This window comes from Neofelis nebulosa, chromosome 10, assembly GCF_028018385.1.
Source record: "Neofelis nebulosa isolate mNeoNeb1 chromosome 10, mNeoNeb1.pri, whole genome shotgun sequence".
NCBI classification, from domain to species: Eukaryota; Metazoa; Chordata; class Mammalia; order Carnivora; family Felidae; genus Neofelis; species Neofelis nebulosa.
In genome coordinates, this window is record NC_080791.1 from 49,163,686 (window position 1) to 49,430,496 (window position 266,811).

At 38.8% G+C, this 266,811-nt stretch overlaps 3 protein-coding genes and 1 long non-coding RNA gene across 10 annotated transcripts; 1 reads left to right on the plus strand and 3 right to left on the minus strand.

The window, feature by feature from the left end:
* Positions 1-64,260: 64,260 nt before the first annotated feature.
* Positions 64,261-110,962, plus strand: CCDC90B (coiled-coil domain containing 90B). 4 transcript variants are annotated; one of them, XM_058687628.1, is made up of 9 exons: positions 64,261-64,755; positions 67,426-67,545; positions 69,700-69,803; positions 88,623-88,724; positions 89,366-89,407; positions 89,500-89,571; positions 89,661-89,714; positions 90,916-91,030; positions 105,190-105,353. In XM_058687628.1, the coding sequence occupies exons 1-9, from the start codon at positions 64,656-64,658 to the stop codon at positions 105,336-105,338; spliced, it is 858 nt and encodes a 285-aa protein (XP_058543611.1). In that variant the 5' UTR covers positions 64,261-64,655; the 3' UTR covers positions 105,339-105,353. The 4 variants fall into 4 exon arrangements, with proteins under 4 accessions (XP_058543611.1, XP_058543609.1, XP_058543608.1 ...); XM_058687626.1 differs by lacking the exon at positions 105,190-105,353 and adding an exon at positions 110,453-110,962 and having other exon boundaries at positions 64,267-64,755; positions 89,668-89,714; XM_058687625.1 differs by lacking the exon at positions 105,190-105,353 and adding an exon at positions 110,453-110,962 and having other exon boundaries at positions 64,269-64,755.
* LOC131487192 (uncharacterized) lies at positions 67,189-69,236 on the minus strand. Its single transcript, XR_009249653.1, has 2 exons — positions 68,338-69,236; positions 67,189-68,138 (listed from the first exon to the last, which is right to left on the minus strand). It is a non-coding gene; the product is annotated as an uncharacterized LOC131487192 (long non-coding RNA).
* Positions 110,963-113,768: 2,806 nt separating the features above from the next.
* On the minus strand, positions 113,769-195,281 carry ANKRD42 (ankyrin repeat domain 42). Its single transcript, XM_058686477.1, has 14 exons — positions 195,248-195,281; positions 188,974-189,202; positions 187,906-188,918; positions 184,466-184,629; positions 171,759-171,866; positions 168,518-168,637; positions 166,761-166,896; positions 156,943-157,143; positions 152,927-153,052; positions 148,757-148,862; positions 144,834-145,009; positions 121,749-121,875; positions 118,549-118,690; positions 113,769-114,980 (listed from the first exon to the last, which is right to left on the minus strand). Exons 1-14 carry the CDS (start codon positions 195,279-195,281, stop codon positions 114,882-114,884), a joined length of 2,781 nt encoding a protein of 926 aa, XP_058542460.1. The 3' UTR covers positions 113,769-114,881.
* A 1,702-nt stretch (positions 195,282-196,983) lies between these two features.
* On the minus strand, positions 196,984-220,258 carry PCF11 (PCF11 cleavage and polyadenylation factor subunit). Of its 4 annotated transcripts, none has more exons than XM_058687622.1 (16): positions 219,743-220,258; positions 215,892-216,017; positions 213,790-213,978; positions 213,245-213,439; positions 211,190-212,307; positions 210,616-210,796; positions 210,026-210,509; positions 207,918-209,482; positions 206,256-206,355; positions 203,103-203,222; positions 202,491-202,593; positions 200,175-200,358; positions 199,506-199,661; positions 199,163-199,255; positions 198,614-198,649; positions 196,984-197,511 (listed from the first exon to the last, which is right to left on the minus strand). In XM_058687622.1, the coding sequence occupies exons 1-16, from the start codon at positions 219,932-219,934 to the stop codon at positions 197,296-197,298; spliced, it is 5,058 nt and encodes a 1,685-aa protein (XP_058543605.1). In that variant the 5' UTR covers positions 219,935-220,258; the 3' UTR covers positions 196,984-197,295. The 4 variants fall into 4 exon arrangements, with proteins under 4 accessions (XP_058543605.1, XP_058543604.1, XP_058543607.1 ...); XM_058687621.1 differs by having other exon boundaries at positions 202,491-202,596; XM_058687624.1 differs by having other exon boundaries at positions 210,419-210,509; positions 219,743-220,257.
* Between the last annotated feature and the right edge of the window lie 46,553 nt (positions 220,259-266,811).

Sequence of the window (266,811 nt, forward strand, 5' to 3'; positions counted from 1 at the left end):
GATGTTTTTATGAATTGTTTTTAATCTAACATCTCTATAGCATTTTACACTCTCCAGAGCAATTCCACTGTCATTATCTCTCTCAGTTTTCACCATTAGCCCCTGAGACTAGAACAATATTATGGACGCAGTGGGGGAAAGCATGAATTTGAGAATCAAGGAGCCTGAGGACAAATTCTAGCTCAACCCTTTATAAGTCAAGAAAAACTTTCCAAACCTTCCAGTTTCCATATCTGCAAAACTGGGAAGATGGTAACAATAAAATGAGGTTTTTGTGTGTAAAACACCTAACGGCCTAATAGCTGGTTTTTACCTTTATCTTGGGAGGTCACTAAAAGGCCAGAGAGTTAGGAGACTCTTCTAAGGTTAAGAGCTGCTCAGGGCAACATCAAACAAGAGGGCGGTGAGGGACTGACCAAATTTGAGATACCTACAAAAAGTATACTTTGGTTTTCTCATATATTTGTTTGAAAGATAAGGAATGCATAAGTGAAGAGGGACTGAGGAAAGTGTCCATCTACACTGGGGAGCTCAAGAATTCTGGAACATCTGGTCAACCAAGTCATTCATCCTTGCATCCAAGGAACATTGAGGATATACTATTTACAAAAAGACCTGCCAGACCTCTGGAGGGGAAGAAAAAAAAATGAAAACACTTGGGGGTTAGAATGAGGCCTAAGGTTGGGGCGCCTGGGTGGCTCGGTCGGTTAAGCGTCCGACTTTGGCTCAGGTCATGATCTCACAGTCCGTGGGTTCGAGCCCCGCGTCGGGCTCTGTGCTGACAGCTCAGAGCCTGGAGCCTGTTTCAGATTCTGTGTCTCCCTCTCTCTGTGACCCTCCCCGTTCATGTTCTGTCTCTCTCTGTCTCAAAAATAAATAAACGTTAAAAAAAAAATTTTTTTTTTAAAAAAAAGAGAGAATGAGGCCTAAGGCACAGGTTTCTTTTCTCTATACCTTATTGAGGTAATGAAGTCCACAGGGCTGGTGGTGAGCTCTGAAAGGGTTCCTAAGTCACTGGTTAATCCAGCACTACACTGGGTACTGGAGACATTCATACTTGTCCCCTTCAAGTTGTTTGTGGTCTAGAGAAGACACAACAATGATCCCAGGAAAGATATGAGTACTCAGAGATGTCATGGAAGGGAAGGTGCTTCTGTGTGGGAAGATCACAAAGGCTTCCCAGAGAAGGTGATATTAGAGCTGAATCTTGAAGGTAAGTCTTCAGTTTATCAGACTGACAAGAGGAAGAAATCATTCCAGGCAGAGGTGAGACAGAGCCTAGAGCATTTTGGAAACCGTAGTTAGTTAGGGATTTATAGGGAAGTAGAAGAGATAAGACCAGAGATAGGTGGTCAGGAGGAGATCCTAAAGGCTTTGGATGAAATTGGAAAAGACTTAACCCTATAGGCAGTGAGAAGCCAGTGCAGGTAAGTGAGGAAGTAATCCATCCACTTGCTCTCTGATAGATCCTACTGACACTCAGAGATGGACCTCAGTGGGAGAGAGAGAAGATAAAAATGAATCATACGCAAACTTGTGGACATTTCTAGTCACCTGAAAGGAACAAAACTTTGGTTATTTTTCTTTAAAATTTAGAGGGAAATTAATCACTTTTCCAAAAGCTTCCTCTTTCCAGGCACCTGTGTTTTAGTAGGCTAGACTTGAATCTAGTTTAAATATTGGCTTTCTCACTTTCTATATGTGTGGAAGTGGACAGATTTCTGAAACTCCCTACCTCAATTCCATCATCTGTATAATGACAATTTTCCTAACTTGTGGAGTTATTGTGTGATTAGGATAATGTATATAAAAGATTGCATGTTCAAAAGTTACCTTGAAGGGTGCCTGTATGGCTCAGTCAGTTGAGCAACCTATTCTTAATTTTGGCTTGGGTCATGATCTCACAGTCATGAGATTGACCCCCAAATCAGGCTCTTGGCTGGGCATGGAGTCTGCTTAAGATCCTCCCTGCCCTTCCCCCACTGACTCATGCATGCTCTCACTCTTGAGCTCACTCTCTCTCTCTCTCTCTCTCTCTCTCTCTCAAAAACAAAAGTTACCTTGATAAATGATATCTATGTTATTCTACTGTTTTCATTTTATTTTGCCAGAGTCAGCACCCCAAGTGCATTTAAATATGACTTAATTTAGGGTGTTCAACATATAAAAATTCAATTTACCCAGGGTGTTCCAGAAACACATTTGTTCTTTGAAAGGAATTGTGCCACGGTCTTCTTTGTAGCTCTCTATCTGTCCCTGAAGGTCAGATTCTTAAAATGTTGGGTGGGAGTTGGAGAAGAGGGAAGATACGCAGGAAACTGTTAAAACATTAAATTAGACGTTTCATTTGAATCATATGGCGACACCTAACCTTTCTCAATTTTCTTTTGATTTTTCTCTTTATAGCTCTAGTCACCTCAGACAAACCAATTAAACTTCATAAACCCTTGAAGGATTATGTGTTCCCAGCTCAGCCTCACTTAGAATTTCAAATGAGACGCCATCTTCGCAGAGAATACTCAATTGTTCCTTTATCAACTTCTGTGATTTCTCAATGTCAGTCATTCAGGCATCCTTTATTAGGTGATTTCTATTCCTGGTGGGGAATGTAAAGAGGACAAAAAGGCAAATTATTCAGATGCAGAATTAACAGTCTGGGCTCTTTGCAAAACCCCCAAAGGGCTTTGTATACCTCCAAGTTCAAAGCCACCTTACAGTTTACAAGTCACTTTGCAGTTTTTAAGGCACTATAGTTTTTAATTCCTAGCAAGAACTCTGAGATGTATTCTAATCAGCATTTTGCAAGTGAGGAACTGTTGGTCAGGGAAGGTTTGTGACCTACTCAGAAGATACAGAGTTAGCAAGACACAGAATTGGTGCTTCAACCCAGGTCTCTCAGACTCAAGGTTCAGGATTGCTAAAACACAGTGGCCTGAAAACCTGAGCCTGAGAAAATTTAATGAAAAGGCAAATTATCCTAGATTTATTTAAATACATTTTGCAGCCAATGCAGCTACATTTTCTCCGGAGGAAAGTAGACTTACTGAGTTACAATAATATATAGACACAGTTTGGAAATGTGTCTCTGTTCACTTAATAACTAGAAAATGTTTTAAAGGCTTTTAAAAAATGTATTCATTTAACACATGCTTCCTGAGTGCCCTGTAAGCACCTGGCACTGTTGTTATGTATTAAGAATACAACAATGAACAAAATAGGCAAAACCCTCATTCTCGGAGAGCTTACATGCTAAAGAAGGAGATGAACAGAAAACAAGTGTATGAGATAAAGGCTGTTAAGAAAAATAAAGCAGGAAAAAGGATTATGTGGGTGCTGGGAAGCCAAAATCATTTAATATAAACCTCCATAAGAAAGAGCTGTGGAATTGATGTCATTGGACACCGAGGCTCCATCACTTCGTAGCTTTGAGTTGTGAGGAGTTATTCTAATTACCTAATGTGAGTCTCTCTGTCTTCATCCATAAGGCTGCACAGGGTTATTGGGAGACTTGATGACGAAGGTAGTACCTCTTGCACAAAGAAGGCCCTCAGTAAGCATTAATATCCTTCCTATCTCCCGTTAGCATTGTTAAAAGATAAACTGAGGCATACGTAGGGGAGGAAGATTTTTTCCTCCTTCCCTTCTAGGTTCTTTGGCCAACCTAATAATTAAATTGACCTGAGACAGATGAACAGAAGAAAAATTTAATTTCATATGTAAGTGAACTCATAAAAATGAGACTCAGGGGCGCCTGGGTGGCTCAGTTGTTCAAGCATCCGACTTTGGCCCAGGTCATGATCCCACGCTTTGTGGGTTTGAGCCCTGTGTCAGGCTCTGTGCTGACGGCTCAGAGACTGGAGCCTGCTTCAGGTTATGTGTCTCCCTCTCTCTCTGTCCCTCCCCTGCTTGCACTCTCTCTCCCAAAAATAAATTTAAAAAAAAAATGAGTTTCAAATGATCAAAGCAGGCCACTTTTACACATTTTAGACAAAGAAACAATAAATTTGTGAAGAGTTGACAAGATAAAGATGTTTGGGCTTCAGGCAGCAAATTAATCAAGAAGTAGGAAGGTTTGTTTATACAGCCTTCTCATCCCTGAGTTCTCTCTCTCTGGCAATAAGGATGCCTCTACCCCTCCAGGTGCAGGGAGGGTACCCTTCACATGGGGAATTTTTTTCCTGGTCTCAGGAGAACAGAGTATTCTTTTTTAAAAATTTTTCTTTTGAAGGTTATTTATTTTTTGAGAAAGAAAGCATGATCAGGGGAAGGGCAGAAAGAGAGGGAGAGAGAGAATCCCAAGCAGGCTCTGCATTGTCAGTGCAATGCCTAATGCGGGGCCCAATCCCATGAACTGCAAGATCATGACCTGAGCTGAAAACAAGAGCTGGACACTCAACCGACTGAGCCACCCAGGTGCCCCCAGAGCATTCTTCTTGCACTGGTTATTTCTTAAGTAACCTTAATTCAAAATAATCAGTATGCCAAAATTGCCTATTTGGGGACTGCCTGCCTTGAACCCCATCACATACTGAAAACTTTAATAGGTTATTTGAGGCAAAGTCAATTCTAATTGGGCAGCACCAAACTGGAAGTTGTTAGGAATTCTCCATCCAGTGGAGCCAGGGACCCACAGAAGTTGTGAAGTAATAAGTGTTGTTTTTAGATACTAAGTTTGGGGTGATTTGTTATGCAGCCATAGATAACCAATAAATTTCTCTTCCTTAATATTTTATTCCCATTTTGGATATAAAAAAGCCAACTTAATTTTGAATTAGAACAAGTATCTCAAATGTTGATTTTAACATCTTTACCTGTTTTCATCCTCCCATTAGTGATCAGGGTGACTCAAAGAGATGTTGGTGGATTCTCATATGAAAGAGATCTTGAGTCTAAGAAGATTTCATCATAAATAAGGCATATGGGGCGCCTGGGTGTCTCAGTCAGTTAAGTGTCCAACTTCAGCTCGGGTCATGATCTCACAGTCCATGGACTTGAGCCCTGCGCGGGCCTCTGTGCTGACAGCTCAGAGCCTGGAGCCTGCTTTGGATTCTGTGTCTCCCTCTCTCTCTGCCCCTCTCCCACTCACACTCTGTCTCTCTCTGTCTCTTGAAAATGAGTAAATGTTAAAAAAAAATTAAAATAAATAGGGCATATATATTTTTAAATAAAAGTAACACAAGTAAACGGTTTAAAAATACAGAAAGCATGCAGAATTAAAAGCAAAAGCCATTTTTCCTGCTAGTCCTAGTATTACTTTCCAGAAATAATGGCTATTAACACATTTTTAATCTTTCTAGGAAGTAAATCTCTCACACATATACCACATACATGCTTTTCCATGTACACATATGGAAATAAACTATTCATACTGTTAGTTAATTTTTTGACCCCTTTCATCCTGGAGATCTTCCTTTGCCAGTCCATGCATACCTATGTTCATGGTTATTCTGTAGTCTGTTTTGTGGTTATACCATAATTTTTCTAGTTCCTTGCTTTTGGACCTTTAGATTGCTTTCCTTCTTTTTTAAAACTCTTAAAACTAGTGCTATAATGACTTGCATATGTCAGTAAGTCTATAGAAAGATTCTTAGCAGTGAAATTGTAGTTAAAAGCATGTACATTTGAAGTTTTATGAATATTAATAAATTCAGGGTGCCAGGATGGCTGGGTCGGTTGAGTGACTGACTTCGGCTCAGGTCATGATCTCACAGTTTGTGAGTTTGAGCTCCGTGTCGGGCTCTGTGCTGACAGCTCAGAGCCTGAAGCCTGCTTCTGATTCTGTGTCTCCCTCTCTCTCTGCCCCTCTCCCACTCATGCTCTGTCTCTCTGTGTCTCAGAAATAAACATAAAAAAATATATATTAATAAATTCCTCTTCAAATTATTGAAACAATTTACAATTCCATTGTCAGTATATAAAAGTGTCTGTTGGTTTTTGTTCTTGTTGTTACCTACCTCACCAACACTAAGTGTTAATAAACTTAAACTTTTGCCTATCTCATAAGTAAAAATCACAAAGAATTTTCCTAGGAATTACTCAAAGAGCTTTGGTTGGCTTTGGACCAGATGCTTTTATTTTTTATTTTTATTTTTTAAAGTTTCATTTATTTAGTTAGCACGAGTACAATAGGGGCATAGAGGGGTGGGGGGAGGAGAGAGAATCCCAAGCAGGTTCCACACTGTCAGTGCAGAGCTCTGTGCGGGGCTCAAACATGCAGGATCATATGAGATCATGACCTGAACCGAAATCAAGAGTTGGATACTCAACCAAGTGAGCCACCCAGGCCCAGACACTTTTATTTTCAGTGGTTTTTCCTGAGCACTTTTAGTCAACACGTATCTCAAGACATTTTATCTTTAGATGTTTCTGGTACTCCTGTGATTTGCACCTCTAAGTCAACACATATTCCATGGCACAGAGATAATATTATCAACAACAAAAATATTTCAAGGGCAGGATTTTAACCCATTTACTGTGGGTAAGCTCCTTCTTAGACTAAGTGTCAGATATCTTAAATAGTCATTTTCAGTGGGTGAAATTCAATATCAGGAGAAAACATTCCACATTCAGAAACATGGAGAGAAGTCATTAGTAAGACATTAAATATAAAGCAAAAAGTTCAGAACACTAGTGATATTCCTCTAAGATTTCATATTTTTTTCAATGTTTTTAAACAGGTCAGGTTTTCATCTTACATTCCTTATCTTCTCCTTAGGGAAAAGACCCAGATCTCTGAAAGCAAAAACACTTCTTAGATTTGCTTAACTTGAAATCTCACCCATTTAAAATATAGATAGATAATGGGATTGGATGAAATGGAAGTTGTTAACAAGAAAAAATGTGAAAAATCAAGGAAAAGGAAAGCTAACATTTTTTGGAGCACCTATTATTTGACAAATGCTTTACATACATTATCTCTTTGAATATTGACATGATCTCCATGAGATAAAATGTATTATCCCTGTATTCCTTGGCTAGGGCTGCCATAACAAGTACCACAGACTAGGTGGCTTAAGCAACAGAAATTTATCATTTCATAGTTGTGTAAGAATTGAAGTCCAAGATCAAGGTGTTGGATGACTTAGTTTCTTCTGAGGCCTCTCTCCTCAGCTTGTGGATGGTTATTTTCCCTGTGATTTCACATGGACTTGTCTCTAGGCGTTTAGATGTGAGGCAGCATGAATGTCATAAATATACACTACAGGGACTTAATCTACACATTTTAGCAGTGGTCAACAGACCATAGACCAAATATTGCTTCTATAGGCACTCCACAAAGAAGAGTGCCAGGTGTTATCTTGGTAGGTAACACTAAGGACATGGCCAAAAATCAGAGCATGAACATATGGGCTACATCCTGAAGGGAGAATGTGATGTGGAGGTCAGTGTGCCTGTATATTGAATTTATATTCCCAAGTCTATAATACTTATCTGACCTAACACTCCAGATACATATATTCTTCCTATAATTATATGTAGGAAGACAGGTATAACACCATGAAAAGTGCAATGTGTCTTAAAGAGGCAGAAATTCATTCATTAATCGGCAAGCATTTATTCAATAGGCATGCTAGGCACTAGGAATAAAAATACCAGCATGACACAACCTTTACTCTGAAATTAGCCACAGTCTGGTGAAGGAAGGGACTATGATGTGAGGTAGTGAGTTCATATGTTACAAAGTCCGGGTGGAAGGCTTGGGGAGATCACCAGGGAGAGGGCTTGTGAGGGATGGCGGTCACAGAGGGTAATATCGGGATGTCAGTTATTCAACTGGTTCTTTCATTCTGGTATATACTTCAAAGCTATGGAAAGAGGTTGGGTTCACCTCTTTCATGAAAATGTTTAGAATATTTCCCCTCTTGCTTGTGTGATATTTTAGACAGTGAATCATGGACTTGCAAGATTCTTTGAAGTTCTTTGAAGGCTGGAATCAGATCTAACCCAAGCACCTTGAATGAATCTAGCACATAATTGGTACTCAGAAAACACTTTCCTAACCAGATGGAATTATATATAGAACTTAAAGCTCTTCTCAGCTTTAGACCTCTGTTTTCTTCACTGTAAAATAAAAGGTATAGACTAGACCAGGTAATTTCTGAGGTCCACTAGTGCCAACAATCTGAATGCACCTTGCATACTTTCTTAGAAGAATCGGGGCCACTTGGGTGGCTCAGTCAGTTAAGCATCAGACTCTTGATTTCAGTTCAGGTCATGATCTTGCGTTGGTGAGTTCGAGCCCCACATCAGGTTCCATGCTTACAGAGAAGCCTGCTTTGAATTCTCTCTCTCTCTCTCTCTCTCTCTCTCTGCCCCCCTCCTCTCCTTCCCCTCCCCTGCTCTATCTATCATAATAAACTTTATAAAGAATATTCAGCTTTTTGGCTCAGTTCAAGCCAAATATTTGCAAATTAATTTATTAGAAACCTGTGGATCCCAGCTGTTGAGAGTTTGGTAGATGGCTGATTTCTTTCTGTCTGGAGCAGCTGAGGCTATGTCTATGAAATGTCAAAATAACCATTGAGCTCTGTCAAACAGCTCATCAGTGCTGATTGAAGGGAGGGCAGCCAATTCCCCAGTCTGAAGGGAACAGTCAGTTCAGTTAGAATGCTTACTCTTATGACCTCAGGCAGATACAAATCTCATTCACTTGGTCTTTATTGTCCTCAAAGGCATAGGCTCAACATCCCTGCTAATCATTAGAAAAGGAAATTATGGTAGAGATTCATGCCTTGAGATCATTTATGTAAAGGCTTTTTTGCAACTATAACATGCCATCAGAATGTGACTTACTATATTACTGCTAATAGTGGTGGTGTTATGGAAAAAAATCTAGAAAAAGATAACAGCGAACTGCTAGCAGTGTTTATATATAAAAGGTGAGATTAAAAGGTACATTCTTAGATTTATATTTCTATCATGTTTGAATTTAAAACAATGAATTGATAAAAATTTTGTACTAAAAAAACCAATTGAGATAAAAAGATAAGTAATGTGACCTTGTCTGGGTATAGTATTGTTTTGTAAGAATTTTAACAACTCCTTGTCCCTGGGCAGGGACTTACTTGGAGTCCTGATGTTGCCATATTCTAGCTGGTGGGGAGAGTCTGCCACCTAACATTACGAACTTTGTTTCTTTATGTGTAAAATGGGGATAAAACAGTCCACCTCCCTGACCCAGTGAGAGGACTTTAAGAGGAAAATCTGAAAACACAACAGTCTAAAGAAAATCAAATTAGTATTATCATCTGACTGGATCTTTCCAGCAACCATGTTGCTTTTGGCTGGATTTCTTATCTCTCGATTTATGAATGATGCAACGAAAGCCCAGACAGGTTAAGTAAATGGTTTCAGACAAGAAGGCTAGTTAGCCCAGAGGTCTGTTTTCTATTTGCATATTTTTGTGCATATGTTTTTATGCATTTTTATTTGCCCAGGGCTATGGCATAACTTGCATATCATTGTCTTCAAAAATAAAAAAAAAAAGAATGCAAGTATAGAAGAAGGAAATCTCAGTTAAAACTACTGTTAGCGAAAGAAAAGAACCATGAATTCAAGCCCTATTGAGGGCTGCCAAATGTAATTTTCCCCAGCTTTATTTATCTCCATAAGGCAATTAAGTAGAAAGCACAAAAGATGAGAGAGAAAAAAATATCTCATTTCAAACTAAAACAAGCTATATTCTTTGTGCTGCCTCTTTAGGGAGGCAGCCTCTAGAAATGCCTGTGAATTCTTAACATGTTGAAGCTCTGTCTCATGTTTCACAGTTCCTGAAATGACAGATATTGTACAGGTTGTCGCTGTGAGGGGCAGATCCGAAGGCTGGGGGCTCAGGTGCCTCCATCATTCAGAGCGGAACTGCCAAGAGTTGTTGCTTTACCATTCCAGGTAGGCATGGTTGGCTCTGCCACCAGCCAGCTGTTTGGTCTTGGACAACACATTTAACTTTTTTGAGCCTCTATTTTCTCTTCTGTATAATAGGTATATCAATATGTACTTTGTAGAGTTTTTTGCAAAAATTATATGAGATAATGCACACAGGATTAACTGAAATTAATACTAAGGTACCTAGTGGGGGGTTGGGATGTGGTACGTGCTCAAAAACTGCTTGCTGCCTGTAAGAAGTGTTGTAGTAGAAGAACTAAGTCCCTGGACTCTGATCCAGGCAGCCTAGTATTGAATGTGGGCTCTGACAATTACTAGTGTGCACTTGACAAAGTCATTTTATCTTCTCCGTTCCACCCCTGGAGAGTGGAAATAATGGCGGTGTCTATATTATAAGGATTATGAGATGCTTAGAACAGTGTCTGTTAAATAAATTGCAGAGAGGTCCTATATGATCTAAACTGCCACGTGGGAAGTAAAGACACAGAGCGAACCATCAAAGGCACAGTCATTCACAACACAACTGTCCTGAGATCCAACAGCACCCCCAACCTCTGAATCTGTCCCTGTTCCTTGCTCCCCACTCTGTCCTCTGTCAGCCACCTGGCTTCTGTCACTGACTTTGCGGCTGTCCTTAAGCCTCTTCAACAACGGTACCCTGCATTCAAATTCCTCAACAGAAAGGGCTTGATTAGTATAGTTTCTCCCTCATGGCTCCCTTTCCCTAAGGCACAGATTGCAACCAGGTCACATTAGAAGCTGCTGGCCTGTCTCATGCCCAGTCAGTTCACAGTCATGACCACAGTTGCAAAGTCACAATCCAAAGCCCAGCAACTCCTGTCCCAGTAAGGTGGCCACAGGAGTGGCAAGCATTTTGAAATATGGTTTTGTAACCATCGTAGTCATAGGTGGTGTTCTAGAGGAGTCTATAAATGCTAGGGAAGCCCAAAAGCAAGGGAGGTAGGTTAGTCCTGTGGGGAGAGTTGGGGAAGCATGCCCAGAGCAAGGCTTATCTGCCAGAGCCTCTGTGTGAGGACAAGATGGGGAAAGCATTCTAGGCAGAAGGCAAAAGGTGGACGAAGGCAGGGGCATGTGAGCAGAGGTGGCCTTTGCACTTTCCATCACACGATGTCCAATCATCTCTCCTACACCTTTGACAACACTTTTTATAAATTCCTCACTTCTGTTGAGGATTTCCAAAAAAATGCAACTCAACTTTATGGAAATAAGTCTATTTCATATCTCATCAATTTACACCATGTTTTAGTGAATTATATAGTAACAATAACTACAGCAGTAATAAGATCATATACAGCTGACTCTCATTAAGCAATCACTGTTAACTAGTAACTCAGTTAGTGGGACTGAAAGTCTGCACACAAACAAGAGAGTAACCTCTGAGCTGCAAGAACTCGGCCTTCCACAGGCATCACTGAGAACGTTTACAGAGGAAACAGAGAGCCCCAGTTAACTTGGGAAGGTAACAACGTGAAGGTTAGTTAAAAGAACTTCTATAAAAACCAAGGACACAGGGATGCATTTCTTTGGGAAGAAAGGTACACTGGATACCACAGCACTGCCAGAAGTGACCAGGGCTACATACGGAATGCTTCTAGGAGAGGTCTTCTCTTCTACATACTCCTTTGACTAGTGGGCAGTCCCACTGCCTGTCACCACCAATCTGGCCTTTCCCAAAGTGCAATGGTTCTTAAAGAGACAGTTCTTCTGATCTCCTGCAGGCTTGCTTCCTGCCATCTGGTAGGAGGTGGTGGTAGCCATGGAGCTGGGCCAGAGCACAGCTCTGCATATACCTGGCAGATAGAAGGGAGTTTTGCATTTTATGGAGAAAGGGGGAGCATTGGGGTCTCTGTGCTCATTTTTCATGGCATGCCATGCCTTCAGAAATAATATATACATGAAGAAGCATGTTAGGCTTGGCAGACCTCTGGTCCCTGAAGCTGTGTGCATGCAAGAGCAGCCTGTATTTTCTGGGAAGTTGGCCCCATTCCCTCTATGGGATGCTTGCCCAAGAAAGGACAGCAGACCTGGTCTGTCCCTGCGGCCCTGTAAGAAAAGCATGCCAAAAGTGGACATGTCAAGTGACAGGGGACAGAGAGAACAAATGGTGACATAAAAGTCAGGGAGATTCATGCTTCAACCAGGAGAGAGATACACATGGAGTGAGCAGGAATTCTATAAATGTGTGGTGACTAGATAAATATATCCCTCTCTTGTTAGATGTGTGTGTGTGTGTGTGTGTGTGTGTGTCCGCCTGCCGTTGGGGGCCACCAAGTCTTCTGTGTTCTCATAGCATGGTAACCTATAACTGCTATATTAGGATGAGTCACAGTAACTTAATTATGTGCTTACTTGTTGATCTCCACATCAAACTGAAAACCACACAGGAGAAGGGACTATATACTTCATCCTTAGATTCTCAGGAACTAACACAGACATAAATGCTTATAATCGTTTGGTGAATGAAGGAAAGAATGAAAAAATTAATGACAGTTTATAGAACATTAAAAAAAATTAATGTTTATTTATTTTTGAAAGAGACAGAGAGTGAGCAGGGAAAGGGCAAAGAGAGGAAGACACAGAATCTGAAGCAGGCATCAGGCTCTGAGCTGTCAGCACAGAGCCCGACACAGGGCTCGAACCCACGGACCATGAGATCATGACCTGAGCTGAAGTCAGATGCTTAACTGAGTGAGCCACCCAGGTGCCCCTATAGAGCATTTTTATAGTCAATATCTCACTTGATCTTCTCCCTAAAACATGGTGAATTAGGAAAAGCAGGTTTCGTTGACCCCATTTTATAGATGAGAAAGCAACCTCAGCAAGGCCCAAGGAGTAACTGGAGTAAGTGACAAAGCCTTTACTCAGAGTAGAACTTTAATCTCAGATTTCCTTCCTAGGGAAAAATAAAATGAGAAAATATCACCTCCTGATGAGGGAGAGGAGACAAAGATCTCTGGTCTGACTTTCTGGCTTTGTGGGCAGGGAGATCAAGACAGAACTAGTTAGTGGCAGGATGGAGGCTTGAACCCAGACCCTCGCTTCTCAGCCCCACCTACGGTCCTGTTCAGCATCCAGAGCCTCTCTCTGCCTATCTGGGTACTGGTCCAGTTGATCTGGATGCTAGTGCTGACAGAGTGACAGGCAAGGAATCAATGATAAAAGGCCAGGAGAACAGACAGCATGGGGCCTGTGTTGCTGTCAACTGTGCCAAGAGCAGGGATGCCAAGCAGTCACCTGCCCAGCTGTGCCAGACACCGTTTTGGTCCTGCTGCTGAGAAATACAGTAAATCCAAAGGAACCAGGTTCCTTTGTTTAACTGTCTCCTCTGGAGTCTTAGCAGCTTTTCTCTTCACTTAAAAAAACAAGATAGAATTAAGTTTATCCTCCAACCTCTCACATAAATCATGTTAGCAGATATTTGTCCCAATACCAGGAAAACAATACCCATGATCAGTGCTTTGGCCAGGAGTAGCTTGCAAAGTTTCAGAGGGGTGAGAGGAAGACAGCCCAGCACAGCAGCTCTGATATGGGTCCTGCTCTATAATAGCCACCATTGGGACCCAGCCCACACACCCTTCGTCCGGTCCTTCGGCAGCTACAGTATACAGTCTCCAGGACACTGCAGCTTTGACTCTGCATTTCTCTAGTCCCTCACCTGTGGAGGAGCACCTAAAATTTGTTCAGCCCATAGGGCAGCCCAGAAGTACCAGCCAAGGACCGTCTTCAACCAATGAGGGACAAGAGCCTGGAAAAATACCCCACCTCCAAATGGGACAATTTATCTAAACAATTGCCCAGGTGGCAACTCATCTAAATAATTACCCTGGGCATCTTTTAGCAGAACATATGTAACTTCCTGATACTGGGATCTATAAGTGGTTTCTCATCTCCGAAGGTACAACAGAGCCAGATGACTGTTTGCAGGACATTGTAATCATGATGACGGTTCCTATTATGGGCCAGGTGTTCTGTATTCTCCTAAGTCTTATAATAGCCCTGTCATAACAGTGTTACCATTACTCCATGTTGTAGATGTGGAAACTAAGGTGTGGAGGAATTAAATTAACTTAAAATTAACTTGCCCAAGGTCCTACAGCTGCTCAGCAGTAGAGCCAGAATACAAACTTGGATCTGCTCAGCTTTGAAGGAAGCCTGTGTATTCTTTCCAACTATCTCCTGCTGTCTCCTAAGCCTCAGATTGCATTATTTCCCACACTGCATTCCAGAGAAAAAAGCAGGTTGAAATAGGAACTGAGAGTCCAGCTTCAATCAAAGAGTCTGATCAGCAATATCTAGGGATCCTTCCAATTCTCAAGTTCAAAGACAAGATAATGTTTCCACACTTGTGCTTGCAGTCATAAAATCCTCTACAAAAACAATTTGCTATTAAACCTTTAAAACTTCTCTGATTCTCAGCTTGCAATGGTCTGTGATCATTTGTTCCTATTTGCCCCCTCCTCACCTCTCTGTACCCCATCTCCAGTGTAAGAAGACCCAAAATGTGTAACCTTCTGGAAGAGGTAACTGGGTGATTAAGAAACTTTATGTAATGTAGGAGTGGCACACTTTTTCTGTAGGGGACCAGACAATAGTAAATATTTTAAGCTTTGTGGGTCACATATGGTTCCACTGCAACTATTCAACTTTGCCTTTGTAGAGTAAAAGTAGCCATCAACAATAGCTAAATGAAAGAGCATGGCTGTGTTCCAATTAAACTTTACAAAAACAGGCTACAGGCTAGATTTGGCCCTAAGGCCATAACTTCCCAACGTTCTGACCTAATTGATGCAAACAAAGAATTTGGAATTAATCTTTAGTGAATGTAAAGTTTCAGTTTGGGAAGGAGAAGTTCTGCAGATGAATAGTGGTGACGGTTCTACAGTATTGTGAATGTACTGAAAGACACTGACCTATACACTTAAAAATGGTTAAAATAGTATGTTTTACATTATGTATATTTTAATCGTAATTTTAAAAATACAGCATGGTTAAGAAAAGTGTGTGTATAGAGAAGAAAATTGGAAACACAAAAACATTTGCTACATTGGGTTAGGCTGTGGGTGACTTTCTTCCATATGTTTGTTGCTATAAAGTGTTTGCAAAGAATAAAAACTTTAACAAAAAAAAAATGGGCAAAGGACTCGAATAAGTGGTTCTCCAGAAAAAGATATACAAATGGCCAATAAGCACAAGATGCTCAACATCATTAGTCATCAGGGAAATGTGAACCAAAATCGGGAGATACCACCTCACATACACTAGCATGGCTATAGTAAAAATAGATAAATAAATGACAAGTGTTACAGAGAGTGTTGAGAAATTGCAATTTTCATACACTGGCTGGCGGGAATGTAAAATGGTGTGAGTGCTTTGGAAAACAGTCTGGCATTTCCTCAAAAGTTTAAATGTAGAGTTACCACATGACCCAGCATTTACCTTCATTCCTAGATATGTCCTCAAGAGAAATGAAAACATAAGTTCACATAAAAAATTGTACATGAATGTTCACAACAGCATTACTCATAAATAGCCACAAGTGGAGACAGCCAGTCAGCTGATGAATGGACAAACAAAATGTATATCCTTACATCCCTTCTTTCCCTTCCCTCCTCACTCCACTGCCAAGCCACTTCTCCTTGTCTTCCCATCCTCTGTCCTCAACCAGCTGAAAGATTCTGTAGGTTGGGTCAGGAGACAGGAATGGCAAAGATGGGTTTAAACAGCTGCCAGCTATCACCACCAGTTGTTTTGCTCTAGCAATGACCTATGAGCAGAATTCTGAAAGCCGGACTTCTAGGTGATGCCTGGTATCTAGAGTGCCTCATTTTCACGTCGCATCTGCCAACAACTAGGCCACCGATTTGCGACACTCATGCTTCTTAGATGAAGATGACTTGATAGGAACCACTCTGTCACTTCTTAGCTCCTCAACTTTCTGGGAATCTTTTTCCTATTCACAGATTGGCTTTTGAGTGGAAGCTTTGTTTCAAGAATGACCAGCCATGACCTTGTGCATCAAAAGTAGCTGCAGTTGGTCAACTTTTCTATCAATGCTCTGCTCACCTCAAGTCCTGACAAGTTGGGAGAAATCTCCAGATTGACCACGTCTCTGCTCTCAAACATATATATTGACAAGGACAGTGGTCAAGAAAGCAAGACTCAGCTTCTCTATGAGGATTGTAGGGGTCTTGAAACATCATTTATTCCATATCACTGAACTTCCATTGTCTCATACTCACAGAGATAGAACATCATTTCTTGACAGTATTTTAAGTTCTGACATCTACTAATAACTGCTCCCTCATACATTCCACTGCATTTTCCAAAGTGCTTTCACATCAATTATTTCTTTTCTGTTGTACTTTTTTGAGTCTGAAATCAGGCACTTATTCATTAAATTCTCCCTTATTATAATAGTTATTTCTATAAATTTCTAATTACTGACTTATCTGAACCTTAAAAAAATTATAGTCATTCTATTATAAATGTTCATTTCTATTATTGTTTCTCATTTAATCCATAAATTATTTAATAATGTGGGGTTTTTTTTAGTTTCCATACCAGTTTCTTTTTTAGCTATTGCTTCTTGCACCCTACTCCTTCCCCTGAGTTCAATTTCAGTACTCTAAAGGTTTCAGAACCTGTAGAGGTTCTTTCAGAAAGAGTCTATGAGTGATACATTTTCTCAGTCTTTATCTGAAATTGTCTTCATTTTTCCTTCACTCTCTAATGAAAAGTTAACTATGTGTAGAATTTGTAGTTGGGGATTACTTTATCTCTCAGCACTTAGAAGATGCTTATTCCATCATCTACTGGCCTTTATTGTTGACAGAGAAAAGTCTGCAGATTCTCTGCTTTTCCTTCTAGCTGTATTTAAGATTTTTGGTTAAAAAGATTTGATCTTTGGGGTTTCGCATTTTCACTATAAAATGCCTACCTACAGTATTTATTTTTAAATTGTTATTATTATCTTTAATACTGTTTGGGACTCATTGGGATTCTTAAATCTGAAGATGTCTTACATAAGTTCTAGAAAATTCTCAGTCATTATTTTTGAATGTTAACTATTTTTTTGAGCTCCTATGAAACCTATTAAACTTCTATCCTCCCCCACTTATTAATATTTCACTAAATTTGCCATATATTTATCTCTCAGTGCTCATTTTCTCTGTGCCTATAAATTAGATTTAGTGGATATTTTTAAAAGTAATTTAAAGAATCAGCTTTACCTATCTATTGACTTTTTTAAATTATAGCTTTCCTTTTTATTTTTATTTTTATTTTTTGCATCTTTTTTTAATATGAAATTGATTGTCAAATTGGTTCCCATACAGTACCCAGTGCTCATCCCAACAGGTGCCCTCCTCAATACCCACCACCCACCCACCTCTCCCTCCCACTCCCCATAAACCCTCAGTTTGTTCTCAGTTTTTAGGAGTAGCTTTCCTTTTTAGAGGTATAAATCATGATTTGTTTATTTTTGTTTTAGTTTTATAAACCCTACCTAGTAATTTTCAAATCTACCTGCTCTTTTTGCACAGTGCCTTTTTCTTAGAATTTCAATTTCTTTTTTGTGCTTCTTTAACTATCTCTAAACAATACTTATAGTCTCTTATTTGATTATGAAATTCTTGGCGCTCTCTCGTTTTTGTTCATTTTTGCTCATCGCTTCCTTACGGATTTGAAAGTTTGCTATCTTAAGCTCGCCTCCAGCCAGGCTTTGGTCTTAGAATCCTGTCCAGCTTGGGATGAGAGACTATTCCTCTAAATTGTGGCAAAAGGAATCAGGAGCCAACTTGAAGCAGCTCCCACTGGACAAAAATGGGACAACTCAAGCTTAATAAGAATAATAGCTGTAATTGTTGGGAATGCAAGCTGGTGCAGCCACTCTGGAACACAGTATGGAGGTTCCTCAAAAAACTAAAACTAGAACTACCCTACGACCCAGCAATTGCACTACTAGGCATTTATCCACAGGATACAGGTGTGCTGTTTCGAAGGGACACATGCACCCCCACGTTTATAGCAGCACTATCAACAATAGCCAAAGTATGGAAAGTGCCCAAATGTCCATCGATGGATGAATGGATAAAGAAGATGTGGTATATATATATACAGTGGAGTATTACTCGGCAATCAAAATCAAAAAAAGAATGAAATCTTGCCATTTGCAACCACGTGGATGGAACTGGAGGGTATTATGCTAAGTGAAATTAGTCAGTCAGGGAAAGACAAAAATCATATGACTTCACTCATATGAGGACTTTATGAGACAAAACAGATGAACATAAGGGAAGGGAAACAAAAACAGGGAGGGGGACAAAACGGAAGAGACTCATAAATATGGAGAACAAACTGAGGGTTACTGGAGGGGTTGTGGGGGAGGGATGGGCTAAATGGGTAAGGGGCACTAAGGAATCTACTCCTGAAATCATTGTTGCACTATATGCTAACTTTTCCAAAATTTAATTTGGATGTAAATTTTAAAAAATAAAAAATAAAATTAAAAAAAAAAAAGAATAGCTGTAATTGATTGGGATACTTCGTATATGTTTAAAGCCATGAGTTATGACACATTAAAAAGTTTTATTAGTCACCTTTTGGTGACTTCTGTAAAGGTAACTGAAGAGTTGATAAGAAGTGTTCCTTTATAGAAGAATTCCAATAAATAGATGGAGAATAAATAATACAATGAGAAATCACCATTTTGTAACGTGAGTTGATATAAAAGTTGTCAATGATCATCAATGACTGCTAATGTCATACAGAAGTATGCAGGACCAAACATGCTTTTAAATAGAAATATACAATCCTATTGTCACCATTGCAACTTTTAACACAAACTTGAGTGCCACAAAGTTTCAGTTTTTTAATGGCAGAATATGATTTTAAGCATTTAAACATGTGGAGAGACCATTAGGCTTATTTTGTACTGAGTTACCAATATTTTCCTAAGAGGTAGTCATTGACATTGAATCATTTTCCTGTAGCATATAGCTATACAATTCAAAAATATATATTCTATATTCTGGAGGTCCAGTTATTTGAGCACACCAGAAATCTCAATTTGCTTCCTTTAGGTGCTTTACAGGTAACAACCCATACCTATTGGGTCCCCCATTGGGTAACCACATGGTATCCACAGCCATTTGTAGGACAACTTCCTATACCCATTAACCCTGCCCCTAGGCAGATAAGGTCAGCTTTAAATGACCTCATAGAGATAAATAGATTAAGAAAGAAATTTTAAAACCCACAAACATTAACAGGACTTAGTTGAGGCAGCAAAAGAATTGTGGCATCTAATTTTCTGTGAACCCAAGCATAATTTAACAATAGCAGTTTATTATTCATAGTCTTAGGAGACACTCAGAGCCACAGAAAGTGGCTGAGCCCTTGGTGAGAAATGAAATCAGGCATCTCAAGAGAAAAGCTTCTAGAAAAGTCTGTTGCAGTTGTCCTTTTCTGATTGATACAATGAATTTTATTAACTCCTTTATATTAATGATGTGAGGACCTAACCAACAACTCAATCAAAAGTCCTTATTTTTAATCCTCTCTGCCATTTGTTTCTGGTACATTGGGTTCCTGGGTCTTTTGTGAAAAGGCTGGGAATGTGAAAGGCAAAGTGTCAAGGTCTGAATGGAAATCAAGCATGAGGACTTATTATAGACCCAGGTGAACTGGAAATGAAATAAACAGTCACTATACCCCAAACAGGAAACCACTAATTAGATTTTTTTTTTAGCTGAGCATAAATGCCTCCTAAGCTGCATGTTAATACAGGAACTCACTGTATATTGATTCAATTTACTTGAATCAAAGGATGCACTGGCTGATTGTGTCCCCAGAGGCTTAATTGTGCTGAACATCCTACATTATTAGTTGTATTGAAATGTAAATAATGTCATAAGCCACCATTTGTGTCTACAGTGTTTTGAAGCTGGTCATTCTAAATTATTATTTTTGTCTTGGCCTTGGGAAAGTGTCAAAAATGACCAAAACTCATTCCTAGGTCAGACATACAAACACATCTGTATTAATAAAATGCAGAGCAGGACCATAAGTTTAAGTCCCTGGACTAGTCTGACAATCCACTAAGAAACTTCATCCATGAAACAGTCCTCAGTAAGGGTGTGAGATTGACAAAACTTAGAGCTGTTGTCAGGTAACAACAAAGCTCTAAAAGCATAGCCTGCTTTTGATAATTGTATTACATCAGGAGGGAAGCAGGAAGGATCTGAAGAGAGCTCAACAAGGACCTAAAAAAAGAGTAAATGCAAAGTGGGGAACTATTTGCTTGGTAGAAAGGCAATACAGGAAGACTGAACACATAACACTTGAAGACATAAGACTAACTTTCATTCTGATACAGCTGGATTCAGTCCATCATCAGAATAAACTGAGAACCAATCAGACATACACACAGAGCTCAGAGGATAGGGCAAATATTTTGGATGGATGGATAGATAGATAGATAGATAGATGGATGGATATCCTTGGGTTAACTTTCTGTCAGAACAATCTGTCTCCCAGGATCATCAAGGTTTAGAGAACAATGGTGGCTACCTAATTTTGAAACTTCCTCATATGCCCTCCACTGCATCCCCTACCTCCTGAGGCAAGAAATCTGCAGGGAAGGAGCTTGAAACTATATGAGACCAGAAATGGTAACCCCAGGAAACATTGCTTTGGGGAGAAGTACAAGATACAAAGAAAAGGGGTGGACTAATTGGAGACAAGGCCATCAGTAATAGGAAAGAAATAATGGAGGAAAGTTAAGGATCCTACAGAAACAAAATATAAGACATGCCCATCCCCCCCATCAGAACACCATTAGATGACACTATTTTCCATAAAAGAAACTGCATAGAAGAGGATAAAATTCATAGAAGAGGGTGCTCCTACACTATAAACTTTGTCCATGAAGTTAATTGGGATAGAAGCAGACACATCCTGGGGCGCCTGGGTGGCGCAGTCGGTTAAGCGTCCGACTTCAGCCAGGTCACGATCTCGCGGTCCGTGAGTTTGAGCCCCGCGTCAGGCTCTGGGCTGATGGCTCGGAGCCTGGAGCCTGTTTCCGATTCTGTGTCTCCCTCTCTCTCTGCCCCTCCCCCGTTCATGCTCTGTCTCTCTCTGTCCCAAAAATAAATAAAAAACGTTGAAAAAAAAAATTAAAAAAAAAAAAAAAAAGAAGCAGACACATCCATACAAAATTAACATAAAAATGAAAATAAGAAAATGCAAATCAAAGCCTTTCTACTGATGAAAATTCACTCTAAAACCAATCACAAAACTTAAGAAATCTGTACAGAGAGTGTAGCCTGCTTGGAATTCTCTTTCTCTCTCCCTCTCACCCTCTCTCTACTCTCTCCTCTCTCCCTCTCCCTCCCTTCCTCTGTCCCTCTCCCCCACTCACAGATTCTCTCTTTAAAATAAAATTTTTTTTAAAAATTTTTAATTTTTAAAATTTTAATTTTAATTCAATTCAATTAAAATTAATTTACTAAATTAAATTAATTAAAATTTTAATTTAATTAATTAAAATTTAAATTTTCTTAAATTTAAAAATTTAAGAAATCTGTAACACAGAACTCCAAGGTGAAGTAATATTCTCAAACAAGTATTTAAGACTATGGAAGACACCATGGTTCAGAAACACAAAACTTAAGAACATAAAAGGGGTATGGGGGAAATTAAATGAGAGTTGACTGAGCTAAAGGTGGAAAGAGAAGAAAAAGACAAATCACATGAGAAAAAAAGATCAGAATCTTCCCTCCTGAAAGTGTCAGAAAGAGTCTCTCTTTTGCCTCCCTTCCTTTATTTCTCTCCTTCCTTAAATTTTCAGCTCCATCCTGCTCTGCCTGCTGTGTTTATGAGGACAAGTTCTATATCACTTCACCACTGCTACAGCCACCATGTGAAATCCCTAACTAAGTGTCCTTCATCCTGGAGCTTCCTTATTTTCTTTCTTTTTTTAATATTTAAAATTTTTAAAATATTTATTTTTGAGAGAGAGAGAGCACGCGCGTGAGCGTGAGTGGGGGAAGGGGAGGGGCAGACAGAGAGGGAGACACAGAATCTGAAGCAGGCTCCAGGCTCTGAGCTGTCAGCACAGAGCCCGATGTGGAGCTTGAACTCGTGGACTGTGAGATCATGACCTGAGCTGAAGCCAGACGTTTAACAGACTAAGCCACCCAGGCGCCCTGGAGCTTCCTTATTTTCAGAGTGGAGCATCTACAAAATAAATAAGCAACATAATTTTATAGCATTGTTATGCTAGAAGAGCCCATCCAAAGAATGTCAATTTCTTTCTTTTCTTACACCCTACCCCACCGCTACTTGAATTTTGAGGTGCTAGTATTTATCTTTCCCTTACTTATGCATTTTATCAGGTAAATGCAGTCATGTGAATAGAAACTCTCAGGAGTGCACAAAAATAGTCCCTAGTGTAAACATAGGCTCCTGTGTTCCTATCATATTGTCCAATACTCCACACTCAGGTGAGCCTAACAAGGAGATGGTTTAAGAAACACTATGTAAAACCACATACATTCAAGACCCAAGATTTGTGATAGGTCAAATTCTAACCATTGGAGATTATTTTATGTTGACCACTATTATCACTCCACCAAGAAAAAAAAATTGCCTTTTATTGCATACCTAAATACATTCAATGTATTCTCCCACTTGATTGCAAAAAGAAGCAAGTACTATTATTTTTCCCTTTTTTCATATGAGGAACTTAGAGAATGTTCATAATATTTCCCAAGGCTACACAATTAGGAAGGGGTAGAGCCAACATTCAAAACCCAGATTGGTTTAGCTCCAGTGCTGAGGATCTTTTCCTCCACCACACTGCTCTGGAGAAAACGAGAACTTTACTTAAATTGTACATAGTGATAACTTCTGACTCTGAAAAAAATCCAATGGAAATTTTTAAAATTAAAAAAAATTTTTTAACCAAAAATAAAAAGCAAAACCAAGTAGTTTAGACACAGATGAAAGGAGACTTTGTAAATTAGAAGACAGAATATTTTTTTTTTAGATTTTTTTTTTTAAGTAATCTCTATACCCAACATGGGTCTCAAACTCAAAACACTGAGATCAAGAGTCACAAACTTTTCCAAGTGAGCCAGTCAGGTGTCCCTAGAAGACCAAATTTTTTAATTCCCAGAATGTGGCACTGAGAGGCAAAAGGATGAGTAATATAAAAGAAATAATAAGAACACATGGAGAATACACACCAAAGTCTCACATGGCTCTAATAGAATATTCAAAAAGAAATTAAAATAAATGGAGACAGGAAATCTTCAAAAAGATTATGGTTGAAATTTTTCCCAAATCTAATAAATCTATGTGCTCTCATTTCAAAAGTTCAAGTGACAAACAAGATTTTTTCAAAAACATACTACTAGATACAGTCCAGTAAAATTTGTGAAGATTAGAGATCAAGTAAAAGTATTCAAGTCTACAAGAAAATGAGAATTGGTTGGCAGAAGTGTAAACTAGGAATGGCTAAGAGTCTGTGATGTAGTCCAGGTAAGAGATGTTTGGACAAGACTGGCCTCAAGGGCATTGTTGGGAAAATAAACCCATTCAGGATATATTTTGGAAGTCAAAACTAACAGAATTGTATTCCTTTGTCTATTAAGTATTAGTGTCTACCATTTGCTAGAGGTATGCCAGTAGATAAAACAGAAGTGGAGAATGAAGGAAAGAAGTTAATCAAGACTGATTCTTACATTTGGAGCTTGAGCAGTTGGGTAGAAAGTGGTACAATTTCATACAGTTAGGAGCAGCAATTAGCCTTTATTAAGCCCTATTAAGACTATATACTAGGTACTTTATTAACATTATCTAATTTAATTCTCACAATAAACTTATGAGATACATATTTTATCCCTCTATTTTATGCACAGAGAGGGTAAATTTGTCCAAGACATCACCTTGGACTAAGCCAATATTCGAACACGGGTCTGTTCAAGGCCATACCATATCAAGCAGCTTTATGATTTACAAAGTGCTTTCATACCTGTCCTTTGATTCACTCTCACAGCAACCTCATTACATAGGTAGGGAGCTCTTATCATTTTTCCCATTCCATGAATAAGGAAATTCAAGTTCAAAGAAGTTCAGTGATTTGTCCTGCGTCACGCAGGTAGTGAATGACAAGTCTTACACTCATACCCAGGACTCTCCTTCTCCATCTTTTGTAATCTCTCCAGTATACCTTGATGATGTCTCCAAAACCAGAGTCCAAGTGATTTCAGAGAGGGCAGTGTGATGTTTCTCCATTCCTAACATGGAGGAGACCCTGAAAACATTAAGAGGCAGAGAGTAAGAAGAAGAAGGAAGGAAACTTACCAAAAATGGATAAAGGCAATCAAGCTTCTCCCAAATCATTGGTTCTTAAAGATGTGTCCCTGGATTTATTAGTATCTGCATTATCTGGGAACTTATTAGAAATGCAAATTCTTAGGCCCCACAGCAGACCTATTATATCAAACTCTGGGTGTAGGTCTGGCAACCTGTTTTTAGAAGCCCTCCAGGTGATTCTGATACAAGGCAGAGTTTGAGAAACACAGTCTTAAATCATTATTTTCCCAAGACTGTGCCCCTTTTCTAACCCAGCTGAGGAAGTCCCAGCAGCTCTCAAGTCGGCTGCATTTACTTCTAACAGAATAGTATGAGTGCTGCTTAAAATATGATACTGAAACTACATCTGAAGCTTTAGGAAAGGAAATTCAAATAGAACTTCTCTAGCAAACCCTTACCCTGGGGTATCTACCCTTTTACTCCATGTGTTCATGAACCCTGATCTTCTAAACTCAAGGTGTATAATTTGATTTTTCTTCCTAATTTTATTGTCTTGCCTTACAGAAAGGTTCTGCAAAGAATCCTTCCAGGAAATAACCAGGTTAACTCCATGCATTTTTCAAGGCTAAATTAGGCAGCATATTGATGTGGTCTCCAGAAAATTAAATGAGTAATGTATCATCATATATTCACAGTCATGGACATTATTCTTTCATAATTTATAAGCTCCATCTTATTAAGTATTTTTAAATCTGCTTATAATTTTTTCAAAGGATTTCTAGTATTATGTGTATAAACTTATATGTAAATATATATTTTTTTTTTTCCTGAGGATTCCTATTTTAAAAACTTTTGGCTTTCTCACCTTTAAAATTAAATAGCAATACTAAACCCTCAAGATTATTGTGAAGACTAGACACAATACAGTGTTTGTCACCAGTATACACTTAATAAATGGCATCTAATGTGATATTTTCAGCTTAATCTATTAAATCTAAATTTTCCAAATGGCCCCAAATTTTTCACTCTAATAAAATTATTAATAGCCTGAGAGAATAATAGGAACTTAAATTTTTAATTTTAAGAAACTTTAAATATAGGAGAGAATAAGTACAGTAAAATAAACCTTATATTTCTCTTTTTCTTAACCATAATACACCAAGTAAGATGTTCTTAAGAGCTGTGGGTTGTCACTATCTAAGTGGGTGTGGAAGAGAAGAAATCACTAACAGTATGGCCCTAGTAGGGGAGAAAGTGCTCACAGAGTGAGGGACTTGAGGACTAATAGGAAAGTGAATGGTTTCCATCCTACTTCTTCTCTACCAGAGAAGGGTAATGAATGTGTGCAGCCTGTGAGCTCAGGCTGACTGCCTTGGAATTTGGGTTCTATCACTTGCTAGCTCTGTGCTCCTGTGCAAGTCACTTAACGTTTCTGCACCTCATCTCTAAAATGGAGACCAAGGGGTGCCTGGGTGGCTCGGTTGGTAGAGCATGCAACTCTCAATCCCAGGGTTGTGAGTTCAAGCCTCATGTTGGGTGTAGAGCCTACTAGATAAATAGATAGATAGATAGATAGATAGATAGATAGATAGATGATAGATAGATGATAGATAGAGGCACCTGGGTGACTCAGTCAGTTAAGTATCTGACTCTTGATTTCAGCTCCGGTCATGATTTCATGGCTCATGAGTTCGAGCCCCACATCAGGCTCGGCACTGACAATGAGGAGCTTGCTCGGGATTCTCTCTCTCCCTCTCTCTCTGCCCCTCCCCTGATTGCTCACTCTCTCTCTCTCTCAAAAAATAAGCTAAAACAACTAATTAATTTTAAAAAGTAAATAAATAAAATGGAGACCAAGAAGCACTTAAATTGCCTGGCACATAAGACAAAAATGTTTTCAAGTGTTTTATATGACCCAAGCACTCTAGGTATATATGTACAAATTTTTTTAATCCTCGGAACAGTCCTAGGAACTATGATCATTTTACAGCTAAAGAAACTAAGTTACAGAGAAGTTGAATGATTTCCCCCCAGGGTCCCATAGCTAGTTCAGTTGCATACCCAGGATTCAAACCAAGACAGTCTGGATCCAGAACCTTCTTTTCATCTGCTACCCTATGTCTCCCTTATAGCAAACAGGAGCATTTATTATCGTCACCACCACCACTTCTGCAGATGAAGATGTATATGTTGTAACTCCACAAAACTGACAACATTGACTAAGTGCCCACTGTGTTCAGAACACAATGTCAGGAACAGTTCTAGAACTCTGTCACTCCCGTCAGCAGCTTCTTTTTTTTTTAATTTTTTAATGTTTATTTATTTTTGAGACAGAGAGAGAGCACGGACAAGGAAGGGTCAGAGAGAGAGGGAGACACAGAATCTGAAGCAGGCTCCAGGCTCTGAGCTGTCAGCACAGAGCCCGACACAGGGCTCGAACTCACAGACCATGAGATCATGACCTGAGCCGAAGTCGGAGGCTCAACTGACTGAGCCACCCAGGTGGCCCCCATCAGCAACTTCTAATCTATTTGAGGAGATAAAATACACAGAAGTAGGCCAGAATCTACTCACTACTTACCAGATGTGCAAAGGAAAAAGAGGAGGAAGGGAGGAGAGAGAGAGGGAGAAGGAGAGGGAGAGGGAGAGGGAGAGAGAGAAGGAGAGGGAGGGAGAGAGAAGGAGTCTGTAGCTCTCATTTCCTATCACTTATTTCACCTTGCTCTCAAGCACTCATCCCACCGATGTGATGGGGGAGAACATGGGAGGGAGACAGTTGGAAAACATAAAACCTAAGAGAAGATGTGCTTCTTCGCCTTGTTTCCTTCCAGTTCCTGCTGCCTCTGCTATTCCTTGGTCCCTGACTAGCATCCTGTGGGCCTTTCTCTCACTGAAGTTAAAGACTGATGTCTTGCTCACTAGCGTGGCCCTACCCTGGTTCTCACTGGAACCACTGGTCCTCTAAGACATCTGCAACTGCTTTGAGGTCACCAGTGCAGGTAGCTGGCCCTGCTCTTTGCTGTGGTATCTCTTCACTTTTAACTACTATGGACAACCCCCCTTCACCTTCTCAGTTCGTCACCCAACATTACCCAAGTATCCCAATGCCCCAAGACCACACAGAACTTCTGGATCCCCTAGGGAACAGACCATAGAAAACTAAGGCCAAACTCTTGGGCACTTCTTTCAGCAATTCCTACTCTATCACCTAAGTACTTCATAGTTAGGAATGTTATGCTAAATTTCGTATTTCTCTTTGGGGATTACACTGTCTTTGGATCATGTGTGAGGACAGCAGGCCAGAGATTATATGTTTTCTATCTTTATATTTCTATCTTCTTATCCACCAATATCTGATCCCGGTGGGGGGGGGGGGACATCATTTGTATCTGCACTTTGCCTCCTCTCCTGACTCCCCTCTTTCACCCAGCACCAGAAGGGCTTCTGATTTCATCTTCCCTCCAGGAAGGGACATGCCTTATATCATAGACTCCTTTCCTCATTCCGGCCTTTTGGTCTAGTCCTATTAGAGAAAATATTTTGGGAAAATAAGCAGAATTAAGAAGAGAGGAAAATGCAACAGGAGTTATTTGAAAATATTTTCTCTGTTTCATAGACACACACCATTAAGCTGCCAAGGGGGGTTGTGTTAAACACTTGATAAGGTGCTATAAAGTTCAAAGGAGTTCAAGGAGGGAACAATCATCAAAGGTAAAAATAATCCAGGAAGGCTTCCTGAAACCAATGGGATTCAGGCTGAATTTTTAAAATTTTATATTCCTTGGACAAATGGAAAAACCTAGCATTGCAGGAAGGGAAAACCAGGTGAGCAATGGCATGGTGTGTGTAAGGTTTCCTGTTTGAAGGAAGTGCAAAGGGTTTGTTTAGAAGAACAATGCAATGCAAATTGAGATTGGGCACTAATGGCCAGCTCATGATGGACTTTGACTGCCAGACTAGATGCTGTCACAAATGCTGCCTTTTTCATCCTCTCAGAAACCCCATTAGGTGGGCAATTCCTGTATCCCCATTTTACAGAGGAGGACAGAGGCTCCAAGAAATTAAGTGGCTTAAGACCAAACAGACAGTTAGTTGCGAAACTTTTTGTCAGTAAGTCTCAATCTTCACACAGACCAAATAAAGTTATGTTTAACAGCCAGTGCTTCCATCTTCCCCTGTGATGCCTTCCTGAGGAGAAGCTGATATCCATATACCTGGAGTCGTTTTCAGCCTCACCAACACACATATTCACACACGTGCACAAATACATACACATGCGCACACACAGAGTTAGTCTGAGGTCAGCATGGATTTTTTGTGCAGCTTGAACTTTCATCTGTGTGATGTAGGCAGGACAGATACTGTTGGTACTGACAGTTGAAGGCAAATTGAATTTTCTCCTCGACTTTTCCATAGGATGTCGTTTACCAAGCAAATCCCTTTTCCATATGCCACAGGCTCTGAAAACATGACCACACAAGGCACAATCACATAATGTTGCTGTTACAAGCTCCATTCAATTTACTTTGAAATGTCATTAAAAATTGCTCCTGTCAGAGTACAGACCTTGGAAATGAGAAAGGCCTGTTGGTTGTTGCTGCAGCTGATGGGCTATCACTGTTTTAGGCCACAGATGGAAACGGGGCAAGGTGGAGAGCTGGGCACAGGGAGAGCCTTTCGACAGGGGATGAATATAAGGGTGTGGGGAGGCTATCAGGCACTGGAGGGGTGGGTAAGGTGCTCAGAAGGGACCAGAGTAAGTCAGAACACCCCTCCCAGTCTCCATTCCCACCTCCCAACTATCTTTATGATGAATAAGACTCTCAAAGCCCTACTCCCTCTCCACTCAACACCTCCACTTGGAAAATTGATAGAGGTCTAGGTATCCTTGAAATGTTCAACTCCAAATTTCCCTTAACCTAATTACAGTTACTTCGTCCCAATTAGGTTAAGTGTACCTACTTTCAATCCTAATCAATTTTTAGCATAGAGGTGTGGATTGTTTGATTCACATTCCTGTCCTTTCCTGCTCATTCCCTCTCTATTTTTAGCTTTTTCTCTTCAACTTCTCTCAGAAAATGGGGCAGAATTCTCAGCTGACTCTGTATCTTAATGGACTCCTGTTTCTCTTGCTTTTTTTCTTGTTTTTAAGCCTATTTACTTACATTATATAATCATACCTATAAGCACAAGCCATTTTTTCTCTAAATCCTACACCAATGGATTTGAGACAAGGAGCAAGGTATATTAAATGTCAGTGCTTTTTAGCACATATTCACCATGAGGGTCAAACCAGGGGTGCCACACACAGAAGACTGTCCTAGTCATAGGTGCTTATGGGGAGACCACTCTGAACTCAGAGCTCCCTCCAGCTCTGGATAAGGCAGGCTGGTTTCTCTGGGCGTGACATGAGTGCTATCTCAGCATTTGTTTGCCTGGTTTCCATCACTGGACTCTAGTGTACAATGAACTCTTTTCCCCAAGGAGAGTCTGTCTGTCCAGAGGTGTACACAGGCATATTATTGCTTTTCTTAACTTTTGAGTATTTTGTTCAATTGCTACATTTTGAATTTCTATTTGTCACCACTTTGTCCTGCACACATGGTCCTCAGGACACACTTTTCCCACACCTTTGGACATTTTCACATTGATCTCCCTAAGACCCTACCCTCCTAGAAAACAACTCCTGGAAAGCCTTCCCTAAGTATGCCCACAAGAGTACAGATGCTTCTTTGTGCTCTCATCATATTTTATACATGAAAGCAACTTTTAGGGCAATCTTCACACTGGAATACAATTGCTTGTTTGCATCTCTGTTTCAAGAGATGCTGGGTGCTAGAGAATAGGGACTATATTAGGGTCTCCAGAGAAATCGAACCAACAGAATGTGTTTGTGTATAGAAAGAGAAATTAATTTATTCGATGACATTGGTTCATGTTACTGTACAAGCTTGGCTAGTTCAAAATCTGATGGGGGAGGAGGGTAGGTGACAGGCTGGAGACTCAGGAAAGATTTGCAGTTCAAGTCCAAAGGCAGTCTGCTATAGAACCAGAAAGAGGCAATGTTGCAGATGAAGTATGTTAACAGTCTGCTGGAGAATTCCCCTTGCTCAGGGGAGGAGGTCAGCCTTTTGTTCTATTAAGGCCTTCAACTGATTGGATGAGGCCCACCCATATTAGGGATGGCAATCTGCTTTACCCTATGCACATTGGTTTAAATATAAGTCTCATCCAAAAACACTCTCACAGAATAATGTTTAACCAAATATCTGGGCTCCATGGCCCAGACAAGTTGACACATAAAATTAACATATTGCATGGACTTTGTCTCATTTGTCTTTGACATCCTCAGCACCCAGCAAAGTCTTAATAAACAGGATTTTGTTGAATGAATGATGTCCAATAATTAGAGAAACAACTCTCAGAGACTTGAAACATCCAGTTTAATGTGACCCACACATTTCTTTTTGACTTATCAACAGAATTTTTTAAAATATCCTCTATAAAGTAGCAGTATTCTATTTAGAAATTGATGGAAAATCTGGACCTGTAGGCAAAAATGTTAGTAACAAATCCTATTAAGAGAAAAATAAGCCTCTGTTCAGGGATAAGAAAGGGTATGTCACGGCTGTCCTTAAAACTGAGACCGTATACTCTCATGGTCCTTCTCCTTCAAGGGTCCTGAGTAGAAATGGAAATACATACAGCAAGAACTTTCAAACTTATCCCTAGGCACAGCCTACACCTTCTCTACCATTGCTGTTACTCTTAAGCCACATGAACCACCGGTAGAGATAGTAATTGATAGAGTGCCGGGTTTTGTCCAACAAATTCGGAGAGGCCACTTTCCCACTTCCTCATTCTTTGGTCTGTGTTTGACTCTTCAAACCTTATATATGTCCCCTGAACTCAGGGGGAGAAGGGAGGTGAATTGGGTGTACCACTGTGAATTATAATAAGACTATACTTAATAGAATGTCTTTGAAAGACCCATTATGATATCATAATACAGAGATCACACGTGAGCATTCTGCCTAACCAGCAAGAGAAGAAATACTCCCAAAGTTGCTTGAGGATTTTATTCATTTATTCCAGTCCCTTGTGTAATGGCACTAGTGAATTGAGCTCCTTCTTTGGGACTCATTTTTGCAGTTTTGGTGTAGCTGTACAGTTTTCGAGAGGAGCAAAGTGAGCACTTATTCATTCATTCAAAACCCACTTATTGGTGCCCTGTGTTAAGCCATGAAGATGAGTATGAAATAGCTCCTGGCTTCAAATAGCCCAGTGGGTGGAGGCAGCCATATACAGATGGTATGGTAGCATTATCTGTGTTAACAAAATACTGGACACCAACCAAATGTCTCCAAGAAAAAATAGCAATTATGGAACAGACCCATAATCCCTAAACTTTGGAAACTGGAAGTGACTTCATAACTTACTTGGCAGCAGAGCCTGATATGAACTAACACAAAGCTATTTAGTATCTGTATTATTCCTCTTAAATTGAACATTCTCTACCTTTTAACCAGAAATATTCATGTGTTTGATTACCAAATGCCTCTCAAGACACTACTGGGGACATTATGTAATTGATGGAATATATATCCTATTATCTTTATAAAAACAAGCAAAAAAGGCTATATTTGGGGGACTCCTGGCTGGCTTAGTTGGTAGAGCATGTGACTCTTGATCTTGGGGTTGTGAGTTCAAGCCCCACGTTGGGTGTATAGCTTACATAAATGAATGAATGAGTGAATGAATGAATGGCTATATGTGAAAACATATTTGGCCCCAGGGATTTTTACTAAAGCCCGAGGACCTGTGTACTGATAGAGTGGGATTCTATCAGCAATGACAATGAATGAGTCACATATAACATCACTGAGTTCCAAAAACATGATGAATGAAAGAAAGCAAGTCACAGAACAAAACATTCAGTATGATACGTGTTTGCTAAAGTTCAAATCCTAAAAAACTTAACACTATATTGCTTAGGAGTATGCATACTTTGCCAGTACTTAAAATTGTAACTAAAAGCACAGGACTCATAAACACAGATTGTGAATGGTGGTTCCTCTGTCAGGGGCCCTCAGTTTAAAAGTGATAGAGCAGTTGGTGCACTGGCAGCATTCTGGCACAAATGCTTGATGAAGGCATTCAGGCAGGGTCCCCATTTGGGGTCAGAGAGCATAGGAAGAGAGCCAGTGGGGTGTGAGATGGAGTTATGTGCTCTGCTAATGGGAGGCTGTTATAGTCTTCCTACAATGACTTCTTTGCAAAGTTACTGTGTTGAACCCATACCTAACCAGACAAGTGACTCACTTTTCTAGGCTCTTCTTTCTCTTTGCCCTAGTCTTAACTTCACATGCCCTGATTAGACTAAAGTAGAGTTGGTTCAGATAGAAGCTGGCAATAGGGGATACGCTAAAAATAAAGGCTGCAGTTGTGTAGGGAGCTCTGATGAGAAAGGATGCAATTAATAATCTCCACTCCACAGGAAGCCAAGGTATAATTGATTCATCTCTAAGTTTGCATTCCTGATGTTATGAGCATTTCAAACAATTTATGAAAATTGCTAATGAGAATGCAAACCAATTTGATATTTAGAACAGTTAGCCTCATTAAAAACCAATCACAATCTCTACTCACAGTCCCCCTACTTCATTCTACTTTTGCACACAGAGGCTGCCTCGTTGGATCTGACTGATGAGTGGAGCCTGAGATGAAATTGTAGAATTCTTAAATGTCATAAACTTTAGAGTCAGATGGCAGTGCCCTCAGTAGTTCTTGGGGAAGATGTAAACCTGATTGGGAACAGTGGATGTGAGAGAATAATATTTATCACATATCCTTCATTGTAACTTACTGCAGATTTTCATTCATCCATTTATCCATTCATTCTCTCCTTAGACAATGTCCCAGGCACTGTGCCAGACACTGCAGGTTGGAAAGTTGAATATGTCCCATGCTCTTAAAAATGCTCCCCATTAGAAATGAATACAGGGGCACTTGGGTGGCTCAGTTGGCTAAGTATCTGACTTTTGATTACGGCTCAGGTCGTGATCTCACAGTTCATGATTCTGAGACTGCATCGGGCTCACAGCATGGAATCCCTCTCTCTCTGGCCCCCCATCTCTCTCTCTTTCTCTCTCTCTCTCTCTCAAAATAAATAACTAAACATTAAAAAAATGAATACAAACAAGAGAACAGATGATTACAAGCAATATAATAAGTGCTATTACAGAATAAACACAAGAGCCAACCACTGGACAATTCTATAGAATAAATAGACTGCTATTTACTTATGGAATAATATTAACTGTGCTCTCTGGAGACGTGCATTAAGAGGACCAAAGGTGCTGCTGAAATATAAGGAAGTGCTAAGCAAGGACAGAAAGGCTCCATTAGAAGGTGATATTGAGTTTCGAAGAATGAGTAGCAACCAGCCATGTGAAAGAAGGAAAATGGGAGAGAAGCATGAAGGAACAGTTTTGTTCCTCATGAAATAAGGTTTGTTCTTTAGCTTGAATTATTTGACCATGAAGATATCAAGTCTACTTCCTGTCAGTTCCCTTCATTTTTGAGAAATTTTAAGTTCAAGATTTTTAGGTTATAAATCTGCAAATTCCATTTGGACAAGGAAAAATTCCTGAAGGTCCAACAGACCAAGTATACGTAACTATCCTGGGGAATCTGGAATTGAAAGCCTATGTGGGAACAAATAAATGTAAAGAATAATAAAAATAGTTTCTATTACTTTAGTGCGCACTCTGCCCCCAGGCCCTAGATGGGGCACTTTGTAAATAACATCTCAGTGAGCCCTTGCAAAAACTGCAAGTGGTGTGCTTTACAGACGTTGCACCTGAGGCTCAAAGCAATAAATTTACCTGCCCAAAGTCACAGAGATAGTACGGGAAGGACTAGTTTTGTTTGATCTCAAGGCTTTGCTCCTGAGGAAAATGAAATGAATTAAGAAAGAAATAGTAAAAAGCTTTAAGAAGTCATATAAAGCTCTCGCTGTTCTGGATCTCTCTAACTGTAATTGTGTAGGAGAATCTAACCCACTCTATCACCGCCCATGACCTACAGAAGGACCCACTTCTCCTTGTGTAAATGTAATCAGAATAAAGTAATAGTTTTAAACTTGTATTCTTTTACAATCTTATCTTAAGTGATGCACATTTTTGAGAAGCATTTCCATCACTTCCTTACAGGTACAAAATAATCTGTGTAAGTTCCAAGGAAACCACCAGATGGTAACGCTGGCTTCAATAAAATAATCAAGAAGTTACAGTGTGCAGTGGATTTTATTACTGGTGAGAGTTACACAAATATATCCCACTTTCTCCAATGTACAACAACAGAATCCCAGAGAAAACATCGTCCAACAGCTCAAGGGAATAAATAAACAGTATTGATATCGAACCACAATATACCCTGGCATAAACAACAAAAATAAGCCTTTACTTTCTCTTTTAAAAATTCTGAAGATTTACTTCAGCAAAACATTTCTGAATCACAAGCTTCAATAAAAAGACACCCTCCTGTAACGGTCAAGGTTGTCCAGAGAAACAGAACAAATAGGATGTATATCGAGAGAAAGAGACATTTATTTTAAGGAATTGGCTTACACAATTGTGGGAGCTGGCACTCCCAAATCTGCAGGACAAGCTGGTAGGCTGGAGACTGAGGGAAGAGTTAATATTGCAGTCTTGAGTCTGAAGGCCATCTGGAGGCAAAATTCCTCCTTCCTCATTGGACCTGTCTTTTCTCTGAAGGCTTTCGACTGATGAAGCCCTTCCACGTTATGGAGGGTAATCTTCGGTACTCAAAGGCTACTGATTTAAATGTTAATCATAACTAAAAAATACCTTCACAGCAACATCCAGACTGGCATTTGACCAAATAACTGAGTGCCACAGCCTGGCCAAGTCAACACATAAAATTAGCCAGCACATCTCCCATATCCCAAATCTCAATAAATGGCAGCACCATGCACCTGACTGCCCAAGTAAGAAACACGAAATCTTCTAGATCCTTTGTCTTCCCTCACCCCACATATGCAAGTTCTAAAAAGACTAACTCCTAAATATTTTTAGACTTAGTTTCTTCCTCCTCATCCCCATGCCTACCACTGAACACATGTATCTTACCTGAGTTATTAAAATGGCCACCTAATAGGACTTCTTGCCTCAAATGTCCTCCTCTTCTTACATTTTGAAATCATTAGACTCCTTTCCCTTCTTAAAATGCTTCAGTGATTCTTCATTGTTTTCTAAAGAAAATCCAAGCTCCCTAAATTATGACCTACAGGTCCCTCATGATCTGGCCCCTGTTTACTTCTCCTGCTTCATCTCCTACCTCTTAATCTTACCCCAAAGCTGGACAACTATTTGAAGATGCCAAACACTCCATGAATTTTTTGTATTGTGGTGACAGTTCACATGCTGCTCCCTCTGCTAGTAATGTCATGTTCATCTGGCAAATGCCTACTCCTCCATGATCACATCCCAAATTTTCCTTCTTCCTTGATCATGCCCACCTTTGCCACCCACACCTCATACCATGCATAGTTACATTCTCCTTTCCCTGAGTTCCCATGGTACTTCGTTCATATTTCTATCAATCTCATTTCATACACACATAATACATCTATTTATATGCTTGTCATCAGTGATTTTGTTAAAAGATTAGATTTTAGTCTTTATCTTTGTACCCACAGTTCAAAAGACAAAGATAATGCCCAGTATAATGCCCAACACGAAGCAAACACCCAACAAATGTTTGCAATGGACTTTTTACTTGTTTGTAAACATCTCCTTTTAGACTTAAGCTCCTTAGAAAATGAGAAAAATAGGGGCGCCTGGGTGGCACAGTCGGTTAAGCGTCCGACTTCAGCCAGGTCACAATCTCGCGGTCTGTGAGTTCAAGCCCCGCATCAGGCTCTGGGCTGATGGCTCGGAGCCTGGAGCCTGTTTCCGATTCTGTGTCTCCCTCTCTCTCTGCCCCTCCCCCGTTCATGCTCTGTCTCTCTCTGTCCCAAAAATAAATTTAAAAAACGTTGAAAAAAAAATTTTTAAAAAAAGAAAATGAGAAAAATAATGGTGTCTGTTTGGTTTACCTGATGTTTTTGGCATAGTGCCTGGTGCATAGGACACAGCTAATAAAGATTTGTCCAATGAATGAGCACCTTTGCTATTAAATTTCATCATCTCAATCTCAAATATTCTTTTAATTTGTCTTTTACTGAAGTCTTCAGCTAGGTAGAAAGGCTCTTGTTGGTATGAACTAGTCTTCTACTTTTTTGTTGTTCTTTATCCTCTTTCCCCTTACCCATCCTAGGTCTAGAAGAATGTTGGATACATGCTACGGATTTAATTGATGCTTTCTGATCAAATGATGAATACGTTTTACACCTTTCTTGTGTATTCTTTTCTCTGAATCAGAGCTTCCCTATACCAAAACCTATCCCTGAACCTGTTATAGTGAACTGTTGAAAATCAGGCTGAGTGAGTCTACCCAACAAAGTCCACTCTGTTCAAGAGAGATGGAGTGCATATCTCTTGTGATTAACCTGTACACGTCTCAGAAAGGCACACACCCGTACTCTCCAAGAGGATTATATTTCATCCTGATGCTCAAATGGATGATGAGGGCAGGGAGAGTCAGAAGGAGGAAAGCCTCTGCAGAAGAAGAGAGTTTCAGAAGGTACCTTGGGACTAAACTGAAGCCAGAGCTTTATGAAGTTGTGGCTTTATCTAGAACCAAAAAGCAACAGCTCACCCTGAGCCAAGCAACTCACTGGTACCTCCTGGGCAAGCATCACCCAGGAGGTAATAAGCCCTTTACATCAAGAGTCTTTGATCAGAGTTCTGGGCATCCCAGCCACGTGTACAGCTAAAACTTTGGACTCCCACATCTCATTCCCACTTTGACTCCTCACTTCTGCTCTATTCCTTTTGACTGTGTCTTCTATTTTAGGTCCAAGGTCAGACCTGCAAGGCCTAAAAACAAATATGACTTGTCCAATGTCACCCTCTTGAACATGGTTTTATAGGATAAACAGTATATCAGAATGGGGCTTTGGGTTAAGGCAGATTTAATAATATCTACTCCATAGATAATCTTAGTCCATTCAGGCCCCTACAACAAAATACCATAAACTGAGTGTCTAATAAACAGCAAACATTTCTTGTAGTTCTGAAGGCTGGGGAGTCTAAGATCAAGGTACTGGCAGATTCAGTGGTGAAAACCTACTTCATGGTTTATAGATGGATACTTCTTGCTGTGTCCTCGCGTGATGGAAGGGCTAGGGAGCTTTCTAAGGTCTCTTTTATAAGGACATTAATACAATTCCTGAGGACTCCATCCTTAAAGTCCTGCCTCCAAATATCACATTGGCCATTAGGTTTCAACATATGAATTTTGGAGGAACACAACATTCAGACCATAGCAGGGTAATTTTGTTTATTAAATGAGATAAACAAGAGTAGCTATTAGCATCATTCACCTCTCTTTGTCCTCAAATGTAGGGGTAGATGAGCATATAACCAGACCCAGTCAATTATCCCACCCTTTCCTTCTGATCACAGTAATTGATAAATGGGCATAAGGCCCAGGTATAACAAATGAGCTCAATGTTTATGAGGTTTGGAAATGGAAGATGGGAGATTAAGTTTCACTTTTCTTTGGAATCATAAGCTCTAAGAATGACATAAGACTCTAAAAACAAACTCGATAGCCATCTTTACTCCCACATAGAAAGACCCTGGCTGAGAATTAAGCCAATAGATGAAATCTAACCAATACTTACAGGAACTGTATCTTAATATGTCTGAACTTCAGAATCTAGCAGTACGTAAAGCTAACTCTGATCTTAGATTTTCCAGTACCTGGACTATTGTCTTCCAGTACATGGACTAGTGTCTCTTTTTTGCTTACTCTAATTTGAATTGGGTTTTCATCACATGAAACAGACTATGGAACTATATAGAAGAAGTTCATTTCCTCAGTTTCTAGGGGCCAGATTCCAAAGATGAACAGTAAGGGAAAGGAGTCAAAATCCCTGCTTACTACCATTTGTTCTCAGATCAGGTACCATCTGGCCTTTCTGAAAAACTGTGCATTCTAAAATTTACTGAATCATGTGTTATATATCAGGAGGATGCGTAACAAGGAGGATGATAAGAATTTTTAGACAAAAGGATCTACTCTTCTCAGCTAACCAATAAGAAAACCGGATCGTGTCTACAGATCCATTTTTATATCAGTCTGTGTATCTGTCTGGGTTTGGTCTGGCCACTCTAAGCATTCCAACAGAGGGACCTTAATATAGGAACCACTTCATGATTTATCCTGGTATTCAGAGATCTTGGAAGCCATGTAATTCATCTCCAACTTTGTATAGAGAGAAACTGATGCTCAGAGAGACAGTGGGGCATGACCAGAAGTAGGGCTGTTAGAGTTAGATTCAAGTCTAGATTCCTATCTAACCACCTGTCCCACCAGAAAAAGGGCAACCATGTATTTTCAATGCCACCAATACCACCCCTTAGAAGCACAGATAATGGTAAGACACTAAGCTTTAAGGATTTCCTTCTTTCATGCTATGAGATCCTGAGCAGGTTATTTTTTTATATAAATTTTCTTAACGTTTTTATTATTTTTGAGAGACAGAGAGAGACAGGCCATGAGCAGAGGAGGGGCAGAGAGAGAGGGAGATACAGAATCTGAAGCAGGCTCCAGGCTCAGAGCTGTCAACACAGAGCCTGATGTGGGGCTCAAACCCATGAAGTGGGAGATTGTGACCTGAGCTGAAGTCAGCTGCCCAACTGACTGAGCCACTCAGACACCCCTAAATCGTGAGCAGGTTATTAACCTCACTCCTCAGAGTGTGACCCCCCATACCAGCAGCCTTAGCAATATCTGGGAGGTTGTTGGAAATGCAGAATCTCAAGCCCCACACCAGACCTAATGAAACAGAATCTTATTTTAACAAAATCTCCAGGCAATGTACATACACATTAAAGTTAGAAAAGTATGGACTTAAATTATCTGAACCTCTATTTATTTCTTCATCTGTTAAATGGGATAATAGTACCTACCTTGTGAGATTGTTCCAAAAATTATAAGTAAGGTAACTTGCAAACCATCAGATGCCTTGATTGAAAAGTTTAGATTTTTTTCAAGGAGATTTAAAGTTCAGCCACCTGGCAACATTACAATAAAGGAAATCTTGATACACTGCTTTAATTTAATTCAAATTTCTTATAGCTTATAGTAATGATTACAGTAGGAGCTAGAAAATAATTCAAATTAAGAAACAATATATTTAGTTGTTGGGTTGGGGGGGTGGGGAGTCTGCTGTCTTGGCTCATTCCCTAGAGAGACAACCTGGAGCAAGGAATTTACCTTCATTCACTTCAGTATCTGCATCTGTGAAGCAAGGATAACAATGTGTTATGTAGTGATGAGGATTCAGTGAGATAATCCACGAGAAGCACTTGGCACATAGCCTAGCACATGGCATGTTCCCAGAGAAAACCAGCTGCCATCACCATCATCATCATCTTTGTCACCATCTTTCATTCGTGTCTTCTAATACGTCCCCCAAGGACTGTGACTTGGGGAGGTCCCAACACAAACACTCAGGACAGGAGCCTGTCTCTCTTTGACGTGAATAATGAATTGAAATCTTCATTTTCCTTCCATAAACATACACTCATCAAGGGCAAGTAAACTCAGGTTTCTCATATTTAAACTTCTCTAACTCCTTACTAGTTCTTTTTGTCCTGGCTAAGGACGTTTTTTTTCTAAATGTTGTGTACAGAAAAGCTCAAGATGTTTACATGCAGCCTGCTAACTTCGTTTTTATCTCCTTCAATAGAGCACAAATGATAGCATTTCAGGTGTTGCACAGCTACATTCAGTTCAGAATTACTCTATTTTCACCAAGTTTTCATACTATCTGCAATGTGATTCTCCACAGGGGTTTTGCAGAATACTAGGATTCTAGTTACTTAATTTATTTTCCTGCCCCACCAATTATATAGAAAGAGCCACCTCCATTTTTCATATCAGAACAAGTTCCAGAAAAGGAGATTCAATCAGCTCACATTTTGGCATACATACTCTATTACCTCAGTACAACCCCTAGGAAGTAACTGAGTCCCAGAGACCTTTGATAACTTAGTAAATGGTAACTGAGTCATGTTGGTAACTTGCCCAAAGCTGCAAAGTTGCAATGTTGTTAGAAAGGACAACACTCAGGTCTTAAAAAGTTCAAAGTCACACAGTCCAGGGTCTCCCAAACCATAAAGCTGGGTTATTCTTCCCAGTGTTTGACCTAATCTCTTCTTCTGTAGTCTAAGCCTAATTTATCTTATCCTGCCACTTACATACAAATCTTCAGGAATTCCTTTTTAAGTCTCACTCACCTTGCCCTTCTCACAGATATCTTCTTGGGAAAAAGTAGTTCAATCCCACTAATCTCAGAGCCAGCCATCTTTGAATGGGAGCAGGTGGACCAAAGTGTGATATGTTCATTCCCTTGAGGGTTAGGGTAAAGAAAGGAGAAGCCTGTAAATTGTGAACACCCTGCAGTCACAATCTGGGTTTCTGACTCTGAGCAACTGAGAGCACAGGGAGTAATTGTAGACTCTTGCTTTTGTATTACGCCCGACAATTTTCAAAGCACATTCACATCCTTTGAATCTTCCAACCATCCCATGAGGAGGGCAGAACAGAATTATGGTGCCTCACACTTTCAGGTGAGTAAAATAAGGCTCGGAAAGGCCAAATGATTTTTCCAAAATCACAAAGCTAGTGAGCAATCAGGCTGAAACTAGCTGGAACCAGGCTATCTCTCACACATATTGAAAAAAAAAAAAAAGCTCAGGATGGGTCCTGCTTTAAGCTACTGTTAGAAATGTTCTGATCATCACTTGCTGCTTTAATAGAGATGAACTGGCAGTTAGCTGAGAACAAGAATAGTACACAAACCTACTATCACAAGGAAGCCTGGAGTGGGGCTGGATGTAGAAAGGGGGTGTAGAGAGGAGTTACTAGAGCCAATATCTCAAACTCCATCATTTTATTGAAGACAAGATCTGACCATGCCAGACCAACCCATTTGCAAACGTTTTGGGCTCTGGTTCTAGATCAGGTTCCTGGAGAACAGGGACTTTATGTCTCCACTGGCCAGCACTCTGCTAAGCACAGAGTACATTCTTATACAGGTTTGATGAATGGATTGATTGATTGATTGATTGATTAAAATGTGTCCATGATAACTCCTGGATTTTCTATTTTAAGGTCATTGCCATCACCTTTGGTTTTCTCCCCACTTCCTCCCTAGTCTCTCTAGCCCAGGGTGGTGTCCGGGCTCTTTTAGCCTATTAAACAGTGCAAGCATCCCTGGTCCTGAGACAGCAGCTTTCAGCTGAACCAGCCAGCAGTTCTTGTTCATTCCTCTCAGACACATCAGATTTGACATTTCCCCCAGCAGAGGGATTTCTTGCTGCAAAACAAAATGAAATCAATACAGTTTTATTAGCCATCTAGTGTAATAAATTTGACCCAGATGACAGCCTCTAGGCTCAATCCAGTCTGAGTCTGAGATCCCAAAGGAACATGTGTAAATACTGTCTACACCTCCAGCCCTCTCCTCTCTGTTCCCAGCACAGTCATCCTGATTCCATCTTTTATCACTCTGCCTGAACTTATGCACAGTCTCTAAATCACTCTCTAGGGCTCCAAGCACTCTGTCTTCTGCCCTTTCTGCACCTGACTCAACATTTCTCCCTCGTGTGGCGTTCAAGGTCCTTCACAATGAGGCTCACCTCTCCTGCTTGATTTTCTCACTGCTCTTTCCTTGCTTGATCATCCTACAGATCAATGGAACCATGCCCCAGATGTAGCACATGATATGTAGTCCTCACCTCTGGGCCTTTGCTCATGCTAGTCCCTCTGCCTACAATGCCCTTCTTTACTTCTTTACTAGAATTCCTACTCATCTTTCCAGACCCAGGTCTTCTGGGAAGCCTTCCCCAAGGGCCCCAGAAAGAGGCAGTTTCTCTCTCCTCCATGTTCTCTCAGTATCTTATGTATATCCTGATACCTGGCATATTATCTTTTACTTTTCATTTACTTGTCTCTTCCTCTGCTTGTAAACTTCTGCAAGATGGAGTGTTATTCAACCTCTAGGCATCCTTGAAGTCCCCATGCCTACCTTAGTACTCATAAAAGGCACACAAAAGTGTGTTGACCTACACTGAAAGAGTTATTGAGGATTGCCCACATCTCTGGAGAACTTGGGAACGATTGATTCAGGCAATTCACATGTTGCATGCTGGTAAGAGCTACTGAAAGTTAAGGAATGCCCTCATAAGAGTATGCAAATTAGTGAAGACTTTTAGGGTACAATATAACAATATATTTCAACATTTTCAATGTGCAAACCCTGACTTGGCCATTCTACTTCTAGAAATTCTTCCTATAGACATTCTCACATACATGCACTAAGAAATACCTACAGGAATATTCAGTGGAGTTTTGTTGATATCAGAAAAAAAAAAGATACAACTTAAGTTCCATTAATAGGAAGAGCAGCTAAAAGGATAATGCCTAACCTTTACCATGTAACACTATGCAATTATTAAAAAGAATGAAATAGACCTGTATGTACTGATTCAGAAAGACATCTGAGATATGACAGGAAATCAAGTTGCAGCACCGTGGACAGAAAAATACCCCAAACTGTGAACAGTGATTATCTTTAGGACATTTCCATCTTTAGAACAATTTCATTCTGAACTCTATAGATTTCCATACCTTTTTTGTTTTTTTAAGCAGAAGCCTCCCCACTTCCTCTCCAGCTTTCAGACTGGATGGACTGGAAGATAAGCCTGGGGCTATTCACAAGTCAGAAAAGCTTTTCTGCAGGTCCTCCAAGAAGGAGGTACAGCTGGGACTGATGCTCCCTCCCAGTTGCCAATCAAGTCCCCCCTTTTTGTGCTTAAACATGGGGGGATGGGCAAAGGGAAGGAGAGTGGTTGGAACTGAACAGGAGGCAGGTTGGTGGAGAACTGTGACATCAAAAGCTGCTTCTGCCTCTCTATCCCCTCAAGGCTGCCTTGTCTACACCAGAATAAGAAAGGAAATGAACTTCAGGTACATCAACTAACTGCAAAAATAATCCTCCACCTTCACTTTCAGAGGTATTTCATCTCCCACCCCCCACCCCTCATCCCTCACATCCAGGGCAGGGTCATCCATGGCAAAGAATCCTGTAGACACAGAGGCTGGCCCACCCAGCACTGCCTGCAGAAGACAGGGACACAGCTCCTTGAAAAGAAAAAGGATAATACCACTGAGTGAATTACATGATTGGGTAAATTGCCTAATCGAAACTTTCTCTTTGGATGTGTCCCTTGTCTCTGCTTTAAATGGTGGAAAACGGTGCATCTCTAACAAGTTTAGTCAAAGAAAAGACCCCAAAAATGAGTATTAAGCTAAATGTAGGGAGATATTATAGATGCAAAGATTATTAAAATCATGAGAATAATTCTTTTCTGATAAATTTGAAAGTCTAGATGAAAAATACTACTCTGTTAGAAAATATAAATTGCCAAAAATGTTTCAAGAAAAAAAGATGAATTTCTGAATAAGCTACCAATAACCAAGGAAGATACTGAGAAGGGTTTCAAAATATCCCCTTTCAAAAGACTCTTAGTTCAGACAGTTTTGCTAGAGAGTTCTACCAAACCTTTAGGAATAAATCAAAGGCAACAGCAACAAAGAGCTATAAAATACCTAGAAATAAGCTTAATAATATGAAAAAAATAATAAAACTTACTGAATGACACCATCGGTCTTGACACACCATATTCTGAATTGGGAGACTTGATATTATGAAATATTGATTCTCCCTAAATTGATATATAAATATAATTCTTTTTCCAAGGATAATTTCAGTTGTATTTTTAATAGAATTTGGCAAGAATGGGGAATACACTAAAAACCCTTTTTAAGCCTTTAATCGTTTCAATCCAAATATCACCTTTACTTGTAATTTTCTTTATAAAACCCGTGTTTTCTAGTTAAAAATCACCACTTCCTTATATTCTCTTTATTTCCATAAGCAATTAGGTTTCTTCGTTGGACTACTACTTTGCAAAAGAAGAAACAAAATTCATTATATTTATAAAATAAACATAGCCTATTTAATATTTATTATATACCTTACCCTCTGTGTGAATGTATAAGATTTACATTATCTCATGTAATTCATGCATCCCTCTATAAGACCCCTTCAGTTATAGAAAGTACCATTTCTTTATTTATCACTAAGAAAGAAAAATCCCCACCATTTCATCTATACATCCCAATGTCAGAGCCAATAAAATCAAAAAAGGAAATGTTTTTCAAATCAATGAAGGATGCTATTATCCCCATGGTATAGATAAGAAAACTGAAGTTTATTTATATTTAAGCCGCTTCCCCTCTATTAATTTCTTCCGTGCTCTGGCTTGGAAACATCCTGTGTGGATTGTGTTTCCCCATCCATCCCCATCCCACACTTAGAGCTGGTTTTTTGCTTGTTCATTAATTTTTAATTAAGTATGTGCACAAAAACTGCACCACACTTTTCCAAGTAGAAACATTCAATATACTTAACTCCACAAAGGCCAGTACTGTTTTAGGCACTGGGTTCTCTGTGTTGAAAGGCAATTCTAATGTTTCATAGAACCTAAAGACTGGACCCCTCCCTCAGACTATTTCAGGTGCTAAATAGGGCTTTCCCTTTTAAAGCAAACATCTCAGTTTGGGGTAAGGCTGAACAGGAACACTTGAAAAGAGAAGCAGCTTTCCTTAGTTAAAAAAAAATTTAAAAAGCATTTAGGGACATCTGGGTGGCTCAGTCGATTAAGTGACCAACTCTTGATTTCAGCTCAGGTCATGTTCTCATGATCAAGCCCCAAGTCCAGCTCTGTGATTAGCATTGAGTCTGCTTGGAATTCTCTCTCTCTCTCTCTCTCTCTCTCTCTCTCTCTCATTCTCCTCTCAAAATAAATAAATAAATATTAAAAATAACATAACCAGGAAATATCATTTATTATTAACTACCTGCAACTTCCATCTTGTCCACTTCCTTGGTTATGACTTCTTAACCATGCAGACTACGTTTGATTTGCACATAAGTGAAGAATGCACTTCACCCAAGTCTTTCCCAAACTAAACTGCACAGTCCTTTCAATCCTATTTTTTTGTGACATGACTTTTTGGAACCTCATGAACCCAGTTATCCTGTTGAAAATGCCATTTGTAAAATGTTTCTCTTTTAGTTTTTTAAGTTTTTATTTCCATTCCAGTTAGTTAAAATACAGTGTAATATTAGCTTCAGGTGTACAATATGGTGATTCAACACTTCCATACAGCATCTGGTGGTCATCACAGCAAGTGCCCTCCTTAATCCCCTCACCTGTTTAACCATCCCCCACTCCCTCCCCTCTGGTAACCATCAGTTTGTTCTCTATAGTTAAGAATCTGTTTCCATGGGGCGCCTGGGTGGCGCAGTCGGTTAAGCGTCCGACTTCAGCCAGGTCACGATCTCGCGGTCCGTGAGTTCGAGCCCCGCGTCAGGCTCTGGGCTGATGGCTCGGAGCCTGGAGCCTGTTTCCGATTCTGTGTCTCCCTCTCTCTGACCCTCCCCCGTTCATGCTCTGTCTCTCTCTGTCCCAAAAAAAAAAAAAAAAAAAAAAAACATTGAAAAAAAAAAATTTAAAAAAGAATCTGTTTCCTGCTTTATTTCTTTTAAAATATACGTATTACTAAAGTGTCAACATAGAAAAAAATGACAGATTATGAAAAAATATTCATAGCATATGTTAGAGGAAGGATAACTATTTCTCTAGTATTTAAATGCCAAAAAAATTCTATACCATATATATACAATATATAATTTTAAAACATTTAAGAACCTAATTGATACCTGGACAAAAGATATGAGGCCCAAACTCATACAAGGGGATTTACAACTAGTAAACAAACATCTAGAGAAATAATCAACCTCATTAATTAAAAATATAAAGACGAAAAACGATTATGAGGTGCCATCCTATATGTGAAATTAATAAAGAAAAAGAACTTTTTGTCACAATAACACTCAGTGGTATTAAGGGTACAGGGAAACAGATGAATTCAAAAGTACAAATACCAGGATAAATGTATGCAATTGCTTATAAAACAATTTGACAATATATAAAACAAGCAATAATATATATGCTCTTATCCCATAAAGTCAATTCTGGAAGTCAGTCTTAAAAATTGAAAATATTCTGGGGCGCCTGGGTGGCTCAGTCAATTGAGCGTCCGACTTTAGCTCAGGTCACTATCTCATAGTTCATGAGTTCAAGCCCCACATCTGGCTCTGTGCTGACAGCTCAGAGCCTGGAGCCTGCTTCGGATTCTGTGTCTTCCTCTCTCTCTGCCCTTCCTCCATTAACACCCTGTCTCTCTCTCTCAAAAATAAATAAACATTAAAAATGGTTTTTTAATTGAAAATATTTTATATGGTTTATAAAAGAAGACTCAAATGTCCAAGAGTTTAAAACCAAGAGATTTGTTTTAAAAATTCAATCTACAAGGACACCTGAATGGCTCAGTCGGTTAAGTATCCAACTGTTGGTTTAGGCTCAGGTCATGGGATCGAGCCCCTCCTTGGGCTCTGTGCTGATAGAGCATGGAGGCTGCTTGGGATTCTGTCTCTCTCTATGCCCTTCCACCGTTCAGGCACATGCACATGCAAGCTCTCTCTCAAAATAAATAAAATAAACTTTAAAAAATCCAACCTACATTGTCTAATATAATGGTTTAAAAGTCTCTGTGCCCACACGAGAAAATAGCAATGATATACAACTTATATTAAACAGTTAATAAAGTTAATATTAAGTTTTTTAAAAAGTAAGCTATAAAGTTATATATGCACTGTTATTTATTGCAACTATGCTTTAAAGAAAAGAACTCATAAGAAAAAAGACTAAATAAATACACCAAAATGTAGATAATTGTTTTATTGAGATAGTGGAATTATTTTTACTTTTTTATTTACACTCTAGCCAGGAGATACACAGAGACTGTACTCTGGTATACTCTGAGAGCCAGCAAAAATATCTAACACCTCTTCAGGAAAATTCAGTTCAGTGAATCTTTGCTTTGACTAAGAAATTTTATCAAAAGCATTTTTAAAATCACAATAATGCATTTATTTCAAAAGCAAGTGTTTCCAAAAACAATTTTCCTAAAACCACTTTACTCCAGTATCTGGAGGCTGGTTAAAAAAAAAAAAAAAACCATATCAGTTCGTGAGGGATGCATATATATTTGTATAAAAAAAATGTCATGGCTATTTTCATTTGGGAACAGATCTTGCAGTTGAAATTATAAATCTGTGCTGTTTTTACCAGAAGCAGATAAAAATATTAAAAGGACAGCCAGGGTAATATCTTGTTAGGAATAACTTCCCAAACAGCTCCTTGAGAACATTTGGCTCTACCCATTTCATTTGCTGCCTATGGTGGAAAGGATCTGAGAGACCCTCTGATCCCACTTGGGACTCTGACCCCAATGCTGACAGATAATAAGACCTTGCGCAAGTTACTTCACTTCTCTAAACCTTAGTTCTCTCATCTGTAGAGTGGGAATAAGAATACTTAGTTACAGAGGCATTGTATCATAAGTAATAAATGAGAAAAGGTGTGCATTTTCAAGGACCTAGCAAAGCAGATAGTTGGACACAGCATCCCATCCTCCTAACAACGGCCCTGAAGATCAGCCAATGGGGCAACTGGCAGGAGATTGGAGACTGGAGGAGAGAAAAGTCACAGTATTTAATCTTTGCACACCCCAGGTCTGGTGACATCTGCCTTCCCCTGCAACCACAGTTCCCCATGAGACAGTCTTTAAATGGCAGCAACTCTCATCCAGCCTCCAAGACCACCATCTCTTCTCCTTGCTTCTATCAGCCCAGGAGTGATAATGGCTTCCTTCCCTTGCTAGTTTCCAGGGACTCCTTGTGGGACCCTTATCTCTTTACACGTTTACAAACAATCCCTTCATTTCACACTTGTTTCAAAAATTCCAGCTGAGGAATGCCAGCCATCTCCTTCTGGGACCTGGACGGATCCAAAGCCTTACAAAGAGAAACAAAGAAATAGCACCCTAATGGTCCAGCAATAGAGTGAGGAGCTACACAGTCCTGCTCCTGAGGCCCTGGGTTCTTAATGCACCTCCTGCTGATAATGCGTCCTCCTGTGCCTCTTGGACTCCCTTATGCCTGACTGTGCTAAGGATACCTCGTCTCCCACAAGGTGAGGCCTGTCTTTCAACTTTCCAGTGCTGGGCTCACACATCTGTTTTCCTCACTGCTACATATCTCTTCAATAAATGTCCCATTTTCTTGTCCTCACACCACCTTCAATGCCCAAGAGCCTGGAGGACAGGCCTCCACACACTGCTGGTAGCCCCTAGAGCCAGAAAAGCACTTTGCTGCAGCCCCCATTAGCTTAGCGCTTAGCCCGTCAGAAGGAAGAGAGGATGTGGACTCAGATTTGGGCCAGGAGACCTCATACTGTTATCAAGGAAATAGGAGCAATTTAGGTCCTGTTACTAAAAGGAAGCTCATGTATATACATTCTCTTCTGACCTAAGCAGTATCCTCTCCAGCTCTTTCTGTGACCATGATTTTCCCATCCTCTACCCTTCAGAGAGGATGTTAGAGCACAGCCTCACATATGTATTCACAATGATCTGCCGCAGTAACTAAGCTGCTGTGGGAACCAAGCTCTTACTATTCCTTTGTGTCCTGATTTCGTTAACATTTTTAAACTTGCTGTTATCTAATTTTCCATTCTTACACCTGTTCACATATTTCATCTGGATGGCAGCTTGCCACATATTGACCCATAAAATGAGAACCTAAAAACTAAAGGATAAAACCAAGAGTCTGGAGAAAGCTGAAAATGATTTTAACTACTCTTCAGGGATGCTGGAGAGGAGGAAGCCTGTGTAACCACCACGGTTGGACCAGCTAACCGCCAAGGCCCTTCCAGCTCTGAGAATCTTTGGAAGAGTGGCTTTTGCCTGGAAGGCTAATCTCATGCTAGCAGACCCGGCCTCATTTACCGCCAGGATCTGTATCCCCGGCCCCCCAGTGGATGGGCGCTAGGGGTGCTCCTTGACTCCTGCCTGCATCACCGTCCTCACCCGGCCTCTAGAGCTGGTCCTGTCCAAAGGCAGGTGTGAGAGTTTCATCCTGAACATCTCCGCACAGGGTAATATCCTGCCCAAGGGGCAGAAAACAGGCCTCTGTACCTCTTCCAGTGCATGCCCTAAACACAGTGCGTTCTCAGAGAATATTTGCTGAATGAATAAGGCTGTGTAGTTCCCGATGCCTCATCCACATCTGGCAGACTTCCCAGCAGCCACAGGGCAGACACAGTGGTGCACTGGTTTGTGCAGGCCCCTCCAAGGGTCTTTGAACAAAGTGCTTCAAAACTGAAAACATAATTGCCCAAATTTCCTTTCACTGAGGTTCTGAATGTGATTTAGTTTCCCTAACCAGATGCCCTGTCCTGAGACTTAAATTCAGAAATTAATTTTGAATTAAATTCTGGGGAGAGAGACAAAGCATGAGGCATCAGTTCTCAGAGTAGAACATTGTCGAACCTCCTTAGGTTCAGAGACCACAGCTGGGACAGCAGCTTCCTGATTTTGGCAAAAGGAGGAACCCTGCAGTGTGATTGGGGGAGTCATTTCTGGAAGCTCGTTTTATATTCTGTTTCTTTGACCCTCTCAGTAATTCCGTGAGCCATACGTGCTTTTTCACAAACCCTTTTCTGCTAACCAGGGGAACAGAGTCTGTTATTTCTATGACCTACCCATACACCCTCTCAGACTGATCCTGGCCTTTCACCTTCCATGATTATTCCCCAGATTCAGACTTGTACATGCTTCATCATGACTCAGTCTCCCTAAGCCATATTGAGAACTTTGCTAAGGGTCCTGGGCTAGTCACTGGAGTTATGGGCATGAAAAGGACCTAGTCACTGCCCTCCTGGTGTTTATAATCTAGTGAGGCAGCTAATTATGTATTCACATATGTATCATCAGAGATAGGGACTCCAAGAAGGTTTTACATGGGAGATACGTATGTTCTGGAAAGTTCAGTTGGAAGGCGGCACATCTCCAATGCACAAGTGTTCACTGCACACCACTGTGAGCATCTTCTGGAAAGTGAAACAAAGATGAGGAAATGTTTTACAGGATGAAGAATTTTTAAATCTAACATGTGAAAACAACACTTGCTCACTGTAGTGAGGCTGACTTCCATAAGGACAACACACACACGTGCCCCACCAACTCTACCCTGTTTCTTCATAATATAGGCTCCCGCCCATTTTTTACAACAGTGCAAGGGACACTCAAGATCTTACCCACCTGTGGCTGCTGGAAAAAAGTATGCTGCTTGTCTTGGAGCTTCCAATGGCCACATTGTGCCATCTCAACCTTATTTCCTGCCACCTCTCCATTCACCCTGAGGCTTGGGAACATCCAACTTTCACCATCCCCAAAACATGGCCTGCCCTGTCCCCTGTGCCTTTTCCCCTTTAACTCTTAAAGTCCTACCCATCCTCCATGGCTCATCTGAGTGCCACCTGCATCAAAAAGACTTCAATCAATCCCTATAGACAGGAAGAACTTTTCCACATCTGTATTGTAGACCCTTGACATTTACAGATTTTAACATTTTCTATTTTGAACATTTTCAAACCACCCTAAAGGTCTAAGACATGGGCTTCTCTGAAATTTTGTTAAGAAGATTTTGAATCACAGCTGCTGTAAGGCTAGTGTACAGGAAGGTGTCACTGAGCTAAAAGGATGTTGAGAAGATTGGTACAAACAAGGCCCTGGAGGACAAAGAGGGCAGAGAATGGTGGTGCTTCCTATTTCCACCATCACCTTTATCCCACTCTGTTAGAGAAAAAATTGAAAGAGGATTGGTAAGAGATTAGAATCTAGTCCGTGAGCCCCAACAAATGGATCTGGAGGCATCAGGAGATACAAGCCAGGTTCTCTAAGAAGAGAAAAGGGGAAGGCTGTGTAGGGGGGATAGCCAAGGACCAAGGGAGCAGAACTGAGGCACTGCTGATTGTAAATCAGGGCTCAAGCACCAGATGTCAGGGAGAAGCTCAAGGCCTTAGGACCAGAGAGCTGACCAAGTCCCCAGGAATCTAGCATCAATTGTATTTCCATAGTCCTTCATCATATCTACAAATAGAGCCTGATAGGATCACAATATTTCTGTTATATTTTTTCTGAATTCCATGTGGTAATATGAAGCTATTGAGGATTCCTCAAGTGCAGAGACCCCAAAGACATTGGTACCCTCTGAAATGTGAAGGTCCGTGGGACTTGGTGAATGCTTCCATCACTGTGCCTATTACTTGGGGGAGGTTGGGATCCAGCCTTCTTCAATAGACTGGCCAGGGACTTTATCTTGATGGTCTTTTGTGATCTCTATGAGACCACAGATCAAAGTGGGGCAATCATGGTAGTTGTCCACTTGACCATGTTGATTGGTCCGGGAGCAAAATCAAAATCACATTAAAGATGTCCTGCGAATCTTTTCCCTTTGGATATTTGGACTTGGGACCAGAGAAAACTCAGTCAGTCTCTCTCTGGTGGCCCAAGTCAGATGTAAAACTTCTGAGCTGTCAGATGCTGTTTTCCTATCATATAGGAAAAGCCAGACTGCAGTTGAAGAATAGTAATAATTGCTAGCGCTTTTTAAACACCTTCTATGTACCAGGCACCATTCCAGGCTCTTTATGTGCATTAATTCACAACAAACCCAGGAGGTAAATAATATGATTATCCTTGTTTATGAATGAGGAAACTGAGGTAAAGCAAGGCTAAGTAACTTGTTTCATATCACACAGCTAGTAAGTAACAGAGCCTGAGGTCAGCTGGCTCCAGAGCCCATCATCATAACCACGACTCTACCTTGCAGAAGTGGCAAAAATAAGAGAGTGAAAATAAGAGATGGCAAGAGGCCTGGTCATGTTCAAGCCCCTGTTCCCGATGTTCCAGACTGCATCTGGAACCATTCTGCCCTGTGTGGGTAGAGAAGGAAGCATGTGCAACCAACATGCGATTGGCTGTCAAGGTGAGTTGGTGCCTCTAGCAACCAAAAAATTCCTGACAAAAAGGTAGTGTCTCCCCAACAAGTAGCATGGTGTCCACCACCTTCTTACTCTAAATCTTACTCTTCCCACTCAACTGGACAATCAATGTGAGATTCCAAGTTCAAATAAAATCATAATTTTAAAACCTACAAACAGCCTTCCAGTGCCCCAGAAGAAAGTCAAAAGTTCTCTACGTAACATACAAGGTCCTTCAGGGTCTTGCTCCTGCTTCACCTCTCACCAGTCCCCTGCCCTTGCCCCTTTCCTGTGGTGATCTACAACTAGAAAGAGAAAAATGAGTTTCTATGCTCTCGGGTCCTCTCCCAAACCCACCACCATTTTATCTAAGCTCACCTCAGTTGCTCACAAGTAGTTTGCAGGATTAGTGTCTGCTCTCTGTCCTATTACTATTCCTTTATCCAGGGACAGAATGCCAAAGACAGAAGCTCAAGACCTTTGCACTCCCAAAAAAGGACTGCTCCCTTGGCTGACTCTCAAACACTGTACTGTCAACATTTTCTTTCTTTTAATGTTTATTTTTGAGGGAGCGAGAGAGAGACAAAGTGTGAGTGAAGGAGGGGCAGAGAGAGAGGGAGACACAGAATCTGAAGCAGGCTCCAGGCTCTGAGGTGTCAGCACAGAACCCAACACGGGGATTGAACTCATGAACTGTGAGATCGTGACCTGAGCTGAAGTCGGATGCTCAACCGACTGAGCCACCCAGGCACCCCCACCCCGTCAACATTTCTGTCTACTGTGCCTGATATTTTGCTACCTAATTAAAATGACATATGAGAAAGTGCCCTGCACAGTGCCTAGAACATAGTAGTTGCTCAGTATGTGATATTATCCTTCATTTTTCCTCTCATCATGTCCTGAGATCCCTATTATTGAAGGGCTATTGTCCTCATCCTGCCCCTGTGAAAGCAACTCAGACCAGACTCCCCACTTCATCTGCCCTGTGGCATATCTGAGAACTATCAGGCCTCCTGTCCAAGTCCTAGTGTGTGATAAGAATGGTTCAAATCCCATTGTTTTAGGTCAGTGTGGGTGCTACTCTGGGTCTGGGTCTGTGGCTGCAGGTGGGCACCAAACAGCCTAACTGTGCAGAGGGAAGAGCTTCAGAAGCTGACACCCCAACAGACTCGATAGGGCCTGCCCACACAGCACCTTTCCCTGACCCTAGAGTCACTATAAAAAGAACAAGCTCAAAGCAAGCTGTTCCGGAAGTACCATTCCATCTTCATAGCAATTCTATTTGTGTCAGCAGAAGAAAGAGGGCTGGAGCATCCCATTCTGGTACAATTGGAACAATTACCCCTTAAATGTGATAATTACAGTTTGATCATTTTGTAGGCAAAGGCAAGATTAGTTCCAAGATTTTCTCCTCCTTGTTGGAACTTTCTGTGAAGAAACTGTTTATGTTTCAGGGCCACAGGCTTCATATTTCAGATCCAGATATGAATGTGCCTGCCTGTCCAAAAGGACATAAATTCTGATGTTTATCTTTGGTGCTGTGCTGCTATTTTAGGAGTGACCCAAAGCAATTGTCTGGATAATTTAAACCAAAAAGGCTAGACCCTTTGCGTCTGCCCATCAACTTAAGAGTTGGTTGTCTTGTCAGACACCATACTGACATCTTAACATCCATTTGACCAAGGTGGCAACATAAATAGTGGCGTTTTTTAATGTTTTATTTATTTTTGAGAGAGAGAAACAGACTGCATTTGGGGGGGGGGGGGTGGGCAGAGAGAGAGGGAGACCCAGAATGTGAAGCAGGCTCCAGGTTCTGAGCTGTCAGCACAGAGCCCAATGCAGAGCTCAAACTCATGGACCGTGAGATCGTGACCTGAGCCGAAGTTGGATGCTTACCTGACTGAGCCACCCAGGCGCCCCATAAATAGTGTTTTTATCAAGGTCTTCAATACAGAAAAAAAACTGTATTCAGATCACATTTTGTACCTGTAAGTTGCATAAATGATCTGCCCATTCTGGACATGAGAATCTTATCTGCATGATTCAAGGTTTGAAACCTTGATCATGGCCACAAAAAGTTGGGAATAAACAAACCTAACCCATCAAATAAAATACATAGAAATTACTATGCAAATTTTTAAAGCATAAGTATATATGAAATCAATTATAACCACCACAATGGGATGGGAAGTTATCTTCAGGAATGGCAAAACCATTTGATCCTGAGCCAGGTATATCTAAAGAAATATTTCTTCCCTCCTCCTGTCCAGAAAGTCTTTGCTTGTCATCCTGATTTTGCCTTACGGTCCTTTTCTAGGCCCACACAGCCCATGTTCTGCATGTACTTGCCTTTCATGTCCACCTCTTAGTGTTGAGGTTTTGAGAATTATCAGTCACCCTTTCTGTAGTTCAAGTAAAACCTTAGATTGCAAGTAACTTGTTCTGTGAGTGTTCCTCAAGACGAGCAAACATTTCTAACAAACTTTAACTTGGTAAACGAACAATGTCTTGCAATATGAGTAGTTTGTAAGGCCAAATGTCACATGATCACAACAGAGCCAATGGTTCTTGAAATTCGCTTTGATGTAGAAGTGCTTTGGATTACAAGCATGTTTCTGAAACAAATCATGCTTGCAAACCAAAGTTTTACTGTAGATCCAAGCTCATGCCTTAAGTGCTGATAGAATCACTATATCATTATTTTTACAGTTCGCATTTATGGCCATCATTCCTAATATGCCAATACAAACATCCACAAAATGCTCAAACTTAAAGAGGTTCACAATCCTGCTGTGCTTTCTGCAGCTGCTTAGAGCTGAGCAGTGTCACAAGTGTGCCTTGGGAAGAGTACCACCTCCAGGTGAAGGGCCATCTTCAAGAGATGCCCACCACCCACAGGCTTTCTACCCCAGGCTACTTTTCACACCTCGCAAACATCCCTTCCTGCCCATAGCACTTTGGGGTACTATAGTTTCTCCACTTCCAGTTCTCTCATATCCAGACACACCTGTTCTGTTCATCTGTAGAGGATACCCTTTTTCATCTCTGGATCTTCCAAAAGCAAACGTTCCCTTTCATAAGGACTTTCCCATCTACTTCAACAAGAAATGGGTCTTGTTGGGTCCAAATATTAAACAGAATTACCATATGACCCTGCAATACTCCTAGGTATTTATACCAAGGAATTGAAAACAGATACTCAAGCAAGTACATGCCCACACATGTTCACAGCAGCACTATCCATTATAGTCAAAATGTGGAAAGTGCATAAATGGATAAACAAATTGTGGTATGTATATCCAAAGAAAATTATTCAGCCATAAAAAGGAATAGAGTACTGATACATGCTACAACGTGAATGAAACATTATGCTAAGTGAAAGAAGCCAAACACGAAAGGTTGCATGTTGTATAATCCAATCGATTTCATATGAAACACCCAAAATAGACAAATCCACAGAGACAGAATGCAGAGTGATGGTAGCTAAGGGCTGAAGAGCAGGGGGCAGAGAAACCCTGCTTACTAGGTAAAGGGTTTTACATTGCAGTGATGGAAACATTTTGGAACTAGATAGAGGCAGTGGTTGTAAAACATTGTGAATGTATTAAATGATACTGAATTGCTCACTTTAAAATGCTTAATTTGGGGGTGCCTGGGTGGCTAGGTCAGTTGTGTCTGACTCTTGATTTCAGCTCAGGGTGTGATTTCGTGGTTTGTGTGTTTAAGCCCTGCATCGGCTCCATGCTGACAGTGTGGGACCTGCTTGGAATTCTCTCTCTCCCTCTCTCTCTCTGCTCTTCCTCCCACTTATGTACTCTCTCTCTCTCAAAATAAATAAATAAAAAAATAACTTAAAAATTTTTTTTAAATATTAAAAAATAAAATGCTTAATTTTATGTTATGTGAATCTCACCTCAAAAAGATAATTGTTTTTAAAGGAAAGAGGCTAAGTTACAGAAAAAGAAGCTACTAGTTAAAGAATGACTTTCTTGATGATGAGAGCTGAAAACAGGGTCAGGATGACTTGGCAAAATTAATCAAGGGCCCCCAAATTCTCACCACAGTGGTGAGATCAGCTTCCGCAAGGGCTGTGTGGAGTCCAGGGCTCCTCTGGAGAGCCTGGCGGAGCAGGCAGGTGAAGCCCTGAACCCAGAGTCTGAAGTCAGGGCTCCGCAGCTTACAAGCCAGCTTGACTTCTCTCAGAGCCTCAGGATCCCTCAGCTGCAAACCCAGAGAACTACCTCCCAGGGCTGTTGTGAGGGTCAGAACAAACAGTAAATAAGAAGGGACTCGTGGCCCACCACAAATACACAACGCTTATTTTTGGTTCAGGGTTCAAACTCTAACTTCCTCGTAGTGTGCCCTTGAACAAGTTATGTAACCTCTCTAAACCTTGTTCTTATCTCTACCTACCTTGCAGGCTTGTTGTGAGGCCTGGCAATAATACGTGCACCGCTTCACACCCTACCTGCTCAGTCCATTGAAGCTAGTATTAAATGGGCAGGGACAGGTCCTGCAGGGAAGGGAAGGAATAAGGGAAAGTGAGCAAAATGAATATTGGGGGTGAAGGTGGGTGTCAGTGGACATATCACGACCTAGCGCAGGATTGTGGAAACCCAAGGGAAGCATGATCTTTATCTACTAGAAATGGCATATGTCCTGCCCCTTCCCTCTCCTAGATCCATAGCAGACTTTGCCAATCAACAGTAGTGTTCTTTCCTACTGCACCGGGATGTGGCCTTGTACAATCCAATGCTTTCTTCTGAGCGGTCTATCGAAAAGAGTTGTCATGAAGATGAAACCTATTTGCCACCCCTGTCTTAGAGAGTTTACATACTGAATGAATGAAAAAAGATGTGAAATAGCCTCTTGGAGGATGAGAGGTCATGTGTCCCTAACAGTAGCCATGATTTCACAGTTTGTGCCCTGTGCCCAATGAAAATAAATGGTGGAGGGGAAAGTGATGGTGCGACTTCTCTGTACCATGTGCAGTGCGTTCAGTTCTGATCTCCACTCCTTACTTGCTCTGTGACCTGAGACACAGGTCACTTCAGTCTTCTGAACCTCAGTTTTCCCATCTGTGAAATAGGAGCAATAATCCCCAACTCATGGAGTTGCTAAGGAGCTCAAATGCGTTCATGTATATGAATGGGCTCCCATGAAGAGATAAAGCAACGTATCAGAAGTTCTTTGGAGATGAATGTCCCACTCCATGGTTAGGGAAGGGAGGACATGAGCCACATGAGGCTTTGGCAAGATTTGCCAACACCAGTGCAGAAATTGGCCCTGAAGATGAGGAGACCCTGAAGTCCTTTTTCCCAGGCAGGTTCCTTTGAGATTCAAGGCAGCCAAGCCATCCCATGAGGAAGGTTTCTCTGATCAGACACCTTGAGGCTGGAGCTACGAACTCTGCCAGGCAAGGGTTTATCTCTGGCCAGGAAAGATCCTGGCTCTCGAAGATCCTCCAGGTTGGTATCTAGGACAAGAGACCTCGGTGAAATGCATGGCCCTGATTCCCAGAAGTCTAGACTAAAGGACTGAGTAAAGAACAGGCAAACACCCTTTCTTTTTAATGACACTCCCCAGCCTAACACCCTTCAGTGAATCCTCCATAGCCACAAAAGGAGTCAAAGAGAGCTTGAGGGCCAGCCCCACCTGTTCCAACCCCAGCCTCTGAATCCCTCTATCCTCAGCCCATTCTCTCCACCAGCCATTCTCCCACGTGTACTTCTGGGCTTTTGCAAGTGCTATTGCTTTTTGCACACTTCATACCACTATCCACCAACTCCACTTAACTAAATAATTTTTTTACTCATCCTTGCAAATGAAAGACTTCCCAGGGCTTGCTTCCTGCTTTGGGTAGTATAAGCCTCTCTTACACATCCCCTTGGCACCCTTCTCCTTCATCATAGTATTGACTACAGTTAGGCTGATAGCAATCTGAGGGTAGGACTGTGTCTTATGTCTGGATCCTCATGGCTTAGCACAGTGTCTGATACCATAAATAGTGCTCAATATGGATTAGTTGAAGGAATAAATGAATAATCAATGAGAGACACTGTCAGGTGTGATGTAACATTGCAAAATATAATAATGTTTTACCAATTCTTTTGTTTTCTTTTTCTTTCCTTTTCTTTTCATCTTTCTCTTTGCTGTAATCAGCAAACTTGTATTGGGTGCATTGTGTCAGTGCCAGCTCCCTAGTACATTCAGGAAAAAAAGGTCCCAGATTTGTAGGGGATAGAGGATGGTCACTTTCAAGCCGTGAAAGTGTGAAATGAAATATAAAATAGCACACAACTTTTGTGACAATGGGCTCTTCTGACTCAAGGATTCACAAAAACTGTAAAATTAGTTGCAGAAATAAAGACAAAGGATGATCTTCTGTTCTGTCCACATACTCCCTCTAGTGTCAAAAACTCAGAGTAAACTAGGGAAGGAAAAGGAGCCCACTGGGTCCCATCTGTGTCTCAAATCCTCATTCACCTGCTTTAAAAAATGCATTTGGATTCCTTCAGATCACCTATTCTGAGAGAAAAGGATAATGCAAGGAGTGGTCCAAGCTGCATCTTCTCTCCCTGAGGTCACCAGAGCTACATTCACAGAGCTGGAAGGCTACTGGTCATCTCTTGCAATTATGTCCAGCCTGGGTTCCCAGACCTCTGGGCCTCAGAAGAAAAGTATTGGGGTCCTCAGGAGGGACTTGGAATTTCACAATGCCTGAGGAAATTGTACCATCACTGGAGATGAAACTGAAAACCACCAAAGAAATTGGCAAGTATTTTCGCCTTTAGTTGGACACCATCAGCAAAGTGTTGGATCAGCACTACATATGTCCCACTCACTAAGTGGTAGTTATCTATGTCTTAAAATGATAAAAAAAAAAAATAGGAAATTAAGTAATGGCTTCATGTATACAGTTGGTAAAGAGTTTAAGATAGCTTTAAATTTGGGATTCATAGGAATAAAAACATAATTAACAGTGGTCCTTCACAATGAAAAAGGTAAGACCCACTCCCCTGCTACACTGTTGGCCTCTGAGGTATGGATAAACTAGGCTGCTTTCTGAGAGAGAGCACTTCTCATGGCCAGGCCATGTCTTCAGACACTGAGAAGAGCAATGATTCATAAGCCTGTACTACTGAATGGCAAAAAGTGTTTCCTGGAAAGGTACTCAAACCGGCTTTTATCAGTTTGGGTTTAAAAACTCAAAATTAGGGCACCTGGGTAGCTCAGTAGGTTAGGCACCCGACTCTTGATTTCAGCTCAGGTCTGCAGAATATCTGTGAGTGATAAAAATGAGTATCTCATTTCGTGTAATAACTTCTCTGAGACGCTTCCAGAGTCCTGTTTCAATATCAACATTTTGTCCTCAAGACTTTCATTTCCTGTTTTTGTTTGGAAATCTCTGAGGTCTAGAGGTACCTGGGCGGTGCAGTCAGCTAAGTGTACAACTTTTGATTTCAACTCAGCTCATGATCTCACAGTTGGTGAGATCGAGCCCTGCGTGGGGCTCTGTGCTGACAGCACGGAACCTGAGATTTTCTCTCTCCCTCCCCCTTTCCCTCTCCCCTTCTCCTGCTCTTCCATGTGCTCTTTCTCTCTCAAAATAAATAAATAAATAAGCATGTTTTTAAAATAAATGATTTTTTTAAAAAAACTTTCCAAATCTCCTAAGAGTCTACTGTACAAACTCAGTTGCTTAGTCTTTTTATTCTTGTTTTCAGTTTTATCTCCACCCATCCCACCCAATCTTCCAAATTAATCCTGTGCCCCAGTCTATCAGATCTCCTCACCAAACTATGACTATATTTCGTACATGTATTGGTTCATTCAACACACATTTACCGAAGGCTCGTTATGAGCCAGGCATGATGCCAGGTGTTGGAGAAAACAGTGACAGATGTGTCTCTGCCATCATGGAGGATACAAATAGGAAGTGCAGGGGCGCAGGCAGGGACACATGTTCCTACAGGAGTTCGTAACAAAAACACGAAGACTACATGTGACCGGGGGCACAAAAGAGCTGGCATTTAAACTAGGGTCTGAAGGATAGGAAAGAATTCACCAGGTAAAGAGGAGGAGAAAGTGCTCCAAGTTGAGGGAATACCATTTGTAAAAGCCCCGAAGTGAGGACTGTGGAGATTACTAAATTATCCTTGTTTACGCCAATCCTTTCTCCTAGATCTTATCCCTACAATCTGTGCCTAAGAAAACCCATTAACACAGGGCTTAAATCTTCTCTCTCCTCGATAACCATGACTGAGAACTATCATCCACAATTGAACTGAAGGATTTCTTCTCTATAACACTTAGATGGCACTAGTCCATCACTGCATTGTGTGGAAGTTATTGGTATACTTGTTCTATTCTCCCAACTAGGTTACAAGTTCTCAGAGAGCAGAAATCTTTGCAAATAGTAGGAACACAAACAATTGATCAAGCTATGTTTCTTTTAAGTTTTTTTTAATTTATTCTTTATTTCGAGAGAGAGACAGAGAGCGTGTGTATGCACACGACAAGAGAGGAGCAGAGAGAGAGGGAGAGACAGAGGGAGTGAGAGAGTGAAAGAGAGAGAATCCTAAGCAGGCTCCGCAATGTCAGCACAGAGGCTGATGCGGGGCTCGAACTCAGGATCCAGGAAATTGTGACCTGAGCCGGAATCAAGACTTGGTCACTTAACCGACTGAGCCACCCAGGAGCCCCTGAGCTGTGTTTCTTTCCACTCCTCACAACATCTAGCCTTAAAGCTAGCTGGCACTCAGAGATTTCTGTGAAACTGAAAAAATGAAAATTGTCTTCAAGTCTAGAAAGGCAGTGATTGTTAAGAACTGTGAAGGGTCTGAGATCTTACCCTATTTGCAAATAACAAGTTAGCCAGCCACAATTTCATGAATGCTGACGGAAGACACAAGACTCCTTGGTCAGAGACAGGATGTAATTACCTAAGGCATGGCCAGCAGCCTGAGCCTCGGCATATTACGCAGCTCCCCCAGCCCTCACTCCCATGGTGGTGACATACACAGGCCCAGGCGTGTGCCTGAGTGTGCACTACGTCACAGAGAGGAACTCTGAGCAGAAAAACCCAAATCTTTTATAATAGGCAATAAGCATGGGACGTTTTGCTCCAGAAGGACACTGAATTTCCCAAGGCTCCTCATTATACAAAATTCTTTAAAAAGAGAGTCCATAGCAAAAGGCAGGCAGGGCCTCTGTGTGCAAGACATGCAGAAATGTGAGAGACTCACGGAGAATTACTTCCCAATATTGAGTAAAGTCAACAGGCATTATTAATAAAAGTAGCTCTTGCTTATTGGGTGTTTATATGCACCAGGCACTGTGCTAATTATTTTACATGCATTACGTCTTTTATTCCTGCCAACAAACTTATGAGGAAATATTAACAATATATGTGAAAATATTTTTATAAATTAAGGCTTTCACATACAAATGGAAAGCAACAATGGAGAGTTTGGAAACACACACAGGTACATCAGGGAGGTCTCAGGGAGTGGTTAGATCTGTTAGCTGAATACTGTCTGGACTCTCGCTCTATCTGCTATTCCTGCTTCTACTTCTGTGCACTTCTCCTGCCCACTGTCAGAGTATGGCTGTCTCAGCCCCCAAATTCACTTGCTGTAGTGCCAACCAGCTTCAGAAGATGATTAAGAATTCCTGACTCAGCTTGCTCGGTCCATGAAAGAGAATGATTGGCGCAGCTTTGGTCACGTGACTAATCAAAACTTCATTTCTGTTGTGGAGTTTTACAGTAATGTAAATAATAACCAATAAATATTAACATATAAAGAGGTGTAGCTTTTTTCATAATCATTACTTTAGGTAATTAAAAATATTGTGGTCCCACTTACTGGTCTTTATCCTCCAGTAGTCTGTAAGCTTCTCCAGAACAGTAATCATCATAACATTAGGCAGAATTACAATCATATTGGAGATATATATATATATATATATATATATACATGATGTGCATATATGTATACATTTATATACATATATGTATATGTATAAATATACGCATGTGTATATGTCATAACTTTGATGTATGTGTGTATATATAAAGAATTTTTTTAAATAATGATATCATACCGATGAGGTTTTGGGGTGATGGTGGGGGCTCGGGAGCTGGTGACCAAGAAAGAATTCTTGAAGACATCTTTGGTGCAAAAAAGTGATTTTATTAACGCACAGAACACGACCCATGGGCAGAAAGAGCTATGTCGGTGCTGTGAAGAATGGCTGGTTTTATACTATGGAGTTGGGAAGGTAAAGTCAAAAGAGAGGCCTCCAGAGGGACTTTGATATGCTAAAGACGACTCCTAAGATACCCAAAAACTTGCTATTGTCAAACTAAGATTGTTGTCCCTCTAGTAGGCATTAACATTAAGACAATAGGGGGTTCCTGGAGAAATATTATACTCTGTATTTGAGAATTTAATTTTACCTGCCATTTCCTTCTTGCCTTTGTTTCCCATTATCACTATGGAGGGGTGATGTTGGGGGTCCAGGAAACAGTCTACAGGCTTCTGGAGATTAGGAGAATAGATAAGATTGCCTTTTTCTTGTAACTTACTAAAATATTTGTAAACTGATGGAAACCCATAGTCTGTATGACTGTGATCTCTATCAATTGGCCATTTGTTTTCTTTCCTTTCCTTTGTCCTTGGTCAGCCAGAAGTGCCTGAGGAATATCACACACATCCCACCTTGGGGGTGGGAGGGGGGATGCTAGCTTGCACTTTGTCCTTAGCCCGCCCCATGCTCCCTCATCTATAGTGACGCTCATAGAATATTCCATGATTCTATAATATTCCCATTTGTATAATAATTCCAATTATATGACTGTATACTATTCCAATTTGGAACATTTGTGCAAGTTGCTGAATCACCTTGAATATTTAAATTATTTCTAAAGTTTTACTATTATAAGTAACATTCCAGGGTTTTAATTCTTAAAAATCTTAGCTACAGTTAAGGTTATTTTTTCTCAGAACAGATTGTTAGAAGTGAACCTCTGGCTATTCATTTTTATTAGAATTTCATATATATTATTAAATTGCTTTCTAAAGGTACTAACTTACATTCTTGCCAGCAGTGTAAGTGACCCGATGTAATTGCATATTTGCTGGCATCGATAATTTTTTTTTAAATTTTAATCAGTAAAACTGGTATATCTTTATGTTTGTTTTTTCATTTAACTGGTGAGATTAAACTGAGTTTTGTTTTATTTTTCAATTTTTAAATAACCACTTATATTCCCTCTCCATAAATTGCCTGTTAAAGCCCTTGCTGGCAGGAATCAAGTGCTGTTCTTTAATGTGCCTCAGTGCTTACAATGGTGCTTGTTATGCAACTGATGCTGACAAAGCTTTGAAAACAAATAGCTAGAAAAATCTTAGAGTAACTGTTTACATCCTTGTGAGAATAATTAAGCCACTAAAACCCAACCATTGTGTACCACTTTAGAATTTACGAAGAACATATCAACATATTTGAACCCCAGAATTACTGTGTGTTGTTACTTTTAACATTTTTTCCGTGTGGAACAAAGTCTGAGGTAACAAGTCTCAGAGGGTAAGTGACGAAAAGCAGCACGGCTCTGGAAACGGAGAAATTGTTTCCCTCAAGACCGTAACTAAACTAACTGCAGTTCGTCCTCCTGTGCACAAGAGGGCAAAGGAGTAGGCCATGAAGCAGCAAGAATGAGCACCTCGCTGGACTACGTTTCCCAGGTTTCTGCGCGATTCCCCGGAATACTCAGCGGATGAGGATTTCAGGTCCCAGGTTGCTGGGCGGTAGGGTGTGACGCAATCTCACACCCAGGGGCGTAATGGCCTCTGGGTTTTCCCGGGGGACTTCCGCTGTTGAGCTGTACCTCATTGCTAGGAAACGGGCGCCAGAAAGTTCTCAGACAAGGTCCCGCTTTCTTAGAGTGGTAACGTCGTGCGCCGGTTGGGAAAGGGCAGTGGAAGGAGCGGAGCCTCTGTGAACCATGCTCGTGAACTGTGGGTCCGTCTGTAAAGAGGCCCGTCTTAACGGTACCGAGGTTAGAATCTGCGCTGGGAAGGACTTTTGCTGCAGGCCGAAAACTACACTTCCCAGAATCCTCGTGGTGCCAGAACTACGTTGCCCGAAAGCCTGAGCGTGATTCAGCCAGCCTCTCACCTCCACCCGCCAGCCTGAAAACAGGAAATGTGGAGTCGCAGTGTTTGGCGGCTCCTGTGCTCTGACGGCCGTGCCGGCCGCCGGGTTTCCATCCTCGGCGGGCGTTTCTCGCCGGCCCTGCGGAGAGGTGAGACGAGACGGCTTGGTGTCGATGCCTGCGTGCTATTTGGGGATATTGCGGGTGGTTCGTGCCTGCTCCGGCGAGCGGTAGACAAGAGTGCCACGCCCCTCCCAGTCCCTGGTGCTGGCGACCCCGCCGCTGCATCTCGCCCGCTTAGATTGGGGCGGAGGGGCCAGGACTGAGTAGAGAACCGCTTCTCCTCTTTTGAGAGCGAGCCCGTGAAAGCCTGGGGCTCCCACCTGGCTCCACCACTAGAGTCCCTCGGGCTTTTCTTTCTCAGCGCTTGGTTCCTTTTTATTATCAAATGAGGCTGGCAATCCCCTCCCTCTCCGAGGTCTGTCTGGAGTAATCTGTGTTCTGAGAGTTCTGGTTTCTTTCGTGGTTTGTTCAGACTTAAGCTGTTATTTGGGTGCTGTCTCGGACCCAGGTTTTTGGTAGACACAGCATGCATTTCAGGTCAGGCCAACTGTAAGCAGTTAACAGTCATATAAATGTGTAATTCATGAGGTGTGGCAAAACTGTTCTAGGATCCTGTGAACAAGCAACACCTGACGTAAGACAGTCTGGGCAGGCTTTCTGGAGGAGGAGACATTCAAACTGAACTCAGAAGGATAAACATGAGCAGGCAAAGAAAAGGAGAGCTTTCTTAAGTTATTCAGAGAATTAAAGAGTTAAAAGAATCCTTAAGAGCAGAGAGCCAAAGAGGGGAGACAGGAGACTGCAGCTGCACCCTGCAGATTGTGGCTGTGTTAGGTATTTGGTGTCTCTCCCATATTCAGTAGGAAGCTGCCTTTTGTGAAAGGCATTCAAATGTTTGTTGACTGAAATCAGAGGAGTTGTGCACTAACCTGCCTAGCTCTGAGACCATAACATCTCAGGCAGTTACTTAGCACTTCTGAGCCTGTTTTCCTCATCCATAACATGAGAATTTTAAGGATAAGTATTAGGTGTGAAAGCAGTATCATGTCATATAAATATTACCCTCTCTCCTCCGCCACCAAGTAAACCTTGAATAAAATACTAAACTTCTAATCAAGGAGAGATAACTTCAGGTACTAATCAATCCTAATACAATTGTTACTGGAAATATTGCTGAAATCTGCCCCTCTTTTTCCTCCAATTTTTTTCTTTTCCTCCTCAGGTCTAATATTGACACACAGGCACATTGCTGAACTCTTCTAGATGGCACTCAAAGCCAAAAAGATTGCTGACTGCTGTGCTAATATGTGTGTGTATGTGTTCAAAATTGATCCACTTTTACATCTGATTCCCATTATCTCTAAACAATTTATCTGAGTATTTAAATAAATTGATCTAAAGGACTGGGCATCACTTTTTCATCATTTGAATTTAGAGTTTATATTTAGATACTGTTTTTAAACCTATCTTTCCTGCCCACTTACTAGTCCACAAAGTCAGCAAAGACATCAGTTATGTCTGGTTTTCTCATCATCCTCTGTACCTGGTGCTCAAGTGTCTGTTGGCTGGAAGGATATTGCTGGAAGGATATAGGAAAGAATTGCATTTTCCCTACAGTACCTACCAGAAAAGCAATACTTGAGGTTGCAGCTGTGTCTTTTTAAGTACCTACGTATATTAAGTGGTTTGGGATAAAAAAGAGAGACAGCATAGGGTGACAGAGCCTGAGCTTTGGAGTCACAAGACCTGAGTCTGAATTCACTAATGACTCTGTGACTGGAGGTAAAATGCTTTACCTTAGGTTCACTTACCTTATCTAAAATGGATAATGCCACCTTGCCTTTGTAGTATATAAAACATCTAGTACAGTACCTTGTGTTCAATTAATAATTATACTAATTAGCTGTTATTTTACTTAATATATAGTAATAGTAATGAAGTTGAATGTAAACAGAGTTCTTGCTGAAAGAGAATACTTTTTAATGAAATTCGCCAGCAATATGTGGAAAAGGACCGTACTGTGTCTAGGTTAAAAATTGGGAATTTATTGAAATGGTACATTTATTTCAAAGATAAGAAATTTGCTAGGGCTTTTGTGTTGCCTCTAGTAAATACTCCAGGATTTAAAATCAGATTCATTGATTGATTCAACAAAATATTGTGACCCAATTATTTGCCAAGTACCGTTCTAGGTACCGAAGATACAGTGATGAAAAACACAAAGTGTCCTAGAGCTTGTAGTCTGGTTCAGAGAGACAAACAAGACGAGTTCAGATTAGAACTGAGGACTGTGATGGAAATAAGCTGGATATGTAGGAGAGTGGGAGTTCAAAAAGCTACTTTATATGAGGATGTAGGTATAAATAATTATCATAGCTCTGTGAAAGACATCTTAGCACCTAGGAGAGTTGGATGGTTTCCACTCTTCCAGTAATGAGAGACGTGACAGTGATATCCAAAGCTTTTGATGTATATTACATTACAACTTTTTACTGACTCTTAACAAATAAAACATCATACTGAAAGAAGGAAAGGAAGCATTTATTGAATGTTTGCCGTGTACAGAGTACTTTTAGACACTTTTCAGATAAAAGAGTCCAAGGCTCAGAGGAACCCGTCTTCTTCCTTGAAATTACAGAATTCCTAAGTAGAAGAGCTAGAACTGTATTGTAAATAGATGAGAGAAATGCTTGAGAAGCTAAAGTGGCACATTTGTGTTAGTTCCTACAAGGAAAAAACCCTGTCTTCTCTTTTCAGACTTTTTCACCACCACAACCAAGGAAGGATATGATATGAGGCGAGTGGACCTAACTCCTTTAGAACAAAGGAAATTAACGTTTGATACCCATGCACTGGTTCAGGATTTGGAAACTCATGGTAAGAAACGGATAACTCTTGAAAGAATTTAACAACAGTCATAGTAAATTACCTAGTCAAGACAGTATCATTATTATGGACAATTAAGAATCAGTTGAAATACAAGTGCTATCCATACAGTGGAATATTTTACAGTCATGAAAATGGTATTGCTTGAAGAATATTTACTGATAATGAGAAATACTCAAGATAGAGAACATATAACATTACATATGCAGTATGATTTCAATTATGTAGAAAAAAACTGCAGAGTTTCTAGGCTGATACTAAAGTTCATGTGTAAGTACAAGGACTGCTTAGGAATAGCAAAAAAGAAAAAGGAACAAGCACAAAAAATAGTTGTCAAAACAATAATTTAAACTAAATTGTGTGATAATACAGGAATAGAAAAGTTGATAAATGGGGCACCTAGGTGACTCAGTTAAGTGTCCAGCTTCAGCTCAGGTCATGATCTCACAGTTCATGAGTTCGAGCCCCATGTCAGGCTCACTGCTGTCAGCACAGAGCCTGCTTTGGATCTTCTGTCCCCCTCTCTCTCTGCCCCTTCCCTGCTCATGCACATGCTGTCACTCTCTCTCTCAAAAATAAATACACTGTAAAAAATAAAAAATAAGAAAAGTTGATTAATAAAATAGAGTTGTATTCAGATAGGTAAACATAGATATTTTTAGCAAACAATAAGGCATTACAAATTAGAGAAAGGAAGGGCTATTTAATAAATTGATATGATACATGACTAGCCATTTGAAAAAATAAATTCCAGGTTGATTAAAAGTCAAATGTATGGGTTACTTGGGTGGCTCAGTCAGTTGAGCATCCGACTTCGGCTCAGGTCATAATCTCGCGGTCCATGAGTTGGAGCCCCATGTCGGGCTGTGTGCTGACAGCTCAGAGCCTGGAGCTTGCTTTGGATTCTGTGTCTCCCTCTCTCTCCGTCCCTCCCCCACTCATGCTCTCTCTCTCGCTCTCTCTCTGTCAAAAATAAATAAACATTAAAAAAAAAGTCAAATGTAAAAATATGAGGGAAAAGTTAAAAAAAATGCTATAATACTTGAAGACTTTTAGATTGAGGAAACAAGACATAAAACTCAAAAGCAGTGAACTAAAGACTGGCGTGTGACTACTGAAATATTTAAATCTGTATATCAAAGGGTGTCATCTGTAAAGTTAGAAATATTAGGAATAGACATAATAATGAGCCTATTGCTTTAATACACAAAATTCATATGAACCAATAAGGAAATGTTCAGTATCTTATAGGAAAATGGGTAAAGGCCATAAATAGCACACAGAAAAATATAAATAGGCAATAAATATATGTAAGGTGCTTAACTAAGGAAATGCAAATTTTAAGTATAAATAACAATGCTATGCCATTTCATTTTTTAATGCCAATTATAAACTGAAAAAAAAAAAAAACTAGGAGTATCCAGTGTTGATATAAATATGGGGAAATGGATCAGTGGGAATTAAAATTGCAGAATGCTTTTAAAGAGTAATTTAGCATAATCTGAAACTTTTTATTGTAACCATTTTTTAAAAAGTAAAAAATTTAAGGGTGCCTGCGTGACTCAGTCGGTTAAGCATCTGACTTTGGATCAGGTCATGATCTCACGGTTTGTGAGTTTGAGCCCCACGTTGGGCTCTGTGCTGACACTTCAGAGCCTGGAGCCTGCTTCAGATTTCTGTGTCTGTCTGTCTGTCTGTCTGTCTCTCTCTCTCTCTCTCTCTCTCTCTCTGCCTCTTCCCTACTCATCCTCTATCTCTCCCTCTTTCAAAAATAAACAAATATTTTTTTTTTAAGTAAAAAATTTAAATGATGAGGAAAGTTATTCTAGCTGTCTATGTTGATATGGATATCATTTTTTTAAAATATAAACATATGTTGGGCGCCTGGGTGGCTCAGTCCGTACACGTCCCACTTCGGCTCAGGTCGTGATTTCGCGGTCTGTGAGTTGGAGCCCCGCGTCGGGCTCTGTGCTGATGGCTCTGTGCTGACGGCTCCGAGCCTGGAGCCTGTTTTGGATTCTGTGTCTCCCTCTCTCTCTGACCCTCCCCTGTTCATGCTCTGTCTCTCTCTCAAAAATAAACGTTAAAAAAAATTAAAAAAAAAATATATATATATATATACACATATGTATTTGCTCTCTACAGGATTTGACAAAGCACAAGCAGAAACAATTGTATCAGCATTAACCACTTTATCAAATGTCAGCCTGGATAGTATCTATAAGGAGATGGTCACTCGAGCTCAACAGGTAATATTTTCATTATTATCAATTGTGACCATTTCATTAGACAATCTTTTTCATATGGCATCTCTGTCAACCCACCCACCTGCCAAACATACCTGCATCTTTCTCTCTACAAAGGGACCAAAGAACAAAAGCAAAACTCTTCAGTAAAGTTAGTATCTAAAGAGATTGAGGAGTTAGAAGAGTCATAATAAAATTATGGTCACACAGAGAATGAAATTTTGTCAAAGCTTTCGTTGTGTGAGATAATTATATGTTATTTGAATTATTTGAGGTGGTGGTAGGTGATGAGTGAAACAATACCTACCATAGGAGAAAAGCTAACCTATTAGATAAAAACATTTAACTGCAGTCAGGTGTATGTTCTGGTTAATTTTCACAAACGGAAGAGACTTAATTAAACATGGCTGGAAAGGATTTCATTAAGATGCTTTAAATTTGGATACACAAATTCTTAAAGTCAGATAATGCCGTTTACTAAGAACTTACAGTGAGAGATGCACAAGGCTGTGGATTTCTCACATATTATCTTATGTAATCCCTCTAACAACCTTGCAAAGTAGATAGAATTATTCTACTTTGCCACTGAGGAGAGAATCAGATTAATTTTTTACAGTTGTCATTGTGGTGCTGTGGAGAAAAAGAATAATTTTATATAAAACATAGAATAAGCTAAATGAGCTTGACTGTGGAATATAATTGATAAAACTCATAATCGTGAATTAATCACTATGATTAAAAATGTTTACTTTCTGTAATTTTATACACACACACACATGTATTTTTTTTTTTCCCTTGGACTTGACAAATACTTCATTTTTACTTAGGAATTAAGATTTTCCTTCTTTTTTTATTCCTCCTCTCCCAAGTGATGCACTGTTAATACAACGTTGCATTAATTTCTAATGTACAAAGTAGTGATACACCAATTCTATACATTACTCAGTGCTCCCCCATGATATATGTAGTCACTATCTGTCACTATACAGTTTTTTTTATAAGAGTCTGTTTCTTGGTTTGTGTCTCTCTTTTTTTACCTTTGCCTATTTGTTTCTTAAATTCCACATCTGAGTGAAATCATAAGGTATTTGTCTTTCTCTATTTTACTTAGCATTGTAGTCTCTGCCTCCCTCCATGTTACTGCAAATGGCATGGTTTCATTCTTTCTTATGGCTGAATAATATTCTGTTGTGTATATATACCACATCTGTATCCATTTTCATCATTCGATGAACACTTGAGCTGCTTCCATAATTTGACTATTGTATATAATACTGCAATAAACATAGGGGTGTATGCATCCCTTTGAATAAGTGTTTTTGTTTGTTTTTTAAATATATTTTTTTAATGTTTGTTTATTTTTGAGAGACAAAGTGTGAGCAGGGGAGGGGCAGAGAGAGGAAGACACAGTAGCCAAAGCAGGCTCTGGGCTCTGAGCTGTCAGCACAGAGCCTGATGTGGGGTCGAACTCACAAACCATGAGACCGTGATCTGAGCCAAAGTTGGATGCTTAACCAGCTGAGCCACCCAGGTACCCCTTGAATAAGTGTTTTTGTATCTTTTGAGTTAAATACCCAGTAGTGCAATTACTAGATTATAGGCTATTTTTCATTTTTTGAGGACCCTCCCTACTGTTTTTTATAGTGGCTACACCAGTTTGCATTCCCACCAACAGTGCAGGAGAGTTCTTTTTCTCCACATCCTCGCCAACATGTGTTGTTTCTTCTGTTGTTGATTTTAGCCATTCTAACAAGTATGTGAGGTGAAATCTCATTGTAGTTTTAATTTGCATTTCCCTAACAAGGACTGATGCTGATTGAGCATCTTTTCATGTGTCTGTTAGCCATCTGTATATCTACTTTGGAGAAATGTTTGTTCATGTCTTCTGCCCATTTTTTAATTGGATTATTTGTTTTCTTGGTGTTCAGTTGTGTAAATTCTTTATATATTTTGGATACTAAGCTGTTATCAGATGTGTCATTTGCAAGTATCTTCTCCCATTTCATAGGTTGCCTTTTAGTTTTGTTGACTGTTTCCTTTGTGCTGCAGAAGCTTTTTATTTTTATGTACTCCCAGTAGTTTTTTTTTTTTTTTTTTTTTTTTTTTACTTCCCTTGCCTTGGAAGACATATCTAGAAAAATGTTGCTACTGCTAATGTCAGAGAAATTACTGCCTGTGCTCTCTTACAGGACTTTTCAGTTTCAGGTCCCATATTTATGTGGTTAACTCATTTTGAGTTTATTTTTGGTATGGTGTAGGAAAGTGGTCCACTTTCTTTATTTTGCAGGTAGCTTTCCGGTTTTCCCAGCACCATTTGTTGAAGAAGAGGCTGTCTTTTTCCCATTGCATATTCTTTTCCTCCTGTGTGAAAGATTAATTGACCATATAATTGTGGGTTTATTTCTGGGCTTTCTATTCTGTTCTATTTTGGGGACAATACCATACTGTTTTGATTACTGCAGCTTTGTAATATAACTTGAAGTCCAGAATTGTGATACCTCCAGTTGTTTTTCTTTTTCAAATCTGCTATGACCGTTCGAGGTCTTTTGTCATTCCATACAAATTTTAAGGTGGTTTGTTCTAGTTCTGTGAAAAATGCTGTTGGTATTTTGATAGGGTTACATTAAATCTGTAGATTGCTTTGGGTAGTATAGACATTTTAACAGTATTTGTTCTTCCAGTCCATGAGCATGGAATATCTTTGCATTTCTTAGTGTTGTCTTCAGTTTCTTTTATCATTGTTTTGGAGTTTTCATAGTACAGGTCTTTTACCTTCTTGATTAAAGTTATTTCTAGGTATTTTATTATATTTGGTGCAATTGTAAGTGGGATTATTAATTTCTCTTTCTACTGTTTCATTATTAGTGTATAGAGTGCAACAGATTTCTATACATTGATTTTTGTATCCTATAATTTTACTGAATTCATTTATCAGTTCTAGTGGGTTTTGGTGGAATCTTTAAGGTTTTCTATATATAGTATCATGTCATGTACAAATAGGGAAAGTTTTCCTTCTACCTTACTGATTTGGATGCCTTTTATTTCTTTTTGTTGTCTGATTGCTGTTATTAGAGCTTCCAATACTGTGTTGAATAAAACTGGTGAGAGTAGACATTCTTGTCTTGTTCCTGACCTTTGGGGAAGAGCTCTCAATTTTTCTCCATTGTGTATGAAGTTGGCTGTGGGTTTGTCATAAAGGCCCTTATTATGTTCTCTCTAAACCTATTTTGTTGGGGCACCTGGGTAGCTCAGTCGGTTAAGCATCCAACTCATGATTTCAGGTAAGGTCATGATCCCACAGTTGTGAGACAGAGCCCCACGTCAGCAACAGAGCCCACTTAAGATTCTCTTTCCCTCTGCCTCTCCCCTGCTTGCACTCTCTAAATAAACAAACAAACCTACTTTTTTGATGGTTTTTATCATGAATGGATGTTGTACCATCTTGAATGCTTTTTCTGCATCTATCAAAATGATCATATGGTCTTTATCCTTTTTTTTATTATTAATGTGATGTTTCATGTTGATTGATTTGCAAATATTGAACCAGCCTTGCATCCTGGGAATCAATCCCACTTGATTGTGGTCAGTGATATTTTTAATATATTGTTGGATTCAGTTTGCTAATATTTTTGTTGAGGGTTTTTGTATCTATGTTCATCAGAGATACTGGCCTCTAGCTCTCTTTATTTATGATATCTTTATCTAGTTTTAGTTATCAGTGTAATGCTAGCCTCCTAGAATGAATCTGGAAGTTTTCCTCCCTCTTCTGTTTTTTGGAATAGTTTAAGAAGAGTAGATATTAATTCTCCTTTAAATGTTTGGTAGAATTCACCTGTGAAGCCATCTGGTGCTAGATTTTTGTTGGGAGTTTTTGCTTACTGATTCAATTTCATTACTGGTAATTGGTCTGTTCAGATTTTCTATTCCTGCTCCAGTTTTGGGTGATGATTTGTTTCTAGGAATTTATCCATTTCTTGTAGGTTGTCCAGTTTGTTGGCATATAATTTTTCACAATATTCTCTTACATTTGTTTGTATTTCTGTGGGTTAATTTTCTTCTTTCACTGGTGATTTTGTTTATTTCAGTCTTTTTATTTTAATGAGTCTGGCTAGAGGCTTATCAGTTTTGTTGATCTTTTCAAAGAAACAACTATTGGTTTCATTGATCTCTTTCATTGGGGTTTTTTGTTTTGTTTGTTTTTTAGATTCTTTGTCATTTATTTCTGCTCTAATCTTTATTTCCTTCCTTCTGCTGGTTTTAGGTTTTGTTCTTTTTCTAGCTGCGTTAGGTATGAGGTTAGGTTGTTTATTTGAGATTTTTGTTGCTTTATGAGGTAGGTCTATATTGCTATAAACTACCTTCTTAACACCACTTTTCCTACATCCCAAAGATTTGGACCTTTGTGTTTTCATTTGCATTTGTTTCCATATAATTTTTTATTTCATCTTTGATTTCTAGGTTTATCAATTCATTGTTTAGTAGCATGTTATTTAACCTCTGTGTATTTGTGCTCTTTCCATATTTTTTTCTTGTGGTTGATTTCTAGTTTCGTGGCATTATAGTCCAAAAAGATACATAGAATGACTTTGTTTTTTTTTTTTTTTAATTTGTTGAGACTTGTTGTGTGGCCTAATATGTGATCTCTTCTAGAAAATGTTCATGTGCACTTGAAAAGAATGTGTATTCTTCTATTTTAAGGTTGAATGTTCTGAATATATATGTTAAATCCATCTGGTCCACTGTGTCATTCAAAGCCACTGTTTTCTTGTTGATTTTCTGTATGGATGATCTGACCATTGATGTAAGTGGGGTGAAGTGGAGTGTTAAAGTCCCTTACTGTTATTGTATTACTACTGATTAGTTCCTATGTGTTCGTTGTTAACTGTTTTATGTATTTGAGTGCCATTATGTTGGGTCCATATTTACAGTTGTTATATTTTCTTGTTGGATAGTCCCTTTTATTACAATATTGTGTTCTTCTTTGTTTCTTATTACCATCTTTGTTTTAAATTCTATTTGGTCCAGTATAAATGTTGCTACTTCAGCATTCTTTTGATATCCTTTACATGGTAAATGTTTCTTTGTCCCTCACTTTCAATCTGCAGGTGTCTTTAGATCTGAAACAAGTCTTGTGTAGGCAGCATATAAATGGGTCTTTTCTATCCACTTTGTCACCCCATATCTTTTGATTGGAGCATTTAGTTCATTTACGTTTAAAGTAATTATTGATAAATATGTATTTATTGACATTTTGTTACTTTTTGTGGTTGTTTTTTGTACTTTTTCTCTTATCCTCTTCTTGTTCTCTTTCACAGTTTGCTGGCTTTCTTTAGTGGTAAAGTTGAACTCCCTTCTCTTTAGTCTTTACATATCTGTTACTGGTTTTGATTTCTTTGTATACCATTAGGTTTGTATATAACATCTCCATGTGAAGTTGATGGTCTCATAAGTTTGAACCCATTCTTTACACCCCTGCCCACCCACATTTTATGTATTGATGTCCTATTTTGCATCCTTTTATTTTGTGATTTCCTTGACTGATTCTTACTGATACACTGATTTTCACTTCTTTTGTGTTTCCTGCTTTTTATACAGTCCTTCATTTAGTCCCCTTTAATAATTCTTGTAGGGCTGGGTTAGTGGTCGTTCACTCCTTTACTTTTTTTTTTTTTTTTTTTTTTGAGAAACCATATCTCCTATTCTAAATGATTGCCTTGCTGGATAGAATATTCATGGATGCAGACTTTTTTCTTTTCAGCGCTTTGAACATATCATGCCACTCCCTTCTGGCCTGCAAAGTTTCTGCTGAAAAATGCACTGATAGCCTTATGGGGTTTCCCATTTATGTAACTGTCTTTTACTGTGTTTAAATTTTTTTTTTTAACTTTTTTAATTTTTTTGAGAGAGGGATCATGCACACATGAGCACAGGAAAGGAACAGAGAGAGAGGGAGATAGAATCTCAATCTCCATACTCCATGCAGAGCCTGATGCAGGGCTCAGTCCCATAGCCCTGAGATCATGACCTGAGCTGAAATCAAGAATCAGACACTTAACTGAATGAACCACCCAGGCATCCCTAAAATTCTTTATCACTACTTTTTGTTGTTTTAATTACTATGTGTATTTTTGTGCACCTTCTTTGGTTAATTTTGTTGGGGGTTCCCTGTGCCTCCTGGATCTGGATATCTGTTTCCTTCCCAGATTAGGGAAGTTTTGAACTATTATTTCTTTTTTTTTTTTTTTTTTTTTTTAATTTTTTTTTTTGTCAACATTTTTTATTTATTTTTGGGACAGAGAGAGACAGAGCATGAACGGGGGAGGGGCAGAGAGAGAGGGAGACACAGAATCGGAAACAGGCTCCAGGCTCCGAGCCATCAGCCCAGAGCCTGACGCGGGGCTCGAACTCACGGACCGCGAGATCGTGACCTGGCTGAAGTCGGACGCTTAACCGACTGCGCCACCCAGGTGCCCCAACTATTATTTCTTAAAATAAATTTTCTGCCCCATTTTCTCTGTTCTTCTCTGGGATCCCTGTATTGTGAACATTAATTACACTTGTTGGAGTCACTGAGATCCCTAAGTCTGTTCTCATTTTGCATTTTTTTTTTTTTTTTTGTCTCTTATATTTGCTCAGCTTGATTACTCTCTCTTACTCTGTTTTCCAGGGCATGAATTCATTCTTCTAATTCCTCTAGCCTGCTATTTAGCCTGTCAAGTGTATTTTTGTTTTAAATTTATTGTGCTCTTCATCCCTGAGTGGCTCTTTTTTGTCTTTAAGGGTCTCACAGATGTCCTCCACTCTTCTCAAATCCCATGAGTATCTTTATGGTCATTACTTTAAATTCTCTATCAGGCACATTATTTATCTCTGTTTTACTTAAGTCTCTTGCTGTGATTTTGTCCTTTTCTTTAATTTGGTTTGGTCTCTTCACTTTACCTAGCTCTGTCTGTTTCTGTGTGTTAGGAAATTCAGCTACATCTCCTGCTCTTGAGAGTAGTTGGTGGGATGCTCACTTTTAACAAGCTGGCTGGTCCTCTTGTATGCAGCTGCTGTGGGTACTGGAGTTGGCTTAAGGACATTCCACAAAGCACACGTGGGTGGGTGATGCAGTTTTAACAAGGTACACACATCCCCCACCGGTGGTCGGAACACATTGTTGGCAAGGTTTGTGCTAGTCTTCTGGGGGAGAGGACCTTTAGCAGCTGGATTGAGGCAGGTTTAGCTGGAGAAGGTTGGGGTGGTGCAGTGTAAGCAAATTAGGCAGTGAATGCCCACAGGTGCTGGTTCCCACCAGTGGAAGGGTGATTGTGCTGGGGTTGGTGGAGGGAAATGGTACATGCCAGCTCCTTTTTCCCTGGAGATGTCCCTTAAGGAACTCTGAGATTACTAACTCTCCTTCTCAAATGCTCTCATTTTTCAAACTGCTGCCATTTTTTTTTATTGTGTGTGTTTAGGGTTTTTTTTTTTTTTTTTTTTTTTTTTTAAACTGATGCTTCTAAGCTGTATCTCCTGGGCTTTTGGGGGGCTATTTAAGTGTCTCTTTAAGTGTGGGACTCAGCGTTCTGCTGCTTTCAGGGATTTTTAAAGTTGTAGGCTTTAAGTCCTCCTGGTTAAGAAATCACCAAATCTAGCCCCTCTCATTTTCAAAGCCAAATCCTGTGGAGATTCGTCTTCCCTGTGTAGGTTCTCTGATGTGATATTCTGTTTCTCACCCCTCTCTGCACCTCACAGCTCCCTTCCTCTGGCAGCCAGACCCATGGGGTTCAGCTCCCCACAATTTCTGTGCCTTTCTACCCTCTTTGATGTGGCTTCTTCTCTACAGTTACTTGTGGAGTTTGTTCTGCTAATCTTGGGTCATTTTCTGGGTTATTTGCATTGATGTGTCACCAAGTTGTATTCATGGGACAAGGAAAATTTAAAGGCTGCCTATTCTGCCATCTTCCTCAAAAGTCCAAGCTATTGACATTTTTGATAATATTCTTAAATTAGATTTTTAAGTTTACCTATAACTAGTGAATTAAAATTGTGGCTTAAGGAAGTTTTATGCTGGCAATACCATTTAATCCTACATTCAAAATGCTAAATTTTGGTGTTTTTATGATTATTGTGTGAAATTAACATCTCATTCCGTCATTGAGCCTAATCCAATTGTTGACCCCACCCCCACCCCAAAGATGTCATGAAAGATGGGTTTGAGGCTCAGGGCCTTGTACTTGATCACTGCAGAAAGACTATACTGTTAAGTGCACTCAATCCAAAAATTCAGTTATATTCTGAATTCACATAAAAACTGAATTATAGGGTTTTGGGTTTTTTTTTTGGTGGAGTTTAGGGCTTAGGGTTCTATGTATAGTATCATGTCATCTGTAGACAGTGACCATTGTACTTCTTCCTTACCAATTTCTATGCCTTTTATTTCTTTTTCTTGCCTAATAGCTGTGGCTAGAACTTCTAGTACTATGTTGAATAAAATTGGTGAGAGTGGGCACCTTCATCTTGTTCCTGATATTAGAGGAAGAGCTCTCTGTTTTTCACTATTGAGTATGACATTAGCTGTCGGTTTCTCATATGTGGCTTTTATTATGTTGAGTTATATTCCCTCTGCACCCACTCTTTTGAGAGTATTTACATGAATGAATGTTGTATTTTATGAAGTACTTATTTTGCCTCTATTAAGATGACCATATGGTTTTTACCCTTCCTATTGTTAATGTTGATGTACCACACCAATTGGTTTATGAACACAACCATCCTTGCATCCCTAGAATAAATCCAACTTGATGGTGGTAAATGATCCTTTTAATGTATTGTTCAGTTCAAAGTTTGGTAATATTTGTTGAGAATTTTGTATCTGTGTTTATCAGAGATGGGCCTGTAGTATTTTTTTTTTTTTTTTTTTTTTGTGAAGTCTGGTTTTGGTATCAGGGTAATGCCGGCCTCATAGAATGAATTTGGAAGTTTTCTGTCATCTATTTTTTGGAATATTTTGAGAAGAGCTGTTAACTCTTCCTTAAATGTTTGGTAGAATTCACCTGTGAATTTGTCTAGTTCTGGACTTTTGTTCATTGGGAGGTTTTTTTTGATTATGTGTTCAGTGTCATTACTAGTTCAGATTTTCTGTTACTTCCTGGTTTAGTTTTGAAAGTTTGTATCAGTTTCTAGGAATTTATCTATTTCTTCTAGGTTGTCCACTTTGCTGGCATGTAACTTTCTGCAGTATTCTGTTATACGCTTTTCTATTTCTGTGGTGTCAGTTGTTATTTCTGTTTCATTTCTGATTTTGTGTCCTTTATTTTATTCGCAATGAATCTGGATAAAAGCTTATCAGTTTTGTTTATCTTTTCATAGAATCAGTTTTTTGTTTCATTAATCTTTTTCTATTGTTTTTAGTCTGTATTTTCTTTATTTCTACTCTCACCTTTATTATTTTCTTCCTTCTACCAACTTCGGATTTATTTTGTTTTTGTTTTTGTTTTCTAGTTCCTTTAGGTGTAGGGTGAGATTATTTGATATTTTTCTTGTTTCTTGAGGTAGGCCTGTTTCACTGTGCATCTCCTTAGAACTGTTTCACTGTGTCCCACAGACTTTGGAGTATTGTGTTTCATTTTCATTTGTCTCCGTATATATTTTTTTTTTATTTCCTCTTTGATTTCTTCATTGAAGAAATTTGTTTAGTAGCATTTTGTTAACCTCCCTCCCCCCACCCAACACCCTGCCAACAACCCTGTTTGTTCTCTATATATGAGTCTCTTATGGTTTGTTCCCCCTACTTTTTAAAATCTTATTTCTGCTTCCCTTTCCCTATGTTCATCTCTTTTGTATCATAAATTCCACATATGAGTGAAATTATAGAATATTTGTCTTTTCCTGACTCATTTATTTAACTTAGCATAATATATTCTAGTTCCATCCACATTGTTGCAAATGGCAAGATTTCATTTTTCTTGATCACCAAGTAATATTCCATTATGTATATAATTATATATACATATATATATACCACATCTTTATCCATTTATCAGTCAATGGACATTTGGACTCTTTCCATAATTTAGCTATTGTCAATAGTGCTCCTATAAACACTGGGGTGCATGTGCCCCTTCAAATCACCACTCCTGTCTCCTTTGGATAAATACCTAGTAGTACAGTTGCTGGGTCTAGGGCTAGTTCTATTTTTAATTTTTTGAGGAACCTCTATACTATTTTCCAGAGTGACTGTACCACTTTGCATTCCTACCAGCAATGCAAAAAGGTTCCCCTTTCTCCACATCCTCGCCAACATATGTTGTTGCCTGAGTTGTTAATTTTAGCCATTCTGACGGGTATGAGGTGGTATCTCTTTGTGGTTTTGATTTGTATTTCTCTGATGATGAGTGATGTTGAGCATCTTTTCATGTGTCTGTTAGCCATCTGGATGTCTTCCTTTGAAAAGTGTTCATGCCTTTTGCCCATCTCTTCACTGGATTATTTATTTTTGGGGTGTTGAGTTTGATAAGTTCTTTATAGATTTTGGATACTAGCCCTTTATCAGATGTGTCACTTGCACATGTCTTCTCCCATTCCATTGGTTGCTTTTTAGTTTTGCTGATTGTTTCCTTCACTGTGCAGAATCTTTTTATTTTGATGAGCTCCCAATAGTCCATTTTTGTTTTTGTTTACCTTTGCCTCTAGAGATAGGTCAAGTAAGAGGTTGCTGCAGCTGAGGTCAAAGAGGTTGTTGCCTATTCTCTCCTCTAGGATTTTGATGGCTTCCTGTCTTATGTTTAGGTCTTTTCATCCATTTTGAGTTTATTTTTGTGTATGGTATAAGAGTGGTCCAGGTTCATTCTTCTACATGTCACTGTCCAGTTTTCCCAGCACCATTTGCTAAAGAGACTTTTTTCCATTGGATATTCTTTGCTGCTTTGTCAAAGATTAGCTGGCCTTACGTTTGTGGGTCCATTTTTGGATTCTCTTTTCTGTTCCATTGATCTGTGGGTCTGTTCTTGTGCCAGTACTATACTGTCTTGATGATTACAGCTTTGTAATACAGCTTGATGTCCGGAATTGTGATGCCTCTAGCTTTGGTTTTCTTTTCCAGGATTGCTTTGGCTATTCGGGGTCTTTTCTGGTTCCATACAAATTTTAGGATTATTTTTTCTAGCTCTGTGAATAAGGCTGGTGTTACTTTGATAGGGATTGCATTGAATATGTAGATTGCTTTGGGTAGTATAGACATTTTAACAATATTTGATCTTCCAATCCATGAGCATGGAATGTTTTTCCATTTCATAAGCTTTCTATAGTTTTCAGTGTATAGTTCTTTCACTTTTTTGGTTAGGTGTCTGATGGTTCTTACTACAGTTGTAAATGGGATCAATTCCTCAATTTCTATTTCTGTTGTTTCATTATTGGTATATAGAAATACAACCCATTTCTTTTACTTTGCTGAATTCATGTATCAGTTCTACATGAGGCTGAGCATCTTTTCATATATCTGTTAGCCATCTGGATGTCTTCCTTTGAAAAGTGTTCATGCCTTTTGCCCATCTCTTCACTGGATTATTTATTTTGGGGTTTTTTTGGTGGAGTCTTTCAGGTTTTCCACATAGAGTATTTTGTCATCTGCGAAGAGCAAAAGTTTGACTTCCTCCTTGCTGAGTTGGATGCTTTTTATTTATTTGTGTTGTCTGATTGCTGAGGCCGGACTTCCAGCACTATGTTGGATAACAGTGGTGAGAGTGGACGTCCTTGAGGTGTTCCTGACTATAGAGGGAAAGCTCTTAGTTTTTCCCCATTGAGGATGATATTAGCAATGGGTCTTTTGTATATGGTGTTTATGATCTTGAGGTATGTTCCTTCTATCCCTACTTTCTTAAGGGTTTTAATCAAGAAAGGATGCTGTATTTTGTCAGATGCTTTTTCTGCATCTGTTGAGATCATGTGGTTCTTAACCTTTCTTGTATCAATGTGATGTATCACATTGATTGACGTGCAGATATTGAACCAGCCCTGCATCCCAGGAATGAATTCCACTTGATGGTGGTAAATAATTCTTTTAATGTATTGTTAGATCCGGTTTGCTAGTATTTTGTTGAATTTTTGTATACATGTTCATCAGAGAAATTGGTCTGTATTTCTCCTTAGTGGGGTCTTTGTCTGGTTTTGGAATCAAGGTAAAACTGGCTTCATAGAATGAGTTTGGAAGTTTTCCTTCCATTTGTATTTTTGGAACAGCTTCAAAAGAATAGGTGTTAACTCTTCTTTAAATGTTTGGTAGATTCCCCTGGGAAGCCATCTGGCCCTGGACTTTTGTTTGTTGGGAGATTTTTGATTGCCCATTCCATTTCTTTACTGGGTATGGATCTGTTAAAAAAATTTTGTTTCTTCCTGTTTCAGTTTTGGTAATTTATATGTTCTTAGGAATTTGTCCATTTCTTCCAGATTGCCCAATTTGTTGGCATATAATTGCTCATAAAATTCTCTTAATATTTATATTTCTCTGCTATTGGTTGTGATTTCTCTACTTTCATTCATGATTTTATTTATTTGGGTCCTTTCCTTTTTCTTTTTGATCCATCTGGCTAGATTAACAATTTTGTTAATTGTTTCAAAGAACCAGCTCCTGGTTTCGTTGACCTGTTCTGGTTTTTTTTTGGTTTTTTTTTTTTTTTTTGATATCCTTGATTTCTGCTCTAATCTTTATTATTTCTCTTCTGCTGGTTTTTGGCTTTATTTGCTGTTCCTTTTCCAGTTCCTTTAGCCATAAGGTTGTGTATTTGAGACCTTGCTTCCCTCTTTAGGAAGGCCTGGATTGCTATATACTTCCCTTTTATGACTGCCTTTGCTGCATCCCAGAGGTTTTGGGCAGTCGTGTTTTCATTTTCATTCACTTCCATTTACTTTTTAATTTCCTCTTTAATTTCTTGGTTAACCCATTCATTCCTTAGTAGGATGTTCTTTAATCTCCAAGTATTCATGGTCTTTTCAAATTTTTTCTTGTGGATGATTTCCAGTTTCATAGTGATGTGGTCTGAAAATATGCTAGGTATGATCTTGATCTTTGTGTACTTGTTGAGGGCTGATTTATGACCCAGGATGTGATCTATTCTGGAGAATGTCCCATGTGCACTCCAGAAAATGTGTGTTCTGTTGTTTTACAATGAAATGTTCTGAATATATCTGTTAATTTCATCTGGTCCAGTGTGTCACTCAAAGCCATTGTTTCCTTGTTGATTTTCTGCCTATATGATCTGTCCATTGTTGTCAGTGGGGTATTGAAGTCCCCTACGATTATAGTATTATTATCAATTAGTTTATGTTTGTGATTACTTTATATATTTGGGTGCCTCCACATTGGGGGCATAAATAAATACAATTGTTATATCTTCTTGTGGATAGATCCCCTTCATTATGATATAATGCCCTTCTTCATCTCTTGTTACACTCTTTTGGTTTAAAATCTAGTTTGTCTGGGGGCACCTGGGTGGCTCATTCGGTTAAGCATCTGACTTCAGCTCAGGTCACGATCTTGCAGTTTATGAGTTTGAGCCTCACATCGGGCTCTGTGCTGACGGCTCAGAGCCTGGAGCCTGCTTCAGATTCTGCCTCCCTCTCGCTCTCTGCCCCTCCCCCACTCACGCTCTCTCTTAAAAATAAACAAACATTAAAACACATTAAAATAAAATCTAGTTTGTCTGATAGAAGTATGGCTACTGCAGCTTTCTTTTGATGACCTTTAGCAGTATAGACAGTTCTCCATCCCCTTATTTTCAATCTGAAGGTGTCTTTATGTCTAAAATGAGTCTTTTGTAAGCAGCATATAGATGGGTCTTGTTTTCTTATTCATTCTCATACATCTTTTGATTGGAGCATTTAGTGCATTGACATTTAGAGTGAGTACTGAAAGATAATCATTTAGTGCTATTGTGTTGCCTGTAGAGTTGGTGTTTCTGGTGATGTTCTCTGGTCCTTTCTAGTCCTTGTTGCTTCTGGTCTTCTTTGTCTTTTTTCCACTCAAAGTGTCCCTCTTAAAATTTCTTGCAGGACTTGGGGCGCCTGGGTGGCAGAGTCGGTTAAGCGTCCGACTTCAGCCAGGTCACGATCTCGCGGTCCGTGAGTTCGAGCCCTGCGTCAGGCTCTGGGCTGATGGCTCGGAGCCTGGAGCCTGTTTCCGATTCTGTGTCTCCCTCTCTCTCTGCCCCTCCCCCGTTCATGCTCTGTCTCTCTCTGTCCCAAAAATAAATTTTAAAAAACGTTGAAAAAAAAAATTTAAAAAAAAAAATTTCTTGCAGGACTGTTTAATGGTCATGGACACCTTTAGTTTTTGTTTGGGAAATTATTTCTCTCTCCTGCTGTTTTGAATGATAGTCTTGCTGGATAAAGAATTCGTGGCTGCATGTTTTTCCAATTCAGCATGTTGAATATATCCTGCCATTCCTTTCTGGCCTGTCAAGTTTCTGTGGATAGGTCTGCTGTGAACCTGATCTGTCTTCCCTTATAGATTAAGGATGTTTTTTTTCCCCCTTGCTGTTTTCATAATTCTTTCCTTGTCTTGTGTATTTTGTGAATTTGAGTACGATATGCCTTGGTGATGGGTTTTTGTTGAATCTAATGGGAGTTCTCTGTGCTTCCTGGGTTTTGATGTCTGTGTGCTTCCCCAGATTAGGCAAGTTTTCCTCTATAATTTGCTCACATAAACCTTCTGTCCCTTTTGCTCTCTCTTCATCTTCTGGGACTCCTATGGTTTAGATGTTATTCCTTTTTAATGAATCCCTGAGTTCTCTAAGTCCTGTATTGTGATCTTTTGCTTTGTTTCACTCTTTATCTACTTCATTATTCTCCATAATTTTACCATCTATATTGCCGATTCGCTGTTCTGCTTTGTCCATCGTTGCCATTGTGGCATCCATTGAAGATTGCATCTCGGTTATAGCATTTTTAATTTTGGCCTAACTAGATTTTATTTTTTTATCTCTGTAGAAATGCATTCTATGGTGTCTTTGCTTTTTTCAACCTGAGTTAGTATTCTTATTATCGTGGTTCTAAATTCTAGTACAGACATCTTACTTATGTCTGTGTTGATTAAATCCCTGGCTGTCATTTCTTCCCATTCTTTCTTTTGGGGTGAATTCCTTTGTTTTTTTCATTTTGGAGGAAGGATAAAAATTAATAAAATAAAAAATAAAAATTATAAACAAAACAAAACAAAATCAAAGGAAGCCAGATCCTAGGTTTGTTTCAATCTCCTTGTTGAAAGAAACTTTATAGAATGTAGAAAATAAAGGAAAAGGAAAGGGGGGAAAAAGTGTAAATAAATTTTTTCTCTGTATCCAAAAGATAAAAAAAGAAAACCGAAGTAAAGAAAATGAGCAAACTAATGAGCCATCAAATAGAATGAAACCCAAAAGAATTTATATCCACTTTCCCCTAGAACTGAAACTACGAAGCACTCTGTAGTCCATACACTAAGCAGGTGGAGTGACTTGTGCTGGTCTTCTAGGGGATGTGCTTGGAGGGCACAGTTGGGCAGGGCTTGGTGTAACAGCTCTGTTCTCCACTAGATGGTGCTGCTTAGCTTGCTGGGCTGGATCTGTGTGTTTGTGTACCTGTGCATGTGCGGTTGAGGTGGAATTGACTTCACCTAGCTCCCTAATCTCTGGCTCAGGAACTTCGCAATCTCACCAACCCACAGTCAAGCACCGCTCCTTTGTCTCAGGTCTCATTCACTCCCTGCCTCTACTCTGTCTGTCTAAGCTGTCTGCCTGCGAGACAAACCTCCTTCTCGAGATTTATCTCAGATGGGGTTGTGTTTCAAAACCCCACACTTTGGAAACCCCCACCAACTCTCTGGGGAGGGTCTCACTGAGCAATGGCCGGAAGCCAGCTTGCCCCAGAAAACATTTGTGTGGTCACACGGTGGCAGAGGTTCAGAGATTATGGCAGTCCGTAACACACAGTTGGTGCCAGGTTTCACAGCACTCTGGCATCTTTGTCCCAATACCAGCAAACGTGGCTGCTTTTCTGGGGTCCCCTTTGCCCACCAGGAGGCCATATGGTGTCTACCAAATGCACTCCATGCAGGGGAACCACTTTTCCCTATGTGGCACATGGACCCCTCAAACCCCACTGCCTGCTCCTGGGGATTCTCCCTACTTCCTCACCAGAGCACCACCAGGCACGGGGCTCTGAATCTTCAGACTCTGAACTACACTGTGTATAGAATCCTGGTGGTATTGAAGTCCTCTCCTTTCTCCCTGTCACTGGTTTTGGGGAACAGATTTCTTGTTCAGTCCCCTACGAGTATTTTCACTCTTTCTCTCTCAAACTACTTTCAGGGCAAGTGCTTTTCTTGTGCACAATCCTGATGTACCACACTCTACCCCTTTATTTTTTCTTAGTCTTCTCTCCACAAAAACAGCTCCCTACCCTCTGTGGCTTTTCTCTCCCCCAGTTCACCTCTGCACACCATGTATCTGCCGAGTTCTGTGGCTCAGGTTATACGGATTGTTGCATAAATCCTCAGATCAATTTCCTAGGTGTTCAAAGTGGTTTGGTGCTGATCTAGCTGTGTTTCAGGGATGAGACAAGCTCAGGGTCTCTATGCTTCTCTGCCATCTTAACTCCTTCCTCTGGCCTGTATAATTTCTGCAGGGAAATCAGCCCATGGTCTTATGGGGTTTCCTTGTATGTAACTCATTGCTTCTCTCTTTCTGGTTTTAAACTTCTCTCTTTGTCTCTAATCTTTGATATTTTAATTATTACTGTGTGGACCTCCTTGGGTTCATCTTGTTTGGTACTTCTGCACTTATCGAACCTAGATAACCTGTTTTCTTCCCAGAGATAAGGGAGGTTTTCAACTATCATTTCTTCAAATAAGTTTTCTGCCTCCCCCTGCACCCCATGTCGTTTCTCCTTCTGGGACCTCTATAATGCAGATGTTCTTGCTTGATTTTGTCCAAGAGAGTCCTTAACCTATCCCTGTGGTTTTTTTCTTTTTACTGTTCAGCTTGGGTGCTTTCCATTACCCTCTTTTCTATATCATTAATCTGTTCTTTTCCATTCTCTAATCTGTTGATTCCCTCCAGTTTATTTTTCATTTATTGTGTTCTTCAACTTGGTTCTTTTTTATATGCTATCTCTTTGTTCAAGTTCTCACCAAGCTTATGCACTCTGCTGTCCAGCCCAGTGGGCATCTTTATGTCCATAATTTTGAACTATTTATCAGGCTTACTTATTTCCATTTTATTTAGTTCTGTTTCTGAGGTTTGGGCTTTGTTCATTCATTTGAAGCAAATTCTTTTGTCTCTTCCTCTTGCTTTACTTTGTAAGTTACACACAACAGCTACGTTTTCAAAGTAGGATGATCTTGTGTATAGTCAAGTCATCCCCTGTGGAGAATGTGTGTCTGGTGACATTAGCTGGCTTTCTGAATATGTGGCTGTCATGGGTGTTGGGGCACTTCATGTTAGGGCCACTTTGGTGGGATGGCCAGAGCCAAAGTGGGTACAGGCCAGAACTGTCTTCGGGCTCTCCACATAGAGGTGCATCCTGGCCAGACAGCTGAAGTTGAAGTGGGTGCAAGCTGGAGGTTCCCAGGGCTCTCAGTGCAGAGGGCCCCCAGGCAGGACAACTGGTGCTATAAAGGGTATCATTTGGGGGGCAAGCCCAGTGTTCTTGCCATGGGACATACCCTGGTAAGATAACTGAAACTGAAAAGGTTCCAATCTGGGAGGTCTTGCGACTCTCTGTGGAATTAGTGCCCTGGCAGGACAGCTTAAGCTGAAGTGAGCATGAGCCAGGGTGGTCCAGGGGCTCTCTGCATAGATGGCACCATAAGAGAGTACCTGGTGCTGAAATGAGCGCAAGCCAGGGGTAAGTGCAAGCCCAAGACACACCCTGGTCAGGTTGCTGCAGCTGCTGCAGGGTATGGACCACTGGATCCCTGGACATACTCTACAGAGTGTGCCCTGATGAGTTGTCTGGAGTCAAATTAGCCACGAGCTAATTTGGAAAGGTAACAGGATGCTCTGAGCTGGGGGTGTCATGCCAAGTCATCTGGAGTTTAAGTGCTGGGAGCCTGGAGTGTTCTGGGGTGCTTTGTACCTGCCTCACCTCAGAAGGTGAGCTGTTGTGAACACTGACCAGGGGTATTCTGGTGTCTCCACACTGGGGCCACGACACTGTGCTGGTTTGGGCTGGGGGCCTAGTGTTTGCTGAAGTGGTAGGCTGGCTGTGGTGCCCAGACCCTGCTCCTGTCTGTGCTCTAAAAATGGAAGGGGGATGTAAACAGTGATGCTCACCAGCCCCTCAGAACTAGAGAGTCCCAGCAGCACTCTCTGGAAGAGTTCAAGGGCTGGAACTTTTATATTCTAGTTGCCCTTTTAAACCTCAGCATTTTTTCTTTATCCCAGGGCAGATGAATCTGCTCATGGTCATTCAGTACTGTCCCTCTTACTGCAGTTCTCAGTGTCAGGATTAGGGATTCCCTTCATTACTGTGCTTCTGTCTCTCTTGCCTTTCTCTTTGTGGTATATTTTTTGTTGTGCAGAAGCTGGCCAGTTAGCCCTGAGGTGTCCTTCAGGAGGAAATGCTTTATAAATAGGTATAGATTTGGTGTATCCATGGAGGAGGTGAGTTCAGGGTCCTCCTGTGTCACAACCTTGGACTGGAACCTCCTTTTCATTTTTATATATAGGTTTCATATGGTTTTGTTTAGTTAGCCAAGCAACATTACACCTTGTAGCATAACAACAGATTCTTTTACATTCCATGAAAACAATTCTGTGTAAGGTGAAAGCATTCCATATATCACTAGGTTATTTCAATTTTGCTTTCCAGGAAATAACAGTACAACAACTAATGGCTCATTTGGACTCCATCAGGAAAGACATGGTCATCCTAGAGAAAAGTGAATTTGCAAATCTGAGAGCAGAGAACCAGGTGATACTAGTTTGTTTATTACTAATAAAATAACTGATTTCACATGTGTTCTAATAGGACCAAGTAATGATTTTATGTGGTCATTCAGTAACTATCAACAAGTTTTTTGGTCAAAGTATGCTAGATGTTTAACCTATAACTAATCTTTCTATGTATCAATCATAGTCTAGACCAAAGAATAAGAGTTGTGTCTTACACATGTAAAAGTCAAATGTAAGGGGAAATCTTTATATATAAAATGTTTCATATTATATATAAAATTTCTAATATAGCTCAATTTAATGTTCTCAAAATTTAAAGCAGTGTGCCATTTTATATGAATCTGCAGTAATTTTTGTGAGTTAAGAGAAAACTGCTTCTGTAATTCATTTGGAGTTTTAATTTTTTTTAATTTTAAATATTTTTAAATTTCAAATATCAGTCATGGTTTAAAACTAACTAGAATACATTTTTTACTGTTTTGTTCATAAGAATTTTCTGAATATGAAATACTACTTTCCTTTTTTGTCTATTTTTAGTGCTTCATTAGAAATCTGTAGATCATTCAGTTTTTGCTAATGCAAGGTTTCAGATTTGTTGAATAAATCATGCTATGGGCTTTTGGCTTAATGGCAATTGCATGTGATTTTTCCTATACCTAGAAAATGAAAACTGAATTGGAACAAGTTAAGCAGCAACTGATAGTAAGTTTTACTTTTCTCACTTTAAAATATTTTATTAATTTCAGAACAAACATTATGAGATTGCTTTTTTAATATTTTGATTTTCTGTAAAGAATGAAACCAGTCAGATCAGAGCAGACAATAAACTGGACATCAACCTAGAAAGGAGCAGAGTAACTGATATGGTAATGTGCTTCTAAATGTACTTTCTTGGTAACTTATTAATTCCTTCTAGTCTTTTTTTTTTAACCTCCTGATTTGTCATATCCTTTAGTTTACAGATCAAGAAAAGAAACTTATGGAAGCAACCACAGAATTTACCAAAAATGTAAGCTAGTATGTAAAAATTCTCTTTTATACCACTCATGTATTTTATGTGTTGTATCTGAGCTTTTTTTTTTTTTTTAACATTTATTTATTTTGAGGGAGACAGAGAAGGCACCTGCAGGGGAGGGGCAGAGAGAGGAAGAAAAAAATTCCAAGCACTAAGCCCATCATAGGGCTCAAACCCACAAACCATGAGATCATGAGCTGAGCCCAAATCAAGAATCAGGTGCACACCCCGCTCCCCCCCCCAACAGCTTATTTTTATATGGAAAATAACTATTTTTTGGAAGACCTGGATTCACATTTAAATGAGGGCACAGGTTCAATGAAATTATCTTTAAAATTTTAAAACTAATAGTGACTATTGAGTGCTTACTATACATCAGATAGTTCTACCTGCTTTACTTCTATTAATTCTGCTTATCAGCCTCTGAAGTAGGCCCTCTTTTTTCTCATTTTACCAGTTTGGAAAGGAAGTTAAGGTCACACAGCTAATAAATGGTGGAGCTGGAATGTGAACCCGGATTCTAAACTCCATACTCCACTACTATTTACTTTCTCCTAATCCTAAATGGTAATCATTGCTTAATCTCTACAGTTTGAGTGAAACGCAGCTTTTTTACTCAGCCATCGTCTTAATAAAAGCCATTGGGTCTACATTCTAACAGAAGAGACCTCGTTCTTAAATAGAAGGGAGGGTCTCATTTGCCTTTCCATGTATTCTGTTATATTCTCTTACTTCTTGTCAGGATAGAGGAGATGAACAAGGAAATCAACAAATTCTCTCAGGGCTAATTTCTGAGCTCTTCTACCCCTTAACCCCTCTACACATAGCATTTGTTTTTACCCAGCAAGCATTTCTGCCAGTTCGCATTATAAATCTGGTTGAGTTTTTTTCTTTTACACAATTGAAAGTTTTAACTGTGATATCCTAAGGAATTTAAGTTCTAGGACTAAAATTTTTCCCTCTTAGGTCTCAAATTTCTTCCTATGAGGCTTTTAATAGAATGTACTCAAAATGTGATAATCCTATAAATAATCTCCAAATATTAAAAATAGAAGGAATTTTTGTCAGTTTATAATGTTCACGTAATGTTTTTTTTATCACCGTTAAAATTTTTGCAATACACAGCCCATAAGTAAGGTTTCTAATGTAAATATTTGTCATATGGACAAAATTGTCTCATTCTTATTTACTGCAGGATACCAAAACCAGAAGTATTATTTCAGAGACCTGTAATAAAATTGACACTGAAATTGCTTCTTTAAAAACACTGATGGAGTCTAACAAGCTTGAGACTATCCGTTACCTTGCAGGTAAGGTAATTCCATATTTTGTTAAAAAACAAAAATCAGTGGGGTACATCTGAAGATCTAATTGTTTTGTTTTTAAGTTTATTTCAAGAGAGAGCACAGGTGGGAGAGGAACAGAGAGTCTGATGCAGGGCTTGAACTCACAAACTGCTAGATCATGACCTGAGCGAAAGTCAGACTTCTAACTGACTGAACCACCCAGCTGCCCTCTAATTGTTTGGGGTTTTTTTTGTTTTTAAATGATTTGGGCATCCTCTTATCTAGCAAGTAGAGGGAAGGTGGGACAAGAAAGTTACTAGCGAAAGAAAAGGATTGTTCCAGGCAAGGTCACTTTCTCTTAAGGGTAAAAAACAAGAAGTCTTACGCAGATTACACTTTGAGGAAAGGGAGAGGGCTGTGTGGCAGACCCACTATAACTAATGGGAAAATTCCTGACTGACCAGTTAAGACCAGTTAAACTACAATTAGATTAGCCATTAAGCCCTGGTTTTCAGACTAATAAGCCTGAGTGACACCATCTCAGTTTAACAGTTCCACCCCCTTTGTTAAGTCTCAGTTTAACTAAAAAATATGATCAAAACTTAAAGCATTAGTGCTACTCTCAGTTACCACCATTTTGTTGTTCTTTTCTACGGTATTATCAGGGAGGAAGAATGTCCTTTGCAATTGACATCAGACAGATTAACAGGAGAAAACAGACATGAAATTCCAAAGACATTCAAGCAACATAAGGCTTATATGACATCCTGAGCTAAGGAAAGGGGTTTAGGGGTCTGAGGATACATAGAGAAGGACGGCCATTGGCAGGAAGGTGAGAGGAGATGTTTGGAAAATAAAAGTTGCTGTTATGCAAATACTAGATATCTTAGGTAAAGAGGAATCTCCACTAATAGTTGTGTTCCTGGTATATAGGCTGTCCGTTATGTAAATGTAAATTTAGGCAGTTGAATGGGAGTAAGAAGCTTTTCCTAATCTGCTAGGTTTGACTGCTTTTAACTCAAAGTAATATTCATGCCAAAATCACCTGTCTTGGGGCAGTCTGCCCTTGGCACTTGAAGGAAACTTCCCTGAAGTTTCACACATGAAAGTTGAGCACTGGTAGATTGTTCTGTCTCATTGAACCAGTCTGTACAACAGATCACCTAGTACAATAGATCAGACAATAGATCAGCTCAGTTAAACTCATTTCAGAAGGCTATGAGGTAGGGATATTCTCAAAGCTAGGCTTGTGATTTAAGTAATCGGGTATTAAATAAGTAATCGGGTGTTTTGGTTCTGTCAGAACAAAAGAAAACAACGGTTAATGATTGGGTCAAGGGTAGTCATGACTTCTAGTTGTCAGGCTGGAATCATTTTCAGACTGAGTCAGAGCAAGCAGTGAGTCTGACGGATTTTCATTTATAGTTCAACTGTCTCTGATCTTTTGAGTGACCCATAGAATGACAGGCATGAAGGTTGTCTCTAGGTGTGAGCTAGTGTGATTTTTCTGAAGTTTAGTTTGTAGGGTTTCAGGGAAAAGAATAGTTTTAGTTCTTAACATGATTCCAAGTCAGAAAGGTAGGAGAAAAATTGAAAATACTAGTTTAGACAGTTGTAGCCAGTCATTGGAGGAAACTAGAGGTAATCAGGCTCTACTCCAGTTTGATGAATAATATTAAAATCTAATACACAGGTATTAGACACAGGTGTGTCTTTCTTTCTGTAATCAGACACTAATTGTATTGCAAAGTAAGTTTAATTTAAAAACAAAAAACAAAACCAAACAAAAAAATTTGGCCTGATTATTTACATTAGTGCAGTTGACTCTGTAGGCTCTTTAAGATCTCCTTTGCTGCAACTACTCATCAGGATTTCCAGATTGAACTTTTAACAGCATCTCAAGGCCAGAAGCCAAGCCAAATACTTGCGGTCAGACTTCACCTGCAATACCTATATATTTGGGTGAATTCTCTTCTCAAGGTTCCCGCACTGACCAGGAAGTGACCTTCTTTACTCACCTGGTAAAGCTGCTGGGTACTCTGTAAGCAAGGTATCAATCAGGATGATATTTCCAAAGGGGCTTTTTAGGCCCCATAAAGTCCATCTTAGTTCCTTAAAGCTGTCTGCTCATATCTGAATCTATGCAGATCTGTCTAAAATACAACATTCTAGTCAAAAGGAGAAGAGATTTTTAGTTAACTTATGCAAATATACTGTCATGAAAATAGAATACTCACTGGGTTTCTGAATGCTGGAGGGATCAGGTAGGGAGAAAAAGATAAATGTTTCAAATTGCTATTAGTTAACTTAAGAAAAAAAGTTTCCATATATCTGGAAAAACAAAAAGCATTGTTTCAAATAAAGTCTTAAAAATAAATCTCCATTCATTCAGTCCTATTTAATAATTCTTGTTCTGCTTAGATCTGGTTTTTTCACTAGTTCAAAAATTCTTACCTGGTTATCTTAAAATTATTGGAAACCTGTACTCAGAGTTCTTTACATGAGTCTCACTAAAGACATTTGCAATAGCATCAGACTAAAACAGTAACATGACAAGACTTAAATATGACCATGGTTCTAGATCTGATTACAGTTGATAAGGAAATTTAGTTATTTCTGTGGTATACAACACTTCAAAGATAACAGATTTTTAGGAGTTTCACCCATTTTAATAACATATCTATATAAACAATTTAAGAGGGTTTAGTGTTGACAGTGCTTCCCATGCAATTTAATATACCAAATTTTCACAAAATCTTTTACATTTAAGATTATGGTCCAAAAACTTCAGAATTTTATTTTTGGAAGTTTATCAAAAATATTTAAAAGGTTTGTATATTTGATTAAATAGGGTCACAAATTATTTTGAAACAGTATTTAATTATTTAGCCAAAGTGACAGTAAAAGATTTCAAAGGCAATTAGAGACAGTTACATAGTTGTGAGCAAAATTTAGCGCTTTTTTGTTTATTTTTTAGAGTGGGAGAGTGAATGGGGGAGGGGCAGAGAGAGGGGGAGACAGAATCTGAAGCAAGTTCCAGGCTCTGAGCTGTAAGGACAGAGCTTGACATGTCATCTGCGAGATCATGACCTGAGCCAACATCAGACACTTGCAGGTGCCCCAAAATTTAGCCCTTTTAGTATCAAGACTCAGTTTTCTTAAGTCATTGAAGACCAAACACAGAATCCTTGTTTTCTAGGCAGGTAACTTTAAATGTAAAGAAAAACTTTGTTTGCAATTACTTGCTAAGAACAGACCAGTAGTTCAGGAAAATTTTGTTCTTTTAACAAAGTGACAAAATTATTTACTTAACTTCATCCTAATCTTAGCCAGTACTGACCTCACATAGAATTCTTTTCTCAAATTTCTTGTTCCATAAACCTTCTACAACTTTGCCTCTTTAAATAACCTTACTCACTTTAGGACAAAATTATTTTCTTTTCCCTTAGCAAAACTGTATTTTGTCAAGTGAAAGAAAACCAACTTCAAAGTATGCTAATAAATGCTTTTTTTTTTTTTTTTCTTACTGAGGACTGTAGTCTGGGAGACGGTCTTTCAGATTGCTCTGAAGAACTGCTCAAAAACTTGTGAGCTACAGATTATATACATAAAAAGGAAGGAGTTTATGTGCTTGTAAGCATTCTCCAAATACTTGGGTGTCACAAGGTATAATCTGTTACAGTCCTTAAAATTCAGGTTTACTGATAGACACAAGAAAGACCCTTAGGTCATCTTAATACATTGTTTCTATCATATCTGATTGTTTGAAAATATTGCTTGCAATTTTGCTTCCAATTTGCCAGTTCTACCTGTGTGATTCCTCCTTAAGGTCACCTGAGACCTCAAGTCAGAGAAGGGTGACATCAGTTGCATGCTGCAATTTTAGTGCACAATTTTTATTCCTCGTACTTTGTCTCACCCAAAACACCTATCTTACTTTCCCGGCATACACAGTTGTTTCCTTTATTTCTAGGAGTCTTAATTATTACCATTTATTAGAATCCTTAACTCTTAGAAACCTTAATTTCTAGTGAAAATTAAATAGTAAACAATTGTGAACTGTTTTGTGAGTACATTTCATAATTTCTAGAAACATGTGCTTTTTCACAATGAATTCCAAAACATGTTTTCTAACATCTAAACTTATCTCTAGTTTCTCTGTAATAAAACAAAAGTAGATAAATTTATGTTTAGCTTAGCAAAAACATTAAAGTTTCAGGTTACCAAAGATTCTGGAAGCAATTTAAAAGTTTATATACAGGGGCATCTGGGTAGCTCAGTCAGCTAGGTGTCTGAGTTCGAGCCCCACGTGAGGCTCTGTGCAGACAGCATGGAACTGCTTGAGTTCCTTTCTCTGCCCCTTCCCAGCTCGTGTTACCTCTCTCAGAAGAAACAAATTTTTTAAAAAATCAAAAGTTTACCTACAGGGGCGCCTGGGTGGCGCAGTCGGTTAAGCGTCCGACTTCAGCCAGGTGAGTTCGAGCCCCGCGTCAGGCTCTGGGCTGATGGCTCGGAGCCTGGAGCCTGTTTCCGATTCTGTGTCTCCCTCTCTCTCTGCCCCTCCCCTGTTCATGCTCTGTCTCTCTCTGTCCCAAAAATAAATAAAAAATGTTGAAAAAAAAAATTTAAAAAAAAAAAGTTTACCTACAAACCTTTTTTTAATCTTATTTACATCTAAATTTACTTGTTCTTAACAATTATGTTTACCCACAAAAGTTCATGAGGCAATAAAGTTACCCACTGTCCTCTAAGTTTTTTTTTTTTCTGATAAATTTTCCAAGAGAGATAACATGGACTTTTTTTTAATACTGATAACTCTTAATTAAAGATGTGTCTTTAATAATTTAAATTGGCTTTAATACTGAATTTTTTCCTGGATCATATGAACTTGAAATTAGGGTTAGTTTCTAGCTTTCTGAGTTTTAGAACACTCAATTATAAGCACTTGCCTTCACACCAACTGAAATAGAGCTATTACAGATTTTAATATTACCATTCCTGGGTAGAGAAAATATGTCACATTTACAACATATATAGACCCATATATCCAGACAAGATGGAAAGAAACTCTTAACTTCTGTTTTTACTCATATTTGTGGAGAGGACATTACAGTTCCAATTTCCAAATACTTCCCCCTTTTTTCTCCTGATAAAAAGCTTCTCCCTAATGTTTGTATTTTTTTTTTTAATTTTTTTTTTTAACGTTTATTTATTTTTGAGACAGAGAGAGACAGAGCATGAACGGGGGAGGGTCAGAGAGAGGGAGACACAGAATCTGAAACAGGCTCCAGGCTCTGAGCTGTCAGCACAGAGCCCGACGCAGGGCTCGAACTCACGGACCGCAAGATCATGACCTGAGCCAAAGTCGGCTGCTTAAAACGACTGAGCCACCCAGGCGCCCCCCTAATGTTTGTATTTCAAAGAATGGCTCTGACATCCTAGAGATGATGGGGGTAGAAATTTTATATCCCAAAGGTATGGAGATATTATCCAAGTTTTCTCCAAGGTGGAGATGGGACATATCTACTCCATTATCAACAGTCCTAGAGTCTGGACACAAGAGCCCATTTAGAAGTTTGCATTTTTAATTTTCAGTCTTAGGCAATTATGGACTATATTTCCATTTTAAAGACATGTTAAGATTTATAATTTCGAGAGAGTGAAAGAATACAAAACAATTTTTTTTCTTTTAGTTTCAGGGTAACTCCTATTTAAGATTTAGCTTTTTTTCTTTCTTTAAGCAGGACAATTTCATTCCAATATCCTGATCTTTTCTAACACCTACAGACGTTGTGAGAGGAATGGATAGGATTTGTTTCTGTAGTTCCATTTCTGGCTTTATAGAGTTTTTTTTAATGTTTATTTTTAAGAGAGAGAGAGCAAGCAGGGGAGGGGCAGAGAGAGGGAAACAAAGGATCTAAAGCAGGCTCTGCATTGACAACAGTGAGCCCAATGTGGAGCTCGAATTCACAGACCTTGAAATCATGACCCACTGAGCCATTTAGAGATTTTTAAGACAAAGACAGTTGTTACCAATTCCCAAAGAATGGAATTATAGCCTGAATATCAAGGGCTTGGCCTGTTTTTTTTAACTAAATTTGCTTCTTTATATCAGATTTTTAACAAAAATTGGAATCAAAAGCTTTATGCCTTGGTAAAATCTTTCTAAAGCACTTTATAAGAAAAGCCTTTTTTCTGGGTATACAATTCAACCTTGGCTTTATCCCCTGTCAGCCCCTGAATATTGGCTCTTCACAGCCCATTTGTAAGAGGGTCTAGAAGAAATTTTGGTCATTGTTTCTCTCTGAAGAGGGTTTGTGAATAGTCATTAACCTTTTCAATTCTCTAAATTTGGTAGGATCCTCTGAAAGTAGAGGTAGAAGGGCTATATAACTTAAAAGACTTTTCCGCTGGCCAGATTTCTTTCATGTGATTTCTTTTGTGGTGAGTGGTCTGGAATATACTTGTAAAGGACATTGCATAGAAAGGCCTGAAGCTGGTGGAGCCCGATTACAGAGCCCTGGAAGGTAGGAGCAAAGAGAGCCTTACTGACAGTCTTGGGCACTTTTGTTAACATTCGTTTTCTGGCTTTCAGCATTCACGTGAGCAACCTGTATACTTTTAACCTAGAGATTATGCCAGACTTCTCTGTAAATCTTATAGGGAAATGGAAGTTTAAACAGGCAGATACGGCTAGATTTTAAGAAGGGGCATTATGTTGGATGTGGACATTGATTTTTGTCTTCAGTTTGATTTCTGTTCATCTTGTAAGGGAAGTCCCTAAGGCTAGTCATTATACTAATAAGATAATTGAAAAGCTCACTATAAAATATACATTTTTAAAATACAGCCAATTTAAATTGGCCATTGACAAATAAGATCTATTAATAGCAACTCAAACCAATAAGCCTTTTAATAGCTTAGCCAAAGCCACAAGAGGCACCCAGAGAACATGTAGATAATGTAGCCCCTGTGATCCAAAGGTTCACTCCCAAAATTAATCGAAGGAAGCAGAGCCCTTTGTTGCACAGGTAGTGAGGATAATGCAATGAAAACAGTGTCTCTGGTCTCCCACAAAAATGAGATTCTTCCCATCACAAACTCACTAATCTCTTAACACCAGTCAGGTCCTCCTAGAATGGAACTTTCTAATTACTAATAAGCAACAGAGGTTGAGATGACAAAGGTCCCTATGGCCTGGGACCTCTCATAAGACACCTGTGCTGAGCTGGCATGGCTGGGCAGAGAGACTCAGAACCTAATGGTGCATTAGGGTGCACCCTGGATGCTGGAGACCAAAAAGGATATACTCATTGGTCACAAAGCTATGCTCTTAGGACATAGAGTAAGACAAAGGAAAAAAAACCATCTGGTTTTTCTTTTCGCTAAGCCGGTGTCTCTTGGAGCCACACTAATACATAGGAGGCTTATGCTATGGATTGTGAGGATTGAGGACTGTGTGTGTTTTACAGTGTACCTTGTTGCACAGAAGTTTTCTTGAAGTTGACAGGTGACCCAGTGCCAGCCTCCCCTGTTCCATGACCAGCTTATCCTAACCTGGGAGTCTTTGAGCTGGGTGGCAAGCACTCTAACAGCTTTTAAGTGTCCAACCTGTGCCCACTAATTTTGCAACTTTGGCTTCCAAGATGTCCCTTAGCAACAGCCTTTACCTAATGTATGACAAACGACATAAAAGACACAAGAATACAAAGACCACTCCCAGGATGAAATGGATCAGTAACCAGAAAGTTCTCTGACAAATTTATCAAGAGTCACTAAGGCCAAGGAACTAATTCCACAGATATTTTCTCCTGCTCGTATAAATTTAGAAAAAGGGTTCTCACCAGTGTTACTCTCTCAGACTCCAAAGATAGAGATTCCAGGAGACAGACAAGATAGGAAATCTTACCTCCTGCGGGCTGCATGTCAGATTTCCTGGGGAGCTCTCTGCTGCAGCAGCACCCAGGGATAATGCCATCAGCAGGTTATCCCACCAACTATGCCAGCTGTCTGGAAGAAGGAATGTCCTCTGCCCTTCAAGGTTCTTTTAGCTGGACTAAGAATCAAATTGACATGAGACAGTTTAACGGGACGAAATCAGATTTAGTTTCATATATATACAGGGAGTCCCTACAGATATGAAATCACGAAGATAGGCAATGTGAGGTTACGTGACATCCTACGCTAAGGAGAGGGGTAGGGGTGTGGGGATACAAAGGAGAGGAAGACCATTAGCACCAGTCAAAAGCAAATAAAGACTCTGGAAGGAATCCACTTTTTAAGCTAAGCAACCTGTTCTTCGATCTTATATAACTGAGTTTCCGCTTCCCCGTAAGTATTACTCTAGGCATAGCAGATAGCCCCCACAGCACAGACACCTCTTTGCTCAACTAAAACGTAAGAGGTATTCCATTATCAAGGACAACTTTGGCTGCAGAATCTAAGATCTTTGCTGGGCTGCTATTTCTTTAGCAGCAAATTTTATAATTTAAGAATTAAGGAGATCACCGTCTCATCTACCTTTATCCCTAACCAGGGAAATAACAGGGATCTGCCAAAAGGAGTGAATCCCAAATCACAAAAGCATCCAGTGTAGGTCCTTTTTAACTCAACAATTTAAATTTAGGGGAGCTAAAACAATGAAATATTTTACTTTGCTTGTGAAAAGTTGAAGGCACAGTTGTTAGATTTTCTCCTACCCTGAAATAAAAGGTTGTTTAAATTCCAGAGGTTACCCCACTTTAGCAGTGGCCTGGGAGCTACAGATGAGGGTGTTATCTTTACAGGCCAAGGTAGAATAAAGGAAAGGAAAAGAGGAAGAAGGTTTTATGTTGACTTAGGGTATGAAGTCTTGATCTGTCATCTTGGGCAGAAGCATTCTATGATGTCAGCTACTTCTCTTTTTTGTCAATTTGATTTTGAGGTCGTTAGCATCTTCTAGATTTGCAACAGTGTCAGGAGCACTTGGGAAGGAAGTTCTCTTCCAATAGGGCTCAAGGGTTGTCTTCCTCTGGTGATATTTTTAAAATACCCAGTTACCAGGCTACAGATTGTGACTGAAGGTTTCCTTTGAATTAGGATCCAGGAAGGCTTCTCTAACCTGTTGATGACAGGCTTGAGCATAAGACATTAGAGACTTACTGTAGCTGGTCATGCCAGTGTGAGACAACAGAGACTCAGCGGAAGGTTGTGTAGAATTACAATAGAATTGGATTCAATTCTAATAGAATTCCAAGAAGTTTGTGAGGTTTTCATTAAGGCTAATATGATTTGCCCAGTGAAGTGTGATTTACGTAGTGCTTTGATTATTAGAGACCATGGAAGGTATACCCCAAGAGAGTATTTCACATTTTCTAGTAGTTTGCCTTTTTCAATGTGCCTTACAGCAGGAAAAGGCTTCAGCACATCTGGAAAACACACATACAATAACAAGAACACTGATAACCCATACGAAGTGATAGTTGAATAAAGTCCACCTGCAGGTATTAAGAAGGTCCAGAAGGAGATCTGAAGCCTCCAAATACAAACAATTTTTCCATGATTATGGACCAAACAGGTCAGGTCTTGGTAGACCGTTTTTGTAATTTTACACAAGCCTCACACCAATGCCTTTTCATAATTTGAGTCCTCTTAAATGTACAGTAGGTGAAGGTGTGCAAAAAATGGGAAATGGGGTTTGTCAGGGAGCCAGAAAGAACCAAGCCGCTGTCTTCAGTTTCTTTTGCCCCAACTGTAATTTATAGCCATTGCTTACCCCCTCTTACTTTCTCAGATTTGAGTACATTGTTGCCATGTTACAAGGACATTAGGATGGCAAAAGTCTGGCAATAAGGGGCCATTTTTGCAGCAACCAAATGGACTTCATCCACATGTGCCACATCTTACAAATATAAGACTTTGTATTACTTGTTTGCCAGTGCTTTCCATGTAATGTGCATATCAAGTAAGCCTAATTGGTTTAGCAAATCCTTTGGTGTATGTGCTGTCAAAAAAAGTTTTTAAAGCACTTGCCTGAAGGATCACAGATCATTATGAAATTTAAATATAAAAGGTAAAGAAACTTTTACAGTCTTATCAAAAGCAGACCAAAAGTATAAGAAAACTTCATCCTTTTTTACAGAGGGAATACTACTTTCTAATTTTGTACCAGCTTATTTTTGATATTAAACCATTTTAAATAATTTTTATTTTAACCACCTTGACCACACATAAAACTCCTTTTTAAAGATGCTTTTTCACAAACCTTCTATACAACATTTTCTTTTTTCCTGCATTCTGATTTTGTCCTGTTTTTCCTCTTTAAACAACCAGGCTCACTTTAGGACAAAATTACTCTCTTTTCCCTCAACAAAAAATACAAAATACATCTCTGTTTTTCATACTTTTTTTTTTTTTTTTTTTTTTTTTTTGCTGAAAACACATCCTGTTTTCCTGGCATATGGAGATGTTTCCCTTATTTTTTTTTTATTTTTTTTTTAATCTTTATTTATTTTTGAGAGAGAGACAGCATGTGAGCAGGGGAGGAGCAGAGAGAGAGGGAGACACAGAATCTGAAGCAGGCTCCAGGCTCTGAGCTGTCCGCACAGAGCCTGACACAGGGCTCGAACTCACAAACTGTGAGATCATGACCTGAGCCGAAGTCAGACACTCAACTGACTGAGCCACCCAGGCACCCCTCCCTTATTATTTTTAGTAGCTTCAACTACATATATTAATTAGAATTCTTAACTTTTGGCCGCCTGGGTGGCTCAGTCATTTAAGCATCCAACTGTTGATTTTGGCTCAGGTCAGGATCTCAGGGTTGTGAGATCAAGCTCTGCATTGGGCTCCCCACTGGGCATGGAGCCTGCTTAAGATTCTCCCTCTACCAAAAAAAAAAAAAAAAAAAGATTCTCCCTCTACCATGCTCTCTCTCTAAATAAAAAAATACTCTTTAAAAAAAAATTGTTAATAAAAAAATTTAAAAATAATTCTTAACCCTTAGAAACCTTAATTTCTAGTGAAAACTAAGCATTTGTGAACATCTGTTTACCAGAATGCTTTTAATTTGCAAATTCGTGAATACATTTCAAATTTTCTAGAATCATTTTAAATGATTTAAAATTTTCTAATGTAGCTTTAATACATCCAGATGTCTTTTAGTTTCCCTGTAGTAGAAAACCAAAAGTAGATAAACCTATGTTTAGTAAATTAATGTTTTAGTATTTTGTTTTATTTGGAAGTAATCTAGATATTTAATGGATTTAAGTCATTTAACTTAGCAAAACTTTAAGGTTTCAAGTTACCAAAAAGATTTGGAGAAACTTTTTTAAAAGTTTCCTTAAAACTTTCTATTTACTCTACTTGTTCTTTAAAATTGTATTTAAATTACTGGGGTGTCTGCCTGAGTGACTCAGTCAGTTAAGCGTCTGAATTTGGCTCAAGTCATAATCTTGGAGTTTGTGAGTTTGAGGCCTGTTTCGGGCTCTGGGCTGACAGCTCAGAGCCTGGAGCCTGCTTTGGGTTCTGTGTCTCCCTCTCTCTCTGCCCTCTTCTGCTCATGTTGTCTGTCTGTCTGTCTGTCTCTCTCTCACACAAATTTTTTTTTTAATTTAAAAATGCTTAAAAAATAAAATCATATTTAAATTACTTACTAAAACCTCATTGAAACATTAGGCAAAGTCAGCCATTATCTTAAGCTATTATTTTTTATTCACAGATCTTATAAAAGAACATGTACTTACTTGGCTAGTAAATTCAAAAATTTTATATATAATGTTGATAACTCTAAAGACATGTTTGTCTCTTTTTTTAATGCTTATTTTCTGAGAGAGCGCACGCGCACGTGCACAGATTATGGAGGGGCAGAGAGAGAGAGAGGGAGACACAGAATCTGAAGCAGGCTCCAAGCCCTGAGTTGTCAGCACAGAGCCCGACGCTGGGCTTAAACCCATGAACTGTGAGATCGTGATCTGAGCCAAAGTCAGACTCTTAACCCAGTAAGCCACCCAGGCGTCCCAAAACATGCTTGTCTTAATTAAACCATCAACCTTAAACTTGCTTTCCTATCAAATATTTTTCCAGATTATATGAACTTGGAAAATACTTGAATTCGTTTTTATCTGAGAGTTTCAGAGTCCTAGTTTTGTAAGTGCTCGCCTTCAAACCAACTAAATAGAGCTCTATTACAAATTAATTTTAGCAATACTGTCCAGAGGTAGGAAGTAACCACATAATTACAATGCACATATATAGACTTACGTAAACATACCAATGCTTATAGAGATCTTATAGCTTGTTTTAAAATTACTGCCATGAAATAGGTACTAAATTTGCTAGTTATAAAAGTTGGGTCTGAATTTGTTTTTCTGGTAGATGGAATAATAGACATCTGGCAGATGTCTAGAGCTGTTTCTAGTATGAGTGGAGAAGACACTTAAGGTTTATATTTGTTCTTAGCAAGTCAAGTTCCACATGATTCTTCCCTTTTGTTTTTACTTGGTAAGAATTATCTCCCTGAAATTTGCATTTTAATGAGATGGACTAGGTAAGAGTTCCTGGAGAAGACCTGGTAGAACACTGTAAAGGCACAGGGAAATAAAGTACAAGCTTCTCATAGAAGAAATTTTTGTTTCCTTAAGGCCAGAATTTTTACATTTAAAAACTTTTGAGATAAATAGGGGAGGTTTTGGGGGTGGTAAAAAAAAGATTGGAGGTCTTTGAATTGTTTTTGGAATCACGGTCCTGATCCTGTAAAGACTAGATATATAAAATAGGACAGCTATTTTTAATTCCTCAAAGAATTGGGTTGCCACCTCAGTGATGCCAAAGGACTGACAAACCCATCCACCTATGAGAATGTCTTCTTTCCCTCTGGTACATATAACTGAGGGGAGAAGGCCTAAAAGTACTCTGTCAAGCTATCAATGTCAGCTTTCAGTTTAAACTCCTGGTTATTGAGTCAGTCTGTCAGGTTTCATCTGGGACAAATAGTAAATATTTCTGGCAGTATTAAAGAACTTCAGGGACCCAAGAGGCATCCTCAAAGAGGGTGTAAAAGGTACTACCTTCACAAGGTCTAGAGTCACTCCCAAAGAGAGCAAAAAGAAGAACCAACAACCTTCAAGTCCTAGGCAGGCAAAAAACCAAGCCATATTTAGGATGTAAAAATAACAAGCAAGAAGGAAACAGCTCTTCCCACAAAAGATCAATAATCAGTGGATCTAGATTTGGAAAGGAAGTGACAGTGTGAAATTTTATTACCCTCTCTCAAGTGAGCTCAGGAGGTAAGGTGTTCAGAGAAACTCTTAAGGATCCTCCCTGAGTTTAAGAAATTCTCTAACTACAGCCCTTAATTTGGCCTTTGACCAAAGGGTGAAAGATCCTCTATAACCTCAGGTGGTCTTATTTTAAAAGGTAATTGTTGCCATAGTCTCTTTAGAGTGGAAAGGCAATGTAGACAGAGGATCACTGGGATGAGTACTCAAAGGATAGAGGGGAGAAGTAGGAGTTACAGCACATCTTATTAGTCTTGTTTTAGATCCTTTTCTCTTTTTCATTGCTTTTTTAATGAAACTATTATAGAATTTTAAAATCTTTTAGAGTATTCTGCTTGCTAATTGGACCATTTGTTGTGTTTAATTTGAGAGCCCTTGCTTTCAAGTATTCTTCTTAAATGAATGAGGTTGTCTAATTGGAGTGTTCCCCCATAATGGCCATTGTAATTCCACATTGTTCTCAGTAAAATTTTTTCATTTTACTAGTTATCTGCATCTTTTAGGACTAAGTTCTTAGACACAAAATAAGCAGCTGTGCCAGAAGGTGGCACACTCAACTCTCTGAACATAAAGAATCTCATTTCTTTAACTAGGCCTTTGGGTTTCTCAGAGCCAAACTAATACCTAAGAGGGACTTGCTGCTGTTTTGGGGGTTATACATGTTTTACAGTGTGCCTCGTTACACAGTTTTCTTGACATTGGCAGTTGACCTAGTATCAGTCTACCTCTTCCATGACCATCTTATTCAAACACAAGAGTCTTTGGGTCAGGTGGGCAAGTACCCTAATAGTTCTTAAATGTCAATCTGTGCCCACCAATTTTTGCAGCTTTTTGGCCTCCGAGATCCTAGCAGTAGCCTTTATGTACACAGGACAGACATACATGCACCTCAGCACCCCAGGAGTAACCAAAATAATGTCCCTGCAGATTGTCCAAAAGAAGGCCATGCACACCACCAGCAACTCCTAAAGTGGACTCCAGCAGATTCAAGGAGACTGTGGACTGGAACTGGGGGAAGGATTCCAATGTGGAATTGTAGATTGAACGAGGGCACTCCATTAGAGCCTCTGCTGTAGGTCTAAACTGACTCCTGAACCCAGGACTGGAAAATCAATTAGATCCGCAGCTTGAACACAAAAAGTGGAGCTGAAACTGAGAGGGACTTACCAGTGGTCCTCAGAAATGGCAAGGACAGCACACTCTAAGGTTTTCTGGGTGCCACACCTGTATTTCTCATTGTCCCCAAATGCCAACAGATGTTCGCTGCCACCAGATGTGTTAAAAAACAAAACTAAGTAAACTTGAAGATCTAATTGGCTTTGTTAAACAGTTCATGAATTGGGCAGCATCTCATCTAGCAAGTAGAGGCGAACTCTCAGAAGCTGTACAAAATGGAAGGCTTGGGGGCACCTGGCTAGCTCAGTTGGGAAAGCATGCTGACTCTTGCCCTGAGTTTGAGCCCCACACTGGGTATAGAGATTAAATAAATAAAACTTGGGGAAAAAATAGGTTTTTGTAGAAGGAGGGTTGGGCAAGAAGGTTATTAGCAAAAGAAAGGGACTGTTCCGGGCAAAGTCCCTTTCCCTTAGTGGGAGTGCAGGTAGTTTTATCATGCAAATTACTTCATCTTCTTTTAGGGGATGGAGGGGACCCTTGCGGATGACCGCAAAATTCCCACTGACTGGTTAAGACCACACTTCTGGGGCAGGTTTAAACTGCAATTAGATTAGGTAATAAGCTTCAGTTTGGGGACCCAGCCTAAGTGACGTTTGGGGTGTGTGGTTTTTCCTTTTTAATACTGTGTTTGTCAGGGAAAGTAATTGCTGACATTTGATTTTGAGATCTGTTAGCTACTATCTCCCAGGGTAACTATGGAGCACAAAAGAAAAAAAGGAGGAGGTATAACAGGTTTCCTTTATCACTTGCAGTGGAAGTTTAACAAGCAGTTAGTATATAAGTTTAACGGGCAACTCTGCAACCTACTAATAGGAAAAAGCATATAGATGTCTAAGAAATGTATAAAAACAAGTACAGAATGATGCAAAAAAGATAAATTGGTTGCTCCACAGTGGAAAGAAATGAAAATTTTATGTTTATTCCTACATTCTTCCATAAGGATTTGAGTGGACCTCCAGAGGACAATCACTAAAATAGATACAGGCAAAAATGATAACAAGTATGGGGGGAAATTACCTTTTTACCTTAAATCCAGCTGAGCACAGATACTACCCAAAAATTAGACTGTCACATACTGAGCTCAGGTACCATGTGACCTGACCCAGTTACAGGGCTTGAAGGAATGAGAAAAACGCCCTACATTTGTAGTACTTTCTTTTTATAAAAAGTAATGTGTTTTCATAAATTGTGTCCTATAACCAAAAGCAATATAGTTGAAGTGAAAGCCTTCCACTTCCTCCCCACATATATTTACTATTAGTAGATCTCTTTCTAGGCTTTTTCTTACATATATAAACATTACAGATTATTAAAAATAATTAGATTGTATTGTACGGACTACAACTTTTTCAAATTTAACCAAATGTTTTAAGTATCTTTGCGTGGCAAAACATGTATCTTTTTACTCAAAAGCAGAGTATTCCCTTATATGAAAAAGCCATAATTTATTTTTCCAAACCTCTATTAACATTCTGCCAGTTTTTCATTATGAGAAATAGTGCATCCAACAGCCATGTATGTGTAAACATTACATTCACAGACACACATCTTTGTGTCTTTATGCTAGTATTTCTATATAATAAATTGTTTATGAACATCTAAAGTTGGGGGTCAAAGAGATAATGCACATTTAAAATCATTTATATTATCTTCCAAAATAAAATTGCTGATTTATACCATCAGTGGTTTTCTGAGCAGCTACTAATTATGTTGACCTGGCAGGAGTAGAAGTGGAGCCTGCCCCGCTCCCCCGCCCTCAGTTGATACATACCCCCTTCCTCTCTTCAACTTGAATCTTTTACAGCTTCTGTTGAAGATTCATTTGAAAAAGACTTCTAAGACTAAAACAGGTTTTGAAAACCACTTTTCGAGCAAAGTCTCTGGAACCAGACATCTTTAGTTCATTGGTGATGTTCAGGGGAAATTACAAAATAGCCCAGTTTGCAGCATTCAATCCCACCTTCAAAACAGATCTCCGAGCAACCCAGGTTAGGAGGAGCTTCAGATTCCACTCTGCTTCCTCTAGAATATTTATCCAAAGATCAGTATCTTAGTTAAAAATAAAGTCCCTTTTACCTTCAGTTTGAAGATGGTGGTCATCTCCAGAAAGCTTTCTTTCAGTAATGGCTGTATATAAGACAGACTTGTATAGATTTAGTGGCAGTGACAAAAGAAATTAACAAGTTATTGTTTAGAAATTAGCCAGTCATTGGGGCATCTGGGTGGCTCAGTCTGTTGGTAATCCAACTTCAGCTCGGGTCTTGATCTCATGATCACATGGTCCCGCGTCGGACTCTGTGCTGACAGCTCAGAGCCTGGAGCCTGTTTCGGATTCTGTGTCTCCCTCTCTCTGCCCCCCTTTCCTGCTCGCGCTCTCTCTCTCTTTCTCTCTCTCTCTCTCTAAGATAAATATTTAAAAATTAAAAAGAAAAAAGAAATTAGTCATTGTTTACAAAATACATCATCTAAGTTACCTTCGTTTCCTTCTTTTCACTGAGGATTTGGAATCATCCACTTTGAAGGCATTTTCTTTCCTCCTTTGCCTTCAAATATATGTTATTGCTGAGGTTATTGTTAAGCCTTTTAGGAAATTAGAATCTCATACTCAGCAGGTGGGGAGGTAATGTCATGAGTAGATCAGTTGGGCATAGAATACCTGAGATGTTGCACATAAAACAGTAATACTCCACTTACCTGAGATTCACATACTGAATTCAGTCTTGAGCAGAAGGAAAAAAAAGGAAAAAAATACTAATAAAGCCCCAGCATTAAAGATCTTAGATTTCCCTTAGAGAAGAAACCCTTATAAATTGTAATCAGTTTGGATAATTTGGTTTCCCATCATGTATCAATCAAGACTCTTAGTTTCAATGATCATACATCCAACTTGAACTAGCTTAGGCATTGAAAGAAATTCATTAGTTTACATATTGAATTCTGGAAGGGCAGAAGTATAGCTTGAAGTCCAGGATAATTAGAATCACAGTTTACTCATTATCTTGTCCCTGAATATCTGCCTCATTCTCTTATCCATCTTTCTTCCTGGGTTGGAAACATGGCTACTAATAGCTTCCAGACTCCTATCGTACCAGTTTCACCAACCAAGAAAATTTACCCCTTTCCTTATGTCCAATTCAGAAAACCCCCAGGAGTCTCCTCTATGGCCCATCTTGGATCAAACACCAACCTTTGACCCAGATCACTGTTGCCAAGGAGATAAGAACTGTGAGGCAGTGGCAGTTTCCATTTGATCTATATAGTTAATGTGGTAGATTCTGTTCTAGGCAGACAAGTAATAACAGGAGCTAACATTTACAGAGTATTTAAGAGGTACCGGGTACAAGGTCACCTGATCATCCTGTATAGGGATGTGTCCTTTACAGGCCATAGAAAATAACAAATGGGAAAGCTATTTGGGTGGCAGGGTAACAGTAATGAGAAGTAACAGCTGACAAGAGAAATGAGAAACTTAAATACAGTAACCATTATGTTGTATATTGTACACATCAGGCTCTGCGCTGACAGTGCAGAGGATTCTGTCTCCTCTCTCCCCTTCCTCCACTCGTGCTATCTCTGTCATGCTCACTCTCTCAAAATATAAATAAACGTTAAACAGCTTTGGACATAGGTACACATAATGTTGACTCCTTGTCCACCACTTGCCAGCAATATAACTTTGAGCTTATTGCCTTATCTGTACAGTGGGACACCACCAATCTTGTATGGTTTTAATCGTGGCTACATAAGATAATGTTTATAATTGTTCAGCACACTGCCTGGAACATGGCAAATAGTTTCAGGATCCAGTAGGTGAATGTATAATTGAATTGACCAGTGGCAATAAGACAAGAAACTTAAGAGTTATTCTTCCTCTTCAAATATCCAGCCTCCCTGTGTGTTATCGTTAACCAAGTTTCAGTTAATCTTAGGATCACATGGATATATATTATATATTAAAATTACAGTAACTTTATCATGAAAGGCTGTTTCTTGCATCTTTAGTCAAAAAGTTTGCCACTCATCTCGAATCTCTATTTTAAAAGTTAAGGCTGTTAAAACACACTAGAAAAACTAAGGAGTCACTAAAAGCCTCACCCAGATTTAACTTCTTAAAGGAAAACAAGGTTTTCTATCTAGAATGATGTAACAAAGAATAGATAGTATGTTAACTACTTGAAAAGCCTGATGCCTTTTCTGCCTTTTCATCTACCTCACTGAGATTTTTTTATAGGCTTTTCATTAAAATTTCATTTATAAATTAGTTAATCATGAAATTGTTTTTAAATGTACTGAAAAAGCAATTAAAATTTTCTTTTCATGGATAATACAAATGTCTATTTTATTAGCTTTACATCATTTTTTCATATATAAGAAAGTTTTTCCACTGACAAGATCTAAAATTCAATTTCATATTTAAAGTCATTAAATAAAATACTTTATTTAATAAAGTATTAAAGTAGCATTGTTAATGCTAATTATAATGACTTTAAACACTGTTCACAGAATCTAACTGACATAATTTGTAAACTATCATCCTTACTCAGGTGTTTTTTTTGTTTTTTTTTAATTTTTTTTTTTTCAACGTTTTTGATTTATTTCTGGGACAGAGAGAGACAGAGCATGAATGGGGGAGGGGCAGAGAGAGAGGGAGACACAGAATCGGAAACAGGCTCCAGGCTCCGAGCCATCAGCCCAGAGCCTGATGCGGGGCTCGAACTCACGGACCGCGAGATCGTGACCTGGCTGAAGTCGGACGCTCAACCGACTGCGCCACCCAGGCGCCCCCTTACTCAGGTTTTAAATACAGGAAGCTCTTAAAAATTGGTATTAATCCTGCCCTAAAGTATAGCCTTTATCCTTAGCTTAATTTTCTGGGAATAAAAAACGTAAGGTAGAAAAAAGATTGGATTTCCTTTGTCTTTTGCTCTTCATTTAAATTGAAGATGACATTTTTGTGTTTGTCTCTGTAAAATAATCACAAATGCATGACCCATAACCTGGTTTCTTTTCACAGCCTCAGTGTTTACATGCCTGGCAATAGCATTGGGATTTTACAGAATCTGGAAATAGCAGAGAAACTACTATATTCTTCTACTGCTGGCCACTGCTATTGACTTCTTAGAACACTACACCAGAAGAGATTACTTGGAGTGAAATTTGCAGCAGGTACTTAGTAAAACAAGATTATTCAAAGCATATATGGACTAAAAAGAAATGTTTTAGAATGGGAAGATGTATTTTGTGTTTGTATTTTATATGTGTCTTTATCATGTTGAAAAGCTGTTCAAAATCCAATTGAGATAAAAGGCCTTTTGTCTTTATCCTTTTAAATAGTTCATAGAAGCTGAGCCTGAGCTTTCTTGTGTTTGCTTGAACAACTGTATATCATATAGGATTTCTTTGATGTCTGTTGCAAATTTAAAAACTATTCCTAAACCTACATACTTGTTACTTTACTCAACTTTCCTGGTAACTACTCTACCATTACCTTTTCATGTAAAATAAAATGTTGTCATGGATGGAACTGGAGAGTGTTATGCTAAGTGAAATAAGTCATACAGAGAAAGACCGATACCATATGTTTTCACTCTTATGTGGATCCTGAGAAACTTAACAGAAGACCATGGGGGAGGGGAAGGAAAAAAAAAAAGAGAGGGAGGGAGCCAAAACATAAGAGACTCTTAAAAACTGAGGACAGGGGCGCCTGGGTGGCTCAGTCGGTTGAGCTTCCGACTTCGACTCAGGTCACGATCTCACCGTCTGTGAGTTCGAGCCCCGCGTCGGGCTCTGTGCTGACAGCTCAGAGCCTGGAGCCTGTTTCAGATTCTGTGTCTCCCTCTCCCTCTGACCCTCCCCCATTCATGCTCTGTCTTTCTCTGTCTCAAAAATAAACATTAAAAAAGAAAAAAAAAATTTTTTTTAATTTAAAAATTAATAAATAAAATGTTGTCATAACAAAATTGTTTGGATTTTAAAGGCAACTTACCATCTAACTAGAGATTTGGGGTTTTTTGGTAGTGGATTAAAACAATAACCTTTAAAATCATGTGTACCCTAGTGCAATTATATGACAGTATGAAATCTAAAGAGTTGCCAATGTCTTGAACTCTGAGTATTACATATACTTTTTTTGATTCACAAAAGCCAATTTATCCCTGCTTTTTAGGAATTCATCTTAAACTTATTACATAAAATGAAGGGTTTTGTTTGTTTTTTTTATGATTCCCTTAAATTCAGTAAACTTCCATTCGGTGACAAAGTAGATCAGGCAGAGTTTTATAAGGACCAGTTGAGAGTCAGTAAAAACCCTTCAGTGTATTTAAAAAACAAATCAAAGTTTATAATTCCCCTTTTCTCAGTCTTTAAGAATTTAGATATATAAAAGTTTGCAGTATTTTTTTTTTAATATAAAGAAAAAATGAGGCAACGTAAAAAGCTATGGTCACGAACACTAAACTGATTGTCATTTTATGGACTAATAAATAAAAGGTTGAAACTCTTGATTTCAGCTCACATCATATCTCACGTGTGGGTTCGAGCCCTGTGCTGGGCTCTGTGCTAACAGTGCAGAGCCTGCTTGAGATGCTCACTTGCTCTCTCAAAAAGTAAATAAACTTTAAAAAACACAACAATATTTCTACTTCTATCTCTAACATCTTTTTCACTTCTATTTTTGTTTTTCATTAACATAATTTGGCATAATAAATATATATTTGGCCTCTGTCCCCAGTTCCTGGCACAGATCTCCTAAAACCCTTACCATTTCTTGATAGAGGTAATTACAGGCTTCTTTCCGTTTTCTTGGCACACAGCTCCTGAAATCTTTTAAATCTTTGGAATGATAAGAGTGGGTTTTGTATGCTGAGATGACTGGTGGCTGGGAACCCTTATATAACTTCAGAATGGGGACCGGTTGCCAAATAGACCAAGGCATGATTAGAGGGTGAAACTTTCAGCCTCCCTGACCTCCCAACTCAACTCAACCTTTGGGGAAGGGAGAAGGACATGAAAGGAGCTGGAGGTTGACTGAGTTCAGTCACTACTGGCCAACCCAAGGAACACATCAGGCCACTGGTGACACAACGGGAGAAAGCATGGAAGCCTCATGCACTGCTCACTCCATACCTTGCCCCCTGCCTCTCCTTCATTTGGTGGTTCCTGAGACGTAGCCTTTCTAATAAACTAATAGTAAAGTGTTTCTCCAAGTCCCTTCCAGCAAATTGTTGAACCTGAGGAGAGGGTTCCTGAAACCTCCAAAAGTACCGCTGATTAGTCAGAAGTACCAATGACAACCTGGGACTTGCAAAAGGATGTCTGAAGTGGGGGCATTTTTGTGGGACTGAGCTCTTAACCTGTGGAGTCTGATGCCAACTCTGGGTAATGTCAGAACTGGACCATTGAACATCCGGATAGTGTCAGAAAATCCAAGAACTGGTTGTGCTGGAAACAGCACACATGACAATACATGTATGTGACTTATGATTAAATACATGTAATTTGAGGGTATTACAGTCTTGATCTAGCTGCTCTACTAAGACCCAAAATAATGGTTGTTTTTTACAAAGAGGTTTAGTTCTCACTTACCTGCAGTCCAAGTGTAAGCATTCCAGGGCTAATATGCCAGCTCCGTGGTATGTGGGCACAAGATCCTTTTCATCTTATTACTCTACCCTTCCTGGTGTTGCCCTCATTCACAAGGTCCAGTGACTCACCAACATATCCACATTCCAGAAGTAGAAAAGGGCAAGATGTAGGCAAGCCCTTTCCCTTTAAGGGCAAGACCCTGACGTTTTATACGCCATTTTGGTTCATACTCTATTGGCCACAACTTGGTGTCTTAGCTGCAAAGGAGATTGGGAAGTTAGCCCTTATCCTGAGCAGCCACAAGCCAGGTAAGTCCTAACACTGTGGGGGGAAAAGGGAGAACAGGTACTGGGGGGCAACCAGGGAACCTCTGCCTCAAGGTTGCACGTTTCTATGACCACACTCATCTAGTTCTTCCCTACCTCTCTGTTACAGAGAGAGACGCGAGATGTGGCCTGGAGAAAACCGGAGCAATAACAAACTAGAGTATAAAGCATTAACTTTAGGGTCACCGGGCAGGAAGGAAGAAGTAAGGCTGTATGTAGTCCCAGAAGGTGAGAAATAATGGATTTGGGAATTCCTGTGGTGGTCAAGAATGCAGACACTGACCCTTCCCCACTAAGGTTAGGGTCTTCCACATTGCTGTGTGATTCTGAGCAAATCAATCTTCCAGCTATAAAATACACCTGTCTCCCACTGCTGTGGTGAGAATTAAGAGATAATATGTGGAAAGGACTTACACATAGTAAGTACCAAATAAATGTTTTATTATAGATTGAAGGCCTATTGGAAACCACAGGGAAACTAACACTAATGACTATAAAGGTTATCAAAAGGATAGTTCAGACATTTTTTAAGACCTGTTTACAAACCCTTGATCAGCCTGATCTTAGCACTCCGATGCACCCATGTCAGGGCAAACTGGTCCTGATGACACTGTGTCAGAATGGCCTTCAGCATCCATGTAAATAAAGCACATGCCAGGACCCAGAGGGTGAGCATCTGGTGAATGGTGAGAAAGCTGCTCCCTGGGAAGCCCAAAGCCAACAATCAGCTCTTCAGGAGGAGGCAAGATCTAGACAACTGCCCCACGACCAAATCGACCAAATCGGCTACATCAAGGAGGGAGCAGGTAGAGGTAGGAAGGGAGGGAATGAAGTCCAAACTGAAATGAAATGCTGGGTTCTTTTTTGGTCAGCAATGTCAGGGGGGAAAGGAGGAAGAAAATAATAAAACCATGTGTCTTTTATCCTGTCCAGTCTGCCTCATTTCTGTGTTGCTTTCTTATAAAGCTTGCGAGACAAGGCAATGGTTGAATTCTAAAACAGATTATTCAAATAGGTATCCTTAGCAAACACATACTATGACTTTTTTTTCTTTTACAAGAACAGATTTTCACTTTACATAAAACTTTCCTGAGATACTTGGTTGTTACTGTAAAGACGTCCTTTTCTAAAATTTACTTGTCTGATGCTGCATTTTCTCCTAAATCCACATGCTTTCTAAAAGTCATTTGAAAAGTTAAAAAATGATAGTCTCTAGAAAGTTAAAGAAAATTCTCTTTGGCTCATAATTTTTAATGTCTACATTTATTTTGATTACTGACTGTACCACCTTATATTTTAAAGTTTGTGTGATTACTTGCAAAATTAATTACTCATAAATGTGCAGTCTTGCCTACATAAATACATAAAAGTATATTGGGAGAGGGAGTATAGCTAAGTGCATGCAACTTTAGCAATCCCTTTGATAGTCCATATTTCTGGCTTCAGAACTGGGATAGCATATATAAGAGTAACTCTGAAGAGAACTTATAGGTTTTATATCAATTTAAAAATGAAAAACAAGTTTATTTAAAGTTATTTCATTGATGAGTACCTTCTCACAAAAACTCCCCCAGAAGACACCTTTTTCTTCACTCGCCTTTTATCTTTGCTTGAGTCAGTAGAGTCCTCTTCCTACAAAGAAAAAGGCCAGATGAGAGATCTGCAGTAGACACAATTTCATCTTTCTACATGGTCTGTTCCAAAAGAAGAAATTTAGCCATACTGTTATTTTCAACTCTGGGTTAAAATTTAGGCTTTTGTATAAATAAATTCTCAAATCTGAAGTATCAGTCCATCATACTGTCCTGATTCATGGACTAGGTAGGAGACACCTAGAGAAACCAACCAGTGCTGGCTCCGCCTGATACATCCCCAAAAGAGAACAGCCCTATTTCTGTTTTTCTTAGCCTGTCACTTCTCAATATACTGCTAAATGACACACACAGTGTTAGAATGTCATCGCCTGGATTCTTTGCAAGCCCGGTAGTACTAGGAACCACATCTAGTTCCTTCCATTCCTTCATTCCACATCCACTCCATTCCTTCCTCTATGTTCATACAACATCCTTCTACTGCCCTTGTCTCACTCTTCACTCTGCCTGCCACCACTGTTTCCAAATATTTCTCATCCATCATGGTATTCTCAGGACCTAGCACAGAAGATCCACTTAATGCCACAAGGAGCAAGAGAGAGCTAGAAATAAGGTGACACTCACTCAGCAGATGCTACTCATCCATGAGTAATTCTCCCAGTCAAAAATGCTCTGCACCCAGCTGTCCAGGACAGAGCTGAATGCAGGGCTCCAAGAACCACACAAGGCACATACATGTCCATGGGAAGAGCTCGTGGCTGGGGTTAGGATTCCACCAGGTGTTCCTGCCCACACCTTTGCACTATAAATATGGTCACTATTATCAAAACCAATTGCTGCTGTTGTTAATATTATCAAAAACTATTTAAGTACATTACAGATGTGAGACGATCCTAAGAAACTACCCTGAGAAATTTTTCCTGGATAAAAATTACACTATTACAGACTGTTGCAGAGAAAAGTCTTCAAGGCACAGCTGAATGCAATCATAGGTCCTGACCAGAAGGTGGCAGGAGATTTGGTCAAAATTTCTTAAATCTGTATAAACGAGCACTGAACAGAAAGTTCATTTTATTTATACGTTATGTATTTAGACTCCCAAATAAACTAATTCTTCCTACTCTCAAGTATAGGGCTCCACACATTTATTTATATACCGACAATGTTTATGCAGCTTGAACATGGAAAATGAAAAGAAAGGAAGGAAAAAGAAAAGGATATGAAAAAGCGTGAATGTAGTCCTATGAATACTACGAGATAGAAAATACCTCAGTATTGCCACTTAGTCTTTCATTTAACATCAATACAACTTTGTGAGACCGGTGTTATCACCATTTCAAAGATGAACTGAAGACTCAGAAGCTTTTGCAGGAAAGAAGCAGTGGCAGGACTGCAGCTGCCAAAAAAGGTTGGTGACATTTGCTCATTTATGAAAAATCGATTAACCTAAAGTAGGACTGCAAAAGACGGTGGGCCCGGAGTACAGTGACCTTGAGTCGGCTCTCCTGAAAACCACATGGTTGGTAGAGAGCAGAGCTTTAGGGGGGATGTGCGGTAGCATGTGGAATCGAGCCCAACCCTGAGAACAGATGTTCTGGGGTAAGAAAGTAATATTTTAAATAGCTACTAAAAAATAAAAATTTTCCAGGTAGACAAATCGATTTGTAATGACTCAAAGATGGTGAGGCTCGGGTAATCTCCAAAAGATGTAGGATCTGGTGCTGCCAGGAGGCAGAGGCGGCGGATCTCCTGCCGCAGGTTGAGACAGCACATCAGGATTCAGACTGTAGGGGGTAGTTTATGAAAGGTGTGTGTCCTCAGGTCCCCGGCCAATACCCAGTGACCGCACAGGCTGGCCTCTCTACACAAAAGCTTCCCACAGTGGCTAGGAGTGGTGCAAGGTAAGCACTGCAAAAATGAAGAGAATGGGTTATAATTAATTCTATCTCTTGGAAAAGTAAGGGCTGGTAGGATACCAAAACTGAGAGAAAGTGTGTGAATGCATGCATGCAGAGAAATACACACACATGTTTGTAGATGAATAGAATACTGTTGACACGAGATACACCAAACCATTACCAGTAGCTTCCTCTGGAGAGTTGGACTTGGTATGGGAAGGAACGACTGCCCTGCTTTTAACATTTTATAACAAGCACATGTGTTAATATTTTAAAAGTGGTTATTAAAGAGACTAATGATAAGTTTGTACAAAATAAAAAGGAGCCAGGAAGTTCTTACAAATCAGAGTTGAGAATTAACTCACCCACGATGACCAAAGAAAACATTTCCCTATGGGAAAGAAAACACGAAATGCACCTGAATTGCTACCCTGTGTCACATGAGCTTACACAAGGGCTACATCAAGCTGTCTTCGTTCACAAGAGAGAGTGAGGGTCACAGAGTCTCCCCAGTTTGCATTCTGCCTGCTCTGCTCTGAGACCAGAGGGCCGTGATATGAGTACCACTGTGGGTCACCTGCTGTCACTTTCACTCTATTTTCTATACCTGCTTTTCTGTATTTGTTCTTTGTATTTGACTCATATCCATTTCTTTTCAGCTTCCTCCTACACATTTGTCCTTTTTATTTGTCACTCTAAAGCATTTTTCTAGATTTTAGAGTTATATTTTGAATTCCAAATTCATAATTCTAGCCGAGAATTATAAGCAGAGCTAAAACTATGGGATCAAAAAGTAGAGACTGACTACTGATCTCACCATTACTAGCTGTGTGAATTTAGACAAGTCACTTAAAGTCTCTGAGCCTCGGTTTCCTCACATTAAATGAGGGCAGATCAAATGACATATGCTAACACATGAAAGAACTTTGTGAAGGTGAAGCGTTACAGATGTTAGTTTTTACTACTCTGCAATCTGAACAAAGGGATGTTATGACCACTCCCACGTTGGCTCCTTTCTACTCTTCCAACTGCTCTTGCATCCAACTGCTCGCATCGGCAGCACATATACTAACAATTTCTTTTGAGGAGCTGAAGCTTTGTTACATGGAATCATTATTCTGGCTATTTAGAATGTTAAAGTATACAGATTCCAGCTGTCTGAGAATTATTATTACTCTGCTTATAAAAAAATATTTTTCCTCAGGGCACCTGGGTGGCTCAGTCGGTTAAGCCTCCGGCTTCGCTCAGGTCATGATCTCACAGGTCATGAGTTTGAGCTCTGCATTGGGCTCTGTGCTGACAGCTCAGAACCTGGAGCCTGCTTCGGGTTCTGTGACTCCCTCTCTGTCTGCCCCTCCCCTGCTGAAGCCCTCTAAATAAATATTAAAAAATACATTTTTTCCTCATGTGTCACAAACAATGACACTGCACACTTCTGAGGATGCTATACTAGCCAGTATATATGTATATGTAAGTATGTGTGTGTACATATAAAGTTTTATACTGTTATACACATAACTCCTTTAATCTTTACAACACTTTACCAAGTACAAATTATTAACTATGGCTTAAAAATAAGGCACAGAGAGGTTAAATGACTTGTCCAAACTAAAAAGGGTTATGACCAAGATTCAAACCCTAGCTTAGACTCTTAGCTACTCTTATATACCACTTCTTGAGAGAGATAAATGTGTTAAGAAGGACACCAACCACAGCAAAGCTGGAGACCTGAATCTTTTCCAGTGTCTTCCTGAGTTGATCCACCTCTGCACGATACTCATCCAGCTGACCTTCTAATTTTTCTCTGCGTAGCCGTTCATACTCCAGCTGGCCCTGCAGCTCCTTGATTGTCCTATAAAAAAAAGTTGATTTCAGTCAGTCTCCAATATGAGCTACCAATTATTTTTGGCAATAGCGAAAAGCATACATGCATTGTATTTAAGGCAAATAAAACAAAGAAATAATTTATTCAACAAATAGGTATGGAGAGTCTAGTATGAGCCAGCACTGATCTAGACACTGGGGAATGAAACAGGCCAAATCTGCCTTCCTCAGGCTTATCTTAGCTATGGAAGAAGACAGTAAAGAAACAAGTAAATAATATGGTATGGGGAAAGGTGATAAATGCCAAGGGAGAAAAAATTTAAGCAAGAAAGAGTAATATAAAATGTCACCGAGGAGGGGATTAATACTTCAGACACAGTGGCCAGGGAAGGCCTTCTTGAGAAGGGGGCTTCTAAAAAAATCCTAAAGGAAATGAGAGAGGTAACGACGTAGACATCTGGGGGAAGAGCATTCCACAGGGAATAGCATGTGCAAAGGCCCTAAGGCAGAAGTATGCCTGGCGAACTGGAAGAAAACCAGAAGCCAACGTGGCAGGAGTAAAGTATAAAAGGAAGACTAGTAGGTCACAGAGTCAAAAGAGAGCCAGAATAAGCAGGGCCTTCTAAGTCACAGCAAGAATCTAGGCTTTCACCCTGAATGAAGTGGGGAAGCCATTGGAGGGTCTGGGCAGAGAAACAGCATGAGCTTAGACTTTTGTTTTGCTTTCGTATTTTTTTGATGATCTACAATTTGAGTAAAATACAAATATTAACTGAACAATTCAAGGAGTTTTGATTAATGTGTAAACCTTGTAATCACCACAACTGCCAAGATACAGACTATTTTCATTGCCTCAGAAAGTTCCCTCGTGTCCTTCCCAAGTGATCTTCATTTCTCATCTGCAACCACATTCTGAATGTCTATCATGTTAGATTAGTTTTGCCTATGCTTATAAATGAAATTGCATATTACATACTTTTGTGTGCTTGACTTCCTTCAGTCAACAGTATGTGAAATTTACTGGACCCAGATTTTAACATGATTACTCTGGATGCTGTGTTGAAAAAGACTTCAGGGTTTGGGGACAGAGAATTAGGGGGCAGGGACAGGAAGCTGGAAATGCACCAGGGAGATGTTAAAATAAATCCAGACAAGAGATGATGACACTTGAACCGGGATATTTTTCTGCCTTGTTGCTGGATAGTAGGGGGGAACACAATTTCCGAAGCAGGCTGGGTGGGATGTCAGGTTCCTGTGAGGGCGATCTAAGAGCATCAGTAGTAGCTCTCTCATGGAAGTGAGCGGGGTTGAGACTGGGAATAGGGAAGAAGAATGTCAACTGATTCAGCAAACAAGAAGGGAAATTCATTCCTAGGACAGAGTAACACCACTGGTGCTTTGCTGTATTGGGACTCTGATCTAACTAAGCAATAACAACAAAATCAAAAGGACGTCCCTCAAACCAATACTTGTCCAGGGTTTCTTTCCAATTAGACCTAAAAGCACGGGTTTGTACCTAAAGAATAAATGTCTTAAGATGTACTCAACACAAAGTGGTGAACAAATGCTACAGAAGAATTAAAGCTCACTCAGAAGACACTGAAGTCTCAGCTGACATGAAGCTACACTTGGCACAAAGACTAAAGCAATCTTTGGGGGAGAATCTGTTCAAAATCACATCAACAGGATAACCATTTCACAGTGAAATGTGAATATTAGCATTAAAAGTTCCATTAAGGACTGTTAAAAATCATAATCATCTCAGATAACAGGTTTGGAGTCAAATAGACTCAGGCTCAAATCCTGGCTCCACTTCCCATCCTTTCTCCTGCCTTTGTGACTTCATGAGACTCACTTAACCTCTATATTAAGTCTTGGTTTCCCATACACGTAGTAAGACAATAGCTCCTGGCCCCATGAAGGCTGCATGAGATAACGTATCTAAGAAGCTTATCTAGTGCTCAGCACACAGTAGTGCTCAGAAGTCATACAAGCAGCCATACAAGTACTAATCTACCTTAGAAGGAAAGCAAAGAAAACCAAAGTTTAAAGCTCATTATCTAGGGAAAAAAATGCTCCAGTGTGAAGAACTTTTCCAGACCACAAGTGTTTTCAGCCAGGCTCTTAAGCAAAGGCCAATACTAAAAATATTCTACACCTCAAAACACTTTAATCAATGTAGAGGCAGTGAACACCTGAGATACCAAAAAGACCTCTAATTAAAAAGCAATCCTTCTTTTTGTTTTGTTTTGTTTTGTTTTGTTTTGTTTTGGTCTGCCACAGTTTCCTAGTGTCTAAAATCCCACTAAGAGGGTATTTTGGCTTATGGCTTTGACTTCAGTTTAAATTCCCAAGTACCTGAGGCTACATTGAGAAGAGGGTGGAGGAAAAGGAAACAGGTCCTAAGAGTGTGAGGGACTCAAGCAAACAAAAGGGAAAGCAGAGTCCATGTGGGCTGCTCTTTACAGACCCATGTTTTGATTAGGCCAGAATCCCTTGTCCTGTCTCCCCCTGTTACCTGTCTGGTGGGAGGAAGTGAGCACGAGGCACCCTCTCTTCCAGCAACACCAAATGTGCAGCAAGGCGATTCAGGGTGCAGGCAGTGAAAGGTGAGGGCAGCTATGGAACCCCTCACTGCCCCTGGACATGACCACAGTCTCTGATTGGGCAGGACAGTCGGGGAGCCCAGGACCGGGTCTCAGATTTACAAGTAATCAGTCCAATTTGACAGGAACAGGTAGAGACTGTTGGTTGATAAGCTCAAAGTAGGTGTGGTCTCAAAAAAATAGAGTTTCAGTTTTACAAGATGAAAAGAGTTCAGGAGATCGGTTGTGCAAAACTGTGAAAGTACTTAACACCACTGAATTGTACCCTTAGAAATGGTTAAGATGATACATTCCATGTTATGTGTATTTTACCACAATCAAAAATCATCTTGACATCTTCTCCATCTGGGAGCTTAAGAGAAAAACTGGCTGGAACCTTACACCCTTTGGTGAGGATGGAAAAACAGGTTGTCAACAAACCCTTACACAGCATTTAGAAAGGTAACTAAAAGCAAACCATAATAGTTCGGAGGACATTACTTTTCTGACTCAAGCTGTTCTTTCTTCTGCTTTAGATCTTCTTCTGTTATCCCTCCCAAGTGTTTATAGTTGCTCTCAGCAATTTCCAGCATGTGTCTCAATTCAACAATTTTCTTATAAGCTCTCACTGCAAGACAAAGTTGAATAGGAACCTTGTTTAGACAGATAACAGCTCATGTGTTCACAGGATGCTGGTCCTGAAACATGCTTCTTTGAGAGCCAGTCCCTCAACGCTCTGCGGAAAGGGGTGAGGGGAAGATGGCATATACATAGAGGATAAATATCAGTAACAGAAGATTAGGGTGAACAAGCAGTGAAATACCTGAATGGAGGATCCTTTTCTTGCTATGGGAGGATGTATCAAATTGCTATGGTTATTAATACTACAAACAGGAAGGCTTAAAAAACACCGTGGTTTCTTAGGATTAGTGGTGTATTTCAAGACCATGCACAATCTACTATATGTAAGAAAATTAGAAAAACTGAAATATGCTTGATTTAAAATAAACCAGATCTAACCCAGCCCCCCAATTTTTTTTTTAAGTTTATTTCTTTATTTTGAGAGAGAGAGAGCACACAAGCGCAGGGGAGGGACAGAGAGAGAGAGAGAGAGAGAGAGAGAGAGAGAGAGAGAGAGAGAGAGAGAGAGAGAGAGAGAGAGAGAGAGAGAGAGAGAGAGAGAGAATCCTAAGCAGGGTCCACACTGTCAGCAAGGAGCCTCATGTGGGTTTCAATCCCATGAACCCTGAGATCATGACCTGAGCTGAAATCAAGAGTCAGGCACTTAACAGACGGAGCCACCCAGGAGCCCCAGGTCCCTAATTTTATCATTAGTCACTTGTAATGTCTATTTAAGCAAGAGAATACTGAGGGAAGGAAGTTTTGAAAGCTGCTTTTAGCTATTATCCAACTACCAAAACTTTTTTTTTAATTTTTTTTTCTAATGTTTATTTTTAAGAGAGAGAGAGAAAGACAGTGTGAGCAGGGGAGGGGCAGAGAGAGAGGGAGACACAGAATCTGAAGCAGGCTCCAGGCTCTCTGCTGTCAGCACAGAGCTGGAAGCGGGACTCCAACTCACAAACCGCGAGACCATGACCTAGCCGAAGTTGGACACATAACCAACTGAGCCACTCACATGCCCCCAAACTGAGTTTTCTATCCTTGTGGCAGTGGTTCTTAACCTTGGGTGATTGTCTCCTCCAAAGGCCATTTTTGCTCGTCATACTTGGAAAGTAACAGACTGTTGGCAGCTAGAGGTGTGGGATGAAACTAAAATCTTAAAATGCACAGGAAAATCTCCCTCAACAAATAAGCATCTGGCCCAAAAGATCAATAGTGCAGAAGTTGAAAAAACCTGCTTTATGGGACCAGGTTAGCAAGTCACAGCCTCTTCTCCCTAACACTTAACACATGGATTTCTCTCTCAATAGGTCATAGAGCTGCAGGTTCCAAGCTACATACATCAGAATCAGGGTCACTTTAAAAAGGTATGTGTTTGTGTCTCATACCAGACTTACAACTTCAGGTACTGGTACTAAGCCCCTCAGACAATGTTGATGGGCAGACAGGTTTGGGAACCACGATAACCAGCAGCAACAAGTAGAATTTAAGAAAAGAGAGGTTAAAGAAGATCAAAAGAACTGTGGCTATTTAGCTCATATAATAATTCTTTAATATCCAAAGGCTATATTTTAAAAGAGCTGTTCTATGGGGTCATTAGAGTTAAGAGCTAGGATTAAATGAGATTAGCTCCAGGAAGAGAGATTTTTAACTCAACAAAGGAGAAACTTGTCAACAAAAACAGTAAGAGCTATTATGTATTTCTGGAGTGCCTGTGATGTGCAAAACATTACATTAAGTTCCTTACACATTTTAATCCTCACAAGAATGCTGTCAGATGAAAATGGGATCCCTGGAAAACAATGAGTGTCTTGTTACTGAAGGTGACTCAGTGGATGCTGGATGACATGTGACAGCAATGTTGAGTCAAAAGCCAAACTTCAAATGGGTATAGGGTTCTATGATGCCATAGTCCTAAATATAATTTCCTAAAGAATGCTCTAAATTGAGGCTCAGTCCCAGGAATTGTCTATGTCAAGAAATCCAATCAGTCCCCTACAGGTGCTCTGGCAAAATGCAGTGTCCCAAGAAGAGGTCGTCTTGTCCTTCAGGTTTTGTTCTGGAATAAAATTAAATAAGGATGAGAAAAAAGCCCATGGTTTCATAACTTCACTAGCTACAAGCACCCCAGCTAGGTACCAGTGAGCTTCACTGTACAGCAAGAGTTTAAGACTGCATTTGTATCAAACACACCACAGTAGGAAATGGTTCTAGTCACATTCTTGGTCTGTCCTAAAACATCTTTTCAAAATGTTGTGATTCACTGACAATGATCCCCTTACAAATATCTCTTACTCAAATAATTTTAGAAGTAAATTGAAAGTCTACAAATCAACTACTCATTCTCTGAGGCTCTAAGTGCATGCTACTTCCCAAAAGAATCACCAAAAATTTCAGTACAAACAAGAAAATAAAAAGTAGATAAATTGAACTTTATCAAAATTAAAAGCTTCTGCAAGATTTCAGTCCAACAGACATATCAAATCTATACCTATTTATAGAGCAGTTGCTCCTGAATAAGAAGTGAGGGCTACTGAACAGCTTCTGCACAACAAAAGATGGAGAGACCACATAGAAAACAAACAGCAAGAGAAACAGAGACATGGCAATGAAGGGAATTCCCACTCCCGATGTTGTAAACTACAGTAGGAAGGGACCATGAGCAGATTCATCTGCCCAGAGGCCCAGAAAAAAAAGCCAGAGTTTAAAGGGGCAACTAGAATATAAAGGAACCACCATTAGAACCCTGCCAAACAACAGGGGAACTGTTGGAACTCTCTCTGAATCAGAAAGGCTGGCGAGGTGCACAGTTCATGTTCCCACTCTACCCTGATAGCACAGATAGATGCAGGGTCTGATGTCCATAGCCAGCCTATCCCCTCAGTAATCCTGGGGCCCCTAGCCCACAATAGCCCCATCAGTCCCACCAAGGCAGGCCTCAGTGAGGTGCACACTAGGACCCTCTGGTCTGCACTCACAATAGTTCCAGCCATCTTGCCAAGGTGACACAGGCTCAAAGTGCCATGCAACATTGAGGTCCATACCATATTGGCTCCAGATAACTTGCCAGAGCATCCCCAGCATAGCAGAAGGAACCCCCGGCCTGCAACTACCCCAGCTCTAGCCAATCAGCAGGGAACCCTCTGAATTAAGCACTTTGGGACACTCTGATTTGTACCCATTTCAGCTCTAGCTAGCCTGCCAAGGTGCCTTCAATGCACAGAGCCCTGAGCCATATTCACTTCAGCTTCAGCTGTCCAGCCAGGGTGCCCTCTGCATGCACAGCCCTAAGAATGCCCCCACCTACACCAACCTCTGCTCTGCCCATGACACCAGAAGAGCCCCAGCACAGAGTGCTCCAGGACCTCCATTCAGCCAAAGTTCCAGTCAGCCAGCCAAAGTCTAAACAGCATGCTACTAAACAATGAATGAGTCAATGAGGACATCAAAGAATAAATAAAAAAATGCATGGAAACAAATGAAAATAAAACACAATGATCCAAAATCTTTGGGATGTAGCAAAAGCAGTTCTAAGAGGGAGGAGTATAGCAATACAAGTCTACCTCAAGAAGCAAGAAAAATCTCAAATGAACAACCTAAACTTATACCTAAAGGAGCTAGAAAAAGAACAACAAATGATGCCTTAAGCCACCAGAAGGAAGAAATAAGAATCAAAACAGAAATAAATGATATAGAAACTAAAAAAAAAAAGCAATAGAAAAGATCAATAAAACCAGCTGTTTCTTTAAAAAAATTAATCGATAAACCTCTAGCCAGACTTAGCAAAAAGAGAAAGAAAGTAACAAAATCACAAATGAGAGAGGAAAAAAATAACCAACACCACCACAGAAATACAAACAATTATACGAGAATACTATGAAAAACTATATGCCAACAAACTGGACAACCTATAAGAAATGAATAAATTCCAAGAAATAAATACATTATCAAAACTGAAACAGGAAGAAATAGATAATTTGGACAGATTGACAGCAAAGAAGTTGAATCAGTAATCAAAAAAAAACTCCCAAAAAACGAAGTCCAGGACCCAGATGGCTTCGGAGGCAAATTCTACCAAACATTTGAAGAAGAGTTAATGCCTATTCTTCTCGAACTATTCAAAAAAACAGAAGAGGAAAGAAAACTTCTCAGTTCATTCTATGAGGCCAGCATTAGCCTGATACCAAAACCAGATAAAGACACCACAAAAAAAAGATAACTACAGGCCAATACCTCTGATGAACACAGATATAGAAAACCTCAACAAAATACTAGCAAACTGAATCCATGGGATTTATTCCTGGGTTACACAGGTGGTTCAATATTCACAATCAATTAGTGTGATAGATTAATAAAAGAAAGGATAAGAACCATAAGATCATTTTGATGCAGAAAAAACCATTGACAAAATACAACATCGATTCATGATAAAAACTTTCAACAAAGTACGTTTAGTGAGAACATATCTCTACATAATAAAGGCCATATATGAAAAACCCACAGGGGCGCCTGGGTGGCGCAGTCGGTTGGGCATCCGACTTCAGCCAGGTCACGATCTCGCGGTCCGTGGGTTCGAGCCCTGCGTCAGGCTCTGGGCTGATGGCTCAGAGCCTGGAGCCTGTTTCCGATTCTGTGTCTCCCTCTCTCTCTGCCCCTCCCCCGTTCATGCTCTGTCTCTCTCTGTCCCAAAAACAAATAAATGTAAAAAAAAAAAAAAAAGAAAAAAAGAAAAACCCACAGCTAATATCATCCTAAATGGGGAAAAACTGAGAGCTTTTCCTCTAAAGTCAAAAACAAGGCAGGAATGTCCACTCTCACCACCTTTATTCAATATAGTACTGGAAGCCTAGGCACAGCAATCAGACAACAACAACAAAACCTAAAAAGCATTTAGGGGCACCTGGGTGGCTCAGTTGGTTAAGCATCTAACTCTTGATTTCAGTTCAGGTCATGATCTTGAAGTTACTGAGTTTGAGCCCCACATCGAGCTCTGTGCTGACAGTGTAGAGCCTACTAGGGATTCTCTCTTTTTTCCTTCTCTCTCTGCCTCTCCCCTGCTTGTACTCTCTCAAAATAAATAAACTTAAAAAAAAAAAAGACTGAGGATAACAAAAGGCTCAGAATCACTTGCTCAAATATTACTTCTCCACCAATCTTTCCATTCTGGTTTATGGATATTTGAAAGTCTCATTTTATCATCTATTATTTGTATAGCAGTGTTGTCCAAAAAAACCTTTTCATGATGATGTAAAAATGTTCCTTATGTGCGTTATTCAATATGGTCACATGTGTCTAGTGACTACTACCCTGGATAGTATTGCTATAGAGTACTAGTTATTCTATTATTAGTTTTCATTTATCTTTGTCTATAAGTGCTGAATTCTGAATAAATTCATAAGTACACCCTAAAAATAAAATAATAAAAAAAGAAATGGCATCTAACTTGGTAAGAAATAAGTAAACCTTTCACTATTTGCAAATGGCATGATACTATATATATAGAAAACCCAAAAAACTCCACTAAAAAATTACTAGAAATGATACACCAAGTTAGTAAAGTCACAGGTTACTAAATCAACGTACAGAAGTCTGTGGCATTTCTCTTACACCAATAATGAAACATCAGAAAGAGAAATTAAGGAAAGGATCCCATTTACAATTGCACACAAAAAGTATAAGATACCTAGGAATAAACCTGACCAAAGAGATGAAAGACCTGTACTCTGCAAACTACAAAACATTAATGAAAGAAATTGAAGATGACATAAAAGACATTCCATGTTCATGGAATATTGTTAAAATATGTTAAAATGTCTGTACTACCGGAAGCAATCTACACATTTAATGTGATCTCTATCAAAATGCCAAGAGTATTTTTCATAGAACTACAACAAACAATCCTAAAATTTGTATGGAACCACAAAAGACCCTGAATACCCAAAGTAATCTTGAAAAAGAAAAGTAAAGCTGGAGGTATCATAATTCTGGACATCAAGTTATATTACAAAGCTACAGAGATCAAAACAGTATGGTACTGGCACAATAATAGACACACAGATCAATGGAACAGAATTGAAAACTGAGAAATGAACCCACTATACGGTCAATTCATCTTCGACAAAATAAGACTAGAAATCCACTGAGAAAAAGAATGTCTCTTCAACAAATGGTGCTGGGAAAACTGGACAGCAACAGGCAAAAGAATGAAACTGTGCCACTTTCTAACACCATGCACAAAAATAAATTCAAAATGGATTAAAGACCTAAATGTGAGGGGCGCCTGGGTGGCTTGGTCGGTTAAGCGTCCGACTTCGGCTCAGGTCATGATCTCACGGTTCGTGGGTTCGAGCCCCACGTTGGGCTCTGTGCTGACAGCTCAGAGCCTGGAGTCTGTTTCAGATTCTGTGTCTCCCTCTCTCTGTGACCTCCCCCGTTCATGCTCTGTCTCTGTCTCAAAAATAAATAAACGTTAAAAAAAAAAAAAAATTTAAAAAAAAAAAAAAAAAAAAAGACCTAAATGTGAGACCTGAAACCATAAAAATCCTAGAACACAGGCAGTAAACTCTTTGATGTCGGCCATAGTAACCTCCCTCTAGATATGTCTCCTGAGGCAAGGTTAACAGAGCAAAAATAAACTTTGGGGACCGTATCAAGATAAAAACCTTCTGCACAGCAAAGGAAACAATCAACAAAACTAAAAGCAACCTACAGAATGGGAGAAGATATCTGTAGATGACATATCTATCTGATAAAGGGTTAGTATTAAAATATATAAAGAACTTATAAAACTCAACACTCAAAAAATGAATAATCCAATTTAAAAAATGGGCAGAAGAGGGGCGCCTGCTCAGTTGGTTAAGAGTCTGACTTCGGCTTAGGTCATGATCTCATAGTTCGTAGGTTCGAGCCCCTCACTGGGCTCTGTTCTGACAGCTCAGAGCCTGGAACCTGCTTCAGATTCTGTGTCTCCTTCTCTCTCCACCTCTCCCTGGCTTCTGCTCTCTTTCTCTCTCAAAAATAAATAAATAAACCTTGTTTTTTAAATGGCAGAAGACATGCATAGACATCATTCCAAAGAAGACATACAGATGGCCAACAGACACATGAAACTGATCAGGGTAGTACAAATCAAAACTACAATGAGATATCACCTCACACCTGTCAGAATGGCTAAACTCAACAACACAAGAAACAAGGATGGCAAGGGTATAGAGAAAGGTGAGGCCTCGTGCACTGTTAGTGGGAATGCTCACTGATACGGCCACTGTGGAAAACTGTATTGCAATTCCTCAAAAAGTTAAAAACAGAACTACCCTACAATCCAGCAATCAGACTACTGGATATTTACCTAAAGAATAGAAAAATACTAATTCAAAGGGACACATGCCATCCTATGTTTATAGCAGCATTATATACAATAGCAAAATTATGGAAACAGCCCAAGTGTCCATCAATTGATAAATGGATAAAGATGATGTAGTATGTATATGTATGTATACACACACACACACACACACACACACACACACACACAATGGAATATTATTTAATCATTGAAATCAATGAAATCTTGCCATCTGCAACATAAATGGAGCTAGAGTACACTGCTAAGTGAAGTAAATCAGAGAAAGACAAATACCATATGGTTTCACTCATATGTGTAATTTAAAAAACAAACAAGCAAAGGGGGTAAAAAGAGAGAGTGACAAACCAAGAAACGGACTCTTGGGCCTTCTTGGTGGCTCAGTCAGTTAAGCGTCCAACTCTTGATTTCGGCCCAGGTCATGATCTCACAGTTCACACGATGAAATCCATGTTGGGCTCTGTGCTGACAGTGCAGAGCCTGCTTGGGATTCTCTCTCCCTCTCTCTCTGCCCCGCCCCCACTGATGCACATGCTCTCTTGCTCTCTCTCAAAAAATAAAGACCATAACAAGAGAAAAACAAGGGCATTATGTGATAATTCACAGGTCAATACAGGTCAAGAGGATATAATAAATGTAAGTATCTGGACACCCAACATTTCAGCAGCTAAATACATAAAGCAAATATTAACAGATATAAGGGAAAGATGTAATACAGTAAGAGCAGAGGATTTTTTAAAGTAGACTCCATGCCCAACATAGGACTTGAACTCATGACCCTGAGATCAAGAGTTGGATACTCTACCAACCGAGCCAGCCAGGTACTCCTAAGAGTAGAGGACTTTAAAACCCCACTTACATCGATAGATAGATCATTCAGGATGAAAATCAGTAAGGAAACCTGTCTTTCAATGACACATGAGGCTAAATGGACTTAGCAGGTTTATACAAAACATTCTTTCCGAAAACAACAGAATACACATTCTTTTCAAGTGCACATGGAATGTTTTGCAGGATAGATCATATTAGGTCACAAAACAAGTCTCAATACATTTAAGAAGACTGAAATCACATCATCTTTTTCAACCATAACATTATGAAACTAAAAATAAATCCCAAGAAAAAAACTGGAAAAAAACACTGTAACACATGGAGGCTAAACAGTATGTTACAAAACTACGAACAGGTCAACAAATAAAAGAGGAAATTTAAAAAGAAAAAAAAGGAGACAAATGAAAATGAAAACACAACAGTCAAAAATCTTTGGGATGCAGCAAAAGCAATTCTAAAAAGGAGATTCATGGTGAAACAAGTCTACTTCAAGAAACAGGAAAAACAAATAAAAAATCTATGTACCTAAAAGAACTAGAAAAAGAACAAAGCCCAAAGTTAGTACACAGAAGGAAATAATAAATACTGGTGCAGAAATAAATGAAACAGGGGCGCCTGGGTGGCTCAGTCGGTTGAATGTCCGCCTTTGGCTCAGGTCATGATCTCGCAGTCTGGGAGTTCGAGCCCCGCGTCGGGCTCAGAGCCTGGAGCCTGCTTTGGATTCTGTGTCTCCCTCTCTCTCTCTCTGCCCCTTCCCCACTCATGCGCGCACACACACACACACACACACACACACACACACACACTCTCTGTCTCTCCGTCAAAAATAAATAAACATTTAAAAAATTAAAAAAAAAAAAGAAAGAAATGAAACAGAAAGTAAAAAAAAAAATTGAAAAAATTAATGAAACCAAGAGCTGGTTCTCTGAAAAGGTAAAATTGATAAACCTTTAGCCAGACTTATCAAAAAAAAAAAAAAAAAAAAAAAAAAAAAAAAAAAAAAAAAAAAAAAAAAAAAGGACACAAGTAATATTTGAAATGAAAGGGGAGAAGTAACAGTAACCAACACCACAGGAATATAAAGGAATATAATAGAATACTACAAAAAATTACATGCCAGCAAAGTACCTAGAAAAAATGGATAAATTTATAGAAACATATAAACTTTCAAAACTGAATCAGGAAGAAAACAGCCTGGGTGGCTCTGTCAGCTAAGGATCCGGCTCTTAATTTCAGCTCAGGTCATGACCTCATGGTTGGTGAGATCGAGCCCCACATGGGACTCTGTGCTGACAGCATGGAGCCTACTTGGGATTCTCTCTCCCCTTCTCTCAGCCCCTTCTAGGCTCATTCTCTCTCTCTCTCTCTTTTTCTCTCATCTCTGTATCTCTATCTCTCTCTCAAAATAAAAATAAATATTAAAAAAAAAACTAAATCAGGAAGAAACAGAAAATCTGAACAGACCAAATACTAGTAATAAAACTGAAATGGTAATCAAAAAACTCCCAATAAGCAAAAGGCCAGTACCAGATGGAGTCACAGTTAAAATCTACTAAACATTTAAATACGAGTTAATGCCTATTCTCCTCCAACTGTTCCCAAAAATAGAGGGAAGAAAAACTTCCAAGCACATTCAACAAAGCCAGCATTACCCTGACACCAAAACAAAAAAGAAACACTGCAAAAAACAAACAACCACCACCATCAACAACAACAACAACAAAAACTACAGGCCCACATCTCTGATAAACATAGATGCAAAAATTCTTAACAAAATATTAGCAAGCCACATTGAACAATACATTAAAAGTATCATTCACCATGATAAGTGGGATTTATTCTGGGATGGAAGGGTGGTTCAATATTTGCAAATCAAGCAACATGACACACCACATCAACAAAACAAGGGATAAAAACCATATGGTCATCTCAATAAATGCAGAAAAAGCATTTGACAAAATTCAACATCTGTTCATGATTTTAAAAACTCTCAATAAAATAGGTATAGAGGGAACAAACCTAAATACAATAAAAGCCATATATGACTAACTCCTAGCTCACCAGTCAATGGTGAAAAACTCAGGGCCTTCCCTCTAGGATCAAGAATAAGATGAGGATGTCCATTCTCACTGTTTTTTTTATTATTTTTTTTTCAACGTTTTTTATTTATTTTTGGGACAGAGAGACATAGCATGAACGGGGGAGGGGCAGAGAGAGAGGGAGACACAGAATCGGAAACAGGCTCCAGGCTCTGAGCCATCAGCCCAGAGCCTGACGCGGGGCTCGAACTCACGGACCGCGAGATCGTGACCTGGCTGAAGTCGGACGCTTAACCGACTGCGCCACCCAGGCGCCCCTCACTGTTTTAATTCAACAAAGTACTAGCCAGAGAAATCAGACAACAAAATAATTAAAGGCATCCAAATTGATTAAGGGAGAAGTTAAACTGTCACTACTTACAGATGACATGATACCATACATAGAAAATCCTAAAGAGTATCAAAAAATATTGTAATTAATAAATGAATTCAGAAAAGTTGCAGGGGTGCCTGTATGGCTCAGCTGGTTAAGCATCCAACTCTTGATTTGAGTTCAGGTCATGATCTCACAGTCCTGTGATCCAGCCTGGGTTGAGCTCCACAGTGGATACAGAGCCTGCTTAAGAGTCTCTCTCCTCTTTCTACCCCTTCCCTGCTTGCATACATGTATAGGCACCCACATGTGTGCACACTCCTGGTCTCTCTCAAAAAAAAAGAAAGCAATAAAGTTGCAGAATACAAAATTAATGCCCAGAAATCAGTTCCATTTCTATACATTAACAATAAAGTGGCAGCAAGAGAAATTAATAAAACAATTCCATTTACAATTGCACCAAAAAAGAATAAAATATCTAGGAATAAACTTAACCAAGGAGGTAAAAGACTGAAAACTATGTGATGAAAGAAATTGAGATGACACAAACAAATGTTAAGACATACCATGCTCATGGAGAAGAATTAATCTGGCTATCACACCCATACTACCCATAGCAATCCACAGACTCAAAGCAATCCCTATCAAAACACAAATAGTATTCTTCACAGAACTAGAACAAATAACCCTAAAATTTGTATGTAAGTACATAAGATCCTGAGTAGCCAAAGCAATCTTGAGAAACAAGAACAAAGCTGGAGGTATCAGAATCCTAGATTTCAAGATAAACTACTAAACTGTAGAAATCAGAACTGGCACAAAGACAGACACAGAGATCAATAGAACAGAATAGAAAGCCCAGAAATAAATCCATGTTTTTATGGTCAATTAATTAATCTAAAACAAAGAAATAAAGAATACACAATAAGGGAAAAGGCATTCTTTTCAATAAATGTTGTTGGGAAAACTGGATAGCTACATGCAACAGAATGAAACTGGACCACTTTAGTATACCATATACAAAAACTCAAAGTGTATTAAAGACCTAAATAAAACCATAAAACTCCTAAAAAAAATGCAGCATAGTAATTTCTTTGACATCAGTCTTAGCAACATATTTATGGATAGGTCTCCTAAGGCAAGGGAAACAAAAGCAAACATAAACTATTATGACTACATCAAAATAAAAACCTCTGCACAGTGAAGTAAACCATAAACAAAATAAAAAGACAACCTAGTGAAAAGGATATTTGCAAATGATATATCTAATAAAGGGTTAATATCTAAACTATATAAAGAACTTACAAAGCTCTGATTAAAAATCTGATTTAAAAACACACAGAAGATCTGAATAGGCATTTTTCAAGAGAAGACAAATGGTTGGCAAAGCTCAAAATCAATAATCAGAGAAATGCAAATCAAAACCACAATGAGATATCAGCTCATACCTGTCAAAATGACTAGTACCTAAAAGACAAATAATAACAAGTGTTGACAGAATGTGGAGTAAAGGGAACCTTTGTGCACTGTTGGTGGGACTGTGAATTGGTGCACCCACTGTGGAAAACAGTATGGAGGTTCCTCAAAACATTAAAAATAGAAATACCATAGAATCTAGTAATTCCACTACTGGATATTTACCCAAAGAAAACAAAAACACTAATTAAAAGACATATGCACCACTGTGTATGTTGCAGCCTTATTTAAAATAGCCAAGATATGGAAGCCTAAGTGTCCACTGATGAATGGATAAAGGTATAATTTACGTATACAATGAGATATTACTCAGCCATAAAAAGGAATAAGATCTTACCATTTGTGACATGAATGGACCTAGAGAGTAGAATGCTAAGTGAAATAATTCAGAGAAAGACAAATGCCATATGATTTTACTTAGTTTTGAAATCTAAAAATCAAATGAACAAAAACAGATTCTTAAATATCTGGGAATTTAAGAGGGAAAAAAACAGATTTTTTTTTTACATTTTTTTTGCATTCATAATTTTTTTTCAATATATGAAATTTATTGTCAAATTGGTTTCCATACAACACCCAGTGCTCATCCCAAAAGGTGCCCTCCTCAATACCCATCACCCACCCCCCATCAACCCTCAGTTTTTCTCAGTTTTTAAGAGTCTCTTATGCTTTGGCTCTCTCACACTCTAACCTCTTTTTTTTTTTTTTCCTTCCCCTCCCCCATGGGTTTCTGTTAAGTTTCTCAGGATCCATATAAGAGTGAAAACATATGGTATCTGTCTTTCTCTGTATGGCTTATTTCACTTAGCATCACACTCTCCAGTTCCATCCACGTTGCTACAAAGGGCCATATTTCATTCTTTCTCATTACCACATAGTACTCCATTGTGTATATAAACCACAATTTCTTTATCCAGTCATCAGTTGATGGACATTTAGGCTCTTTCCGTTAATTTGGCTCTTGTTGAGAGTGCTGCTATAAACATTGGGGTACAAGTGCCCCTATGCATCAGTACTCCTGTATCCCTTGGGTAAATTCCTAGCAGTGCTATTGCTGGGTCATAGGGTAGGTCTATTTTTAATTTTTTGAGGAACCTCCACACTGTTTTCCAGAGTGGCTGCACCAGTTTGCATTCCCACCAACAGTGCCAAGAGGGTTCCCGTTTCTCCACAGCCTCTCCAGCATCTATAGTCTCCTGATTTGTTCATTTTGGCCACTCTGACTGGTGTGAGGTGATATCTGAGTGTGGTTTTGATTTGTATTTCCCTGATGAGGAGCGACGTTGAGCGTCTTTTCATATGGCTGTTGGCCATCTGGATGTCTTCTTTAGAGAAGTGTCTATTCATGTTTTCTGCCCATTTCTTCACTGGGTTATTTGTTTTTCGGGTGTGGAGTTTGGTGAGCTCTTCATAGATTTTGGATACTAGCCCTTTGTCCGATATGCCATTTGCAAATATCTTTTCCCATTCCTTTGGTTGCCTTTTAGTTTTCTTGATTGTTTCCTTTGCTGTGCAGAAGCTTTTTATCTTCATAAGGTCCCAGTAGTTCATTTTTGCTTTTAATTCCCTTGCCTTTGGGATGGGTCAAGTAAGAAATTGCTACGGCTGAGGTCAGAGAGGTCTTTTCCTGCTTTCTCCTCTAGGGTTTTGATGGTTTCCTGTCTCACATTCAGGTCCTTTATCCATTTTGAGTTTATTTTTGTGAATGGTGTGAGAAAGTGGTCTAGTTTAAACCTTCTGCATGTTGCTGTCCAGTTCTCCCGGCACCATTTGTTAAAGAGACTGTCTTTTTTCCATTGGATGTTCTTTCCTGCTTTGTCAAAGATGAGTTGGCCATACGTTTGTGGGTCTAGTTCTAGGGTTTTTATTCTATTCCATTGGTCTATGTGTCTGTTTTTGTGCCAATACCATGCTGTCTGGATGATTACAGCTTTGTAGTAGAGGCTAAAGTCTGGGATTGTGATGCCTCCTGCTTTGGTGGTCTTCTTCAAAATTACTTTGGCTATTCGGGGCCTTGTGTGGTTCCATATGAATTTTAGGATTGTTTGTTCTAGCTTCGAGAAGAATGCTGGTACAATTTTGATTGGGACTGCATTGAATGTGTAGATAGCTTTGGGTAGTATTGACATTTTGACAATATTTATTCTTCCAATCCATGAGCACGGAATGTTTTTCCATTTCTTTATATCTTCTTCAATTACCTTCATAATCTTTCTATAGTTTTCAGCATACAGATCTTGTACATCTTTGGTTAGATTTATCCCTAGGTATTTTATGAGTCTTGGTGCAATTGTGAATGGGATCAGTTTCTTTATTTGTCTTTCTGTTGCTTCATTATTAGTGTATAAGAATGCCACTGATTTCTGTACATTGATTTTGTATTCTGCCACTTTGCTGAATTCATGTATCAGTTCTAGCAGACTTTTGGTGGAGTCTATCGGATTTTCCACGTATAATATCATGTCATCTGCAAAAAGTGAAAGCTTGACTTCATCTTTGCCAATTTGGATGCCTTTGATTTCCTTTTGTTGTCTGATTGCTGATGCTAGAACTTCCAACACTATGTTAAACAACAGTGATGAGAGTGGACATCCCTGTCGTGTTCCTGATCTCAGGGAAAAAGCTCTCAGTTTTTCCCCATTGAGGATGATGTTAGCTGTGGGCTTTTCATAAATGGCTTTTATGGTGTTTAAGTATGTTCCTTCTATCCCAACTGTCTCAAGGGTTTTTATTAGGAAACGATGCTGAATTTTGTCAAATGCCTTTTCTGCATCAGTTGACAGGATCATATGGTTCTTATCTTTTCTTTTATTAATGTATTGTATCACGTTGATTGATTTGCAAATGTTGAACCAGCCCTGCATCCCAGGAATGAACCCCACTTGATCATGGTGAATAATTCTTTTTACATGCTGTTGAATTCGATTTGCTAGTATCTTACTGAGAACTTTTGCATCCATATTCATCAGGGATATTGGCCTGTAGTTCTCTTTTTTTCCTGGGTCTCTGTCTGGTTTAGCAATCAAAGTAATACTGGCTTCATAGAATGAGTCGGGAAGTTTTCCTTCCCTATTTTTTGGAATAGCTTGAGAAGGATAGGTATTATCTCTGCTTTAAACGTCTGGTAGAACTCCCCTGGGAAGCCATCTGGTCCTGGACTCTTATTTGTTGGGAGATTTTTGATAACTGATTCAATTTCTTCGCTGGGTATGGGTCTGTTCCAGCTTTCTATTTCCTCCTGATTGAGTGCTGGAAGAGTGTGGGTGTTTAGGAATTTGTCCATTTCTTCCAGGTTGTCCAGTTTGTTGGCATATAATTTTTCATAGTATTCCCTGATAATTGCTTGTATTTCTGACGGATTGGTTGTAATAATTCCATTTTCATTCATGATTTTATCTATTTGGGTCATCTCCCTTTTCTTTTTGAGAAGCCTGGCTAGAGGTTTGTCAATTTTGTTTATTTTTTCTTTTCAAAAAGCCAACTCTTGGTTTTGTTGATCTGCTCTACAGTTTTTTTACATTCTATATTGTTTATTTCTGCTCTGCTCTTTATTATTTCTCTTCTTCTGCTGGCTTTAGGCTGGCTTTGCTGTTCTGCTTCTATTTCCTTTAGGTGTGCTGTTAGATTTTGCATTTGGGATTTTTCTCGTTTCTTGAGATAGGCCTGGATTGCAATGTATTTTCCTCTCAGGACTGCCTTCGCTGCATCCCAAAGCATTTGGATTGTTGTATTTTCATTTTCGTTTGTTCCCATATATTTTTTAATTTCTTCTCTAATTGCCTGGTTGACCCATTCATTCTTTAGTAGGGTGTTCTTTAACCTCCATGCTTTTGGAGGTTTTCCAGACTTTTTCCTGTGGTTGATTTCAAGCTTCATAGCATTGTGGTCTGAATGTATGCATGGTATGATCTCAATTCTTGTAAACTTATGAAGGGCTGTTTTGTGACCCAGTATGCAATCTATCTTGGAGAATGTTCCATGTGCACTCGAGAAGAAAGTATATTCTGTTGTTTTGGGATGCAGAGTTCTAAATATATCTGTCAAGTCCATCTGATCCAATGTATCATTCAGGGCCCTTGTTTCTTTACTGACCGTGTGTCTAGATGATCTATCCATTTCTGTAAGTGGAGTGTTAAAGTCCCCTGCAATTACCACATTCTTATCAATAAGGTTGCTTATGTTTGTAATTGTTTTATATATTTGGGGGCTCCCGTATTCGGCACATAGACATTTATAATTGTTAGCTCTTCCTGATGGATAGACCCTGTAATTATTATATAATGCCCTTCTTCATCTCTTGTTACAACCTTTAATTTAAAGTCTAGTTTGTTTGATATAAGTATGGCTACTCCAGCTTTCTTTTGACTTCCAGTAGCATGATAGATAGTTCTCCATTCTCATTTTCAATCTGAAAGTGTCCTCAGGTCTAAAATGAGTCTCTTGTAGACAGCAAATAGATGGGTCTTGTTTTTTTATCCATTCTGATACCCTATGTCTTTTGGTTGGCGCATTTAGTCCATTTACGATTCAGTGTTATTATAGAAAGATACGGGTTTAGAGTCATTGTGATGTCTGTAGGTTTCACGCTTGTAGCGATGTCTCTGGTACTTTGTCTCACAGGATCCCCCTTAGGATCTCTTGTAGGGCTGGTTTAGTGGTGACGAATTCCTTCAGCTTTTGTTTTTTTGGGAAGACCTTTATCTCTCCTTCTATTCTAAATGACAGACTTGCTGGATAAAGGATTCTTGGCTGCATATTTTTTTCTGTTCATCACATTGAAGATTTCCTGCCATTCCTTTCTGGCCTGCCAAGTTTCAGTAGAGAGATCCGTCACTAGTCTTATCGGTCTCCCTTTATATGTTAGGGAGTTTATCTCTAGCTGCTTTAAGAATTTTCTCTTTATCCTTGTATTTTGCCAGTTTCACTATGATATGTCGTGCAGATGGATTCAAGTTACATCTGAAGGGAGTTCTCTGTGCCTCTTGGATTTCAATGCCTTTTTCCTTCCCCAGATCAGGGAAGTTCTCAGCTATTATTTCTTCAAATACACCTTCAGCACCTTTCCCTCTCTCTTCCTCCTCTGGAATACCAATTATGCATAGATTATTTCTCTTCAGTGCATCACACTTATTTCTCTAATTTTCCCCTCATACTCCTGGATTTTTTTATCTTTTTCTCAGCTTCCTCTTTTTCTATAATTTTATCTTCTAGTTTACCTATTCTCTCCTCTGCGTCTTCAATCCGAGCTGTGGTTGTCTCCATTTTATTCTGAAGCTCATTGATAGCATTTTTTAGCTCCTGCTGGCTGCTCCTTAGTCCCTTTATCTCTGTAGCAAGAGATTTTCTGCTGTCCTCTATACTGTTTTCAAGCCCAGCGATTAATTTTATGACTATTATTCTAAATTCACTTTCTGTTATATTGTTTACATCCTTTTTGATCAGTTCGTTAGCTGTTATTTCCTGGAAATTCTTTTGAGGGGAATTCTTCCATTTCGTCATTTTGGATAGTCCCTGGAGTGGTGCAGAACTGCAGGACACTTCCCCTGTGCTGTCTTGAATAACTTGCGTTGGTGGGCAGGGCCGCAGTCAGACCTGATGTCTGCCCCCAGCCCACCACTGGGGCCACAGTCAGTCTGGTGTGTGCCTTCTCTTCCCCTCTCCCAGGGGCGGGATTCACTGTGGGGTGGCGTGGCCCATCTGGGCTACTTGCACACTGCCAGGCTTGTGGTGCTGGGGATCTGGCGTATTAGCTGGGGTGGATCAGCAAGGTGCACAGGGGCGGGAGGGGCAGGCTCAGCTCACTTATCCTTCAGAGATCCGCTTCGGGAGGGGCCCTGCGGCACCGGGAAGGAATCAGACCCGCCGCCGGAGGGATGGATCCGCAGATGCACAGTGTTGGGTGTTTGCACGGTGCCAGCGAATTCCCTGGCAGGAACTTGTTCCCTTTGGGATTTTGGCCGGGGGATGAGCGAGGGAGATGGCACTGGCGTGTGCCTTTGTTCCCCACCAAGCTGAGTTCTGTCATCCGGGGCTCAACAACTCTCCCTCCCGTTGTCCTCCAGCCTTCCTGCTCTCCTAGCAGAGCTGTTAACTTACAACCTTCCAGATGATAAGTCCCGCTTGCTGTCTGAACACACTCCGGCCCCTCCGCTTTTGCAAACTAGACTTGGGGGCTCTGCTTTGCCGGCGGGTTGCCCCTCTGCCCCCTCCCGCCAGTCTGTGTAGCACGCACCACCTCTCTGCCCTTCCTACCCTCTTCCGTGGGCCTCTCATCTGCACTTGGCTCCAGAGAATCCGTTCTGCTAGTCTTCTGGCAGTTTTCTGGGTTATTTAGGCAGGTGTGGGTGGAATCTAAGTGATCAGCAGGACACGGTGATCCCAGCGTCCTCCTACACTGCCATCTTCCCCCGATTCTATCAAAAACAGATACTTAAATACAGTGAACAAACTGGTGTTTGCCAGATGGTATGCGAGTGGGTGTGTAGGTGAAATAAATAAAGGGGACCAAGAGGTACAAACTTCAAATTATAAAATAAGTAAGTCACAGAGGTGAAAAGTATAATAGGGAATATCATCAATGATATTGTAAGAATGTTTGACAGTTACAGATGGTGACTACATTTATCATGGTAAGCACTGAGTAATATATAAAATTGTCGAGTATATATATTGTATCCCTGAAAGTAACAAAACATTGTATGTTAATTATACTTCAATTACAGAATGTAAAAAAAGAAACTATAATGAGATCCCACTTCACACTCATAGACTAGCCTTAACCAATCAAACAATAACAAGTATTGGCTAGGATGTAGAGAAAACGGAACCCTCAAACATTGTTGATGGGAATGTTAAATGATGCAGCCATTTTGGAGAACAGTTTGGAAGTTCCTCAGAATGTTAAACATGGCGTTACCAAATGACTCAGCAGTCCCAACTAACTCCTAGGTTTATACCCAAGAGAAATGAAAAAATATTTACACACAAAAACATGTACATGAATGTTCACAGCAACAGTATTCTTAATAGCCCAAATATGAAAACAACTCTAACATCCATCAACTGGTGAACGGATAATAAAATGTAGTGTATCCATACAAGAACACTATTTGGCAATGAAAAGTAATGAAGTACTGATCCATGTTACAGGATATATAAACCTTGAAAACATTGTTCTAAGAGTAAGAAGCCAGTCTCAAAAGACCACATATGTATCATTCCACTCATATGAAATACCCTGAATAGGCAAATTTATACAGACAGAAAATGGATTACTAGTTACCTAGTGATGGGGTCTGGGGGGAAGGGAGAAGAAAGCAGGAGTAAAGGGGAACGATTACTAACAAATGTGGGGTTTCTTTTGGGTGTGACGGGAATGTTTAAAAATTTACTATAGTGATGGTTGCACAAATCTATGAATATACTAAATAACATTAAGCTGGGTACCTTAGATGTTGGTAAATTGAATGGTATGTGAATTATGTCTCAATAAAGCTACTGAAATTCTGAAGGGATCATTAACTCTGAGCTTTACTACAGGGTGACCTAGGTGGACTGTTTGTTGGGAGCCCCTGATATCAGCATCTTCAGGTCTTCACTTGCTTGCATTTGCCAGGGAAGAGGCTTTTACCATACCCTGGAGAGTAATGATCTGCCTGACAATGCTCTGGAAATTCTTAACAACATTTTTTTAATTTCTTTGTTCATTTCTTTTGTTTTTTAGATTCCACTTACAAGTGAAATCATATGGTATTTGTCTTTCTCTGTCCAGATTATTTTCACTTAGTGTAATACCCTCCAAGTATATTCACATTGTCACAAACTGCAAACAAACAACAACAAAGAGAGAAACAGACTCATAAATACAGAGAACTAGTGGTGGCCAAAGGGGAGGGGGGTGGGAAGATGGGTGTTTAGGATGAAGAAGCACAAAGTTCCAGTTCTAAAGTAAATAAGTCACCAGGATGAAAAGTAAAGCAGAGGGAATATAGTCAATAATAGTGTAATGCACATCATGGTGAACATTTCATAACATACACAATAATTGACTTACTATGTTGTACACCTGAAACTAATTTAATATTACACATCCACTGTACTTCAATTAAAATTTTTTAATTTTTAATTTTTAAAAATCTAGACGGGAGTTAGAAATTTTCCTTAGAAAATGTAGTTTTGGTCTAACTAGTTCTTCCTGCCCAACAAACCAAAAATACTTTCCACAGATCAAGAGGAAGGGAACAGACATTTACTGAGCTTCTATTAAGGGCTAGGCACATTCCATTCTCTAGTATATTAATCTTTTTAACTCTGTGGGGATGACATTATAACATTCTCATTTTTATAGGTGAGGAAACTGAGGTGCAAGGATTAACACAGCTAAGAGTGGTGAAACTCTGATGTCTGAATTCAGTGCCCAAGCTCTACTCACTTTTTTTTTAAATTTATTTATTTTTGAGAGAGAGAGAGAAGGAGGGACAGAGAAAGAGAGAGAATATGCCAAGCAGGCTCCATGGTTCATGGGTTCAAGCCCCGTGTTGGGCTCCATGCTGATGGTACAGAGCCTACTTAGGATTCTCTTTCCCTTTCTCTCTGCCCCTCCCCCACTCTCATGCTCTCAAAATAAATAAACTTAAAAAAGAAATTCCTTTAAGGAGCACCTTAAAGGTGCTCAGTAGGTTAAGCATCAGACTTCAGCTCGGGTCATGATCTCATGGTTCATGGATTTGGGTCCCACAGCGGGCTCTGTGCTGACAGCAAGGAGCCTGGAGCCTGCTTTAGATTCTATGTCTCCCTCCGTCTCTGCCCCTCCCTCGGTCATGCTCTATCAAAAATAAACAAACTTAAGAAAAAAATTCTTTTAAAAAAAAAAAAGGCTGCATGGGAATGCAAGCTGGTGCAGCCACTCTGGAAAACAGTATGGAGGTTCCTCAAAACACTAAAAGTAGAACTACCCTACCACCCAGCAATTGCACTACTAGGCATTTATCCATGGGATACAGGTGTGCTGTTTCGAAGGGACACATGCACCCTCATGTTTATAATAGCACTATCAACAATAGCCAAAGTATGGAAAGAGCCCAAATGTCCATCAATGGATGAATGGATAAAGATGATGTGGTGTGTGTGTGTGTATATATATATACACAATTGAGTATTATTCAGCAATCAAAAAGAATGAAAATTTGCCATTTGCAACTACGTGGATGGAACTAGAGGGTATTATGCTAAGTGAAATTGGTCAGTCAGAGAAAGACAAAAATCATATGACTTCCCTCATATGAAGACTTTAAGAGACAAAACAGATGAACATAAGGGAAGGGAAACAAAAATAATGTAAAAACAGGGAGGGGGAAAAAACAGAAGAGACTCTTAAATATGGAGAACAAACAGAAGGTTACTGGGGGGGGGGGGTTGTGGGAAGGGGGATGGGCTAAATGGGTAAGAGGCACTAAGGAATCTACTCCTGAAATCATTGTTGCACTATATGCTAACTAACTTGGATGTAAAAAATAAAATAAAATTAAAAAAAAAAAAAAAGGGGCTGCAAAACCAGAATGTAGCTTTCTTTGTAGCATCACTGGTAGTTCCAGGTCCACATCAGAGACTCCTGGAGCCCAGGAAATCTGTGCAGACATTCTGCATCTGCTCTTGTACCATTTTAATTTGGTGTCCTTAGCAAATTTAAATTATATTAAAAACTTCATCTAACCTTAGACTGGCAGGTGAGTATGTTCTCTTCCTGCCCATTCATAACCCACCTGAAATGCTATGCTCTCCCCTACCTCCCAGTCTACTCTCTACCCAGCAGCTAGAGTGATACTACTTGTAAACATAGATCAGATCATTCCCATCTCAAACCTAACCTGTGGCTTCTATTTAAAATAAGAAAAATTTTAAAAATTTAAAAACCCATAAAATCCTAATTAGGCCCTATACAATCTGACTGGGCCCCTGCTTACATCCCCAACTTTATCTGTTACCACTTCCTTGCTAATTGTACTCCAGCCACACTTATTGAGGCTCAAGTCCACCCCATAGCCTTTACACACACAGCTCCTTCTGCTTAGAATGTTCTTCCAAGATCTTCATATGGCTCATCCTCATCACTCAGAGGTCTCTCCTCAAATGTCACCCCCTCAGAGAGGCCTCCTCTACTGGTTATCTTATCTTTGGTACTACTATACCTTATTTTCTTATCAGCTAGTCATCACCTTCCCTCCACCACCACCACCAGTAGAATGAAATTTGCTGGCAGGGCAGGGATTTTGTGCTGTTCACTGTTTCATCGATATGTGCAACAGTGTCTGGCACACAGTAGACACTCAATAAATATTTCCTATTATTAATCTGTAAAAATCATTTGACAACTAACCACGGAAATCCTCGAGATTTACTTCCCTGTTTCCTATGACCCACTTAAGTATTTTTTCCTCCTTATAACTTTTTCCTCCCTGAGGGACAGAGATTATGTCTTACTTTTTTTTAAATGTTTATTTACTCTGAGAGAGAGAGAGAGAGAGAGAGAGAGAGAGAGAGAGAGAGAGAATGGGGGGGGGGGGGTCAGCAGAGAGAGAGGGAGAGAGAGAATCCCAAGCAGGCTCCATGCTGTTAGTGCAGACAGAGCCACAAACTGTGAGATCATGACCTAAGTCAAAACCAAGATTCAGATGCTTAACCAACTTAACCACCTAGGCACCCCTCTTACACTCTGTGTGTTCACAAACCCATAGCACAAACATTTGTACTAGTCTGGCTTCCCCCCAAAAATATCAAAGTATTTTTGTTTGCAGATGGTTAATTAGAATAATTTCCAGATTTGTGGTAAAAACTGGCTATGGTATTTCTTAAACAATAAATCAACATAGAGTTGGCACACTTACTTCTGGCATTTGTCTTATCCAACTCACTGAGACATAGATCATCCATGGCATCAGTGCTTCCCTCAACACCATGTCTTAAGAAAAACTTTGTATCATTTTCATCAATTTCATTCTCATCATCCAAGTCATATTTTTGTAGCCCCTCTAATAGCTTTACAGCCGCTAAATGGGCAAACCTGTGGGAAAGAATCAGAAATTAATACACAATCTTCTTCAAACTGAAATGACAGTTTGAACTTAATTTAGCAGATTACACTCTGTACATTATGACACCAACTCATCTACCAGTAAAGGAGCAAAACTGTACCTGGGGGTGCCTGGGTGGCTCTGTCAGTTAAGCATCCAACTTCAGTTCAGGTCATGATCTCATGATTCATGAGTTCAAGCCCTGCATCAGGCTCTGGGCTGACAACTCAGAGCCTGGAGCCTGCTTTAGATTCTGTGTCTCCCTCTCTTTCTGCCCCTCCCCCGCTCGTGCTCTGTCTCTGTCTCTCTCTCAAAAATAAACAAACATTAAAAAAAAATACAAAAAAACACAACTGTACCTGAAGGTCAGTGAGAATGTGACATACATCCAGCTCAAAGAGTTACTGGACACTAAGGACAAACAGTCCTATTACAGGCTATTTCATAATTTGTATTGACAAAAATCCAAATGGGAGAAGAGACCCAATATCAAGACAATATGTGGTGTGCCCTAGACACAGCTGGTCAACTGTATAGAAAGCCCAGAACCACCTTATTTCTTATCTGTATTTACTACCTTTTTTGATGGCCTAATTTAGATTGCAGAACTAGTTCTGTTTCCAGTTTTAGGGTAAGTATGTATCTACCCCCTTAATTTTCATCCTTCCTCAACCCTAAATACTTGGCATGGTTTTGAAATTTAATGGAAAAACAGTGACTTTTTCTATCCATGTTTTCTATTTTCTTTGAGCTTGCCCACATCTCCATGAAGCTTCCAGTAATATACCCTAGGTTTTGGAGTTGACATGATTGCCATGTAATCTGCATATTTTTCTCAGTCATGCTAATTGAAGTGCTTAATGTTTCTTCTTATCACATGGAGAACTACTCATTAAATACAAAATCTCAAATCCTATTTTTTTCCACATACTTACATAACCATATGCACACATTTGTCCTCCCCTTTCACCAGGTACTGCAAATATTAACAAATATTTTAGGAAGTTGTAAGGTTAACAGAATTCATTATCTCTACCACTAGGTTGCAATTTAACAGCTATCATTTACTGAGTACTTGCTTTATGCCAGATTCAAGTGTATTTTTTTTTTTTTTTTAAGTTTATTTTGAGAGAGAGCGTGCATGCATGCATGTAAGTTGGGAAAGAGGAGGGGTTGAGGGAGACAGAGAGAGGGAAAGAGAGAGAGAGAGAGGGAAAGAGAGAGAGAGAGAGAGAGGGAAAGAGAGAGAGAGAGAGGGAAAGAGAGAGAGAGAGGGAAAGAGAGAGAGAGAGGGAATATCCCAAGCAGGCTCTGCACTGTCAGTGTGGAGCTCAAACTCACAAACTGTGAGATCATGACCTGTGCTGAAATCAAGAGTCAGATGCTTAACCCACCGAGCCACCCAGGAACCACCCCCACCCCACTTTTTTTTTTTTTTTTTACAATTTATTCAAGGTTATTTCTATAATAGTACACATACACCTAAAATTTTGGTGCATGAATTACAAAATTCTAATAGGTATACAGTGGAATTTCATTGTGGTTTTAATTTGCATTCTCCTAATGTAAATGATTTTGAGCATTTTTTAAATGCATATTTGCCATTTGTACATTTTCCTCTGGTGAATAAACAGTATCAAATGCTTGCAAGAAAAAGAAAACAAAAGAAACTCACTGCTAGTGAGAATGCAAATTGGTATGATCACTTTTGAAGGCACTTTCGCAGCTTCTTATAAAATTAAACATACTCACAAACTTCGCACATGACCCAGCAATCCTACTCCCAAATATTTACCCAAGTGAGCTAAAAACTTATGTTCACACAAAACCCTGTATGTGAATGTTTAAAGCAGCTTTATGCATAATAACCAACAAATGGATATAATCAAGATATCCATCGATTGGCTACTGGATTATAGAACTATTAGAATACCATGGAATTCTACATCTAATGGAGTATTACTCAGCAATAAGAAAGAAATGAACTACCAATACACATAAAAGAATCTCAAAATAATGATGCAGAGAGAAAGACGCCAGATTTATAAGAGTTTGTACTGTACTCTAGGAAATACAAACTAAACTACAGTGACAGAAAGCAGATCCGCATCTGCTGGGGGAAGGGGAAGCAGAAAGCAGTGGAAGGAGAGAGATACAAAGGGGGCACAAAGAGACTTTTGAGGAGGATGGATATATTCACTCTCTTGACGGTGCTAATGGTTTCACGGGTACATACATTTATCAGAATTCATCAGTTGGTACTATACAAATATGCATACTTTGTCATATGCCAATTATATCTTGGAAAAGCCATCTTCCAAAATAAAAATAAAGTGGGCATGAGTTGATTATGATCCTAGGTATGTGGAACCGCAAAACCATGCTCCGGGACTTCAAAGAAATCCCTCAAAATTTTAAGGAACATGAACTCACAAAAACTGCAGAGCAATTCAGTGAATGATTACGTTCTGGCATCCTGTCAAACCTCATTTGCAACTTTTAGCCCACATTTCTACCCTAGATTCAAGCAGTTCTGAACCACATACAGCTCCTCAAACACACAAGGTACTATCTTACAATTCTGCCTTCTTAAAGCACCAGCATAAACATTGCTTCCTCCAAAAAAAGCTTTTTCCCTGACCTCTATATAAATTCCATCTCCCTTCAGGTTCCTTCATAACTCTTATCATCTGTGTTAACATTTCTCTCCCACAACTTTCTTTTTTTTTTTTTTTTTTTTTTTTTTAATTTTTTTTTTCAACGCTTTTTATTTATTTTTGGGACAGAGAGAGACAGAACCTGAACGGGGGAGGGGCAGAGAGAGAGGGAGACACAGAATCAGAAACAGGCTCCAGGCTCCAAGCCATCAGCCCAGAGCCTGACGCGGGGCTCGAACTCACGGGCCGCGAGATCGTGACCTGGCTGAAGTCGGACGCTTAACCGACTGCGCCACCCAGGCGCCCCTCTCCCACAACTTTCAAATAGGAAGATCTAGGTACTTTTTCTCCTAAGTTCTTACTGTATCTTACACATATGTTATAATGATTATAATTAATAATTATTATTATGTACATTGTCTCTTCACAAGATTGCAAACTTGAGGGGAAGGACTGTGTTTTTTCGTCTTTGTAATCCTAACACTAACCATAGCACTAGGGACACACTGTATATACAGGAAATTGAATGAAAAACAACCAAATGAACAAATGGATTGACTGAATTTTCCTTGAGGACCTGACCTGAGTGAGGGGGTGTTCAATATTAGGTGTTATATTTAATTTAAACATAAACATCAAAATTTGTTTCAAAACCTATGTGGCTCCAAATTGATTATTCCTTTTTATCACACAGTATTTCACACAGTACGAACATTTGTGGGACACAACTCTCCATTGTGTACCACTGTTTTAAGCACTGTAGAATGTTTAGCATTCCTGGACCTGACCTCACTATATATCAGTGTTGGTCTCCAATCATTGTGACACTCACTCCTCCACACATTTCCAAACCCCCTCCCTCCCCCAGGAAAGGGGACAATATTATCTCCCAATTGAAAATCATCACTTTAGAGAGAAGAGTTGAGGTCTCATCCAATGTCAATTCAGCTTGAAAATTATCATTCCATCAGCATTTGACAGAGTCCTAAAATTCCATTAAATCCTCAGAGTTTTCTGAATATAAGAGAGTATATACAAAAGTTTAAAAACAGAAGAAAGTAGTAAAGCAAATAGGGATACCTCTTAGCCACATCGCTGGGTTTCTCCCCTGCTTTGTTTGTAATATTACTGTCTGCTCCCATTTTAATTATCCACTGCAAACACTCTATGTGGCCTTGCCCAGCAGCTGTTTCAAAAATACAAAACGGAAAATACAGACAAAAAAAGTTAATAGTAACAATTATCTGAAAATCTTGGACAATCCCATTACAGAGTATTTTCACAAATACTGATCCTTATAATAACCAACAAAAGTAAGTTGGGCAGATGTTACTTTCTCTGTTAATTTACATACTCATTAGACAAATATTCTATCAAATATCTACTGTGCTAGTCTCTATACAGAGGACTTTCCCTACATATATAAAAGCTGAAGTTCAACGAGGTTATTTATTTAACATCACACAGCTAGCAAGGAATGGATTTGAAACTATAATCTAGGTGTTCCCAATCCTTATCCAGTGTTTGCCTGTGCTATTTATAGGTCCTGACTAATCCTGTATCTCACCAGAACGTGAGCACAATCCAGCCACAGGGACCCACAAGGACTTCAGATATCTTGCATCATCTTATGTAAAGAGGTTATTCTACTGACTCTCAAAACTCAAAATTTGCAGTCCCCTCACTGATTATCAGAACCATTTACCACCTTTTTCAAAATCTTGTTAACACATGCACTCAGTACTAATTTCCACCTCCATAGCTCTGTTTACATGTCTTCTCACCTAGTACCCAGCACTCAACCAGTGCTCATCCAACCTCTATCCATCCTTCTAGATTCATCTCAAGACTCTGGGAAACTGGGGGAAAAAACTTAATAAACTTAAAAGACCTGATTTTAGGTCTACTAAACAATGAGACTGGAGGACAGGACAGAACTTAGCAAGTGGCTGGCACATAAAGACTCTCAATAAAGTCTGTAAAGTTGATGAGTGAATAAATGAATGACAATATTAATAAAATGTCAGCTTTGCTCTTACCAGCTAGCTGTACAACCTCAATCAAGAAAACTGATTCCTCTGGACCCCAATTTCCTTATCTTTTACAAAGATGATTTCATATTTATAAGGAGGGTACACTGCTGCTTCATAAAATTACAAGGATTAAATGTGATGACAGTTTTGCATCCCATTAAATATCATATAAATATATTATTTCTGAATTCCCATGAACTCTCCTTTAATAATTTCACCCTTACCAAATTCTTCTTTCTTCAGTTCCTACTCTTGAATTACTATTGCCTGTATTTTAACAACCAAATCCTTTCTGCCATTTATTACATCCTAACTTTTACAAATCTCTAGTTGTTCATATTGTAAGTATGTGGCTCCTTAACAGGAAGGTCTGGATCTCATAGAGTCTACACAGTGCAAGCATATGGTTGGTGCTAAATATAAATGCCTGTGTAAAATAAATCAAAGACTAGGAACTTCTGGTATATCTTTGGTGTCCCAAAAAGTGAATCCACCTCCAATATTGGCAACAGAGAAAAGAGGACAGAAAGTCAGAAACAGTGACAGAGTAAGCCATCACTACTGTACGAATTCTTCCACCATTCTCTTCTTCACTCAGAGCCATCTATCAAACTCAGAGTTGGCCCCTGAAAAGCCTGGGCCTTCTCCCTGTCTCCTACAGCAAACTCAAAACCAGTTAACAAAGAATACTACAAGATTTCCCAGACCTTTAGAAATAACCCCACTTTAGACAAAGATGGCAACATATTCTGTCTTTAAGATTTACAAAATAGTATTTATGTATCATGGATAACAGTTTTAGAAGACAGAATGAGCTTAACCAAACATTTCCATGTTATTACACAAATACTGTTTACAAAAAAGGGAAAGGGAGGCAAAAGTATTTCTCTAAAATGAATTACAATAAGAGGATTTTTACCCAAGATCCTTATTGTATACTGGTTAGGGTATGTTTAAGAATTTTAATCCATGTTTTATAAGAGAACAGATAAAATATGCAGTGGCTAGAAATTTTTGAGAAATTATTTGCAATACTTATGGCTTAGCAAATGAAAGGAAGGAGCAGTTATGGTGGATTTAAAAATCATTAAATGATTAAGAAGAAAGCCTCAATACTAAACACAGCAGCTTATTTACTGAATCAATATATAAAATAAAGGAAAAGAAGCAGAAAGATTGATAAAATGTGGGAAAGGTGAATTAAATCATAAGGAGACATCAACTTTTATTTGACTAATTTGGCTATAATCTAAACATACAGATGTTTGCCAGGAAAGGCAAATGTACACAAAATGCCCCTTCTCCCCATTATACCCACCTCTCACCCCTCTACCACACCACCTGATCCACTCCTGGCCCTAGGTGTCCTCAGTGGATAGACTGACAAGAGAAGGGGTGAAGAGCAAACACTACTAGTTCCTCCTCAGTTTTCACCCTCCCATCTCACAATGGTTGCATCCCAAACACCCTATCGTTATACATCAGTCCCTTTAGAACCTTCTTCCAGATCTCTCATTTCCATCTTAGTTCCAGTGGTGAAGAAGTGACTGAGAAAGGCTGAAAACCAGCCATCAATGAAACTTAATTGTTCCTGGAAAGATGCATATTAAGCATCATGAGCAAGCCTATCTTTTGCTACAGTGTCTAAATGATACTCCACATATAATATTAGTAATAAGAAGTGCTTATATCTAGGATATGAAATGAGGGCTTTGCTCCAGGGCACCACATTTTAAACTATCCATATATAGAGCACATTTTAAGTCTCCTCCCCATTCGCAAATCCCATGGCGAAGAGTTAAACCCCTAGACAGCCAGTAGAGACAAAGGAGTGAGATTTTCCAAGTCTAGGGTAGAGTGTTTGTCAAAGTGGAAACCCCTTTGTGTGTAGGGGAAATCTCTTTGCATTCCCCTTCTTATGCCACCTAAGCTCTCTCTTCCAAAACTACTGGTACACATGGTACTTGGATTCTATACTGGAGATTCCTTATGACTTAAACCAACTTTAATAATTAAACTAAGAACCTAACCGACAGGAATATAGTCTGTGATTAGGACCAGCAGAAGTTATTTATAAAAATAAAAACCTAATCCAAACACATGACTGCAGGGGTGTCAGGGTGGCTCTGTTGGTTAAGCACCCGACTCTTGGTTTCAACTCACCTCATGATCTCACAGTTCGTGAGTTTGGGCCCCGCATCGGGCTCTGTGCTGACAGTGTGGATGGAGCCTGCTTGGAACTCTGTGTCTCCCTCTCTCTCTGCCCTGCCCCACACCCACCCCCACTCATGCTGTCTCTCTCAAAAATAAATAACTTTTTAAAAAATTAAAAAACACATGACTGCATTAACTAGACTACTTACTGTCTTTTACTCTAACATTTTTTAAGGGCTTTTTAAGAAATCTCTATACCCAAAACGGGGCTACAACTCACGACCCCAAGATCAAGAGTTGCATGCTCCACTGACTGAGCTACTTGGCAGGCCCTTTAACACTTTTACAAGAATTACCAGCCATTAGATTCTGAAGGAACTTATAAATCACAAATGAGGCGAAATGGAAATTTCAGATGGGGTAAAGATTTGGTTTTTGATTTTATAAATACAATGAAGATTGGCAAGAATAAATCCTAGAGTACCTACTCCCAATAAGGACTGACAATTTGACAGTCTGATTAAAAAACCAAAAAGCTAGTTAACATGTTAGAATTTCACATAGAAGGAAGGAGAGAATGCAGAGAAAAGTGGTAGACATCTTGAAGATATGTTCAAATCAAACATTCATTGATATTTCTATGGAAGTAAAAACATTTTTTCAGAGTCTAAGAAAGAATAAAAATTTGCTACACCTTTTTCTCAAGTTCTGGTATACCTTTTTCATGCCTTAGCATGAATTAATAGACCATTTTTAACCCAAAGAAAATGTCAGTCCTAAGAAATTTCTCTAGCAGTCAATTTCATATCTAAACATGTCAGTATCACAAGAGAATTTCTATTGGAATTACCCTAAATGTGACAATTTCTGACATCATAAAAGGAATATCTCACTTCAATTGAAAATTAAGCTCTATGTGTACAATATAAGGAAGACTTAAATGTCCTAGGGTATCAGGAAAAGTTTTACATTTTCACATGTTTCTGAAGTATAATTATTTTAAAAGGTAAATAATTCAAAGGTAATTATGTCAGAACTGAAAACAAAACCAGGAATAACTCACCTTTATGCATAGGAGTTGATCCATTATTATCACGTTCATTAATATTTATTACTCCATCTTCTATTAATTTCTTAAGCGTTTCTAAATCACCCTTAAAGGCAGCCATATGACCTGGAAATGCTAAGGCTATGAATAGAAATTCAGTATTTCAGTAAATACATGAGTTCATTCTATTTTTCTTGACTCAAGCAGTCACACATTTCAGATTTCAATATTAACTCAATTATGATAATGTTACATTGGAATTAGTTTGATTGATGCAATAACAAGTAATAAAAAGGACAATCATAAAGTAAGATTATTATTAATTGTGTAGCCCTTCCACCCCTCAGGACCTCAAACATGCCAAGTAATATTGTACCAGAACTATGCTTAACTATATTCCATTCTTCCCTCAGGCCACCAAAAAACACACGACGGTCATTTTCAACCCTTCACATAAAGACGTTTTTGGTCTAAAGTCCTACATTTGCACAGAACACTCACTCTCTGTTTGCAAGGAAGTGAAGAAAGCAAAATAAAGTGGAAGCAGATAAAGTATACATAAGTATGTATACAAATACATACACATATACACATGCCTGTGTAAAAGGGGCTGACCTAGCTCCTAACTACACATTAAATACCTGACAAGATGTTTTTACTGATAACAACTCCAAGATCAGGACCTGAGCCAAAATCAAGAGGTGGATGCTTAACCAACTATGTCACCCAGGTGTCCCTATTCTCATTTTTAAATCTGAAAAGGAAACAGAATAGCCAAAGAATATTTTAAAAAAAATTTTTAATGTTTATTTACTTTGGAGAGAGACAGAGAGATAGAATATGAGCCATAGAGGGGCAGAGAGAGAGGGAGACACAGAATCCAAAGCAGGCTCCAGAATCTGAGCTGTCAGCACACAGCCCAACACGGGGTTTGAACTCACAAACAGATCATGACCTGAGCTGAAGTCATATGCTTAACTGACTGAGCCACCCAGGCACCCCAACCAAAGAATATTTTTAAAAGAAAAAGTTAGAGACTTACACTACCTGATTCTAAATCTTACTATATAAAGCTAGAGTAATCAAGCTGTAGTATTGCCAAACAGATATATCAAATATAGTACATCTATACAATAGAATACCATTGAGCAATAAAAAAGAATGAACTATTAATATACATTAGAGGAATGATTCTCAAAATGGTTCCATTAGAAAATTCAAACTAATCTATAATGACATAAAGCAAATAAGAGGTTGTATGGGGCCTACATCCATACAGTTGAATACTGTTGAACAATAAAAAGGAATGAACTATTAATATACATAACAGGGATGAATCTTAAAATGATTCTACTAGAAAATTCAAACTTGGGACATGTGGGTCGCTCAGTAGGTTAAACATCTGACTTTGGCTCAGGTCATGATCTCACAGTTCATGAGTTCGAGTCTGGCGTCAGGCCATCTGCTCTCAGCACAGAGCCTGCTTTGGATCCTCTGTCTCCTTCTCTCTCTCTCTCCCTCCCCTAGCTTGCATTCTCTCTCTCTCTCAAAAATAAAACATTAAACAAAAACAAAAAAAACCCAGAAAATTCAAACTAATTTATACTGACAGAAAGCAAGTAAGTGGGCCAGGGTGAAAGGAAGGGTGAAATATAAGGGGGTATTATTAAAAAAAAAAACCTTCAGAGGTGGTGGAAATGTTTTCCATCTTGATTGTGATGGTTTCATGAGTGTATACATCCAAACTCACCTAACAGCACACTAAATGAGTACAGTTTATTACATGTAAATCATACTTAAATAAAGTTCATTTTTAAAAAAAGGAGGGGGCGCCTGGGTGGCTCAGTCGGTTAAGCGTCCGACTTCAGCTCAGGTCATGATCTCGCGGGCCGTGAGTTCGAGAACCGCGTCAGGCTCTGGGCTGACGGCTCAGAGCCTGGAGCCTGCTTCCGATTCTGTGTCTCCCTCTCTCTCTGCCCCTCCCCCGTTCATGCTCTGTCTCTCTCTGTCTCAAAAATAAATAAAATGTTAAAAAAAAAAAAAAAGAACTCAAATTATTTAGAAAAGGGCAAAGAATACAGTTTTTAAAAAGGGAGAAAAGTATAGGCAGGCAATTCATAGAAGAAAAAAACTAGAAGAACCAATAACTTACAGAAGGATGTTCAACCTCATTCGCAATCAAGAAAATGCAAATCAAAATACAAATTAAACCTTTTCAAATCCAATCAGCTGGCAAACATTTTAAAGTCTGACAATAACGAATATCATTTCTCTAAATTCCCATCAAACATTGCTGATTAGAGTGCAAACTTCTACGAGCACCTGATGAAGAATGTAGCAATGCCTGTTTATACTGACGAAGGGCATATCCCACCAAGCAAACCCTAAAGTAGAATATCACACCTATTTACCCAAACAGGGCTCTTAACTCTCAGTCTTCAGAGAAGACAGGCAGTTCCACCAGCAGCCTCAACCAACAATCCCAATGTGCCATAAAAATATTTTCTATGTGGGCTCTGTGTTAAAAAGGTAGTAAAGCACTTCTCCACAGAATCTCTTGTATGTGTATATAAGGAGACACATACAAGAATATTCCCAACCACATTACTATAATAGTGAAAAACAATCTAAATGTCAAATTGGGAAATGGATAAATAATGGTTTTCATAAAATACAATACTACACAAACACTTAAAAAGAATAGGTATATCTATCAGCTTAATAAAAACCCCAAAACATAGTATTTTCTGGAAAAAAGCAAGGAATAGAAGAATGAATACTGTTTTATGCCATTTCCTTAAGATTTTAAGAGAAGTCTCAAAGACTACTAGTCATCCACTAAAATCCCCTTCCTTCAATATTAAGGGAGTTGTAGCTGAGTAAGTCTTCTCAGCTAAATACTGAATTCTCCAGGCTTCCTCACAGCTAGTACGCCCACGTGGCTAAACTTTTGCCAATGGAATTGTTAGCAAAAGTGATGGATACAGGGGCGCCTGGGTGGCGCAGTCAGTTAAGCGTCCGACTTCAGCCAGGTCACGATCTCGCGGTCCGTGAGTTCGAGCCCCGCGTCAGGCTCTGGGCTGATGGCTCGGAGCCTGGAGCCTGTTTCCGATTCTGTGTCTCCCTCTCTCTCTGCCCCTCCCCCGTTCATGCTGTGTCTCTCTCTGTCCAAAAATAAATAAAAAAAAAAAAAAAAAAAAAAAAAGTGATGGATACAAATTAGACCTTGAAAATCTCTGGTCCTAACCTTACAGTCTTGCTCCTCCCCACCTCCTACTGAATTAGCTACAACCAGAGAGAGCTAGTTGGAAAGAAAGCCAGTTTTGAATGACTGCACAGTATAGATTCACTCTCCAATCTGGGCTGTCATATAAATCCTTAAGCTACTGAATTTTATGATTTCTTTGTTAGAACAGGTTAGTCTCTTACTCCAAAAACACACAGTAGTGCATATTTTTGTAAGTACATATACATTAAATATAAAACATGTAGGGACACTGGGTGGCTTAGTCAGTTAAGCATACGACTCTTGGTTTCAGCTCAGGTCATGATATTGTGGTTTTATGAGTTCAAGTCCTGTGTCAGACTCTGCACTGGCAGCATGGAGTCTGCTTAGGATTCTGTCTGTCTCTCTCTCTCCCTCTCTCTCTGCCCCTCCCCAATTTGTGCTCTCTCTCAAAATAAACTTAATTAAAAAAATTAAAATTAAAACCTGTAGAATGGAATTATAAATTGAAAACAATATTTACCTCTGAGAAGGAAGAAAAAGAATGATATGAAGGAGACAGAACCAAGAAACTTTAACTGTATGTATAACATTTTATCCTTAAATTAGTGGCATAAAGAATGTTTATCACATTAATCTCTATATATTTCTGCCTAAAATATTTTACAATACAGAAGACAAACTGAATGAATGGGTGGACAATTATAAGTAACATATTTAAATACAACATTTTCCTTATAACTTATTTTCTTTTTCCACTTACTCTACTTATTAAATGCTACCACACTCCAGGTTTATTACTTACTTTCCTGATCTTTTGAATCACTTTGTTCATACTCAGCCCCTTGGATAAACTGCAAAATGTTCTGTTTAAAGAACCTCTGGGCCAAATCCAGTACATTTTCTCCATTATCATTGAAGGCTTTTAGAGCCTGTGTGGTGCTGTTCATTCTACTGAGTAGGAATTTAAAACAGTGAAGGTGGCCTTCCATGGCTGCTAAGTGAACTGTAGGTGAGAGAGAAAAAGAATTTAATTTTTAAATTGACAATAAGATAATTTGAAGAAACAAAGAACAATATTGGCTCTAATCCTCACCAGAAGATGACTGTCCCTTCCCCATGTAACAGGGACATACTGTAAGCAATGGTAACACCTTCTCTGCAAGCCCACAAGTCCTTAGTCAGCCTTCTAGTCGTGCTAAAGCAACAGACTAAGTGGAGTTACACTTACTGTGAGAGTGCAGAGGCCAGATGAGAGATACCAAAGAGCAAACCCCAGAACATTTTCTTGAAAAGAGAAATCCCAATTATGCAGCTTATAATTACATGAGAAAATACTTGCTAGGTAAGACAGATGATAGATATATTTATTTTAATGTTTTGGAAAAAACGGAAGAAATAAACCAAAATAGTCACTATGGGGGCACCTGGTGGCTCAGTCCGTTGAGCGTGTGACTTTGACTCAGGTCATGATCTCACGGTTTGTGATTGCTATCAGTGCACAGCCCACTTTGGATCCTCTGTCCCCCTTTTCTTGCCCCTCCCCTGCTTGCATACTCAAAAATAAACAAACATTAAAAAAAATAGTCATATGCAAATATGAATGTTAATTTTTATCACTATGTATTTTGTCACTTTTCCATAGACGTTTATTCTTTTTATTAAAAACAGGAAGACTGGATCAAAACTGCAGACAAAGCACACATACTGCCTCACCATTTCTACTCTAAATCCTTGAAAACAATAGAAAAGAGATTTTCTGAAGCCAAAAAGGTCTAGAAAAACAAACAAGAACTCCAAGAACAGACAAAAAAATGTTAAGGAATCCCTGAAAGAAAATATACTGAAGCAGGCTAAAGGGGAGCCACAACCCAAAATCCACAAAAAATAAGAATGGTTCTGGGAGATTACAAACTTAGGGCAGTGACTATGAAGAACAAGAGCACCTTTACATGTCTGGAGAAGGGAGTATTTGGGCAGCAGCCCAATCAATACACAAATCTTACCACTGGAGAAGTAAGGCAGCACCGAAATGACCAGTGTAATGCAGGAGAAACAAGATGTAACAACATCCAAAAGAGAAGTAGCCGGCACATGCCATCTACACCTTCTCAGCTGAACCTTCCAGGAAAAACACCAAAAAACTCCCCCTAAAATTTGAGAATCCTCTAACAGCTTACTCATCATATATACACATACATGTCTTACAGGCATTTCTAACTTAACACATAAAAAACTCAACTTCTCATCCCTCTTGCACACATTTTCCTTACATAGTTTTCCCCATCTCACTTAATAGGAACTGTCTTTTTTCCATGTAGTTCATGCCCAAGATCCCGGAGCCATCCTTGACTCCTCTTTCTGTCACTCTCTATGTCTAATCAATCAGCAAATCTTATTGGTTCTATCTTTACAAAATACACAGACCCCAGTTACTTCTCACAATCTTTGCTGCCTCTACACTGCTCCAACCAAAGAGCAGCATTAAATTATTATGTCAGTCTCACAAGTGGTCTATTTCTCCCCTTGCCATCCCCACACCCACAATGCAATCTATTATAAACAAAATAGCCAAAATGATGCTCTTAAATGTATTCAGATCATGTCACTGCAGTGCTCAAAATTTTTCAATGGCTCCTGTTACCTCTCTGACCTCATCATCTATTACTCACTCTCTGATTTCTGTTCCAACCACACTGACTCACTGTTACTACTTGCTGTTACTCAAATACACTAGGAACACTCCTGCCTCAGGAGCTTTATATTTGCTATCACCTCTTCCTGTAATATTCTTTCCCCACGGTAGTCACAAGACCTGCTACCTCAACTCTGTCAGGTGTTTATCCAATTATCACCCCCTCAGTGAAGGCTTCCCTGACCACGCTTTTTTAAACTTCATCCTCTTTACTCTCTTCTCTGATTATCCATACACATATCCCTACTTAATATAATTTATATTCTTGTGATTATTGCCTGTCTCCCTCTGACCAGCATCACATGAAGGCAGACTTTTGCCTGTTTTGTTTGCTGTGATATCCCCAACACACAAGAGGGACTGACACATAGTAGATGCTCAGGAAATAAATGCTGGATTAATAATTTAAGACAGAGAGGAGCCTGGGTGGCTCAGTCAGTTAAGCATCTGACTTTGGCTCAGGTCATGATCTTGCGGTCCATGAGTTGGAGCCCTGCACTGGGCTCTGTGCTGACAGCTCAGATCCCAGAGCCTGCTTCATATTCTGTGTCTCCCTCTGTCTCTGCCCCTCCCCCCCAAAATAAATAAACATTTTAAAAACTTAAAACAAAAACAAATAACAATCTAGGATAGAGATTTGAACACAAGCAGTGTGTACTAAAGCCACATTCCTAATCTCTATATTATACTATTAAAAAATATACTATATATAGTCATAAATGTTTTTATATGCTTCAAGAAATAAAAGCTGGAATTTTTTAATGAGCAGGCAAAAAGGCTTTAACAAATGATCAGGCACATTTAATAAAGAACCAACTAAAAATGAAATTACCCCCTACCTTGTATTACAGAAAAGTCAGTTCCAGGTGGGCTGGTGATCTACATGTGAAAGTGAAATAATAAAATTTCTAGAATATAAAAGAATGTTTTCATGACCAAAGCATAGGGAAAGACTTTTTTTAACAAGATTCAGAAAGGAATAACCATAAAGGAAGAGCTTATTAAACTTGACTACATTAGAGTGAAAACTTCTATTCATCAAAAGATATCTTAAAAGAATGAAAAGGCAAGACAGAATGGAAAAGATATTTAAATAAAAGATATTTGCAACACATAACAGAGAGCTTGTATCTATTATATAAAGAACCCATACAATTAATTTTAAACACAGAGAAAACTCAAAAAAAAAAAAAATAGTCAAAACATTTGAACTGGTACTGCACAAAAGAAAATAATGAGGGGTGCCTGGCTGACTCAGTCAGAAAAGCATGCAGCTCTTGATTTCAGGGTTGCGAGTTCAAGCCCAAGGTTGGGTGTACAAATTACTTAAAATAAATATATTTTTAAAATATACTTAAAATATACTTATACTTATATACTTAAAATATACTTATATACTTAAAATATACTTATATACTTAAAATATACTTAAAATAAATATATTTTTAAAATTAAAAAAGGACAGCAAACATTAAAAAATGGCCATTGAACATATGAAATGATGTTCTGTAATACCAATCAATAATTATTTTAAATGTAAATAAGCTATTAAATACTCCAATCAAAATATACAATGTGACTGTATGAATTAAAAAAAACAAGACCCATCCAGGCATCTGGGTCATGATCTCATGGTTCCCTGAGATTGAGCCCCACGTCCGAGCTGTCAGCACAGAGCCTGCTTGGAATTGTGTCTCTCTCCTCTTTCTCTGTCCCTCCCCCCACTCTCACTCTCTCTCAAAATAAATAAACTTAAAAAAAAAAAAAAAAGAAAAGAAAGAACAATCCATCTATATGATGCCTACAAGAAACTCATTTCAGACCTAAAGACACATGCAGACTGAAAGGAAAGGATGAAAAAAGATATTTCACAAACAAATGGAAGCAGAAGAAAGAAAAGCTGAAGTAAAAATCCTTATATCAGACAAAATGATTTTAAAACAAAGACTGTAACAACAAACAAATAAGGACATTACATAATGATAAAAGATCTGTGCAACGAGAATTTAACAACTGTAAATAACTATGCATCCAACAATGGAGCACCTAAATACATAAAGCAAATATGAACAGACATAAAGGGAGAAAATGATAGTAATACAATAATAGTAAGGGCCTTTAAAACTCCACTTACATCAATGGATAGATCATCCAGGATGAAAATCACTAAGGAAATAGTGGCTTTGAATAACAGATTAGACCATATGGACTTAACAGATACATACAGAATATTCCACCCCAAAACAGAAAAATAGTCATTCATTTCAAGTGCATATGGAATATTCTCCGGGAAAGATCATGTTAGGCCAAATCTTAATAAATTTAAGAACACTGAAATCATATCAAGCATTTTTTCCAATTACAATAATATAAAACTAGAAATCAAGCACAAGAGAAAAAAAAACAGAAAAAAACACAACATGTGGAGGCTAAACAACCTACTACTCACCAACCAACAGGTCAATGAAGAAATCAAAGAGGAAATCAAAGTATACATGAAGGCAAAAGAGAATAGAAGCATATTGATCAAAAATCTTTAGGATGCAGCAAAAGCAGTTCTAAGAGTAAGTTTATAGTGATACAGACCTACCTCAAAAAACAAGAAAAATCTCAAATAAACAATCTAACCTTACACCTAAAGGAACTAGAAAAAGAAAAAAGAATACCAAAGATTGCAGAAGGAAGGAAATAATACAGATCAAAGAGGAAATGAATGAAACAGAGACTAATTGTTTAATAACAAAAACAACAATAATAGTAAAAGAAAAGATTAATGAAACCAAGGGCTGGTTCTTTGAATAAACAAAACAAAATTGATAAATCTTTAGCCAGAGTTATCAAGAAAAAAACAGAACTCAAATAAATTAAAATCAGAAATAAAACAGGAGAAATAACAACTGACACCACAGAAATACCAAGAAATATAAGAGACTATGAAAGATCATATACCAACAAACTGGACAACCTAAAAATGAAGGATAAATTCCTAGAAACATAAAATCTTCCAAAACTTAAACAGGAAGAAATTTAAAAACTAAACACACTGTTTACTAGTTAAAAAAAAAAAAAGAAAAAAGAATTGGTAATAAAAAAAACTCTCAACAGGGGAGCCTGTGTGGCTCAGTTGGTTAAGCATCTGACTTCAGCTCAGGTCATGATCTCACAGTTCATGAGTTCGAGACCTGCATTGGGCTCTGTGCTGACAACTCATAGCCTGGAGCCTGTTTTAGATTTTGTGTCTCCCTCTCTCTCTCTGCCCCTCCCCCACTCATGCTCTTTGTCTCTCAAAAATGAATAAACATTTAAAAAAAAAAAAAAGCCTCTCAACAAACACATCAAGGATCTGATGGATTTACAAATAAATTCTACCAAACATTTAAGGAAAAGTTAACACCTATTCTTTTCAAAATATTCCAAAAATTCAGAGAGGAAGAAAAACTTCCAAATTTGTTCTTCAAGGCCAGCATTATCCTGATACTAAAACCAGACAAAGATACTACAAAAAAAAAAGATGACGACAATAACGATGATAATGCCTACAGGCCCATATCTCTGATAAACATAGACACAAAAATTCTCAACAAAATATTAGAAACTGAATTCAATAATTCACTGAAAAGATCATTCACCACAATAAAATGGGACTTAGTCCAGGGAGCAAAGATGGTTCAATATTCAAAAATCCATCAGTGTGATACAACACATTAACAGGAGGAAGAATAAAAACCATATGGTAATCTCATGAGATCCAGAAAAAGCATTTGACAAAATACAACATCCATTCATGATAAAAATTCTAAACAAAGTGGGTAAAGGGAACATACCTCAACATAGTAAAAGCCATATAGACAAACCTACAGCTGACATCATACTCAATGTTGAAAACCTGACAGCTTTTCCTCTAGATCAGGAATAAAACAAGGATGTCCACGCTCACCACTTGAATTCAACATAGTACTGGAAGTCCTAGCCACAGCAATTAGACAAGAAAAATAAAAGGCATCTAAATCAGTAAGGAAAAAGTTAAATTATCACTATTTGCAAATGACATGACACTATGCATAAAAAAACCCTAAAGATTCCACCAAAAAACTACTATAAGTAATAAATGAAGTCAGTAAAGTGGCAGGTCACAAAATTAATATACAGATATCAGTTGTGTTTCTATATACCAATAATGAAGCAGCACAAAGAGAAATTAAGAAATCAATTCCAGGGGTGCCTGGATGGCTCATTCGGTTAAGTGGCCAACTTCAGCTCAGGTCATGATCTCATAGTTCGTGAGTTCAAGCCCCGCATCAAGCTCTGTGCTGACAACTCAGAGACTGGAGCCTGCTTCAGATTCGGTGTCTCCCTCTCTCACCTCCCCCGCTCTGTCTCTCATTTTCTCAAAAATAAACATTTAAAAAAATTTTTTTTAATTTCCATCTAAAATTGTACCAAAAAGAATACCTAAGAATAAAGTTAACCAAGGAGGTGAAAGACCTGTACTCCGAAAACCATACATTAAAGAAATTGAAGATGACACATATGAAAACATACACCAGGCTCACAGACTAGAAGAATATTAATAAAATGTCCATACTACCCAAAATATCTACAGACTTAACACAATCCCTATCAAAATACCAAGAGTATTTTTCACAAAACTGTAACAAATAATCCTAAAATTTGAATGGAACCATAAAAGACTCTAAAGAGCTGAAGTAATCTGGGAAAAACAAGAACAAAGCTACAGATATCACAATCTCAGATTTCAAGAATAACTACAAAGTTACAGCAATAAAAACAGTATGGTACTAGCACAAAAACAGATACATATATCAGTGAAATAGAATAGAGTCCTGAAATAAATCCACAATTACTTGGTCAACTAATTTACAACAAAGAAGAATACACAATAGAAAAAAAGACACTCTCTTCAATAAATGGCACTGAGTAAACTGGACAGCTATATGCATAATTATGTAATTAGACCACTTTCTTACCCCATACACAAAAATAGACTCAAAATGGATTAAAGAACTAAATGTGAGACCTGAAATCATAAAATTTCTAAAAGAAAACACAGGCAGTAATCTCTTGGACATGGGCCTTAACAACATATTTATGGATATATCTTCTCATGCCAAAAAAAAAAAAAAAAAGCAAAAATAAACCACTGGGATTATACTAAAATAAAAAGCTTTTGCACAGCAAAGGAAACCATCAACAAAACAAAAAGTAACCTACTGAATGGGTGAAGATATTTGCAAATTATATCCAACAAAGGGTTAATATCCAAAATATATAAAGAACTTAAAGAACTCAACAATAAAAAACAGAAATAATCCAATTCAAAATGGCAGAGGATCTCAATAGACATTTTCCCAAAGAAGACATACAGATGCCCAATAGACGCATGAAAAGATGCTCAACATCACTCATCATCAGGGATGATCATCAAATCAAAACCACAAGTTTTGGAGAGGATGTGAAGAAAAGGGAACTCTCATGTACTATTGGTGTAAAGGTAAACTGGTGCAGTTACTGTGAAAAATAGTATGGAGTTTCCTCAAAAAATTAAAAATAGAAATACCATAGGTCCAGTAATTCTACTACTTGGTATTTACCCAAAGGAAATGGAAAAAAAGTAATTCAAAGGGATATATGCAACCCTATGTTTATGGCAGCCTTATCTATAAAAGCCCAGATATGGAAGCAAGCTAAGTGTCCATAGATAGATGAATGGATAAAGAGGAAGTGGTATACATATACAATGGAGTATTAGCCATAAAAAGAATGAGATATTGTAATTTTCCACAAGGATGGAACTAAAGAGTATTATGCTAAGTGACTGAAGTCAGATACAGAAAGACAAATACCATATGATGTCCCTTATATGTGGAATCTAAAAATCAAACAAACCAACAAAAAAAAAAAAAAAAAAAAAAAGGAGAGAGGTAGAGAGAGAGAGAGACATTCATAAATACAAAGAATAAACTGAAGGCTGCCAGAATGAGGAAGGCTTGAAGGGACGGGAGAAACAGGTAAAGGAGATTAAGAGATAGAAACTACCAGTTACAAAATAAATGATGGAAATAAAAAGTACAGCATAAGGAACATAGTCAATAATATTCTAATAATGTTGTATGGTGACGGTGACTACACTCATCACGGTCAACACTGAGTAATATATAGAACTGTCAAATCATTATGTCGTACAACTGAGTAATACAGCATGTATGTCAAACATACTTCGATTTAAAAAATGAGGAAAAAAATTTTAAAGAGAGGTATAAACTTCCAGGAAAAAAAAAAATGCTGTTCTACATTTTTAATCAAAAAAATGTAAATTAGGGGCGCCTGGGTGGCGCAGTCGGTTAAGCGTCCGACTTCAGCCAGGTCACGATCTCGCGGTCTGTGAGTTCGAGCCCCGCGTCAGGCTCTGGGCTGATGGCTCGGAGCCTGGAGCCTGTTTCCGATTCTGTGTCTCCCTCTCTCTCTGCCCCTCCCCCGTTCATGCTCTGTCTCTCTCTGTCCCAAAAATAAATAAAAAAACGTTGAAAAAAAAAAAAAATTAAAAAAAAAAAAATGTAAATTAAAACCACAATAAAGTATTACACCCAAAAGAATGATTAAAACTAAAAAAAAGTAATAATGACAAGTATTAATGAGAGAGTAGAGTAACTCAGTCTTAAATACCACTCAACAGTGTACGAACTGATAACAATCACCTTGGAAAGTCAAGTCAGACAAAAAGGAATACCAGTGTATTATTTTTCCCATAGAGTTCAGAAAGAAAAAAGTACTAATTTTTATGTTGGAAGTGAGATGAGTAACTTTGGAGACTCTTTCTTGGTAACCAAAAAGAGGACGTGAAAGAGACTATTTCTTGATCTGGCTAATGGTTACAGAAAACTACTCATTTGTGAAAATTCAATGAGCTGTGCATCGAAATTGGGTACTTTTGTTTATAGTTCAGTTTAAAAATTTATTTAAAAAAAAGAATAAGAGCAAAACAATAATTTCCAGATATATAAAAATTGAGAGTCCATACCAACAGATCTTTTCTATATGAACAATAAAGGATTTACTTTGGAAAGAAGCAAAACAATCCCAGACAGTAGGGTAAAGGGGTGGAAGAGGAGGCCAAGGTACAAGCCAAATTATGAGCATACAGCACACCAAGCTAAGAAATCAGAGCTCCATAGCAATCTAAGAAGTTTTTAAGCCAAAAAGTGATTTGAGTGAAGCTATTCAGGTATGAACAAGTTTGCCTGGGCTTCCCCCTTCACTTGTTTTGCTACTTGAGATTCTTTTAAGACATAATTCGAGTATAATTTTTAGTAACCTGCACTCCACTCTGTGACCTATTCCTCTTCTGAATTTCTACAGCACCTCTTAGAAGACAGAGTGTTTAAGGTACAGGTCTCAAATAGCCAGCTAATCGCAGGCTAGCCAACTGCAGTTAGAAAATTAACTCAAATACATGAGTATCCACTATTTATATGATTTTTTTATAAACAGTAGTCTGGGAAGTGAAGCTGTATGAAGTTAAAAAATAATAACCCTAGAGTCAGGCTCTGAGCTGACAGTGTGGAGTCTGCTTGGGATTCTCTCTCTCTTCCTCTCTCTCTGCCCCTTCCCTGCTCTCTCCCCCACAAATAAATAGACATTAAAAATAATAATAATAACCCTAGACAGTAGATAAACAAAACAGCTGGTGGGAAGAGTAAATCCAAGTTTAATTTTGCCAATTTCTCTTTTGCTGATATGGTTCCAGAAAAAAAAAATCTATCATATGACAGGTATATAACATAGGTGTAAGAGTAAAAAACGTTCATGTCAATGTATTTACTACTTTGGTTTTTGAGGGACTGTTAGAATGATGACAAGTTTAAATTTCTTAAACACAATCATTTAAAAGTTGCTTTTGTAAAGAATACCTGGAAGGTTTCCATTGTAGTCCACATCGTCTATGCCGCATCCCCATTTAACTAGAAGCTGCAAACAGCCGAGCCTCCCATGAAAAGCTGCATAGTGCACAGGTTTCCATTCTCTCTTATCAGTCACACTGGGATCCTAGAGGTAACATTCACAAGAACTCAGTTTTTTTCCATTTGCAGAAGAAACAATAAGTCAAGCAGCTTAATTCTGCAAATGAAAATTGGGGACTGTTCTTAAAAATATAAGGCAAACAACAAATTTAATAGAAAAATTTACTACAGATTTAAACATATGAGCTAATAAAATACTAATGAAATTTTATAAAATAGTCTTTTAAAAAAACAATAGCTAGTTTCATAAAAATAGTTTTTAAAAAGGGACTTAAAAAGAACCTGTGTTCTTGACCAATAAAATGAAAGGGATGTACTCAAATGATCCAATCATATCTTTGAGAGCATAAACAAAGAGTTAATGACAGAATAAAAATACTTAATAGTCCTTTAACTTTTTCTCAACTCTTACCACAATGTCTTCAATATGGTTAGTTCTTTTAAGTTTTTTTTTTTTTTTTTTTTAACAACCACTGGGAAATATTAAAGTAAATATTACAATAAAGAAAATTTCTCGGGCACCTGGGTGGCTCTGTCGGTTAAGCGGCCAACTTCACCTCAGATCATGAACTCGTGGTTTGGTGGTTTGCGTTGGGCTCTGTGCTGACAGCTCATAGCCTGCAGCCTGCTTCAGATTCTGTGTCGCCCTCTCTCTCTGCCCCTCCCCCGCTTGCATTCTGTCTCTCTCTCTCAAAAATAAACAAACATTGGGGCGCCTGGGTGGCGCAGTCGGTTAAGCGTCCGACTTCAGCCAGGTCAGCCAGGTCACGATCTCACGGTCCGTGAGTTCGAGCCCCGCGTCAGGCTCTGGGCTGATGGCTCAGAGCCTGGAGCCTGTTTCCGATTCTGTGTCTCCCTCTCTCTCTGTCCCTCCCCCGTTCATGCTCTGTCTCTCTGTCCCAAAAATAAATAATAAAACGTTGAAAAAAAAAATTTAAAAAAAAAAAAAATAAACAAACATTAAAAATCACTTTCTAAATTAGTGTATGAAATAAGTTACAAAACAAACAGGCAAGCACACAGAAATTCAGAAAGATTTACAATCACTGGTTAAGATGTATTTGAAAACTTCAGAATCTTCCCAGTTAAACTCTGAACTGACATGAAGAACCCACAGCCTCTGAAATACTTTGCACTGCTAAATTGGAGTTGGTTTCTATTTTTTAAAGTTTCTTTATTTTGAGAGAGAGAAAGTGCACATGCACAGTCGGAGAAGGGGAGAAGGAGAGAGGGAGAGAGGGAGGGAGGGAAGGAGGGAGAGAGGGCGTAAGGGAGAGAGGGCGTAAGGGAGAGAGGGGAAGAGTGAGAGTGACAGAGAGAGAGAATCCCAAGCAGGCTCCATGTTGTTAGCATAGAGTCCAATGCAGGGCTTGATCCCATGACCCTGGGATCATGAGCTGAACCGAAATCAAGAGTCAGAAGCTCAACTGACTGAGCCACCCAGGCGCCCCTAAACTGGGTTTTTTTGAAGCTTTATCTAAATTATTGCTCCCATGTTTAAAGACAGAAAAGTTAAAGAGATATATCAAATTACTTCTCCAACGTCATATAAGAGATTTTAAAAGTCAGGAAGAGATAACCAGGCTACCAAATGCTACTCTACATTTCTGATTATACATTCTCACATATTAACAAGAATCTCTTACCACTCCACTTCGAAGCATTATCTGTAAAGTGAAAGAATGTCCGTGTGTTGCAGCAAGGTGTAAAGGAGTGCATCCACGATCATCTTGAGCTGCCAGATTTGCCCCATTGATTATTAGAGCCTCAAAATAGATATATAAGAGTTTACATAAATATATATATATATATATGCTAAATCATAAATGCAGATTCAGATTATTAGGCAAGTAATTTACCAACCTATAGCTAGATTACTATATAAATTCTTACACATGTGCCACAGGCAAAGTATGAGAAATTCTTAGCTAATACTAAGAAAACACTTGAGATCCTTTTTAACCTTGCCTAAGAGATATTTATAATACCTTATTTCACACTCTGATTTGAGCATGTACATATAATTTATAAGGCACGCTTTCAGGAACAGAGATTAATAATCACTAAATTAAATACTTTAATGCTAAGCTAATAAACTAAAAAAGTAAACTTCCACTATTTCAAAAGCAGTATCTTTTATTACCTGAGTTTCAAAATACTGTAAAAGGATTATTTATTAAAGTAACTAGCTCTAGCTCCAAATAAAATTTCTAACTGCATCTGAGGAAATCCCATCAGAATTTACAATTGGCCTAGTTTCTGTATATGGGTTATATCATATACATAACCCATCTCTCTATATAGTATACCAAGTAATTGGTTTAAAAGAATTATTAGTTAATATTTTTTAATATTGTATTTCTTTAATGTTTGTTTATTTTTTAGAGAGAACATGAGTGGGGGAGGGGCAGAGAGAGAGAAACAGAGACAGAGAGAGAGGGAGACAGAGGATCTGAAGCAGGCTCTGTGCTGACAGCAGACAGCCCAACAAGGGGCTCAAACCCACGAACCTTAAGATCAGATGCTTAACCAACTGAGCCACCCAGGTGCCCCTAGTTATACTCCCTCAGACTTTGTTTCTTTTTTAACCAGTCTGTATTTACCAGTATCTTAGCAAAAGACTCAGTCATAATTCTTATCAAGTTTTAAGAATAGTCTCCATAATTAACAAACTAGTCAATAATCATCACAAACCATATTCTGAGTGTTTGCTGTGTTTTAAAAATCACTACAAAGAATATGAAGACATGTCAACCTAGGGAATTAGGACATACATAGAGACAAAGATCATCAACTATACAAAGAAGTCCTTGATAAGCAACAACTACACAGTATAGTACCAAAAAAGTACTACAAAATCTCTGAGAATGAAAAGAACAAAGGGAATGGTTTCATCTAATGATTAGAGGAAGGAAAGCAACAAGTAAAGCTTCATTCAACCCCGATGTTCCCTGAAGTTACTACGGTATTTGCTCTTCCATTGCCTACTTCTCAAACTAATACCTCAATGCCTCAACTTCAAATTCCCCTGCAAACCATGTGCCACCCCTCACACTACATGGAAATACAGCAATCTCGCCTGATAGTGAGCTCTCAAGTCCAATAGCATTTCCTTAGCTTCGTCCTGTAACTGTGATACTCTACCTAACTTCTTATACTTCCTCCTTCATTTGCACAGCCCTAATGAACCCTGGCTCTCCTATCTCCCACTTCTTCCTCTGAATTCTTTACTCATTTCTCCACTTCCTACCATCACTGCTAGTAACATTCTTCAAAATTCAATCCTCAATACTCCCTTCTCTTCTCTATACTTTATTACTCCTGAAATCTTTGTCTCCAGGACCCTTTTCAGCTGCTTGGACCTTCTGCACATGAATTACCTACAGGGCCCCTAAACAACATGTGCCAAACTGAACTCAACATTTTTGCTCCCATATCTCCCCTGCCTTTCAGATTTATGTATCTGTAGTATCATACTTATCTGTCATTCTGTCTTTAAAATTAAATGAATTTAAATTTAATTTTAATTTTTAAAATAAATTTTAAACGAATTTAAATTTTCACTCTATTCTATCAATGCCTGCTTTGCAAGATGTCTTCAATCATTTTCTTTCTTTCCCAGTGCCACCATAAAATTTCTCCCTCTATGGGTAGTGATGACACCAAAAGTCTCTAACTGGTCTTCTTGCCTCCAAATCATCTCCTCATCCTAGGTAATCCTTGATAAATCTTGTTAGAATAATCTCCTGAAAAACTGCTTTCATTACTTCATTCCTCTATTAACGCTCATGTGCATGTGTACGTATGTATAAGTATGCATGTATTATATGTATGTGTAAGAGTATATATTAGTATGCATATAAAAACTCTGTCTCTTATACAAATTAATCTTTATTCTACTTCTAAGATATTTTACATACCTGACTATGCACACTTAATTCATAATAGTATATAACAACAAAACATCTACAATTCAAACTCATATAATAGTTTATCCCCTGAACACCCTTATTTTTCCAATTCCAGTATTTCACATAGAATTACAGATAGAGGTTAATAGAATAAAATCTAGGTTCCAGTCCTGGCTTTGTCACTTACTTAGGCAAGGTACTTAACTCTCTGAATCTGTTTCTTTATCTATAAAAAGGGGAACACATAAGATTGTTACATTAAATGATGCGATGCATGGAAAACTGACACATAAAAAGTGATAATCATTATTTTTATTTGCTCCTGATTAAAACTCTACTTACAATGCTTCCTCACTATTTAACTTTCTGAAATCAACCTGTTCTTTTAGACTTAGATGAAGTTTTATTTCCTCCATTTATGATTCCTCTATCACCTTCCAATCATAAGAATCTTAATCATAGACTATGCTCTGTATTGTTTTATAATTCACTGAGTAAATGCTTACCATTTCCAAATAGAATCTCAGGCTTCTTATACCCAGGAACTGTTTGCTTATACAATTTTGTATTCCTCCAAATTCCAGTTTATTTCAGTACACTGATTATATCTAGTTACTCTAATAAGCTAGATCCTGCATATATTAATGTGTAACTCTGGTAAAAAAAAAAATTACATTAAATAAGAAATTTTAGACGTGGCAAGCTATGAAGGAGATAATCTGGGCATGTCTATGACAGCCCTTAAAACAATCTATCAGATAGCCAATAACTTCAGAGATAAAAGGATCCCCAGTCTCACATACTTTAAGTTGTTGGTACCAAAATATCTGAGTCACAGAATTCAGTAAGTTCTTGTTTAGGACAAAGAACTAAATCTATGGATCAAATTATTAGAATAAAAGCAACAACCCAACCAAACTATGCTAAAGTAATTAAACTTACCAGTTTTTAAAAAAGTAACCAAAGTTATTATTACCTGCATACAAGCATCTTGGCCTCTGATTGCAGCTATGTGAGCTGCTGTCCAACCTCTCATGGTTACTTGGGTGATATCAGCTCCATGCCAGAGGAGCCAGTGAAGACACTAAATTAAGAAGATAATCATGTTAACAAGTGATAAGGCAAAACTGGTTTTTTATGTCTTTAGATCTTTGTTTTTTGTGGGGTTTTTTTGGGGTAAACATTAGGGAATGGTGGGAGCTATGGCAAAGTGAAGATCACATTCCTTGCCCATAAAATGTAGATGCTACTTAATCCCAGCCAGTTGTTGCTGTAAGTGAAATGCTGATCCAAATCTTTTATTTCACCATTACTGTGTAAGCCGAACAAAACACATCTGTGAGTCAACTTCACTCAATGGCTGCCAATTTGCAACCTCTGTCATAGATCTTTAAAGGGGGCCAAAAGCTTCTGTCGGAGCAAACATTGTTATTCTGATGACACTAAAAAAAATTTTTTTTTAACGTTTATTTACTTTTGAGACAGAGATAGAGCATGAACGGGGGAGGGTCAGAGAGAGGGAGACACAGAATCTGAAACAGGCTCCAGGCTCTGAGCTGTCAACACAGAGCCCAACGTGGGGCTCGAACTCACAGACCGTGAGATCATGACCTGAGCCGAAGTCGGCCACTTAACCGACTGAGCCACCCAGGCACCCCCAAAAGAAATTTTTTTAAGTGGCTTTAAAAAATGGTTGAGGCAAGGGTTAGGGCACCTAGATAGCTCAGTAGGTTAACCATCCAACTCTTGATTTCAGCTCAGGTAATGATCTCACGGTTCCTAAGTTCCAGCCCTGCATCAGGCTCTGTGCTGACAGTGTGGAACCTGCTTGGAAATCTCTCTCTCCATCTCTCTGCCCTTCCCCCAACTGATTCGCTCTGGCTCTCGTTCTGAAACTCGAAAGGAAGGAAGGAAGGAAGGAGGGAGGGAGGGAGGGAGGGAGGGAGGGAAGGAAGGAAGGAAGGAAGGAAGGAAGGAAGGAAGGAAGGAAGGAAGGAAGGAAAAGAAAAAGAAAAATGGGGCAAGGGTCAAATGCATCCTCATTTAATATTTTAGTTAACATAGGTCTCAATAGATTACAATACTAGAGGTCTGAGCCACATACAGTATTACTGTCTTCATATGTTCAAGTTTGGAGATTCTATCTGCAAGAAGTTTCTTTTTAAAGAATTTATTGTCAGGGCACTTGGGTGGCTCAGTCGCTTAAACAACCGGCTTCAGCTCAAGTCATGATTTCACAGTTCGTGACTTCAAGCCCCACATCGGGCTCTGTGCTGACAGCTCAGAGCCTGGAGCCTGCTTCGGATTCTGTGTCTCCCCTTCTCTCTGCCCCTCCCATGCTCATGCTCTGTTTATGTCTGTCAATAATAAATGTTAAAAAAAAATTTTTATTAAAAAAAAAAGAATTTATTGTATGGGGGCACCTGACTGGCTCAGTCGGTAAAGCATGAGATTCTCCATCTTAGAGTCATTAGTTCAAGCACCACACTGGGTTGGAACCTACTTAAAATTTAAAAAAGAAAGAGAGAAAGAAAGAAAAGAAAGAATGAATGAATGAATTGATTGTATCATTGGGATACACCGTCACATCAGTTATAGCTGCATCACTTGTTAAAAGGCTTTTAACATTTAGGTATCATTTGCCTGTCAGAGAGATAAAAGGCCAATAAAATATGATGACAAAAAAAAGGCTCAACTTCACTACTAATCACAGTAAGTTATCAATTTATCAACAAATATTTAGGGACAGACTACTGTATGCTAACACCATTCAGTTACAGGAGAATAAAATCATTGCAAACATTCATGTATAAGTTTTTTATTTCTCCTAGATAATATGTTTAAGCAGGATTGCTGGAACATAAGTAAAGCATATGTTGAACTTTATAAGAAACTACCAAGCTGTTTTCCAAAGTGGCTATACCATTTTACATTTCTACTAGCAATGTACAAGAGTTCCAGTTGCTCCCTATTCTTGTCAATACTTGGTAGTATCATTTTTGTTTTTGTTTTGCCATTCTAATAGGTATGTAGTGGCATCTGACTGTGGGTTTAATTTGCATTTCCTTAATGGCTAATGATGTGGAACATGTCATGTGCTCAATTGCCATCCAATTGCCATTCAATTGGTACTTTGGAAGTGTCTATTGAAGTCATGCACTCCTTTTTTATTTGGGTTTTTTGTTTTCTTACTACCAAATTATAAGAGTCTCATATATTCTGGCTACAAGTTCTTAGATATATGATTTGCAAATATTTTCACTTATGTTTTCTCCCAGAAGTCTTACAAGATTAAGTTTTACCTTTGTTTATGATCTATTCGGAGTATATTTTTACATGAGGTGCCAAATATAAGTTGAGATTCATTTTCTCACATACAACTGTTCCATTATGCCAGCAGCATTTAATGAAAATACCATCTGTTCTCCATTGGATTGCATTTGTATCTTTGCCAAAAATCAACTGACCAATCAATAAGATTTCAGAAATGGCTAAATGAGGAGCTTGGCAAATCCTCCCCAAGAAGCAATGATAAAACCAGATAAAGTTTTCAAAAACAACAATTTAAAGACTCTGGGAATTCATCAGAGGCATATAGCAAAATAAGAAGCATTTACTCAAGAAAATCTTCTGAATCTCAGTAACAACAAGTGGAATCTGTGGCAGATTAGCCTGAGACTACAACTATCCCTACCCCACAGCTATAGGGTACAGAATTTCTCCCCAGCTGAACAGCTCACTGTCTTGCTGGAGGGACTGAAAATTTCATGCCCAAGCACATAGTCAAAAACAATTCCAAACCCAAGTGGCCAACAATCTGGGAAAGCCAATATTAGAGCTCACCTGAAGTCACAATACTGGGTAAGACAAAAAACAAAAGACCTCCCATAAAACTAATAGAAACACCCAAGAAATTAGAGAGCCAGTGGGCCTTGCTAAGATTCCACTTATCCCTTATAATCTAAAAGGCCATCTACATATACAAACCTGCTTATTCTCAGGAAAGATTGAAGAGGGCCCAAGTTGGCTATATATCCCTGGCTAAACATATTATTTTAAAAAATTTAAATTAAAAAAAAAAAAAGCAAAGTCAAGCTGACTTATAATAAACTGCTTGGACTTGGAAAACATTCCCCAAGCCACACACAGACTCATCAGCAAAAGACAGAAACCTTACGGGCTCAAGGTACCTAAGCACAACCTCTGATCAGTCACTGATGCAATAGTAACCCCTAGGAAGCCAGGCTTAAAGATAAGAATTTTCTTTAAAAAAAAAAAAAAAAAATTAAAAAAAAAAAAAAGTTTGGGGGCCTGGGTGGCTCAGTCAGTTAAGCATCTGACTCCGGCTCAGGTCATGATCCCACAGTTTGTAGGTTCGAGCCCCACATCAGGCGCTGTGTTGACAGCTCAGAACCTGGAGCCTGCTTCCAATTCTGCATCTCCCTCTCTTTCTGCCCCTGCCCCACTCACGTTGTGTCTCTGTTTCTCAAAAATAAAACATTTTTTTAATTTATTTAAAAAAGTAAAAATTTTTTTAAAAAATAGTAAGAATATTTTCATGTGTCTGTTGGCCATCTGGATGTCTTCTTTGGAAAAGTGTCTATTCATGTCATCTGCCCGTTTCTTCACTGGGTTATTTCTTGGGTGTTGAGTTTGCTTTGGATACTAACTCGTTATCTGATATGTCATTTGCAAATATCTTCTCCCATTCCATTGGTTGCCTTTTAGTTTTGTTGATTGTTTCCCTTGCAGTGCAGAAGCTTTTTATCTTGATGAGGTCCCAATAGTTCATTTTTGCTTTTATTTCCCTTGCCTTCGGAGATGTGTCAAGTAAGAAGTTGCTGCAGCTGCACTCTCAACAATAGCCAAATTATGGAAAGAGCCTAAATGTCCATCAACTGATGAATGGATAAAGAAATTGTGGTTTATATACACAATGGAATACTACGTGGCAATGAGAAAGAATGAAATATGGCCTTTTGCAGCAACGTGGATGGAACTGGAGAGTGTGATGCTAAGTGAAATAAGCCATACAGAGAAAGACAGATACCATATGTTTTCACTCTTATGTGGATCCTGAGAAACTTAACAGAAACCCATGGGGGAGGGGAAGGAAAAAAAAAAAAAAAGAGGTTAGAGTGGGAGAGAGCCAAAGCATAAGAGACTGTTAAAAACTGAGAACAAACTGAGGGTTGATGGGGGGTGGGAGGGAGGGGGGGTGAGAGGGAGGGGAGGGTGGGGGATGGGTATTGAGGAGGGCACCTTTTGGGATGAGCACTGGGTGTTGTATGGAAACCAATTTGACAACAAAATTCATATATTGGAAAAAAAATTAAAAAAATAAAAAAAAGAAGTTGCTGCAGCTGAAGTCAAAAAGGTTGTTGCATTTTCCCCCCTCGGGTTTTTTTTTTTAATTTTTTTTTTATATTTATGTTTCAGAGACAGAATGCGAGCAGGGGAGGGACAGAGAGAGAGATACAGAATCCAAAGCAAGCTCCAGGCTCTGAGCTGTCAGCACAGAGCCCAATGCAGGAATCGAACCCACAAACCATAAGATCATGACCTGAGCTGAAGTCGGTGCTAAACCGACTGAGCCACCCAGACGCCCCTCCTCTCTTGAGTTTTGATAGTTTCCTGTCTCACATTTAGGTCTTTCACCCATTTTGAGTTTATCTTGTGTATGGTAATAAGAAAGTGGTCCAGTTTCATTCTTCTGCATGTTGCTGTCCAGTCCTCCCAGCACCATTTGGTAAAGAGATTGTCTTTTTTCCATTACATATTATTCTTTCCTGCTTTGCCAAAGATTAGTGGGCCATACATTTGTGGGTCCAATTCTACATTCTTTATTTTTTTAAGTTTTTTTCATGTTTATTTATTTTTGAAAGAGACAAACAGAGCATGAGAGGGGCAGAGAGAGAGGGAGACACAGAATCAGAAGCAGGCTCCAGGCTCAGCTATCAGCACACAGCACAATGCAGGACTCAAACTCATGATCTATGAGATCATGACCTGAGCTGAAATCCGACACTTAACTGACTGAGCCACCCAGGTTGCATCCTCTAGTCTCTTCCAATGGTCTATGTGTCTGCTTTGTGTCAAAACCATACTATCTTGATGATTACAGCTTTGTAGTAGAGGCTAAAGTCCAGGATTGTAATGACTCCCGCTTTGGTTTTCTTTTTCAACATTACTTTGGTTATTCAGGGCCTTTTGTGGTTCCATACAAACGTTAGGATTGTGTGTTCTAGCTCTAAGAATAATGCTGGTGCAATTTTGATTGGGATTGCATTGAATACGTAGATTGCTTTCAGTTGTATTGACATTTTAACAGTATTTGTTCTTCCAATCCATAAGCATGGAATGGTTTTCCATTTCTTTGCGTCTTCTTCAATTTCCTTCATAAGTTTTCTATAGTTTTCAGCATACAGATCTTTTATATCTTTGGTTAGGTTTATTCCTAGATATTTTATGAAAAGATGCTCAATATCACTCATCATCAGGGAAATACAAATCAAAACCACATTGAGATACCACCTCACACCAGTAAGAGTGACTAAAATTAACAACTCAGGAAACAACAGATGTTGGCAAGGATGTGGAGAAACAGGCACCGTCTTGCACTGTTGGTGGGAATGCAAACTGGTGCAGCCACTCTGGGAAACAGTGTGGAGATTCCTCAAAAAATTAAAAATAGAATTACCCTACAATCCAACAATAGCACTACTAGGAATTTATCCAAAGGATACAGGAGTGCTGATTCATATGGGCACATGTACCCAATGTTTATAGCAGCGATTTCAACAATAGCCAAATTATGGAAAGAGCCCAAATGTCCATCAACTGATGAATGGATAAAGAAGATGTGGTTTATATACACAATGGAATACTACTTGGCAATGAGAAAGAATGAAATCTTGCCATTTGCAGCAACATGGATGGAACCGGAAGGTATTATGCTAAGTGTAATAGAGAAAGACAGATATCATATGTTTTCAATCAAATGTGGAATTTGAGAAACTTAACAGAAGACCATGGGGGAAGGAAAGGGGAATAAATAGTTTCAAACAAGAGGGAGGTAAACCTTAAGAGACTGTTAAATACAGAAAACAAACTGAGGGCTGATGGGGAGACTGGGGAAAGGGGAAAATGGGTGATGGGCATTGAGGAGGGCACTTGTTGGGATGAGCACTGAGTATTGTATGTAAGCAATGAATCATGGGAATCTACCCCCAAAGCCAAGAGCACACTGTACACACTGTATGTTAGCTAACTTGACAATAAGCTACATTTAAACAAATTTTTTTTAATTTTTAAAAAATAAGAATTTTTAAAAACAAAAACAAAAAAACTAAGCAGCGACCACACACTGTGGGGAACAGATTCCATACACTTAGTCCAGGTAAGTCAACAAGCAAACACATAGCAAAAAGCACACCTGAATAAGATCAGAATTCAAAGCTGCTACAATATATAATCTAAAACGTGCAGTTTTCTGGGGTGCCTAGGTGGCTCAGTCAGTTGGGCATCCAACTCCTGATTTCGGCTCAGGTCCTGATCCCAAGGTTGTGGGATCACGACCCACATAGGCTCCAGGCCTAGCGTGGAACCTGCTCGAGATAGTCTCTCTCACCCTCTGCCCCACTCAAACTCTCTCCACCTCTCTCAATTTAAAAAAAAAAAAAAAAAAGCACTGTTTTCAAAATGTCTAGGCAAACAAAAAAAATTATGAGATGTATACAATGATCAACAGAAACAATATCTGAGAGGGCCCAGGGTTGGACTTAATATGACTTAATATAGCAGTTATTATAAACAGTTTGGGATAACTAAAAGGAATTTTTTTTAAAGAATTTATATTTAGGGGCGCCTAGTGGCCCAGTCAGTTAAGCATCTGACTCTTGGTTTCATCTCAGGCCATGATCTCGAGATTTTGTGACTTCAAACCCCATGTCAGGCTCTGTACTGGCAGAGCCTGCTTGAGATTCTCTGTCTCCCTCTCTCTGCCCCTCCCCCACTCACACAGTCTCTGTTTCTCTCAAAATAAACTTTAAAAAATAAATAAATAAGAATGAAAGAATTTATATTTAAAGAATTAAAGGAGGGGCACCTGAGTAGCTCAGCTGGTTAAGCATCTGACTCTTGATTTCAGCTCATGATATCACAATTCATAAGCTCAAGCCCCACGTCATGCTCTGAACTGACAATGTGGAGCCTGCTTGGGATTCTCTCTCTCTCTCTCTCTCTCTCTCTCTCTCTGCTCCTTCCCCACTAGTGCTGTCTCTTTATCCCAAAATAAATAAACATTTTAAAAAATTAAAGGAAAGTATGATGACAATGACTCATCAAAGAGAAATAAGTCAGAGAAAGACAAATACATATGATCTCTCTCTTATGTGGAATTAAGAAACAAAACAAACGAGCAAAGGTTAAAAAAAAAAAAAAAGAGAGAGAAGACAAACCAAGAAACAGACTCATAACTATAGAGAACAAACTGATAGTTATCAGAGAGGAGGTGAGTGAGGAGTGGCTGAAACAGCGATTAAGGAGTATACTTATAAAAAATTTTTTTAACACACACACATATAGGAGCCTGGCTGGCTCAGTCAGCAGAGCATACAACTCTTGACCCTGTGAGGGTTGTGAGTTCAAGTCCCATGTTGGGTATAGAGATTACTTAAAAACATAAAAGGGGTCCCTGTATGGCTCAGTTCATTAAGTGTCCAATTTCGGCTCAGGTCATGATTTTGCAGTTCATGGGTTAGAGCCCCACCTCAGACTCTGTGCTGACAGCTCAGAGCCTGGAGGCTGCTTTGGATTCTGTGTCTCCCTCTGTCTCTGCTTCTCCACCGCTCATTCTCTGCCTCTATCTCAAAAATAAACATAAAAAAAAAAAAAAAGTGCACTTATTAAAAAAAAAAAAAAGGAGGGAGGTACCTGTGTACTCAGTTGCTTAAGTGTCCATCTTAGTTAGGCTCAGATCATAATTTCGTGGTTCATGAGTTCAAGCCCCACATCAGGCTCTGTCCTGACAGCTTGGAGTCTGCAGCGTGCTTCAAATTCTGTCTCCCTCTCTCTGTCCCTTCCCAGCTCACACTCTGTCTCTCTCTCTCTCAAAAATAAATAAACATTAAAAATTTTTTAAATAAAATCTTTAATAGAAATAAATACACACTCATAAAAATGTATTAATTGAATTAAAGTTTTGTTTAATTCATGCTATGTTTGGCAAACAATTCAATTTCAAAGTTGTGGATAAAAATGAATTATATGAATTATAATAAAACTATAAGTATCTATGTTTTTGAGACTATTGTTCAATTATAGATTATTAAGATTCATTTTAATTTCAAATAATTGTAATTATTTTGTGTCTATGAATATTAAAATATTGATTCCTATCCAAATATATGAAATACTATTATATTTCCAAGTTAACTTTAAAATGTGAAAGTAGTAATACAATTGCAGAAAATGAAAAAAAAAATATACACAAAGAGACAAGTTATTTTTATTTTTAAAACATTTTTTTAACGTTTTATTTATTTTTGAGACAGAGAGAGACAGAGCATGAACAGGGGAGGGGCAGAGAGAGACCAAGACAGAATCGGAAACAGGCTTCAGGCTCTGAACCATAAGCCCAGAGCGCGACACGGGGCTGGAACTCACAGACTGCGAAATAGTGACCTGAGCTGAAGTCGGAGGCTTAACCGACTGAGCCACCCAGGTGCCCCGAAACAAGTTATTTTTTAAAAAAAGAAAGAAGAAAAAGAAATTCTGGAAGTAAAAAATATATCTGAAATAAAAAGTTTACCATAGGGGCTCAAGAGCTGATTTCATCTCACGAAGGAAAAAAAAAAAATGAAGTCTAATGAAGCATAGTTTTCACTAGTTGTTTATCTAGTGATTATATTACCAACATAAGTACCACAGTCTTAAGAAATTTCAGAAAGGATAACAAAATGTGAGAGCATTAATGTAGTAGTCAAGTAGAGAATGAGGAGATGATCTTTAAATGGAAAGGTACACAGGCACCAAAACGTTTTGGTTTAAATTATTTTTGTTAAAATTCAACAAACATTTCTGGAATATCTGTTATGCACTATGCTAGCACTTAAAATATAAATTTAAGGGGCGCCTGGGTGGCTCAGTCAGTTGAGCATCTGACTCTTGATTTTGGCTCAGGTCATGATCTCAGGGTTGTGGGATCAAGCTCCATGTCATGTCTGTGCTGGGCATGGAGCCTGCTTGAGATTCTCTCTCTCTCTCTCTCTCTCTCTCTCTCTCTCTCTCATTCTCTCTCTCCCTCTCTCCCTTCCTCTCTCCCCACTTGTTTGCTCTCTCTCTCTCTCTCTCTAAAAATAAATCTTTTTTTTTTTTAACATTTATTTATTTTTGAGAGAGAGAGAGACAAAGCATGAGTGGAGGGAAGGACAGAGAGAGAGGGAGACACAGAATCTGTCAGCACAGAGCCCAACACGGGCTCGAACCCACAAACCATGAGATCATAACCTGAACCAAAGTCAGACACGCAACTGACTGAGCCACCCAGTCGTGTCCCAAAAATAAATCATAAGAAAAACACACACACACACACACACACACACACACATATATATATGTGGGGTTATTTTTTAATGTATATATATTTAGTTCAGCAAATTCAGCTATACAGCAAACATTTATTGAGAATCCAATATGCCAAATGTGGAAAAAAAGAGGAACAAAACCCAAATGGTAGCTTCAAAGAGCTCAAAATCTAAAAGAGATTCAAAGTGATCAATTCAATGTGATAAATACAAATAAATATAGTTTTGAAAATATGTGTAAGATTTAGGTGTAGCTCCTAGGTAGGTTACTAAGGGATGTTGGGGGGGTGGGGGGGAGACACACAAAGCTTTGCCAAGTGGGTGCTGTCTGACTTGGAATTCAACCAAGTAACCAGTAGGAAGAGGTGAGTGAAACCAGGCAGATAAAACCGTATGTGTAAAGTCTAGGATAACAAAGAACACCAGGCTAGTTTAGGAAATGACAGTAGTCACCAGTATTACAGAATAAAACAAGTATGATGGGAGATGAGGTTGCAGAGAGAAGTCTCTTATATTAAGTCGCTTGAAATTTATCCTATAGGGGATACAGAGTCACTACACAGACTTAAAGGTTTCAAAAGAAGAAAATCAATTAGATCTAAAGCAGTGGCTAAAAGGGTGGAGAGGACAAACTCAGGAGACAAAGATGGAACAAAATCAATGACCTAATGATCAGTTCTCACTGCATTATCAAGTGCACCTTCAGACAAATGTTGATATTGTGTTTCACTTCTGGAAAAAATGGAGACAATGCAAGAATGATGCCAAGTTAATAGCCTGGAAAACTAAGAAAGGGAGGGAAAAGAGTACTAGTTTAGTTTCAGACCAATTAGAGATCCAGTCAGATGCGTATGTGCTGTTATTGATCAAGCACCTGATACATAAGCAGAGTTCAAGAGAGAAAGCAAATCAATAATTATGTAGTAGTGATAAAACCAAGGAATGCTAAAAGACTGTCTAGAGAGAGTACATAAAGTAGGAGAGAAAAGGCTATTCGCAGAAATATAAAAAATACTTATATTTATAGAGTAGTCAGAGGAGGTTAACCAAAGAAGACTGGGAGTAATCAGAAAGGCTGAAAGGATACCACGAAAGAGAGGAAACCCCACTCTCTTTGAAATCATTAAAAAAAAGGCAAGAAAAACAGGAATAAAACGCTATCCTTGATGAAACTAAGAAACATCTGAAGCTACAAAACAAATGGGAAAGCTGCCAAAGTGTAGATCCAATAGGGATATGGAAGGAAACAGAGAACATACCCACCCAGGGCTACAAACTGAGAAAGAACCATCAAGGCACATACTTCCTAGATGAGAGGAAGCCACTAATAGGCCAAATCAAAAAATCCTTGTTTACAACAGTTCAAGTGAGGCACACAACTGGCGGAGAGATTCTCCAGGCCAGATTCAGTTTTGAGAAGCAGAGAAACCCAAACAAACAAGAAATCACACAGAGAAGCCATTTTCATAGAAAGCAGTCTCTGTGTGGTAGGGGGAAAAAACACTTCATAGCAGACCTCCTGCAGCCTACCGGCTAGGGAAATGCGGTAATTAAAATAAGTTCTCCACACATAATCTCTAATCATGAGGAAAAAGTGCAGTTGGCCTTGTACACAACCTGAGAATAATTTTTGCATAAAAATATTCAGTAAGCACTGCCTGTACTAGCTAAAAAATAAAATCAACTAAATAGCCATTGAAAAATGGATGATATTAGTCTAAGAATAATTATAACATGCCTGAAAGAAATGGAGTACATAAATGCCATCATAGTTAAGCCTCAAAAATACATTGTTGAACACAAAAAGCTGCAGGATGATGAACATAGTATAATGTCATTATATAAAATGTTATTAAGAACAATGATACAATCATTTAATAACAACATAAAACATGGGTATTATTTTTTTAATTTATTTTGAGAGAGAGAGAGAAAGGGAGAGCATGCCCAAGGGCAAGGGAGGGGGCAAGGGGAAGGGAGAGAGAGAGAGAGAGAGAGAGAGAGAGAGAGAGAGAGAGACAGAGAGAGAGAGACAGAGAGAGGCAGGCCCAAGCAGGCTCCACGGTGAATGGGGCTCAATCCCATGACCCTAGGATTATGACCTGAGGCCAAATTAAAAGTCGGATGCTCAACTGACTGAGCCCCTACACAGGTGCCCCTACATGGGAATATCAAACACCAAATGCAGGGTAATAGTTACTTCTGGAGTTGTTAGGGGAGGAATGGCACCCGTGAGGGGTGCTAAGGGACTTCAAATACATCTGTGAGGTTCCATTTATTTTCTAAAAATCTAAAGCAACCATAGCAAAAATATTAAGATTTGATAGAATTAGGTATTCATATGTTACCCTCTGTAAGTTACCCTCCAGGCTTGCCTTTGGAACTCAGCCACCACATTGTGAGGAATCACAAATTAGCCCAGGTGGAGAGGCCTCACATAAAAGTTCACATGGAGAGGAATTAAGGCAGCCAGCCTGTAGCTTGCATCTTCCACCAGACATCTGCGTGAACAAGCCTTCAGAAGATTTCAGCCTCAGTATTTCAATCTTCTAGCTGAAGCCCCATACATCATGAAAAAGAGACGAGCTATCCATGAGATTCAAATTCCTGATTCGCTTCTGAGTATCAATGGTTATTTTATGCCACTAACTTTTGGGATAATTTGTTACAAAGGTACAGTAACCAGAACAACAAATATCACGATGAATTGAAAAAGAAAAATACTTCTGGGGCGCATGGGTAGCTAAGTCGGTTGAGCATCCAGCTCCTGATCTCAGCCCAGGTCGTGATCTCACAGTTCGTGGGTTTGAGCCCCCTTGGGGCTCTGCTCTGACAGTGTGGAGCCTGCTTGGAATTCTCTCTCTCCTTCCCTCTCTGCCCCTCCCGGCTCACGCTCTATCTCTCTCAAAATAAATAAATAAATAAATAAATAAATAAATAAACAAACAAACAAACAAACAAACAAACTTTAAAAAAAAGAGAAAAAAGAAAAATATTTCAAATACCTAACATAAAGTCTCAGTCCTATTTGCTAAATCTTCAAAATTGCTAACAGCTGTAAACTTACTTCAGTTTAATAATTTATACAGCTTCTTACCTCCAAACTTCCAGAATGTGCTGCCCAATGTAAAGGGGAAAACTTATGGAGAATGTCAACTTCATTAATGCTGGCTCCACATTCTATTATTTCTGAAAGCTGCTTTACATCTCCAGCCCGTACTGCATCATGTATGTTACCAAAATGCACTTTCTTCTGGGCACCTATTGAAAAATTGCTTAAAATATATTACAAAAAAAAAAAAAAAAGCCTAAAGCAATGATTCAATAGAAAGCACAAAATCACTTTGATTTTCCAAATAATTTATTACAAAGATATTTGTGGTTAACATCTTAATCAGACTTCCATTTCAGCTCTAACACATAAAGAGCATTGAAGTTGTCACTCACATAGATACAGGAAAAAAGCTGTCAAACAGAAAATCAATTATTTTTCTTGGATTTATCAGAGAACTGAGGTCTCAAGGTCAACTGCCTCCTCAAGTCTGGAGAGACACACAAATACAGAAGCACAAACAAGTTCAGCTTACCTGGAGCAGAAGCCACTGGAGCCATAAACTCCTAGAAGCACTGAAATGGTAACTGTGACAAATTGCTAGATGTCGAGAAAGTATTAGCCTATGAGTGACAAACTCTTGAGGCCACAGTCTTAGAAGGCCCCCACATTTTCATAGATTTTACCCCACTAGGGTAAATCCCACCAGGTTATCACTGTGAAAAGTCAAGAAGACTCTTTTCATGTCTTCGGCAGGGGAAGGGGGAAAGTAATCATTCTGAAATATACCCAGTGCATTCTCTGTAACAAAGGCCTACTCTCCAGTGATAAAGACTTTACAAGAGCCTCACCTCACATAGGCTGATACATTCTATCAATATACTTTTCTTATCTTTCTCATACTACTACACTAAGAAAGGAATGGCAGGTCACAATTTTTACTTCATACACTCTAGGGGTCTTATGTTTTATAATTTAATGTTCCAAACATCACAAGACTGCATTGTGACTGTGAAATATTTAATGTGTACTGTAAGCCAGAAGCAATACAGATATCTCAGCATGAACAGCTGTTGGGGGAGGAAGAGTACAGAGTTTAATCAAAGCATTTCCTAAACAAAAAGGCATGATTCCTGACCTCAAACTGTTTTCAAAAGAACTCACCGACATTTCTGGTAGAAAATCTAGGCAATCTTGTACTACTACTTATCCATGTGTATGTCCTTTCTCAATAACTCAAATGTTAATTTCTTTGAGGGATGGAATTGCATCTCATGCCACCCCTTAGCAAAATGCTATACATTTTATTCAAAATCCTTTCTGAGCATCTAGCACGTTCCAGGCACTAAGATAATATGATGGCAAATGAACAGGGATTTAATGCATTTTATTTCCACCAACACTTTAAAATGTATTTGGGGGCGCCTGGGTGGCTCAGTCGGTTGGGCGTCCGACTTCGGCTCAGGTCACGATCTCGCAGTCTGTGAGTTCGAGCCCTGCGTCGGGCTCTGGGCTGATGGCTCAGAGCCCGGAGCCTGCTTCCAATTCTGTGTCTCCCTCTCTCTCTGCCCCTCCCCCGTTCATGCTCTGTCTCTCTCTGTCTCAAAAATAAATAAAAACATTTAAAAAAATAAAAAATAAAAATAAATAAAAAAATGTATTTGGATAAATTCAATAAAATTAAAAAAATGACAGTATTGCCCTAAGTGAGTATAGGTGAAATTAAGATGTTGGAGTAGTAAACATGTGAGCAAGATCTTGAAGAACAATTAAGAAATATGCATATGGGGAAGGGAGTAAGGAGGGCACCAAAAATAACCAAGCCACTTAATAATTGTTTAATGACGTAATCCCCTAGGTCAGACTTTCATTATTCTCCTTTAAACTAGCAATACAAGATCTACAAATGATGTTCTACTCTAATCCATTTTATACAGGACATTCTAATCCATCATGTACAAGGACACTATCCTGATCACTCCATGCCTCTATTCCACTAATTGCATCTGCTTATCCACTGCTAGTCTAGAGAACAAAGCCCAAACCCTCAGTATGACAATGTACGCCCTCCACTAACTTGGCTACATCTAACTTTACAGCCTTTTCTCCCCCACCACATTCCATCCCAATTCATTCATTCATCCACCCATGTATCCACTCAACATTAATTTGGTCTCTACCATAAAGATAAAAAGATGAAGGCAACATGGTCTCTATCCTCAAAGAACTCACAGAGAGATACAAACAAAAAAATTATAAAATAATGCAATAAGAACAATGACAAATATTCATAAGAACTTATGGAAGCACAGAAGACTTCTAAATCAGCCAGGATAGAAGGAAATGAGAAAGAAAAGGATTTCTGGGGAAGGTGAGTTCTAAGATGAATCTTCAAGGATTAACAGGAGTTTGCCAGATAAAATGGGGACAGGGAAAGGCATCCTAGACAGCATGAATTGTAGGATGTGGTCAAGAAACCACACACACACACCCATCCTATTCCTGAAGGGGAGCAAAAAGGTAAGACTAGAGACTCAGGAAGACCTTGTAAGAAGCTACAGTGGTCCACACCAGAGACGCTGAAACTCTCAACTGAGAGTAACAGCAGGAACAGAAAAGGAGACAGATTCAACAAATATGGAAATAGGATGCATACAGTGGGTGAAATAAGGAAGGCATAATGGGATAACTCCAAGAAGGACGGAGAGGGCATATGGACACAAAATCCTATTTTTCTCATGTTGATCTTGAGGTGCCAAAGAGTTCCAGAGGAAGCTGTATATATTTGTCTGCAGCAGATCTCAGTGGTAGGTGTCTCTCAGTATTCATACATAGTTTTTTTTCTGATACCTACCCTCACCCCATTCTGAAGCCAAGGACACTGTACTCTTCTTTATAATATTCATCACACTAGTCATTATTTGCTCATTTATTTTCCATTTATTTGTCGTCTTCACTGATATATCCTTAAGATACAGCAAATAGTAAGCCTTCAGTAAATATTTACTGGATGGTTGAATAATAAAGATTTCAAAGGGGTTGAAGTCATAGTACACGACCAGGAAAAAAAAAAAAGCATCAGTGATGGCACTATCCACGGGGGGGGAAAACAGCATTTAAGGAGAGGATGGTAGAAAAGTCATCAAAGGGAAAGGGAGCGTCAGTAGAGTGGAAGAAAACTAGGTAAATCTAAAGTCATCTCCACAGGATCAAATGCTGCAGAGAAGCCAAGGGTCCATAAGATTTAACAAGCGTTGATGTCAATCTGGGTAGGAAGTCTCGGGAATATAGCAGGTGGGAAGAAAGTGAGGAAACCTGGAGGGAGGATGAGAAACAGGTGAACAGCCTTGGGACCCACTTAAAATATGTCAGAGGGAAATTAGGAGTAACAGCTGAGAAACGAAACTACCAGAAAGGGCCAACGGTGATGTGGGTGAAGTGAGAAGAGAGGCAGAGACAGGGGCAAGAGACGTAGTCTGACTCACTTGGGGTTGCAGTCTCCCTAGAGGAAGTGGAGGGGCCTGAATCTGACACCACCGGCATGGTGCGATCCCGCGGACTTCGGGGAGGAATCGAGTCCAGGCCCCTACTGCTACGGTGATCTTCACTCGCTGTCACCCACGAGCCACTGCAGCGGCTACCGCCTTCGTCGTCGCTAGCACCGGGGCCGCCGTCCTCCCTGGTTCTCTCCCAGGAACTCCCGCAGCGGGAACCCTCGTCTATACTTTCTCCCTCCCAGAATCCACTGAGGCGGCGGCTGGCGTCTATGCTGACGCTCACCGCAGAGGAGTCGCTGGCCGCGTAGCCGCGATCTTCACTTACTTCGTCCCAGGAATTACTGAGGCTGTGGCCGCCATCGGCACTCCCTTCCTCCCAAGAGTCACTGAGGCGGCGGCTGTGGTAGTCACTGCTTCTCTCCCCGGAGTCGCTGGTTTGGGGGACTTCTCTGACCCCCTCCCAAGAATCACTGAAGCGGAGGCCGCGGTCTTCTCGGACCGGTCCCTCACAGTCACTAGTTTGGTGGCTACCGACTTCACTTAAATTCACGTCGCTGCTGCTGAAGCCGCGGTCTCCCCTTAATGTCTCCCAGGAGGTGCTGTAACAGCGGCCACCATCTCCCCTAACTCTCTCCAGAGGGACACTGCCAAGGTCTTCATTGACTCTTCTCGAGTCACTGCGGGAGAACCCGATGTCTTCACGTACTCTTCTAGAGCCCCTATAGAGGTGGCCGCCGTCTTCACGGATACTTCCCCTGTCTTCGCTAACTCTTTCCCTTAACTGGCCGCCGCTTTGACCACGTCGGCCGTTTGTCCTCCAAACGCGATGACTAGTGAGGCGGCCGCCGTCTTCGATTGCTACTCTCCGCGAGTCGCTCTGGCGGCGGCCGCCGTCAGCTGCTACCCTCTCCTCCGAGGTGCTTTCCAGCGTCCCGACTACAGCTAACCGGTCGTAGTTGCGGTGGAGCCGTTGCCTTGGAAACGGGTAAACTTCCGGCGTGCTGCGGTCATTTCCGGTTCCTCACGACCTTGCGTCACTTCCGGCGTCCCCTCAACCTTTTTCGAGGCTTCGCCTCCAGAGAAATCGGATGGTGGTGTGGGCTGGTGTTCCTGAGATTCCGCGGGGTCTCACATGCAGCCTGTCTAGGCCCCGTCTCTCTAACGGCCTGGCATCGATCACGCCTTCCATGGCTCAGCGACGCAGATGCGGGCTCCAGGACTGCAGTTTGCGTAGGTGACCTGTGTGGCGCGGGCCGGGCGGGGCCTTTCTTCGTCCTTGGCAAACCTAGTATAATTTTTCAGTGCTTGTTGGAACATTGGAGGAAATTTGTTCTTATCCTGTCATTTCACAGGTACTGAGAAAGACCCAAAGGAGAAGTTAGCTGCAGCCGCTTTCATTATTGAATGCTTTATTAGTGCCAGGCTCTTGGATAGTTGCTTGGTACTAAATTCTGAGCATAATTGTGTAAGGTAGGTGTTAGCCCTGTTTTGTAGGTGAGGCGATTCAAGGTCTCAGTAATTTGCTAAAGCCAAACAGCAGGTAAGTTGTGGAGCCAGTATAAACACAGGTCAGTAGTCAAAAGACTGCTCCATGATTCCTGACTCTAACTCCTAGGTTCCCTTTAATGTAAAATGATACTTGCAACAGTTTCGCTCAAATCTTTTATCTCTCCAACCTTATTATTTAACGGGTATTCTTCCATTCACTCTTTATTGAAAATACATGGTTCACGGGGCACCTAGCTACCTCAGTCTGTAGAGCACGGGACTCTTGATCTCCAGGTCTTGAGTTCGAGCCCCACGTTGGGCGTGGAGCCTACTAAAAAACGGAGACAGAGAAGGAATATGTGGGTTGGATTTAATGCTAGCAGCAGAGAACACAAAAATTAGAATTCTCTGCCCTTTAAGAGCATCACCCACCTTAATTGCCCTTTCATTCTTTTTTTTTTTTTTTTTCCAATCCTCAGGGTTTGTTCCGTAAACACATTTGGGATATTCCCCAGACCCTATCATTCCTCTCTTGAAGTACAGTGAATTGGCTTTCTTTAACTTCCATAGCCTCTTGTACTATTAGTAATGTTAACAACTGCTATTTGCTGAGTTCATGTGACTCTGGCACTTTATACTTTTATTTGTTTTCTTATTCAATCCTTAACCTACCAGGACGGTATAGAGACAGAAAGAGAAATAAAGCATCAACATTACTTGCCTGAAGGTTCACAGCTAGTATTAAGTATCTCAAATAGGTTTTCAACCTAGGTCTTTGATTTTGCTGCACATACTTTTCAAAGTCCGAATTTCCACAGACTTTATTAAACCACTTACCATATTACATTATAATTACTGTTTAATAGTTGATCTTCACCCCTACTCCCCAAGGACTCTGAGCTTCTGGAAGGTAAAGACTTTTTCATTATTCATCTTGGTGTTCCTGACATTTGGAATACTTAGTTCAAGTGGAAGGCTTAGTAATTGTGGTGGGGGTTCGTGGGTGGCTTCATCAGTTGATTGTCTGGTGGATAAACTGATAGACTGAAAATAAACTTTTTTGCACTTGGGAGGGAATTGGGGATTAGTCATCCCAATCCCCTTATTTTTAGAAATAGGACAACTGAGGTGTTTTATCTTACCAAACACCTATTGAGTTACTAATAGGAGCAAGTTTCTATGCTAAATGATTTGCAAATAGTTTCAAACTTAATCTGTATTATTATTTCTGTTTTACAGATGAAGAAACTTCTCACATTTGGCCGAGATCTCATAAGTAGGAAGTGGGGAATTGGAACCCACTCTGACTCCAGATTAATACAGACTTTGTAGCCTGCATAGGCTACATAGGCTAATGGTAAAGGCTTCATATGTTGCTATGTTGTATGGATAAACTCACTGAGGGTCAGCACATCCTTAAAAGATACGCACATGGCAGGAAGGATCAGAAAAGAAAACAGAAACAGCAAAGAAGCAGAAAAAATAAGATCTCCCAAAATAAAAGGAATTAAAAATAAAAGATATTAATGAAATAGAAAATAAAATTAGTAATAATAGCTGTTGTTTGAAAAGAGTAGACACTTAGCAAATCTAAAGAAGAAAAGGAGAAAACAATTTTGGAAACAAAGGGAACATATTATGGATATTAGGGACCTCCAAAATTAGAAGTGAATTTAGCCTAGCCTTTTTTTTTTTATAATGTTTATTCATTTTTGAAAGAGAGGGAGATAGTCTGAAGCAGGCTGCAGGCTATGAGCTGTCAGCACAGAGCCCGACGTGGGGCTCGAACCCACTAACCATGAGATCATGACCTGAACTGAAGTCAGATGCTTGACCGACTAAGCCACCCAGGCACCCCTAGCATAGCCTTATATACTAATAATCTTGAAAATTGACTTGGATAATTTTCTAGGAAAATACAGATTTCAAAAAATTGACTGAAGAGTTAGAAAACCTTAATAAAGGAAACATAAAAGAATGCTCTACATACCCCTGACAAAAGTCACCAGGAACAAAGCATAGAGAAGAATGTAGTATATCCCAGATATGAAGGTAGCAGAACTGTAACAGAATCTAGACAAGGATACTGAAAAAAAAAAACCCAGCTCAGTGCCGCTTAGGAATATACCTGCAAAGAAATTAAGGAAACTAAGAAGCCACCAGTGCATTTAGAAAATAACAATAACCAAGTTGGATTATGGTCAAGGATGATCAACATTAGACATGTAATGAAAATTTCCTACGTTGAAGAAGAAAAACTATATAATCTTAATTGATACTGAAAATTACTGATTTCTTTAAAAAAAATACAGTTCATATTAAGTAATAAAAGGAAGCTTGCTTAACTGGATGAAGGGTATCAACCAAAGATAAACAGCACACTTAATGGCATTGTTTAGGTTATCTGCTGTCATTCCTACAATTAAACATTGTTCTGAGAATTAGGGATCCGCTGTAGTAAGGTAAGGTATGAAATCGGAAAGGAAGAAATTAAGGTATATGATGTTTACCTGGAAATCTAAAACAACTAAAAAACTGAAACATTGGAAGGAAGATGGTAAGCTCTCAGAGCAACATTGAGATTTTTTATAAATCAGATAATCAACTTCTAAAGAACTATTCACATTAGCAGCAACAATGGTGAAATATACTAGAAATCTATCAAGAAAAAAGGAAAACCTACATCAAAACATAAAATTTCATTTATGTATGTTACAGAAAATCAAAATAAATGGAAAGAATGCTGTGTCCCTACATGAGTAGGCTCAGCAATGGAAAGATAAGATTCGCCTCAGATTATAAATTTTTTGTATTCCGAGGAAAAATACTTAACAATTTTTAGTGGAAATCAACAAGATGATTTTTATTATCTGAAGTTTTGGGGTTTTTTAAAGTTCATTTATTTTGAGTGAAAGCACAAACGGAGGGGCAGAGAGAGAGGATAGAAGGAATCCCAGCAGGCTCTGCGCTGTCAGTGCAGAACCTGACATACCATGGATCATGACTGACATACCATGGATCATGACCTGAGCTGAAGGATGCTCAACTGACTGAGCTACCCAGGCACCCAACAAAATGGTTTTAAAGTTTCTCTGGAAGAATGTATGTGCAAGATTAACCAAAATGTTTTTTTAAAAAAATACAATAACCCAAATACACATCACAAGTACAAAGCTAGAGTATTTAGAACAGGGAGGTATTGGAATAGGACTGGACAATTCGATTAATGGAACAAACTAGAATTCAGAAATAATCCCATGTGTATGTTCATTATAGAGGTAGCATTTCAAATACAGGAATGTAGGCTCTTCATTTCCATATACAAAAATTTAAGAATTAAAGGTTGTTTTATGCATATTGCGAAGGCCTTCCTAAGCAATATGAACCCTGAAGACCACAGAGAAAAAATGTATAAACATAAAAGGCTACAAGGTATGTTAACATGCAGTTGAGATCAAAGGTAGACCAGCTTTATTATCAAGTCTGAAAAAGAATAACTCTAGAAGTAATGCACAAAAAACATAATTAAAAATAAGAGCAAGTACACCTGAAACTAATGTATGTTGTATTAGTTGACATCAATTTGAAAAAAAAGCAAGTTAAAAGATACTCAAATGCACAAGAAAGAATGCTCTTTGCACATCACTAGTAAAAACTAAAGTGGATAATGAGTATTGGAAGAGGTTTACTAAACAAAACACCCTGCTGGTGAGAGATTAAATTGGTGTGACCCAAGAAGGACAATTTGGCATTGTCAAAATTCTAAATGTACACTGCATACTTGGTAACTTTATCCAGTTGTAAAATCTCAGAAATCACAGTAGGATAGTCGCTGCAACACATTATAGTTGTGAATAGACACTTGAATATCAGTGAAAGAATGGGTAAATTAGGCTGCATTCATATGAAATATTACACAGTTGTAGAAATGAGGATCTACATCAACATGGAAAAAGATACACTGAATTTAAAAAAAGGCAAACTGCACATGCAATCTCATTTTAGTTTTTTTCAAAAAAAAGGATCTACAGAAGATAAATTCAGTAGTTACTTTATAGAACAAGAAAGATGTGAGAGGAGACTTTATGTTATTTGATTTTTTTAATTAAAAAGTTCTTCCTAAGTAAAAGTACAAAAGGATAGGAAAACATGCATTGCTGTATAAAGCAGAAGAAAGTACTTTTAAAGGAGTATGTGGGCCAGGAGAGATTAAGAGACTAAGAAAAACACTTGTTTTGGCAAGGAGTCATGGGAAAACTTAGGAGTCAAGATGTAAAAACTCAGAATGCACAGGATTTCAAGGTAAGTGAGGGACTGACTGAAGGAAATTTCTCAAGTGAAATTCCAGAACACTGAAGTGGGCATCTCGGCATTCCAGAGAAGTGGAAGCTTATGGTTCCACCTCTCAGGTGTTCCAAAGAGGGGTCTGCCTAATCCCCCATAGATAAACTGCATCTAGTTCCAGAGGAGGGAGTAAAGCCAACACCAGGTAATCCTCTCCCTTCTGTGTAGGCACGCTCTTGCTTCTCCAGCATCCTTGCTCTCCCTTTGGTGCACACCTGCAAACTGACTAGACACTCCATGGGTGCCTTGGTTTCTTGCTCTTTCCCACCTGCACAGCAAAGTGACCCCATATAGGATTAGGAGAAAACCCTACTTCTACAGAAGTTCAGGCCTTGACAGTAACCTGACGTTCCATTTCTACGTCCAGATTCCTCTTTAGTCTGCTAAATCTTTCCACTTGCAGGAATGATTAGATAGATAGATGCCTTCTTACATTTTTTCTGAATATTCTGTATAAACCTCTTATGGCATTTAATAGTTGCTAAATGGTTTGTAAAAACAAAGTCAGCCAGGAAAACAAAACTGGAATCTAGAATGTTCTATTTTAGGCTAAGCTGTTACATGGAAATCTTAGAATTTTTATTATATAATTAGGTCTTTTTTTTTTTTTTTTTTGCCAAAGCTTATTTTATTTTTAGCTGAATAAGGTTGTATTTTAGTATTTTCCAGAACATTGAAATTCAGTTTTAAGTAAGCAAATTATGTTAAAATCAGAACATTGTAAAGAAAGAAAATTTGTAAGTTTTAGGAAATAACCCTTTTATTCTCACAAACTTCAACTATTACTTTAAAAGACAATATTCCATCTTCCCTGAGGCTTCCTTTGGCTTTCCTTGCTACACTTCATATTGTAGATTACTTACTAGTTCTAGTTCCCAGGGGTATGTGTTGACTTACTTTTCCATTTTGGGGGCCTATAATTCAGTGTTGCTTCTTTCTAGGTAAGTTATCAGATCTAGCTGTTCATTAAAAATCAACTATGGTGTTTCTTTTAATTAAGATTTAATTGACATTATTTTCAGGTATAACTATGGAGCTTCTTAAATGGTAGAGGCACCTGAATGAATGAGAATCTACTAAATGAGACCCTCCAGAGATAAACAGTCTGTTCTTAATATTCACTGATTCTAATGCAGTCAAATTTCAGGGCCACACACCTAAATCACTATCCAACATCCAGCCTCCTGTGTCAAAAACTAGGAACTAAATTTTCAATTCCAACTGTAAATACCTGTAATCATCTCATAAAGTATTGTCCATCTGCCACTCCAAAGCTAATTCCTTTTGTGCTGTTGATAATCTCTTTCCAACTCTGAGATTGGTCAATCATCTGTCTTCAACATGTCTCTCCAATGAACTCCTTTTAATATACATGTTAACATCTCTTTTTTGCCTCATTCTAACTACAATTAAATCTCTAGTTAAATTTCATAAGAGTAGCTCTTACTATTGTGTTGCCTCTCACACAACCCATTGCTACTGGTGTTGGCACCCATACCTAGCTGTTCTTCAGTCAATTGTTTCTCAGTCATTCCATATTTTCTTGGCTTGTTTACTACCCAGTCTTTAAACTTTTGTTTTGTTTTACCATTTTACCATTACTGGTTTTATTTTTTCAATAGGGCTTCTTTCTCACCTTCCCACCTAGGAGTCTAAATGTTTGCTCCCCAGGGACCTGTCCTTGACCTTCCTTGGTATGGATACTTTTGGTACACTGGTAGGTTTGAATGTCACCTTTCTTTTGATTGTCATACCTTTAAGCCTTTGATAAAAGTTATGGTCTCCCCAAAGGAAGGTACAACACTAAATTTTGCCTATGTTTTTGGATGCAGACCCCAGCCTTTCATCCATGACAGTGTTCATGTATATTCCTAAGTTCAGCTATCACAAATATGTTACCTCTCAAGTCCACTGGACACCTAAGTTTTCTGACTGAACCTCTCTATAATAGCATTTGACAATCTCTTGTATTCACTTTCATTTTAAAAAAAAAAAGAAAAACATGCAGATAGGGTCTGTTTACAATTTCTAGTGGCTCCCATGCTCCCCAGTGTAATACAACTAAGCATGACAAAGAAGACTTCATAATTTTCAAAGTTGTTGGGTTTTAACCACATAAACATTTGAAAACACGTGTTTTCAAGATTTTAAGTTTGCTATTCATTCTCCATAGATATGTGGACTCCTAGTTATCCTCCAAGACTCAAATACCACCACCTTTAAGTCTTCCTTAACCAACTTCCAGGTAGTTTAGTGTACCTATTTTTTTAATTGCAGAAATGAAGTAGTAATCGCAGTAAAATGAAGTAAAGCCAGATCTACATTCTTGTTCAACTGTTTTTAGTGACTCAATCTGTACACTGGGGGACACACTCTACTATGTAGTAGTATCTGTAAATACCACAGAAAATATATGTAAAAAGTTTGCCAATGCCTACCACATAGCAAGTGCTCAACAAACTGACTTTCACTGTTTTGTATGCCCATCTCCAATAGATGACAGGAAAGATTAATCTTGCATCTCAGAGATCCTGCCTTATATATAGCAGGTGCCATGCTCAGGTTTTAAAGAACAGAGTGATGAACAAGACGTAAGAAAAAGAAGCCATTCTAAAGCCATTGAAGAAATAAAAAGATACAAACTTGAAGTTTCTTCATCATTCTATTTATTACATGTATGAATATTAACATCTCATGGTATCCATCTAATTCAGTCAAAACCAACAAAGGAAAAAGGTTAACCATGTTTCAAATGAACATTCTTACAGATTCCCCTGTAACTTAAAATAGAAATATGTTCATCTGCATTAAATTGTTTGACAAATTTGAAAAATGTCACTTAAAAAAAAAATCACCTTTAGTACTTAAATATATTTGTTAATCGCTTGATGGTATCAGTGTCCAAGTTCAATAAAAGTTGCTTCATTAGATACTTTTCAAAAATGGACATCTGGATGGTTCTCTATAGCTGGAGAGATATATATGCAAAGTCCTATTTCAGTTTAAAAAATTTTTCAAGTCTGGCTTTTCTATTTGAGAAAAGTCCTGCAGTGCTCTCTCACAACCCTCATTTGAAGGATAAAACTAACCAGAATTTGCTTCTTTAATCATGTGAAGCTACTAGAAAAAAAAAATCTTTTATGTTGAGGTTGCTGTTTAATTCCATTTTCACCCAATAAAAAGTACAGAAACACTGTCTTTATTTGATGGTGTGCATAAATATTACACTCCATGGATAGCAAAAATATTTTTTATTTATAATTTACAGTTTCACAAGTGAAAATCGTACATTTTTACACATACAATTTCATTTTGTTAAATTTGCACACATCTACAGAACTTTCACACAACAAGCACCTGAAACTGTGCAGGCAGTAGGAAATGCAAATACTAAAATGTATTTATTAACCAAATGATAGCTGAAGGCCCTGCCTCAGCTAGACAATTTATATAGATATATGTCTATATATACATAAAAAATTCTTCACCTTCTAGATCCAACAGCAGCTTTTTTTTAAAAAGAAAAACATACCTTTCTCATTTTATTTAAACTGACTCGACTGTATCACTTTCTGTTTTAATTTCAGTGGGTGTTGCTATGCTTTCCTCTGTACAAGCTGGTGGGGTATCAATTCGTTCTTCCTTAACTTTGGGACTTTCACAGGGTTCCTGCAATTCATTTTTGACAATGTTCAACATAATGTTCAAAGGGTTTTCAACTGGTGTCTTGCTGGGAGATGGTGTACAATCAAATGAAGATGTCTACAAAATGAAAAGCCCTGTGAGTTCTAATTCAAGTTCAAAAGTACCACATTAGTTTTATTTATAAGACCTTTGTGTGGAAAAAGAAACATACACATAACAAATAAATAATACCTGCTTCCCCATACAACATTATAAAAGCAGGTAAATAAATATACTGAGCATTTAATACATCCTTAGCAGTGATCTGAGCTAAGAAAAGCAGTAACCACTGTCAGGCCAAAAGAAGTTGATTAGATATACTTCTATATTTAACCCCACAGAGATAGTAACCCCTACATATACTATGGAATTCTGACTATCGTAATTTCAAATACTCTGACCTCACAAACCATCAAATGTCCTAGAATGTCTACTCTGTTTTGATGACCTAAATGTATCTTCCAAACTGCCTTTTTAATTTTTATTTATTTTTTTAGTTTTTTTTTAAGTTTATTTGTTTTGAGAGAGAATAAGCAGGGGAGGGGCTGAGAGAAGAGAGAATTTCCCAAGCAGACTCCGCACTGGCAGCACAGAGCCTGAAGTGGGGCTCAAACCTATGAACTGCAAGATTACCTGAGCCAAAATCAAGAGTCTGACGCTTAACTGACTGAGCCACACATGTGCCCCTCAAACTCCCTCTTGAACCAGTTAGTGTTTATTGTTTGGTTTTAAGAAATGGTTACTCTCAAATATGAAAATTTGAACTTCTGAAGTCAAGACAGGTCTTTCAGATTTCACATGTGATCACTTTAAAATTATTCCTATGCTATAATATGCTAAGTTTAAAAAAAAAAAAAAAAGGGCCGTAAACACTACCCATAACTCTAGAAATCTGTTCACATTATGATCCTCCTCTTCAGTTTCCCTCACATTTCTCTGGGCCTACTGTTTTAGTAAAAAACATCAAGACTCAAATGAATAGAATGCAAGGAATACAGAAATTTCAAAATCTAAATCAAATCCTATCAATCTAGCACCAATATTTAGTGAACAACCTAAATGCTACATCAAAACACAAAACAGCTCAATAAAGTTAAATATTGCTCTGATGCAAAAAAAATAACTGAAAATAGAATTTATTAATGTACATGAGAAAAAACAGTAATCAAAAAGAACTTACATTTTGATAATCTTCGTAACATGATGGATGATAAATCTGAAGCAAAAAGAAAAACAGTAAGTAGGTATTCACATGTGTGTTCATTTCCAATAGACTATTCTGATAGGATTTTCTTTTTTAATTTACACCAAAAAAATAGCTATCTTAGATAGGTGGCAAAAATCACTCGGTCACATATGTGGATAAAACAAAAATTTCATCCAGTTTCTCTGTAATCTTGCTTTATACATTTAAGTAGATAACATGGCATACTTTTAAGATAGTAACAGTTTTTTTATGATGAATTATAAATTCAGAATTAAAATGATGTGGTTTAGGTAAAAAGAAGACTGACTAGATTCAGATCTACTCTGGGTTTATCATTAACTAATTCTGCAACTTCTTATATAAAATGAGTATAGAACCAATTGACTGCTAAAATAACTTCCAACTCAAACACTCTATACCTTTTTTATAAGAATCAAAAAACAAAAATTTTTCTTTCCAACTGGTGAGCTAGCCCCTACAAAAAAAATCTAATCTTAACACTTATAAAGAATTGAAAATTACCTTTCCATCTACTCTAATAGCATTTTTTAAATGCCATTCCTCCTCTTCTTCATCCCAGTATTGTTCAAATTGTTCTTGACAGATTTCACAACTCTAAAATAGAATGATAAAAATGAAATTTACAGAACACATTCAATCACCTTAGGTAAAAACATATAAACATTTTATTAAGTGGAAGAAAACTTACATGTTATCTGGAAGTTCAATATATAAATACAAAATAAGTTCTAAGGATTTTGCATTCTTCCATGCAAAAATAGTTAACATTTATTTTGCTGTTGTTGGTCACTGATAAGGAAGTCAGGGATGACCAGAGGTAGAAAATTTAATATTCTTTTCTTACCTCAACTGCTCCAGCTGGTCCAGCAGGTACACTTTGGAACTCCTTTTCTTTTGCAGCCTCCTGAGTTTTGAGCACAACTTCTTCATGCACCTTTTCAAAAAACTGGCTCTTTGCACGTTCTTCCAAATCAGCTATTTCCTCAAATTCTATCCAGTCCTTAAAACAAGTTGATTTAAAAGGAATATTTTCATTTGTTTCTAAACTTTTACTGCTTATCTTCAATATAATAGCATTGAAAGATAAGGGTACATTTACCTATAATATGCTTTAATATTATTTAAAATTATACTTTCTCTATGAACCCCACAACTTAGAGACAATACAAAGCAACTACTGAACAGTTAAGTTCTTAATGTTCATTTTCCATTACCTCTAGAGTTACAACTACTAATTTAAACAAGATAAATTTCACATAAAATTTTTGACAAAAAAAATGTCATAGGAAATTGGAATTTTACAGCTAGTAGAAACTTATGTCCTACTCTTATCTCAACAAAAAGCAAATACATACTCTTCAAATTTATTTTAAAAACGTTTTATATTCTAGGGATCAAATTCTATTCAGAAAATTGATGAGATAGCTCCCAGCAATTATTTAAACTATAACACTCTTTAGAATGATAAGATTTAAGGGTTAAAAGATGGTTTAGAGGTATACTGATTACTTACTGTTAAACTGTAGTACCAACGTCTATGAGTGACTTTTCTGCTAACATCTTTTTCAGTTCTGTTTTGCCGATAATGCCAGTCCAAGTGGTCTGCATATACATCTGTCTGTGATGTTGTAAACCTCATGCCACAAGAGTAACACTGAATACCAGTGTACAGTCGATTTATAACGCTATCATAACGTCTATTTTGAAAAACAAAGAAATCTTTAGTTCTGATAATATGGAAAAATGGCCAAAAGCTGGCTGAAACAATACCCTAAGATCAATATTGTTCTCTAATATCATGTCACTGACCCTCTTTAAATTAACTTTGGTGAATTTTAGAACATGGAGTCTATCCTCTTATTGATAGGCCTGGCCCAGTTATTTCCTTTCTAGCTAAAAATGGAATGATCATCTGCTAACTAATAAGCCAATAGCTGGCCTGCTCTTAGATCAGTGTCAACATCAAGGTGGACATGGCAGATGGGTATGGCAGAACAAATGGATTTCACCTCTTCAGATCTTTGGAGTTCTGAATAACTCAACTACCCCACCCTCATCTAAAGAATGGTGAAAGTAGTACAAAAGAAATAATAATAGTATACATAACTAAAAAGAAAAATTAGACTCATGGTAAACTGAGGTCACCATCAGTTCTTACAATTCTGAGCTTCCTATTTGGAAAGAAATAGGTATACAGACCAACTAACTGAATAAATAGGGCAGTTATGAACTGTTAATACTAAATAATGATTTAATAAAAATGGTTTTATAACTATATGGGGAAGAGTTGGTAGGACAGTAAAAGAGCTGGCTAAATCTTCATTTTCAGGAAATCAAAAGATTGTCTAAATGTGATAAATCAAGAAATCAAGAAAATATATGTCTTTTAAGAAATAGAGAAATGCAAGGAACCCTAACTAACAGTTAAAAATGGTTTAAAAAAAAGCGTCTGGGTGGGGGTATTGGATGGTTCAGTTAAGCATCTGACTCTTGATATTGGCTCAGGTCATGATCTCAGGGTTCGTTGAGAGCCAGACCCGCATCCAGCTCTGTGCTGACAGGGTAGAGCCTGCTTGGGATTCTCTCTCTGCCACTCCCCACTCACACTCCCTCTCTCTCTTTCAAAATAAATAAATAAACTTAAAAACAATTATTTTTAATGCTTCTGGGTAAAGAGTAATGCCAGAAAAAAGGGATACTATCTTTTATTATAAGCCTTTATTAGAAGACTTTCATTATAAAGCTTTAATTCCATGAATTACAGTTAAAAAAAAATTGAGTTTTAAAAGGTGTAATCCATTAGGTGTCTATATTTTTATGAAGTATTCATAAGGATATAATAAGTCCATAAAGCACCTTTAACTTTTTTTATAGGAGTAATACACACAAATAGAATATTAGGAAAAAATATGCACCAAATGTTAAAAGAGTGGTTATCAGTAAAGTTGGAATTGTAGGTTAAATTTATTTTCTTGATTTAACTGAATTTTCTAATTTTCTTTTTTTTTCTTAATTTTTTTTTTTAAAGTAGGCTCCATGCCCAACATGGGGCTTAAACTCACAACCCTGAGATCAAGAGTCACATGCTCTACAGAGCATGTAGGAATTTTCTAACTTCCTACACTGAATATGCATTACTTATGAAATGAAAATAGATTTTTTTTTAAGTTCTTAAATACTAGACTATAAAAATCTCATTTTCCTATCTTCAAAAGCACAAGAATATCAAATACAGAAAAAATAATGATTAAGAGAAATGGAGATAAAAGGAATACATGATGATTAATAGCTATTATTGTAACTCCTTATATTTCCTATACCAAATACAGATATTAAAAAATTGAAATTTGGGGATGGTCTCTTGGCCTAAATACTTGTGCAGCAGACATATTTTTTTTTTTTTTTAATTTTTTTTTTTCAACGTTTATTTATTTTTGGGACAGAGAGAGACAGAGCATGAATGGGGGAGGGACAGAGAGAGAGGGAGACACAGAATCTGAAACAGGCTCCAGGCTCTGAGCCATCAGCCCAGAGCCTGACGCGGGGCTCGAACTCACGGACCGTGAGATCGTGACCTGGCTGAAGTCGGACACTTAACCGACTGCGCCACCCAGGCGCCCCTAAAACGAAATTTAAAAACATAAAGGCTTCTTGAAGTTTATGTTATGTATATTTCACTACATTAAAGAAAAAGAAAACATGCTTCCTAAATTTTATAAGCACTTGAAAGAGGGGTAAAATGAATAGCACTAATAATAACATCCACTGTTTAATTAAAGTCATTGTCCCATTTATCTTGGAAAATTAGAAAGAAAATTAGATTGCATACTGTTTCAGTTCTTCAATTGTAAAATTGGTAAGATCTGGAACATCTTGATCTTCATTTTGATCTTCCTCCTCTTCAGGGGCAGGCTGAGCAGCAACTTCATTTACTTCTTCAATTGAAAAAAAAACAAACTTCTCAATACCGTTCTCTAAGCATTCATTATAGAGGAATACTAAAGTGTCATAAACATACAGAGAACCCCATCTTGTCTATTCACTGTATTTACTGACCAAGGAAACAAATACAATTCTTTGTTTTGATAACTGAAATTAAGTCTGATTTCTTCAAAGTCAATTTTCATGAAATTTTATTTCATCAATATGCAAATTATTTTTAAAAACTAAATCAATATAAAATAACTAGTAAAAAGTCTGCACATGGCATTTGCAGGAACGTTAAATGAAATAATGTCCACTATAAAGTTACTAGTACCATCTTAGAAAATTTTTAAAGTATTTCATTATAAGCCAATTATATTTGATTTCCAGAAAAAAATTCAAAATTCAAAATTTTAATGACTTTTATCATAACTTATAACATTATAGCAAATCATACATACACCTTTAAAACTTAATAAAGTTTTGTGTACATGCAGTATAGAAGAACCATACTCACGTGTTGTAGCTGAATCAGGCTGGGACAATTTGAGAATTCCTGTTTTTAGCAGTTTTGAAAATAATTCATTTACATCCACCTGACTGAGATGATTATCAGGATATGCCTTTGGAAGGGCTCCTTTAAAAAAATAGCACTCTTAAAATGAAAGTAGAACTCAAAGATGTAAATCAAACTATGCATTTTTCAAAGTTTTCTTCAAGATGCCCTATCAATAATAAATTTGGGGAACGCATGGGTGGCTCAGTCGGTTAAGCGTCTGACTTCAGCTCAGGTCCGGTCAGTGAGTTTGAGTCCCATGTAAGGCTCTGTGCTGACAGCTCAGAGCCTGGAGCCTGCTTCAGGTTCTGTGTCTCCCTCTCTCCCTGCCCCTCCCCCACTCATGCTCGCTCACGCGGCGCGTGTGCACGCTCTCTTTCTCTCTCTCTCAAAAATAAACATTAAAGAAAATTAAAAAATAAAAATAAATTTGAAAAAAATCTTCTTCAGGATGAGTGTAATTATCACAGAAGCTCCTAAAGTGAACTTTTCATTTAGGTCAGCAAGTCCTCATCTCTTAAAAATATATTCTAGGACAAATATTAAAAGTTAACACTGAAAACACTGATACTTTATGAAACTTTATAAGTACTTTATAAATACTTTATTAAGCAGGGCTAAACCCACGACAGGATATCATGACCTGAGCCAGAATCAAAAGTTGGACACTTAACCGCCTAAGCCACCCAGGCGCCCCAATTACTATTCTTTAAATCAACTGTAAACACAGTATTTTAATGTATTTGTATATCACTATTATCTATTATGCATCTCACTACACCTCTAGAAAAAAGTTCTGAACTACTAAAAATTTCTCTTCATGACAGGAAATTCAGTTTGCATCCACAATATACATAATCCCTGCTCTTAACCACTGTATACTGTACCCTTAGCACAGTCCGTTGTACATTGCGGGCTAATTAATATTTGTTGAAATGTCTGAATACATGAATGAATAAATTAACCTCAACAGTCAATTACAACACCATTTCACACCCTAGTTTAACATTTACATTTCACTGGGATTAGCTATTTATGTTTCAGAGTTGTAACCAGCTATTCACAAGTCTGTGAGCAGCTGAGTTGAGTGATCAAGAGCATGAACTGTGGAAACAGACTCCTGGGATTCTAACTGGAAATCCCATTTTCTAGTTGTGTGACATAACCAAGTTGCATATCTGTGCCTCGGTTTTATAGGTAAAGAAGAGTCATCCTAGAACAATACCTAGCATACAGCAAATGATCAATATGTTTAAATATTTACTACTAGGAGGTGTTTTTACTTTCATTTTCAAGAAGAAACCTTAAGAGAAGCTGAATATAGAACACTGGATGCTTTTCACACCTCTTTAGTAGGAGTGAGCAGAACCCGAAGTAAGGCATACTTAACATCTGACTCAATTCCTCCAACCTAGAGGAAAAAGATGTGATTTCCTCTGTGACATTGCTATCCCCTGTGTGTATACACATGCACCCCAAGGTTGTAAAAACAAAAAGAAAATTTGCAGTTTTTGCACACTATCTCGTGCTACTCACCCCAACATAACAAATCCTCTACTCAACAAAAAAAAACTGAATTCTAAAAAGAATACGTTAATACAGCACATGTTACAAAGCACTTTTGCATATACTACCTTATTTGACTCTTAAAAAACAAACTTCCCAAGCAAATACTGACTTTATTGTCTGTCAAGAGGAAGCAACTGAATCCCGGAGAGGATATTTGCTTATACCCTGCCTACCTATAAAGTAGTAAAGTATAGCTTCTAACACTGGTCTTCTGACTTTAGATCCCAGTTCTTTCTTCCCTTTTCAATATGGTGACAACAAAAAAACATTTAAAAAATATTAATTTATCCTAATTGTCAATCTAGGAACTAAAAACACAAAGTGTTTTTCAAATTAATTACATGAAATACTTGTGATGACACAATTTAAGAACTAAAGCATAAACTAGAACTTGACTGACTAGGCTTTCCCTAGTTACTTCCAAAGTTTTGGAAAACTCCCTAAATTTGTAAACTAAATAGTGCCATGCTAGAGCATGTTTCTGAAAGTGCCTATTTTAATGATTAAAAAAATAAAGCAAGTACCACTACAATTTGGTTGGGCTGCTTCTCAATACACTAAAGCTTTGCAGTTATTTTATAAAATACCATAATTTATATACTTCCCATTGTTTTCAAATTAAATTTAAAATTCACTTTTTTTTTCCGTTTATTTTGAGAGGAGAAAGAGAGAGAAAGCAAGAGCAAGAGAACAAGCAGGAGAGAGGCAGAGGGAGATGGAGAGGTAGAGAATCCCAAGCAGGCTCTGCAGCATGGAGCCTGATGGAGTGCTCAAACTCATGACCTGAGCCAAAATCAAGAGTCAGATGCTTAACTAAGACACCCAGACACCCCAAAACTAAAAATCGCTTTTAAAGCTCTCATATCCAATACAGTTACTGTATCCATAACAATACTGTTATGCCTCATCTCACAGTAACAAGAGCTTCTCAGGGGACCTGGCTAGGGACTCAGGTTTTTCTACTTTTTTGTTTTTTTTAAGAAGGCTCTACACCCAACCCAGGGCTTGAACTCACAACCCCAAGATCAAGGGTCACATGCTCTACCAACTAAACCAGCCAGGCACCCTATTTCTACTTTTTTAACATGTTGTGTACAATTATTATTTGAGTGCCCATAAAGACATATGAATGAATCAACTTTATAAAGCAAAGTCCCTAGTATTCACTTCGTGTTTGCTGGATCATCACATATACACAAAACAAAAACTCAAAATATCAAATAACTGAGATTTCTGAGGTTTGTCATTTATTTCATTTTACCTCAACACAAACATCACCCTTTACTCCACCCTCCACAGGTTTCTTTCTTTTTTATGGTCTACAAAACCCTGGCTGACCATGTCTAGCTATAAACAGGATCCAAGTGAATACACATAAACAGTGGAAACAAACTCAAAAAGGGAACACAAATTTCTAGCCAGGTTAAATTTCTCTAAACTGCATATCCCCTCTCAAAATTGTCATTTCCTAAAACTGACAAAACTAGCTACTCAACAAAACAATATTTGTTTTTTGAAAAAACGCTAAGTTCAGAAAGTACATACCTGAAGGATTCTGAACAAATGCTCCAGGATTTTGTGGATGAACTGGTAAAAATTGTTGTCCTTGGCCAAATGCTACTGGCTGAGCAACACCAGTAAGAACCTTTAAGAGAAACCTTGGTTTTAAAAAAGAACATCCTTTCTGTATTTTAACTAAAACTTTAACATTCTGATCATGTAAAAATACCGACAGATATCATAAGGTCTGGTTTCTACAATAAAAATGTACAAGTGTAACTTAACTGGATCACTTCATTTCTAGACTTTCTACAAAAATGAAACAATACTCCCTTACCTGTTTCATGGGTTATAAGATATACGAGAAGTTTAAGATACCATGCAAACATAAGATAGCCAACAGTCTGTGTGACCTTAAACAAATCATTTTACCTTGCTGATGCTTTCCCTTATTTTACAAATAGAACTGATATCTAGAGATATGACCTGTACACAATCATAATGGCTAGTTGTCAGCAAAGCTGAGGCCAGAACTGCTGACCAGACTCCTTCCCACAGATATGAAAAGCCTGCTTTAATCAGCAATCTCTTAACTCTTTTTTGAGCATCCTGCTTGAACATCATACTTTGGGTTGCAAAGTAGACTATAAAAGACAACTACTGTACAGACTGCTTGCTATCAATAATGCTTATAACACATTTTAAAATCTTTTTGTTTTACATTTTCTTCCATGAGACATTACTACTATAAAATGAATCTGTCCTAGTAAGAAAATGTCAGTGCCTAGAAAAAAAGTGAATTTAGCCCAGGAGAATTTCAGCAGGCAAGCAAAGTAGTCATTAATCACACAATGTAAGCACACTGCTTTATAATTATTTCAATATGCATTTTAAAATATATGCAGAACAAAAGCAAAAGAATACCAACAGATGATTGTACAAGTTGAGGTGATGCACTGAATGTATTTGGGAGACATGTCACAAGTTTCCTGTGTTTACATTAATATCACACAATTGTATTCAACTGGAATCACTGGAAAGGTGGTGAAAAGTAGGAAGAAAAGAAAAAGAAAGGCTGTAAAAGCATGGGCAGTTTGATTTTATTTAACTCAGGTTAAGGAAGTTCTTAAAAGTCTAAAAATCCAGCTCCCTATAACTTTAAGGGGCTCCACAGTTCTACAATGTAGCACGAGTCTATGAAACAAACTCACAATTGTGTAATATTTTACTAGCTTTGAAACCAAAAAGGAAAAAACATAATGGGGAGGCTATGCATGTGTAAGGGGTAATATGGGAAATCTCTGTATTTCACAGCTCAACTTTGCTGTAAACCAAAAACTATTCTAAAACAATAAAGTCCATTAAAAAACAAACACTCTGTGTGTGTGTGTGTGTGTGTGTGTGTGTGTGTGTGTGAGAGAGAGAGAGAGAGAGAGAGAGAGAGATAGAGACAGAGAGACAGAGAGAGAGACAGAGACAGAGAGAGATTTCTACAGATCCTGGGAGAGCTAAAATCAATTTTGGATTTAAATTGCAAATTTAAGGCTCAAGACTCTCATCCCACTTGCCTAGCATGTGGACTTCTGGAGTACCTTACAAACTGTCAATCTACAGAATAAATTATCTCCTAAAAATCTTCAAACCCTAGAAACATTAAAATGGTCCACATCTGTAAAGAACATCATTTTAGAGTAACAACAGACTTACCTGTTGAGACGCCTGAATATTTCCTACTGTTATTGGAGCAGGTAAATTGCCAAAGTTTCCAAATTGGGAACTCTGGAGATTCTTTTCATCAAAATAGTGTCCAGAAGCTCTGTTAAGGGGATTCGAGAAACTCTGGTTTCCAGGGCCATGTGGTCCATTAAAATTTGGTCCTTGAGGTGAATCAAACATTTGTTCATGTCTTTGGAACTGTAGTCCTTGGGATGGGGCATTAAAAGCATTGCCAGGTGGATCATTATATGGACCAGACTGATTGAAAGATACTGATTCAAGCCTTTGTGAAGGATGATTGTCAAATCGTGTGCTTTGAAGACCAAGAGGAATATCAAACCTTGATGCTTGCTGGTGTTGTGGGCCATCAAATCTTTGAGGTACACCATCAAATCTTGGTTGAACCTGCTGTCCAGGTGGTCCATCAAATCTCTGTGGGCCTGGCTGACCAGTTCTTTCAAATCTAGGACCTGGCTGCCCATGTAATCCATCAAATCTTGGCAAGAGTGATGGCTGACCTGGCTGCCCATCAAACCTTAAAGCATGACAACCTTCAAATCTTGGACCACCTTGACCTAGAGGCCCTTCAATTCTCAAGCCACCTCCTGGCACGGAAGGACCCTCAAACCTCATTCCACCTCCTTGTTGGACTAACGGTCCTTCAAACCTGATCCCAACCCCTGGCTGACCATGTGGACCCTCAAACCTAAGGTTCCCACCAAGTTGATTATGTTGTCCTTCAAACCTCAAACCAGCTACTGACTGACCATGGGGACCCTCAAACCTCATTCCAACTCCCTGCTGTAGCAAAGGGCCCTCAAATCTGATCCCACCTGCTGGCTGACCATGCGGTCCATCAAACCTAATTGCAGCCCCTGATGGACCATGACCCCCTTCAAATCTAAGTCCACCTACAGGCTGACCTCGGGGATTATCAAATCTAAGTCCACCCACAGGCTGACCATGAGGTCCCTCAAACCGTAGACCACCCACAGGTTGACCCCGATGTCCCTCAAACCTGAGACCACCCACAGGCTGGCCCCCTGGTCCCTCAAATCGCAAACCACCTGCAGATCCCTCAAACCTCAGACCAGGGGAACCTTCAAACCGAAAACCACCTCCTCCTGCCTGACCAATCGGCCCCTCAAACCGCAGAGGCGTCCCAACTGGTCCTGGAGGACCTTCAAATCTCAAAGGACACCCACCTCCTAGCTGACCTTGTGGTCCTTCAAATCTCAAAGGGCCACCTCCCCCCATTTGTCCTGGTGACCCATCAAACCGAAGAGAACCTGGTGTAGGAGGTCCATCAATTCTAGGGCTTAATTTATTAGGTCCTTCAAAAATCATCTTGGTTGGGCCATCTCTTGTTACTGATGGCCTACTAGGTCCATCAAATAATGGTCTGTCTTCAGCTAAAGCTGTAAGTCGCTGATTTGTATCGAGGCCGACAAATCTTGATGCTGGGCTATCTACAAATGGTTTATCTGAATCTTCGTATCTAGGTCGCTTAAGTGGAAAACGATCATTGAATGGTGACCTCTGCTCTTCTCGTACACCTTTTAAAAAGAAAAAGATGTTATTTTCCCTGAATCTGAATTTTTATTAAATTATCTTAATTCTTTTTATTTTCATGTAAATGTTTAGCCAAAAATATCCAAAACTATCTCACTTTATTAGAGGGGAAGGAAAAGACAGCATATCAAGCAGCAAGAAAGAGGATGCCCTCTACAGTCAGACACACCTGGGTTTAAAAAAAAAAAAAAAAAAAATCCCCGTTTTGTCAACTAATTATTTGACTTTGAGAGCAAGTTATTTAACCTCTCTGGTCTTGCTTCCTATCTGTAAAATGGGATAAAATATACTTAATTGGGTTATTGTGAGGATTAAATCAGATTACATATATAAAGAACCTAAGTCAAGTACCTAACACATAGGGTGGCCTTAAGTATTAGCTCCCTTCCCTTCCCTTTGAGGGGAAAAAATGAAACAAAATAAACAAAAGGTAGTCTGAACAGTCACAGAAATCCATCCCCACTTAGCTTGTTCATTTTCCCTTCACTGCTGATTCAATAGGCATAATCTGATTTAACTTTTTCTACCTTTAGCAGAGACTTGCTCGTCATGTCTTCTCCGGCCCTCATGGGGTGAAAGATTCTCAGCATAAGTACGACTCCCAGATATAGGAGAAAGACGTCTTGCTCTTTCACTAAATTGTTCTTTTCTGTCAAACTGTGCTCCACTATTCCTACTTGCATGTTTACTTTTGGATGGCTCACATTCTATTCCAGACAACAAGGCATCGGTCAAAGGGTAGTCAAAAATATCAGGATCTAAGAGATCAAGTCTTGGAAATGAATGCTGAACCTGTGTCCTTTTCAGTTTTGCTTTATGTTCATAGTAGGTTAATTCAGCATCAGATAAGAGAGGTTTCTTTTTTAATCCACCTTTATTTTCTTCTGTAGGACTATCCCGTACATTGCATCTATGTTTACCTTCTTGATACTGAAATAGCTGTCGAATTTGATGCACAACAACAAGGAACTCATCCTGTGTAATTTCACCAGATGCTAAACGTTCACTCGTCTGTGTAGGGGTGATAAAAGGAAATCAAATATTTTAAGTATAAAAAGCACTTACAAAAAAACTTAGACAAAAGAGAATAATGACTACATGTGGTCATAGTAACTACCTTTTGAAGTAATTCTCTTTTGCTTGCAAGAGTTAACTCTTTAGGAATCTGAAGATTGGCATCTACACTTAATCGATGCTGCTGCTTTGGGGTTCGAGGTGACAAGATTCCTTTAGTGCTTGACCAGCTCTCCCTATGCCTTAGATGAGGAGATTTACTATGTTCATCACCCTGTTGTAAGCTGAAACCACAAAAGCATGATGTTACTTCATGAAAATTTTTTCAATTACTCAGGACCATATTCCAAAGGATCTGGTTAAAATGAATACATGTAACTACAAAAGTTAACTAAATGATTAAGAGCACAAGGTCTGAAGTCAGGAAAATCAGACATGAATTCTACTTCTTGCATGTCCTAGACGTGAAGCTTTAGGTAGACTAGTTAACCTTTCTAAACTTGTTTCCTTATCTGTAAAATAGGAATACTAATGGTATTTCGCCCAGTTACTGAAAAATAAAAGGAAAAATAAAGCACTAATTACAGCATCCAATAAATATTACCCAATTTTAAAATTAACACTGTCTTTAAAACATACGTTATTATTTTACTTAATTAAAAACGTTAACATCCTACCTTTTATTTTCTTCCCAACCAGATTTCCATCTTTTGGTAGACTTCGAACTTTGCCAATTTTCTATATTCTCCTTTGGTTCAGTGCCGGATTTTGTAGAATGCTGATTCGCAGCTTCTTGTGGTCGTTCCTCTTCAGTCTTTTTTATTCGCCTCGGATCTCGAATATCTTGTTTATTACTCCTTTTAGCATTTCGCTCTTCCCTGGAAGGTAGCGTAAACTCTTCCATATGTGATTGCTTAACTCCTGATTGGCGAATCTTTCCAGCTTTGGGTGTGGAAGTTGGAGACATACTCCTCTGCCTTCGTTTGGGTGACCGCCTATCTCTTCTCTTTGGAGAATGTATAATTGGTGATCGAGACTTGGGTGATCGTGATCTTGACCGCTTTCTAGTACTTGATCTCCCTGGTTTTGTCCCTTGTTTTTCTGATTCTTCCGTTATTGTATCCTGCTTTTGTACGATGCCATTGATGATTTTATTTCGACTTCCAACGAGTCTGTGTTCAGATGATTTCATGTGCTCATCTTTGTCCTTTTTTTCTGCAGTTTTTCTCTTGTCTTTTACATCATCATCTTTGCTATCAGTCTTATCCTGAAGATGTTTTTTTAACCTAGGATCTCTCTTGCTCATATCCGACACCCTTGCACTTTCGGATTCTTGATTTTTCAAGTCTTTTGTGTGGGATAATTTGTTTTTCAAAGGTGATGGTGATTTAGATTTAGATTTAGATTTAGAATCTAATTGGTCAAGTTCTTTCTTGGTTATTTTTTCACCTGATTTGCTTTTCTCTTGCTTGGATGAATTTAGTTTTTCAGAGGGTACAGTTTTACTTGTCTTAATATCAGACTGGTTCAATGTGTTCATTAGGAATTCTTTCCTGTGACTCTGATCTTTTCCATGCGAAGAATGTTGACTCATCCTATTAAGACGGGGATCCCGATTAGTTCCTTTCAAATCCTGAATTTGTAAGGATGGACCTGGACGGCTTTTCTCTGGTTGCACAGGAACTTGATGGGGAGGTTTAACAGCCAAAGGGGGAATTGGTGGAACATGTAATTTGGATGGTGCAGATCCAGGACCTAAGTTGGATGTCTCCTGCTGAACGCTAAGAGAAACTGCCTGAAATACAAAATAAACGTTCATGTTAATACATAAAACATGCAGATTATCTGTCAGGAAAACAATAAAGAATGTAATGTTTTTTCAATAAATCCATTCAATACTACAGTTACATTGTATACTTCTAGTGTTTAAGTGGAGATTAAAATGAAGAGAGAAAGTTCATGTACTTATGGGGCTTGTTATTTCTTACTAGTCCTTTACTTTGGGGTTTTTGTAATATAATCTTTAAGAGAATGAAAAAAACATCCTCCCTCTTCCTAATTATGCAGGATTCTGAGCCAGACTGCTACTAAGAAATTACCAAATAAATCACTGCACCCTAGGTGCACAAGAATCAGAGTCATTCCAGCTAAATTTTAGGTCATAAAATTTAGTTCCTCCTAATGTCACTGATAATGAACTTGATAAAATCTTGCCTTCCTGTACTTCCTCACTCTCAAATTCAAGTGCTAAGTAAAATAACTTAGTAAAAGGTCATTCATGCATGGAAATATGTAATCTTCCTGGCCTCCTTAATTTTGTGATGGCTTTTCTTTCATAGGCTTTAGGAACTGGATTTCTACTCCTGAAACCTAAGCTCATAAAACATTAAAGACTACGCAAAAACATTCACAACAACACACCTAACCATCTTGGGACAGGTCTTAAGTCCACATGATATAATGTTAATTAAACTAAGGTGTTATCTTAAAAGATAGCAATTTAACAGAAAAAAGTACTTGAAAGAAACTAGTGTATAGTTTATACTCAAGTGAGTTTTACAATAAGGAAATAAAAATTTGGTGTAATAAAGGTACCATAATTTACAAAATAAATGTGGAAAAAGAATACACTAATAAAAATAACATGCTAATACAATTCAAATACAAAATAATTACTTCTCTATCTGAAGACAGGTTTAAAATATTTAAAATGCCAAATCTCCTCTACTTACCAGTTGTGCCTTAGCTTGCTCTAGCTCAAGCTCCAGCTTTTTCTGCTGAAGTTCTAACAACTGTTTTTGTTTTGCCAGTAACTGCTGCCTTATTAGTTGTTCTTGAGTAAGATTCTTCTGTATATCAGGAACAATTGGAGGAGTGGAGATGCTAGGGGAACTGACCACTGTGCCAGGTGTTGAAGGCTCTTCGGGCTAGAAGAGAAAATAATGTGTTAAAAATATATATTTCACGGCTAAAAAGGAAGCTGAGGAACTAAAAATTATCAGCTGACCTCTTCATAAATATTATCCATAATCATAAATGGCTTGTCATGTTTAAAGCACACAAAAAATCTTCCAAAAATTTAAAAACCGAAATAAGGATATTATGTAACACCTCAACAAGAAGAATGTATTTTAAATGCACTGTGAACCTGAGTGAAAAAAACGTTTTTTTGTAACGAAACTAATTTAGCACAGGGTATTCTTGAGATTTCAAACAAGAAATTTTAGGTAAATCGAAATCTGATAAAGTATTATATACCATTCATATTAAAACTTACCGATTTATTTAAAAATTTAGGATTCACATGGATGCTAGATGTATTCACATTGGGGGGCAGAGGTTTAATAGGCCAAGCAGGATCTAACGAATTGACTCTGACATCCAGGGCATAAAGTTTCTTCAAAGGGAATATTTCATCCCATGTGGAACGTAATTTAAATAAACTTTTTCTAGTATTTTCATCCACCTAGAACAACAGAACAATTCTATGGCTTGTTAAGTTACTATAGAATGTTTTAATTATTAAGAATTAAAGCTATATAAATCTCTGTTCTACTCAATACAGCAAACATACTACTCATTCATAAATATGTACAACAGTAATAACTTATTAAAGGTATATCTGGTTTGAAAATGTAAAGTTAATTAAGAAACTTCTCCTTCAAAAAAATTCAGAAAAATTAAAGTCATTGTCCCCTGGCCTTTATGAAAGCAAACAACTAAGCAATTCTATTATTAACAGTACAAAATGTTTCCAAATTTTAGGGCTTGATATAGTATTCCTTATGTTACTCTTACTCTGGACAAAAGTGTAAAACAACTAGAAATTAGTTGAACCTGTAAGACAAATCTGTCTCCCTAACCAATCTTCTGCAATACAATATGGTTGGCACCTATGAACAAGTTATTTGTGGTATGGAAGGCACCATAAAAATTGAAATTCACAGGTATCTTACCCACTGTTGAGCTTCAGTGTTACCTAACTATGACAGGAATAACAATAACAATGATATTCAGAAATTAGTTAGCAGAGACACCTAGTACTTGGGAAAACTGAATTAGAATTTTAGCTTTAGGATAATAAAGCCTGGCCTATATTCAAGTCTTTAGAGAATTATATTTATTATAGTCATTTTCATCAACTGCAGGGTCAAAGCCCTGTTAGATTCAGTAATATTCTACCAAACACCCAACTAAATTTGAACATAATGAAACTGAAACCAAGAAGCTGGTTTAGCTCCCCAACTCCTGTAATGCAAAGTTGGCTTCTTAGACTACAGCTTCAGGTAAGCAGTATTTAGCCAAGGTCTACAATACACTATTCATCAGCAAGCCCCTTAATACAATTTGAAACCCAGCTTTCCAAATTTCTTCTGCATATACTTACTAGCAGTATTTTTTTCTAAGAACTGAGAAGAAAAAAATTACTCAAGTAGCAACTACTTGAGTAAAACAAGTAACAAACAAGTAAAATCTGTTCTAACAAACAAGTAAAATCTGGTATTTCTTTCAAAATAATTCCAATTCTCCAAGTCTGACAACTGTAAGATTTCTCCAAACACAACAGGTTCAGCTAATAAAAGATAAGAACTACCATTTTTTTTATGTTAGGTAACAAGATTTAAAACTAAATTACTTATAAATGTCCTTTTGCTAAGTGTGAAAGATCAAGTCTGACAGGAAGAGAATGGATTACTCCAGCAAATCCCTTGTCTTCCTCAGCCTAATACTGTATTAAACAAACTACCAGATACAATGTTATGGAAGGAAGAAGTTGCAATCTCTGGGTATAGAAACTAACAAGCCTTTCTTCTAAACATTAAGAGGGGATTAAAAGTTATTTCCAAAATAATTTAAAGCAATTAACTGGTCCACCATTCACACATACCTATTACATTCACAGAAAACACACTTGAACAAAGTAACAGGAAACATTTCCGGGGGCGGGGGAGGGGGATCACAAAAGTTTCAGGCACCAATCACAGGCTGGGACACACAGGAAGATTATGCTTTTTCAGATAGGAATAGTCAACATCCTAACACCAAAAACTGCAACAATGAAATTTGAAGTATTCTTGATAGCTTCAGATATTTTTGCCCATATTCTAGTGATGGAACAGACCTTCAATCAAATGAACTCAATTAAAAACAAAACAAATTCTAAAAGCAAACCCCATCTATTCTTGAATGGATAATGGAAAAGCCCTAGAATCTGCTTTAAAGATCTAACATAAAACACTAACTTTAGCATGGTACTTGATAAATATCCAAGAGAATAAAACATTTCACCACCCAAGAAAACCCAACACAAACACAAGTATTTATTTAATCAGGAACACATTTTTTTAAAAATTCAAATGTTTCTAAATGCATATATACCTTTTCAAACACACAAATAAATGTTGCAACTAGATTTTTAGTAAAGGCAGTGAGATACTCTCTTCCAACGTTTTTCACGATAGAATCCATAAGGTACATAACAGGAAGCTTCTCTGAGGAAGGAGCCTGAAGTGATAAAAAGAAACTGAGAAGTTTAGTATAATGAATTGTCACCAAAGAATTACTTTTAAAAGTGAGTTTTCAAACATACAATACAGATTTCTATTCTTGTTGACACTAAATACTTTCAAATTAATATTAACCTTTATGAAAATTAAATGTTCAATCAAGGAGTCATCTCTTACAATGATCTTTAGTTGAGCATATAAAATTAGCTCAGAAATACCAGAAAGACAAACCATAATCTTTAGCACATTCATTTAACACTCGATGTAATTTCAGGTTCATACGGTAAAAAGACCTGTGTTTTAAGTGAGCAAAAAGGGGAAAGGGTATTTTCTGTAACCCAAGTGTAAGCTTTGTGACTCCCATTAACTTAGAATAGTGTGCCTAGACTCAACGAAGTAAAGTTTCCAGACTTCTGGCAGAAACCCTAATTTTCATAGGCATATTTTATATGTTAGACTCTATGACGCTTTTGTTACCTGTAAAATCATTAGGATTACTTTTCTATAATCCAATGAACAAAGAAATTAAGTACACTTCACATATGAAGTTAATGGCAAAAAACACTCTGAAACTTGCACAAGGACATGCAGGAAGGTGCAAGTTGTTACTGATACAAGAAAAACTGGATGGAGCAGCTGCTGAGTCATGTAAATCAGGTTGAACTTGACTCTGGAAACCAGGATTTGTCCTGAAGATTTTCTTCACAGCATGGACTCTCCGTCGAAATATTTTTCCTCTGACATGCACAAACCAGTGTTTCTAAATTTGTGCAAAGCCAGTGTGGTGATGCTGATACAGGTGGCCCTTTCCAAAGCAAAGAAATGTTGCCCCCAGTTCAACTGCAATGCCTAACCCACCACTGGCTTTTAGAATGTACAGCAAGTTTCCAGAAAGCATCAGCAGGTTCACAGACTTGAGGAGCATTAAGACACACCATAAAAAGTGTTAACTCCGACTCCACAGGAGCACCCATGATTTAAAGACAAAATAAAAAAAAAAAATTATCCCCATTTACCCATCCCATGTGTATCGGAATCTTAACCCTGAACAACACTTACCCATAGCTATCTGTAGCTAGGGTAGGCTCACAGTTCTGCAGTACACAACGCCATCATATTTCACAAAACCAATTGCCCATACAAGTGTGTGGAAGTGCTCTTGCTTCTGATAACACCTTTACAACCAAAGTTGGCCAAGGAAACCTTTGAATAACTTTGTATGAAAAATTTCTTTTAGGGTCCTAATAAAAGGGTTCACAAGGCCACTGCATGTGGGTATACTAGTAAGTACCAACATGTCCAATGCTTTATTGCTGTGTCTTTATCTTACCATGTCATGTTTTATACCATTTTAGTCATTGTTGTACTTATGAAGACAGGCTCTCTTTAAAACCAAAATCTGTTCAGTAGGCTAATTTTTTTATTGTACAAGTGAATCCTGTATGTAGTATTTTTTCACTACTACTGCCTCATGGGAAGAGTCAAATTAGGTGTGAATCCTTTAGTAATGCCGAGACGCTAGAGAATAAGGACACAAACATTCACCTCCAGAAACACAAAACCAAGCCAGTTTGCTACCAAATGACAGAAAATCCCTCCCCTCACCCTCAACCCCAACCCTGATTATTTCCCCAGTGACTTTTACATCTTTTCCTCAACCTGGCTTTCCAAAAATAACCAGGAAACGTGTGCCAAAAAAATTTCAGCTTTTATCAGCAAATAGTCCATCTATTTTCACCACTCTGTGTCGCCATACACAAATACAAATTTTAATGTGGTCACTATCGTCAGCATTTAGTTTTCACTTCTCGAAGATCTTCTGGATCCATTAAAAACCAGCAAGGAAACTGTTGAGTGACAACCTGAACTGCTAAATATTAGACTCTGTGGAATATTAGTAATCCCCAAACTACTAGGTAATTAGATTTTAAAAATCAATGTTATTTAAAAAAAAAAAAAAAAAGAAAGAAAGAAAGAAACGCAAGTGTTTTGTTTTTTAAAAAAGGCATTCAATGTCAAGGTAAGCCTTCAACAAGGCAAAAACTAAGTTTTCACGTCCAACATGTTTGTGATATCAATAAAAAGGATGTTGAGTATGAGGAATGCTTCCTTTTTAAGTCTCATACTTTAAAAAAAGAACAATAGCTGTTTCACAGACATTCACAGGAAAAGGTGAATGAAGACTTGTATTTTAGCTGTCAGACCGAGCATGACAAACTTGTTGGGCCCTTAAAAACAAAACAAAACATCTTTACTTTTTTGTCCTCTTTAAATTAAGGTATGAAAGGACCACCTGAAACCGTGTATCTTGTGAACAGATTTACCCAAAAGAGTGGATGGAACCTAAAGAATGAACCCAAGTCACTTAAAGACTTTTGTTTAAAACACACAACCACGTAGATAAAAATAAGTCTTGGAAACAGATTCTACACCTTACAAAGGTAAATAAAAAAGACAAATACATATTTTATATGTTTTATTCACAAATTTTATAATACCAGTCACACATTTCAAAACCATTTATTAAGAGTCAGACCACTCAGTTGTACACTAGACAGAAACCGCCTCTAAACAATATATTGGTGGTTGTTGTTAAAGTGGCCTTTTAAAAGGGGTTCACTCTGCTAAAAGGAGGCTCATCCTGTTAATTTCAATCACTAACAACTAGAAAAAACTGAACCATAGTACAAGCTTGAAAAATAACTTAAAACGTAATACTGGGAAGCTATTAAAACTCATTATGATAACTAAGTTTAACAGTAACTTAAATGACATCGCTCCCACATGAATCCACAGAAGAGGAGGACTACAGGGAAATATAGGGTGGCAGAGGACCACTTCTGTCAAGGGGTGAAGAAAAGCACGTCTTCACTATCAGGGAAGGGAGGAAAAAAAGAGAAAAGGAAGAGGAGGAGGGACTGAACTTTTCAAAAAAAAACTGCAAGTACTTGTTACCCACTGGGCCAATTCTCCACCTACAGGTTGGATAAGATCTCCTCCCCCCACCCGAACCCCGCCCGAACCCCCAATTTCCCGTATTTTGGGGCAAATTAGACCCTCCGATAGGAGAATAAAAGTTCGATCTGGCCGCCCCCACCCCAAAACGGGGCTGACGGGTGTGAGCAGCTGCCTGGCTGGCAGGGAATGGATTCTCCTCTCTTCCCTTTCGCATCATGTGCTTTTCAGGCGCCATGTTGGGCTCCTAACAGGCGGCTGCTCCACTCGGGGCCAATTCCCTACTCCCACCCACCAACAGCTCGCTCCCAGGTCCCCCTTCACCTCCTTCCAACCCACAGAGCACAATTACCCAAAAGGGTAAGGGGGTGGGGGTGGGGGCGGGGAATGGGAGAACCACCACTCCCCACCTTCCCGGGGGTTAAAATGGTTTTAACTCTTACTTCCCCACACCACAAACTGCCTTTTAAGTACCCCCCTCCCCAAAGGGCTCTATTCAAAACGTGTGTGTCGGGATATACAATGCGGTGGCCTAAATAGGGAGTTGGTAAGCGGAAGTGGGACTCCACCCTTTATCCTCCCCACTCCCTCCCCCCCCGAGAGAGGCCCACGCTCGAAGCCTGGGCCAGAGACCGAGCCTGAGTTGGAGGTGGAGGGTTGGAGAGGAGGAACACTGTCCCCCTTTGGATGGAAGCGAGACCTGGGATGAGGCTGACACTAAAATCAGGGAGTATTAGAAGAATAGGAGGCTGCGGGGTGTATAAAAACCTTGGCGGTTTGGGCCTCGATGAGAGAGACGATCTCCTTGGCGAAGGGCAGGTTCTCCTCGGCTAGAATGGTCAGCATATTGATGTGCGGTTTGCTATTGAAGGTCAGGTCTTCGAGTGATGATTGATAATCCCGACAGGCGTCCTCCCGGGCCCCCGCAGTACCGGCCTCAGCCGGCGTCTGCTCTGACATTGCGCCGCGGCCCCCCTCCGAGGTCCGCCGCAGCTGAAGCTGAAGCCGCTCTCGATACCCCGCCTCCCTTCCGACTCCTCTTCCTCTCCCCGGGTCTCTCGCGGCTCCGGCTTCACCACATGCTGACCGCGGAGGGGGGTTAGGGGACGACACAGGGGGAACCTCGGGTATGAAACGCCGCCGTCTCAAGGGTGATCTCCGTCCACTTCCAGCCGCCACAGAAGCTTCTTTCTCCACAGACACAAAATGGCGGCGGCAGTGGCGGCTCCAGCTCCGAAAATGTCTGTGTTCCCAACCGCTGCGTCGTGCGAAATGAGCAAGGGGAGGGGAAATGTGCGGTAAAAGGGCGGGGCCGTTGAGAAAACCAGGGGTGATTGGTTCATCCAGCAACGTCACAAGCCCCGCCTTCGGCCCTTCCGCAGGGCGTCCTGGCACCGCCTTCTTCTCCCGGCCCTACCCGGGCTTTCGCAACACCTACCGTTCAGAGGTGCGGTGAAAAAGACGGCACCTCTCATTGGCTGATTCATAAGGGACTGTTCGGTCATTTGTTACCATAACAACCCATTCAGGGAGGCCAATAGGCTTGGGGGAGCCTGTTCCCGAGGCCCAACCCAACCAGTTTAAGGAGAAAGCTCAGCCGTTCCCTCCCCTCGTCCCTCCCTCCGCAATCCCCTAGCCACTGAGCGGTTCCGTCAATCATCCTCCCTCCCGCCTGCCCTGGCGGCCGCGGCCAGGGGGTGGGGGCTGAGGGGAGCGAAGGCTTTCGGCCCGCCACACCCCACCTCGCCGCTGGCGACTCAGGTGCTCCCGAGAGCCTGGGCGGGTCCAGCTGCGGGGCAGATTGTCCCTCCTGGAACTGACACAGGGAGTGGGACACCGAATTTACCCGGAACCTAGGGAAGTGGTCTCCACGCTGCTTCCCACATCCACAAACAAAAACACCTAGGCCAGCTTTCTTGAGTCGAATCCCCGGGAAAAGGCTTTTAGAGTTGTGTGCGAAAGGCTTTTCCGTAGGGATTTGGAGATCTTTGGGGAGCCAACTCAGATCTCTAGGAAGGGTTTCTCAAAAGCCACACCCAGCCTCTAGCCTGATATCTCCTCTCTCTCAATCTTCACTTCGAAACAGCCTTAGAATACGCTATTTGGGGAACGTAGGAGAGAGTCTCTTCGTGCGAGAGTCTTTCCCCAGACTTCTAAAATCCTATTTGGAGGCTGGAAGTGATGCTCTCGAAACACAAAGCATTCAAATAGTTCTGCCCTGGAGCTGCATCATAACACAATAAACTAAAAGGGTTGACTGTGTTTTGTTTTTGTTTTTGTTTTCATTGAAGAGATGGTAACCTAAATGTGGTTAAAAAAAAAAAAAAACAGGTATTAATTACGTAAAATTTGATTCACGATTGTCCTCCTCAGGCTACTAGGGCCTGCAGAAATACTTTGTTCTCCAGTGGAAACCGCTCTTAAGAATTAAGTGAATTCCTTTATTTGTCCCATATAAAGTAACATTTTCATGTCTTATTTTTGTTCGGTTTTTGAGTTTTTTAAAGCAGCTTTATTGAGGCATATAGTAAACTGCACATACGTAAAATGTACAAGATTGTTTTGACGTGAGACTATTTTGACGTGCTACCACATATGAATGAGAAGTAAAGTCTGGGTAAAGTAAAGCCTGTCTTTTCTCATTTGAAGCTAGGAAATATTGTTGCATAGGTTTTATTGATTTCAGTAATTTCACACCACTGTTAGTGGTGGTATTTAGATACAGTGAACACAGTTAAAATTAAGGAACTTTGAAAGTTCCTGCTTTCTGGAGGGTAATGTCCGGGGTAAAGCAGTCCTCCAATAGGTTTCCTTGTAATTTTAAAAGTGAATTTAGTTACTAAACTTTGAGTTATAAAAGCTGTCCCACCTTTTGTTATTTTTTATATTCTGTTAACAACCAAGTGCACTTTAAAAAGAGTTTTCAAAGCTCTAATTTTGCTTCTATTGTATCCCTAACACATTGCAGAGCAAACAATATATGCTTGGGATTTAAATCAACAAATCTGTGTACCCTCAAAAGACATGAAAAACTCAAGTGCTGTAGCAATCTCTTTCAAATCATGTGCTAAACTACAACAAGAACCTTTATTATTTTTTTTACTTATTTATTTTATTTTTTTTTTTTTAATTTTTTTTTTCAATGTTTTTTATTTATTTTTTGGGACAGAGAGAGACAGAGCATGAACGGGGGAGGGGCAGAGAGAGAGGGAGACACAGAATGGGAAACAGGCTCCAGGCTCCGAGCCATCAGCCCAGAGCCTGACGCGGGGCTCGAACTCACGGACCGCGAGATCGTGACCTGGCTGAAGTCGGACGCTTAACCGACTGCGCCACCCAGGCGCCCCTATTTATTTTATTTTTAAGTGAGCTCTGTGCCCAACCTGGGGCTTGAACACACAACCAAGAGTCCATGCTCTACCAACTGAACCAGTCAGATACCCCAAGAATTTTTCTTTTTTTATATCCTTAGGACCGACCACAAACTAGATCATCACTATTTTTAAATATATAAATGAATGAAACTTCTCCCATGATTTTCAGCGCCAATTCTTTCATCAGAATATGCAGCTAATGCACTCTTTGTACCAACCTTAAGCCCCAGTTATACGCCCTCTCTATGCTAGGTGCAGTGGTGAGCATGGCAGGCCCGTGGACTGACCTTCATGAAATTTACAGTCTAATTGTAATCTCATGGAGTAGTATGAAAAAGTACTGCATCTGACAGTGGGTTTTCCAGAGCTGTCTTCAAAAATCAAACCCACTGATTCTTGTGTTTCCACAGAATGTGAAGTCTTCCATTTTTTTGAGGAAAATAACTATACTCCTCCTTTGGTTCACAAAGTGTTAACAAGAGGAGCTAATTCCTCCCAAAACAACCTCTGTTCTAGACAATCAAGTACCCTTCTGATGTAAATAATTAATTAGCACTGCCAGCAGGTGGTATTTCCCCTTCAATATGTGAATCCAATGTGTGTAAATAATATGCAGGAATAATATTTACATGTATCGATATGTATTTATACTATATTTTTATACTATGCACACACATATATACTGTGTACACACACACACAAGCAAACACACACAGTTGACCCATGAACAACATGGTGGGTTGGGGCACCGACCAGTAGCATGGTGGAAAATCTACATATAACTTTTAACTCTCCATATACTTAATAATCTACATTGACTAGAAGCCTTACCCAAAACATAAAGTAGATCAACACACACTTTTGTACGTTATATGTATTCTATACTGTATTCTTACAATAAACTAAGCTAGAAGAAAAAAATGTTAAGAAATGGATAAGAGAAAATACATTCATCGTACTATAAAAAAAATCCATCAATAAGTGGACCCAGGCAGTTCAAACCCATGTTGTTCAAGGGCCAACTGTATATATGTATATATGTATGTATATGTATATATGTATAAAATATTTACACATTATATATAATATATATTTTTACTAAAACATGAACAAGCATTTTACCTATTTAAACATTCTTTATTGTTTACACATTTTATAATTACAAAATAATTCGTGCTTATTCTAAAAAATTCAAGTACAAGCACATAAGTAAAAAATGAACTTTCTCCCTCTCTGCCCTTGGGAACAGGGTATCTACAGTTCATAGTCTAATATGCATCCTTCCGTGCCTTTTTCAGTGAACACACACACACAAACAGGGTGTGTATAGCTTTTTATTTTTGATCTTTACTGAAACAGGATCATTATATAATAGTTTATTACTTGCTTTTTAAATTCAAGGTATCATGGACATTCTTTCATGAACAGTCCTAAAACTATATAATTCAATCTTTTTTTTTTTTTTCAAGTGTGTGGCTTAGGAAGATAGCTATCACAAGAATAGGGCCATTCTGGTGTTAGCTCAAAAGGAGACTCTAAAACTGTCCTGTAGTAGACATTCAATGAATATTTGTTGACTGATCCAGACCTTCTGTTTCAATTTCACCTTGCCTGTCCCTGTTGTATTCCTCTAGTTCAAATAGACAAATACAGGATTAGCCGAGAACCTAGACTAAAGATTGGACTTGACATTACAGAGTTTAGAGATAGAGATTATCAGGGAGGGAGGCTGACTGACAATTCAAATGATGCAATCACCATGTTCCAAAAACCAATTCATAGTTTGGGGCCTTAAAATTTTTATTTTGCCAGCAGTGCTAGTCTTAGCAATCTTTTCACATATTTTCAGAAAAATATGACTGAGCGAAAATAATTTCTCAATTTAAGTTTTGCTCCCATATATTTATCTTAACCATGTTTCATTTCCTTGTAGTTGTGGATGAAAAAGCAGAAAGACATGCAGTGAGTTAATACTAACAGAAAACCTCCCAAATATTATTTCATAACAAAGTATAGATAGATTTTCTCACAAAAAAGTGTTCATTTTTTCATTAGTTCATTCAACATGACCCCTGCTGTCAGGGAGCTCAAGTCTGCTGGGTGAGATAAACAAGTAAACCAACAATTACCCTACAGGATGACAAGAGTCAGACCACACACAATGTGACAAGATAGCAGCATAGACTGGGAGCATGAAGGAAGCCTCTAAATCAGACTGGAGTGGTCAACTAAACCTTCCCTGAATTGTTGACAGTTGGCAGGTTTCAAAGGAATGAATTGGATTACCTAGATTAAGGGAAAAAAGGGTATTCCAGACCAAAAAAAACAAAAAAACAAAAAAACAGAAGTAGATCTAGGTTTTGTGGGGGCTCGAAGCATATACAATTTGGAAGATATTCTTGGGGAAAAAGAATACAACATTATAAATATAAAATTTTATGGCTCATGTGAGGGAAGTTTCATTGTATATCCACCTGTTTGAAGAGCTTGTTCAAAGGAAATAGATCTTTGAGATCTGTATTTCAAAAGAGATCAAAATGTGTGTAGGAGAGTTTATGAGATAAGAACCAATCATGAGTAACCTCTTATGAGCTTTATAATACAAGGAATGGGAGTCCACTGAAGGATTTTGATGGGGAGTGGCCAGATTTTTGTATCAAAAAGATTTCTGACAGTGCCAGATTTGGTAAAAATTAAATTACATTTCTTTAAAAACACTTAGGTTTCTCTTCTTTGTGTGTTTAAATGGAAGATGATGTAGCTTAATTACAGGTAACAGTACAGTGTTAGTTTCATGGGGGTTAAAGTGGATATACATCATAATATTTTGTTTTGACATGTAGGTTTGTTTATAAAGTTTACTCAGAATTATGTGAATTAGTTTTAATTAACTGCATTGCCTTCTAAAATTTATTTCTGAGATTGTGTGGTGGTTGAAATTCTTGTGAGTCAAAATAAAAAGTTCTATTCTTCTTATCACTTAAGAAGTTTTCTGGTACAGACTTTCGCTTTGAGAGGCCCAGTGCATCTAATTCCAAAACTGTTCTATGCCAGGAAATAACTTGGGCCAAGGAGAATAGAGCCTGTTATCAGATAACTGAATATGTACATGTATTGCTTGGAGAAACCATAGCTCAGAATAGTGGCTCAAAGCGTGCAGTCTGCTAAAATGGTTTCACTCCTGTCTCTGCAACAGCTTCTTAGCCTGATGACTCTAAGACAGTTACCTCACTTCTTTAAGGCCCCATTTTCTCATATGTAAAAAAGAATTAATGACTATTCTCACCTCATAAGGTTATTACAAGGATGAAATGAGACCATATACAGTTTTGTGAGAGTCTACCAAGGTATATTTGATGCAGCAATTCCACTTTTAAAAACACAAGACAAATTTAGTCACATATGTGAAAAATAAAACGTGTAAAAGTTTATTCATTTCAGCATGGCTTGAAGTTGCGATTAATTGAAAATAAATGAAATGTCCATTCAGAGGGAACAGGTTAAATTAAGGTACATCTGTGCAACAGAATAGCAGTTCTCAAAACTTTTAGCCTCAGGACCGTGTTACACTCTTAAAAATGATTGAGAACCCCAAATAGTTTTAGTTAATATGGATTACATCTATCATTGTTTACCATTTTAGAAATTAAAACTTAGAAGTAATAAAAATATTTATTCATTTAAAAATAACGATAATAAATCCTTTACATGGAATTTAAACAACATATTTTTAAAAAATAACTATTTTCCAAAACACAGAAAAATCAATTTAAAAACTGGTATGGTTTATATTTTTGCAAATCTCTTTAATGCCTGGGTTAATAGAAGACAGCTGGATTTTTAGGTCTGCTTCTGCATTCATTCTGTTGCAATGACACAGGACATATAGGCTCTGGAAAACTACTCTGGTGAAAGAGAATAAAAACGAAAAATAATATCTTAGTGTTCTTATAAAAATAAAGTCAACCTCAACACACTCCTATCATTTTGAGAACCATGGCACTGGAATATTACATGGCTTTTTAAAAGAATGAGGAACCTCTTTATGTGTTGCTGTAGAACAAGCTCTAAGATATGTTGTTAAGTGAAAATATACATAAATAAAAGCAAGTTACAGGGGTGCCTGGGTGGCTCAATCAGTTAAGCATCCAACTCTTGATTTCAGCTCAGGTCATGATCTCATAGTCAAGATTAAGCCCTGCATCAAATCCCATATCGGGCTCCACACTGAGCATGAAGCTTGCCTAAGATTCTCTCTCTCTCTCTCTCTCTCTCTCTCTCTCTCTCTCGGGCACCTGGATGGCTCAGTTGGTTAATCATCTGACTTGATTTCCGCTCAGAGCTGAGTGTGGAGCTTGCTTGGGATTCTCTTTCTCCCTCTCTCTCTGACCATCCCCTGCTTGCCGCCTCTCTCTCTCTCTCTCTCTCTCTCTCAGTCTGTTTCTCTCAAAATAAATAAACATTAAAAAAACAAAAACAAAAAACACCTGGGTGGCTCAGTCGGTTAAGCATCGACTACGGCTCAGGTCATGATCTCACGGTTTGTGAGTTCGAGCCCCACATCAGGCACTGTGCTGACAGCTCAGAGTCTGAACCTGCTTCAGATTCTGTGTCTCCCTCTCTCTCTGCCTCTCCCCTGCTCATGCTCTTTCTCTCTGAAGAATGAATAAACATTAAAAAAAATTTTTTTGTTTAAATACATTCTCTCTCTCTCCCTCTGGCCCTCCCCAACCTCATGTGTGCATACATGCACAATTGTGCTTCCTCACTCTCTCTCTCAAAAAAAAAAAAAAAAAAAGGTACAGAACCCTGTAATCATATATTAACAGTGAATTTATTTTAAAAAGTCAGGGAAACTATATACATATAAATATGTATTAAGTTTGTATGTACAGGTAATATCACAGAAAGAATATACAAAAATCTGATAAATTAATTGTCTCTAGATTGCAACCTGGGAAATGGGGTGAGAAGGAATCTTTTCACTTCGTTCCCCTATTTGTCTTTTGAACTATCTACTTTATGAAAGTATTAACTAATCAAAAAATTAAATTTGTTTTTATTTTATTTTATTTTATTTTTATTTTTAATGTTTATTTATCTTTGACAGAGAGACAGAGCATGAGCAGGGGAGGGGCAGAGAGAGAGGGAGACACAGAATCTGAAACAGGCTCCAGGCTCTGAGCTGTCAGCACAGAGCCCGACACGGGGCTCGAACTCACACTCACAGACTGCGAGATCATGACCTGAGCTGAAGTCAGACGCTAAACCCACTGAGACACCCAGGCGCCCCTAAATTTGTTTTTAAAAGCGGGTATGATATATATACTTTCCACGGTGCCTGGCAGATGCTTAATAAATTATACATAGTGCCTTTTTATTCTGAGGTAAAATAATTATTTTTTTTAATATTTTATTTATTTTTGAGACAGAGAGAGACAGAGCATGAGCAGGGGAGGGGCACAGAGAGAGGGAGACAGAATCCAAAGCAGGCTCCAAGCTGTCAGCACGTGGGGCTTGAACTGACAAACCACGAGATGATGACCTGAGCCGAAGTCGGCCGCTTAACCAACTGAGCCACCCAGGCACCCCTGAGGTAAGACAATTATTTTAAAAGCTTTTCAACAATAGGAAAAATATAAAACAACTGAAAATATTTTATTCTGAATATACATACTCTTATTAAACTGACTTAGATTATATACACAAAATCTAGGGGCGCCCAGATGGCTCAGTCTGTTAAGCGTCCAACTTCAGCTCAGGGCATTATCTCAGGGTTCACAAGTTTGAACTCCATGTTGGGCCCTGTGCTGACAGCTCAGAGCCTAGAACCTGCTTCAGATTCTATCCCCCTCTCTCTGCCCCTCCCCTGCTAAGCTCGCTTTCACTTTCTCTCTCTCTCTCTCTCTCTCTCTGTTTCAAAAACAAACATTTAAATAAATACACAAAATCTAAACAGCCTGATAATTGTGGTTATTTAAAATCTGTTATAAAATGATCATAATGACCATTGAGATAAGCAAACAAGTATGTAAAGGTAATATCCAATTCAATCATGCAGCAAATAGATGACCTACGAGAGAGAAACCTTAAACAAATTAGAAAACTTCATAGAGACAAATCAGCATTAAACTTTTTAAAAATATCTGGGGCACCTGGGTGGCTCAATTGATTAAATACCTGACTCTTGATTTCAGCTTAGGTTCTTGAGTTTGAGCTCCTGGTCAGGTTTTGTGCTGATAGATAGCACAAAGCCTGCTTGGGATTCTGTCTCTCTCTTTCTCTGCCCCTCCCCTGCTCATACTCTCTCTCTCTCTCTCTCTCTCTCAAAATAAATAAATAAACATTAAAAATAATTTTTGTAAATGTCTAATACTAACCATTGGTTTGAAACAGTTTTTCCTGCATATCAATCAATTTTAAACACTCTGGGGCTTTTAGTCGTGGGTTTGAGCCACACATTAGGTACAGAGATTACTAATGCATAAGTAAGTAAGTAAGTAAATAAATAAATAAACTTTAAAAAAGTAAAAAATTAAAAATAAATAATTTGGGGGGCACCTGGGTGGCTCAGTCCGTTAAGCGTTAGACTTTGGCTCAGGTCATGATCTTGTGGGTTCGTGAGTTCCAGCCCCACATCCGGCTCTTTGCTGTCAGGAGGGAGCATGCTTTGGATCCTCTGTCCCCTTCTCTTTCTTCCCTTCCTTCTCTTGTTCTCTCTCTTTCAAATAAAAAAACATTTTAAAAAATTAAAAATAAACTCTCAGCGGCTTTTAGCAACACATGTTGATTTCCTCTCTCACAGGTCTGTAGGCTGGATGCAGCTTTGCTAGGCTTGACTGGAATCAGTTAGGCTTGACTCCAGGCTGCTGGTTGGGTACAAGCCCACTCCACATATTTCCTCATTCTCCTTGGACCAGTGGCTACCTGGGACGTGTTCTTCTCAGGGGGGATTACTGGAGTCCAAGAGAGTAGGCAGAAACATAAGATGCCTCTTGAGGTTTTGGGCCTGGAACTGGCACGCTTGTCTCTTTGGTCCACATCTCACTGACCAAAGCAAGTTATAAGGCCAAACATGTCATCCGTTGGGGTGAGGGGAGATGTCTTCTGCAATCTCAAGTGGGAGACACTGAAAAGTCATGTGATAAAAACATGAACGTAGAGTTCCAATAGAGGAAGGTCATGAAGTATTTGGAATAATGATTCAATCTATCATATCATTTTAAAAGAGTCCCATATGTTCCTTAATGGTTCAAGAATAATGACTAGGTATATGCAGCCCAAAGTACAACATCTCTGGTCCATAAACAGTCTTACCCTGCTGAACTGGTAACCTAGGTTTCCTTGGGGTGGTAAACATAGAGACAATGAAGTAAATCAAACGCTTTTGGAATAATCTATACCTGTTTGGTATTTATTTAGGGAAGAAGGAACCAAGATAGTGACAGTAGTAGGAGTTTGTGGCCAGTATGAGCTGCCACCTTGCTCTGGCCCCAGGCTGGTTCCTCAGCTTTCAACCTTGCTGAGAACAGCAGCTCAAGGTGCCTCTGCCATCACAACCTGGGTTGTCATGAAAGACAAGAAGGTCCAGCAGCAGGATATTTGCTGTGTGTGTGGCAGAGCATGAAATTGAAGGCTGGGCTAAATGGCAAAGACAGGGTGTTGTGGTACTAAGTTCTCAACATGCTACTAGAAGAGAGTCCTCTAATATACACAGAATCTATTTTTCCCTCAAGACAAAACTAATTAAAGATGTAACTCATTGGGGCGCCTGGGTGGCGCAGTCGGTTAAGCGGCCGACTTCAGCTCCGGTCGCGATCTCGCGGTCCTTGAGTTTGAGCCCCGCGTCGGGCTCTGGGCTGATGGCTCGGAGCCTGGAGCCTGTTTCCGATTCTGTGTCTCCCTCTCTCTCTGCCCCTCCCCCGTTCATGCTCTGTCTCTCTCTGTCCCAAAAATAAATTAAAAAAAAAAAAAAAAAAAAAAAGATGTAACCCATTCCTGACCACCTCAACCATTGACTGGACCAAAGTGATCAGCAACTCATCCTAAAGGCCTAACAAAAGAAAGGGTGGGGAGGTTATTTGTACTCCAATCTCTATGTTTTTTTTCTTTTTTAAAACAATGCCTACCTGACATCAATTAAAAGCTAAAAGACTTGAAAAGAAGCAGAAATATGTGACCCAAAATCAAGAGGGAAAAAAAAGCCAATGGAAACAGATGACCCAGACATCGAATTAAAATAAAAGGATTTTTTTGTAATTTTTATTGTATCCCAAAGTTATGTTCACACTTCATTTTTTTTAATGTATACTTAATTTTGAGAGAGAGACAGAGACAGAGCATGAGCAGGAGAGGGGCAGAGAGAGAGGGAAACATAGAATCTGAAGCAGGCTCCAGGCTCTGAGCTGTCAGTGCCCAGCCCGACCCTGGGCTTGACCTCATGAACCACGAGATCATGACCTAAGCCCAAGTTGGATGCTTAACCAACTGAGCCACCCAGGTACCCCAATAAAAGGATTTTAATACAGGTATACCTTGTTTTATTGCACTTTATTGTGATTAACAGATATCTTTTGCGCAAATTGAAAGTTTGTGGCAATGCTGTGTTGAGCAACTTTGTTTTTCTAACAGCATTTGCTCACTTTGTGTCTCTGTGTTACATTTTGGTAATTCCTACAGTATTTCAAACTTTTCCGTTATTATTATACTTGTTATGGTGATCTGTGTCCAGTAATTATGACTCACTGGAAGGTCAGATGATGGTTAGCATTTTTTAGCAATATAATTATTTTTTTAATTAAGGTATGTACTTCTTTTTACACATCATGCTATCACACACTTACTGGACTACAGTATGATGTAAACATAACTTTTATACACTCTGGGAAACCAAAAAATTCATTTTACTGGCTTTATTGCAATATTCACTTTATTATAGTGGTCTGGACCCGACCCCACAATATCTCCGAGGTATGCCTGTATAGCTATTATAAATATGTAAAAAAAAATTTAGAGGTAAGAAATGAACAGAATGAAATAAAAGATAAAGGGTCTTAACAGAGAAATGAATCTCTAAGAAAAGGAAATTACAGCAAAAAAGAAAAAAAAATGAAGTTACAAATGCTACTCAGTAAATTTCTGGCCATTGTTTCCTAGTCACCATGATTCAATCTGTGAAATAGTTTGGGACAGCTGATCTAGCCTTGAGAAACACCTTGATCTCAATAGCAACATGTCAGCTCTAAAGTAAATCATTTCTTCAGAGGATTTGTTTCATTCTCTTTATGTTAACGAATATTTTACTTTTTGCCGAACTCTGTGAATGCACCCTGTTTTGGACTCATGACCTCGTACACACATTTACTGCCAAGAACATTTCAGAGAGAGTTCTATTACAAAGAAACAAATAACATGTATTTATTTTTAAAATTATTTTTAGGTTTATAGATTAATCCAGAAAACTCAGCTGCCCTACGATCTCAGAGGAGCCAGGATTTTCACATGCGTCTGTTTACTCAATTCATTTCTTTTTAATGTTTTATTTCATTTTTGAGAGAGAGAGAGAGAGCGCCAGGAGGGGAGAGGCAGAGAGAAGGGGACAGAGGATCTGATGCTGGCCCTGCACTGACAGGCTGACAGCAGAGAGCCTGATGGGCTCAAACTCATGAACAGTGAGATCATGACCTGAGCTGAAGTCGGACGCTCATCTGTCTGAGCCACACAGGTGCCCCTCAATTCATTTTAAATCAAAGAAAAATTCTGATTGTAAGACATTTTACATGGTTTTATTGTTACCATCCTTAAAATATTTTTACTCTCCCTGCAACAAATCAAAGGCCTCAACAACCAAAGCCTTTTCTAAGAACATCTGCATCCAGGGGCATCTGGCTGGCTCAGTCAGTGGAGTGTGTGACTCTTGATCTTAGGGTTGAGTTCCACCCACATGAGTGTAGAGATTACTCAAAAATAAAATCTTAAAAAAAAAAAAAAGAACATCTGCTTCTAAACCAGAATTGTAATACTATGCCTCAGATAATATACTCTATATGACAATAGAACTCTCATTGTTTTGAGATGAATAGTATTATTTAAATAAACTGAATATTAAAAAAATTTTTTTTAATGTTTATTTACCTTTGAGAGAGAGAGTGTGTGAGAGAGAGAGCAAGCACAAGCAGGGGATGGGAAGAGAGACAGGGAGACACAGAATCCGTAGCAGGCTCCAGGCTCTGAGCTGTCATCACAGAGCCCTACGCAGGGCTTGAAACCATGAACCATGAGATCATGACCTGAGCTGAAGTCGGACATTTAACCAACTGAGCCACCCAGGCACCCCAAATAAATTGAATATTATATCACTTCAGTAAGTCACTTTTAAAAAATACTATTTATAATTTTACAGAATTTAGTATTTTAAAGAATCAGACATATAATTTTCAAACAAAATATGTAACTCAGTGATTTTAGACTTATGAAACAATTTTACTATTCATAAATTACTCCAATATTTAAAAGAACTCAAGAACTTGGAAAGGTTACCTATGAAATCAAGCATTTAAAGTGCTTGAAAGAAAATAGAATGTATTGAGTTTACAAATGCAGTTTAAAAGTTTAAATAAATGCAACCAACCATGTTGGAAATAGATTTAGTTGTCTGATGAAAATGTATTTACTCAAGTGGAGTTGATTGAACATTAATCAGGCAATTTGTAACATTTTCTAGGTGTATAAATAAAATAATTAAATTTATTATTTTAACCTAAAGACATAAAGAATACTACGTTTCTTTAACTGCCATCTTAATATATTGAATATTAATTTTTAAAAACTTCAATACTGATGAAAATTCTCTTCTATATATAGAGCGACTCTTGGACAGTTAAAAATTCTCTTTAATAAAGCCCTGTGTTGAACTAGGTTAGGAAATAAAAATTAAAACTATCTCTGATTATTTGAAATGAATATATCATTTTTTTGTTTAAATAGCACAATAATCAGCCTGTTAGAAATCTTGCAGTACATTCTTGACAGCCTGACCTTCTTCACTTTGCCAAAGAATTTAGAGGCCAAGCAGTATGGTGTAGGTTCCTATTTTCTCTATTCTGCAGCCAGAGCCATCATTCTAAACATCTGCTGCAAAAACTTACACCCTTCCAAGCTTCCCATTGGCCTCAGGTTCAAGTCCCTAATCTCCTGGCGCTTGTTTACTGGAAGCCAGTCTGTCCTGGTTCTCTGTATTCCAGCCACTAAAACAAGTCTCCAAGCCTCTTCTTTTCTCAGGGCTTTAACAATGCCATCATCTGCTTGGATAACTCCCCTCAGTATTCCCTAGCCTGAGGATGTGCCTGGCTACTGTGACTTTCCCAAAGAGGCCTTCTCTGACCTCCAGACTAGGTTAAGCACTCCTGGGTGTAAGCCTTTGAAAAAGCTCAGTAGAAACCACCTCTTTGTCATAAGGTTGTTCAGGGAAACTTAGCCAATCCCCTCTAAAGTATATTCAGGTCGTTTATTGTGTTTAACTATTATATGCAATGACTCAATTAACACCTTTGTGTATTATTAGTATACTCCAACAGATGCTATCAAGTGCCCTGAAGATGTTCCCTTGGCCCTCCCTGTTTCCTTATACTTGGGGTTCTCTTTCTTTTTTTTTTTTTTTTAATTTTTTTTTTTAACGTTTATTTATTTTTGAGACAGAGAGAGACAGAGCATGAACGGGGGAGGGTCAGAGAGAGGGAGACACAGAATCTGAAACAGGCTCCAGGCTCTGAGCTGTCAGCACAGAGCCCGATGCGGGGCTCGAACTCACAGACCGCGAGATCATGACCTGAGCCGAAGTCGGCCACTTAACCGACTGAGCCACCCAGGCTACCCTCTTGGGGTTCTCTTTCTATTTCAAGTGCCTGTGAGTCCTCCACCTTAGGCTTTCTCAGTGGGAGGAGAGAGTTTGGTCCATGCATGGGCAGGGCATTAACAACCCAGCAGGCCACCATCCAGTGATGAGTATTTGTGGAAAATGACCTCAACTTCTTGGGTAAGACACTTCTGAGGCAAATTCTGTATAGTCCTCCTGAGTACGATTGAGCCCCAATTGGCTGCAGTAGTCATCTGTTAATTAATCTTGCACCCTGTGTGGTGACCATCCCTTTCCTCTCATTTCCCTATGCCCACACCAGTGATTCTGGGTTCACTGTCCAGAGAAGCCACTACACTGAAATCTTTGTCTCAGGGACTATTTCAGGAAGAACCCAACCCAAAATATTGTCATATATTTGCTTGCTTATATTCACTTGATAACTACTAAACTAATTGGCTTAAGGGGTAGGCTCCTGGCTCAAGGGGTGAGCATTTTAAATTTTGATGTATAATGCTCAATGGCTCTCCAAAAAAGTTGGTGTAAGGAATTCCTATGTAACAAGGACCATTTAAAATTTTAATTTTTTAAAACATATATCCTATTTTATTTCATATAGAATTTGAGACACATTTCTAGCAGGGAGCAACTGTTTGCTGAATTATTTACTAGGATCTTTTGCTAGCTTATTAAGAGAACAAGGGCTTTGGAGTCAAGAAAGCCCAGGTTGAAGTCCCAGATCTACTTATTAGCTTACTTGTTAATCTCACTTGTTAACTATGTGACCTTGACAAGTTATTCACATCTCTAAGCATCATTTTCTTTATGTCTAAAGTAGGGGCGCCCAGGTGACTCAGTTGGTTAAGCATCTGACTCTTGATTTCGTCTTGGGTCCTGAGCTCACAGTTTGTGAGTTCAAGCCCCACATCAGGCTCTGTGCTGACAGTGTGGAGCCTGCTTAGGCTTCTCTCTCTCTGCCCCTCCCCTACTCATTCTCTCTCTCTCTCTCTACCTCTCTCTCTCTCTCAAAATACATAAGTAAACTTAAAAACATAAAGCAAGCCAAAAATTAAAAAAAAAATAATAATGCCAATTTGACTGAATTAAATGAGATGATATCATTTAAAAAAACAATTTAGGACATTGCTGGTGAGTAGTGAGAGTCCAATAAAGAGTAATTATTACTATTACTGGAAAGAAAGGATAATGACCTAATCATACTTATGTCTTATAGTACCAAGCACAGTACATGGGACCTAGAAAATGCTCAAATGCTTATTGAATTGAATTACCTAATCTACACAGCTGTTGTAGAGACAAAGTGCCAGGATGTGTATAAAAGTGTTTTGAAAACTAGAAAATACTGTAGAAATGTGATGCTACCTGTCGCCTACCCAACCCTTGACTGGTCACAAGCCTCACTTTTTATTTTCAGAGAATAGTTGGCTAAGTGGGTGTCACTTTTCCTGATATTCTTAAAATCAATAGTTAGAGGCATTTTTAGACCTCACTCTGTGTGCAACTGCCATTTCCTCCCCTCTCCTGCTTCCAGTTGCCTCACTAATCTGTCGGGAGCAACTGCTTCGGTGTGGACTCCTACTGCCAGTTATCCTGAATCAGATTCCACCAGGCCAATTGTTTGTGCCACACGCAGTCAGATTGGGGTCAGAAGTACAGAGATTTCAAAACAAAACAAAACAAAAAGTATAGATATTTGATCCAGAATTTTTGAGACACTCCAAATTTTAAATATCCAAAGATTTTGTGACTTGTTATATTTTTCATATAAATTTATTATCAATTTATTACTTCCTTCATTAGATTTTTATTGAATACCTATTATGAGATAAGCAAGTTACAATATTGAACAAGACAGATAGGATCCTTGCCTTCGTGGAGCTTAGAACCTTGTAATTACACAAACCACTAGATAGGGTATAATTTTTATGCTTTTATACAAGTTTTTCTATGAGTAAGTTCACAAACTAGTGAAAAACAAATTTTAAGGCTTGTGTCTACATTTTTCATTTAAAAAAATATGGTCACTTTAGGGGTGCCTGGGTGGCTCAGTCAGTTAAGTGTCTGACTTCAGCACAGGTCATGATCTCGCGGTCTGTGAGTTTGAGCCCTGCATGGGGCTCTGTGCTGACAGCTCAGAGCCTGGAGCCGACTTCAGGTTCTGTGTCTCCCTCTCTCTGCCCTTCCCTGACTCATGCTCTGTCTCTTTCACTCTCAAAAATGAATAAATGTTTTAAAAAAATTTAAAAAAATACATGGTCACTTTAGCTATGAAGAGGTGCAAAGGATCATATAAACTTTCCCAATAGTCCTCTCAGAAAGAGAAGGAAGAGAATTTTATTTTAAAACCAGGCACTTCACTTAAGCTATCTAATTAAATCATAACAACTTGAGAGGAAGATGTTCTCATCTCCATTTTAAGAAGAAGAACTGAGACTCAGAGAGGCTAAATGTCTTGCCAAAGTCTATCACTAACAAATGCCTTTGCTAAAATTAGACCAAAGCATGGTCTGATTCTCCGACCTAAGCTCTTTCTCCAGCCCCATTCTACCCCAAATCAAGAAACCAATTTATTAAGCCAAATAACTATTAATGTTATGTGCCATGAGTGAGATACAAAAGAATTTAGTTCTTAAATTCCAAGGGCTTGAATCTTGTTGTGACACAAAAATAACATGCTCATGCTCTGACTCTGTCTCTCTCAAAAATAAACATTAAAAAATTAGATTTATTTATTCTTGAGAGAGAGAGACACACACACAGAGCATGAATGGGGGAGGGGCAGAAAGGGAGACACAGAATCTGAAGCAGGGTTCAGGCTCTGCGCTGTCAGCACAGAGCCTGACGTGGGGCTTGAACCCACAATCCATGAGATCATGACCTGAGCCAAAGTTGGACACTTAACTGACTGAGCCACCCAGGAGCCCCCAAAACAAATAAACATTAAAAAAAATTGTTTTAAAGAGTAACAAGGGAAGAGCACTCTAAGTGGGGGTGATATTGGGGCAAGGGTGAGGAAGTAGAATTGAATATGGCGAGAGTGATAGAAGTCGTCTGAATGAAACAGAGAGAGAAGTCTGAGAAACTAAATTCCATAGTTGTTCCAGTGTTCATGAGGGCATCTGTGACCTGGAAAGGAAGAGTTTTTCGATCCAAACAACGAATCTGAGATTATAGGCACCTTAAGGGAAAATGGGAAAAGGTGGTCACAACTATCACGAAAACAGAAGCAGTAGGAGCACTGGAGAAACGTGCAAAATGCTCGTGATCTCCCAACAACAAGCCGGACTCACTGCATGCGGCCAGCCCAGAGGAAACAGACTGTAGCTATCACCTCATCAGTGCTGCTAGACTGCATTCCAGGGCTGAGTTAGTGATCCCATCTTTCCATTTGATCCTTAAGTACAGCTCTAGGTGAGGCCCACGAAAACATCCCTGCCCTTCTTCCGCCCTCCCCACTAACTCATAATGACTCCCTCTTATTGGCTGAGTTGTTAAATTCCTTAGCCTGCTGGAGCAAATCAAGGTGAGACTCAAAGGACAAGAGAGAATTAAAATGAGAGTTACACTCTTTCTTGCTGTATTAACAAGAGGCCCAAGTTTTAGAGGCTGAGGCAGGCTGAAGCCAGGTAGCCCAGGTTTCAAGCACAAGGAGGACTCAGATTTTGGCTGCTATTTATGGCTGGATTTTATAGGGGCAAGAAAAGGTCTTGTCTTAAATATTAATCCTAAATGAAATGGGTACATCTCTAAGACTGGCTACATCAGCGGAAAGGATGCATTCAAAATCAGAGGCCTCCAAATGGAAGACAGTGTCCCAGAGAAAGTAATGATTAAGCTAAAATTAAGATATAAGTGGGAGTGTGCCTTGTGGACAAGGGAAAAAAGGCATTCCTGGCAGAATGAACAGTTCATGCCAAAGCGTGGAGGTGCGAAGCCATATTGCTTCAGTGTAATCATACCAGGCTATTCAGTATAAGAGTTATACTTTCTGGTGTAACTCCTTCAGTCAGCAGCGCCCATCTCTGCATTTTGCACCAGGTAACATTCATTCGTTTTTTCATTCATTTGGCAAATATTTAACAAGCCCCTGCTGTATGGTGGACTCTGTTTTAGGGGCTGGAGATATAACAAAACAAGCAAAATATCTGCCCTTAGGGAGCCTACATTTTAGTGGAGGGAAAAGGAAATTAAAAAAAAAAATATTGGGGGGTAATAAAGGTTATGTAAACAGGTAGCCACCACAGCATAGATTCTCAGTTTCAGGAATACATAATTTAAGATTTTTCTCCTTTATAATTTAATGTTTTTCTCCTTTTTCTTTGTTCATTTGCTTCTTAAATTCCACACATGAGTGGAATTATATGAGGGGAGCCTAGATGGCTCAGTTGGTTAAGCATCTGAGTTTGGCTCAGGTCATGATCTCATGGTTTGTGGGTTCAAGCCCCACATCAGGCTCTGTGCTGACAGCTCAGAGCTTGGAGCCTGCTTCAGATTCTGTGTCTCCCTCCCTCTCTGCCCCTCCCCTGTTCACACTCTGTCTGTCTCTCAAAACTAAATAAACATTAAAAAAAAAAAAACATGGTATTTGTCTTTTTCTGCCTGACTTATTTCGCTTACCATTATACCCTCTAGATCCATCTATGTTGTACAAAATAGCAAGATCTCATTCTTTTTTATAGCCAAGTAATATTCCTGTATGTGTGTGTGTATCATATCTCTTTAACCATTCACCTATCCATGGATACTTGGGTTGCTTCCATATCTTGGCTATTGTAATTAGGCTGCAATAAACATAGGGGTGCATATATCTTTTCAAATTAGTGTTTTCATTTTCTTTGGGTAAATAACCCAGTAGTGGAATTACTGGAGCATATGGCATTTCTATTTTTAACTTTTTGAGGTATCTACATATTGTTTTTCACAGTGGCTGGACCAGTTTGCATTCCCACCAACAGGGCACAAGGGTTCCCTTTTCTCCACATCCTCACCAACACTTGTTTCCTGTGTTTTTGAGGTTAACCATTCTGACAGGTGTGAGGTGGTATCTCTTTGTGGTTTTGATTTGCATTTTCCTGATGATGAGTGATATTGAGCATCTTTTCATGTGTCTCTTGGCCATCTGGATGTCTTCTTTAGAGAAATGTCTGTTCATGTCTTCTTCCCAGTTTTTAATTTTATTATTTATTTTTGCGGCATTTAGTTGCATAAGTTCTTTCTATATTTTGGATACTAAGCCATTATCAGCTACATCATTTGCAAATATCTTCTCCCATTGTCTTTGTTTTGTTGATTGTTTCCTTTGCTGTGCAGAAACTTTTAATTTTGATATAGTCCCAACAGTTTATTTTTGCTTTTGTTTCCCTTGCCTTAGGAGACATATCTAGAAAAATGTTGCTAAGGCCAACGTCAGAGAAATTACTGCCTGTGCTCTATTGTAGGATTTTTATGGTTTCAGGTCTCACATTTAGGTCCTTTAATCCATTTTGAGTTTATTTTGTGTATGGTATAAGAAAGTGGTCCAGTTTCATTCTTTTGCATGTGGCTGTCCAGTTTTCCCAATGCCATTTGTTGAAGAGATTGTCTTTTTCCCATTGCATATTCTTGCCTCCTTTGTTGAAGATTAGTTGGACATATAATCATGGGTTTATTTCTGGGCTCTCTGTTCTGTTCTATTGATTTATCTATGTGTCTGTTTTTGTGCCAGTACCATACTGTTTTGATTACTACAGCTTTGTAGTATATCATGAAATCTGAGAGAGTGATACCTCCAGTTTTGTTATTCTTTTTCAAGATTGCTTTGACTATTCAGGGTTTTTTGTGGTTCCATACGAATTTTAGGGTTATTTGTGCTAGTGCTGTAAAATATGCTGTTGGTATTTTGGTAGGGATTGCATTAAATCTGTAGATTGCTTTGGGTGGTATAGACATGTTAACAATATCTGTTCTCCCAATCCATGAGCATGGAATATTTTTCCATTTGTTTGTGTCATCTTTAATTTTTTTCATCAGTGTTTTATAGTTTTCAGAGTACGAGTCTTTCACCTAAAAGAGACTATTATAGGGGCACTATTATAGGTGGCTCAGTCAGTTAAGCATCCGATTTCGGTTCAGGTCATGATCTCACAGTTCGTGGGTTCAAGCCCCACGTAGGGCTCTGTGCTGACAGCTCAGAGCCTGGAGCCTGCTTCAGATTCTGTCTCCCTCTCTCTCTGCCCCTTCCCCACTCATGCTCTCTCTCTCTCTCTCTCAAAAATAAAATAAACAACTTTAAAAAGAGAGAAAGAGAGACTCTTGATGTGAAGATCAAGGTCTACTGCACAAGGTACAATGCAGTAACCTGGGGGCTAATAGCATCTGTGTTGGTACCAACCCAAAGTCCAAAGAGACAAAGTGAAGGATTTCAGAACCCAGAAGGAGATAAGGATGGATACATTTGATGGCCTAGAAAGGAACTGTGGCCTCGGTTGAGGGACTCAGCCAGACAGAGGTGGCTCCGCTGGGAGGAAGCCAAGACCATAAATGCCCTGCCCTCCCCTGCTGCCCTTCCTACATTTTTGTCCTAGGGCTTCCTTATGCCAATGGGGAAGGAAAGTGAAGAGCAGATCTAGGGACAAACAGGAAACATTAAGCACAAGAGACAGTGGCAGTTCCAGCCACAGAGGCAAGTCTGGAAACACCAGACTTCCCTTTCCACCATGAGTTTTACATTCAGTCCTATTTCTCTCACACAGGTCTTCTTCCTCTTTATTCTTTTCTCTGGTGACCCCTAGGCCTTCTCCCTGCCTTTTTCTAATCATGCTATTTGAACTCTTCCTGATGAAGGTTCTACCTTTCCAACAGACCACATTTTATTAGATTACCTCTCCACATGGCACTAAACACTCTCTTACTAAGAAACTACTCTCATAGGGCATGCTCCCACTTCAATCTATTTCTGTTCTGAGAGTAGGACACAAAGTCTGAAACCTAGACAGTTCATGAATAATGATGCAAATTCAAACATGGTGATTTCAGAATTTTAGTTATCTTCTTCCTAATCTGCTATTAACTGGGCTATTCTGCTGGTCTCTGTGCTTGAGCTAGTTTAAATCTAGGTGTTTGCTAATCATAGAAATAAAGAATAGTTCCTCATGCTTCACAGTAACTGTTTTAATGTTCTATGATGAAGATGCTGATGACCAATTTAATAACTAAACCCTGAAACAGGACAGTCAACCCAGGCACAATATCTGATTATGAGAAGAGCATCAAGGCATATGAAGTAACTGTAAATCCTGGAGAAAAACCTTGGATGTTAAGTAAAGATCAAGCATTTCCAGGAGTCTCCTCTTTTGTGCTTGATTTTTGTGAGAAGTCTATTTTTTAAAAGTTTAAACAAATCCTTAGATCATAATTATCCTGTTTCTATAGAGAAACCCCCATTAAAACTTCAGTAGTAATGTACTCAAAACAGAATTAGTATAATTAGTTTCAATAAAGTGCCAACCACTTCATGTGTGACTCCAGGCAAGTTACTTCAGTTCCTAAGTTTCAGTTTCCTTATCTGTAAATTAGGATAAAAACATTTACCTCCCTGGAGGTTATAAGGATTAGGTGAGACAAAGTTTGTAAAGCTGGCATCACAATGCTTAACATTTAGTAGGCATTTAACAAACGTCTGAGCTCTTTTTCCTCCATCCTTCATGACACTATCATTTGATAAAAAATTCTGTAATTACAACACATCTACTTCCTACCAGGTCTGGGCAGATAGTCTTTGAATTCTGGAAGAACTTATTAGCAAACAATATTAAGTTTAAAATTTCCACTGTTATATGTCAATTATACCCCAAGTAAAAAAAAATTCTTCCAGACATTCCTTCTCTTTACTAACACAATACCCGGCAGATAATAGGTGTTCAATAAATGTCTACTGAATGAATGAATACAGAACAGAATTCTTTCTTCTTTGAAGTCCTGTATCATGCTGTTTGTGTTTCTCTCTCATCTTTAAAAATAGACTTTATTTAAAATTTTGTAATGTTTTATTTAGTTTTCAGAGAGAGACGGAGAGAGAGCATGAGCAGGGGAGGAGGAGAGAGAGAGAGGGAGACAAAGAATCCGAAGCAGGCTCCAGGTTCTAAGCTGTCAGCACAGAACTTGATGTGGAACTCAAACTCAAGATCATGACCTGAGCCAAAGTCAGATTCTTAACCGACTGAGCCACCCAGGCACCCGAAAAATATACCTTATGTTTTAGAGAAGTTTTAGGTTCACGGCAAAACTGAGAAGGTACAGAGATTTCCTATATACCTCCTGGCCCCACGTACTGATAGCCTTCCCCATTATCAACATCCTCCACCAGAGCAGTACATTTGTTATGGTTGGTGAACTACATTGATACATCATTGTCATCCAAAGCCCAAAGTCCATCCATCCAAAGTAAACATTAAGGTTCACTCTTGGTGTGGTACATACTGTGGGTTTGAATTTATGATAACATGTATCTACCTTACAGTATCATACAAAGTAATTTCATGCCTAAAAATCTTCTGTGCTCTGCCTACCCATCCCTGCTTCCCCCTTAACCCTTGGCAATAATCCATCTTTTTAGTTTTGCCTTTCCCAGAATCATAGCTGGAGTCATACAGGATTCAGATGGGCTTCTTTCAGTTAGTAATACACATTTGAGTTTCTTCCATGTCTTCTCATGGCTTGATCGTTCATTTCTTTTTAGCACTGAGTAACATTCCACTTGTCTGCATATACCACACATTATTTATCCATTCACCTACTGAAGGACATTTTGGTCTCTTCCAAGGCTTGGCAATTATGAATAGAGCTGCTATGTGTGTAGGTTTTCGTGAGAACATAAATTTTCAACTCCTTTGAGTAAATACCAAGAAGTATGATTGCTGGATTGTAAGGTAAGAGTATGTTTAGTTTATAAGAAACTGCCAAACTATCTTCCAAGTAGTGGTACCATTTTGCATTCCCACCAGCAAGGAATGGATTCCCTCTTGTTCTTGCAAAATGGTGCCACTACTTTGGAAGATAGTTTGGCAGTTTCTTAGAAACTAAACATACTCTTACCTTACAATCCAGCAATCATACATAGGTAAGTATGTGTATTTATGTGTGTATATATATATATATATATACACATATGTGTGTATTTATATACCTTTTTTTTAAGTTTATTTATTTATTTTGAAAGAGAGAGAGCACAAATGAGAGAGGAACAGAGAGGGAGGGTGAGAATCCCAAGCAGCCTCTGCACTGTCACTGCAGAGCCCAAAGAGAGACCCGAACCACAAGATCATAACTGGAACTGAAGTCCCACACTTAACTGACTGAGCCACTCAGGTGCCCCCCCCCCTTTTTTTTACGTTTATTTATTTTGAGAGAGAGAGAGAGAGAGAGGGAGAGGGAGAGTGAGAGTGAGGGAGAGTGAGAGGGAGGGAGAGTGAGAGTGGGGGAGGGACAGAGAGAGAGAAAGGGAGAGAGAATCCTGAGCAGGCTCTGCACTGTCAGCGTAGAGCCCTATGTGGGGCTCGAACCCACGAACTGTGACATCATGACCTGAGTCAAAGTCGGATGCTTAACCAAATGAGCCACCCAGGTGTCCCCTCTTGCTCCACATTCTCATCAGCATTTCGAGTTGTCAGTGTTCGGGATTTTGGCCACTCTCATAGGTGTGAATTGGAAACTCGTTGCTTTAACTTGAATTTTCCTGAGGACTTATGATGTGGAGCATCTTTCCATATGCTTTGTGTTTCTCTTTTGACATTTATAGTGTTTTACATTTTATTTTAGTGGTATTTGTATACTTACTTTATCTTTGCAATTAACTTCATCCTATGACTTCCTCTAAGGATACTTCAATTTATTACAGTGTTAAAGCCATTTGTTCAACATTTGTCAGGATTGCTTCAATTTCATTCTTTTCAATAAACGTAACTTTACTATTTTCCTACTACTATAAGATGCTTCCAATCAAAATAATAGTACTAGTAATAATGATGCTGATGATGACGACGATGATGATAGAATCTTGTATCAGATGTCTCAAATTTTTATTCAGATGGCTTCCATAGTTATATTGAGCCAGAATATCTAAAAAAAGAAAAAGCTAATAAATCCAAACGACACACATAACAAAGGGAGGTAAAGTTAAATTACCTTATATAGCAAGAGAATTCATCAGAAAGCTGAGTGTATGTTTTGTGAGTAATTTGAGTCCAACACCCCATAGCTGCTTTGTCCAAGTTGGGCTACATGTTAACTAGTCTTCACCAGAACAGTGGTTCCCCTGGCATCCTGGCTAAAAATGCAGCTTTCTAGGTTCCACCCCAGATATTCTGATTCAAGTAGTTGAGGATAAAACCCTGAAATCTGTGTACATATTTTTTTGAATCTGCATTTAAAATTTTTTTAAATGTTTGTTTATTTTTGAGAGAGAGAGAGAGAGAGAGAGCACAAGCAGGGGAGGGGCAGAGAGAGAGGAAGACACAGAATCTGAAACAGACTCCAGGCTCTGAGCTGTGAGCACAGAGCCCGACTCAGGGCTCGAACTCATGAACTGCTAGATCACAACCTGAGCTGACGTCAGACGCTTAACAGACTGAGCCACTGAGGTGCCCCTTAAATCTGTATTTTAAAAGATATTCCCAAAAAGAAAAAAAAAGCTTCTCTGGGGTGATTTTTTAAAAAATTATTTTGCTTTATAGCTTTGTTTTCTAATTTTTCTACATTGTGTATTACTTTTTTAAATAGGGAAAGAAAACTAGTACTTTATTTTTTTTAAAATAAATCTTCCAGGCTGTGTTCTGAAAAAATAGCTTTTGGCTATGTCCCAGCATAGAGTTTGGAGAATTAATTGACTCATTCTCTTGGGTACTGAAGCAAACTTTGAGTTATTTCTTGAGACTTCTTGAGGTGCACTATTTGGCCTATCCCCTTTTAGATTACTCCCAATCAATTGACACATTTGACAGCATTTTCTGAAAGTTGCAAGTCAATACCACAAAGCTTAGGTCCCAGTCACTCATTCTATTGTTAATTTGTTGTTATTGTTAGTTGTTTATTTATCACGAGAAACTATTCCATAACCCAATATTCATGTGTCATAGTTCAGGAACATAGGTTAGTGACAAACTTGCATGGAACTCAACCCAAAGAAATTCTTTACATTCCAACATCACTTTGCACTCTCAAAGATACCAGCCTCCTTCATCTCCTCAAAATCTTTCGTGGAATCATAATTTCTGTAGAAAACTGCATATTCTTTCTTGCTTTGTTTGGTCATAGCAAACATATAGAAAGATGCAACCTTCAGCTATATAGAGAAAGTTCCAACAATATGAAATCGCAGATGCTTGGCAAGAAGCTTCGCCTCTGAGGTTTCATCAAAGCTCAACACCAACCTCAAACCCAATGTCCTTCCTGATACATAAATGCCCACCATTAAAGCATTAAATGAGGAATGTAGGTCTAAACTAAATGAAATAGAGGAAAGATAGAGGTTTAAGAGCCTGGACTAAATGAAACAGATAAGGATAGTGCATAAGTCTGTATAGATTAGATTAGTATTTTCTAAAATATTGGCTTTAGAGGGATGCCTGGGTGGTTCAGTCAGCTGAGTGGCTGACTCTTGTTTTCAGCTCAGGTCATGGTCTCATGGATCGTGGTATCAAGTCCTCTGTTGGACTCTGTGCTCACTATGTGGAGCTTGCTTCTGATCCTCTGTCTCCCTTTTTCTGTCTCTCACACTCACATGCTCTCTCTTTCTCAAAAATAAATAAACATTAAAAAAATTAAAAAATTACTTAGAAATCAATGGTCAAACCTTTTAATTACAAAAATTACATGTAGTTACAATTATAAATTAATGCATACTCATTAAATACAATTTGAGAAAACAGAAAAGAAGAAAATTATTAATTTCCCATTAACTACAAATCAAAAAGAACCACTATTACATTTCAGTCATTTCCATCCTTTTTGTTTTATTTTGTTTTTTGTTTTTGGTAATACAGTAAAACTTTGGTTTGCGAGCATAATTTGTTCCAGAAACATGCTCATAATCTAAAGCACTTGTATATCAAAGTGAATTTCCCCAGAAGACATAATGGAAACTCAGATGATTTGTTCCACAACCCAAAAATATTCATATAAAAATTATTACAATACTGTCATATAATAAAAAATAATAAAGAAAATATAAAATATAAAGAAAAATAAACAAATTAACCTGCACTTGCCTTTGAAAACCTTTGTGACTTGTGTGAGGGAGACAAGAGAGAGGAAGGTTATTGTGTAGAACAACTTCCATTATCACTAATGAAATCACTGCTATCTATTGGCTCAATGGAATCATTTTCTTTTTGTGCAACTTTAACAAAAAACCTATCCAGTGACACTTGCTTTTCCCTCCTTTTGAGCATTTCACAGAAATGTGACATTGAATTGTCATTAAACAGATTCATCACTTGCACTGCTACAGCCTTATTCGAGTGGTGCTTTTCTACAAAACTTTGCACTGTTTCCCACATTTTACACATCTCCCTAATCTCATTTGAAGTGAGAGATTCCTCCACCTTTTTCTCTTCCTCCTCTGCAGACGATATGCAGGCATAGACTTCTTTAAAAAAATTTTTTTAATGTTTGTTTTTGAGACAGAGAGAGACAGAGCATGAATGGGGGAGGTCAGAGAGAGAGGGAGACACAGAATCTGAAGCAGGCTCCAGGCTCCGAGCTGTCAGCACAGACCCCGATGCGGGGCTCGAACTCACAGACCATTGGATCATGACCTGAGCCGAAGTCAGAAGCTCAACCAACTGAACCACCCAGGTGCCCCATGCAGGTATAGACTTCTTACAAAATCTTGCAATTTCAGCCATTCGCATACCTCGTTTGTACTTCTCAATGATTTCCTTTTTAACTTCCACCGTAATCATCTCTTTCTTCTTACTGCCTTTCTTTTTAACCTGTTTCTGCATGGGGACCATTGTATACACTCATGCGAATGTTGACTACTATACGGTATTAATAAACTCTTGTCATATACTGTATTTAATGTAACTGGCAATAAGGCAGCAGAGGAAGGGGTCTATATCTGCAGGCAGCCTGACCTAAAATGAAGCAAAGCATTCCTAAGCTTACTCTTGTATGGAAAAGCAAAGGATTGTCCATGGGTGCTTTGAAGTGACAAAAAATACACTGGTGCCAGTTGTGGGCACCTTCCAACATTCTGAAAAATTAGATTCTGTCAAACACCATAGCCTGAGACCGAGCATCTAAGCATGGGAGACGATCACCCACAATCCTGCAGAAAGAGGGAGGGAGAGTGAGAGAGACAGAAGAACCATAAGCTCAGTTGTGATCATGTGACATTTGATGTCACGTACTACCATATTGCAAGACATCGCTTGTTTATCAAATTAAAATTTATTAGAAATGTTTGCTCATCTTACAGAACACTCGCAGAAGAAGTTACAATTCAAGGTTTTACTATATACATAAAAGTATACTATATTTTGAACATCTTCTTTGGTCTTGCTGATTTTATTAATTTATACTTTGGGACAATAATACTTTTCACTATCAAGCCTTTTTTTTTTTTTTAAGTACACATAGACCTCACCCCTTGCCATCATGGAACCCAAATTTTGAAAAATATTGTTAACCAAACTATATTAATTCACAATAATTACTTGTTTCATTATTTCTTAAATAGTTAAGTTTTAAGCCCATCAGAGCTGATCTGTCCTACTGAGTTGACCATTACAAACCCAAAGTTACCACTCTCACAGACCCCTTGAGTACCCAGGAACCCCATACTGTGAGTTACTCTTAGGGAAAAAGTGTTTGCTAAGCTAAGGTAAATTTATCCTAAACCTAGTCAAAATTATTACCACGAGTCTAAATAGACGAAATCTAGATTAATGAGTGTTCAGAACTCATTTGTTCTTACACTAAGCACACAATCTTCACCTTGGAACTAGACACCTTTCTCATTAAAAACACGCCTTGAAATGGAATCATTTTGAAATTTCTTTTTGAATGGAATGTAGGTTATGCTTGAAAATATAAATTTGTGGAACTTCTAGTGGTTACATCATTTACTTCAAGAAAAGTCAGTGTCCATAATGATTTCAACAAGAAATACCAAAGTAAAAGGTGTCAACCATATTCTAGCCACACTCTTGAATGTCTTAATGCACACACAGCAAAACCTACCGGGCAAGATGAAATGTTAGCATTAATGAATAAGAATTAAATACAACTGGAGTCCAGGGCTTTTACAAGTAGTCTTTCTGTAGGAGTCTGCATCTTCAAAGTATTTTCATATCATTAATTTGATTGATAGAGTCACAGACTAGCTAGAACAAAATGCTTCCTGGCCCTTATAATGACTTTAAGTTGTAGCTACTAACTTGATGTCCTGAAGACCTACTCTAAATGTCATCTTCTTCACACCCTGGGGTGTTTATTATTGTAGAGTCACTAGCCCTGGGGGAAATAGACCTTTGACAATAAAAAATACCCCATTTTTCCCAAGGCTCATTTGCACCAGACTGGGTTGGAATTTTAGCCTATGTGCAAAGTAGCCAACTGTTTTGATCAAAGAATAGGTAGGTAAGGGCTGCTTTCCTGGGAATGTGTGGTGGTTCTCTTTGCTTTGGTCAAAGGGGTTATAAGGAAAGATGTGAAGAGATTTCTCCAGTTCCTAACATGTGCAAGGCATGAGTGAGAAGCGTACAATGCAGCAGTTAATGAGCATGAGCACTGGTACTAGATTGCCTGCTCCACCTCTTCCTCACTGTGAGACTGTAGGGATGTCAATTTCCTCATTTTTTATTTTAACATTTATTTATTTATGAGAGAGAGAGATACAGAGTGCGAGCAGGGGAGGGGCAGAGAGAGAGGGAGACAGAGAATCCAAAGGAGTTCCAGGCTCTGAGCTGTCAGCACAGAGCCTAATATGGGGCTCGAACTCATGGACCGCGAGATCATGACCTGAGCCGAAGTTGGTTGCTTAGCCGACTGAGCCACCCAGGCACCCTGGTCAATTTTCTCATCTTAAAATTAGGGTTATAATAGCCCCTGTTATGAGGATTAAATGAAGTGATGCTTACAAAGTGCGTTAGTAGACTATGTGGCATGTAGTAAGTACTATGTGTTTGATAAATTCATTTCGATTGTGTTTAATGTTTATTTATATATGTCTTGGCTTTTTCCCCACTGAATTATAAATCCCCACAGAATGAATAAATCTTGGAAAGAGAAGGGGAAATTAAAATTTCCCTTTGTGCTAGAGAATGCCCTTAAATCTACTCTGACTTAGATTGTATCTTATGCTTTACACACATTTAATTCCAACCTCCTGAGACAGATGTTATCTTTTTACAGTCAAAGAAGCTAAAGCTTAGCGAGTGCATTACTGGCAACAGATTCAAATCTGGTCTAATGACAAACTCCATGCTCACCACCTTAATAGTTACAAGGATATGGAGGGGAGGATCTTGTGCTGCTGTCATGATCACATTCTGCTCTTGTTATTATCTCATATCAGTTGCCCTACAGCATTTAGTGTATGTTTCTGAAAAAAACACAAGGACACATAGACAATATGGGCCAATAGGTCATAAGCACAAAAGCATTCATCTTGCTTTCCTGAAATAAATACAACTTTACGTGAGAGAAAAAGAAAAGAATAATAATTATATTCCCGTTGGGGGGGGGGGGAGTGTTAAAGGAGTGGAAGGGATGGAAAGGGGGCAGAAGAGGAAGGGAGGGAGGATAGTTTGCTGACTAATAAATGCTATAAACTTAATTTCTAAGATGGATGAACACAAACATGCAGGAAGGATCATAAGGAACATAAAATTAGACTCTGCCTGGAGGAAAGAAAAAGCCAACACACAAGCATATCACCAGCCGCCAGGAAGCACCCATGTGAACAGACTCAAGTGCAGTCAAGCATAGGAAGCATTCCAAGGACAGCTGAGTTTCAAGGTAGGTATTAATAAAATAAGAAGCAGGAGTGAAGAGAAGACTGGGACCCATTGTCAATGCTGCTGACCTTCAGGTAAGACTGACACATCAGACACAACAGTGGGTTTTGGAGTTGGGTTTTGAAAAATGTTGTTCAGACTACTTATGAAAGATTGTTATATAAGACAAGGAGTTTAATGAGAAGCAGAAAGGAGATTGAGAGAACAGATGTGGAATAGGCAAGAGGAAAGGGAGAAGGGAAAAGGAGAATGGGGTCAGTAGAGAAGAATATTAAAAGTACAGATTAAAAAGAGCAGACCATCAGTCATATTTTAATTTAGCACCTACTACTATATGCAGAACATTGAAACTATCTGCTGAGGACACAACAGAATAATAACAGATACCACCATTTTCTGAATGTCTACAAAATATCAGGTACTATGGTAACAAGTTACACCCTTTCTTCCTGTTTTAATCTTAACAACTGCCCTGTGAGCTGAAGTTTCTAGGCTTAAGCGGTTAATCACAGCTAGTTACTGGCAATCGTAGATTCCTAAACCAGGCCTGGGCAGCTCAGTCAGTTGAGTATCAACTCTTGATTTAGATTCAGGTCATGATCTCATGGCTATTCATGAGACAGAGCCCTGAGTTAGGCCCTGTGCTAACAGTACAGAGCCTACTTGGGATTCTGTCTCTCCTCTGTCTCTCCCCCTGGCTCACACACACTCACACTGTCCCTTTCTTCAAATAAATAAATGAACATTTAAAAAAAGGATAAGATACCTTCCTTCTCTCTCTTCATCTTTCTTTAATTTTTATGGGATTTTTAAAAACGCATTTGTGTATAGTGTTACTTGTAAAAAGGATACTGGAAAACACTTAATATGATACAAAGGTAGTAAGATTTTTAAACCCATGCTATTTTAAAGAAGTATAAAAGGGGTGCCTGGGTGGCTCGGTCGGTTAAGCGTCCGACTTCAACTCAGGTCATGATCTCACAGTTTGTGGGTTCGAGCCCCACATCGGGCTCTGTGCTGACAGCTCGGAGCCTGGAGCCTCTTTTGGATTCTGTGTGTGTGTGTGTGTGTGTGTGTCTCTCTCTCTGCCCCTCCCCCATTCATGCTCTGTCTCTCTCTGACTCAGAAATAAACATTAAAAAAAATAAAAAATAAATAAAAAAAGAAGTATAGGAAACATCCTGCTAAAAACGTGTGTGAAAGATCCTGTTCTTGCACTCACATCAGCATTGACTATCATTCTTTTTTTTAAATACCCATTTGATAAAGGGAAAGAAAGCTTACTGTAATTTTAATTTCTCTAATACTACTGAGGTTTTATGGCTTTTTATGTTCCTGGCCTCTTCTGCTTTGTGTCTGTGTGTGACACACAAACATCTTTTCTTCATTTTCTTTTGGAATGTCTGTTTCTTACTGATTTGTAAAATTATACTAAGAATATGAACTTTATTTTTCCCAGTTTCTCTTATTTTGTTTGCGGGACATTTTGACACAAAGAACCTTTTCATTCTTGTGTAAGCAAATCTATTGAACAATTTGTGTCTTCCTCTTTTGCCTTCTTCCCTGTGGAAAGGCTTTCTCCATCCCACAGTTGACTGTTATCTTCTAATGGGCTGGGTTTTGAAGGAAGCAAGGGACATGGATTGACCCAGAGGAGGAGGAGGGGATTTAAGGACTCAGGGCAATGATGGGGCTGATGCAGGCAGGAGGAGGAATGAGGCCCAGGGATTGACAAATAGAAATGGGATTGCATCAGTCTATGGAAGGTAGGCAAGGCAAGGAAACTATATAGGCTTGGGGCCTTGAAGGCCAGGTTGTGGAGCCTGGTATTGACTTGTTAAACAGAAAATAGAGACTCATGCCAGCTTCTCCCAAAGGGGAATCCCAGTGGGAAAAGAATAGTAAATAAGGATAAATTTGCAGAAAGTTGCGCAGATACGGCAGCCAGAAGAGCTGGGACAATTGCTGCAATCCAAGCCCCAGGTGATGACATACTAAATTGGCACAGCCGGCTGGAGAAGTGGACTGGAAGAGGCAGGTCCAAGAAATGTTTCTGTAGGGAAAACAACAAAAAATGCATAACAGCAACAAGAACAAACCCAGGACTCAGTGATTTATTACATCAGGAGACATACAAAAGACAGACACTGTAACTTCTGGGTGCTGATGGCATATCCGCAAGCACCTATCCAATGGCTTACTGGTGAAATGAAGGAGGCTTGATGTCAAGCAGGAAACAGGGGTTTGGTTCTCTCTTCCCCGACACATGACTATGAGTAAGACCTTTGCTTAAAGGAAGATAAAGTAGCTTTCTGTCTCCGTAGGGATGTTTGGAACCCAACTGATTAATGAGCACAGAGCCTGAAAGGTGTAATTTTATGAAATGACAATTATCCATGTTGGTATCATTGCTTATGGTAAGACCCTCTAAGAAGGGTTACCAGATGAAATACAGATCTCAGTTACATTTGAATTGCAGATACACAGTAAAAAATTTTTTAGTACAAGTATGATCCAAAGGTTATACGGGAGATGGTTATATCTACAGAATTATTGGGGTGCCTGGATGACTCAGTTGGTTAAGCATCTGACTTCAGCTCAGGTCATGATCTCCAGTTCATGGGTTCAAGCCCCGTGTCAGGCTCTGGGCTGACAGCTTGGAGCCTGGACCCTGTTTCAGATTCTGTGTCTCCCCCTCTCTCTGCCCCTCCCCCACTCACACTCTGCCTCGCTCTCTCTCAAAAATAAACATTAAAAAAATTACAGAATTATTTACTGTTTATCTGAAATTCAAATTTAACTTGGTGTCTTGTATTTTTATTGACTAAATCTGGAAACCCTTCCTATAAGAGGAGATTCCAGAAGCCTCCAAGAATATGGCAATTTGTACCCGAGGTTGTTGGCAGCTGGGAAATGGAAAACATGGCAGGAAATTTCAACTGCCTAAAGAAGAGAAGATGCCAATCAAGCAGGAGTAAGGATGATAAATGCTGAATTGACGAATCAATAGATTCTTGTTTCTTGAGTACTTGCTTTGAAGTGTGCTAGGTACTACAGGGGCTTCACTCAGGAGCTTACAACGAATTTTATTTTATTTTATTTTATCTTATTTTATTTTATTTTATTTTGTTATGTTATTTTTTTTTAAGTAATTTCTACATCCAATGTGGGGCTTGAACTCACAACTCTGAGATCGAGAGTAGCATGCTCCTCCAACTGAGCCAGCCAGGTGCCCCTGAATTTTATTTTATTATTATTTTTTTAATGTTTACTTATTTTTGAGAGAGAGAGAGTGAGCAGGAGAGGCACAGAGATAGAGGAGTACAGAGAATACGAAGCAGGCTCTGCACTGGCAGCAGAGAGCCTGATTCGGGGCTCCAACTCGTGAACTGTGAGATCATAACCTGAGCCAAAGTCGGAGGCTCAACCAACTGAGCCACTGTGGCACCCCTGAATTTCAAATTAATTCCCAGGGTGCTTGGGTGGCTCAGTCAGTTAAGTGACCAACTCCGGCACAGGTCCTGATCTCGTGGTTCGTGAGTTCAAGCCAGATGGCTCTCTGCTGTTTGCATGGAGCCCTCTTAGGATTCTCTGTCTCCCTCTCTCTGCCCCTCCCACACTCACATGTTTGTGCATGTGCTCTGTCTCTGTCTCTGTCTCTCAAAAATAAATAAACATTAAATTCGTTCCTAGAGTTAGTCATTTTAACAAGCAGGTATTGAGAACCTATATGCTGGGTTCGGGACTTGGCACCAAATTCTCAGATGAGGAAGATAGTGTTGGAACTTACAACGATAGGGAGACTAGAATAAGGAAAAAACATTTGGAGACCAATTCAAGATGGAATCTAATTGACATCTAAATGTGTGGCTTCTAAGAGCAACCGGGTGAGCTAAGAAGTGCGGTCTCTATCTTCAGGGCTTTCCTTAGCTTCAAAAGGTGGCCATAGTTCAAAGGATATAGCGATCAACTGAAGGTCACATATTAATTAAAGAACAGGGGGGGCGCCTGGGTGGCGCAGTCGGTTAGGCGTCCGACTTCAGCCAGGTCACGATCTCGCGGTCCGTGAGTTCGAGCCCCGCGTCAGGCTCTGGGCTGATGGCTCGGAGCCTGGAGCCTGTTTCTGATTCTGTGTCTCCCTCTCTCTCTGCCCCTCCCCCGTTCATGCTCTGTCTCTCTCTGTCCCAAAAATAAATAAAAAATGTTGAAAAAAAAATTTAAAAAAAAAAAAAAAAAAAAAAAAAGAACAGGGGCTCTGAGCCAAGCCTTGAGTCACTCTAAAGTTCTTTCCATGACACAACACTGCGGCTATAAGGAAGAGCTCATCAAACATGCCAGTTGTTTGTCCCCACATGAAGATGAGCAGTCTGTCCTCACGGGAATATCTTCTGAGAAGAAAGTGCTAAGCAGGAGCATTCTTCTCCAGCCTCCTCCTTACTCCCAAGACCTTGGATTCTCTGTGAGACTAATTTCTTCTGTGAGGAAGCTGAGAGTGTAGATGAGTTTTCCTGATGAGGATGAACGTTGGTGAGGGATTCCTTGCTTGACAGACCTGGAAAAACTGACTAGCCTTTCCTTCTGCCAGAGCTCTCCTTCATACAGAGCCTGATACAGGCACAGGCACAGGCACAGATACAGATACAGATACAGATAAGAGGGAAACCTGGTGCCTTACTGATGGCACCACATCTCCTTTCTTAGGGCACAGCTAGTATAGGATCAGCAACAAAGGGCCTAATACTTCACAATTTATAAAGGGCTATAATCCATGCATTTCTCTTGTTACTTGTTTTCAGATGGGGAACCCAGATCGCAGAGATAATAGGTGATTAGTCCAAGTGTGCGCTGCTGAGAAATGTTAGTCAGGCCTGGGACTTGGGGCGTCGGTTCTTCTAATGGTAAATCTCACACTTTGCTCACATCACAGCTGCCTGTCTTCTAGGCAATTCCTTGTAAACATACCAGTAAAACCCTGTTCCTGGGGCCCATCTTCTGAGGACTTGAGCCCTTGGATATGAGAACTTATAAGGGATTTGCCCCTAACTCTCACCTTTCTTTCTTTGGTAATAAAAGCTAAGATTTACTGAGCACATTCTGTGTACCATACCTCATCATGCTAAGTAGTTTAAGGTCTCCATTTATTTAATCTCCACTACCACCACATATGTGTATACTCATATACACTGTGTGTGTGTGTGTGTGTGACTTGCTCAACCTCACATACTAGTAATTGAGTGGGGCAGAATTCTAGCATTTTATACTTTATTATTATTGCATGGACTTTATATTATATACTTTCCCATTCCTTTTCTAGACTGTTGTTCTCATCTTTGAAATGCACAAAGTGACAATCAAACATGCTTTCATTTTTAAATTTTCACATTTCTTTTCTACATGTTTATTCTGTCACAGATATAAGAAGAGAACAAACTGTAATCTCCCAAAGGACTCTCAATTTGGATTTTATTTTACTAGTTGGTAAAGAACAATCATTCGTGAATACAGTTTTAGGGTCATGTTTATATTTATGCCGTGAGTTGAAAATATTTGTTTAACATCTCCAAAGCTTAACTATTGACTTATTCAGGCTTAACCATGTGCTTTTCCAAAACGTGAGTCCTTCTGTCTCCAGCAATGTTCTAGTCTTTCAAGAGTCTACCTTTAATAAAGACTCTACCACAGTTTCTCAATTACATATGAATGGCCCAATTTTTTTAAGTTTATTTATTTATTTTGAGAGAGACAGAGAGAGTGAGCAGGCGAGGGGCAGACAGGGAGAGAAAAAATCCCAAGCAGGCTCCATATAGTCAGTGCAGAACCCCAAGCGGGCCTCAACGCGGGGAGCTCAAACTGAGGAACTGTGAGATCATGACCTGAGCTGAAACTAACAGCCAGACACTTAACTGATTGAGCCACCCAGGCACCCTGTGAATGGCCCACTTTTTAAACTTAGGGTGGGGGTGCCTGGGTGGCTCAGTTGGTTAAGTGTCTGACTTCAGCTCAGGTCATGATCCTACGGTTTGTGGGTTGAAGCCCGCATTGGGCCTTAGGCTGACAACTCAGAGCCTGGAGCCTGCTTCAGATTCTGCGTCTCCCTCTCTTTGCCCTTTCCCCATCTATGCTCTCTCTCTCTCTCTCAAAAATAAATAAATAAATATTAAAAAAAAAAAAAAACTTAGGGTGAACTTTACAGGACTGGCATTTCAAGGAAGGGTCAGAGGTTTGTTTGCTTGTTTTCTAATGTATTTATTTATTTTGAAAGACAGAGAAAGTGTGCATGTGAGAGGGAGCAGGGGAGGGGCAGAGAGACAGGGAGAGAGAGAATCCCAGGCAGGCTCCCCACTGTCAGCACAGGCAGGACTTGGTCTCACAAACCAAGAGATCATGACCTGAGCCAAATCAAGAGTTAGACGCTTAACCAACTGAGCCACCCAGGTGCCCCAGGTTTTTTGTTTAAGGCATACTTCTTCTTACCTTTCATTGAGGAGGTCCCTGTGTTGATTTCTAAGCTTCAGGATGAGAGAGGAAGTCACAAAGAAGAGAGAGGGTCTGGGACAGGAATGGGGGCTGGTACCTTCTTGATAAGAAAGATCCAGAATGGAGTCCCTGCATGCTCACCCCTTCCACTTGGTTGATTAACAAATATATACTGAGCACCTACGATGCCTATGTGCTGGCTGTATAGGGACCCTGGCCATACCCTCCCAGCACATAGGGGTAAACAGAAAAGTTAATAGGTCATTTCAGGTTTCCTCTTCCTACACAAAATGCATGCAGACTATAATAAAGGATCAGTGCCCCACTTTAAGTTCTAATCACAGTTCCTGATCTGCCAGTTGGAGACCATGGGTTTTTTTTTTCTTTCTTCAAGTTCACATATTTTGAGCTTTTACTATTTGCTGGGTGTTGTGCTAGTTATATATTCTTCATCTAAAACTCTGTTTCCTTGTCTGTAAAACAGAGGCAATAAAGTTAGCTACCTTTCGGGTTTATATTAAATGAGATGATAATAATAGCTACAATTTGTTGAGAGTGAGCACCATACCAGGAACCATGGTAGGTGTGGCAATTATTTCATTCCACCCTTGCCAAACCCGTGAGGTAGGTCCTTGCATTTTGGCCACATTTCACAGATAAGCACACTGAGGCTCAGACTGGTTAAGTAACCTGCCCAAGCTTACACATAAAAAAATAAGTGACAAAAGTTTGGATTCTAATATAGGTTGGTCAGAGGTTCAAGCTATGTACTCGGCTAGTGATCCATGGTGTTTTCATAACAAAAGTACAGGAAGATTAGAATGCACGGTTTGGCAATGGCTGCTCTCTGTTGGTTCTCTTTAATACATTCTGCAACACTATGGATAGGTTTAAAAATTAAAATCTATCATTTTCTTTGTTAAACAATATTCAACAGATTTATTTTGACCAAACAAATAGAAAAACAAGGTCATCCTTTGGGCGCTTGGAAGCTAAAGTGATTTCCACTGCAAGCTCCCTTTTTGCCTTAATTAATTTTTTCCTGGGTAAACACAGGCTTTGGTGACCTTTAGGAGCAACACTGAAGGGGAAAAATTCACCAAAGAGCAACACATAGACTGAACTAAAAGTGAGAAGTTAGAGAGTGGGAAGGGAATTAATACTTATTAAACTCTTCTATATGTGGTCATCTTAAATATGTAATTCACTTACTTTGCTCAATAAGATTTCTTGAGCATCTGCTTCTGCTTGGAACTGTGCTGCTGATGATCTATCAAGTTCTCGCCACAACATTGCAAAATGAGGTCGCAGAACCTCAAAGTGAAGTAATTTGCCCAAGATCACATGATCACTTGTTGACAGAACCTAGTTTCAAACTCTGGTCAGACTACTTTCAGTGTGTGCTATTTTCATCATACCTTCCTGCTTTGCCCAGGTGATGATGGGAAAGGATCCTTTGAGATTCTAAGTTGGCAAGCCCATGTTTAAGTCCCAATGGATAGACTCAAATTGCTCCCCCCGTCCTTTGGTTTCCATTGGTTGACTCATACTTCCAGAGAAGGTGGGAAGTTAGGGGAGACCAATAAAAGATTTCTGTAAGAAATCTTTCTTACGGATTCAGGAAACTAAGCGTTTCTTGAAGCACTATTCTGTAAAATTTTCAGTAACTCTGAATTTGGCTTTGAAGAAATAAATGCCATTTAGGCATTGCTGATTGCTTTGGAAATTCTCTAAATACCTCAGTTTCCCAGAGGCTGGAAGTTTTGCAGTGAGTGTAGTGAATGCACATCTCAGAGGCACGTCACTACGGCTGGTGGGGACACAGGCTTCTTCATTGACGTGTGACAGAATTCTCCAGGCACAAACAGGCTAGGGGCCAGGCAGTGCTCTGAGCAATCCAAATGGAGCTAGAAACAAGAGGCAGTGAGTAAAAATGTTTCACGAGATAAACCACAGGGTCAGTCTTACACTCACCCCTGTCAGCTATGTGGAGAAGCACATGTTTTTAGAATATTTTGAATTATTCTCCTACGCACTGGAAAACAAACATCAAAAAACCCAGCTTGCTCTTCAGTTCTGTGGCTGCAGTGTTGACCATCACCATCTTGTTTGTTCCTTCTTACATTGCTTGGTATGATGAAAACACAAATCAAAATAGTCTACCTTTGTGGCATCTGGCTGGCTCAGTTGGTTAAGTGTCCGACTTCAGCCCAGGTCATGATCCTACGCTTCATGGGTTCAAGCCCCACGTTAGGCTCTGTGCTGACAGCTCGGAGCTCAGAGCCTGAGGCATGCTTCAGATTCTGTGTCTCCCTCTCTCTCTCTGCCCCTCCCATTTGCACTCTGTCTCTCTGTCTCCCCAAAATAAATAAATATTTTAAAAAAAGATAGTCTACCTTTCAGAAAAGAATTTACCTCTCCATAAATATCTCATTGCTTAAAGAAAATCTTTCATGTCAATAAACTTTTATTGAGTTCTTAATATGTGACAGGCTGATGATAAAGTGATGAATGGCTCCTGCTTTCAGGAAGCCTCCAGTCTAGTGGAGAAAAAGCATAGATATGCAGAGTAATACTCAGAATACAATGGAGTATTTTTCACAACTGAGGTATTTTCAAGGAAGGTTGAAGTGTGCTGGTGCCAGGTAAACCTGGGCTTACATCCCTATGCTTCCTAATGACACTGAGACTTTGATCAGTTACTCTCATCAATCAGCAGCTTATTCCTCTGTTAGAGATAAACATCTCATAGGACTGTTGTGAGATGCGGTACAGTAGCAGTCACCTATGTTATCAAGGTGATAGGCCATAATTTGCTTAACCACTGCTCTGTTTTTATTTTTGAAAACAAGTATGTGTGCCTGATTAAAAAAAAATGCAAACAGTACTGACGAGTATAAAGTGTAAGCTCTCTACATCTTGTCCCAAATTCACCTCCTCAGAGGGAACCACTCTCTTCCAGCCTTTTTATATCACCCCAGAGATGTTTTAATACTTACAACATATATGCACATACATATATTTTTAAATTCCATATAGATGATAGCAATCCTATATACACTGTTCTGCACTTCACTTTTTAATTAATTTTCAAAATCTTTCTATATGAGTGCACATAGATTACATCATTCCTTTTTTGTGGCTCTGTAGAATTACACTTTAAGGACATGCTGCAATTTACATAACCATTATCCTGTTGATAGATTTTTTGGTTATGCTCCATCTTTTGCTGTTACAATGGTGCAAGGAATATTCTTCATGTATATCTTTGCATGTGTATCTCTGCAGGATAAATGGGATGCTGGGTCAAAGTTATGGTCATTTTTGATAGATACTGTCAAACTGGTTGTTTAAAAAGATTGTACTCCTTGGGGCACCTTGGTGGCTCAGTCAGTTAAGCATCTGACTCTTCATCTCAGCTCAGGTCATGATCTTACTCTTCGTGAGTTTGGGCCCCTCATCAGGCTCTGCATTGGGAGCATGGAGGCTTCTTGGGATTCTGTCTCTTCCTTTCTCTCTACCCCTCCTCTGCTTGTGCTCTCTCTCTCTCTCTTAAAGTAAGTAAACTTTAAAAATAAAATAAAATAAAAATTAAAAGATTATACTCCTTTACATTCCTATCAACAATGTATTAGAATATTTCCCCACACCCTAGCCAAAATCATGTATTGTCAAACTTTTTCATCTTTGCCAAACTGATGAAAAATAATATCTTACTTAATTTTAATATTCAGATCTCTTAATTTAAGTGAAGTTGAATATTTTTGTCATGTGTTTAAAAGCCACCTAGAGATCCTTTTGTTTAGAAAGTTTGCCATAACTTAATCCAAAAACAGAAAACTGAAGAAGATAATAGAAGACAGTGGTTAACATAGCACCCTGTTTGACATCAAAGACAAAAGTTGAAGGAGACAAACCTGTGCAATAAAGATTGGACATTAAAAGTATTTAGGCGTCTCCCTCTCTCTCTGCCCCTCCCCCGTTCATGCTCTGTCTCTCTCTGTCTCAAAAATAAATAAACGTTAAAAAAAAAAAATTTAAAAAAAAAAAAAAAAAAAAGAAGGGGCGCCTGGGTGGCTCAGTCGGTTGAGCGTCCGACTTCAGCTCAGGTCACGATCTCGCGGTCGGTGAGTTCGAGCCCCGCGTCAGGCTCTGGGCAGATGGCTCAGAGCCTGGAGCCTGTTTCCGATTCTGTGTCTCCCTCTCTCTCTGCCCCTCCCCCGTTCATGCTCTGTCTCTCTCTGTCTCAAAAATAAATAAACGTTAAAAAAAAAAAATTTTTTTTTTAAAAAAGTATTTAGGCAAGGGGCACCTGGCTGCCCCAGTTGGTGGAACATGTGACTCTTGACCTGGGAGTTGAGAGTCTGAGCTCCACGTGGAGTAGGGAGCTCCTGGGTGGCTCAGTCTGTTAAGCATACTACTTAGGCTCAGGTCATGTTCTCACAGTTCGTGCATGGGTTCGAGCCCCGCATTGGGCTCTGTGCTGACAGCTCGGAGCCTGGACCCTGCTTCGGATTGTGTTTCCCTCTCTCTTCCCCTTCCCAGCTCATGTTCTGTCTCTCTCTGTCTCAAAAATAAATAAACATTAAAAAAATTAAAAAAATTTTAAAAAGGCATTTAGGCCAGAAAAGTTGATTCATAATCAGAAATGTGTTTTGAGGAGCTCTGGACAGCATAGAAGATATGCTAGAAGTAGCAAGACTGGAGCAAAGGGTATAATTAAAAAGTTGTTGCAATAATCTAAGCAAGAGACAATAGTATCCTGAACGAAGGCATTGCCAGAAAAAATGGAGATGATGAAACCAATTTGAGAAGGCTTTTGGGGGCAGAATCAAAAGAACTGTGATAACCCAGTAAATTTCAGATATGAAAGAAAGAAGCCATTTAGGCAAATGAATGGACTAAAAAGAAAGGGAGTACGTGGTTAAGAATTTGGCCTCTGATATTACGAAACACTAAGTAAAGGTTTTGTTAATTATACATACATTTATATATACATGAGTATCAAATAAATGAAAATAACACACATACACACTGGGGGTGCTTGACTGGCTCAGTTGGTAAAACATGCAACTCTTGATCTTGGGTTTGTATGTTCAGGCCCCACAAACAGTGTAGAGATTGCTAAAAATAAAAATCTTTAAAAAAAATACACACACATTGCATTTATTCAATTCCACAGTACCCTTAATAGAGAAAATATTATAACTCATTTAAATATTAAAAAAACAAATTAGAAAAGTTAAGTAACATACGTAAAATGTTAAAAAAAAAAACACCTGTTGGGTTGTCCTGATTCATATCAGAATTCAAAGGCAGACATATCTGACTGCAAGACAAATGCTATTTATGCTATCCCAAGTTACCTATGCTTAAAGACAAAATTTAGGGAGACAAAATAATCTTGCATCATGCGGGGAAGCAAACTGCCCACAACACTTGCAAAGCACCAGGAATTATTTCCTGAGCTACCATATCATCAGTTTAGTTTAAATATGACAATTCTCAGAGGCACCCATTATAATTCATACTTGTCTCCATTCTGAATTGACCAGGGTTACCCTCTTTATAGGGGAAAAAAACAACAACAAAAACCTCTTCCCTTCCCTCCTGTCATTTCTTTGTAAGTCATTTGGGAAATCCTGTCAAATTGTATTATGTCTTTTGACACTGTAAATATAGTCATATTCAAATGTTACACAAAAATGTCTCACCAAGAAGATAACATGTTCATTAAATATATTGACCGTTAAATTGGACGGGGATTGTGAACACATAATTAACGTAATTACTTTGGAAGAGTAATGGGCTGCTGAGGGGGAAAAAAAAAGCCTGATTGTTTGGAACTGGATGTTATATAGTACCTGTAAAAGTAGACTCTGTGTTACTGCTCGCCTTGAAGAAATCATATGTTTATATTTCACTCAGCACTGATCAACTTGCTAGCTTCCTTCCATATGCATTATTAGTTTATTTTCAGTCTTTCCATTGAATAAATGCCTTCAGCCTTGTAACCAGCTAGTGCTTGCTGAGCCTAGCAAGGTAAATGATTGTACAGCTGTTTAGTTTTTCATTTCCAAAGCTAATTATACACTTCATACACTAAGTTCTTAAGGAAGACAGTCTTTTTTTTTTTTAATTTTTTAATGTTTATTTATTTTTGAGAGAGAGAGAGAGTGCAGAGGGGGGTAGGGGCAGAGAGGGAGACACAGAATCCAAAGCAGGCTCCAGCTCTAAGCTGTCAGCACAGAGCCTGATGTCGGGCTTGAACTCATGGACCGTGAGATCATGACCTGAGCCAAAGTTGGACACTTAACCGACTGAGCCACCTAGGTGCCCTGAAGACAGTCTTTAAAAAAAAGTAAACACTAAGGGAAAACCAAAAATATGAACAAAGATATCTAATAAATGAACATTAACTTCCCAGGTATTGAATTATAAAGGTAAAGAAATGACATAATAACTCTTCAGAAAAATAGCACAAAAGTACAAGTTTCAAATTTCCCAAATTTGGACCAAGATAAAGAGGGAATTTGATATCAGATCAGACTAAAAAAAAACAAAAAACAAGGAAGAGAAGATGAGAAACCCCCAAAAGCTGTGATCATCTTTGCAAACACCTGAGGAGTAAGCAGCCTACGAAGAGAGGTCAGCCTTGTTCTGTATGAGGATTCAGACAGGAAACTAGAGATTAAGATCTGCCTGGAAAGAGACTTTCTAAGAGAACTGTTTCTTTCTCTGAGTGTCCCCAGGGAGGGGAGGAAGGGGTGATTATTCTTATTTCCTAGGGCCCCCTACAGTACCTGACACAGACCAGGGTTTATGGGAGAGAAATGAACAAATGGAATGGGTATCATGGGAGTACGTGAGATCTCCATCACTGGACGTGACTAAGAAATTGGAATGAATCCGAGAAAACGTAGGATTAGGGTACACAATTGATTATATTGATGGTCCCTTCTAACTATGATTCTTATGTTCTAAGTTTCCGAAGAATTTTACAAATCATTACCATAATATAATCAGACCATTATCTGACACACTTAAAAATATATTTCCAGTCTACCCATTTCTGCCCATCTCTGTTGCAACTCTCTTAGCTGAGGCACCGTCTTTTGCTATCTAGACTACTGTACTGGACTTCTAAAACATTTCCTTAGCTCCACTTTTGCAACCAATGTAATCTTTATTATTGTAATCCGATTAGATAGCCCTCCTGCTTAAAACTCCTTGATGGAAAAAAATAAAAGAAATAAAAAGTAGAAAAGAGGAAGTAAATTGTATGTTGTTTATAGATGATATAATTGCTTACCAGTGGAAAACCAAGAGAATCAACTGAGTAGCTTTTATAGATAAGAGAATTTAGTTTGGTGGTCAGGTTATAAAATTAACACATAGAAAAATTAATATACAACCTTCAAACAAACAATGACCAGTTTGAAAATACAATGGAATAAATATTTTCATTAACAATAACAGCACAAAGGATAAATGTCTAGGAAGAAATTGTTAAGAAATGCACAAGGTCTATATTAAAATGCTAAGGAACACAAAAGATTTGAACAATTAGAAAAGCAGCCCCTGTTCATGGATCCAAAGACTCAAGGTCAAAAACAGAATCCATAATTTAAAGCTCACCTGATACACCTACCTGGCTTAGTATGTAGAACATATGATTCTTGATCTCAGGGTTGTGAGTTTGAGCCCCAAGTTGATAGATCTTACTTTAAATAAATAAATAAATAAATAAATCTCAATAAAAATTCTAACAGAACTTTCTTTTTGCAATAGATGAGCTGATTTTCAAATTCATATGAACAAAATAAATAAGAATGGCAATAAATATTCCAAAAAGTAATGTAAATTCCTACCAGATATTAAACATTTTAAAGTTATAATAACTAAAACAGAAATCAGTGATGAGAGGAAAAATTATATTTTTAAAATTTTTTTTAATATTTATTCATTTTTGAGAGAGTGACAGAGAGAGAGGGTGTGAGTGGGGGAGGGGCAGAGGGAGAGGGAGAGGGAGACACAGAATCCAAAGCAGGCTCCAGGCTCCGAGCTGTCAGCACAGAGCCTGACGCAGGGCTCGAACTCACAGACTGTGAGATCATGACCTGAGCTGAAGTCGGACGCCCAACCAACTGAGCCACCCAGGAGCCCTGAGAGGAAAAACTATTAAAAATACAACCAAATATACATAAGAATTTAATATATAGTGAAGTCTCATTTCAAATCATTGAAGAAAAATGTTATTCAATAACTGTTACCTAAAAAGTCAGGATATCCATCTGGGAAAAAATTAGTTTAAGGTATATGTCATACTGTATACCAAAAATAAATTCCAGGTAAATTGAAGAATTAATCATAATTCTAAAATTACTAAGAGAAAGAGGATGTATTTTATAATTTCAGGATGAAGAAAAGCAATAAATAAGTTATCATTATTCATACATGAAATGGTTATATACATAGAAAATCCAAAATAATCTACACATAGATTACTAGAATTAAAAAGTGAGTTTAAGAAGTTTGCTGGATAAAGAGCCAATGAACAAATCAACTGTATTTCTATATACCAACAACAAACAGGAATGAAATTTTTAGACAGATATTTAGAAGATAACATTTAGAAGTTTCAGATACTTAGGGATAAATTCACACACCCACACACACAAATCTGCAAGATCTCTACATAGAAACCTATAAACTTTATCGAGAGAAATTAAAGACTAAGTAAAGGGAAGGCTTTACTATGTTCATGGATTGGAAGCCTCAATGATTTTAAAGATGTCAATTTGCCCCTTATTCTCAGTAGATTCAATTCAATTCCAATCCAAATCCCAAGAAGATTTGTTTTATGTATATAAACTCCATAAACTGATCCTAAAATTTAGAGAGACATGGAAAGGATCAATAAGAGCTAAGACATTTTTGAAAAGGAACAAGGTAGGAGTTATTGTTCTATCAGATATCAAGACTTATTATAGGAGTGCCTGGGTGGCTCAGTCTGTAAAGTGTCCCACTTCAGCTCAGGTCATAATCTCAGGGTCCATAAGTTCGAGCCCCGAGTCGGGCTCTGTGCTGACAGCTCAGAGCCTAGAGTCTGCTTCAGATCCTGTGTCTCCCTCTCTCTGCCCCTCCTCCATTCATGCTCTGTCTCTCAAAAACTAAATAAACATTAAAAAAAAAAAAAAGACTTATTATAAAGCTATAGTAATTAGCCAGTGTATTAATGTTGCAAGGAAAGAAAATAGGCCAATAAAATAGAGCATAAAGCCCAGAAATGAACTGCCACATGAACACCTGATTTATAACAAATGTGGCACTTGAAAACACTGGGACAGACAGTTTTTTAATAAATGGTGCCGGTGGGGCACCTGGGTGGCGCAGTCGGTTAAGCGTCCGACTTCAGCCAGGTCACGATCTCGCGGTCCGTGAGTTCGAGCCCCGCGTCAGGCTCTGGGCAGATGGCTCGGAGCCTGGAGCCTGTTTCCGATTCTGTGTCTCCCTCTCTCTCTGCCCCTCCCCCGTTCATGCTCTGTCTCTCTCTGTCCCAAAAATAAATAAAAAACGTTGAAAAAAAAAATTAAAAAAAAAAAAAATGGTGCCGGTGGTGGGTGGGGTGGGTGGGGGTGGGGGGAGTTGGGGGCTGGCTCAATGGGTTAAGTGTCTGACTTTGGCTTAGGTCATGATCTCATGGTTCATGGGTTTAAGCCCTGCATCAGGCTCTGTCTGTGCTAACAGCACAGAGCTTTCTTGGGATTCTCTCTCTGTCTCCCTCTCTCTGCCCCTCCCCCAGTGGTGCACACTCTCTCTTAATATAAATAAAACTTTTTTTAAATAAATAAATAAATGGTGCTGGGTCATTAGAGATATATATGCTAAAAAAAGGAAAGACAATATACAAAACCATAAAGAAAAGCTAGAGGTTATCACCATGAAAATTCAGAATGGTGGTTACATCTTGATGGGAGGAAAGGGGCATAAGGAGGCTTTGGGGATGCTAGCAGTGTTCTATTTTCTTGACATCACTGGTGGTTACTTGGATGTTCGTTTTGCGATCATTCACTGAGTTAAAACATGTTGTTTTGTGGACTTTTTTGTACA

Coding starts and splice junctions, on each gene's coding strand:
- PCF11 (XM_058687621.1), bottom strand. CDS start 219,934: ATGTCAGAGCAGACGCCGGCTGAGGCCGGTACTGCGGGGGCCCGGGAG. Junction 209,483..210,025: donor CGAGCAAGTCTCTGCTAAAG/GTAGAAAAAGTT, acceptor TCTTTTTAAAAG/GTGTACGAGAAGAGCAGAGG. Junction 202,597..203,102: donor GCCTGATTCAGCTACAACAC/GTGAGTATGGTT, acceptor TTTCAATTGAAG/AAGTAAATGAAGTTGCTGCT.
- CCDC90B (XM_058687628.1), top strand. CDS start 64,656: ATGTGGAGTCGCAGTGTTTGGCGGCTCCTGTGCTCTGACGGCCGTGCC. Junction 89,572..89,660: donor GGAGCAGAGTAACTGATATG/GTAATGTGCTTC, acceptor CATATCCTTTAG/TTTACAGATCAAGAAAAGAA. Junction 89,715..90,915: donor CCACAGAATTTACCAAAAAT/GTAAGCTAGTAT, acceptor TATTTACTGCAG/GATACCAAAACCAGAAGTAT.
- ANKRD42 (XM_058686477.1), bottom strand. CDS start 195,281: ATGACTGAGAAACAATTGACTGAAGAACAGCTAG. Junction 168,638..171,758: donor GCCAAGATGCTTGTATGCAG/GTAATAATAACT, acceptor ATCTATTTTGAG/GCTCTAATAATCAATGGGGC. Junction 121,876..144,833: donor GGATAAGACAAATGCCAGAA/GTAAGTGTGCCA, acceptor TTTGTCTTGCAG/TGAGAGCTTATAAGAAAATT.